Source organism: Microcebus murinus, chromosome 17, assembly GCF_040939455.1.
Source record: "Microcebus murinus isolate Inina chromosome 17, M.murinus_Inina_mat1.0, whole genome shotgun sequence".
Lineage (NCBI taxonomy): Eukaryota > Metazoa > Chordata > Mammalia > Primates > Cheirogaleidae > Microcebus > Microcebus murinus.
This window is the reverse complement of record NC_134120.1, coordinates 7,038,469-7,271,656: the sequence shown is the minus strand read 5'-3', so window position 1 is coordinate 7,271,656 and position 233,188 is coordinate 7,038,469. Positions and strand designations below refer to the sequence as shown.

At 36.5% G+C, this 233,188-nt stretch overlaps 1 protein-coding gene across 1 annotated transcript; it reads right to left on the bottom strand.

The window, feature by feature from the left end:
• Nucleotides 1–14,198: 14,198 nt before the first annotated feature.
• Nucleotides 14,199–165,985, bottom strand: RTTN (rotatin). Its single transcript, XM_020282122.2, has 49 exons — nucleotides 165,672–165,985; nucleotides 165,153–165,340; nucleotides 164,103–164,280; nucleotides 162,209–162,298; nucleotides 159,442–159,532; nucleotides 157,958–158,072; nucleotides 156,579–156,729; nucleotides 153,184–153,349; nucleotides 150,896–151,077; nucleotides 148,200–148,315; nucleotides 136,024–136,194; nucleotides 128,169–128,381; nucleotides 125,669–125,781; nucleotides 124,493–124,619; nucleotides 120,682–120,807; nucleotides 120,042–120,158; nucleotides 118,989–119,128; nucleotides 115,413–115,584; nucleotides 113,409–113,508; nucleotides 111,606–111,694; nucleotides 111,111–111,228; nucleotides 106,145–106,241; nucleotides 105,085–105,150; nucleotides 101,730–101,918; nucleotides 100,867–101,106; nucleotides 96,007–96,151; nucleotides 95,057–95,211; nucleotides 91,688–91,907; nucleotides 84,463–84,591; nucleotides 83,867–83,977; nucleotides 80,089–80,247; nucleotides 78,598–78,669; nucleotides 67,196–67,385; nucleotides 65,734–65,825; nucleotides 62,742–62,835; nucleotides 55,806–55,998; nucleotides 54,019–54,109; nucleotides 50,626–50,779; nucleotides 48,139–48,276; nucleotides 44,685–44,905; nucleotides 36,407–36,512; nucleotides 35,665–35,762; nucleotides 34,460–34,537; nucleotides 30,784–30,910; nucleotides 26,551–26,753; nucleotides 22,852–23,119; nucleotides 17,065–17,168; nucleotides 15,895–15,964; nucleotides 14,199–14,571 (listed from the first exon to the last, which is right to left on the bottom strand). The coding sequence occupies exons 1-49, from the start codon at nucleotides 165,700–165,702 to the stop codon at nucleotides 14,486–14,488; spliced, it is 6,690 nt and encodes a 2,229-aa protein (XP_020137711.2). The 5' UTR covers nucleotides 165,703–165,985; the 3' UTR covers nucleotides 14,199–14,485.
• Nucleotides 165,986–233,188: the final 67,203 nt, after the last annotated feature.

Here is a 233,188-nt window from a genome sequence, read left to right as displayed (position 1 = left end):
TGTTTTAGTTTTCAACTTTATAAAAAAGAGTATGTAAGCATTTAAGGCTTATTTTTCCTTCCTTTAATCTTTTACTGCTCACAGAGTAATGTTAGTGAGATGGCAGAATAGGAAGCCCCAGACTCTCCTTTTCTCCCTCCCGCCCCCCACCCCCCACACACTGATTCAACAATGATACACAGATGAATTCCCTTTTGAGCACTCTAGAGACCAGTTGACAGGCTCCTGTACCCTGGGCAAGCATGAAACCAGCTGCATTGAAGCCAGTAGGACAATCAGTGGTGCCCTCTCACCACAATTCTGCCCCTGGCACCGGGCCACATGATTGGAAGGAAATTCCTGGCTCATAACTTCTCCCAGGGGAGGAAAGGAGAGGACTGGATGATATGTCCCATGTTCTGACTTTCTGGGTGGCTTCCTACAGGACTGGTTTCTATCTTGCCTGAAACTGAGTGTTGACAGAAATGGCCCTGGGTCAGGCCAGTTCAACACTATTTCTGATTAAAAATTACAACAAACTGGGTATAGAAGGAACTTACCTCTACATAATAAATGCCATATACAACAAACCCACAGCTAACATCATACTAGACGGTGAAAAACTGAAAGTTTTTTTTTAAGATTAGGAACAAGGCAAGGATGACCACTCTCAGTATTTCTGTTCAACATAGAACTGGAAGTCCTAGCCAAGACAAAAAAGATAAAAAGCACTCAAATCAGAAAGGAAAAAGTAAAATTGTCTCTATTTGCAGATTATATAATCTCATATCTCAAGATAATAAGCTTCTGAACAGCAAAGAAAACAAACAACAGAGTGAAAAGGTAACCTACAGACTGGGAGAAAATATTTGCAAACCATATATCTGATAAGGGGTTAATATCTAAAATATGCACAGAACTCCTACAACACAATAGCAACAAAACAACCCAACTTAAAAATGGGCAAAAATCTTGAATAGACATTTCTTCAAAGAATACATACAAATGGCCAACAGGAATAAGTGCTTAACAGCACTGGTTGTCAGGAAAATTTAAATCAAAACCATAAAATCATTTCACAACTGCCAGGATGCCCATCATAAAAAAAAAAAAAAAAAAAAAAAAAAAAAAAAAAAACAAGTGTTGAAGAGGATATGGAGAAATTAGAACACTTATGTCTCGTTGGAGGAAATGTAAAATGATGCAGCTTTCATGGAAAACAGTATGGAGGTCTCTCAAAAAAACAAAACCAAAAGCAAAAAATGGAACTGTCATATGATTGAGCAATCTTACTTCTGGGTATTTATTCAGAAGAAATGAAAGCAGGATCTCCAAGAGCTTTGCACTCCTATGTTTATTGCAGCATTATTTAGAACAGCCAAGATGTGGAAACAATCTAAATATCAATCAGCAGATGAATGAATAAAGAAAACAAGGTATATACATATAATGAGTATTATTCAGACTTAAAAAGGTAAATTTGTACACTATATGACAACATGGATGAACCTTGAGGATATTACACTAAGTTAAATAAGCTAGTCACAGAAGGACAAATACTGCATGATTCCATTTATATAAGGTATCTGAAGTAGTTAAATGAGTAGAAACAAAGTAGAATGGTGGTGTTCAGGGTCGGGGAGAAGGGAGAAATGGGAGGTTGCTATTCAATAGGTATAAAGTTTCAGTCACGTAAGATGAAATAGTTCTACAGATCTGCTGTACATTATGCTTATATTTAACAATACTGTATCATACAATTAATAATTTTAAAGGATATATCTCATATTTTTACATTACAATAAAAAAATTCTACTACAATTTATTCATCCTGTTGGATACTGTTATTGTTCATTTTGTCTGCTACATAATATTCCTTTGAGTAAATGGAATTATGTAAACTGCTTATTTATTGACTCTCCCATTGATTAGTATTTGGGGTATTTCAGAGTTTTTATTATTTTAAAGGATACTGTTATTAACACTTTTTAAATGTCTCTTGATGCTCACATTCAAGACTATTTTGGGGGTATATACATAGGAATAAAATTGATAGGTGATAATGTATGTTACTGTTCAACACTAAGAAGTAATGTCCAATTGTTGCAGAGGTTGCAACTACTTACACTTCCACCAGAAATGTATAAAAACTCCTGTGAATTTACATCCTCTCCAACATCTATTATTAATATTTTCAGACTTTTTACTTTTTTGTCATTGAATGAATGTAAAGGTATCTATCTCATTGTGGCCTTGATTTTTGTTTCCCTAAATGAAAATGATGTTGAAGATCTTCTTATATTAATGTTTATTGTCCATATGAGTTTCTGTCCCTTTAAAATGTCTGCTCATGATTCTTGCCTAATTTTCCATTGGGTTCTACTTAATGATTTGTAGTGCTTTATATGTTGTTGATATTAATCCATTATCAGTAACCTAGATTGCAAATATCTCCTCCCAGTTTATAATTTTTTTCAATGTATGTATTTTAATTAACAAAGTTCTTAATTTTTGTACATTGAATTTGTCAATCTAGTCTATTATAGTCAATGCTTTAAAAAAATCTTGTTGAAGAAATCTTTCTTAGCTTATGGTCTAAAATATAATATTTTCTACTAAGATTGTTAAAATTTTGTTTTTAACATATACGTTCTTAATCATTTGGAATTGATTTTTGCATATGTTGTGAAGGCGGAATCTAGTATCATCTTTTCCCATATGGATAACATTCTTATTCTATTAAGTAGTCCCTCATTTCTTTATTGATCTGTCATGCCACTTTATTCATATATTACATTTCCATAAATGTTTTTGCTTATTTCTGCCCCAATATCACACTTTTAATTATCTTAATAAGTTCTGATGCCATCCCTATTCAAAATTCCTCTTCAAAAATATCCTGGCTGCTCTCAGATATTTATTCTCTCATGAAAACTTCAGAATAATTAAATCAAATACTACAGTGATATCCTGTTGGAATTGACTGGAATTGTATTAAATCTCTCAACCAATTTGGGAAGAACTGACATTTAATAACGTCAAAGGACAATTAGTTCATGATGCTCAGAGATTTCGTGGGTCGGTGTTCAGAAAGAGCACAGCAGGGATGGTTCTTCACCGTGTGATGGCATCTCAGCTGGGAAGACATGAAGGCTGAGGATGACTCCACAGCTGGGAGCTGAAGTCATCCGGAGGTTTGCTCATTCACACGTCCGGTGGTGGAAGCTGGCTGTCCACTGTCATCCAGAACACCTCCTCGTGGTCGCCTCCTGGGCTGCTTGGTTTTCTCACAACATGGTGGCTTGGTTCCAAGAGAACCAGGAGGAAGCTCTATCACCTTTTGTCATCTAACCTTGGAAGTTATATGGTATCACTTCTGTCATGGTCAGAATCACAAACTCCACCTCAGGAGGAGGTACATCAAAGACACACTTATTTGTTTTTTTATTTCAGAATATTACGGAGGTACAAACATTTAGGTTACATATATTGCCTTTGTCCCACCTGGGTCAGAGCTACAAGCGTGCCCATGCCTAGACAGTGCACCCCACACCCATTAGGTGTGAATATACCCATTCCCTCCTCCCCTCTCCCACCTGCGACACTTACACTTTTTTTTTTAATTTTTTTTTATTTTGGCATATTATGGGGGTACAGATTTTAAGGTTTCAATAAATGCCCATTTCCCCCCCCCTCCCCCCAAAAGTCTGAGTCTCCATCATGACCATCCCCCAGATGGTGCACATCTCACTCCTTATGTATGTATATACCCGCCCCCCTCCCCCCTCCCACCTCCCCAATACCCTATTACTGTAGCACCTATGTGTCCACTTAGGTGCTACTCAGTTAATACTAGTTTGCTGGAGAATATATCTGGTGCTTGTTTTTCCATTCTTGGGATACTTCACTTAGTAGTATGGGTTCCAGCTCTAACCAGGAAAATATAAGATGTGCTATATCACCATTGTTTCTTAGAGCTGAATAGTACTCCATGGTATACATATACCACATTTTATTAATCCATTCTTGGATTAATGGGCACTTGGGCTGTTTCCACAGCCTTGCAATTATGAATTGTGCTGCTATAAACATTCGAGTGCAGGTGTCTTTTACACTTTTTAAGAAAAGTAGGTGGGATAGGAGATACTATCGTGGCCATCTTTGGAAAACACAATCTACCACATCTTTCTCTCTATTCACATGGTATCTGTCTGCTTTTTTTGTACCTTTTAAAATGTCTTAATAAACATTTCTAATTTTCCCCATAGAGACAGTGCAAGTTTGTAGTTCATTACTCCATGCATTATATTTACCATTACTATGGTCAATTGTGTTTTCTTTTAAAATATATTTTTAGTTGTTTTTGGTGAAAAGAAATGCAACTGATTTTGATTCTAGCCACCTTGCTAGCCTCTCTGGTTTTTAAAACAATTAAATTGCTTGGACTTTTCTATATAAGTGACTATATTATTTGCAAATAATCTTTTTATTTCTTCTAATCTTTATGCTCCTATATTTCTTACCTTACTGCACTGTGTAGAACTTCCAATAAAATTTGAATGGAAGTGGTGATAGTGGGTCTCCTCATGACATTTTTTAAGGGAATACTGGGACTTTTCCCCTATTTTGAATAATGCTGCTCTAATTTTTTTAAACACACTCTTTATTAATGATACTTTTCATTTCTAATACACCAAGAAGTTTTTATCATTAACTGTAATAGAATGTTAGCAAGTACTTTTTCTACATATACTTAGGTAAGTATATAGGTCCTCCCTACCTCCCAGTTTTTATACATTGTTCACTTAAGATTGTTCCTCTTTATTCATGAGAATATGGACCTACATTTTTTCATTATCATACTGTCTTGATTTGGTTTTGGCATAATGGCTACTCTGTCCTCATGGAGTGAATTGGTATTATTCCCTCTTCCTATAATTTCAAAGAGTTTGAAAAAAACTGAGATGGTATGTTCTTTAAATGTTTATTAGAACTTGCCTGTAAAACCATCTGTCTTATATTTTCTTTGTGGGAATATTATAATCACTTCTTCAATTTCTTTAATAGCTACAAGACTATTGAAGTTTATTATTTTTGATGTCATTACTAGTAAATTATATTTTTCCAAGATTTTGTCCATTTATGCTTTCAAATTTGCTAGTATAGCATTGTTGGTAATATTCTAATATTATCTCTATCATTTCTACCTTACCTGTACTTATGTCTACCTTACCTGTACTTATGTCCACATTCATTATATTATTTATGTCTATTTGCTTTTTCAGTTGATCATTTTGGGCAGAAATTTGTCCACTGCTATTTTTTTTAAAGAACCAACTTTTTTTTGCTGTGATTTTCTATATTATGCCTTTAATTGTACTTCACTGACTTATTTTTTTCTCTCTCTTTAACTTAATTAGGTTAAGGTTTCTTCTGTCATTTTTCAAACTTCTTAAAATAGACATAATTTAGCTCATTAACTTTGAGACTTTCTTCTTTTATACAGATATAAAACTAAAATTTTTCTGGAAGATAAAAAGTGAGAAAACTTTCACTTTTACTGCATCTCACAGGTCTTTCAGTATAGTGTTTCCATTATCATTCAGTAAATTTCCATCGTGGTTTCTCCTGTGACTTTTAGGTTATTTAGAAGTGTGTCTTTTAATTTCCAAAAATATGAAGATACCTTACTTACCTTGTTATTAATTTTTAACTTAATTACATAGCAGTAAGAGTTCTTGGTCTATATGGACCTATTATTTGAAATTTACTGAGCCTTTGTTTGTTGCCTCATACTTGATAATTGAAAATGCTTCATATGAACTGAAGAAAAAAATGTATTTTCTCCAATTTTTAGTTGCAGAACTCTATCTCTACCCATTAGGTCAAGGTTATCAATTGTATTATCCAGGTTTTCCATATCCGTTTTGAGCTTTTGCCTGTTTGACCTATCAGTAATCAAGAGCATGTGTTGAAAGTTATTCCTATGATGGCAGATTTATCAACTTATCCTTGTAATTCTGCCGGTTTTGCTTCATATATTTTGAGATTATATTATTAGATGCATGCATGTTTAAAATTGCCACATCTTGGTGAATTGAATCTTTTACCATTATAGTGATATCTTTTATCTCTTTAATTTTTTTAAAGTCAATTTACCAGTTGACAATAACCTACTGTGGAGTTGAGGGGAAACTTCCCCTTCAACCCTGAAGGTTTGCTGAAAGACCAACTCACAATAAGGCAGATTAATTAGAGAAAAAGACGTATTTATCTGCACACGGGGAGAATCACAGAGTGATTACCCAATTTCCCAGTGGGGGCCAGAAATTTATATAACCTCACTTTAGAGGAGAGGAGGAGATGTAGAATATAGGTAATTCTGTCTAGGGGCAATAAATGGTTACTAGGGAGGATGAATAGATACTTAGAAATGGGGGAAACAGGCTTGTAGATGATTCTCTTTGGAAATGAAATTAACCTGAGAGGTGGGTATTGTACTAAAATGTAAAATGATTTGGGCCAGGTCTAGTTGCATTCTTGATCTTCTTTCCTGTAACATATTGAGATAACAGGGAGGGGAAGGGAAGTCGACTGTTCTTTTTGATGGGCTTTTTTTTTTTTTTTATGAGGAAAAGAGAAAGCCCCTTGCAAGGCCTGTTGATCTCTAAGGGTCTTTAATTCAATATACTCTTTATACCAAGGAGTCATATTTTGGGGTGAAATTTCCTGAGCTCCTTCATTATCAATTTCATTTACATTTGTTTTTTTCATCTTTTTATTTCAACCTCACACAATTTTTAAGACTTTTTACATAGGCATACACCCATGTTACCACCACCTGGATCAAGATATAGGACATTATAGATCAAGACATAGCAGCCACATGGGTGCTTTGTGTCCTTTCCAGTTAAACGTCCTACCTATAGGACCTACAGGTTACCATCACTCACCTCTGTCATCAGAGGTTAGTTGTGCCTGTTGCTCAATTTCACATCAGTGGAAGCATCAGTATGTGCCCTTTCTGTGTCAGATTTCTCCTGCTCGTTTAATGTATTTGATATTTATCCATGATGCTGTATTTATTATTTTTCATTATTTAGAAATATTTCATTGTTTAAATATACTACAATTTACTTATCTACTCTTCTATTGATAGTCATTGGGGTTATTTCCAGTCTGGGTTTATGATGTTACATTCCTACTTAGTATACACCTAATATTCAGAGATTTTTTTCAATCTTGTTTTCTAATTCATTAATTCATAACTCAGCTGTATACACTGTTATTTGTTCTACCTATTGTAGTCTTTCAACTTTTATTAATATATTTGTCGCACATATTTTCTGCTTTCTTTTTGTGTTTTCTTATTTGGGGTTTAGATTTTTAATTTCTTCCCTCATCTCTTTCAATGACTTTGGCTAATTTTAAATTCTTGGCTTATCTGTTTTAATATTTCTGCTTCTTTTTGAAAATATATTTCCAGTGTGGTGTTTTCCTTTTGAAATGGTGCACTCCTCAAATGTCATGTTGTTTTGGCTCTTGAGTTCATTTTTGCCTGGGAGTATCAGGCAAATAGTCATGGTGTGGAAGGCCAGCCCCTGGTTCATATGAGCCCCAGACAGAACAAGAGGTGGGAAGAGTGGTGCACAAGCCCACAATGGAGAGTCCTAGGCACCAATCAATGAGAGTCAGTCACTCCGAACTTCAAAAACACAAGATTGCAGTGCCTAAGCCTGGGTGTTGGAGATGGCAGGGAACAGAAGGACCTAAAGGAGATCAGTCAGACCCATCCTTTTCCTCAGTTCCCTATTAGCACAGGGATTCTGTGTTGCTGCCCAGGGTTTGCTCATGAGAACACCTGGATCAGAGATCTAAACTACGAGGGGCAGGCACTATTTTCCCCAAAGCAATGGGTAGGAGAAAAGCAGACCCCAAAGACCTTATGTCTTCCCTCACATGGCCTCGGTGGGCTGTCTCCAGCTCCTGACCAAAGATACACGCTCCAACCCTAGCACAGCAGTTCCAACGGCTCCCCCATGACCCAGGTGGTTTCTCACTATTGTCTTTCCATCCTAGGGGTGAATTTTGAGAGAGGGATTAGCAGTCCTGAGAGTTCAGCATCTTGGTCAGTGCCAGCCCCATATCCCTAACCATTTCCAATCTTTAAATCATAAACAGCTAATGCTATCCATGTTGGATCTACCAGTTATGAATCAGACTCTGTACATTTAGAGCTTCCTCATTTGGATCAAAACCCAAAATCCCTACATAGGAGATACAGTATCGTCATTCTCCTAGAAGGAATGGTATATTATCAGCTAATGCTAAGAAATATGCACAGAAGATTTAAATACAATTACAGATGTTATTCGCTATTGTAATGACACCAACAGAGTGAGCATTTCCACCAATTTTCATCAAGTCAAGCTATTAAGTTTCCTTTTAGCCTTTACCAGCATTTCCTCCTTCTTTTCTGTACAAAGAAAACAGTGCCACGTTTATTTTAGTAGAGTCACGTTCTTACGGTGCCTGCTGCTGCCAAATGTGAACACTTACGAGGCAGGAACTGGAAGGAAGCTGACAGGTTATCTGTTGATTTGTATTATACCTTTCACACAGCATGGGTGATGCAAACTGGCTTCTGTTTTTTCCACAGTGCTGGAGTTGCAGCTTATACAATTTTCAGAATTTATTGTTCTATTTTCGAAAAGCTGATACCTACACTCAACTCCCAAAAAGGAAATCCCAAGAAAGATTCCTAGTAAGCAATGGATCCTGAAAGTTCAGACTGGCGTCTCTATCTCCTGTGGGTGCTAATTACATTTTAAATCATAGCTAACCTATCAGGGTTATTTATCCCTTTATCTACTGAACCAAGAGTTCAGTAGTCTAAACTAAAGACTCAGACCAAAAATAGTCTAAGAATTTTTAAATGTTTTTAAGCAGCACTTTTTGCTTTTTATTTACAACATAATAAAAATCTATTCTCATAAAGGGAACATCTACGGTTCTGCATATTTTGAAAAAGTCAATAGGATTTTGAGCCTACCTTATACTATGAAAATTCTATAGCTTTCACTAATAAAGTATTTTCCATGTGTATTCATTCCAGTAAATATAAATCGAGCACCTAATTTGTGCAAGGCGTGCTGAGAGGCACAGATTACAAGCTCAGTCAAAGGTCATGTCTTTCATGGAGTCTGTGGGAACAATGACTGTATGCAAATCAGCATAATACAAGGGCAAAAGGGATAAGTGATACAAAAGATAAAACTAAACTAAAAAACTAAAATCGTTGTGGAAATTCAGAGCAAAGAATTTCCTCCCAGCTGGGTAATCTGACACAGCTTCATGGGAGAGGTGACATTTCATTTTGGCCTTTACAACAGGCAGCAATGGAAACGTGAAGGTGGGTGTGGGCACACTGGGGGAGGGAAGTTGAAGAATTAAATCAAAGAGGCGGGAGAAGAAAGGGCATGGATAAGCAAGCCAGAGAATCTGAAGAGGGTAGGAGGGGGAAAGGTGAGCTGAGAACAACCTCTGAGCAAGTACACATATCCTCAGGAAACCTTTGTTCTAATAATAGGGAGCTAGGCAAAGGAGTAACCACAAAAACAAACAGAAGGAAGTTTAAAGTTTGAAGAAATTTCAAAACCTCATAGAATATGTAGCATATCTTAATTGGCCACCACAGAACGGATTTGCTAAGATTAAACAATTCTCTCCTTTCCCCCAATACAACATGCTGGCTGATGCCAGAACACATGAGCATGCAGCTGGGGGTGGGGGTGGCTAATGGACCCCCCTCCCACCCAGGCCTCTCTCTGGTTTCTATTAGGTGACTTTCATGCTGTACTTGTTCCTAAATCATTTATACCACTTAGACTCATTGGAATTATGGAATTTGGTGAAATATTAATGACAGAAGTGAGAAGAAAAGTAACCGTTTCTATAAAAACTAAGTTGAAAGCTTTGCAAAGAATTGGCAACAAGGAGTCACTTAAAAATTGCTATTGAATCTGGCATGGCAAGTTAACTATAAACGAGAGTTAAAAATGGTAGATATCTGGAAGAATTCCTGGAGAAAATTTTTAAAAATCTGGAAGAGGTTGGTTTGGATTGCTTATTAAGTGCCTTAGTTTTTGCTCCACTTTCAGAAACTTAAACTGGAAATTGTCCAAATGCTTGTCATTTATGACAAAAAACAGTGTTAATGCCAATAAAGGAACTACATTCAAAAAAGACCTTAACCTGAATCAAAAGACTGAAGAATACACATTTATGTATATGAAATGAAATATTTAAGGTACTTAATTTTTTAATTTTTTCAACTAATTTTATTTTTCATCTAATTAACCAGTTTTAAATTACTATCCTTGAGAATGCTGGTAGTCTGTTCAGAAAAACTATCTTCCCAGCCTCATTTCTCCATGATTAGCAAGTAGGTCCTGTCACCTGATGCTTCCATGTCATGAGAATAAACTCTACATAGGGCATGTGACTTCACACTGGAAGGTCATCTTACCTCTTTCTCTGACACTAATATTTATAGCTCTGATGCGGCTAGAATTAATCACAAAGTCTAAATTCATTATGAATCAATACGATATGTATCTAATCTTTCTTATTTTTTATTTAGAAGGATAATACTTTTACTCATGATGGTATCATGTTTTTCTCTTAAATCAAGTAGAACGCTGGCAGAGACTGGCAGCTGCCTAACCAAACACCTCCTCCCCTTTTCTGTCAGCAGTGTGGCCCCAGGAAGGGATTACAGCTCTCGGACTCCCTTGCAGCTATGAATGACCACGTGCTGGGGAGGTCCTTTTCTACCCTTTCTCCTTCCTGATGTCCTGAGGTAACTTACTGGAGGAAGCATGCGAAGACAAGAGAGCAGAAAGATAGGCACTTGAGCTATAGACTGCCCAACCGTGGGTTTCCTGGATGAGGGGAGGGGAGAGAACAGAAAAAAGAGAAAAAGAAAAAGAAAGTCTTCTCTTACTGAAACTATTATTATTTTGGACTTTCTACTTTATGAAATTGTAGCTTTTCCTAGTAGATACCGAAGGTAACTTTAAATCAGGTATTTGTGTCCATAAACTGTTTGCATTCCAGTCTTTATGAATATGACCAGAAAACAATTAAAAATTAAGTTCCCGTTTTATAATCTGTTTATTTCCATGGTAATCCAAAGAAAAAATGTTCTAATAAAGTATTTGAAGAAATAATGTTTTCAGAATTTACAAAGAACTGCAATCTGCTACCAGATTGCCAGGTATTGCTGTTCAGATGAACTAAAAACGGATGTGGATACTCCAAAGGTACAACCATCAGCAAAGGCATAACCATAGGTAAAGATGCTTTTGAAAAAGGAGAAATGGGCTGGGCTTTCCTAGAACTCTGGGAGGTTGAGGCAAAAGGATTGTTTGAGGTCAGGAGTTCAAGACCAACCTGAACAAGAGCAAGGCCCCGTCTCTACTAAAAAATAGAAAAGAAATTAGCCAGGCGAATAAGAAGAAAAATAGAAAAACTTAGTTGGGCTTGGTGGCGCATGCCTATAGTCCCAGCTGCTCGGGAGGCTGAGACAGGCGTATCACGTGAGCCCAGGAGTTTGAGGTTGCTGTGAGCTAGGTTGACACCATAGCATTCTACACTGGACAACAGAGCAAGACTCTGTCTCAAAAAAAAAAAAAAAAGGAAAAGAAAGGAAAAGAAAGGAAAAGAAAGGAAGGGGAGGAAGGGGAGGAAGGGGAGGAAGGGGAGGAAGGGAGGAAGGGAGGAAGGGAGGAAGGGAGGAAGGGAGGAAGGAAGGAAGGAAGGAAGGAAGGAAGGAAGGAAGGAAGGAAGGAAGGAAGGAAGGAAGGAAGGAAGGAAGGAAGGAAAAGGAGAAATGCATGAAAGAATTTTTCCTTGGAATCTATATTAACAAACATTTTTCTCTTGGTTTTCATGCAAAATTAGTTAAAGAGAAAATTATTGAGTATTACCATGTGGATCTTTTATAAAACATGGTTCCAAAAGAGATCCTTTTTTTCTGAAGCAGATTTTTCAAACATAGAAGAAGTAAACAAAACACAAAGATGAACATTGTTGGGATCATTTAAAACAAGATCACACTGAGCTCCTTGTGTGTGTTTGCTGCCAAATCTCAGAATTCCTGGGGTCTTGGCATAGTCTTTTCGTACATCCTGAGCCTCAAGGCCCAACATAGTTTCACTCAGTCCCAGATGACTTATTACTTGAGTTGTATAAGGCGGTTTCTATGAGGAATAACTCAAGTTAGGAAGAATAAACTCTACGCTCCTCAAAACTACATTTCCTAATTCATTGAAACCGTAGCATTTTATTATCTATTCTCCTTATTCTTTGGAGAACAATAATAGGTCAAAAGGTAGAAAGAAGAAAATGGCTTTTCCCAAACTGACAGATTCTTTAGGCTAAGATTTTCTTTTGGCTTCTAAGGTACGATTTTTCGAATTTTCCATTTTCACAAGTCAAATGGAGAAAGAGCAATATTTTGCCAATTGACACTCAATCAAGATAACCTGACCAGCAGAAGATGAAAATGTACCAAATCCCCAGGTGTTTGGTACCTGTATGCAGTGCTTTGCAAGACTTAGATTCTCAATAACAATTTGCCAACTGTATGTACAATCAATCATCTTAGGACCGTTGGCTCACATCTCTACCAGGAGCCAACAATCCTTCCAGAATGTTGCAACCTTAGTTTTCACAGCCAAACTTACTTCCCAGCACATCCCTTCCCCAAAGGGAGAAAAGGTTTGCAAAGATACAAAAGATTTAATGTTTTAATTAAAGAGATCTTTTGAGAATTTTACAATTAATCATTGATAACATCTAAGGCACATCTATGTACCAGGCACTGTGTTAAATGCCTAGTCCTCTCACCAAATACACAAGGTAGGTATCCTTATCACCAGTTATACCTGAAGAAACAGAACCTTGAGCCTATTCCAGGGTCCCCACAAGTGGCAGTGGTGAGGCCAGGGTTGATTCCAGGTCCACAGGCTCCAGAGCCCTCTACTCTTAACACACTATTATGCTCTCTCATTCACTGGGATAGCTGCAGGCAGACCTGGTGTGGCAAAAGCAGGGATGTTAATCATTATTCTTACTCATCATTCTGCCAAATCTGAGGAACATCATGGGTCAAGAAGCAGACTTGGGACCTTAGCAACCTCAGGAAATGGGGAATAAACAAAGTGCAGCCCCAAAGACTGGTGATGGAAAGTTACTGCAGATGATGAGCATATTTAACACTACAAAGGGAAACTGGTGACCAGGAGTTAAATACGCACAATTCTACTTTTCGCTCCATTCTCTACAGGACACCAAAGAGAAGTACAACCAGCCATTCATTTCTGAAAGTGCTTTTAGAAAGAGTGCAAAAGCTCTTGCTAAGGTCTGCTGACTCTATTCTCCTACTAGTTTCCTGTTTTCAAAACAAATGGCTGCCTCCTTTTGCAAACTGCTCAAGGTCTTAATCTAGAAGCCTCAGCGTCAATGTCTGTATTTCATGTTTAACATGGCACAGCCTTTATGTGCTTCCATAGCACACAAAGACACACTAACCCAAACAACCAAGATGCTAGGAAATGGAAAAAATTGGAGACCATGAGGTATGAACTAGTTCCCTCCACCTATTTTCTGGATCTTTGCATAAACAGGGGCACATGGGAAAAAGAAAGAATACTTAATTCGCATTCAAGAGACCCAGATTCAAGCCCTGATTTCATTCCTAAGTAGCTAAGTGATATTAAGTAAGTCATTTTCATGTTCTAGGCAGTTTTCTGTAAAATCAGGGGAATTAATCAGTGGTTCTCAAATTGTGGGCAGAACCTAGGGATTTTGCTAAAAATTCTTCTGGACACAGGGCTGGTTCAGCGGATCCAGGAATCTGCATTTCAACAAGCATCCCAGAGGATTCTGATGCTGGCAGTCGCCAAGGTAGAGGCATGGCAGCTGCCATGCCTTACCAGTATATATGCTCTGAACAATATAAAGGCTTGAGAAATAAGAATTATATCAACATTAGCCAAAATTTTATGTCAAAAATTTAAAAAAAAAGAACAAACCAGAACATAATACCTTCTTTCAATTCCTAAAATTAATATTTATGAGACAGATAAAAGTCCGCAAGCAGCATTAGTCAATTTTTGTTTCTAAAAATATTATTTTATTAAATAAGTGTTAAATAAGATTTTTACAAAGCAAATTGTATATGAAAAGGGTAAAAATATTTACAATCCCCGAACTTTCTATGCCTTTTTCCATCACCTTTTGTCAGCTGCTTTTACTTCTGAAGAGCTGCTGTGTATGGACAGCACTGGGGTGTCACCAGTTCTACTTCTCATAGGGAAGAAGTGGATTAACACCTTGCAGAGAGTTAGCATGTCTTCAGGTAACAATGACTACACAAAACTGGCTTCAAGTTTAGCTTCTCTGTTGGTGGCTGTCAGCTTCAGGGTGTAGCACTGGGCACTCAGGAAGAGTTAAGGAGCTGCACGAGGTTTTCAAGGCATTTCAAATAATAGGCATTTAAAAGATTTTCTTCTGAGTCTGGGAAAGCTGAGATAGAAAAGTAAGAATGTGGAAATACGAGTTTATTAAACTTAGTACTACACTTAAGAGTGAACATACACATACAAACATGTATCAATAGGATTTATGTATAATTTAAAGTTCTATTTAAGTTCTTGATGTAATAGCATTCTAAGAAAATTTTACATTTAAAAAAATTAAAGTCACAAAATTTATATTTATTTTTTTATTAATGGTTTGCCAAAGAGTATTAAAAAAATATGCCTCCATAATGGGTACCATTAGCTATAATCCTCAATGAATGCCATCACTCTTTTTTATGTACCATCCCTTCTAAAACAGAAACTGTAATGTAACTCAATTATTCACTAGCTCCAGAAATTGATGGTCACAGGTAAAAAAAAAACAACCCAAAACCTACCCTGCTTTTTAAAAAATCAGACTATAAAAACACAAATTAATAACCAATGGATCTATACAGTACAGGAAAGACACAGTTCCGTGTCTTAGCATAAAAAATGTTAAGAAAATAATGCTCACTAAAAACTGGTGTCACTAAAATGAGTAATGCACTCTGAAACGAAAACCCTCTTTAGTATCATGACCAGATCACAGAAGAATATGGATATAGGAGCAATGGGATCTATTCTTGGAGGAATATAATTCAACTCCCTGATGTTAGATCAAAATTTTCTGTTCAAGGTTAATTCTAATTGGGCTCAGTTCTTATCACCTAAGAACACACTTTAGCATAGTAGTTGCCACTGGCAAAGGAAATTTAGTATAAAAATAAAATGACTTGGAGAAAGATCATAGACCCATTTTAAGAAACTATTATATCTGAAACCTTCATCTATTCTAGCAGACCATTTTATTATTTTAAAAAATGATATAATGAAAAGCACAGACCAAATATTGGCACATTTTACAATGTTTTGACAAAATAGCTCCTCAAATCCTAGTAAAATAGTATAGAAAACTGTCATTTTTTCTTCAGCCAGTCCAAATACCTCATTAATCAGAGAATTCACTTAATAGCTTCCAAGCTTAACTGTAATCTCTTTAACACACTGACTGCCACACAAGAAAAAAAATATTTTTTCCTTGGGGCCACTGTGTTTTATTAGGAAAATAGAATAAAAACTTCGAAAATAAAATGATCCTTTCTAATTTAATGAAACTTTTTTTATTTTTCTGTGTGAGAGTTATATGCAACTTGAAAGATAGCTCTGCACCTCCCAAGGTAAAGAGATGGGTGAGTTACATATGCTTCACAAGGTCCCAGGCTCAAAACTAGTATGAGTTAAATACAACTCACATGGCAATTAATGTGTTAATATTGAAACTTACTTTTCTTTGCTAAGGAATATGCTTCATCTACTCTTCTCTTGATGGAAGAATTTTTCAAAGTTGTTTTTGCCTAGAGATAATATAGAACAATACATTAATTAGATTTATTGCCATGTGTTGAGGCTCTGGCTACCACAATACTAATTCTGCCCAATGCTAACTATAGTATTAAACAGGATATTACAAAATACAATAATATAACTATAGAATCATATCTTAGTACATCCTATTGTGCCAATCCTCCTACACATATTCTCCTCCTAACTTGATTCTTTCTCTACTGCCCCGTGTTCTTTCTTCCCTTCCCTTTTGCTCCTTCTCCCCTAATTTCAATCTGACATTTTAAACTAATCAACCTTAGTCTCAGTATTTCATGTTCCCTCACACGTCAAATTTCAGGTCAAGTGTATCAAATATTAGCAGTTGGCCACTTGGTCAACGAATATTTATTGAGTGGATATGAAGGGCCAAATGCTATGCTAAACTCTGGGATACCCAGGTAGAAATGACAGCAGCAGCCTGTGTCCTGTGAACGTGACTCTGGCGACAACAACCAGGGCAGGCAAGGACAGCTGTCTGAGAGGACACCATTCCGAAACGGCTGGCTATCCTAGCACTGTCATTTGGCTACTATTTAATCACTAGATACTTGTGGGTATTCCTCTCAGGAGTTAGATGTCTGCAATAAAAGGCAGAGAGTAGACACAAGTACCAACCCTGCCTGCTGTTTTCTCTGGGCAGGCCGTGTACTGCAGTCTTACCAGAACTGAGCTGATTTCAAAACTCAGTGATGATATATACTAGAGAAAGGGGAATCATATAATTGGATGCAATTTTGTTATTCAATTTTCTTCAAGATGCATTTTTCCTTGACACATCTTTTAGAAGAAATAATCTATACTAAAATTGCAGCAATATGGCAAATACATTTAAATAACAGGAAAAATGTAAAACAGAGATACTCTTCTTAGCTGAGACATTCTGTTAAAATGATTAAATGAAAACATTTCAACTGATGGATTACCAATTGTATGAAGGAATAAGGAAATATTAGTCTTTGACTTCATTTTTTATTTTTATTTTTGCTATTACTCTTCTGATATCCTTGGACACATCCTAAGAGGCCTAGCGGTTTGCCCCATAGGTATAACAATGATTTAAAAAACTGACCTTCTGATAATTGTAAGTCAGAGCCCAAAGAGCAGCTGCTCCAATCCTCTGAGCATTCTGATTCTCACTTTCCAGGCAGTCAGCTAGCACAGTAAGGACTTTTTCTAAAAATAAACACATTTTTTAAAAAGTTCAGTCTGAGATGTTACACTGTATTCTTATATTGAAGTAGTCAGATACCCTCTTTTTCTCCCATTAGAATACATATACGAAGTTGGTATCATTAGACTATGGCAAAATCAATCTCTGAGACCAGGTGGTATATGGGAGGACAACTTCAAAACATTGGTTTCATGACAAACATAGAATGGTAAGCTGAAGTTGCCTAATTTTTTGGCCTGAATTAAACAAAGTCATGTTCATTTAAAGAGTACAAAAATAAGCACACAACGAGTTATATTAATGAGTTATTCAATCATAGCTAACATTTTGATAAGCAAGAAAACAGATCCGTTTTCATGAGAAATCATAAAGACTATTCTACAGACATCAACAACATGGGCTACTATATAATAAAATAATCAAGAAATATACTGGTTAATCCTTTGTAAAAAGGACTCAGTATTTTAGAGAAATTTGCGTATGTGTCAGAGGAAAAAGTGATTTAAAGTGTATCGACACACAAGATATGCACTTTTGGCAAAGCTAGCCAGAGTATGACATCAAGACTTACTAATTATCTGCACCAGTTTACTCATTTTAAGTGAAGATTCAGAGCTAGTTCCAAGGAAATTGTCAGGGTATTTCAAAACAATATGTGAACCTATTTTATTTTTATATATCAGTAAATTTTTTGAAATTGTTTTTCCTGTAAGTTGTGATTTTACAAATATGTTACATCCTTAAGGGTGAAACGTGTTATTGGGAACCTGCTCTCTATATACATTAGCACTTCCACCCCCACAGGAATGCATTTATTTTAACTGTAACTTGTTCAAGGGCAAAGTCTGTGTCTGCTCACTGGTAATATTCCAACCACAGTGATAGTATATTTTAGGGGAATAATAAATAATAGTTGGGTCAAAGATTTCATAGTTAAAAATTTTGTTTAAATGATTCTATTTACATTTTAAGTTTTAAGGGATTTTAAATATTTCACACACACACACACACACACACACACACACACACACACACACACACACACACACACACACGCTGCTCCATAAAGTGAACTTGCATTGTGCAATGTGTAAAGCGTGTGCAGTAATTTTTCTACCACACTGCCCCCTACTGCCTGAACACTTCATCTGCATTATCTGGTGCCCTTTCGTTTTTCTATGTAGTAACCTATCCATAACTAGGCCATATAAAGTTACCAGATGTAATTTATCATATAAGGTTAGAGATGCCAGCTGATACTCATTAGAGTACATCATCGAATGGGAGGGTAATTCTTGTGTTCCATGTGAGTAGCATGAAGTAATGCCTTTATATATTGGCCCAAAGAGAATATATAACTGCTATGATCTCAGTTTATATCCTAACTCCTTCAACCAGTTACTACTTATTAAAAAATTTTAATAAAGCACATATATAGGTCAATTAATGTAGTAGCCCCTTCTGATAATGTAAGTGGATCAATTTTTTAAAAACCACATTTTATTATGAAATATAACATGCATATAACAAAAAAGCATATAAAGCATATTTGAGTTTAACGAATAGGTATGAACTCCCACATAAATATATAAATAGCCTTAAGAGAACAGATCATAGTAAAATGTAGTTAAATAATTAGAAAATGATGTGCTTTGAATATTTATTATCTTTTTTCTATCAGATTTAATGACAATAAATTTACTGGTAAAAGAGAGAATTAGGTTGCAATTCCATTTGTCATATGACTGAATGGCAACCATAAATTGGCTATGGATACAAGATTTCAGCAAAAATCAAAGTATTATGTGAGAATCAACTGGCCCTACAGAATTTCTAATAAAGAGTATCACTTATTATATTACACACAGCCTTTATACCTTTATACTTTAAATTTATATATGTATATAAAATATATATCCAATAAAATTTCTATATATTCAATATATATTCCACACCCTTTACCCTCTGAGAGCCAGTAAACATTTACCAGAACATTCTTTGTCCTTGTTACTCTGGCTTCACAAAATGAGCAACCATTTCCTTTTTTCTACTCTGGAACTTTGTGTATGTTTTGAATTACTTTTTGCTTAAATGTTTGGTAGAACTCACTGGTGAAGCCATTTGGACCTAGGGTTTTCTATGTGGTTACATTTCTTACTAACTCAATATCATTCATAGGTATTGGACTTTTTGGTTATTTCTTCTTGAATAAATTTTTCTAAGTTACTTTCTTCAGGGCAAGTGTACATTTCATCTTTTTTTCTTTGGTTTTCTGCAGATTCACTATGATGTATAAGAATGAATTTATTTTTATTTATCTACTTGAAATTACCTAAGTCTCTGGAATCAATTTATTAGTGTCTTAGAACGGTTCTTAGAAGCTTTTAGCCACCATCTCTTCAAATATTTCCTTTCCCATTCTCCTTCTAGGACACTTCATTAAACATACAATAAGAAGGTCTCAATGTATCTGCTATGCACTTTTATTCTTTTATTCCTTTCTCATCTTTTTAACACTCTGATGCATTCATTCTGAGTAATATTTTTCTAATATATCTCCTAATTCCTGAATTCTCTCTTCTGTTATACCTAATTTGCTGCCAGACATCTATATTAAGTTTTTAATTCTGGCTACTGAAGTTCTAGAAAAGTGCTGTCCAATACCACTTCCTACAATAATGGAAATATTTCTATCTGTGCTGTCTAATAAGACAGCCACTAGCCACTTGTGGCTAATGTGACTGGCAACTTGAATATTTAACTTCAGTTAGTTTAAATTTTAATAGCTACATGTGGCTGATTATCATATTACACAGTGAAGTTCTACAAGTTGTTTGGTTCTTTTCAAATCTTTGAACTTGTCAGTTTCTTATTCCCAGAAAACACTTTCAAATTTGTCATTTATGCATCTAAATATGGTATAATTAAAGTTATTTTTAAATCTGTGCTATTATAATTCCAATATTTAAAATATGGGCAGAGAAGCTGGTATTTCTTTCCTCTGTTGGTTCTTACTTCACGTTGCCATGTGCATGGTTTCTTTAACTTTGCACTGGTTAATGCTTTTGAAAAACTGTTTGAGGAAGTTCCCTGAGGCCTAGTATGAACTTGTCTTTCATCCAGCAGATGCAGTTTGCTTCTGATGAGCACCCAGAGGCACTATCAATCGAGGATCACCTCAAACCACATTCATGGCCCACACAGACTATTTCTTGAGTGTAGAGCCCTGTGAGGAGCAGTCTGTGGTGTCCATTCTCATATTGTTTTTTTCTTCTCTATACACTTGCCTGGATGAGGATTAGGGGAGCAATTTACTTGTGATTCATCCTTCCTTTAAGAGGATGGTTCTTTGGAGGTCTAGCTTAATACAGGCAGGTTGGCAGATGAGTCCCACCTTGACTTCTGTTCTCTCACCCCTTGACACTCCTTAACAAAAGCCACGCATATGATATTGGCAAATATCCTTGGGGCAAAAGAGTTTTCTATATACTTCTTACTTTACTGGATATAAGTTTTCAATAAAAAATGGCCAGGAAGTTTCCTATCATCTTTTCAGTTCTTTGATTATTTTGAGAAGAATTTTAATATAGCTTATCCAGCATGTTTTTGTTGTTTCCAGAGGAGACTTTGCCTGACATTACCAGAAACAAGAGTGCTTTGGATCTATTTTTAACAGCAAGGTCAAGCCTCACTGCACACTCCACTCCTGACCATCTAAACCAGATGTTTGGGTGCTACTGATCAGAGGCACGCTACCTTACCTGGGGGTTTTAAGCTGACTCTGATAAGGCCTTCTCTCTGGATCCCCACTGGAAAGGGAGGCACAGTGACACCCCCTTAACAGCTCCATACAGAAACTGCACAGCTGCTATCTCTTATCACTGACCCAAAAACCCACTGATCTCTGGGGTTAAGGAAGCTCCTTCTCACCAAAAATTTGTCCATCTGCGTTAAGTCAATGAGGGAAAGAAAGCACTGCTGACTATAGGAAATGCTAAAAATAAATCCAGAGGGATTTAGAAGTGGAAAATGCAGACTTCTCCTTTAGTTACCTAAAGGTTTGTCCTTTTTCCAACTTTCTCATAATAAAATAGCAGTAAGTAGTCCCAAAAGAAAAAATTTATTCTGAGAAAGGCGAATAAATAATATCAGATACTAATGAGTAGCTACTATATACCAAGAATGGTAGCAGATGTTTCCCATACTGTCCCATTGCTTACTGTCCTCACTTCAGAAATGTGAGGACTGAAGCAGAGACAGTGGAAGAGGATGAAAATAAAGCCAGTGCTGTGCATCCCCCAGCTATGCAGAGCACTGTGCCAGGGAAGGAGCTATGGGAACGCAGAGCACAAATCCATAGTTAATTTACATAAGATAAACACTCATTGAACGTTTAAAATCTTTCTATATAATATTTCTATCAATTTAATCATTATCAGAAAAACAGAATCACAACTATATACACAGCAAAATGTAAAGAGAATCATTCTTATACCCTTGAAAAACTGTTTCATAGAAAAAAAAAGCCTCTGTGAAAAGCGTAAGTGAAAAACATGAAAGGAAAAGAGAATTATTAGATTTTAAACATTTACCATGTACCTGAAATGGTGTTGGGAACTTGATGTGTGTTTATAAACTGGTTCTTACCAAAACCAAGAAAAGTGGGATTGTTTTACAGATGAAAAACTTGAGCCCAGAGAAGCTGCCTCAGGTGATGCTGGAGTGAGACACACAGAGCCTGCATTCAAGACCAGGTGTGTGGAGTCTACAGCCCACCTCTGGTTTTCTTTTTTTTTTTTTTTTTCCCATTTATATGTCTCCTTATAAAACTCTCTCCTCATAAAATTCACACATTCCTCAGAGTGACAGCACATGGCAGCAGTAAAAATCTTTCCAATTCTCTCTTTTTGCTTCAAAATTTTTCTGAATCCTCACCAACCTTGCTCCATCTGTCCTACAACTCAGAGAATGAAGTCACCGTAAGGCTAATTTCGCCATTTGATCTCGGACCCTGAACTTCTCCTTCCTGCTCAGGATCTGTCTCAATCATCAAATATTTGTTAGTGCTCACTAGTTGAGGCACAATTCTAGGTACTGCAGACAAATATAAACAAAATAGACAAAACCATCATGACCCCATAACAGCTTATGTTCTAGTGTGGGAAGATTAGGAACAGACAGATACACAGAAAACACATAGTGTATCAGATGGTGATAACACTTCAGAGAAAAATAAAACAGGGAAAGAAGAGAATGAGTGGGAGGAACGAGGAGGCAGAAAAAAGGGGTTGAGGGTTACAATTTTTGTGCATTATTCTGGAAAGGCTACACTGGCACAGTAGCATTTGCTCAAAGACACACAGGCAACAAGGGGGAGTCAGAGGAAGAGCAAGGAGAGAGGGCAGCAGAAGGTAAGGTCAGACAGTGCCCACGCCCACTGCGCCTCCTCCCTTGCTACCTCCTGCATGTCCACTGGAATGACATGATCTGCTAACCTCAGGAGGCTCTAGGTAGTTCATGGAAGGCTGGTGCCATGCCTGATTCATTCCCATGGCCCCTGCTTCCCACAGCGCCTTGAACACTGTGGGCAAATTATTTATAAAATCATTTTGTGTTATAATGTGAGCAGAATAGTGTATGAATAACCACATGTATAAATGTCTCTGTATGTGTGTGTATACTTACCATTAGCCAGGATCTTGGGCTTATTAGCAGGATTGAAGCAAATATTGTGAAAAATAAGAAGAGGTATATAAGGGCTGCTCTTATGCTTGTATTTGCTCATCTCCGTAAGTAAGTCTAAACAGCCATCAAGCCTCAGAATCATCTGTTGCCCATCTTCTCCAAATGATATATTTAGAAGTAACTTCAACCAAAGAACAGTCAGATTACTAAGATGTTTATTTCCTCCTTTTGGCAACGTTAGAGATAGGAAGTTCTGTAAGAAGTTACTCTGTGGGTAAAAAGAGAGATTATTTTCTTCTTTAGTCTTTTTTGTTATTTTCCTAGTCCCTTGGTGACCAATTAACTAGCATTCTGGTATTTTCTTTCCCAACTTTAATTTTTTCTTTCTACCAATACCTTCTAAATACTTCATCTATATTATTTCCAGGTGTAAGTGAAAAAGGTAAGAAGAACAAAATAGTGCCCAAATTTTAATTCCTACTAATTCTTTCCTCATGATGAAGTATACTATAGTTAACTCTTAATTACTTAGGATTGATAATTCAGTTTGGAGATTATTTCAGAACTCTTGAGTTTTCTCTTTTTGTCTGGCAATTTTGCTACTCACTAAAAACTATCCTGTGGGGAGGAAAAAGAAACAAAACCCAAATCAGTATTGAATACTAGTTAGCAACTCTGATAGTAGTGATGGTATTTTGAATCACCATAGCTATAAGTGGTGGTGGTGTTTTAACTAAGTTTATGGAAACATCTTGTTTTTACTTTACCCCAGTTCCTTCTCATTGTAAATAATTTCTCATGGCTATATGTCACTCTATTCAACATACAGATGAGAAAGCTCTATTACTTATACTGTAAGAGTCATTTCGATCTCCAAATAAATCCCCTTCTATGAAACTCCACCAAACTCTTAACTATATAAAAGATAATAAATTATTGTCTAGAAGAATCTATATGCAAGTATAAAAGTACTATATCAAGTAGAAGCCATGAAAGTATGGAAACCACAGTCAGTTGGACATTTTAGAGATGAAATGCAATAACTTAGTTTTTATGACTACACAAAATAACACATCTTTCTCTGTTTAATAATCTACTCTAGCTTATCTCTTGGGTTCTCTTAGACCTAAATCAAGATGCTGACTTTAATCTATAAAATAAATTTAATATTTTTATGTAAAAGGATTCAGTATGAGAATGAAATGAGCTACAGAAACATTAGCAACATTACCCATGCAACAAGGAAACTGTGAAATTACATGCCCACTTTGAACTGCATTTGCTGTCACTCACATCTACTTCTCATCTCTCAACCCAAATTGATGGTTTTATAGATTCAACCCTTGATGAATTTGGGCTGACAACAGTGATAAAATATATATCAGTGCTTTAAAATGTAAATGTACTCTAGGCATTCCTTCTTTTTACTGAGTCTAAAGATGTTTTTAGACAATTTCCTACACCAGGTATTTAACAGAACATGTAGAAATGTACCATGGTGGAAAAAAAAATGACACGTTTTAGAGCCTGAATTTTACAATAGCACTAATTCATTTTCTAATGCCTATAGGTGAGTAATGGAGAAGTATAACTGTCCATGCTCATTATTGCTTAATGCCACACAGGAAGTCTCAGGCATTTCCTAATTAGAGCAGAGGAAAAGGACTTGATTGATTTGCCCCAAAAGGAGAATGATCACATTTGCATCAAAGTTTTCTTAAATACATTTTGGTTTATCAAATTATAGTCTTTTCATGTCATTTAGACTTTAACTTCTTTATCACATAATAAACAATTTTATGAGTACTCTGGGATTCCAATTCCAAAACTTGACTTCTTATCACTCATTTTAACTTAGGGTACTCTAAAGGGGATATAATGAGTTAAACAAATTCTAGTTCACAGTGCAGTTAGATTCTTTCCTTAGATGTGCATGAACAGAATCCTTGATTGGGAAAATCTCTTAAAATCTGAATGTGATCAGATTATCTATTACTAGTAACAGTAATTAGAGTACTTTTGTTTCTTTTACTTTAAGGCTAAGATAAATCGCAAAAGTTGACGGCATTCATAAGAACTGAGTCTCCTTTTCCTCTACAAGTTTCATCTCCTGGAACCGCGCCCCCCCCCCAAAAAAAAAAAAAAAGATTTTTTGAGTGTTATTACCAAATAAATGGAAAGGTCAGTCTTACTAAGGAAATGGCAAGATCAGTCTTAGTCAGGAAAACACCAGAATCACAGATTGAGTTTTGAAGATACCTTAGAAATCATTTTGTTTAACCCAATTATTCTAAAAATGAAGAAACTGAGGCTTAAAGAGACTAGGGTCTCTGGTTCCAGCTCCAGTTCACATACCAGACTCGAGATTAGCCCTTACATTCCAACTCGGGGTCCCTACTTTGCTTCCCACTAACTCACTCTCTGAGGAAGTGGCAGAAAGCACTGCCCCGCTCTGTGCTCTCACATACACAGGATCTCTCATTTTCAAGGACAGTAATTACAGACATCCAGTCCAAGATAACTTCTCATTTTGGAAGTGATGTTTGTATATGAATACATTATATGAAGGAAATATATTCAAATATGTATATGACAGGCATATGAACATATATATGAGGGAAATATCCTGCCATGTGCTGGTAAACAAACAACTGGTTCTGGTGAGGGTAGGAAAGATCCATGATGTACTGTGTTTGACAAATTAGATGGTGTGAATATTCTCACTATGGCTGATTTCAAGATAACGATAGGACATCAACTAGAATTTCTGAAAAATTCCTAAAAATTTAATATGACACTCATGAGCCAGTAGGAGCTGGCTCCAGCACAACAGTGACAATGTCTTTCCTAAGACTGATCTTTTCATTTCCTTAGTAAGACTGAGCCTTCTATTTATTTGGTAATAACACTCTGAGTATCTTTTGGGGGGTTCAGGGAGATACATCAATAGAGGAAAAGGAGATTCCATTCTTATGAATGCTATCAACTTTTGTAATTTACCTTAGCCTTCAAAGTAAAAGAAACAAAAGCACTCAAATTACTATACTAGTAATAGATAATCTGATCACATTCAAATTTTAAGGGATTTCCCCAATTAGGGATTCTGTTTATATACATCTAAAGATAGAACCTAAGTGCACTGTGTACTAGAATTTACCCCATTATATCCCTTTTAAAGTACCCTAAGTTAAAATCAGTGATTAAAAAGTCAAGTTTTGGAACTTGAGTTCCAGAACCTCAAAAATTGCCTATTATGTTATAAGGAAGTTAAAGTCTAACTGGGGACAAGGGGCTGTGATTTCATAAACCATTTTGTCAATGTAAATTGAACTGAAATTGTTACTGCTCAATTTGGTCTGTTTAAAGACCAAATATATTACTTTTATTATCTCCAATAAATGTAAGACAGCTATCTTTCTAAAACCCTCATTTTTGAGAGAGATAAAACACAATCCAAAGGTAAGAAGATAAACTAAAAGGAAATGGCACGATCACATTCTAGCTTCTGTCACTTTTCATGTATCATCTATCAACTGGCTTTAAACAAAGTGAACCTCTGAATCCTTTCACAGTCCTTTAAAATAAAATGTCTTGAAATAATAATAAATTAATCCTAAAAATTGAGTTGTAAACTTTGACTGCAAGGATTATTTTACTGAGTCCCTCTTTTATGGTATGAAGGGGAGTTTAAGTACTTACCTTCTGAATTACTCCTTTGCAGTCATGAGACAAGGCCAGGTTTGAAAGAAACATAAAAACCATCTGCTGAACTGTGGTGTTTTCAAGTGGCATCTGGGAAGCCAACTTTAGGATGCACAGCATCAGAGAGCTGCTGGGGGCTCCTCTGTGTATGGCTTGAACAGAATGTTGTCCATAACTTGACCAACATAGAGAACTGCAACCTTCAAAGATAACAGCCGATCAAAATGCCTTCTCAGTTTCACTGTTTAGTTTTTAAAAATACTAAGTGCTAAAGCTTATCTGTCTATCAAAATGACTTGGCCATTAACCTGTGAACTGCAAATTACCAATGAAGGCTAATGTTAATGTCTACATTCCACCTAATAGATTTACTGTCCTCATTGAGGGCCTAATGATCTCAATGGAGCATTTTAAAATATCAGGTTTATTTTTTAAAAAAATAAAATAAGCATAATAAGTTGTTTAATAGTTCCTAAAGAGAGCAACTATATAAAGGGCTATGTAGAAGAACAGAATTTTAGAAATGAAAGATAACTTGTTCTAATGTCTTCATTTTACAGAATAGACAAACGAGGAACACGGTATCCATGGAGAGGGGCACAGAACAAAGACTGCTTTCCATATTTGGTCAACACAGACATGGAGCGAGAAAAGCCAGTGAGCGCTCAAGGTCACACAGCTCACAATTGGCAAGAGCCACAGTGGCACCCCATGGTTTTCCAGGGTGCACTGTTTCTCAGTAAATTAAGTAACCAAATGAGACTGAGAGAGGAAAATAATCATAAAAAAATAGAAATGCATGTTAATGTTCAGTCTATAAGACTGTATTGCAACCACGAGTAAGATGTACAACGTTTGGGGGATGGACACGCTTGAAGCTCTTACTCAAGGGGAGAGGGGGACATGGACAATATATGTAACCTTAACACTTGTACCCCCATAATTTGCTAAAATAAAAAAAAGAAAAAAAAGACTGTATTGTACATAAACCTAAGGTATAATTAACTTGAGAAAGTTATTACAAGGAGGCCAACTTAAGTACAAAGAGATCAGAATCAAATATATTTTTAACATAAACTCATAAAACATAAATAAAAAATATAGTAGTGATCTTCTTGTATTCATAACTTTATAGCTATATTGAAATGCCATTGTTTCTATTAACTGTTATACAAAACTGGCATTAAATGATGAACTTTTGCTTAGAAACAAACCAGATAGGAAAACAAAAAGTTCCTTCCTCAATTTAATAATTTAACCACATTTAAATATGTACATCAATTTTAAGTACAAAAGAAACACAAATTATAGTTTCAAAAGATTTGTATTTAAGTATATATTGTTTTTGCTTATTATCTAGCAATGGATTCTTTTTTTCCTTCTTACTCCCCAAAGCTCTAAATTGAGGAATGACGGGTAGGGTAAAGAAGGACAACGTACAGACAGATTCAGCACTTCAGAAACAAGCTATCCTGTGCTGGCCGTGCCGTAAGAGGTGTTGAGCTAGAAAATGCACTGAGAGGAGACGGTCCACCCAGAAGTAAGGGACGGAGAACATCGGCAGTGGCAGAATGAAGACAAGGAAAATCCTGTACTGGCATCACATACACATCAGTGATAGTTCAAGGTTCCACAGCTTGAAGGTCTGTTTATATCTGTAGTGCTGGCTGGAGACAAACTGAGTTGGCTAAAGACATGGACAGCTCCAGAGGTGTCAGACTATTCAAAGGAATAAGTACCATCCGCATGTGGTGGTGACTAGATGGACTTTTAACTCTCTTGAGTTCCAGGCCCTTCTCTGTATATCCTTTGATACTTGGGGAGTTGCTGAATGTTGCTAGAAGCAAGCACAGAAACTTGCTGACTAGTCAAACCTTAAATTTATGACCATAAAATTTTAAATGGTATTTAACACTGCCAGCAATCCACAGTGTGTTTGCTTTCTCTTCTCTAAAACAGCTACTTCACACCTTCGCCTCTATTCTCAGATCACCCCTACCCCTTGTCTTTGCTCACTCTTAATTGTTGGTCTTCTCTCAGAAATAAGGAAACAAGCAGAAGTGTTCAGGTGGGAATTTTCTCACCTTTCTCATCAAACCTACCGGAACCCACATCCCTCCTCTCAGCCTTGCCTATTTCCTGTTCTCAGCTTGTGCTGCAGCCCTCACCCCTGTGACCCACTCAAACAGGCTCTCGTTTACACTCTTTCCTGCAACTCATTGTCCCCCAACGCCTTAGGCTAATAAACACGCCTTAAAAACATCCATGTTTAAAAACAACAAAAACTCCTCCCATGACTCCACATCTGTCTCTTGCTATTGCTCCATTTTTTCCCCATCCACTTAAGAGCAGAACATTCTGGGAAAAGCTGTCTCCTCTACTTCTTCACCTCCTTGACACACAGCAATTAGGTTTCCATGCCCAGTACCATCCACAAGAATATCAGTGTTGGTAAATCCTATAGTCACTGTTTCTATCCTCATTTTATTGGAATTTTCTTCACCATCTGGTACAGCCAAGCACACTCTTCTCTGGCCTTCTGTGACTCTGCACTCCTATCTCATCAGCTGCTCCTTCTCTCTCTTTTTTGCTGGTTCCTCAACTGCAAGTGTCGATGTGCCCCAGAGCGTGGTCATGGGACTCCCCTCCTCCATGTGCACTTTATCTCTGGGTAATCTCAAATAGCCCCTTGGCTTTAAATACAACCTATCGACAATGACTCCTGAGGTAGCCAGCTTCCAAGATGGCTCCAGTGGCCCCTGCCTCAGCACCAGGTTGGTCTGTGTGACCAAGAGAAGCAGAAATACTGGTATATCACTTCTGAAACTCAGTCATAGCAGACTATAGCTTCCGCCCTGGGCCTACTCGGGCTGCCCTGGTGTGAGGACGCCTGGTGGAGAGGCCTACGTGAGAGGGAACTAAGGCTGCTAATGGCCTACCCCAGGCAAGACTTCAGATGACTGCAGTCCAGAGACAACTCAACTGCAGCCTGGTGAGAATCTCTGAGCCAGACCACCCAGCTAAGCTACTCCCAGATTCTTGACCCACAAAAACTGTGACATAATTAAATGACTAGTGTTTATAGATGCTAAGTTCTGGGATAATTTGTTATGCAACAATAGATAACTAATAAAGCTCTAACATTTTAAATCTTTTATCTTAGCTCTTATCCATGCGGAATTCAATTCCAATGTAGTATTTTCACTGGGATGAATACAACACTTCAAACTTAACATAAAAAAAAAAAACAAACAGAACTCTTGATTTCCACTTCTTTCCCAGGTCAAATCTACTTCTCCCAAATCTTCCCCCATGTAGTAGATGGTATAACTATGCACTTGGGCTCATTTCTCCAATTGAGGCTCATTCTGGATGCCTTTCCATCTGACCTCCTGTCAGCAAGTTTTTTTGACTCTGCCTTTGGGCACATAGCAAATGTGTCACCTCTTTCAATCTCTCCAGTCACCAGCAAGTTCAAGCAAGTCCAAGGACTCCAGCAAGTCCAAGATGCCATTACGTTGTCTCCAAACCTATCTCCCCACTTCTTGGGTTACCCCCAGCCATCCATTCTCAATACACCACCCAGTGACCTTTCTCAAACACAAATTAGATCACACCACGCCTTAGCTTAAAACCTCCAATGGTACCCTGTCACATAAAATAAAAATCCAGAGTCCTTATTCTGGCCCAAGGCCCTACATGATCTGTCTCCTCTCTCATTTCGGATCACTCTCACTAGAACTCACAATGCACAGCCCATGGTAGGCTCTCAGTGAAATGCCTGTCAAGTGAATGAATGAAAGAGGATCCCCAGTGATATTATCTATCACCAGACCAACTATTCTGAGAACTAACTTTCATCATGCCAGTCTCCTATTCTAAAACTTATAAAAACTTTTAACCTTTACTTGGCTTTTAAGGTCTTACATTATAATTTTCACCCTCTCAATTTTCCTATTTAACTCAATTTTCCATTACCATATAATCAGGCTAGTTTCAGTTTCTCCCTGTCTATTCCCTTTACTGTCTAATGACTCTCCCATAGCAACAAACATACTAAAATATCTGTCTGTTCATATAATACCTGAAAGAAAGCTTGCCTTTGACCAACATATCCCCAAGAGGTAGGAGAAACACTTCAAAATATTAGTTTTTCCAGTCCACCTTAGCAACACTTACAAAACTAGTATTTTACCATACTATTGAAGGGCAATGTTGGATTCCATTTACCATTTGGAAAATTTGCAGTATAGACACAAAGTAGCTGCAGGGCAGTTTGCATCAATGAATCATCCATCAAAAGCCAAGGCCAGAGAGAGTGCAAGACAGGGACAAGATGAGCTTCGAGAGCCGCTTCCTGTTGCGGGAAGGAATTAAAGACAGCATTAGTCTAAATATATAAAAATATTCAACTAAAATCAACACGAAAAACATTGTCACCAACATAAGACAAAAGCTGAACTGATCTTTGTTCTGATTAGTGTGAGCAGGCATCAGAATCTGACACATGGATTCAGCACCTTGCGCCAGGCCCGCTGGCCTCCACACGGGGGTGCCTTGACCACAAGCCTGACCAATCTCAGGAAGTCCCTACAGCACTGGGGTGACTAAGATATGCTACTTAGATAAGAAACATAGAAAACAACTTCTTCAACATGTACATTAGCAGGAAAGTGATATCTCACAACACTGAATAAACTCTTGTAAATGTTACGATATGAGAATTTTCTGTTAAGTAAACATTCTGATCAACTTTGAGTCCCCCTCCCTTACCCTGTCTCTCCTTCTCCCTTTCTCTCTGTATGTAACAGAAGTAAATTACTGTTTTTGAGTAATTTGAATATAGTAAAATTCAGTCTAAATATTATATTAAATCAATAAATTCTTAAGTGATTCATAATCTTTATTATAAAGATCAGTTACCACTGGGACAATATTACAGATAAGATACAGCTGTTTGCAGTAAGTACAACAATATCTTTTTTAAATGAATAGGAATTACGAGGTAATATGTAGATCCATGTGCACACGTCTGTGCATGCACACAAATACATACCCTATACGACTTTATGTAGCATCAAATGGCAGAATAAGACAGGAAGTTATGCCCAACGTTCAACACTCTCCGTAAGCTTTGAACTCATTCCCAATGTTCTTCCCAAAGTTTTTCCCCATGTTCACCATACTCTAGATACAGGGGTCCTCAAACTTTTTAAACAGGGGGCCAGTTCACTGTCCCTCAGACCGTTGGAGAGTACACTGTGGGCCCAGGACAAGTCGGCTGCTAAGCCACAGGCAGCCGTGGCAAAAACACCCAGTGGACCAAATAAATGTCCTCGGTGGGCCACATATGGCCCGCAGGCCGTAGTTTGAGGACCCCTGCTAGAAGCTTGGCACGCAGCAGATGACCTTGCTTACTGTATCACAGAGAAGACAGAAATGATTGTGTATAAACTCCTTATCTACTCTGTCATTCTATCCATGTAGTTTATCTGTATTTCCATCCATTCATTTTTCCTGTCTGCCTGGAAGTGAAGAACAGGTGTTCTTCTTTTTATCAGATTGATAGATCCATCTGTGTTCTGAAATACAGCCCTTCCTGTCTCCTCAGGGATCTTTATCCACCGATCAGTTCTTTTCTTCCTATTTCTTTAATAACTAGTCCCCAGTTTGCTCATTTCTCTCTTTATATTCAAGTAATTTATATGTTAGGAGAAACAAACATACTAATGTCCTTTAAATCCTATATGTCCCAAATTATTAATGGAGTTTTACACGATAGAGCTTCCAGAAAAGTACTCTTATGGTTATCATTTCCCCATCTTACATTTAATCTTCAGCTCGTTTCAATTTATTTTCTTCCCTGGTGATTCTATTGAGATCACTCCCACCTTCATAACTGCCAAAACCTCAGGCACTGTGGCATTTGCTAGTCTCTTTTTTCTTAATTTCCATGCTGCCACTCTATCTTAGATCACCTCCAAACTCTATCTCCAGCATTCCTTTCTCGGTTGTTTTCTGTCCTCTCTTAAATGTTCATATTTTTCAAAGATATGACTTAGGCTGTTGTTATATACTTGCTTAGGAAATTTCAACGATAGTCATGGCTACAAAACCACCTATACACTAATACTTCCTAATATCTCCAGCCTATATTTCCACTCAGGGCCCTAAACCCATAATCTATTGACTATACGTGGTTTATCACCTGGATGCCCCAAATACTCTTGACAGTAGCATGTGGGTCTCTCACACCTGTGCTTACTCTATCATGCACTCTTCACATTGGTTAGCAGCTTAAACTGGAGTCGAAGTCATTCGACATTTCTCTTCTTTCTCCTCAAAACTTAAATGTACTCCCTACTGTCCTTCCCCTTTCTACCTGCTAAGATAATGTCTTATCATCTCTTGCCTGGACTATGACAGTTCCCTCCCTCTAATTTTGTCCATTGATTAATTCACCTTGCAGCCATTATGATCTTTCCAGTATAAAAACTCCTCAATGTTATACATATGCATATACCAGGGTAGGGTCGTTGTGGGTGACCCAATGAATTAGCACAATAGTGACCAACAATTAGTAATGAGAGCATGCCATACACCTCAGGGTAGCTGGAAAAGAAAGGAAATTAAGAATCTCTGCCTCAACAGGATTATATTTACACTCAAGAGTAACATATACATTCTTTCTAAAATTTACTTATTAAACAACTTAGAAATATAGAAATGCTTTAATTTTTTCAGAGATTATACTTTTAAAAATGGCTATGGTACAAATGGCACTATGTTTATAACTAGTAGCCAGGCTAGCATCTCATAAATCTTTATAGGTAGATCCTATTTGTAAAGTTTTCCAGAGTATTACCTGAATAAGTTGTCATAGATGAATATTAATTGCATCCAGTCACAAGGATAATATTTAGAATGAAGAAATCATAAATTTAGTAAATAACATCTTTATTTTGACAAAAAGTTCATATACTAGGAATTTTAATAAAATGTATAAGAAAATACTTGATTCCCATCAAATTGTTTTGAAATGTAAATTGTTAGTCATGTTACTTAACATAGCTTAAGGAATAAATGTTCAATAGTTCATTTTCCAGATGTAGTATGTGTTCTTCAGTTTTACCACAAGAGCAAAAAAGGTAAAATATTAAAAAGCAAAGGAAGCTTTCATAATTTATCTTTGCCTTACTCATTTTCCACGGTATTTCCATATTAAAGCATTAATCTAGTGCTTCAAAAGTGTGGTATCACTATAAACAAAGCAAATCAAAGTGTCCAAAAGAGTATATCCTGTACAACAGTACTGACAGAATGGTTTAAAACAACAGCATCAATGCTTACAGACAAAGCAAAACACCTCAAGGATTTTCAGAGGGAGGGGCTCTGTAAGTGGTCACAGGGAGTCAGCAGAACTAGAAGGACTTTCCTCTAGGTGTATATGGGCACGCTAGGCAGCAATAGTATGTATTTTCTACTGCGAAGCAGGAAACTCATTCATCCCCTTTCCTTACAGACACAGACACAGACACCTCCACTCACTTCCTTGGAGAGTTGTTCTGACAACTCCCTTTTAAAGAATCTACCTTAAGAGACATACCCAGCCATTCATTCCATCCTAGTAAAGAAACATTTAAAATGCTTAACAGTACAGGACGAGGCTGAAGTTTGTGAAGTTTAAATGATAAAGTTAAAACACAGATATAAAATAAATATAATGAATGTTGACAAATAACAAGATTAGGTACATCCATTTTTGAGAATTACCACTTAGTTTAAGGACCAATCAACTGTGCATCTAAAAAATAAAACTCAGAGTTTTCTATTTTTTCCTACTATATTATCTCATACAAAAATTAAACTGCACTGCTACCCACATTTGAAAAGCAGCTCTACTTACTTTACATTCTTCATTTTGATAAAGACAGTTTCTTAGGAGCTGCATGGCAATGATTAACTCTTTAATAATACCATCCTCCTGTTTAAACAAAAAGCAGTTGAAAAATGTGAACACAACAGCATACTCCACTTTTTATATATAGTAATCCCTCCCCTTTGGGTCACAGTACAACACAGTTGTGCTCTAATCATGCCTGACCACCATAACTTTGAGGGTACTGACAAGCTAACGATCTCTGAAAGATGACCACATCTCAAGAAGTGCATCTACCACGAAAAAGCTATTTCTGTTCTATCAAGCATGGAGGAACTCGGATATATAATAGCCTTCATGTTTCATCTCAATAAAGTGAGGCAGGTACTGACAGGTTTTCAATCATATCAGGTGTTGGCTCACTTTCTCAATGATGAAGTAAGGGCCTTTGGCTTCTACTTTGGAAAAAGGAAAAGAGGCAAGAAAAAACCCCAACAAATATGTAAGCAATCCCCTGCATCAATTAGATTATTAAATAAGGCTCTGTCTTGGTTTCTTATTAAATGTGGTAGAAACTAGTTATTACACAGAGAGCTGCTATATGGTCTTTCTTACACATATATATGTATACTTATGTATTTATAGATATGCATACATATTCATTTTCTGAATAAGTGTGTAGCAGATCTTACTAACCATAGTTATTATTAACTATAGTTATAATATAATAATAACTATGTTATTTTTAGTTTACATAATATGCAGTTTGGTCTAGCACACTCAATGCTAGAAAAGTGAGAAGTCATGGGAGGACTAACATTTGCCCCAGATATGGGGCAAATACTAGCTTCATCAATTACAAGCTGTGTTGACCATGTTTTCATGGATGTTTATTCATGAGAGAATAAATAGGAATTGTTTGAATAGTGCCTGACACACAGAAGACACTTAATAGGTATAGTATCATGCACATGTGGATATTTCCAAATGTTTATAACAAAAATATAGAATACATAAATGTCATCTACACATCTTCAAGTGAGAATTAAGAAAAAAAAAGCCAACAACCTGCTAATACAGAAACCTCATTAATTTCTCTGATTGTACCTTTCTTTTAAATCAAACTTTTTTCAACTTTGTGCTCATTTATAGGCACAAAGGCACTGGAGAGACAGTCTCTAAATATACCCTTTTATACCAGAATTAACCCAGAATTTCAGAATTCACATGACCTTCTTTTTCAGTGCTGCCTTCCCAGGCCGCAGGGAATCTAGGTTCAGTTGTGCATTAATGTGCTTCATCTGCTCCATGCAATTGTCTACGAGACTGGCTGAAAGATAAAGTCTGTCACAGTCAAAAGAATATTCCATTTCCAAATAAGTTAAAAACACATATAATGGATTCTCAAAAAGATAACATTTTATATTTCTGACTCACTTCATTTTACTATTTTCAGTAAGAGATTAATGAATTTTACAATTGAAATTAATGGATTGACATTGCCGTTACTGTCCCTCAACTCTCAGACCTATATGTTCCCTGATGCCCAGAGGAAACACTACAACACTGTAAAGGGGAAATTTATGTGGATATACAGGATCATCTGATGCAGTTGTTTTTACCATCAAAATTATGTAGTTATTTTTTCAGGTTGGCAGTATGTGCTTGTGGATACTAATATTTAGTTATCATGAAACTGAATAATGTGTTACTTTCATTAGCTTCTCTAATATTTATATGTAGATTATCTAGAATAAGAATCATTACACATTAAACAAAAATAATCTACATATATAACCTTTTTATTTAAAAAGTAATACGTGTATATGGTGTTTTTATATGGGAAAAATATTTTTTAGTAACATTGAGATTATAAGTTACTTACATTTTGAGTCCCCCCAAAATTAAAATAAGCAGCAAAATATACAAATCAACAATAAGCCATAAAGACAGAGGACATGTCATATGGCTCACCTTTCAAAGCATGCTTCTGTGCTCTTCTACTGACCGCCAGAAGGGACATCAGTGCATTTGCAGCAACCCTTTTCAGGATATCTTTGGAGGATTTTCCCTCATAGCACTGCAGAGAATATAGATCAAACTACCTTGAAGAAAATTCTAATCTGGAGTAAAACTGTTGTGAATAAAAGACATTTTCTACATAAAACATATTGCTAGGTTTCAACTATCATGTGAAATTCACTGGAATTTGATCAATCATTAATATTTGAGAGTACTCTATGTAGATGAGGCTATATAAGAGTTTATAATATGGAAAAGGCCAACAATCAGTCTCAAAGATTCATCATCTACAGAAAAAATTCTTTATTTAGTATTAACACATAGCAAGTTCATGCACTTACTGAAATACACCAGGTCAGATACACACACACACACACACACACACACACACACACACACACACACATATATACATACTTATTAAAACAAGTCCTTGTAAAACTGCTGTACAGGAGAACTGTCATCAAATGCCTCCTTTCTCCTTCTAAGGACACATTCCCTTCCTTCCATTTCCACCTAACATACCCTTGTATCTTGGGTAGTTTGGTTCTTTCCATCTTTTGTTTCTATGGTCACATGTACTTGTCATATGACATAATTTAAAAAAAAAATTGCTTAATTTTTTGACTCATATAAATGGAAAATGACTTATAATTTTGAAAATACTAACATTTTGGTATATTTCCTTTATAAATGTGAATTTATGAGTGACAAAAATTTTCATAAAAACATTTCAAATGTGCAAAAGTAGAAAAACAGAATAACAAATTCCACACTCTCTAAAAATTTTTGAAGATTTTAAAGTAAATTACTAGATATCATACAGTGTTATATTCTAGTATACATAGCTACAAAGTGATTATCATGCCTAACATAATTAAAAATAATTTCTCAAAATCATCTAATATCTAGTGAAAATTCAGATTTTTTTCTCTGTTCTCAAAAATGTCTTTTCCCAGTTGGTTTATTGGAATCAGGACCCAATGAAGTCTTCACATCATATCTCCTAAATCTACAGCACTACCCTCATGACCCATGACCCCATGACCACCAAGAATATTGTGTTGCTGCTGTGGTTCCTGCCTTCATGCTATTGGATTGTAGACCACAGTAGATCAGTCATCCTACAGGATGCCCCACTTTCTAGATTTGTCTGTTTGCTTCCTCATGATGCTGTTTAACTTGTTTTTTCTCCTCTGTATTTTCCATTTACTAGATGTTTTAGCTCTATAGTCTTGATGAGAGTTAGGTTCAAGTTTTGGTCGTAAGCGCTTACGTGGATACATGCATAAATTTTTATTACAGTTTCAAGTGGTTCAAAAATTCCAGTTTAAGAATCCAGATGTTCTTCATTTGCTTAAAAAAATTAGATAGAATTCAAATTCATAACTTTTCCTATGAATAATTTTCCTATGAATAATCAAAATGATCTAGCTTTATCACATTATTAAAATTAAGCTTCAATTATATTAATTTTACACAAAATACAATATAGAATAATTATTACACACAACTCCACTTACAAGCCCCGACTGGCTCAGGCTTGGTGACATGCCACTGGAGAAGCCTGCACAGTGGGCACTCACAGCCTTACCACCAGGCCGATGATTCCATTTTAAATACCTTCCTTAGGCCGCTGCTTCCAACCAGGCAGGTCCCTATTTGGCCAATAGATTAGATATTAAATGCTCAGACTCACAAATGCTTAATAACCATGCTGAGTGTAACCATGAAGATGAAAGGAAAGAAAAGCTAAGAAAGTATTATAAATGATGAATATATGTAGAGTATAATCATTATAGTTACCTATGAGAATCCTAATTTGTCTATAAATGTAATCTTCACCATTAAGAAGAAAATCACTCTCATATACACATCCGTATTGTGTGTATTAGTGATTTGAGAAAAACCAAACCGATCCCATCGAAAAGTACTAACACCTACTATATATAGTAATGGGGGTGGTGGGTAAGACTTCTAAGGAAATAGTTGTGTGCACAGATGTGTTTTTTATTCCTCCTATACCATTAGAATGACAGGACTGAAATTAGACACACACAGACACACACACATAGGACAAAGTCCTGGAAACTAGAAAGCAGATGGGTGAATGACAAATGTATTAAGCTTGAGAACCCTGAATTCTAAGTGGTGAGTGGGGAAAGCTGAATATTACCCAAGTCTATACACTGAACTGCCCAAGGCTGAAGAAGTTTAGCACCAGGAACCCTGGAAGTGGTTTCTAAGAAGTAGTTAGATCCCTAGAATCTGCCTTCCACTCACTAATTTCTGTACAGCCAAGGCACTCCTCCTAACTCTTGCAAAAACCTAAATGTTCAGCCTCTGAAGAGGATAAATTAGAAAGATTCTGAACTGACAGAGACCAAGCATATTTGTGGGCAAGGGTTCTCTACTGAAAATCTGAAAGACTAAGTGAAATTGTGCACACTAAGTTTGGAGACCCCAGTTTTCTTCCCCTACCTTGCTACAAAACACTTGGCATTTTGGTTTTTATCTCCACGCAAGAGATCAGAAGATTCTTCTCTAGGGAATTTGACAAGGCCCAGGAAAGATGCCCACAAAATAATCCCCGCAAGTCCCCTTGCACAGTAAAGCTATCAGCTGACAAGCTCCACTCAAATGCTCAGGGCTGCCAATCTGCTTTGAGTCTCCCAGTCTTAAATAGAAGAGATATCCACGATTACCAGACACCCAAAGAAAGCCTATCAACAGAAAATAGAGACTAAAATGAATAGAGAAGATGACAGAAAAGAGAGATTATATAGGAAAAAGAAAACTTGATAGGGAGTTTCAAACACACAGAGCATGCAAACTGGAAGGAATGGCAATGATATAATTAAAAACCTGTGAGTTTATAGATGGACAGAGACCCCAAGAGAGCTCAGCGCAATGGATACAACAGACCCACAGCTAGGTACTTTATTACAAAATTTTAGAATAGTAGAGAAAAAGGGAAGATTCTAAAAACTTCCAGGGAGAGAGAAATCAGAAATTATACTGGGTTCAGAATTTTCTGCAGAAACACTGAGAATTAGAGGGAATGGACGATGCTTTCTAAATTCTGAAGTAAATGATTTCCAATCTGGAATTCTCACTAGCCAAATTATAAATTATAATAGATGTCAGGCTATATAAAGACTTTTCAGACATCTACATCTCAAAAAACCCTCCTATGCACCTTTTCTCTGGAAGCTATGGGAGAAAAGACTCTACACTAAAAGAAGAGTGTCAATCAGAAGAGAACAACCCAGGGATAGGGGACAGGATGCAGGAAACTGCACAAAGCGGGGAGGTGAAGAACTCCCCAAGAACAAGGTAACTACAGAGCGCAGGATGACAATGGATACCAAGTAGGTGAGAAGGAATTGGGAGAGATTTCTTCCAGAAGATGAAGTGATACTAAGTTTTAACAATTCTGAACATATGCAGAGGTCATTTAATTGCTGGCAAAGAGCATGAAGTTTATTAGTAATAATAGAGAGTTGGCAAACAAAAAAATAATAGTTACCCCTAAGGAAAACAAAAGCTATCTAGGAAAAGAAAGTTAAACATCATCTGCAACATGGTTTGATTGTGTATAGTGCTTCACAGATCAACACTGTTCATGCTGCCTATTCTCTAATAGGCATTATGATATATCAATATTGGAGGAATGAGAAGAGAGCTCATTTTGGCCAGACAGGTAGGTAGGGCATGGAAAGAGAGCTAACGTCTCATTTTCCATAGTAGGAATACAATAGATAACCTCCAAACCTGAACAATCAAGATAAAGGAATATCCGCATGTTAATTAGAGACCTAGGAGGCAAACTATAAAATAATTAGCCAAACCAGGTATAAGTGTGGTCACCTCTGAGAAATGAGGGATGAAGGCAGAAGTCTTCTCCTTTTAGTAAAAACTTAGAACTGCCTGGAACTCTAAAACGTGTACGTGGTAAAACTGATATGAAAGCCAAAAACCAAAAACAAATAAAAAAGAAAGAACCAGGACTAACCTATGATAAATCTACATACTTTTCAACATATACTAATAAAAGGTCAGAGTAAAGAATTTAATTTCTATCATTTTTCATGTAGTACTTATCACAGACTGAAAAGCAGTCTGAGCCTCTGAACATAGAGCAGGTGGACATGTCTGCAAGTGTGAGAAGCCCAAAGGTAGGAAGGCTAAGAATAAACTCAAGTGACGTGACTAGCTACTGGATGATACAAAACTGTGAAAATTCAAAAGAAAAAAAATAAATCAGGAGGATACAGAGCAAGAAATAATATCTTTTTATCAACCTCTGATAGAAAATAAAAGGACTCAATGAAATTTATTTAATTTTATGCTCTTTTTAGATTAATCCCTCTGTACATTAAGTGATGTAGGATATTCTAGGTCAAGACTTTTTTGCATTCTTTCCAAAAGGTACTTAATGTAAAGAACAGGTATTTTTTTTTAATTACAGTGAACATTCATCAACACAGTAGTGACTTAAATATATAAGCCTTCTCTTCAAAAGACTGACCCTTGAATTTTACCATATACTAAACATGAGTGCAAAACGTAACTCCTAGAATGTGACACAAGAGTTAGTTGTTTGTTTGCATTACTATGCTTAGATATCAGATCAAATAAATGGAGCACAATTAATTTAATACATCAATTAAAGACAAAACTTATTACATATAGAGAGATTTTTATTAATCTTGTTATCAATATATACTGCAAATAAAACATATTAAGTATAGCAGTTCCCTCTTATCTGTGAGGGATCTGTTCCAAGACTCCCAGTGAATCTCTAAAACCTTGGATAGTACCAAATGTATGGACATTATGTTTTTTTTTCTATACATATATAACTATTAATATGATAAAGTTTAACTTATAAGTTAGGCACAGTAAGGGATTAACAACTACTAATAAAATAGAAAATTATAATAAAGTATAATAAAAGTAATGTGAATGTGGTCTCTTTCTCTCAAAATATCTTACTACTGTACTCACCCTTCTTCCTCTCATGAACTGTCCAGTCTGATAACTGAGATGGCTGCTAAGTGACTAACGGGTGGTGAATGTAATACAGCATGGATATGCTGGACAAAGGGATGATTTACAACCTGGGCTACTCAGAGTGGTGTACAATTCAAAACTTATGAGTTATTTCTGGAATTTTCCATTTAATATTTTTTGACCATGAATAACTGAAACCATGGAAGGGAAAATCGCACATAAGTGGGGACAACTACATCTCCATAAACTGAGGATGGCAAGATCTCCATTAAAGTCAAACGTGGTCAATATTTTCTGGACAAAAGACAGGTAATAATTTCTTAGAGAATATTCAAATTCTGAAACCACTTCAAAATGGAATTATGAAAAAATAAATCTACACGATTTAATATATAAGTATGCATAATTTCAATATATATCCCCTATGGGATAGTGCTATAAAGCAGCCATTTAAAAGATACTTTGCCAAGACATTTTAATTGATGTTCCAATATAATAATGTATTAGGAGGATGGAGATTTTAGAGGCGGTTGAAACATAGCAATAATGTAATAGAATCCTATTATTTTACACTTGAAGTGAATCAAAAGAGGTTAAGTGATTTGCCTAAGGTCTTCCATGTAACATTTTTTGAGTATGGCTTTACAGAGAATTTAAATATAACTTTAAAGGACATCAATTTTAGAATACTATTTCTTCTGATAATTTAAAAACTGTAGTTTGCTTTGCTTTATATAGCACTCAGCATAACCCACAGCCTACGTGGACATACAGTAAGATACATATATTATTTATAATACTGTGGTGCTGTTTAATGTATTCTAATAATAGTTTAATTCAGATAGCATTTTTTCTATAGGGCAAAGAAAACAGCATTTGTAGTTTAATAGGCCCATTAATAACTGTCCCGCCTTACACAGACACATATTTTCCCATAAGTGTACCATAGGTACAATTCCTCTCTTCACTTTCTTTGTTTTAAACTTGTCTTTGTCCTTCTAACAAATGCCATGTATCTATATACTACTTTTTACATGAACAAGAAAAGTATTATTTATTAGGAAACATGGATTAAATAATTAGCGAATATGTCCATATCCACACAGAATACTTTATATCCTTTGTAATTTAGAATAAATGGAGAGGTAGTCATTAGGAAAATCACTAAAATATTCTGTGGCTGTAGGATACCTCATTTTTTTTTTGGCCACTAAGGTAATACCAAAAGATTATAAGCAATAACTTTTACAATGAATATTACAAAGTATTAGGGAAAAATAAGGGCAAGGTAAATTTCGCAAATTCCCCTGACAAAAGAGTTTTTCCTACATGCGCTATTATAAACTGGTTCATCACCCTGGATGAATCCATATTTATCATGAATTTCATCATGGATCCTTGAAACACGGCACAACTAAGAGGAAACAATAGTTGGGAAATAAAATAGCCTTGGCATGGCCTGGCAGGAAGTCTTTAAACCTCACCAGGTCGAGCAGGATTGGCTGCAGGAACCACAGTCACCCATGAAGAGCTGGGCTCCCCGACAGAGCTGCCAATCCGGGCTAGGAAAGGGAGGGAGGGCCGGGCACACCGTCCTCGCAGAACTCCGTCCTCACAGGACTCTGCCCTCACCACACTCTGTCCTCACGGCACTTTTCCAAGGGGGAAATCATTTAATTCCCTGAAGAAGAAAGCAGGTTTTAAGAAAGCCTTCCCCAGGAGAAATACGCTCCACAAAAGCCAAAGTTAGGAAATTAATAATTAAATTAGAACAGGAGAGAGATGGGAAGGCATTTTGAAAAGGTGTGAATTTAAGTTTTTCTGCTGCTTCTTTTTTTTTTTTTTGAGACAGAGTCTCACTCTGTTGCCCGGGCTAGAGTGCTGTGACGTCAGCCTAGCTCACAGCAACCTCAACTCCTGGCCTCAAGCGATCCTTCTGCCTCAGCCTCCCGAGGAACTAGGACTAGCAGGCATGCACCACCATACTCAGCTAATGTTTTTTCTATATATTTATAGTTGGCCAATTAATTTATTTCTATTTTTAGTAGAGACGAGGTCTCGCTCTTGCTCAGGCTGGATCAGCTTATTATTCTTTAAAGTGCAAAATCAGAGTCAGTTAATCACTAGGAAATAAAACCTGTAGTTCTGATGGGGAATGAGACAACTGGGACAATGTCCAGTTTTTGTTTTCTACTAAGCAAACTTGAGTGAAATGAGAGTTAGGTAGTAGCTACAGGGAAGCTGCAGTCTCAAAAGAATAAATGGCTTCTAGAGAAATGCTCTGAGGACCCTTTTCCCCTTAGAGTTCCAGGCTTCTGAAATTGCTTCTGGAGACCAAGGAGAAAATGTGGAGGTCTCCTTATCAGGCTTCCTATCTATGCTGGAAAGGAAACCAGATCCTACAGGGAGATAGAGGAGATAAAGGAGGGAGATAAAGTCGCCTGAGGAATCCCGTGATGCCCTCCACAGGACAGCTTCTAGCCCAGCCAGGAGGCGTCCTCTCTTCTCTTTTCCTACCAACCTTTCTGCACCTCAACATAATCAAGTCTGGTTTCCAAAATGCACAGTGGTTGTACCAGAAATATCTGCATGACCATGACTTTCACAGACAAAAAACGAGGTGAAAATTTGCAAATTCTAAGCAGCAAAGGGACTGTAACAAATTGGCAGACAGGAACAACGTTCTATCTTTGTACAATAAAATGTAGCTGGCTTATTGGGAACCTGTAGCAAATCTTTTAGTGCACAATTCTACTACTTTTCTACCTTTTATATGATTTTTATCTTCTCACTGAAAGACAAATGTGGTTAATTTATATATATCAAATGCTACTTAAAAAATATTTTCAAAGATGTACATATATTTTTTAAATGGCAATAAATTTTGAATTATAACTGCATTCCTCAAATATATAGCCATTTTGGTCATGACGTGAAACACAGTTTTGAGAAACTGACTTAGATTAGTAATATTTCCTTTCAAATTTTTACATCATATTCATTAAAGAAACTGGTCTACATCAGAGGGCTTGGACTGGACAGGAGATGGTAGGTAATTTAATTGTTATACTTTTGTATTATCTAAACAGTCAGTCATAATGAGCATTAATTTTTTGTAACTCAAATGACTGAAAAAGATTTTAACAATACCAAAACTGAAAGTCAATTCATTTAAACACTAAATAAAGTTTTAAAAAACCAAGAAATCGCATACCTGAAGAATTACTTCATTAAGTTGTTCTAGAGATTTCTGATTTTCCTGAGTTTTACTATCAAGAAGTGATGTCATTGTTGGACTGTGGCATAAACTTGTTTTGTCCTTGTCCTGTTGATGCCTTTTTGCTTCTTCAGTCAAGAGAATAGAAAGGAACTGCAGGCTGGCAGTAAAGAGGGTAGGGCATGTGACAGACAAGCCCACACATTTGCAGAACATATCTAAAAGAGAGAACAATTTCATATGTAAATGTTTGAAAATTTCTTCAAAATTAAACAAAGAAGTGAATGAGACTGATTTATTGTTTATACTTTACTTATTTCTAATGAAGTAAAGCTATCAATAGTTCAAGTATAATAAGAATAACTCTAGTGTTTTAAAGTAATTTAAATAGTAAGCATTAGTATACTTAAAGAATCTATTTAGTTTTCATTAGTGTTTTTTTTAATATGAAAGAAGAAGAGAGAGAGTGTGTGTATGCGTGTGTCTACAAATACACATATACACAATATAAGAGGATTGTATTTAGATGAGTTTGGCGTCTACTTAGGGATATACAAAGTCTCTAGAATTTTTAACATTTTAATTTGATTTCAGTACTAACCTAAAAAAAAGGTAAAATAACTACTCTGGATCATCTAGATTACCATCTTATAAGTGTGCTTGTGTTTCTGTTTTCAAACAAGTTGGTGCCAAATAGTACTTGCAAGCCATGCCTTACTATGCAGTGTTGGCATAATACATGAATAAAGATTTCATAGTACTTCAAATAGAACATGAGTGCTTATGAACTAATTTGCAAACAAAACACAGAATAGAAAGAACAACTAAGTCAAACTCAAAAGAATTGATAATGAATCAGTCATTATTAAATTTCTGTTGTAAGCACTGATTTAATCAAAATAACATTTGTTCTTTTATATTAATATTATAAACTTAAAAAGTATTGGATTTATAATTTTGTTATGTTTGATATTTATGTTATTTTAGATTTATGATTGTGTGAGAACTATAACCATAAGAATTTTTACTTAGATTTAGGCTTGTATAAATTTAAGTTACATAATAAAAATAAAGTAGTTAGCAGTAGGGTTTCTTGAGAATTATGTTCATTTAATCATGTTCAAACATTAGTCAAGTTTGAGAAAAGATTGTTATTGATAACATAAGGTTTAGAGTGACCATAAGACACACAGCACATGGAATGGAATTGATTTAAAAAAACATAACACCATGCACGGCAAGAAATATCAATGACAATTTTTATTGGTTATATTTTCATAAACATTACTACCATCAAAACTGTTTATGTAGTAAGTTACTTTTGATGAACAGTATTATTATGTAAAACTGTGTATATTTTATAGAAAGGTTTTGAATTTAATGTGCATTTATTTTATCACTAGGGAAACAGTGTCAGGTTCACAGACTTAAGTCAGGAGTCAGCAAACTTTTTCTATAAAGGCTACATAGTAAATATTTTATATGCTTGGCAGGTCATTGCCTTTGTCACGACTATTCACATCAACTGTTACAGCATGAAAGCAGCCATACAGGCAATACATAAATTAATGAGTGTGGCTGTGTTCCAATAAAACATTATTCACCAAAACAAGTAACATTATTGTATAGCAGGGAAGGAGACGGGAGGAGCAGGAAGAGGAGAAAGAGGAAAACAAAATAAATAAATGGGACTTAAACTAAAAAGTTTCTGCACAGCAAAGGAAATAATCAACAAACAATCTACAGAATGGGAGAAAATATTCACAAACTATACATCTGACAAATGACTAACATTCAGAATCTACAAAGATCTCAAAACAAATCAGCAAGAATGAAAACAAATAACCTCATCAGAAAGTTAGCAAAAGACATGAACAGATTTTTCCCAAAAGAAGATAGACAAATGGCCAACACGCATATGAAAAAATGCTGTTCAACATCACTAATCAGCAAGGAAATGCGAATTAAAACCACAATGAGACACCACCTTACCCCTACCAGAATGACCATTATTAAAATGTCAAGAAACAACAGATGTTGTTGGGGATGCAGCAAAAAGAGACCGCTTAAACCCTGCTGGTGGGAATGTAAATTAGTACAACCTCTATGGAAAACATATGGAAATTCCTCAAAGAAATAAAAGTAGACCCACCATTGGCCCCGCAATCCTACTACTGGGTATCTACCCAAAGGAAAATAAGCCATTTTATCAAAAAGATACCTGCACTCAAATGTTTATTGCAGCACAAGTCCCAATTGCAAAGTTTTATAATAACCTAAGTGCCCATCTACTAATGAGTGGAAAAGAAAATGTGGTACATATATACACACACACATATACACACACGCCATGGAGTACTACTCAGCCATAAAAAAAAAGGAATGAAATAAGTCTTTTGCAGCAACTTGTATGGAATTGGACATCATCATCCTAAGTGAAATATCTCAGGAATAGAAAAACAAATACCACATGTTCTCATTTACAAGTGGAAGCTAAATGATGGGTATATATACGGTCATAAAGAGGTATAAGGAACATTGGAAACTAAGAAAAGGGAAGGGTGGAAGGTAAGGTGAGGGCTCAGAAATTACTTATCAGGAACAATGAATGTAATTCTGGTGACTAGTATACTAAAAGCCTTGACTTCATCATTATACAATTCATCCATGTAACAAAGATCAAGTGTACCCCATAAATCTATTGAAATTTTAAAAACTGTATTACATTTAAGTTTACAGAATGATCAAATGATAAAATAAATGTTAAAAAGTCAGTGAGTCGAATTAGTGGATAACTTAGAAACTTAAAATAACTCAGTATGAATACATTTAAAAAAGTTTACTGAAAAAGGTAATATAAATGTCAGTTATAAACATAAAAAGAGTTTCTTTCTATGCTAAAATTTAGGAGACTTTATTAAAATTAAAGACTAGTTATTTAAAAATAATCATTTATTTATTTTAATAGGTAACTATTATATGAAAAATATAAAAATAATTATAGTGTAATCTTGGCATTTCTATAAGAAAATCCTGATGTCTTGAGACAAGATGATATTTTTATTATAACTTTCCATGTTATCATGTATATAAGATTTTATAACTACAAATTTACCTACATGTAGTGCACATATGTCAGAAAAGAGACAAGTTTCTATATTAACACAAGAAAATCTATCTTATTATTTTATAATCATATCATATATATCTTCATAAAACCACAGGCTTTTCTTGTTTTTATGGTATCTTAAAATATGTTCCAGTTTTTCAAAAATTCATTTTTGGAGGCTCAAGAACACTGCAAATTCCTCAAAGCAAGCACTCTGGTACCTCTTTTATATGTCATGCCATATTTCTTAATTTTTGAGAATTTACATAGCTAGTCAGGAATAATGATTATCTTAATTTCTATTGGCAGAAAGAGCGCAAGCCTATGAGAGTGTCTTCTTACCAATCACTGCCGCCCAGTGCTTGGCCAGAGCCATGGTAATAAATGGAAGAGAGATGGCACCAGCTTTCCTCAGGAGTGTGGTCAGGAGGTTAAATAAATGTGTCCATGTGTGATAAAAAGCTGATATTAACTCTGTATCTATAAAATTAATCAAAACATTTCAAGTTATTAATACAAGGAAGAAAAAGAACCTTTCAAAATACAACTCACCAGAAACACTTCATTATACTTAAAATAAGAGGTATATATTTGTCAAATGAAGATAAATTCAATGTAGCATTATACAAAATTTATTTCAATTAATTGCTCTTTCCCATTGCTTCTTAAAGACATCTTTCCTCTACCCTCCTATATACAAATACACATTCATAAACCCTCCGCTTATTAAAGCATACTCAACAATCAAAAGGTAGGACAAATTGTCCATTAAGCCATAACTTCAGAACTATATATTGGCATATTATAAAAACATGTCATTGTTTGTTACACTTCTACAAAAGTAAGTTTTCTCTTCTTTCCTCTATCCTCTCCAACAGCTTGGTAGAGGATTGAAATAGAAAACATAATATACCAAGGTCAAGGCAGAAAAGAAAACATTCATTTGGAGAACCAAGAAGAGTATTACCCAAGGAAGAAAATTATACTACAAAAGAGAATTCTGCAGCTTTGCCTATGGCTAAGAATGCAACAAATTCACCTTCTAGGGCGAGAAATACATTTTCCTATCTCTGTACTTGGGTAAATGGAAGCTGGAGAGAAGGGGCTATCTGAGGACTCTCTCTAACCATGACATCAGCAGTATTTGTCCTCTTTGGTCAAACTCCATGACAAAGTAAACTGAGGACTTTCCATCTAGGTGTTCTTTGGCACCCATGAGGTATTTGAAAACTCTAACTTCCAGGCAATTTTGATTATAGCAATGATTGGTATCTGTACTTAATACATAAAAAGACTAAGTATAAAACTTACTCTTTTATTCAATACAAGCTTAAAAATGGCCAAATAAAATATTTAAAGTTAAATTAAAAATTAAAGCGTTATTAACACTGAATTTAACTTTATAACTGTACTTGCTGAATAACTTAACTTTATTTATTTATATAATTATAATGTATTATATAAAAATTGGCAATTTATATAAATACACGATACATAATCATTTTAATAAAACCATTCAAAATTGTTATTTTTCCAGAAAAAGTAATTTAAAACTTGATTCCTTAAAAAATATTTTTAATGAGCTTTTACTTTTTGCTAGATATGAGACAACATATCTAACTTAACCAGCTACTAGATATACACTTAGATATTATTGACATTTTTACCTTTCAGCACTTGATATAATTAATGATAGATTAAGTAACTTTTATGTAATAATGAACTATATACTATTTTTATTTAACTTTCAAAGCTCAAGTCACACATAAAAGAGGTTCAATAAAAAGCATCCACAGTGCAGCCAATGGCAGCCATGATGCACAGACTCCCTTTTGCCGCATGACTTTGGGATCAACAAATGGATCAAGTCATCACATTGCAGCCATATAGTCATCAGTTTTGTAGCACTAATCTTGCGTATACCTTGTGTATCTTCCATGAACTCAAGACCAGTGCTTCTCAAGGAATACCCAAGAAAATCCAACAAGAGAAATTAAATACTAAGTAATAAAATCCTATCAAGTAGAGTTGAGCTATGGCAACCCACAAACCATTGTAATTTCTAAGATTTTTTTTGCCACACTCCCATCTCCCAAGAATCAATGTTTACTTCTTATGGGGTCAGAGAAGATATCACCTTGTTGAGATTGCATAGTCTAACTAATAAGCTTAGTTAGGATATCACTGCCACTTATAAAATTCCAAGTAAGGAATTATGGCTCTTAGCACTGAGATAATTTAACACTGATAAGATACTGAAGACTGGCTTTGCTGGGTATCGTAACATACTTTACTTTCCAGATCTAAAACCAAGCAAATCCATAATTCAAAGGACTAAATATGAATGAATTGAAAAGCAAGGAGAAATATCAAATGATTAGTTACTTCATTATGAAGTATTATTTAAGCTTTTTAAACAATTAAAAAAAATTTTATTTTAAAAATAATTTTTAAACAACTGGCTTATATGTGTTATTGCAAATGACTTATTAGGTCATTTGGTGTTAGCCATAGTTTATAAGGATAATTAATACCTGGACCTCACTTTCTAACATGACATAGGAGCTTTGTCCTCATTTAACTGACAGCACAGGGACAGTCCTTTGTTACACTACACACTTGTCTCAAGTGGTCTCCTGGAACCACTTAAAAGTATCCACACTATTAAAAAAAAAAAAGCATCCAAACTGTAAAGCACAGTATCAAAGCCTTCCAACATATTGGCAAAAACAACTCAAAAAGTAATCGTGAAATGACTATCTGGAACAGAGTAAGATTTTTTTCTCAATAGTATTCACTTATGTTTTAAACTTAAAAAATAAAGCTTACCTAATAAATCTTTGGTGCATATGGTGAGAATGCCAATGATATTAGTGATTAGAGACTTCAGAAGATCGTCCTGAATCACAAGGTCAGGATCTACCAATAAGCATGACTGTAGAAGCCTGGACAAAGAGGACAGGTACTCCAGAAGAAAGGAAACCTATGTGAAAAGGAGATAAGGTACAACAAAACATATCATATGAAAAGCCCATCTCAGTGATACAGTATTTTACTTTCATAAGTTAATAAAAAACTAAAAATATTAATCATAATTTTTAAAGATTTGAAACTAACACATAGCAGTCAAAGCATTATTTTTCTCATGTGATAAACATGTCATTAATAGTTATACTCACTGTCAACTATAATACCACCAAACAGAGCAATATCTCAAAGTCACATTTTTAATTCCACTGAAAGAAAGTCTTCACATTTTTCAAGTATCTAAAATTGTGAAATCAATATTCTTGTAGAAGCAGAAAAGTACACTACAAAGCTGTAAAGTCTATAATTTTATAAAGAAACAAAGATTACAAAACTACTCTTCAAAGTGTGCAAGTGGAGAAGAAAAAAAGCTAGTATAATAGCCTAGTTATTGCTACAAATAAAATGCAAATATGTTCCATTTTTACCCTCAGCTATCCTTCAGCATAAAAATACCATTCTTAATTATAAGAGAAAAAATTAAATTTTCTCCAATATTACCAACAAAACCATCTCTGGAATTTTCCTGATAATAATATTATAATTATTAACTGGCAAAAGTACTTTTTAGAAAAATAATAATGCTCTAGATATTTAACAATTAAAGCATAAGCTGTGATGTCTTATTCATCCACCATTTTCAGGCAAAGAGATAGTCCACATAATAAGTGAACTTTCTAAAGATATTTTGAAGTCAGTCTCTCCCTGTGTACACACACACACACACACACACACTCACACTCTCTCTCTCTCTCTCTCCCTCTTACCTTATTTTGAGGTTGTAAGAATGTAATTAGGAGTCAGGGACTGTTTTACATTTGTGGAGAGTTATGTGCCTCTGAGGTAAATAGTTTCAGACTGTTTCAAAATAGTTATTCTGTTCTACTTCTCCTAATGAGTATGTCCTCCCTTTATCTAATCTGCTGACTTACTTTTATATAAAAGTATAAGTTGCTCTACACTTCACAAACTCTTCAAAATCGTCTGTGAAATTTAATTTGCTTATTGCTCTGAAGTCTTTTTGGAGATTTCATATTCTATTACTGAAATTATGACAAGTCTGACCTCTGAATGTATGAAGTATTATCACAAATACATAAACCATGCCAGGTAAGAGCCACTAAGAAGTGTTTAGGAGAGAAAAGCTGAATTGGTAAAGATTCTTTTGTATATCATCATATTCAAGATTAAATATTAGCACAGCAGTTCATAAAGTAACACTTTTTCTTTTCATGACACTCTTCAAAAATGATGCCAACCAACCATAAACTTTCATAACTAGTACCTTTAGCAGACTGTAACCCCATTGCCCAGAGTTCTCCCCCAGATACCTCAGGTCTCTGATCAAATGTCACCTTCATGAGGCCTTTTCTGACCACTCTACCTAAAAACAGGAACCTCTCTCCTTGCTGACACACTCTTTTATCTCATTTAATCTCATTTATTTTTTTCCATACCATTTGTCATTGTCTGATAAAATATTTTACATTTTATTCACTCATTTACTGTTTGTCTTCTGAACCCAGGACAGACTGTATGTAGGCAGGGATGTTCCTCTGCTTCATTCAAGGATGTTGTCACTAGCGCCTAGAACAGAATCTGGTAGAGCAGAGGCTCAAGTATTTTCTGGAATGAGTGAATGATCTTATATAAGCACCAACAGACCAAAATCTTTAATCTACAGAAAGCCAGGTAGTATAGTGGTAACGCGTGTGGTCTCTGGAACTAGCCTGCATGGAGTAGAATCTGGCTCTGCCCCTTACTATGTGAGAGACCTTGGACAGGTACTCACTTCTCTGGGCCTCAGTCATTTCCTTTATAAAATGACGACCGATACTAATGATACTTCATATGATTGTTATGAAGATTATGTAAGTCAACTCAAACAAGTACCCATCAATGTTTGTTGCTGCTATCATTCATTCATTGCACAAGTACTGAATAAGTGCCTGCCATGGGACAGGCACTGCGCTAGACACCCAGGATACAACGGCACATAACAGTAGGCAAGGTCCTGCCTTCAAGGAGCTGTGTGCCCCTCTGTCCTCATCTCCTCCTCACAGATTCTGCTCCAGCCACTCTGGTCTCTGTACTGTTCCTGGATAGGCCGAGCATACCCCGATCACAGTGGCGTTGCTGTGTCCATAGAATGAGGTTCCTCACTTACATCAGGTCACATGTCACTATCTGAAAGGTCCTCCCTGACCACCCTAAGTGGAACAGACCTCTCCTCCCAACTCTGAAATCATTTCCTGTTCCCTGCTTGAGTTTTCCTCTGAGATGTCTATCATTCTCAGGCATGTGTGGATTCGCTCATTATCTGTTTTCCCAACTTGAGGGAAAGGATCTTTGTTTTATTCACTTAGGGAAGATCCTGGTAATAAAGTAGATACTCAATAAAGATTTGTGGAATGGACAGAAAAACAGAGGAGACAGTCATTACACAATAAGCATGCTCAAATAAAAACACTGCACTGGGACAAGTGCTTCAGTGATCCCGAGCATGGTGTTACCAAACCTTGTAATAGTGGTCTGCCCTTGTCAGACAGCTCAAAGAATACATCTCAAAGCAAGGGATATCGTCTAGTTCCCCTTTAACTCATCAATCCCCCCAAAATCTTATAGCTCTTCATAAAATTTGATTCTGAAATAAAGCTTCTATTAGCTACAACTACATGAGGAATTGTTAGGCAAACTTTACGTACACACTGTAGCTATAGGCAAGAACTTAAAAACAGTAAATATCTGTCAAGGAACAAAAATAGATTTATTTTTATCAGACTAGGCTTTGAAAATATACATAACTAAGTTACCAAGTATTTTAACAACTTTAACTTAAGACTTAACAGAGATAGCCTAGAATCACAGAAGGAGAAGGTAGTCTATACCAATGTCCCCCTTTTTAAAGCAGTGCACAAAGCTGTCTATACATTTAATTAAACATTTATAGCTGGTTAATGATGGAGTCAGGAATGGAATCTATGTCTTCAAACCCCACTTCTCTTTTCTACCATCCAAAGATGTCTTATATTAAAATTTTAAGTAATCCATTTCAAATAACTTCATCATATCATGTATAATTTTCATCTTTTTCCTATGGTTAGTATCTCCTCAGTAGAATTTACATTTTTGGCACTTAGAGTAAGCAAACTCACAAATAGACACTAGGCAAGAGACATAATGTGAGACCCCTACCTGAGCCTGAGTGTGTTCAACTGGAGGTGATGAAGGCAGTGGGGTCCTGAGTTCCTGGACACATATCTGTAGGAGGGTAGTATCTGCAATGCTGTGGAGGACAGGAAAAAAAAAACCCAAAAAACCCTTTAGATGACTGGCATCCTTCTTACTAAGGATTAATAAATCAGAATTTGAAGTTCGAAGGTAACCTGGAATACAATTCAAGAGAAAGGATTTTTGTAAGTAAAGAAAATCTTTATAAAAAGATATTCCATAATATTTTAAATTATATTCCAGATTACCTTTAAACAGAAAAATATCTTCTCAAATAAAGGTGAGAAGCAAAGAGTTCTGAAAAAAATATCTAAGGCAACCTTATTAAAAGCAGAATAAAATGTAACACAGCCCATTTGGAAGGAAAGCAAATAAGAGTAAAAGTAACCTTGGTGGTTAGTTTCCTAATCCAAACAGCAAAAATACAGGCTAGGAAATATGTTCATATTTAAAAATAAAAAAACAAAGTAAAACAAACAGTAATTTTTTTTTAAGTCAGATATGAAAGCCAGGTATGGAAATACAATGAGCCTTTGCCATAAAAGGTCCTTTAAGGCCTTTTTGGCCTCAAGGACACATCAGACTCTTAGCTGACCCCTGAGAAGCAAGAACATTCCTAGAGCTCCATTTTGGTCATCTTAAGGCAGGAGCATCCAGGAGAAAAGCCAACCAACTAACAGTTACTTTTCCAATCCTAGTAGACATTACAGTAGAAAAATGAGAAATAATATTAAAACGACCAAATTTATACCTCATTGCATATTATAATTGTTAAAGGAGTAATCATAACTGAGTGAAGTGAAACAAGGAATACTTCTTTTCTAGTTTATATTTTTTAGAGTTTTCTTAATATCCCAAAAAGAAAGAGAAGGCACTAAGATTGGCAAGACAAGGAAGACGTTTCAGGCAGTGAGTGTTCAAAGGTAAAGGGACAGAGAAGCAGAACAATGCAAATGAATATGTGGTTAAAAGAAGGTGTATATGTTTGACTAGAAAAAACCAGACTTCGGGAAGAAAAGAGAAGTAACACTTACTAAAGGGAGTATCCTAGATACTATCACTTTTAATCTGCACACTAGCCCCATTAACTAGGCATTAATGACTCTCCATAGATTAAAGTAATTTTCCCCAAATTGTAAGCTACTAAGTGAATTCAACCTTAGGTCAGCCTTAATTCAGCATTAAGTGTTTTTTAACTATTACTTTATTAGAAAAAGTTATGACAGAGGCTCATTAATACTACGTAAGTGATAATAAAAATTCAAAGAATGAAATCATGATTTCTCTAAATTTTGTCAGAATACTTTCTGATGAAAAGTTTAACATAACAAAATAACTCCAAATGGATTTAAATAATGATTTTTTTTAACCCAGTGATATTCTTCTGATATAAACACAAGAAAGATGAATCCCCAAACTCCTCCACATCCATTAAGAATAAGGGACAGGACTACACCATACTCCTTAAGTGTGCTGGAGGACAAATATGGTTTAGAATCCCTGAATATTAAAATTCAAGAATTTTTTTAGCCTTCCTAGTCATGATGACAAACCAATACAAGCACTTTAATATACCTAAAATAAAAACTATCAAGACAATTCTGGCAAAAGCAAAAACCTGGAGTCTAATGAGCCTAAAAAAGAATAAGGACATATTCCCAGTAAACATGAAGTCTTACATCAAGTCATGAATACAGCTTTTGTAAACTCATCTCTACTGCCATGCCTTCCTGGGAATATTTATCTCTTACCTACAGAGAAGCTCTACGAGATGGGTGTGTCGAAAAGCATTTGCAGTATCTCTTGGAGAAATCACCAAGAGGTTGTCTAAGAGGCTGCACATTGCAGAAAGAAGAGGTGGCGTAACCAAAGCGCACTGCTTGGGCAGGGGAACAGAAAGGGACGAATCACGAGGAGGCCGTGGTGATGTAGTTTCATGCTGACCTATTAATGAAAATAAGCATATAAATTATTATTTTTTTACCTTATGGCTATGCACAATGTTCACAAGTTCTTACAGTCAGAGGAAAGTTTCTGAAAATGACAAAGATGGATGGCTGGGGTGTTCGTCTAGCTGCTTAGCTCATCTTAACCTTGAGGCCAGGGAGTCAGGCTGCTCCTACTATTCCTGACCTTCATCCTCCACCATATGGGCTCACACACCTGCAACGTGTGTGGGGAGGTGTACATACATGTACATGAATGTGTGTTGTGTGTCCCCTATACATGAATGTATGCGTGTGTCTTGGGTGAGAGTAGACGAGCCAAGTCAGGAAGGGCAGAATATGGCTTTGTGCCCAAGCGTTCAGACATTAAGGAACAAATAGATGGTTCACAATTCTTTTTCTGAAACTCCAGGGGCCAAAAGTGTTTCCAAGTTCAAAATACTTTTAGACTTTAGAAAAGTAACAAGGTATATATACCATACATTAGCTGAAACCTCCATTAACCTTTGAGCATTTTCTCACTTTCTGCCATAGCAAGATGTTCTGGGTTCATCTTGTTCTTTCCCAACTCAAGCCCTGAAATTGGATATTTGTTCCAAAGAGCCTGATTACCTGAAGTGGAGAATGGAATTTGGAAACTAAGATTTGCGACTAAATGTATATATTGCTATTAGTGTGTCACTGCTTGTAAGCTACAAAATGTGTGTGTGTGTGTGTGTGTGTTTATGTGTATATATATATATACTTGGGCATATAAACATACATCTGTATTTATGAATTAAAAATCATTATTCATACTAAAAGTTACAATTCAAATCCAACCTTACACACAGTCCATTAAATATCTTTCCTCTTTCCATATTTGTAATTCCATTATATTAAAGTAAAAAACCTGGCTTTTATCGACAGTATATTTATTTATTAGCCCAGTCTTAGAAACACATAAAGTAGTTTCAGAATTGCTAACTAATACTATTGCAAAAAATAAAACTAATAACTTAAGTTCGATGCTTGTTCACAGTTTTCTTTGCCATTAGTCTGAGGACTAAAGTCCTAAAAGTATGTTGGAGAGTTACTTGGGTTAGCTCCTCACTCACTTCAGTGTCATTCATGAGAAATGCAGCTAGATTAATTTCTTTGTATGCCTTGTCATTTTCACCCATTTTGTTGATTTTATTTTTCTTTTCGACAAGTGAAACATACATGATTATAAAAGTCAAACTATACAAGAAGGTATATGCTGAGAAGAGCTACTATTCCCATCCTTCAAGCTCTTTTACCCTTTTCCCATGCTGTCATATTTCCTACCTCCCACTCATCCTCCTAACTAATCTCATTACTTTTCAGTTAATCCTTCCTTCCTCTATTTTTCTTTCTGCACAAATGAGGAGATACATGTTTTGAGGGCAGGGGAGTTATGGATTTTTTTTAGACAGGGTCTCATTCTGTCACCCAGGCTATAGTGCAGTGGCGTCAGCATAGCTCACTGCAACTTCAAGCTCCTGGGCTCAAGTGATTCTCCTGCCTCAGTCTCCTGAGCAGCTGGGACTGCAGGCGCACACCACCTGACCCAGCCAACATTTCTATTTTTTTTTGTATGAACCAGGTCTCACTCTGGCTCAGGCTGGTCTCAAACCCTGGCCGCCTGAAGCAATCCTCCCACCTTGGCCTCCCAAAGTGCTAGGATTACACTTACACAGTGGTGTAAGCCACTGCACTCAGCCCCACCTGTATTTTTCATTTCAGTTTCTTTCATACACAAGAAGGTGTTAATAGAAAACTTTAAACACTATAAACTATAAATACTCTTTTGCACTGTGCATCCTTCACCTGACAATATTTCCTCAAAATTATTCCATATCAGTTAGAAGATATCCTGCTTCTTTTTAATAGTTGTATAGTTCTCCATTGTGTAGATATTTATTTAAAAACCACTCTCCTACTTAGAATTTGGGTTGTTTCCAGTATTTTATAAACAATGCTCCACTAAATAATCATATGCATATGTATTTTATATTGTTGGTGATGAATCAGAGTAAAATTCCTAGAAGTGTAATTTGCTGAATCAAAGGTAAATACATTTATAGTTTTGTTAGATATTGCCAAATTCCTTTCCAAAAGAGTTATATTAATAATTTGCATTCCCTCCAACAATGTATAAAAGTGCTTGTTTTTCACAGCCTTGCCAACAGAATATATTGTCAATACTTCTTAACTGTTGGCAATATAATAGATAAGAAAAATTATCTAGAAAAAGTATCTCAGGATAGTATTAATTTGTACTTATTCAAAGATAAAGGCGACTTTTATGGCTTGTGAATTATCTGTTCATGTCTTTTGTTTTTACATGAAGTTTTGGGTTCTTTTCCCCCTCAAATATTAAAAGTGTTTTATATATTGTATGTTTATATGACTTTGTGAGTTATGTTGTAAATATTTATGCCAGTTTGTCAGTTGTCTTTTGACTTTATATTTTCTGCAATGCAAGTTATTTTTTATTTTAATTTTATGTAGTCAAATTTGTCAATCATTTCTTATTGAATCTGGATTTTGTTGCATGGTTAAAAAATCTTTTCCTATGCCTACTTTATAAAGGAATCCGCACACGTTTTCTTCTGTTACTTGTATAATTTCGATTTTCACTTTTAGAACCCTGATGATTCTTATGTATGATATGAGACACAGATCTATTTTATCTTATGTCAAATGGCTAGCCAGTGACCAGCACCATTTTTTAAAAGATTCATGCCTCACCCAATGATCTGAGATGCCACTTTTAGTATTTAGGATATATTTTCTATTCTATTTGCTTTCTCATGTGCCAGTAACAAACTGATTTAATTATGCCTTTTAGTATGGTTTAATGCCTGGTGGGACTAATTTCCTTTTTGAGTATGAAATCTTGTTCACCAGAAAAAAGTTTGTTGATCCCAGTGGGGTGGTTCATACCTGTAATTCCAGCACTTTAGGTAGTTAAGGCAGGATGATCACTTAAAGCTAGGAATTCGGGAACAGCCTGGGCAACATAGCAAGACCCTATCTCTACAAAAAATTTTAAAAATTAGCAGAGCAGTGGTGAGCACCTATAGTCCAGGAGGCTGAGCCAGAAGGATCACTTGAGCCCAAGAGGTTCCAGTGAACTGTGATCACACCAGTGTACTTCTGCCTTTTTAAAAAGGCTCTTTAAAAAAAAAAAAGTTTGTTGATACTTTTATTAGGAATGTATTTAATTTATAGATTAACTGAGGGAGAACTGACATCTTTTTGATGTTGAGTCATCCTACCTAAAAATAAAGGATGTCTTTCCATTTGTTCATGTCTATTTTTGTGTTTTTCAGGAGCGTTTTAAAGTTTTCTCCTATGAGTTTTGCATATTTCTTATTAAGTTTACTCTTAATGTTTTATCTTTTTTGCTGCTATTGTAAAGGATGGTTTTCTTCCACATTATACCTTCTAGTTGCCTATGCGTATATATAAAATTTATTGACTTTTGTATGTTAATTCTATGTCATGCTACCTTACTAAATTCTTTTACTCTTTAGTTTTATCATTAAATCTTTATAGAATTTCAGGTATACTCTATATCATATGCAAATAGAGATAGTTTTACTTCTTTTCTAATTCTTATGCCTCTAACTGAAATCTCTTTCCTAATACCTACAATATAATGTTGAATAGTAGTGGACATGGTGAAAATATTTCTAATGCTTCCCTATTGAGAAAGATGCTAGCTTTAGGGCTTTAGGGTAAATATGGATTTTTTTTATCTTAAGAAAACATCTATCAATTCCTACTTTCTTACAAATTTTCATCAAGAATTGTTTCTCTTACTGTTTTTCATGATTTCTATACTCTCATTTCAGTCTCATGTGCTATAGCTAGTATATTTGAAATAGTAGTTCTAAGTCTGTTCTATTCTTTGTAATAATTTTTCATTTTAAATACCTTTTATTCTCCCCCCCCCACCTTTTAAATTGCTGAGGTCCATTTCTAGTCATTTTTATGACCCTAGATATCTTCTTATTTGTAGAACAAAGAAAATGAAACCAGCAAACAGAGTGGCTATGAGATTAAAAGAGATGATGAATATAAAGAGCCTGTGCAGTGTACACTACCTAGTAATCAATGTAGACAACATATACAATTTTCTGATGATGTATGACACTAACCAATATATTCCTTTTTTTCAAAACCTGGAAATAAGAGATCAAAGCAACAAATGTCCTCCTTAATTTTATAAAGTAAACTGCCAACTAAACTGAAAATATATATCAATTTATATTCTGAACTAGCTTTCTCTAAAGTAAAACTCAAAAAAGATTTGATATTTTAAACCAAATAAAAATGGAAAAATTAAACTTAGGTAGTTCCAATGAAAACTGTTGAAATGATTTCAAGGGAAATTTTTTAGTATTCACAAAATATATATCATATGTCTTCAGCATTTTGAAAGCAAGCACATAGAAGAAAAAATATCCACAAAAAGAGGAGTGAAGGGCACACATTTAAGAAATTCAAACTCGTTCAATATATTCAATAAAATTTTTATAGTTTATCTGGTGAAAATTATCCTATTATATTAAAATATATATAGTACTCAAATATACTAAAAATTTTATTTTTAATGATTCCTTTCAACTTTTTATAACAAATGCAGGCATATATGCTATAAGTGCTCCTATTAAAGTTTTTATTTCTAATAACATAAAAGGTTGTATTTCTTATAACATAAAAATCCCTCCTTTACAAAAGCCAGAAGTCAAATTTTAAAACAAAATGTTGGTATCTAAAGTGGCCCAAATGTATGCGCTCAAGAACATTCTTGTCATCCTGTCCTAAATCAATTTAGGGAATAATTAATTCCCTGGTTAATCAAGAATTAATAGAACAAGAAATTAAAGGACTAACCAGCTTCACTGGGAAATGTCACTAGACGTTCCAGCTGAGGAAGCTAAAATTCATTATCACCAAAAAATGTATTTTACCTTAATACTATTTTAAAGAGATGAAATTCAAGAAATAATTCAACAACAACAACAACAAAAAATTGCTCTAGTCTTAAGGCTCACTGACACTATACATTTAATGCTTTACACACTGTTCAAAGACTCCTTTGCAGGTTCAATAAAAAGGATAAAAAAAACTTTTTCTTTGGTCAAATATATCCACTGAAATGAGTAGTAACCAATAAAACTGTGAATGAATATACATTCATAGCAAAATGCTTGAAAATAAAATAAATCTTAATGGAGACTAATCTAAAAAAAACTTGTTATGTCCACACAAAAACCTGTACAGGAATATTCACGGTAGCATTATTTATAATTACCAAAAAGTGGACAAAATCCAAATGTCCATCCAATGATGAATGGGTAAATGTGATCTATCCATAGAATGGAATATTATTAATATCTGTCAATTAAAAAAACAAAGTTCTGATACACGCTATAAATTGAATGAACATCTGAAATGGTATACTCAGAGAAACAAGCCAGTCACAAAAGACTCTTTTTACATAAAATGGCCAAAATAGGCAAATCTACAAAGAATGAAAGTAAATTAGTGATTGCCTAGGCTGCAGAGAATGGGAAAAGAGAGATAATGACTGTTAATAGGTACAGGGTTTCTTTTGGGATGATAAAAATGTCCTTAAATTGATTGTGGTGATGGTTGTACAACTCCGAATATACTAAAAACTAATGAATTATACACTTTAAATGAGTGAATCATATGATATGTGAATTATATCTTAATAAAGCTATTAAAAAAAGGGTAGTTCAACATGCTTTTAGAGATAAATGTTTATGAAATTCATTATTAAATTTCATGCCCTGTGTCCTTAGCCATTTTAACAATCACAGTTTGTTCCTCCTGTTCTCAAGAAGATCAAATGAACATTTTCTACAATTTTTATATTATTTACATTTATATTTTCTACAACTTTCATATATTATTAATATGAATTTCTAAAAACCACAATGAACACTGTTTAGGAAATTACTAGAACAAATATTATAATAAATATTTCAAGCGAGTATTTCTAAAAGTTCTAGAAGACACTTTTTTCTGCATACTTATATGTCAGTGTTTACAACTACCTTCCTTTTAGGTAGCATATTCCTTTCAGGTCAGTAATTTAATACTATTGAATAAGACCTATACACTCTCTAGAATTAACAAAAGCCAAGTTATAATCTTTAAAATATATAAAATTTGAAGCACAGCAGAGTTGGAAGCACTTCCTAATACACAGAGTAAAATTTATATATTACCATTAATAAAAATGAATCCCAAGTTGCTCATTGCACATTTGTAATAAAATAAAGATTTAATATATTTTGTGTACTTTTAAATGGAAGCACAGCCTTAGAAAATACTTAAGATCAGAATCTCTTCACTTTCAAGTGGCCTACTGTGGTAAAGTTAAGTGTTGTCCCAAAAGGGGGGGAAATTAAGTTAACTTAGTATCTATCGGTTCTTCAATTCAAATAGCAAATACCTATACTTACCTAATAAGGAACCATATGGCAATCAGACTATTTATGTGATAGTCAAATTCCACTTATTAGTTAAGAGCATCTGTTTAGTTCATGTCTCATATATTTATTCTAAATTTATTCCAACATGTTCTGTGAGTTATTTCATTAATATTTTGTTCTTTAGCCATTTACTTTCAAAATATCTGCCTGGATCAACTTGTCATTTTTCTTTTTAAGGTAGAATGTCTTCCTAAAAGGATACCTTGAGCCACAAACTGGGCATGTGAGGCTTCGGGTAAAAGTGCTGTTGATGGCACAAGTGGTTGAAATTCAGCACTTCCCAATGAAGGTGCCACCTATGAATCAGTAAAGAAAATTATTCACTAAGGTTGCAACATAAAAAATGAAACGTAAGCAACATAAACACAAGACATCTTTAAACAAGGTTTATAATCAAATTATGCCCTACCCTGGAGGAAGAGAACATGGAGTTGGGTGGAGGGCTCTTCTGAGGTAGCATTTACAAGGGCAATGCCCCCAAGGTCACAGTGACACTCTGCTTACTCTAGCTGTACTTTATAAATCATACAGGTCCCAGTCCTTACAAAACTTGTCAAAAAAGTGAACTAATTTTCATTAGATAACAGCATTAAAGTCCCTAACTTGGCATTTAACAGACCAAAATGGATAATGACTCAGCAACAGCACATTGCAAGATAGGACCCAAATCAAAAGATGCCGCTTTCCTTAGAAAAACAAAATGAACAAAAACCAACCCCAACCAATAAAAAAAGGCACATTTTCTCAATTCTATGAGATCAACAAAACAAAGATATAAATAAGCAGATAAGCTGATTAACAAGATTACATCCACTCAACTTATGCCTTAATTTGTAACTTCAAAATTTTCCTATATTTGAAAAAGTATTAGTTGGTCTAAGTACTGACAGCTTTAAACTGACAGCTTAAAGTATAACTAGCATAATCACTAAGTCCTCCAGATTTTATCCTGTTAGGATAAAGACACACATTTTCTTAGGCATGTGAAGCAAAATATAACAACCAGTAGAATTAAGGTAATTAGACTATTTTTAGTCTAATAAAAGTCACTGATTCTAAAACTTCTGTTTGGAAACTCTCAAAAAACAAACAATTGGATTCCAAACTCTAACAGAAAAATACTAGTCTTTAGGAAAAACAATAAGAAATAAGTCTTACATAGGACTATATATCAAAATTCTTAAAAGAATTTATCAAAAAAACTTAAAAGATTTCACTGGTATATATTTCTAAAAGTCTGTGTGACATCCAAACACAAACAAGTTCAAGAACTTCTTTTTAATGGAAGTGTTTCTATTTTAATGATTACAATAAATATTTCCAAAATTTTTTCAGAAAATCTAGAATTCTAAACTATAAGATTTATATGTTAATATAAAATAGAGAAATACAAAAGTTTGATTGGCTTTTGCTTTTTGTACTTAGGTCTTCTGTATTTATAGGATAAATACAACTTCAGTGTTATCTACAAAATAGCTAAGATAACTCAAAGTTCATTAGAGCAATACTATTTACTGAGTACCTATTATAAACAAAGAACTGAAAAATGCACAAAGATTTCTAGGCTAGACTATAGCCCTTTTAACAAACAGGCTAACCAAAGAAGATTTACTTTTAAGCACATAGTGATGCTGTCCTTCTATGAACTAAATAACCAATTAATACAACTCACTTTAGCATGTAATCATATTTCTTTTGTTGAGACAAAGATGTACACTATCTCTACCTTGGAAAGGAAAGTATGACATCTAGTGGAACTGGGGTAATTATCCTACTTTTCCACATAAATGTCCAATCTAGCACTAAACACAAATACTTCTCTTTTGAATCTAGAAAAAAAATAAATAACTCTTAAAACTATAGCAAAAAATAATGGTAATGGTCTTTTGGGAAACTGTAGGAGACAGATTAAATATAATCTTTAAATTATAATGCCTGTATAATTATTTATTATTTTCACATTATTTCTTACTCCAGGAAACAGGAGTATCAACCTCTGCCTTCCTAATAGGTTCTACAAAACAGTAATTATTCCAAAAACACTTTAAAATTAAATGTAGAGTTTTCCAGTTGAGAATAAATGATCGGTAAAAACACTTATAAGGGCCGGGCATGGTGGCTCACACCTGTAATCCTAGCACTGTGGGAGGCCGAGGCAGGTGGATTGCTCAAGGTCGGGAGTTCGAAACCAGCCTGAGCAAGAGTGAGACCCTGTCTCTACTAAAAATAGAAAGATACTGGCCACCTAAAAATATGTAGAAAAAATTAGCCAGGCATGGTGCTGCATGTCTGTAGTCCCAGCTACTCAGGAGGCTGAGGCAGCAGGATTGCTTGAGCCCAGGAGTTTGAGGTTGCTGTGAGCTAGGTTGATGCCACAGCACTCTAGCCCAAGCAACAAAGTGAGACTCTGACTCAAAAAAAAAAAAAAAAAAAAAGAAAAGAAAAGAAAAATGCTTGTAAGAAATTGAAATCTAGTATCAATAATTATTTAGAGATACTCAGTGTCTCAAACTTTTTTGGAACAAAGCAATTTATGCACAAATGAAAGACAAAAACAGGCAGGCATGCATGCAGGCAGGCATACATGAATTTCAGGTATTTCAGATAATCAAGACAAGCTTCTATCTGATATAAGTATTTAGAAGTGTGTTTAAAATTATCAGAATCAAACTGGAATCATTTGAAAGGGTCAACTTTCTTCATATTGCCTTGCCCTTAAGCACAATTTCAGAGCAATCAAGCATTTTTAATCATACAAAATTGGTTCTCTTCTACTACCACTGATAAATATTTTGACACTTTTATACTATCAAAAGAGATAGGAAAGAAGTTGAAAACTCTCAAGTAAAAGGATATTCAGTATAGCTATACTTCAGCAAAGCAAACCCTATTCCAACTCCGCTATTTACAGCACTACTGGTCACAAAGTTAACTTCTCAGTGAGTTGCTCAGGCAAAAAAAAGGAAAATAGTGTTCACAATGTATGGCTGATATACAGGCTAAATACAATAATTTAAGTAAATACCTAACTGAATTTTGCACAGATAGCACTGGAAAGGAAAGATTTATTTGAATAAATCATAGCTTGTTTTATCATAAGCTAACACTTTGTATACATTCGTATCTCTCCACTATACAGAATCAAATTTTTTTGGAGATTAAAAATGAAGCACTTAAGCACTCTTTGCATGTACCATTGTTTCTGAGGTGGAGAGAGAACTTGGATCAAGATCTTGACTGGATATCCTAGATGGAGCCTGCCAAAACTTTAATGAGTCATCTAAACCTGTAAAAAGAAGAAAACTGTTAACACAGATACTCTCCCAGGTACTATAACAATTAATTAAAAGAGTATTCATTACAAGAAAGCAATCAAAAACTAAGGGAAAAAATACTTATATGGATCTGGCTTCTAAGATAGACTAGTATTTAAAAAATAAAAAACTAAGGAAAGAGATTTTTTAATATACGTAAGAATCATTGAGAGTTTGTTAAACTGGTTTCCTGAGCCCTAGTCCCAAAGATTCCAATGCCCTGGGTCAAAGTGAGGGCCACAAATATGCATTTCTAACAAGCTTACAGAAGATACCACTGCTGTTGGTTCATGCTTGAGTAACTGATCCAGAGAAATGCAAACAATTAAGTGAGTCACTTTCCTAATTAGAAACATTTATTTAAAATGTTCAAAAATTTCATCAAATGTCATTTTCTTAATTCCTCCAAAAAGTGATCAAAGAAATGAATTATAAATTCACATTCAATTATGTCAGGTAAAAAAATTTCATATATGCAACTTATTCTTAACTCTTAACTCAGAAAAAAATATGTACATATAGACACATATAAATAAATTTTATTTATGCATATATACACACACAGGATAGGAAGTAAACACAGAAAAATGTTAACATTTGGGAATTTTTGTACTATTCTTAAACCTTTTGTGTAACTGTGAAATTATGTGAGGATGTTAAATAATTACTTTAAAATATAAATTTAAAAATATAACCTATTTATATTATTAAATTATTATGACATAATTATTTTTATGTGCTAACATTATATACTTAGCAAGTCTAAGAGACTCTACCTATAGAAGTAAAAAGGGTTTCAGCAAATTATTTTGAAAAATGAATTAACATACCCCAAATCAACAGCTTTTTGACACGTTAGCAAAATGAATTAGAAAATTTAGTGGGAAAAGATCTTATTCATAAAAGAGGGGAAATAACTATAGATTGCCTAGAAATGAAAGTTCCAAAAATGTTTAAGACATAATACAGGAAAAAGAACTATAAAGTTTTACTGAAGGGCATAAATAACTTATGAAACTAATAAGATGTCAAAAATTGGTTTCCATGAAGAATTTATAACATAGAAAAATGCTTAGCCAATGTTTAGTGAAAGAAGATAATACAAAAACGTACATAAGATATGAACACGATTATGTAAAACAAACAAAAGCTATATAGAGAAAGAAGATTGGAAGAGAAAATATATCCTAATATAACAAAGGTATTCTCTGAATGGTGGGTCTGGAGATGAACACATTTTCTGTGTAATTTTCATTGTTTTCCAAATATTTTTTAATAAACACATATGTTTTTAACAGTTCTTAAAATGTTTTTTGTAAAAATTAAAATATATCATACTTACCATTTAAATCACTGCTTTCTGAAGTTCTATCGAAAGCAGAAAAATTCAAACTAAACATATACTGTCCTAGGTAACAATGTTTTGCCATCTGATTCAAATGTTCATAAAAATGGCAGTGATACAAAAGAGCCTGAAGAGCAGGTTTTCCTACGAGCGACAGGCCCGAGTCCTCATCGTGAACACAGGGACCCTGTAGGAAAAAAGGGAGAGAAAAAGAGAAACACTCATATATCACATAATTTCTTCAAAAAGATCCATTGTCTCCACTCAAGGAAACAAATGGGTCCCAAAAGCTACCATGTTCCTCCCACTCTGCCTCTGTCCTTGTAGTCACAGCAGCCTGTCCCTAAGGCAAATTACTTCATAACACTCCAGGTCTTTGCTGCCTAAACACCCACTGAAGGCAGAAAGCTGATCTATTCTACCTTTCAATAGGCCATTTAAAATGTTTCTATGAAATGATCAGCTTTAACCAAGTAATCATATACTTGAGCCACAAATGCAATAAAAGCAGTATTTTTCAATTTACACACAATAGTAAAATAACAAGTATTAACATATCTGAAATAATGTGGGGTCCAAGTAATTATGTTTAGAAGTTTTTTTTGAATCTATCAATAATCCAGATAAAATGAAAAGGTTCATCAATATCCACAGCAAAATCTGTCTCTCCACATTACTTCCCACTGAATTAACTCTAACAAGGAAAAAAAAAAGTGCAAACACATCCACACACACATACACCTGCCACCAGGAGGCCAAAAACAATCTATCACACATTTTTATCTCTTTGTATTTTTCTTCAAATAACTTTTTACATTGCCACTGACTATTTTTCCTGGAATGTCCAATGGCAAAAATTAAGTAAATAGAGGATTGGCTTAAAGTTTGCAAATATTCCTATCAGTAATTCATAAATATTTCTGTTTTCTGGAAAATAATAATCAATGAAGATTTTAAAACAGACCATAAGAAAGAGGGAAAAATAAAAGATAAAAACTAGAAATCTAAGTGCCAACAAGAAATATATGGTCAAAACATATTCAAAGTTCTCCTTGAACCATTAAGATGTGTGTGTGTGTGTGTCTCTTCTTTCATCCCTCCCCATCACTAAGAAAAGGTGGATATAAAAACTTTACTCTTCAGGAAGATAAATGAATTCACAAGTTAAAGGTATAATTACACTAACAAGATTGTTTCCATTAATACTCCTTTTAAAGGATATTTATATCTATAGTAATAAAACCTCCTACTTCAATATTAAATGTCTTTTATGATTCTCAAGTTGCAATTGTTGTGTTCTAATAAATCTACCCAATGCTGTGAGCTTATTCTTCATAAATAGAGCAATTTACATAATAAATAAGACTATTTAATGAACAGCTAGCACATGATGGTCATTGTTGTTATATTAAATTTAGAGGTCTAGAAGAAGCAGGTAAAACAGAAATATGAGAACAGGATCATAACAGCTCCCATTTACTAACCAAGGTATATGTTATAGGCAATGCGGCCCTTTAACACATTACTTATCTAGGGTGAAGTATTCATCCAAAATCACAGAGCCAGTCTTAACATTCATAGCTTCAAAAAAATTCTATCTTTTAATCAAGTTATAACATTCTTATATGTACAAAATATCTCAAACACACAAGAGATCTGTAATAGCTACTTAAAATCACAAATTAAAGACCTCACTATAAAAACTCAGGGAAGGAATTAACAACCAAGGTGAGAATTACAGTTCAGCTAAGTTTACTAGCTTAACTCCAACCCCCTATAAAAATTCAATGAATCAATCAAAATAATTAAAGCAGTACAAAAACAGTTTCATTAAATATATTTCATAATCACACCTACAATAATTTTAAAATAGTTTATTATATAGGTTATATAAAATTATTATATAAAATTATTCACAATTTTTTATTTTTAAAAAATTGTATCTATGTAATTGATTCCTCTATCAAGAACAACTACACTCTTGAATTCATAAAGGTTTAATGAAAATACATAAAGAAATGTAAACTGTATAAATCTTGAAAATAGAAAAATTTTGAGTATTTATAGCTCTTTAAGAGCTCTTAAATCTGCTGATTCTTTATACATTTAAAGGACTACTGAAGCTGATGGTTATACCATTTGTTAGCAAGACAGGAGTTATAAGCCCAATGTCTTCTAAATCCAAATTTTCTTTAGTTATAAGTATTTTCAAAGTAAGTAAGAAGTTATATATGTAAGTACGATATTAGGATTCCTATAATTGTTCTCTAAATATGTAAAATTGTAAAGATAAAGAATATAAAGATATAGATAAAGAATATAATTAACCATCACATTTACCCTTCATTTTTAAAATTCATTTTTTTCTAGGTCTAATATATTAAAAAACAGATTTAGAAAACAAAGATAAGAAAAGAAATCTTAATGAGACATAAATTTATAATTAAATCTACCTAATAAAGTTTTAGAATATAATTTTTTCTCTCTGTCTATAAATCATGGTAAAAATTATTCAGCCTACCAAGACTGAGCAACCTAAACTAATTTGGCTATGAATAAAGAATTCCAGAAAACAGTGCAAAAAATATTAAGAGATAATGAGAGATAGAATTCAAGAGGCCTAATATGAGACTCATATGATTTCTGGAAAGATAAAACATAACACACAAGAGAGGGAAAGTCATTTTTAAAGGGAATAAATCCAAAAAATTTTTTCATAGCCAAAAAGATATAGAACACCCAGGTCCTCACATTATAGAGTGTAATGATAATCAAGCAAGAGAAATGAGAAAAGACAAATAATCATAAAATTCTAGAAGACCAAGGATAAAGAGAAGATGGTAAAAGAAAAAGCCACAAAGAGGTAAAAAGAATCAAACAGAAATTCAACTTTTCATCAATACCATTAGAAGCTAGAAGAGAGTGGAACAAAATTCTTAGGAGGATTTTCAACCTAATATCTGGTAACTAGCCAAACTATCAATCCAGTACAATTTAAAGACTCATGAGATTTATCTCTCATGCACTTGTCATTAGGTAGGAATACAATCATTTTGAGGATGATTACTAGGAAAAAGGGTTCTAACTGAAGAGAAAGGAAGATTAAGAGCTTAGAAAGACTTCAGATATGATATGGAGTCACAATACAAGAAAAAACAGAAACTCCAAAGAAAAATAATCACTCAAATCAATTTCTGAATTATGTATATGTATATACACATACATACACAAATATGTGAACATACAAATGTATGCACATACACATAGAAATCCTAGGAAAATTTTCCTCTGAGTATAGATGGGTTGGCTCCAGAAGCAGAGATAAGAAAATGTAACCACAGCCCACTAAGTGGCTCTGTAGTGAATTATTGGTTTTCAATTTTTAGAATCAACCTATACATAAAATTTAGACTGCAGAAGAGAATATAAACAACTCAACATACTTTTACCTTTACAAAGCAAAAGTAAAAATAAAACTGGCGAAGATTAGCATTAGAAGTGGGGAAGGGAGACCAATGAAAAGATAAGAACGTAGCCACATTTTAATCATCTTCTAATGGGGGGCCAAGAGATACAGTGCACAGGTAACAGCATTAGCAACAGCAGGTGAGACCCACAAAGAAACTAAGAACAGTAATACAACTATTTTGGCAGGACACTGTGTAAATGAGTTAAATCCTTTGAAGCAGTAAATGAATAAACATATTATTGCAAACATACTATTTGGATATACAGGGATAACCCCCTGAACAATTAAAGTCAGTGAGGAAAAGTTGTCTCAGCAAATGGAGAGGGGTAGTGAATTTCACTGTAAATTCTACTAGCTCTTTTAACCATATGTATTTATTGCAAACATACTATTTAGATAGACAGGGATAACCCCCTGAAGAATTAAAGACAGAGAGGTAAAGTTGTTTCAGCAAATAGAGAGGGGTAGTGAATTTCACCATAAATTCTACTAGCTCTTTTAACCATATGTATTTATTACTTGAAAAAGATTTCTTCTAAAAAATTCGAACAATTAGTGCATTCAAAATATTTTTAACTTTTCAAAAGAAAAACAAATGATCTGAAATATGCACATAGCACATAACTGTAATTTCTCACCTGATTTAACTAAGCATTAAGCCGAAATCCCCATTCTCTACATGCCAAAGCTTCCTAGTGGCAATGGCATATTATCAACAGAGCTTTACTCACAGCAATGGAGGGAGCCAAGCCCAGCATATGCACAAATGATGGCCTAACTCAGGCTTTCACAGATGACTGATGGTGGAAGAGCCAAAACAATGAAGTCTTTCATGCATGCACAAGGCTCTGCTCCATAGATCCATCAGTAATTGATGGGGTTGTCTTCTAGTATAGTGAGGAAATCAGCACAATCAGGTCTAATTGCCCGGTCTTAAAACCTGTCTCCTTCTGTATCCTTACCAGCCTGCCCTCAGGTGAGTACGGCACTGCCAGATCACCTGCTGAATTGCCAGGGAGAACTGAGAAGGACAGTATGCAAAGAAAGAAAACTCTTCAAGTCACCAGGTGCCATTACAAATAAATTTACAAAGAAAAGTGCAAATTAATTATGTCACAGAAAGCTCCAATTAATTTGAAAACACTGTTCTTAAGCATGCAATAAACTAGAATATTAATTTTAAAATACATGCTTTACTCCTGGTGCCAGAGAGCTAATATACCCATTAACTATGACTGAAAAGGATCTAGAAGAAAAAAACTGCATTTAAGAAAAACAGAGAATTGATATTTTCAGAATAAAAAGGAATTGCTTTTATATATAACAAATAAAAATGCCATAATATAATCCAGAGACTGTAAAAAAATGACCCTAAATACATCAGAAACCCTTACCTACATGTAAATTATAAATATCATTAAGATACTACCATTTTACCAACTATTCACCGTTTTGTGAAAATATTCATTATGCTTCATGATTAATACCTTAAAAGATTAAAATATGCCTATTAACTACAAATATGAAAGTAATATATACTACAACCATAAATGAGTTGACTATTAATAAAACATACACAAACATATACACAGATAGTTATTAGCTTCATCCACAGAGAGGACATAGAAGCAATGCCACCCAGGGAACAATGAACATATCTGACAAACCCAGGTCTTGATTACTAAATATCATTCTCCATGAAAAAGAATCACAACCCTTTGAACAAATATCTGACTCCAGGCTGGAGCTTGGAGAGTCCAGAATATCTTGCTGTACGAGAAAGTAAAGAAATGCTCGAAGACTGACAAAAGCATGTTAAAAGAACACAAAAGTGGCCGGGTGCAATGGCTCCCACCTATAATCCTAGCGCTCTTGGGAGGCCAAGGCGGGAGGACTGCTTGAGCTTAGGAGATCAGCCTGAGCAAGCAAGACCCCGTCTCTACTAAAAACAGAAAAATTAGGCCAGGCGCGGTGGCTCACGCCTGTAATCCTAGCTCTCTGGGAGGCCGAGGCGGGCGGATTGCTCAAGGTCAGGAGTTCAAAACCAGCCTGAGCAAGAGCGAGACCCCGTCTCTACTATAAATAGAAATAAATTAATATGTATATAAAAAATTAGCCGGGCATGGTGGCGCATGCCTGTAGTCCCAGCTACTTGGGAGGCTGAGGCAGAAGGATCGCTCGAGCCCAGGAGTGTGAGGTTGCTGTGAGCTAGGCTGATGCCACGGCACTCACTCTAGCCTGGACAACAAAGCGAGACTCTGTCTCAAAAAATAAAAAAAAAAAAACAAAAAAACAGAAAAATTAGCCAGGCATTGTAGCACGTAACTGTAAGGCCCAACTACTAGGGAGGCTGAGGCAAGAGGATTGGTTGAGCCCAGGAGTTTAAGGTTGCAGTGAGCTATGATGACACCACTGCACTCTACCCGTGACAGAGGAAGACTCTGTCTCCAAAAAAAGAAAGGACATAAGAGTCATCAGGAAGAGACTCCCCCAGCCAAAGCTAGAATAATATGAACATCTAAACAAATAATGATAGGAACACATTATAACCTATAAAACTAAGAATTCTTCAGTTCATACTAGTACAAATAAGTAACTAAGTGGGGAAGAAAGAAAAGCTCTTCTTTACAGTAGAATATAATAAATGTAGAAAGAAATGATAAAATTAGAAAATCATTTGACAACCATGCAGTAAAAATTGTTTTGACAAGTATCATGAATGGAAGTTAAAAATAGTGAGAGAAAGTTTGATGAGAAGCATATTTATAGTTTCAAAGCACCTCCTTGCAAAAGGAAAAACCGTAACTCCACAATGGAAAAAACAGGCAAACTCTATCTTAACCAAGTTATCAAACTTAAAATTACCAATAAATGCAAAAAAGAGATATAATATCTCTTGATATGATGCACTAAGAAAAACACATCACTTCTATGGTTTTTCTGCCAAAAATGCATAACCCAAATCTAATCATGAGTTAAAAGACAAATCTAACTGAAGGATATTACAAACAAGAAAATAGCCAGTACTCTTCAAAAATGTTAAGGTCATAAATGTTAAAAATTTAGAAAGTATTTCAGATGAAAGAAACTAAACAGGTATGACAATTACATGTACTGTGTGTCCCTAAATTATATCCTAGTTCTAGGATTTTTTTTTTCTTTGCTATAAACAACAGCAGTGGGACAATTGGAAAAACCTGAGTACTCTCCTAATTGGGATAATTATTCTTGTGTATGTAAGAGAATGTCCTTACTTTTAGGCAATTCTTACTTAAGTGTTTAGGGGAAAAGCAGCATTATGTCTATGACTCTCTAACAGTTCAGAAAAAAGATGCTAGATGAACGGAGCTAAAGCAAATGTGATGAAAGGACATGTGGGAGATATGGGTGAAGGGCATATGAAAATTGTACTGTTTTCACAACTTTTCTATAAATCTAATTTTTCAAAATAAAAAGTTCTTTTAAAAAAAGGTGTACATGCCCATTCAAGGTCCTGTCACAAATGTCGAAAGGAACTAAAGCATGAATGAGTAAATTTCCATCACACGCTGACAACCCATTATATTATTTAAGTGCATGAAATTACATTGAAATGTGATAACATTTTCAAGTGGAAATACCAGCTTTAATATTACAAAAATTACACATAAGCTACCATCATCATACATAAATTATTATAACAGTGTTCCCTAGCCACGTGTTTGTCTTCCCTTGCAGTCATAAGCCCTGAGCGCTCAATCTGATCATCTGCAAATCCCTAACATTTACACACCCAACAAATGTTTACAGAAATGAACTGAAACAAATTATATTGATAATTCCTCTCTGATCAATAAATTTCCTTGTTATAATCAACTCTAAAATTGGTTGTTAAAGTTGCAACGATATGGATTTCTGACATTGGTCTTCAAATTAAACCCAACAACAGAAGCATCCACATGAAGGAGTACTGACTCCTAGGCTGACTATGGGGAAATGATTTACACAACACTGGGTGGTTGGGAGCCAAGATACGGTTTTGGGTCACTTGGACACTAATTCTCTTTTCTCTCCTTGAGAAAGGGATGTAGCTTTGATGAGGCTGTGTTTGACTCAAGGACAAGACCAGTGTTTATAAACATGCCCCTTAAAAATTATTGTCCTGACTATAAAAGAGCTAGGGTACACCAAAGACTGATGCAGCAGGAACTCAGTTCTAGTATCCAGCAGGAGCCTGCCTTCAAGGCCCCTTTCGTGGATGCTAGGGGCCAAGGAAAGATGTGCTGAGATAAGCTCTTTCTCTGCTCCTCCTCTTTGTGACCACTCCACTACCAGTGTTTCCATATCCAAAGAAAAATAAATGGGGAATTACGCTGCAAAAATTAAGACTTTATTTTTAATTTTTTTTATTTAATGATATTAAGACTAAGAGGATAATGTGAATGCTTTGCCCATTTTAATGAATCAGCCAAGACTGATAGAGCACTTACCTTCTCTAAGGTGCAGGTGGGGAGTAACATTTTTAAAAATATAAAAAATATAGCCCTAACCTTCAGAAACAAACATCCTACTTAAAAAGATAAAGTTAAATAATGAGAAATAAGGCAAGGCAGTAAAGACAGCACATGGAAAAGAACCTAATTTAATGGAAAATACATTAAATGCCAGTGTCTTTCAGAGAAGAGGAAGATAAAAATGGATTGTAGTGGTAGTCAAAGTATTTTTTAAATACTTTCTAAAAATAAATTGTTTTAAATTATTTAATCCTCGTCAAGTTCCAGAAAAGATTTAAGACCTATTACAAGGAAAGGGAAACTATAACATGATAGTAAAAATATGCTGGGGATGAAATAAATAAAAAAAAACAAACAGAGGTACAATAAAAGTGAAACCAGGAATAAAGTTTAAAAGTATATACTAAAAAAGCCACAGTTGATAAGAGGGGTCCAAACTTTCTGGTATTCAGCAATAAAAAGGAAACACAGCTAGTTATATAATTCATAATTTAGACATGCATATTATTACTATTCAGAAGCATAACAATTCCAGACAGCAACATGAAATAAAAATTTATGCTCATGTGGGAGGAAAGAAGTGGAAAAGAGGTAGTAATCGTAAAGAGAATGCTGTAGAAAGCCTAATGGAACATGAACGTTAGAGGACATCAATTTAGACTGCAGGCATCAAAACAAAGTGCAAAGAAGTAAAAGCAAAGTAAAAGAAGAAAAAGTAATATATATATATATATTTTTTTCATCTCAACCAAAATAAAATTTTTAACAAGACTCCTGGACATGCAACTTCATGCTATATCCTCCAAAATACTGTGAAAGGTACACCAACATAAGGAAATGAAACATTTTTGTTGAATAAGATTATTGTGCATAATTCTATAAAAATTGCTTTAATTTTAAAATACTAGATTTGTAGCACATTCTTTCTGGCTATAATAAACTTGCAAACATCACAACTTTGAGACAAAGATTTATAAACTCCATCATCTATATTTGAAGCTGATTATCTTTCTACCTTCTTACCGTAGCTGTTTCCACTTTGGTATTTCAGATACCACTAAACTTTTTTTAAATTGGGGGACAAATGCTGAGTTACCTACTATTTACACTTGATAAGTGAGAACACTTAAAAACAAAAAATAATAACCAAAAAAAAGATTTTAAAAGAGAAGGCCGAGTGCAGTTGCTCAGGGTTGTAAACCTAGCACTTTGGGAGGCTGAGGTAGGAAGATCACTACAGGCCAGTAGTTTGACACCTGCCTAAACAACATGGTGAAACCCAGATACAAAAATAAAAAAATGAGCCAGGCATGGTGGCTGTGCCCATAGTCCCAGTTACTTGGGAGGCTGAGGCAAAAGGATGGCTTGACCCCAGGAGTTTGAGTTGCTGTGAGCTATAATGACACTACTGAACTCTAGTCCAGGCAACAAAGCAACTCCCTGTCTCAAAAAACAAAAAAGATGGAAAAAAATCTGAGTTTACTTAAATAAAACATATAAGATTTTCCTTATTTTTCTCATTTTGCTAAAGACTAGGAAATTTCATCATTAAGTATTATTTGGGAACATTTTTGATTTTAGCCAACTTAGATAAGGCAAAAAACCCCAAAAGTTCACTTAGGTCACTTTTTCAACTTTTTAGTAAAAAATGATTTCTGTGATAAAGACTGGAAAATAACAAAACCAACAAACTGCAGTAAGCATGTCACCAACAACAAATAGGAACTATTATTTAATTTGTAAGAAAAAATGTGAACATCTATTATATATATAGTTCTATATTATAATATGTCCCAAAAGCTTTACTATAATTCGGATTACTCTTATCTTTATATTATATTGATTTCAATAATAAAAATTTCATTGGCAGTATATCACCAAGTGTATCCATATACAAGTGTCACTAGTTTAATAATGGGAGTGGAGATGATCTTCATTTGAGTCAAAACAACATGTTTTAAAATGTAGTCATTGAATAAGAGGCACCAAAACTACTACACTGTTAATGTAACTATTAACCCTGTATATTCCTTTGTGTCTACCATGGTTTTATTACAACATGAACTGTAGATGAGCAACCACTATCAGAAGGCAATATTAAAGAAATTATGAGAAATCAGTGGAAAAGTGACCTGGGATTTATAATGACTGGCACAGTTAACCTGGATTTGTAAAGTTTGGAGAAATGAATCTTCCAAGAGTTAAATGTGATCTGAGCCTTGACACAGACCTCAATCCACACTTCAAGTGATGCCCTGAAAACTGCCCTTGCTGCAGCTCAGCTTGATTCAGTAACTCCTCTAAGGATATATTCTAATAAAAACTTAAAAAAAAAAAAAAAAAGGCCTGGTGAGGAGGCTCACGCCTGTAATCCTAGCATTCTGAGAGGCTGAGGCAGGCAGATTGCTCGAGGTCAGGAGTTCGAAACCAGCCTGAGCAAGAGCGAGACCCCCATCTCTACTATAAATAGAAAGAAATTAATTGCCCAACTAATATATATAGAAAAAATTAGCCGGGCATGGTGACGTATATGCCTGTAGTCTCAGCTACTCGAGAGGCTGAGGCAGCAGGATTGCTTGAGTCCAGGAGTTTGAGGATGCTGTGAGCTAGGCTGACGCCACGGCACTTACTCTAGCCTGGGCAACAAAGCGAGACTCTGTCTCAAAAAAAAACACTTAAAAAAAAATCCTTAGATTTGTATAGAAATCTGATGAGTAATATTATGATAAATATACACCTAAAAGGATAACTAAAAGGATAAAGAAAAAGTACATCTTATCTCCACAATGAGCACACTTTTATATCCTCCAAATTATCTAAAAATCATAAGCTATAAAAATGTTAGGTGACTATTTACTAACTTGACATTCAGAACATGAAACAAAAAATTAGTCCAATAGAAAACAAAGAAAGAAATTGTGATGCACATTGTACACTAAACAGAAAAAGAAGTAAATATCAATGCATATTTAACTAAAAACAAATTTGTTTATTATTATTAAATTAGAGAGGCAATACAGTGAGGAGGGTGAGAGAGACTGCCTGGATTGAAAGCAGACATGTACCACTGACTAGCTGGTGTGATTTAAAGCAAACTATTTAAACCCTTTGTGCTAAAGTTTCTAAGCCTGTAAAATGAGGACAATAATAGTTCACAACTCAAATCATTACACAAGTTAATATGTGTTAGGTTTGTAGAAGAAAGCCTAGTATACATTAAACATCATGTTAGCTATTAATATTATTTAAAATGATTTTTTATACTACAGAGAAGAATTAAGAATGATCAAGCATAAGAAAATGTCTACATTGTATTTTAAGTGATTCTTGCTGCTTTGTATATAGTTTCATAAGTAATGAAATACACAAATGCTAAAAATTTATCACCAATGAATCTCAAATATCCAATAAGTCGATAATTGTTTAAAATCACCCACCTGCCAAGTATAATCCTTTATAACTTCTGTAGGCATTGGAATTACAAGGAGGTTCTGAAGAATAAATGCAGCCTGAAAATGTTTTAAAAAAAAGTCAATACTGCCATCTTGTTGTCATCTCTGAAATAACCAATATATTATAATCTTATAGCAAAAGACATATCTCTGGTCAACTACTTATGCTGAGAGATCATTATGAGACCTGCCAAACCATATTTCTTATTAGATGATGACCTTGTTAGGTAATGACCTAGCAGTATATGAAAGTATTTCATTAGCAAATACATTTTTTCCTATTAAGAATTTAGTTGTATTCAAAAAATGATTTGTATAATATAAACTGTTCTGACAGCATTTAAGAAATGCTCTTTCAGGTTCCTATGCCCTTACAGATTATACATACACACACACACACACACACACCACTTTCTCCCTCTCTCATACAGACTATTCTCAATAAAAACTTGCTAACTAGAAATACAAACCACAAATAGATGTCCAACTTAACCTACTAGGTCCTGAAGATGATCAAATTAAATAATCACACAAATAGGAACATTGTCCATTTAATGAAAGATCATGATATAACTATAATGGAAGAATGACAGGGGTAACGAGGAATTCTCAGAGAGTAAAATTTCCAACCATGTTAACTAGAAGTGAATAGAAAAGCTTTCAAGTTGATAAATCCAGAGGAAGCCATAGTGTAAGCATTACTACTTTAAAACATGGAGACAAATAACAAGAAACCTAGCCTTTCAAGTTTGGAACTGGGACTGGCTAATGTAGACCCAGGAGCTGCTGTTTTTTTCAGAAGCCTCTAACTACTATTTGATTATTGTTTTAAAATTGTTTGCATGAATCATCACTTTAATAAAAGCAAAAAGAAAAAGAAAACCACAAATAATTTAGAAAGTATTAAAATAGGGTTTAACAATGAGTGAGATGTGCAATGTTTGAGGGATGGTCATGCTTGAAGCTGACTCGAAGGGGGAGGGAGGCATGGGTAATATACATAACCTTAACATTTGTACCCCCATAATATGCTGAAATAAAAAAATAAATAAATTAAAATAAAAATAAATAAATAAATAAAATAGGGTTTACTTTTCCTCTCATGTTATATGACAAATAAAAAGTTATTTTGATAGCATCTAAAGCTTTATAAACATTAGAGACTCATGAATGCTGAAGTAATGTAAATAATTTTTTTCTATAAACTTTTCAATGTGCAATAAAATAGAGGAATTCACATTAAACTATGATGTTTTCTAATTTGATCTCATCAGAGTAAAGAACTCTAATTTTTACTATGAATTAGTATCTTGTAAATTCTCTACTACCATTCTATTGGGATTTTTCTCAGCCAGAATAGATAACAGTCGGTGGTCAGTCCACAATGTTGAATTAAGGAGTCAAGTGTGGTTTACAGACATTAACACAATGGATTTCTAAGGAAAAAAAGGGAGAGAGTGCTAAAGACAGACATACCTCCCGGCGCACCATACTACATTCTGACTGGTCCAGAAGAATGTTCACCACGGTTCCCCAGAGCCCACCAGAAATGTTCTGACAACTGTTTGCCAAGGCCACACAGCCAGTTTCAAGGGATGTGAGTGCTGATCCTAATCCCAGTGAGGTGAATCTCACCTATTCAAATTAAAGAGAAAGTTATTGAACCAAAGAATCCTATTTTTCTGGTACATAAAATATTATGTTTTATAAGTATAACATTGGTTTTACAATCCTAAATTATAAAAAACACTTATAGAAGATAGTGTCTTAAAAAGTTATGAATAAATAAAAATTCTATTCAATGACTTAAGAAAGCAATAAAATAGAAAAAAGTTAAATATAAGCAAATGTCATATAAAGTTAAAACTAGGCATAAACAAGAAGCAAAAATGTTATAGATTACAAGCCTTTTTCTAGGGAAAGCATAGGGCACTTACATGTCTTTTATGAATACGATTTTGATTTATTCTTCATTCTTAAAAAGGGTTCCTATTATTTTGTTCTACCTTTTCTAATTTTTTAGTATTTCTTACAGAGAAATGATTTTGACTTTCTTAAAACTTCTTTTCTAAACAAATTTCTTTTCTAAATTATCTTTTTGCAAGGCCTTTAGTATGTTCTTCAAAATTATCTTAAGAAAAAAAGGTTTCCAAATAACACTGATGTGGTATAATATGCTTGCTATAGAAATACTGCTCTTCAAGCCATGCATTTTAGTAAATTTCTGAATTCTGAACTTAAAATACAGTTTCAATGATAGCTACAAGATAAAAAAAAAATGTAGTCATAACATAGTCAAGTAATAAGTCCAAGTTCAATGTGATTAAAAATGTAACTTCTAAGTTCAACTCAAATAATATTTCTACAAATCAAAGTTTTTATTATAATAGCATCTAATCATTTCTTGCTTGAAGTCAGTGACAAATGGCTAAAACCGGAAAGTTACTTGGCAATATAAAATTTTACATTGTAATGCAAATGCAATTTTTTGCATTTAATTCCATTAAATGACACTCAAATGTCACTCAGCTCTATAATTTATAATTTCCAGCTATCCTTCTAAACTTTGAAAATGGCTGAGCCTCTCCAATAATTTTCCACTGTTCTTTCTGAAAGTGATAGATCTTACAATCTTTTTTCTTTTATATTTTTAATCTGTACGGATAAATTTGAAAAGGTACTATGCACTGAACTGTGTCCCTTCAAAACTCATGTTGTTCAAAACTCAATGTGACTATATTTAGAGACAGAGCTTTTAGGAGGTGATTAAGGTTAAATGAGATTATAAAGGTGGGATCTTACTGCACTAAAATTGGTGGCCATAGGAAGAGAAAGAAATCTCTTTCTCTATGTGCATATACCAAGGAGAGGACATGTGAGCATACAGTATGAATGTAGCTATCTGTAAACCAAGAAGAACGCCCTCACGAAAAACCAACCATGCTGACACCCTGATCTTGGACTCTCTAGCCTCCAGAACTGTGAGAAAATAAATTCCCATTGTTTAAGTCTCCTAGTCTATGTGTTTTGTTATGACAGCCCAAGTACACTAATATAAATTTGGATACCACAAAATGGGGATGATGCTAAAACAAACATCTAAATATGTGGAAGTGGTTTTGGAATTGGGTAATGGGTTAGAGGCTGGAAGAGTTTTGAGATGCATGGTAGAAATATGGACATTAAAGGTGATTCTAGTGAGATCTCAAGACAAAAATAAGGAACATGCTATTCAAAACATTTTTGGAGGAAAGGCGATCCTTGTCATAAAGTGGCAAAAAAATTGGCGGAACTGTGGTCATATTCTAGTACTTTGCGGAAGGTAGAACTTGTGAGCAACAAAATTGAATATTTAGCTGAGAGGATTTCTAAGCAAAATGTAGAAGGAGTTGCTTAGTTTTTCCTGGCTGTTTACAGCTAAATGCAAAAGAAGAGAGATCAATTAAAGAAAGAATTAAGAATGGGTAAGCAAAAAGGAACAAGAATAAGAAGATTTGGAAAATTCTCAGCACAGTCATAAAAAAATGAGAAAGCTCATTCTAAAAAGAACATAGAGGGTGTGGCTGAACAACCATTTAAGAGACAGATCATGAGTGTGACTCATGGACTTAATCATCCATCTCAACATAAGCCAGGAATAGAGATGGGCAGAGACATTGCCAGTTTGAACTAAAGGGGACAGAGAAGGTAGGATGGAATGATGGAAGGCTGTTGGACTTCTTGGAATCTATAGGCAAATATGTGCTACAGTAGTCCCACTACATCCATGGGGGCTATGTTTCAAGACCTCCATGGATGTCTGAAACCACAGATAGTACCAAATCCTATACACACACACACTACATTTTTTTCCTACACCTACATATCTATGATATTTATAAATTAGGTACAGTTAGAGATTAACAGTAACTAATAATAAAATAGAACAATCATAACAATATACCATAATGAAAGTTTTGTGAATGTGGTCTCCCTCTCTTTTTCAAAATATCTTACAGTATTGCATGCACCCTTGTTGTAATGATACAATGCCTCCATGATGAGATGAACTGAAACAATGATATAGGCATTGTGACTAGGATTAGGCTATTTAGGACTGTTTTCAAAAAGCAAAACCCCCAATAAAGGGGGGACTACTGTATTCCTTAATGAAAGGGAAGAATAAACCCAAAGGTGATTCAGAGATCACCTATGCTACCACTCCCACCATAGGCCCAGGGGGCAAAGCTGTTTCCTCTTTGGTTTCAAAGGGTGGGGCCCCCCTCTCTGGTTTCAGTGGGTCAGTGGCCCTTAAAGGCAGCAGCATGGGTGGGGCCCTTACACACAGCTGCAGGGATGAGGCCATCCTCTAGAGCAAAATAGAGGGTGTCCCTCCCCAAGCCCCATGGGCCTGTAAGGCACAGCATCAAGTCCAAGAACAGTATTCTTGAGCTTTAAGACCTAATAGAATTTGCCTTGCTAGGTACTGGGCTTGCTTAGGACCCATCACTCCTTCCTTCTTTCCTATTTCTCCCTTTTGGAATGGGAATGTCTATCCTACCAACGTGTTTTGGAAGGTTTCACTGGTTCTCACCTGGAAAGGAATTTTGTCTCAGGATGACTCATACCTAGAGTCTCACCCATACCTGATTTAGATGAGATTTTGGACTTTAGACTTTAGAGTTAATTCTGGAACGAGTTAAGATTTTGGGGACTATTTAGATAGAATAAAACCATTTTGCCCAGGAGAAATTTGGGGGGACCAGAGGTAGAAAGCTACACACTGAATTTTGTCCCTCTAAAACTTACATTTTGAAGCCTTAAACCTCAGTGTAACTGTCTTTAGAGACAGGGCTTCTAGAACATAATTAAGGTTAAATGAGGTCATAAGAGTGAGGTCCTAAACCAACAGAACTGGTAGCCTTATAAAAAACGAAGAAAGAGATATCTCTTGCCCCACATGCATGCACCAAGGAAAGGCCATATGAAGAAGGTAGCTGTCTACAAGGCAGAAAGAGAGGCCTCACCAGAACCTGAGTATGCTGGCACCCTAATCTTGAACTTCTAGCCTCCAGAACTATGAGAAAGTAAGTTTCTATCGTTTAAGCCACCCAGTCTATGGTATTTTGTAATGGTAGCCTGACCTAAGAAAGAAATTAAACAAAACATAAGGTATAGTCACTAAAATAATCCCATAATATGAATATGGATACGCATATATGTTTTATTCCTTTTTTTAAATCTAAACACAATGGACTTAACTCTTCACACTGACCTCTGGGTCCCGATCAACCCATAATGGAATCAACCATGCCAATCCTTGTTGAGTAGGAGTATGTTCTTCACTATGACTACCCAAAGGCAAGAACCAAAGTGACATCCACTCCTAGAACGAAAAAAATAGGAAAAGAAACCACGTTAGGTAAGTTTCTAAAAATAAAATATAGGGAGTATAAACTAATTCCCAACTTTTAAAGATCAAAACAAAGTAAAAATGTATTTAAGATTTGGTTCTAATCCATTAATCTGTCAAAATGAGGCAAACGAAAGAAAAATCCCAGATTCTCTTTGAAAAGTTAAACATAACATTTTTTTGACAGAAGCTATTTTTCTCATGATTTAGACAAAATATAGTTTTCTAGTGAATCCAGATTTCAATCAAAATAAATTTTAAATAAAATTCAGATCTGTATAATATACAACTTTTAAGAGATATTAATACATCTTAGTCAAAGATCATTTTTGACTTTTAAAAGGAAAAGTCAAAAAAAAATGTTTCACATAACAAGTTTGCATGCTTGAAATGTGTTAGACACAGCACATTCCTTTCAAGCAACTGTTCAGAAGACAGGCAGCTTTCAATGCTCTTACCAAGCTCTGAGCGTGGGCCATCATCTCGTGGGACAAGTGAAGCAAGCAAAGAATTGTGCTCTTCGTAACACCTTTTCCCATAAAGGACATAGCATTTCCTCCACGCTCCACATAAAAAGAAGTGATGACCTGAAAAACAAATGTAAACAATTTCATGGTGGCTTTATTTTTAACAGTATACAAATACATAACTTTCTATTGACTTGTCTGAATTGAATCCTAATCACATAAAGATGTCATATTTTTAGTTTATACACTTAAAAAGGTTAAGATGATAAATTATGTTATGTGTGTTTTAACACAGTTAAAAAAATATTCCTAGTTTTAGTATTTTTCCCTTTGGAGCTTGCATAAAAGATGTGTTGTATCCTCCTTGGACATTTTTGTAATTTCGAATATGCTTATGACATTTTTTAAAGTTATAGCATCTTTCAGTCAACAGTTTATAAATATCTTATTGAAAAGTATACACAGAAGTTGCTAGCTTTATAAAACTCCAGAGTTACGCCAGATTTTCTTGAATTGTGGTTTACACATAAATGGACATTTTCCTTACTTCTCAGTGACCTTAGATTTCTATTGAGTACTTAAGCATATGCTTATTAACGTCATCGGTTTTCAACATTTTTCTCACCTACGTATGTGAGAGATTTGACAAATTTCCATCAGTGACAGCAAAAGAAATGTTTCTGATCTGAAGAGATATTCCCTTAACTGAGGAACTGAATCAGCATGGGCATGGGAAGTTAGGCAACAGCAGTTTGAGGAAAAGTCCTTCCAGCTGATTTAGAAAATCCTTTGAAATATGTGGCAAATACTTTTGGACCATTTCTGTATAAATCGCATAATGTCCCCCATATAGGGTTTAAGTAAATATTTGTTAATTGATTGAATAACAATCTTACAGCTTTTCAAATCTTAAATAAAAGACTCAAAGAGACTGAAGATTACAAAAGTTTAATATTAAAAAATGCTAACCATATTTAGCCAATACATTTTGTTTTGTTTTGTTTTTATTTTTTTGAGACAAAGTTTCACTTTGTTGCCCAGGCTAGAGTGAGTGCCGTGGCATCAGCGTAGATCACAGCAACCTCAAACTCCTAGGCTCGAGCAATCCTCCTGCCTCAGCCTCCCTGGTAGCTGGGACTACAGGCATGCGCCACCATGCCCAGCTAATTTTTTCTATATATATTAGTTGGCCAATTAATTTCTTTCTATTTATAGTAGAGACAGGGTCTAGCTGTTGCTCAGGCTGGTTTCAAACTCCAGCAATCCACCTGCCTCGGCCTCCCAGAGTGCTAGGATTATAGGCGTGAGCCACCGCGCCCGGCCTAGCCAATACATTTTGAAGAAAAATTTTGCTCTAAGTTGAAACAATCAAAACTAGTTGTTATCTGCACTAACACTACGGGAAGTATTTCAATTCACCCTCCCAACGTCTCATTGCTTTTATTCATCACAGAATCCTTCAACATAAACCATTTTGCCTTAATCTAACTTTTGGTTTTTTTCCCCAACTCATGCAGCAAAACAGATTATACATATTTTCAAAAGACAACATAAATCATGTTAATAAAAGCATGATTAATAGATAATTTGGGAGTTTTGACCTAATTTAGAATTTTCACAAAACAATTTAAAATTACATCTGAAAAATAAAACAAGATTGACCAGAAGGTTAACAATTGTGGGTGATGGCTATATATGGGCTCTACCCCACTATTTTTCTACATGTATATAAATTTGAAATATTTCATAATTAAAAATTTAAAATTTTAAGTGACTATGTTAAAATAAGATAACTACATAATCAAGTCCTTATCATCTTCTTCTAAGTCATCACTGGAAATACCTAACATCCATGTAATGATTTTTATTTCCAGCTTATAAGTCATAAGCCAAGCACTTTGATATTATCTTCTTTCAACCAGACATTTTTGTCAGATCCCTGGAATTACACATTGTATATCTGATTTTAAGAATTATCAGTTTATTCAACCATCATAATTAATCGTGCTTAGTTTAAAAGTCTTGTTTCATAAATGCAAAAAAGCAAATATTCACATTCAAATTTCACTGTACTGAAACAAAATAAACTGATATTAGAAATATGGCTCCCTTCCAAAAATGAATCAGCTTTACGAAGCAAATCATTTGGACCAATGGTGACTTTGTTTCAATGTCCATTCACATAAGCATTAATTCATTCTTTTTTTTTTCCAGTAAAAGGCAAAAGTTTTATTCGATCTTAAGACTATTCTTTGAAAGATGAATTTAATTAGTAGTATAATAAAGAGACCTGTTTACATCATTGTTAAATTAAGCAGACAGTCTCAGGATTAAATGTGACTCTGCTACACTTTCCAATAAAAGTGAAAGATTTCTTCATATTACTTTTCTGTCATTTAATATAAGGACATAAAGATTTTCTTCTCAAGACGTTTTATGAAGCATGAAACCAACTCCCACTTATATCAAATCAAGATGTGTTAATCAAGTTTTTCATGGCTGTGAATCATTATAAAACAGGGATTCTACCTTTTCTCTATTCTTTAGCTAATAAATTGTGCTGATTTTTATTACCTCAAAGACAACTGAACTTAGAATGAGATTATTGTCTTTTTGCCTGGACTTCTTACCTAGAACTAAGTCCTTTTGTTCCCCAAGTCCATAAAAAGTTCATTTTAATTTCTGGTATTTGAAACATAGATGTGATCTGAAGTCTCTCTTCTTACATAATTTTAAAAACAAAAGTACTTCTGATAGTTTCGAAATATAAACAACACAACACTTAGCTTCTCCTGCAATTACTACTGTGACAGGTCCTCACATATCCCTGATCTGAAACAGATAAAACTCACTTTATAGAGCAAACATGCTCAATAAAAGGTTCATAAATTTAGTATTTATAAATCACATTACAAATATGCTATAAATCAGGTACTTGTGGGTTGAATTTTATTTTAAATGTATTACAGGAGTTGACTTTTGAATAAACATTATAGTTAATTCTTTAATATATTAGTATCTATTTTAAAGATTCATACATTTCTGATCATGACAGCATGAAATAATTACTATGCTGACAGTTAATCCTTTTTTTTAAGAAAAAATAAATTTAAGAAAAAATAAAATATATTTTATTATAGGGACTCCAGTAAAATTCATATTAAATTTTATAGTACAGCTAAGAGTGTTTAGAATTTTGAAATCTTTTTTAAAAAATAAGATGTGATTTTGGAAAAAAATTCTAGATAATACCACCTGAAGTATGATTTACTACAGAATACACAAAAGCATTATTTAACAATGAAAGTACAAATATGAAACACACATTATTTATAATCATTTATGTCACATTTCCAATGTTACAAAAACTATATTCTAATTTTAAAATTATATATGATACAAATTAATTAAATAATTTGCTATTTATACACTATATAAAAATCAGTGTACTAGACCAACAAGGTAGCCATGGGATAGCAGAAATGGTCCAAAGATGATTCTCACAAACTCACAGTCTACTAGATTAACATATAAAACAAAATAAAAATATATTAAGAAAAAATACAATATATTAAATAATGGCGACATATATAAACTGCTACAGGTACATAAATAGTAGAAATCAGTCAAACAATATTTAGTGAATATCTAACTATGAAAGAATAAGAAAATATTTACCAAAAGAAGGTAAATAAATAAGTTAGATCTTAAACTTTGTGTAAAGATAGCCACCCATAAAAAAGAGGAAACTATGTAAAAGAAATCATCTTTTTTAAAAAGTTTTTTTCATTTTGGAAAAATAGCAGATGTAACTGAAACTTCAGAGATGTAGGAAAAAATTTAAATGGAGATAAGACTCAAAATGTAGGATTATCAAGAGTCATATACACTTGAAAAAAAGAACCTGGTTGAAAGATTTCTGTTTTTGAAGGATAATCTTGTAGTGGGTAGAGACTATATAATGGCAAGAAGAAACTTGAAGCTTAAAAAAAAAATAGGAAGTTATAGATACAATTTGATTTAAAAAAAAAAATTCCATGTCTAGAATACCCAATGCTATCTATCAATTTATTCATCTTTCAAAATCTAACTCTACATCTGCTCCAAGATTCTTTCCTTAACCACTTCGGTGCGGCGCTCACCGGCCACGAAACCTTGCCCTCAGCCGGCACTCACAGTACGCACGATAGTGTGCGCTGTGCACTGACGACGGATCCATTTTGCTCTTGTGTGATGAGGAAAGCTTTAAAGCACTGAAAGCTTGTTTTACTTTACAGGCAGTTTACTTGTAATGTGAATCAGAATAGGTAACATATACATATATGTTTTTATTACGTTATTTTTAAATGTTCACAATTTTATTTTGATAAATGAAAAATTAGAAAAGTCATATCACAGCTGTCGGCTAAAGTTGATGCTCAGCTGTGTGCGTTCATCTGTGGCTATCAACTATAGTCAACGCTGGTACCGAAGTGGTTAAGTTCTAACATAGTCAGTGATCCCAACCTCTGGCTACCACTGAAGCTTTTAAGGCAAAATAAGGCTGACAGATTTGGCCAATAAGGAAACAATGAGCCATTTTTAGATTCAGAAAGTTTATTATTTACATACAGAGCAAAAGCAAGAATAGCCAAAGGTGTTAGCTCCCAGCGTCCCTTGCACAGGGGACACTGAATCAAAGGGGTCAGATGACTGCAATGCAAGATGGTAGGACACTCTGATGAGAAGTCCATGCCATGCTGCAGTGAAGCAGTTTTACAGACGGCAGCTATATCCCAAGGAGACCAAGGCAAAAGAAAGCACAGATCTCAGCAGAGCCCAGGAAACAATAAGAAACAGGCTCATGGCAGACCTCCTAATAGATACTGAGTGAATGAGAATCAACTCTAAAGCAGCTTCTCACAAGCCTCTCATGTTCTCACATTCCAGAAAGATCACAGGAAATTCTGCCAAGACTTACCAGCTACAGGTAAGCCCTGTCTATGTGGCCCAAATACATACATGCAAAGTTGCCAGGGCACAGTGGCAAAGTTGTTCTGTTCTCTTACAGAACTCTGTACAATCAAATCATTGTTATATTTACTACAGCATACTGAAAATATTTTGAATTAAATGACGATGGAAATATGACATATCAGAATGTGTGAGACATAATTAAGGACATGCTTACAATGTAATTAGAGCTAAAAATGCATATTTGAGAAAGGCTAAGAAAAAAAATCAATGAAGACTCTACCTTAAATTATTAGAAAAAGAGCTATAAACTAAACCAAAAGTAGGAGGAAATAATATAGGCAGAAATAAAATGGGGAGAAAACATTAAAGAGAGGATGAACAAAAACAAAGGCTCATTCCTTAATAAGACTAATAAAACATACAAATCACTAGGGAGATCAATCAAGAAAAATCAAGAAAGGAATAATTAATGAGAAAAGAATGAAAGGGGAACTCACTACATATTGAGCAGGCATTAAAAACTAAGATGATCTGATGAACAATTTTATAGTAATCAATTTGAAAATTTAGATAAAATTTTTAAATTCCAGAAAAATATAACTTACTACTGCTGGCACACAAAAAAAGAAACTCTGAATAATTCTAGATCTATTAAAAATTCAATTCATAATTTATAATCCCCCCCAAAAAATTACAGGCCTAGATTACTTCACCATTAAATTCTACCTAACATTTAAGGGTGAAATAACACTAATTCAAATCAACTATTCCAAAAAAGAAAAAGTTATACAAGGAAAAAAAGAAAATTATATATATATATATAACTTATTATACATAATATATAATGATATATAACATAACATATAATGATTACATATTTTTAAATTATATATATTAAAATAAGGATAGACTGATTTTGATATTAAAATGTGATAAAATCCTTATGAGAAAAAAGATAGATGCAATAATTCTAAAAACTTTTTTACATAAAGAAATAGGTGGAATAATTCTAAAACCATTAAGAAAAAACACAGCTCTTAGCAAAGTATGACAAAAGAAAATTTCCTGAATTTGATTTAGAAAAAACACAGCTCTTAGGAAAGTATGACAAAAGAAAATTTCCTGAATTTGATTTTTCTTTAATTTTAATTGACAAAAACTACCATAAACAACATACTGAAAGGTAAAAAGGCATTACTTTGTAAAGGCCTTTACTTTGAGTTTGGAATCAAGGATTACTGGATACACAGCCAATATATAAAAATTGATTATATTTCTATAAATCAACAACAGTTAGAAAATAACATTTCAAAAAAGATATACTCATTTTCACCAAAAGACAAGAATGTTCATAGTTACAGTATCCAAAATTGCCCTAAACTAAAAGAAAAAAAACCCAAATGTCCTTGAACATTATACAAAGTATCCCTTATCCAAAATGTTTAGGACCAGAAGTGTTTTGAATTGAGGATTTTTTCAGATTTTAGAATATTTGTATTATGTACTTATTGGTTGAGTATACCTAATCCAAAAATCTGAGATGCTGCAATGCGCTTTCCTTTGAACATCACGGTGGTGTGCTCAAGAAGTTTCAGATTTTAGATCAGGGATACTCAACCTGTAAACTAACTTTGCCTAAAGGCAACATAGGTATCTGATAAATATAATGTTGAAAGAAAGCAACCAAACATGATTCCATTTATACAGAATCCAAAAAAATCAGAAATTGTCTACATAGACAATATCTAAGGGCTAAAAACTATCAAAAAATGCAAAGAAGTAAGTACCAAATTAACATCAAACTACCTCTCAGGAAAGGGGTAGAGCTTGGGAAGGGGTATCATACATGCTTCTAGGATCCTAGCTAATTCTATTTTTGAATCTGGGGGTAATTACATGGATGCTCACTGTAATAATTCACTGTATTTTTTGTATGTTCTATATTTCACAATTAAAAAGGATAAACAAAATAAATGAGTAAACAAATTACTGTAATGAAGGGACTTAAATGTAAACTTTAGTTTACTTTTCTTGAAAATAAGAGTATAATAAAATAAATTTTAATAAAAATCATGAAAATATATAACTATAATGTTGAGGTATATAAATGCTGTATAATAATCTACATTAAATACAGTAATATATAATGTACTTGTGATTAGCACTAAGTAAAAGCACTCTATCAATAAATAATAAATAACTATCAGTTAGGGAGGGGGTTGTTATTTTTACTTATTATTTATTTGTTATTTTTATTTACCTCAAGGAGACCTGACAAGTATTTCACACAAATTTCGAGTGGCTTTGTGAGAACAGAATGTGAGCTCCATCCCGGAAACGCAGTGAGGTGAGCCATCCCTCGTAGCGTCCGCTCAAGGGAAGGCAGGCCATAGAAATGAGGAGCGTCAGAGACTCTCAGACACTGGAGCAGCTTCAGAGCTAGCTGCGTTTGGAAAACGTAAAGAAGTTCCAAGCATTTCCTGTGTATATAAAGGGGGAAAATCAACCATCAAGCAAGTGTAATGGGCTTAATGGGCTATCTTATAGGCTACACAACTTACTATTAGAAAAGTCTGAACTAGACAAAATGACAGAAAGTATTTCCTCTCAAAGCAAAGTTTTTCAAAGAAAAGCACAGCTAAAATACCAACTAGGGTACACGATATAAAATACAACTAACAACTACATATACAATGAATATTGATATTGCCATCCAATAATAAAATTAAAAGTTAGAATAAAAAATTAAATGCATACTTTTGAGTTCAATCGGCATATATTACACCTATCCTTTAAATCAGTGTTATGAAAATTTTAATTTTTAATTGGCTAATATGTATTGCTTTTTTCCAGAAAAAAGAAAACGAAAAGGTTTTAATGAGTTTGACATATAATTTCAACAAAAATGTCTGAAATAGAACAATCAAGAGAACATTTTCTATTAGAAAACAAAATTCCTGAAATTAAGTAGCTATGCAAGAATTCAAATATGTAATTAATATCTATGGATTTATATTCTAAGTTCACTAATCCTCTCCTCTGTGTCTAGTCACCTGTCTAAGCCCATTCAATAAATTCTTCACTTTAGAAATTATATGTCTCAGTTGTAGAATCTGTATTTAGTTCTTTTTCTGTAGTCTGCATTTCTTGATTTTGTCCATCTTTTCATCTAATTTCTATTATATTTATTATTTAAAATAATTTTATTACTTATAATGGTAAAACTTTAAAGTTCTTGTCATATTTGACATCTGTGGATTTACTTCTAATGACTTTTTTTCTCTTAATTATGGGAGACATTGTCCTGCTTCCTCACAATTCTCTTCATTTATGACTGAATGTTAAACATTTGTATAACAGAGCTCTTGAATATGAAGTAAATAATTTCTTACAGAAAGGGCTTGCCCTTTGGTCATACAAATTGGGTCAGAGTCTGACCTTTTAGATTAAACCAGGTTTTGAGTTGAATTATGGCTGTTTTGACAATTCTGTTCATTTCAAATGGCACATACACAGGATCAGATCTTCGCCCCCAACAGAGCTTTGGGATCTTTGCACATCAAGACCAGGAAACGTCTTTCTGCTTTCCAGTGTCATTCCCAGGAAATCAGATCTTAGGCACAAAGTTGAATAAACCGACCATGACAGTACCTTATGGAGCCTAGAGCACTTGTTTTGTTCTGTTGTTTTTTTTTAAATCTATATTACTATTCAACTTTCTGAAGACACTACACATAATCATGAAAATTTCTGGCTTTAGAAGAAATGCACTATATTTTAACATGTGAAATATGTTGGTGGATACATCCAAAGAAGAAATGAAATATATGAGTTTGGAAGTATCAAAAGAAGTCAGAAAGGGACATCAGCTAAAATGGCAGAGTAAGGAACCCCAAAAGACCACCCTGCCATAAAAGCAACCCCAAAAATGGCAGAAACTGGCAGCTTCAACATTTTTGGATTTCTGGAAACTGACCAAAAGCTTGCAACTACCCAGGAAGAACTAAGTATTCAAGAAAAATGGCTGAGTCTCAGTAAGAACAGCAAGCTTTATGATGTTTTGAATTTACCCTAGTCCTATTCCCACACCCAAGCTCAGTAGCAGGCATGAAAATAAACAGCCCACATTCCCAGTACCTGTACCAGAGGGAAAGAAGCAAATCACATTTGCAAAGAATTATCTTTAGTTGATCTTTCTGGTGGCTCCCTGGAAGACTTGATCAAAAGGTTCACCTTAAGTGTGCCTAACTCAGAACTCAACCAGGGCTAAAGCGACTACTGGAAAATATTTGTTGAAAACACTGATGAGCAAGAATTTTAGCTGCTGCCATTGGAAGCATTAAAGAAGAGATGGAGCAAAAAAGTAGACTTGACTAAGAGCTCGGAAAGAAAGCCTGGGAGATAAAATGCTTTGGCAGATAATCCAACCACAATGAATGAAACTGAAATCATTAACAGAGATATTCATGAACACACTATACAACAAATTCTTAAACAGCCAATGGGTCAAAGAAGAAATCACAAGGGAAATTAGAAAATACTTTGAGAGGAATAAAAATGAAAACATAATGTACCAAAACTTATAGAATGCAAGTAGTGACCAGAAGGAAATTTATACTTGTAAAGACCTATTTTAGAAAAGAAGAAAGATCTAAAATCAATATCCTAACTTTACATCTTAAGGAACTAGAAAAAGAAGAGCAAACTAAACACAAAGTAGCAGAAGGAAAAAATAATAAAGATTAGAGCAGAAATAAATGAAACAGAGAACAGAAAACAAAGGAGAAAATAAACAAAACCAAAAGTTGGTTCTTTGAAAAGACTAACAAAATTAATAAATCTTTACCTAGATTGACAAAGACAAAAAGAGAAGACTCAAATTACTAAAATCATAAATGAAAGTGGGTACATCTTTACATAAAATATTGTTCAGTCACAGAAAGAAGTACTGATATTTGTCCAACATGGATGGACTTTGAAAACATGATGCTAAATGAAAAACTAAACACAAAAAGTAACATATTGTTTGATTCCATTTTTATGAAATATTTAGAATAGGTAAATCCACAGAGACAGCCGATTAGTGGTTGCCAGGGACTACAAGAAAGGGTAAATGGGAAGGGATTTCTTTATGGATACAAGGCATCTTTCTGGGGTGATGGTAATGTTCCAGAATTTGATAGTGGTGACAGTTGAACAACATTGTGAATATACTAAAAGCCACTTAAACGCCCACTTTAAAAGGATTAAAATAGTGATTTTATCTAAATTTTTTAGTTTTTTAAAAATAGAATTTGCAACTAGAGATATGTATTCGAAAATCATCAGTGTAAAAACAGTTCTAGCAACTGCTATGATTGCTCAGGTAGATGTGTAGAGAATTAAGAGAGGACAAAGAATTAGGCTGTAAAGAACAAAATACTGCGTGTGTGCACATGTGTGGGTGTGTCTGTGTGTGTAGTAAAGGAGAGTAAGGAGTTACAATCAGGCTATCCCAGAGATTCAACTGAAGCAAAAACAAACAGACCACCATCACTGATTATTACTTAAGTATTTTCACCTCTTAATTTGAAAGTAAAAAGTAAAACTTTTTGAAAATTAAAAAAAAAAAAAAAAAACCAACTGGTACCTGTCAGTTACTTCCATGAAATTGAGCAGCAAGGTATTGAAAAGAGCAATTAGTTCTTTCTGTAGTTGTTGCCTGACAGCAGTCCGGATGTCATCTGTTTCTTCTTGTGCCTGTGACTCTGTCAGAATCAGCAGGTCTAACAATGGGTTTGGACTCTAAAAATGAAATTTATAAAAAATACATATACTCTCTAATTGAGCTTCATGTTGTTTTCTATAAAGGTTTCTGTTGTTAACCATGTTCTAGATTAACTAAGAGTTATATTACCTAACTAGTAGGGATGAGCCTTTATTGCATTAGTAGAGAAGTTCTAAACTCAAAAGGTGCTTACTATGTTACCTCAACAAAAGGAAAACATATGTATCACAGAATACTGAGAAAAATAGAAAGCAGCATAATAAGAAAAATAAAACCACATTCAATCACACATCACAGAGATTGCCACTATTAAATATTAGTACATACTCTCCTTTTGGTTTCTGTGACTATAAATAAAAACAGAATTATAATTACATATTTTTAACAAATGAGATCAAGTGAAAAAATCCACTACTGTAACCATTTTTTCTACTTAATGTTATTACCAATATTTCCTCAGAACCATTATTTTAATATCTGATTGTTTTCAATCATAAACACCCCCCCACCCCCGGCCAAAAACACACTCTGAAATCCCCACTTAAAATACAGCTGCAGCAAAAAGTTCATATACAGGTTTTGTTAAACACCAAGGCTGAAGGTCCCATTCAGTGTACAGAAGTTTAATTTAATAAACACAGTAACAATCCTATCAAGAAGGCCATGTTGCTACAAGCTATTTATACAACACGAGTACTGCTTTACTGAGGACAGGCTATGTAAAAATTATCTTTTCCATAACATAATATTAATCATTTCTACAAATAAGTTACTTACCAAACCTAAAATCCATATTCCTTACTAATACTTACATGTCTAAGAAGTATTTCTAAAATCCAGTTTAGAAGTTCTACTGATGGATTATTTCTTTGTTCCTTCATTAATTTATTTAAAAAATGTATGATATCTATTAGCAGTTTCTCATCTTCGGTGCAAGCAGGAAACACTTGTAAAAACCTAAAATAAAGAAGACAATAATCATGATTTCTAGCTCTCTAAAATATACATTATCGGCCGGGCGCGGTGGCTCACGCCTGTAATCCTAGCTCTTGGGAGGCCGAGGCGGGCGGATTGCTCAAGGTCAGGAGTTCAAAACCAGCCTGAGCAAGAGCGAGACCCTGTCTCTACTATAAATAGAAAGAAATTAATTGGCCAACTGATATATATATAAAAAATTAGCCGGGCATGGTGGCTCATGCCTGTAGTCCCAGCTACTCGGGAGGCTGAGGCAGAAGGATCGCTTGAGCCCAGGAGTCTGAGGTTGCTGTGAGCTAGGCTGATGCCACGGCACTCACTCTAGCCTGGACAACAAAGCGAGACTCTGTCTCAAAAAAAAAAAAAAAAAAAAATATACATTATCACTGTTTATCATGGATGTATATGTACTTAACACATTTCTTGTGACCATGCTATTTTATGACATTATTCTGGATGCTATGAAAAATGCAAAGATAAAGGAAACAGGATATCTGCCTTCAAGAATCTGAGCCTATAGTGAAAAAAACCACGTGGTCAAGTAACTAACTAGAAAAACTAGAAATGATAAATACCATAAATAACAAATTCAGAAAAAGTGCCAAAGGAATACCAAGGAAAAAACATTGCCTCTGTCTGGTGAAAGTTGCTTTTTCATGCCAGAAATGTCATGTTTCACTGATAAGAAGAACTGATATTTCAAACTTAACTCTGGCCAATTAGAAAGAACAGGGTAATAAAATAAGAAGAGAAAAAAAATCTAACAAGATGTTAGCAGAGTTTATAACAGGCAAGGAGAATGTTGAAGGTATACCTAGAAATGAGTATTTTTGTAAGTTCAGGTAAAAGAACATGAAAAAATTTCCTGTGATACTTAAAAGAAAAACTGATTTAACAGAGTGAAAAGATTAGTAGACAAGAAAACTTTTATATGAAAAAAAGGAGCCTGGAAAATTGTTTTTTTAAAAAAAGGTAATCAGGAAGAGCTATGAGATACAATTTTATCCGTAATTTTTTTTTTAAATCTAAAGCAATTACATTAAAATGGTAGTAATGACAATAATAATACTACTAATATTCAGTATTGAGTACTGACCTTGTGCCAGGCTATGTTCTAAGAACTTAAAAGGATTTGTTTCAATCTACATAACAACTCTATGAAGTGAGTAGCTCCATTTTTAAAGATGAGAAAACTCAGACAGAGATATAGTTAAGTAGTTTTTCCATACTCATCCAGCTAGTGTTAAAAAATAGATACTCATCTAAGCAGCCCAACACCAGGGTTATATCATGCCATATTTTTTTCATAATGTGGTGTCTGCCATATTATTTTTATCTTTATTTAAAATCCCCACCTCCCCAAAATGCCATTCAGATGAGAAGGATCCCAAGTATCCCAGATTACAAAAATAGAGGTTAGAAAAATATTCTGAAAGGAATGAAAGAATGATTCTAATAAGATGAAATTTAACAATCATAAAGAAGTTTTCCATGATATTCAGTAATCTTAAAATACCACCTCTGTAGTTAGTACCATGTCCCTTAAATTCAGGTGGACTGTCCTTTCAATTCCTGAGAGACACTCTTTCCTAACTTGGGGCCTTATTCCTTTGCCTGGCATCTTTTTCTTTTTTTTTCATTTAATATTTATTTAAATACTTGTAGACTATGGTATTTTAGTCAAGAGGGCAAATAATATATTCCATAAGTGACTGTGAGCCAACTGATCATCAATTTTTGGATTTAAAGTTTCAAATTTCTGTCATATAACATGCACAAACCTATATTCCCATTTATTAAGTTTTATTTTGATAAATAATCGTATCTATTTATGTATATAATATACAATGTGATATTTTGATATATGTATACATCATGGAATTATTGAATCAGGCTAATTAACACATTCATCACCTCAAATACTTATTTCTTTGTGATGAGAACATTTAAAATCCATTCTTTTAGCTATTTTGAAATATGTAATATTAACTATAGTCACCATGCTATTTATATTAATAGATCACCAGAACCTATTTCTCCTGTCTAACTGAAACTGTACCCTTTGACCATCTCCCTTCCCCATCCACGCCATCCCTCACTTCCTGCCTCTGGTAACCACCATTCTCCTTTATACTTCTATGAGTTCAACTTTTATACATTCCACATTTAAGTGAGATCCTGCAGTATTCGTCTCTCTGTGTGCCTAGCATCTTTTCTGCACCCATTCCCACAGGCTTTTAATATCCTACCTATATTTTATGCCTTGGCTTAAAAACTTATCCATTGAACCACTCTCTCCCCATTGAAGAGACATTAGGTGTTCCACCAATACAGTTTTATAACAATCTTCTCCTTCAAAGCATTCCTTCTTTTTATTAGACTTTTAACATCCTTAATTCCAAGTTCCATAAGAACAGGAACCCTATAAAATTTGCTCACTGCTACATTTGCTACAAGAGTGGCACCTATTAGGTGATCAATAAATGTATGTTGAATGATGGAAAAGAAGTAGGAAAGAGAAGCAATAGCCCCTTTTTTCCTACTCACCCCATCCCCCACCCCCTAGTCCCATATAAAGCATCATGTCCAGAGCACAGAGAGTGCTAAGAAACAAAGAACACTTGTAAATAGTAAGAACAAATGAGAAGTCTAGATAGTACGGCTTTTGAATTGTATCTTACAAAAACTGAAAGCATTTAGAGCCTAGAGGGAGAAAAAGTAAAGAAGAAATTATAGTAATGTTTAAATAAAGAGTTATCACACACAAATATAGTTAGGATTTATTCTGCGTGAGTTAAGAGAACAGAATTATAAATAGAAATGACCATGTGGCAGTTCAAAAGAAGGAAGAACTTACTAATAATCACAGTTCAAAAACGGAATGAACATCCTTCACAGGAGGTATTCATGCTGAGGGTGCATGGCCACTTGACAGAGAGAAGGGAATTCATCAAGTACACAGCTGGACTAAATGAGCACTAAGGTCTCTACAACTCATCCATTCTACATTTATTAGGAGCCAACTGTATACTACGCCTATGCCATATGCGAGAGATATAAAAAGGAATGCAATAAAAGGTCTACACATGGGAGAAGACTAATATTTAAACAACTGTAACAACCGTAGAAGTAATGCAGTAGTGTCTGTTGCAGTGATCCAACATGAGGCTATAAAACAAAAGATTAAAAAAATACATAACACATATACACTCTGTGTTCTCCAATTATGTTAATTCTGGAGGAAATCCCACCATAAAAATGTGATGCTCACAGTTATTGCTACTGGGCAATTTGAACTACTCTAGCAGCTTCCACTGATCCACACTTTGAGAGTCTATGCTTTAAGGTGGTGTTGCATACTATTTCTATGGGTTTCATCCACAAGAGAAAGAAAACTGAATGCAATGAATTCAATATACCATATCAGCTTTTACCTAAAAATTTTCTTCTGACAAATAGGAATATGTATAATTTATTTAGCCTGCAGATTTCATGCATGTTTCAATTGATAAGAGGTGCTTAAACTTTTAAAAGCAGAGCTGCGCTAATAAATATTTATTAATAACAGCTGACTGGAGAATAAGGGCTCTGACTTACCGTGTTTGCCAATTTCCACAGTGTAAATATCTCTACTATGACTAATTTCAGGCCATCAATGTAACACGGAGTTGTAAAGAGATGCACAATAGAACACCATTATATAGTTATTTCCACAAAACAGACTAATTTGTAGTAGACATAAATAACCTCAAGAACAAAGATAACAACAGTAAAATGTTGCAAAATAATTAGAAAATGATATTTGCATTACCTTTAATATAATGTATTTAATTATAAGTTTACATGATTTTTAAGAATGGCTGTGTTTAACAATCGATTTGCAAAACTCCTTAAATTTTAACCATCAGCTAAAGAGGTACTAGATGGCTCCAGCACATCACTAGAAAAACCTAATTAGATATCCTAATTGTTAAAGGTAAACTAAATAAAGGTGTTCACACTTTGGAAAGTCATTTAACCTAACATTTTGAAAATTGCACACTTTTTGTTAAATAAAAAAGTTATGCATTTTAAAGTCACATGAAGACTAAAAGGAAAAACTGCTTGCAGCAGTTGCTTATCAGTCTTGTTTCAATTGCAGCCATCTGCTACCACCAGTTAAGCGTGTTACATTTACAAGCTAGAGCCTTCCAATAACTATTAAAGGATCTCCACATGGCAATCAACCTTGTGAAATTCAGGATAAAAGGAAAAATGAGATAATTTAAAGAACAAAACAAAAGCAAAACAAAGCAAAACATCCAATAGCAGGTCTACCAAACCTATTAATCAATCCACTGATATCTTACCTCATCTATCATATGGACAGGAATTAAACATTCAGTTTGTTTCATCCATGTCTTATCCTAATTTTTTATTTTTGTGAGATAAAATGTTCTAAGATAGGATAATAAATAAAATTGTTATAAGTTTATTAGTAATCCCTTCACAAATACATTGACTAAGTTAAAATTTTCCTATTTTGCTATTATTATAACAGATGATAAAAATCCTGGAGTTTTTCTTTCTATAAAGAATATTTCCCTCGTGATAGCAACAGGTAAGAATACATACTCTTATCTTCAAAGGTTTGGAGATGAACTCAAACACAATTCAATCCAGGTCTTTGAAACTGGCAGCCTTGACCTTATACTGACCTGTTTAGTGCAGTGTGCCAAGCCAAGGACTTCAAGGTAACCCCATGTGGGCCAGTGCCACCCTTTAATGACAATCTGTCATTCAGAAGATAAAAACTCATCCGAGTGACAGCAGCCCTAACTTCCCTGTGGGTTGCAGCCTGAACAATGGAATGGTGGCAGTCTTGCAGCCCACTAGCCACATGTGTTATCTTCAGAGTAAGGACGTCCTCTGTGGATAACTTCAATGTTTCTAAAAATCTAGACAAAAAGAAAAAAAGAAAGAGCAACATGAAGCTATTTAAATAAAAGCTCACACTCACTTCAATTATAAACTCTCTCCCAAAAGTTGTTTTATCTTGATTTTCTTTTAAATAAAGGCTGACTTACAGCTAAAAGAAAACTGGTACACACATGTCAATATTAGAGTTTTACACTAGCATCCCAAGTGTTTATATCAATTTTTTCTTCCTTACGAAAACATTAAGTTTTTATTCATATAAGATTAACAGATAAGAATATTAAGACATTCAAAAGTATCATGCTGACAGTAATGATAACATTCATGCATATATTTACTAAGATTTTACTCTAATCCAGAGCACTTTTCCTAGCGATTCACATCTTTTACTAATCAAACTTTATATAATCTCTAAACTAGAACACAGAAAAATGCTTTTTAATTTAAATTTCATTGTGTGACAAGATTTTTAAAAGTAATGAACACATGTAAACTTTAAAACAAAAAAGGATAATCTTTAGTTAAAAAGCAGAACCATATAATAATAAAGTGAAAAGGCTATTTCACCTAAAGAAAAAGTAAAATCTAATTAATTAATTATAATTAACTGTCAATGCTTTTTCAACTAAATATAACAGCTTACTCTTGGATTTTAGTTTCGGAGCTCATTTGCTTCAATAGATTATCACTCCCATGATACCATGACAGGTTCCAAGCTATTCTCAGCATATCCGACACAGGCTTCAAGGCCAAACAATCAGCAGATAAGGGCAAAACTATGGAGTAAGGACTCACAGCATGATGTCTGATTACATTTACTGGTAGATGATACCTAAAGAAAATGTATACAAATAATTATAAACTTTCAAATTCTCAAACACCAATCAAAAAATGAGCCACAAATGAGCTAGTTCTGTGCCTCTCACCCTATGGATATCTCTCACAGCCCCAATTTTAAAGTTACCTGACTTTAGATAGCATTTCAATTATTCATTCATCCTCTTCTAAAAGCCCCCAAAATACTTTATTAAACTCTTTTCTGAGGATTTAACCACATTCTATGTTATATTAGAGTCACTGTAGAGATAACTAATGCTCACTGAAGTCAGGGCCCATGAATACAGTAAAGCAGACATAAAAGGTATTCAGCTAAAACATGAATGTCTACTTTATGTCAAGCACTGCTTATTATCTATCATTCATTTACAGTTACATGGCATGGCACTATGATACCTATTTTCCAGATGATCAAAATGAGGATTAAAGAGTCTAAATGAATCGCCTATAATCACAGAGGTCACTAAGTGACTAAATTCTAATTTATAACTTTCACTTGAGAACAATTTCATCATCCAGAAACTCAACAACAGAACCAAGAAATATGTTTAGAAATAAAAACAGATTCAATAAAAATCTCTCTTAAGCCAATTAAAGTTAATTAAACATTAACAGGAGAGCAATGCCCAGCTAAAGAATAATTTTACTAATAAAACATTCCCCAAACCCTTAATACATATATGTGTGACTGATGTAAATAAAATTGGGTAAGATTTCTAAAAGATAGTTAAGTGTGTTTTTTCATTTCATGTACCCCAAAGAAACAGACTAGGGCAGAGTTCTATATACAAATCAGGCTGAAAAATTTAATAAATAAATATAATACTTTTTAATTCAAATTTTTCATTAAAAGAAACCAGGGCCCCTTAGAGAAACGGCTAAAGCTGGGTCTGGGACAGGAAAATAAAAGGTAAACACTGGCTATTGCTTTGGGCCAGAAAGCCAGAAAATACTAAAAGACTCATGGAGCCATGACAAAAGGACACAGGAGCTTATCTGAAAGGACCTGAACTAGACCAATAAGGAATAATTTGAGCATCAAAAGAATAAAGACACCGGGCAATAATTTTTTAAAATAAAAAGTCCATAATAGGAAAGGGGAGAGCAGGAAGAAGAATGCTATCTAACAAATGCAGAAGAAACAACAGAATTAGAAAATCACCTTCCAGAACCATAAGAAATAATTGATACAGAAAGGATCATCTGTAGATGCAAAATGCCTGGTGAAGTGTTGTTGGGCTCCAAGATATTCCCAGTCTGAAAGTATAACTTTCATACGAAAAACACACCTTTACACTGAGGATAACTGCCATCGGCACCTTGAATAAGTGATCAACCTTAACATTACTACTAATAATAATTATTACTAGTAATAATTAATCATACAAGTTCACATTGTGAAATATTCTACACAAAACTGGCCTATACACTTCAAAAGAGTAAACCTAATAAAGAAAAAAGGGGAAAAAGAGTAAAGAGACACCCCTGTAAAAAGTCAAGAAATACCTACTTCCAGCTAAGAATGGAAAGCCTGTATCAATCAGACTAACTCCCTCACAAGGAAAACTAGAAAAGCTGGGCCCTGCATTTTCCAAACCTTTACTCTATGTATAATTTTTTTATTCCAAAGTAAGCTTGGGGCTAAGAGGCCAAGCAGAAAGCAGCAATTCAGAACTTTTGGCAGCCAAATGTGGCTAGGGATACAAAAATTGATCTCCAGAACTTGCTAATGAGTTGGGGACTAGTAAACATCCCAGCCTACCAGGGAAAATTCCTATAGGATTGTGCTCTAGAAGAAAGTACAAACCTCAGACTGACCAGGCTTTACAAAGACTGAAACCAACCCTGAATCATCTCATCTCAATCCCTAATTGAATCAAATTCATCTGCCCATAATATAACTGCTGCCAAGAGAAAATTATATCATCTGTGAAGGGAGAGAACATCATCCACAATCTCCATAATTTTCCATTTGCCATATGCAGTACTTGATCAAAAATGACCAGGCTTGCCAGGGACAGAATAAAATCACTAAAACAAAAAAAAAAAGAAAAAAAGTCACCAAAAACAGACCACAGATGACCCAGATATTAGGGCTATCAGACAAGAACTTTAAAAATGACTGTGATTAATATATTCAAGAAAACCATGGCATTATAGAAAATTTCATCAGACAACAGAAATCTGTAAAAATAATCTAATGGGAATTTTAGAAAAGTATAACTATTATGTACCCATAAAAATTTTGTTTAAAAGCCTCCAAAATAAATATATAAAGAAATATACAAAGTACTATGGGCCATAGATAAAGGAACTCCTAAGCAGCTGCGGGAACACATTCCCTTCAAAGAAGTAAAAACAAAAAAACCTGCCAGCTAACTTTCCAACAAATAACAGACTCCAATTACCAACCTACAATTCTATGCCCTGTGATAATATTCTTCAAAAGAGGAAGCCACACAATTTTTAGGTTTTAGATAAAAAAAAAAAAAACAAGAGAAATCATCAATAATATAATTGTACTAAATTAAATAATAAAGGAAATTCTTCAAAAAAGATAACATCAGATGGAGACAGGAAAACCCAAGAAGAAATGAGGCGTAATAGAAAGAACTAAGGTACATAAATCTAAATGAGCATTTATTGCATATGACAGTTATAACAACATCTTATAGAATTTAAAACATATGTGGAATTTAAATACTTCATAACAGAGCTAGGCACAGAGGCTCACACCTATAATCCCAGCACTCTGGGAGGCTGAGACAGGAGGACTGCTTGAGGTCAGGAATTCAAGACCAGCCTGAGCATGCGCAAGACCCTGTCTCTACCAAAAACACAAAAAATTAGCTGGACATGGTGGGCATGTACCTCTGGACCCAGCTACTTGGGAGGCTAAGACAGGAGAATCCCTTGAGCCCAGGAGTCCGAGGTTGCTGTGAGCTAGGCTGACACCACAGCACTCTAGCTCAGGTGACAGATGATGATGGGGAGGTACACTTACTGAAATCTCCAAAGCACCATTGTGAAGGAACCATGAAAGCCCTACAAGTCGTGTGATTTAAATGCTAAATGAAAATTGTGACAAATTTTAAATTCTGATTTCCTTTTCTGTAACAAAATTTTATCCTTCAAGATAATCAGAGAAATAAATCCTTTACCTTCTAAAAACGGAAACAGGCAAACTGAAGTCTGATGGCAAAGGTTTACTGGAAGCGTTAACAGACCTATTTCATAAAAGAAAAACAGAAAGAAATAACTGAGTGGACAATAGTTTTATGTTACAATACAACTTCACTTCTTTGAAAAAAAAAATCAAGAGTTGCAATTGGGTCTATTATTTAACACAGTATCAACATGTTTGCTACTACCTAAATTTGCGTACAAAGAATAAATTATGCCTCTCTAAAAAAATTCCACATAACAAACAATTTATATAATACAGTAGTTAGACTGGCATGTGGACTCAATGTGTCCCTTCCCACTGATCCTGCTCAAGATCAGTCTTAACCAGATATTATTATCCTAAACATTTTCCCAGGTATTTTTAAAATAATAAAATATTAAAGAAAAAATACATACTTAAAGGTATATATTAAAAGTGTATTAGGCCGGGCGCGGTGGCTCACGCCTGTAATCCTAGCACTCTGGGAGGCCGAGGCGGGCGGATTGCTCAAGGTCAGGAGTTCAAAACCAGCCTGAGCGAGACCCCGTCTCTACCATAAAAATAGAAAGAAATTAATTAATTGGCCAACTAATATATATATATATAAAAATCAGCCGAGCATGGTGGCTCGTGCCTGTAGTCCCAGCTACTTGGGAGGCTGAGGCAGGAGGATCGCTTGAGCCCAGGAGTTTGAGGTTGCTGTGAGCTAGGCTGACGCCACGGCACTCACTCTAGCCTAGGCAAGAAAGCGAGACTCTGTCTCAAAAAAAAAAAAAAAAAAAAAAAAAAAAGTGTATTAAAGACAAAAATCACTGCAGTAATTTATAGATTTTATACTTAGTAATGTTTAAAAATAAAATTTCAGGGTGACTTCTTGAGGCAATGGGCTTTTTAAATACTCCTTATTCAAACCAAAAATCATACCATATATGTCTAGCATATATGGAGAGTATAAGCCTCACAGAAGAAATTTCCATGCATTGCTATGAGATTGCATCAGAAACCTTAGATAAATAATTATTAAGAGAAAAAAAGTATAAATTCTTATATCTTACCACATATCCATTCTTGATACTTCATCAAATAATAGAAGACAAAATAACGCTCCAATTTCAGTCACAACAGTACAATCTTCATGAAATATCAAAGAAACTGGGGAATAAAAAGAAGCATAACTATGAAATATTTTTACTTCTAGAAAGAATGAACTTCAAATTTAAAATATCTTAGCTTGAAGGGACGAGAAATGCAGCATTAATCCAGATAAGCAAATATCACTAAAACACAGGCTCTCAAACTTTCAAGTGTGTAAGGATCACCTGAAGCACTTGTTCAAACAGTTTCTGGTCGGTAGATGTAGGGCGCAGCCTGTGAACTTGCATTTCTAATAAGTTCCCGAGGAGGCAGACACTGATGGCCCAGGAGCCACACTGGCAGATACACTCACTAGACACTCTAGTTTTAGGTAATCAGAGATACAGTTTCTCAAAAGGTTTTGCCAAGTCATTGGCTAATTCTAGCTAAAGTTTCCTCACTGAAAGATCTCCTTCTTTTATAATTTTTGCCCTTTACTACAAACATGTAGTCACAGAACTTGGATTTGACTTTAAAACATTGTGTTTGTGCTGTGTTGTTATTTTGGTTTTTGTTTCTTGTTTATTATGACAAGATTATGGAAAAGAATAGTGCTCTGAACTAACAGACAATGCGTGTTCTACCACTGACTATATAGCTCAGTGGCATGGTCAAATTCTTTAACATTAATAAGCCTCAGTTTCCACTTCCATAATGTTCCCAATGCTACAGTTTCTCAGTGCTTCAAACCTATGAATTTCTAAACAAACAGGTATGGTGATAGCACCAATCACACGGGAATAATAATATAATACAGAGTCAGCAAATTCAAGGAAGCAGCAACAAGAAATTAGTTTTGACAGAAGATATTTTTCCTAACTGCATCATTATATAACTAGCACAATTAAAAATAGCAATAAACTGAAAGGTAAAGAAGTGGAGAAAGGTGTAAAAATTTATGACAAAGTAGACATTTCATATCATTGGAGAGAGAATGAACCATATTCCCAAATACCTAAGAAATTGTTGCAATACACTTGCCTACAACATGGGGAAAAAATAGGTTTAGATCCCTACCTTACACTATACACCAAAATCAATTCTAGACAGATTAAAGATCTAGTTCTTTTAAAGAATGCTATAAACATATTAGGAGAAAATACAAGACTACATGTTTCCAATATGCAATTGCAGAAGGCCCTACTCTTAGAGCATGATGAAAAAAGCCCCAGCTGCCATAACAGAAAAGCTTTATATATTTCCATAAAATATTTAAGCACATTTAAGTTTAAAGATATAATAATAAATACATATAAAAGAATAGAAAGGTTGAAAGAAGATATTAATGACATAAAATAAGGGTTATATCTATGTTATAAAGAGAAACCCTACAAGTAACTAAAAAGAAATTAAATACAACAGGAAAAGAAGCAGTTCATAGATTAGGAAATCTGAATATATAATAAACATATGAAAAGATAATCAACTGCACTAAAAAAGCAGAAAAATAGAACAAAAATGATATTATTTTCATGTGTAAGATTAAAGGAAATTTTAAATTGAGATATATCCAGTATTGGCAAAATTGTGAGGAAAATAATTTTTTTTTTTTTTGAGACAGGATCTCACTCTGCCACCCAGTGATGTTGGAATGCATCACTGAAGTCTCATGCTCTTCAGCTCAATCAATCCTCCTAACTCAGCCTCCCAAGAAGCTAGGACTATAGGCACAGGCCACCACCACTGGCTAATTTTTTCTTTTTAATATAGAGATGGGGCCTTGTTATGTTGCCCAGGCTGGTCTTGAACTCCTGGCCTAAAGTGATCTCCCCACCTCAGCCTCCCAAAGTATATACAGTCTATGCAAAAAGATGATCATATAACATGATTACTGTCAGAATGAAAACTCTGAAACAAATATCCAGTAATATGGCAAACTGAAATTCTGAAACAATATAAAATCTTTTTCTTGGATATTTTTAAGAATGTAGATTTACATGTAATAATATGGAAAGATATTCAAGCTATATTTTCAGTTGAAAAAAAGGAAGCTACGCAATACTGAAGTTCATAGTATGAAAAATATATGTGTGAATAGAAAAGATCATTTGGAATAACACATTCAAAACAATAACTAGAACATTCTTCTTTGGGGAAATTGACAAAAAGAAGAAAATGAAAGCTTTCAGAATTTTACTTTGTAGTTCTATATTATCTGAATTTTTACAATAAGGATATATAAGTTGGTAATTATTTAAAACAAAAACAAACAAAGGTAAGGAAGTCTGGGCTCTTCTCCTACCTCTACCATTATCTGATTATAACCTTGGCTAAGTTACTAAATATCTCTATGGTGTAATAAATGATTTCTAAGTTAATTTATAATCCTGAAATACAGTATACAATTCTGTCATTAACATGAAGTTTATAATTTAAAGCAGTATGTCTGAGAGGCTATTTAATTACTGTATCCCTTCGATCTATTCCCCATGCTGCAGACAGAATAATTTTTCTAAAACACATACTCCTGTGTTTAACAACCTTAAATGGCTCCTCACTGCTGTTTAACAAGACCTAGCCAGACTTGCACGACGCCCTCCCTGCCTCACCCCACCATTTCCCCTTCACATCAGACTCCCCAAAATCTAGCCATCCCTAACCAACCACAAACTCAAACATATCATTCTCTCTCACACATAACCACATGTGTTAGTCCAGTCTGTGTTGCTATAAAGGAGTACCGAGAGCAGGAAATTTACAAAAAGAAGTTAATCTGGCTCACGGTTCTGCAGCCTATACAAGCAGGGCACCAGCAGCTGCTTCTGGGGAAGGTTTCAGGGAGCTTCCAATCAAGGCGGAAGGAGAAGGGAGAGCAGATGTGTCACATGGAAAAGGAAGAGCAAGGTCTGGGGAGGTGCCAGGCTCGTTTTAACAACCAGCTCTTGCATGAACTAATAAAGTGAGAACTCACTCATTACCATGGGGAGGGCACAAAGCCATTCATGAAAGATCCTCCTCCATGACCCAAACACCTTCCATAGGCCCTACCTCCAACACTGGGGATCAAATTTCAACATGAGATTTGGAGGGGCCAAACATCCAAACCATGGCTCCCTCATATGGAAGTCAATCCTCTCTATTTGAACTCCTATTAATTTCTGAAATTCCAGCTTACATGCTACATTTTATGGAAGCAATCTCTGATGCTTTCCCACCATCCAATCTATTTAGCACTTCCTCTGGTGCCCAGAATCCTATTACAGGTATTATAATATTATATTATATGCTTGCTTGTCAAAGTCTCCAACTCTATTGTAAGTGCTATAAGGGTTATTTACCATGTTTATCTCAATAACCCAAGGGCCTATCACTGTACCTAGCACATAATATGTGCTCAATAAATGTTTGCTAAGGAATGGATTTTCCTGGTTGAGCAGCTGGTAAAAAATTAATTTTACCTTGAAATTAAATCTATTTATGAGAGATACTATAATTCATTTTCAGATTCATTTAAGTAATTTTCACAAACAGTGATGAAATAGAAAAATTGTTAAATACCAAAAGGGTACAGATTATGTTGCCTTGGAAAGTGCCTTTGAATCCAGTAGGTGTTCATAATAAGTTCAATGCTTGAATAATATAAATAAAAAGGTAAACTAGAGACTAAACTCAATTGAATGTAGTTAGTAAGATAATTACGAAAAGAATTAAAGAAAACTAAAAATCCTTAACTGCTGCTTTTTCACACAATCAGTCTAGAAGAACTTATAAAAATTTTACACTCTACTCAAAATTTTAAAAGCCTAAATTCACTGAGTCTGTTTAGATGTTTAGAACTTTACCTGGTTTGACCTGTACCAATGCTACTTAAACTGCATCCTATTCACTTGGCAAGCAGAAGCCATTAGGAGGGAAAGAAAATGCTAAAATAAAATGACTATAAATTCTAATAATATATTTTGGACATAAATCTCATTTATCTCCTACAAGCCTAATAATGGACAAGGTTAAGCATATTTGATCAGGATGCTTCTTATAAAATATTTAAAAGCAGTAGCCTAAAATTCTAGGAAAAGAAAACAGTATAAAATGTTAATCAAATGTCTGAAAAAAAAAATCTGTAATCGGGAAGTGGGCAGGGGGAAGGGGGGAGGAGGGGAAGGGTATGTACTTACACGGCCGGTTCAGTGCGCACCACCTAGAGGCTGGACACGCTAGAAGCTCTGGCATAGCGGGGTGGGGGAGGGGGGGCAGGGGCAAGATATGTAACCTTAACAATATCTGTACCCCCATAATATGAATAAAAATAAATAAATAAATAAAAATGTTATCAAGGTCGCTATTGAGAACAGAAGAAAAAGAGGACAAAACTATATGAATTTGTCCATCTACACACATTACTAAATTAGAATCAAACTAAAATGGGTTAAAAGAAAAACCACACTTTATAAATTTAATAAATTTATGATCAGAGTCATTCAGGATGGTCTAGTTTCCACCCCTCGCAGATTGGGTCTTACTCTTAATGCCAGTCTAATGACATAATCAGATATTATACCAAAGGTTCTAGGATCTGAAAGCAAAAGCAAAACAAGAAAGAGGGAACAGATATTGGAAAGAAGACGGTAATGACAGCAGCTGCAACTTTATCTCTTTATAGATCCTAATTTACCGTCTGAGCACCAAATGATATCGACATCCAGGTGCAAAGAACAATCAGAGGCTTCAGGTTTTCTCAGCTCCAAGGTCCATTCGGTATCAGAATTATAAGGAAATTTCCACAAAAGTATTAAACATTTTCCATTGTGATGAGTTGTTTTAGTAGCATGTTCACTAATAAACTTTATGTTTATTATTAGAACAAAAAGTAAGTATTACGTACAGTTAAGGAAGAAACACTTAAAGCTTAAGATTGATCTCATTATTGGCAGAATTTCTTTTACTCACCTCTGAATAACAGGGTCAAGAGAGAAGACTGTTGCGAGAGGGAAACACGCATGATCGGATCGGCACATAAAACTTTCCTCAAGAGTGTGAGGCATGGCTGTATCAAACATTCAACCACCTGGTCAGGAGGGAAAACACAGTTATTTTATTTTCACCAACTCCAAAGTGAGATAAAACATACCATAATATTATCTTATGCTAAATTTTATGCTTTTTCATCAAAATTATGTGAAACTAAAATACAAGTAAATATTTGAAATTACTTTCCACTGAAAATAAGTTTTATATATACCTCTGCTTATATAGCTTATGGAAATTTTAAAGATTAGTTTTCCTTATAGAAACCCCACTTTTAGAAATTAAAAATGAACAAGATGGGGGTGTTACTTAAGACTTAAAATCCAAGTACTCATCCAAATTCAGCTGAATTCAAGCTCAGATCTGATTAATAAAAACACCAGCCTATAAAAATGTCTAGATACACATTTGTCTTACCTTGCCATCTTGACCCACACATGCATTTAAATACTCAATTATCTTGTCAATTAAGCATAACTTTTTCACCACAGCATGCATCTTAATATCTGTAGACCGAAAAAAGTTACTAAAAGTTAACATTTTTGTAGCTTTAAAAACATAAAAACATTCATTTTGAAATATGTAGAACTGATATCCACACAACTTTTGAACTATTAAAAGTAGTTACAACTGGAATTGAAATTAGAGAATAAAACTTTTAACTTTACATACATCTGTACAATTTGAAAACATTTAAGTAACAAGCATATCGTACTTCTGTAATACAAAAACAAAACTATAAAAAAAGAATTATGTGAACTAGTTCAGACTCTGCAAAGTAATAGAATCTTAAGTGTACAAATGAATTCTTTTGTTTGTACATGGCAAATTATATTCTTTACATTGTTTCATCAACATTTCTTCTTTTTTCCAAATTCATCACCTCAAAATGTTTAAAATTCTCCACAAGCTAATATGTAAATGTAGCCTGCAATATGAACATTTTCTATTAATAAAAAAACTCTAGCCTCAAACTATTAGTAGAAAATATAAAAGGAACAGGATTATAATATACTCTATATAGTAAGAATACGAACACTTTTTAATAAACATATTCATATACTATGTTTGTAATAAGGTTTTTTTTGTATACACCCAAAAGGGTTTTATACACACACAAACACACACGCACACATTACTAGAGCCAAAAACTCTAGCCGCTTATAGACTAGTTGCAAGTATTTAACAACCTGCAGACAAATTTTCTCCTATATTCTCACTGAGACACACACACAGATATTGAACTAGTAGCTATCACTGTAACAACCTTCAGCTACTACTTTTAAAAAAAGTTTCCATTACACCCAGTATAGTACATACCAAATTATAAGTTATATTTTTGAAATGTTAGCAATATTGCAGGAATATGCTCTGAGTTTTTCTTAATCTTTTTTTAACGAAGGTTCTCCACATTTTTAGAACCTGATTTTCTGTAGTCTATATTATTATTAAAACCACAAATATGTTGAATATGCTTTTTCAAATTATTTTCATCCAAGTTTCCAATGTACGTTAAGACAAGGAATGCTAACCACAAAAATTTTTATGTAAATGCAAAGGTATAAATTCTCACAAATATTAAAGTATATATATCACATATAGAAAAAAATAAAAACTAACCCAAACAATAAAGCCTATGGAATAATAACACTACAAACAATATATTTTACTAGTTGCTTTTAAAAATAAATCCTTAAAGAAAACATAGGGCTGTGCTGTATTATTTTCATTTTACCTACCCACAAAAGTACTATTTGATTAATTTCTCTAAGCAAGAGGGTATCAATTGAAAACATCACATGCTATGTAAATTGAGAAAGAAACATGTACTTTACTGTCAGAATTATATCAATATTTTAGAAGGAAGATAATCCTATCAAATAACATTCTCCAGGTCAAATAATGATAAGTGGTCAACAAACTTTTTCTGTAAAGAACCAGGTAGCAAGTATGTTGTTAGACTTTGGTGGCCACAAATAGTCTGTTCCATATGCTTTTGTTTTGTTTTTCTAATAACTCTACAGATGAAAAAAACCATTCTTAAACTGAGGACTGTAAAAAAAAAACAAAAACAAAAAAAACAAAAAAAAAAAACAAGCCACAGGGTTGGCCTGGCCCATAATCCAGTTTGCCAAGCCCTGATCAACTAAACACAGCAATCTAAAAATCTAAAATTCTATTATCAGCAGTACAACAATCATTTTCTTTAAAAGACATTACCTTGCATAATCACAGCTAACTGTTCTGCAGCTGACTTTCTCAAAACAAGATCAACATCATCTGAGGTGAAGATTTCATATACCTTTTCAACAGTCTCCAACTACAAACAACAATAAAATAATTATACTTTTCATCTGCTTCCAATTCTCCAATAAAATTTTATACTTTGTGCCTTAAGAACAAAATCTCAAAAAGTCAACTTACTTAAATAACCAATATATGTACACGTAATTTGCAACAGTGATGTGCTAGGTCAGGGAGGAACTTAGGATCTAAAACAAAGAGCCACCATGTCAAATGAGCCTCTCTTCTTAATGTACATTTTTGCTAGGAAGCCATTCATAACCCATTAATCCATTAGTCACCTTAAAAATGACACAGAAAACATCCATGTTCCCTAACATCTCTACAGGTAGTACCTGGCTACCCTGAGAAGAGCAACCCAGACCTATGACTCAAGATTTCCCTGTTGCCCCTAAAAGCCACCGGCTGGAATTCCCATGACCCCCTCCCTTCTACCTCTTGAAAGACCCCAGAACAGACAGCACTCTGGGACTTGCTACCTGGTACCCCAACAGAGCCACCCCCATACTAGTCCCTATTACTCCATGCCAGGACAGAGTCTGACGTGGCAAAACTTGCAATAGGAAAAGGGGAAAGGAAAAGGGGCAAAGACGACCCTCTTTCTTTCTCCTAACCACTGCTGTCTTTTAGCCCTAATATAGAGTCAACAAAGGCAGTACCAGAATGCTCCCTCCCCATCTTCCTCCATACCACACACAGGCACAGGAGTGACTGCCGATGGCTTAGTACCCAGGGAGTCCCCAGCCAGACCCGGTAGGTGGCTAGTGGAAGATTCTCCAATTCTGCCAGGGCTGTCACATGGCCCTGAACATTTAGGTAGGATGATTAAATGTGTTTCTCCATAAAAAAAAACATTGTATTACCTGTGGCTCTAAAGTACTACTACACGCTTTGGTGAACTAAACTTAAATAAGACCTGACAGATTGCAAACTTGAAGTGAAAAAGAAGCTATAAAATACAGGAATGAATCAATGAAGACAATGGACAGCTTTATAAAATTCTGCATTGCTCCATTATGATATAGGTCCAGACCTGACTAAAGACAGGGAAATAGAAATATCTCTAAAGGTATATAAGGAGCCGAAGATCTAGAAAAGAGATTAACAAAGAATAACTCAGAACTGTTGTAACATTTAAGAGAGGGAGAAACTGCCTTTGCCTCCTGTATTATTTTTTTCTCTTATAAAGAAGCTGAAACTTTTGTCATAAAAACTTTTCCTTTTTTGCAATTATAGGCAATTTACAACATAAAAATAAGAAGAATTTGATAGTTTTTATGTTAGTGATACTTGTTTTTAAAAGTCATCACAAAATTTCTTTCCATTAGTTTAGCCTTATGTTGTAGTTAACATACTATTCAGGCTGGGTGCAGTGGCTCATGCCTATCATCCTAGCACTCTGGGAGGCCGAAGTAGGAGGATCACTTGAGGTCAGACGTTCAAGACCAGCCTGAGCAAGAATGAAACTCCATCTCTACAAAAAATAGAGAAAATTAGCCAGGCATGGTGATGCCTGTCTGTAGTCCTAGCTACCAGGGAGGCTGAGGGAGGATTGCTTGAGCTCAGGAGTTTGAGGCTGCAGTGAGGTATGATAATGACATGGCAATCTAGCTGGGTGGACAGAGCTAGACTCTGTTTCAAAAAATAAAAATAAAAAAGATACTATTCCAAATAATTTGCACTTCCAGTGTATATACTAAATTAAAAGGGACATAATGCTTGGCATATAGTAGAAATATTTGTTCAATAAATAAATGTATCCAGAAGCCCAACGAAGCCAGAACACAATTGCAATCTATCCTTAAATCACACTTTTCTCCTTCCCCAGGACATACACAAACTGAAGAATGTCACATAAAATATGTGATATGCAGATGTATCAAATAATCACATAGTAATAAACTCAAAAGTTATAGTCACCTTAATAACAAGTTCTTTTCTGTCATCCAGTTTGAGTTCAATAGGCTTTTTCACAATAAATAAATTAGTAACTCTGGAGAGAACTCTGGCATCTATTAAAGGGCGCTTTGTATCAGCCCCTTCTTCACTTCTAAGATGAAACGCTAAAAGCTTTAATGCTTGTGAGCGGACCCTAAAAACACAAAGTATTTAAGTCAAAATTCTATAATATACAAATATCTATTAAAAAGGTAAATAATTACAAAAAATTATCATATATTAAAGTATATTAGTCATACTGCCATTACTAGCAATTTACTTTTTCTAAAACTAAACAAATCTTTTATATAAACATTCATTCAATTTTATATTTATAAAATAAATTTCAGAAACAAAGAATCAATAATTACAAAAGACACACAGTTGCTCAGACTATATATCACAGTCAACTTTAATAAGTTGATCTGCAAATTAAATCTTTAACTCCTAACTTCAAATACAGTGATCTATTTCAACCATAAAGTATCACAGATCCATGACCAGAGTCCAAACATTAAGTCAAACCTCCAGCAGAGTAATTCTCTAATAACTAGAGTGTGATATCACTACTATGTATGAAAATCATCTATTAAGCATCAAATGGATTCCTCTCAATACAGGCCAGGCGTAGTGGCTCACATCTGTAATCCTAGCACTCTGGGAGGCCGAGGTGGGAGGACTGCTTGAGCACAGGAGTTCAAGACCACCCTAAGCAAGAGTGAGACCTCATCTCTACTAAAAATAGAAAAATCAACCAGGTGTCATGGCACATGCCTGTAGTCCCCACTACTCACAAGGCTGAGGGAGGAGGATTGCTTGAACCCAGGAGTGTGAGATTGCAGTAAGCTATGATGACCCCACTGCAACTCTATCCAGGACAACAGAGTGAGATCCTGTCTCAAAAAAAAAAAAGGAAATTGAACCCCAGCCCCCTCCTCAGCACCCCTCTTCATTCATTAAAAAAATATATATATATATATATATGTAAAATAAAAAATTAGTTGGCCATGGTAACATGCACCTGTAGTCCCAGCTACTCAGGACGCTGAGGCAGGAGGATCACTTCAGCTAGGAGTTTGAGGCTATAGTGAGCTATGATGACACCACTGCACTCTAGCCAGTGTGACAGAGTAAGACTCTGTCCTGGGGGGGCGGGATGCCTCTCAAATATAAAAATAAAAATACTTTTGATTCCCATTAAAATTCTTTACCTGGAAGGCATTAGGAGTAAGGTCAGTTGAGTGGGAGGATGGGAGATTTTTTTAAGAAAAGGTAAAATACTACATGCCACTAAACAATGAAATAGAAAAACCATCAAGATGGGAGATACTGAAACAACCATGTAGCTGTCACTTCTCTGATAGATTCTTGAACTACCTGGAAACTGAGCAAATTTTAAGCGATAATGTATGTTGCCATATATTAGGTTTTATATTAGGTTGCCATATATAGGTTTTAAGTACTACCTATAAGACAACAATTAAAACATGCATACTCAAGGAGGCCTCCCTCCTTGAGTAATAGCCTAAGTCGAATCACCTTGGTGTATGTGGGCCCGTGACCCTGAAGCCTCAGTATCATAACATGTATCTCACTTTATGACAATTGATAATAAAGTATAATTGATAACATCTATCTTCCCAATTACAGGCCAAATTCTAAAAGAGCAGGGCCCATGTCTATGTGCTGTACTGCTTCATCCCATAGCTTACCACAGCTCATATGTATATGGTAGACACTCAATAAATACTTGTGGAATTAACAGAAAGCAGATATTTACTGAAATATTACTAATAGATATCTCTGGAGGACTAATATTTATTCCAAGATGGTATGAAAAGTCAGGCAAACTTTCTCACTCTCCCAGTTACTGCATTACCTCATGAAAGCTTAGAAAGGCTAAACACCCACCTAACAGTTTTCATTTGTTCCCTTCATTCCAAGCCAACAATACCTATATTAAAATCTGATGATGCCAATTTACAGACAGTTACAACCCCTAGTAAAGAAGGCTAGAGATGGGCTATGTAAAGCATATATTTATGCATCTTCTTCTCTGGTATATAAATTTAGCAATTTTTAGGCTTAGCATCAAATGCCAGGATCCAGTTATTCCTATATATGTATTTATTTCTTACAACTAATAATTTTTGAGTAGAGTCATGCCTCATATAACATAATGACATTTCGGTAAACGACAGGCTACATATTCAACAGTGGTCTCCTAAGATTACAATGCTGTATTTTTATTGTAGCTTTTCTATGTTTAGATATTTTTAGATACAAAACCACTTACCATTGTGTTACAGCTACCTATGGTATTCAGTACAGTACCATGCTGTACAGGTTTGTAGCCTAGGAGCAAGCGGCTATCCCATGGAGTCTAGGTGTGGAGTAGGCTATATCACGTATAAGTTTGTGTAAGTATGCACGGTAACATTCACACAAGGACAAAATTGCCTAAAGAAGCATTTCTCAGAACATATCCCTGTCGTTCAGCAACACATGACTGTATATTTATGTACAAGGTACTCTATGAAGTTCTGAGGATATAGAGATAAGCCAATGAACAGGGTTCCTGCCTACATGAAGTTTATGGAAATGTTACTTTCTATACTATATAGACATTTTTAGAGTCTCTTTCTTTGATTTTCCTCTTTCCATTCTCTTAACATTATAGGAAATTTTCACCTATTTCCTTATTTTTCAGTCTGATCATTGCTATATAAATAAGTGGCTATATTATCCAGACACTTAAGGTTTGTGGGAAACAAAATTATCCATTGTCAAAAGAGTGTCTATTTGTTCCTCCTAACCTTTTCAACCAACTTTTCCTCTTCATCACTACTTATCCATCTGGACTCTAAGATTTTTTTCTCTTCTCAGTGAGGGAAAATCTAACCACTGTTACCTAAAAGAGAGTAATAAGGAAGATTTAGGTTGTATTGACAGAGAAGGAAGAAAAACACTATCTTTCTTCTTCTCTTCTTTTAATTAAAATGATGCCCATATTAATGGTGGTCAAGGAAAGCATACTTTTTCAGTTGCCCAAGTTAATAGCACAAGCTAAATGAAATTAAAATACCTGAATAACTCTGGTATATGAGGCAACTGGCCCACTATACTTATAAAAAAACTTAATTTCCAGAACAGATGTTTAGAAAAGGATCACTCCAGGAGACTAAATTTCTAAAGAGAAGAGAAGATGGGAATGCACTGTAATTTTTGCAGTCTGTTTATCTCCATGGATCTCCAACTGGCCTAGAGCACTACTCAACAGTAGTACTTAGTAGCAGTAACATAGCACAAACTGATCTGGAAAGGGATAACTAGGCTATAAAACAGATGAAACATTTCAGGCAAGCATCTAGTTTGCTTAGTTTCTGCTTAGTTTGTATCTGCTTAGTTTCACACATTAGTTTCCTGTCTTTGTCAATAATGGACAATCACTTCCTTTAAAGTCTTTAGTTTTATTTTGTTTCAGATTGATATAATTACTATATTTTCTTAGAATGTTTCCATTAATCTCTAATATTCATAAGATTACTTTGTACTCACAATGGCTTTTTCACTAGCAAAAGTCGCAAGATAGACTTTAATCTGGTAGTACAGGGGAGAATCTCTTCTCCTGCTTCAGAACTCTCTTTGCTTAAAAGAAGAATGCAGTTACCCAAAGGATCTTCTGTGTCAGCATAGCCCTAGATAAATTTTTTTAAAGAGAAATTATTGTTCAATTTCATACATATTGATTACATTTTCAACTTGAAAATAAGAATGGCACTGGCCTGTCAAGCAATTCATAAATTTCTTTCAATTCAGCTAAATAAAAAAATCATTTTTCAAAATAACCTATAGGTGTAAGAAGCCTACATGAAACTGCATTTAAAAGAAAGTACATACTGGAGAACTTCAGGAACTATGCAAACCCTCTTGACGCTTGCACATTTTTCTATTTCTAAGATTCTAGTAATAGCACCTCCCCTAGATGAAGCACCTCACAGATTCTCAGCATATCCCCACAGTAGAAAGATGGACTGCTATAAACAGGACCATGTGAGTCTAAAGGCCCAAGGCTTGGGCTCTTTCTTCTAAAAGAGGACTGTGTCTATGATGGCATTTCCTATCTTCACCTTTTCATCCAAGGCAGGGACCTGAACTTCCCTTACTCCTTTAATGCTAACAAGGACTGCTTAAAAAGCTTTGTTTCCAAGAGCATATTAATCAAGGTATCCCTCTAATCACATATATATGCACTTATAGAATAACGAAGCAAATCCATTATGTAAGGTCTGCTTAAAAAGTACAGTTAGCTTTGCCCAAAAGCCTTTATATAAGGTTGAGTTCTATTTTTCACAATGCTAAGTGCCTGCACCTTACTTTTTAACCTCCCACCTAGATACATAAAGTACATACAGACAAATTAGCTATCCCTGCTTAACCTTCTGCCAGAAACTAGACAGCCACCCACTTCCTGTTCACTTATCCACAGTGCCTTCATGGCTTCTTTTCATTTCTCTCACAACATGACAGTTTTGCTGTTTACAGGCTTTTAAATCAATCACACTCAGCCAAAGAGAAATGGTATTATAAAAGGTGAACTGCACAGAATACCTGTAGTACTGGAATGACAGGACAGAGAGACTCAATAAACTTGTTCCAGGTCAGTGCTGTCATCATCAATCGTCCCTGAAGCAGATACAACAGAATGGCCTTGGCAGCAGCATTCACCTGTTCAACAACACAGACCCAATAATCCAGTAAAATGAGATGCCCCACTAGGTCATTCGACATACCTGGAACATCTTATAAAATCTGGAAAGGAGCTATAATTAACATCTCTTTCTTGAAATGTTCATATTTTCATGACATCATTTTACATTCTATTCTCAACAAGTTTTTCTCCCTTAATAATTTCCACTTTTTTACCTCTCATATATATTTTTTCCCTTGAATAAAAATTTCCTTTACTGAAATAAACTGCTTACTACAGTTACTATAGTTCTCTATATCTTAGACAAAAAATATAAAATGTTTGACCTGAATTCTTTGAAATTAAGTATGTCCTGTATTTTCATTTTCACATTTTCATGAACATTTTTTTAATTTAAATAACACCTTAACTATTCAACACATCAAAGACAATTTCTTTTTAGTTTCTCATCATATTATCCAGTTGTATTAGACTATTACCTTGATTTAGCTGAATATGCAAATTATAGTAATTTTTGCACTTATTTTTAACATATCGTACCTCACTTTTGGGTTCTTGAATGCCAAATGCAGAGATTTCATACAGAACTTTTGGATGAAGTATAAAATGAATTCCATTACAAAGTGAAGATACCGGTTTAGTGACATTATGTACACCTAAACATTCCTGTAAAATAATACAGAAAAGTATTTAAAAATTAGTGATACTGATTTTTCAAAAGAAAAATTCTTCTGTTTATAATCTAATATTAATTTTTGTTTTCACTTCACTGAAACTTTTAACAACAGAGGATGAAAAAGACTCTCCTGGCCGGGCGCGGTGGCTCACGCCTGTAATCCTAGCACTCTGGGAGGCCGAGGCGGGCGGATTGCTCAAGGTCAGGAGTTCAAAACCAGCCTGAGCGAGACCCCGTCTCTACCATAAAAATAGAAAGAAATTAATTGGCCAACTAATATATATAATATAAAAATCAGCCGGGCATGGTGGCTCGTGCCTGTAGTCCCAGCTACTCGGGAGGCTGAGGCAGCAGGATCGCTTGAGCCCAGGAGTTTGAGGTTGCTGTGAGCTAGGCTGACGCCACGGCACTCACTCTAGCCTAGGCAAGAAAGCGAGACTCTGTCTCAAAAAAAAAAAAAAAAAAAAAAAAAAAAAGACTCTCCTGCATAACAGTTTTTTGAGGAGTTTGTATGAGATACATATTACATTCTGCCAACAAGCATAGTCTTGATAAATTAAATAAGCAAACAGCTGAGATAGCCATAATCTCTTAAAGTTGTTCATAAATGATAGACACAAGGACATAAACAAAATAATAAATTTATCCTAAGGTGTTTGCATTTTACTTAATGAAGTTTGAGAAAGAAAAACAAAATTCAACTCAAAAGACTTAAAGTTATGAGACACAACAAATAACTAGGATTTTTATCATCAATACAACTATGCACCTGAAATATAAGTAATAACTCTGTACCATCTCTTAAAGTAACTATCACAAATTTTCTTCTCAATCTGTGATAGAGAATAATATTTTGTGAGCAGCTATTTAGTGAGAGAGGGAAAAAGGCTACTTGAAATATTAATAGAATTTAAATATAACATAGAAGGTAAAAATACAACCAATAATTAATCATATAAATATAATTAATTTTTTCATTCTGTAAATTAGTACTTCCTAACCATTAATAACAATTCAAAGGTCAAAAAGTTCCATACACACACTCACACACACATATGAATAATATACATAAGTATTTTTTTTTCGTTTTAACTTCATGCCACAGACAACTGCATGTTTTAAGCTTTTGAAAGAGCTAAAACCTCACCTCTAAAGTTTAAAAATAGCTGCCACTTACATCCTTAAGATAATTAAACTCTAAGCTTCAGTGTATTCATCCATAAAATAAGAATAATGTCTAATCTTTAACAAAACAACTTTCTTTTCCCATCACCATAACAACCTGACTATATTCACCTTCTTACAACAGAAAAATGCCATGAATCCTATCAAAGACAGATCCTGCCCCACTGAACTGCACCCTACCTCCTCCTGACATCAAGATTTAGTTCCTACAACTGCCTTCTTTTTCTTCAGCACCTTTACTTTCTTCTTCTTCTTCACAGGATTACTCCAGTCATCACACTCTGTGTCTGGACCTAATTCCCCACTAACTGCCCTCTTGATAACAACCCAATTTCTAGTTCTCCTTCACAGCACATGTCCTCAAAAGCAGTCTCTGTCCTCAGTCTCTGCTTCCCTCACTCGCCAACCTCTCTTCAACCCACACCAGCAGGACTTCCATTCTTACTGCTCTAAAGAAGTTCCTTGTCAAGGATACCAATGACCTCTGTGATGCCAAACCCAATGGGTTCCTCTCTGTTCTCATCTGACTCTCCCTTCCCACCCCACTGACACTCCTCCGTCTCCACTACCAGCTCCTTCTGTGCCCGATTTCTAACTCCTTAGATCAGGGGTCCTCAAACTTTTTAAACAGGGGGCCAGTTCACTGTCCCTCAGACCATTGAAGGGCCAGACTATAGTTTAAAAAAAACTATGAACAAATTTCTATGCACACTGCACAAATCTTATTTTGAAGTAAAAAAACAAATGGGCAAAAACACCCGAATGTGGCCAGGGGGCAGTAGTTTGAGGCCGCCTGCCTTAGATCCTAAAAGGCCTTATCTTCCCCTGTCTCTCAGTAGATGATCCTAACCAAAGCTTGCGGCTTTAAATGTCATCTCTATGCTGATGACTGAAAATTTTAATTTTAATCTGGGCTCCATAGTCCAAAGGTAGTATGGTGCATGCTTAAAAATACGGGCTTTGGAGTCAGATTATCTGGGTTCAAAGCTCAGTCTTGCACTTTTGATTGAATTACTTTGGACAAATGCAAAGCATCTATAACTTTATTTTATTTTTTTAGAGACAGGGTCTCGCTCTGTTGCCCAGGCTGGAGTGTACTGGCACAATTATAGCTCACTGCATATCATAAATTCCAAGAACATGAAGAAAAATATATTACAAATATATTACATATATTACAAATAAATATATATATTTATATGTATATATAAATATATATGTGTCACTGCAGCCTTGAACTCCTAGGTTCAAGCAATCCTCTGGCCTCAGCCTCCCAAGTAGCCAACTCTGTTTTTGGAAAGAGGTAATACTAAGCCATAGTTATTTTAAGGATTAAATGAGGTAACATATTTATAAAAGTACTTGGTACATAGAGCAAATGCTCAATAAATATTAGCTTGTTTAAAATTTATAATGACACAGAAGAAGAAACTAATGAAAGACTACAATAAAAAAAGAACAAGTCAATAAAAAAGCACAGAAAAGGTACAGAAATGAAAAATAAAACGGCTGATATTCAAAATTTGATGAATAAATTAAAAAGCAATCACAAGGGAATACCACTTCACAGCCATTAGGATATTAACTATTAAAAACCAAACAACAACACACAAAAAAACAAGAAACAGAAAACAAAGGTTGGCAAGGATGCAGAGAAAATGGAATCCTTGTGTACTATTGGTGGGAATGTAAAATGGTACTGCCACTGTGGAAAATATCATAGTATGGCAGTTCCTCAAAAGACTAAACACAGAATTACCAAATATGATCCAGAAATACCACTTCTGGATATATACTCAAAGAATCAAAAGCAGAGTCTCAAATATTTGTATACACTTATTCATAACAGTATAACTCACAATAACAAAAAGATGGAAACAACCCAAATGCCCATCATACCGGGAAGTCAACTTTTCCTTACAATTTTTCCACCATTAAATAACGCAACATAAATATAATTCTTAATAAAACTTCTAGCAATGCAATTCAATTCCAGGACTTATTAAATTAAGGGAATTTAATAGTAGAATTGACGATAATTACCAACTATTTTTATGGGAGATAGTTTTGGGATTTTTTCTTTTTTTTTTTTCTGAGACAAGAGTCTCACTCTGTCACCCCAGGTAGAGTGCGGTGGCATCATCATAGCTCACATAGCTGTAACTACAGGTGCACGCCACACCTGGCTAATTTTTCTGCTTTTAGCTAATTTTTTTCTATGTATATTTTTAGTTATCCAGCTAATTTCTTTCTATTTTTAGTAAAGATAGGTCTCGCTCTTATTCGGGCTGGTCTTAACACCTGAGTTCAAGCAATCCTCCTACCTCAGCCTCCCAGAGTGCTAGGATTACAGACATGAGCCACTGCACTGGCCTATGGGAGAATAATTCTTTTAACTCATTCAAAAGCTCAAGTATCTTAATTTTGGAGTTATAATAAAAGAATCCACCATTAGTTCTCAAAATCAAGACAAAACAAAACAAAACCCACCTTAATAATTTCCAGACAGCAGTGGTAAGTTTCAACTTTCACTTGTGGCAATGGGTGGGACAACATATGTAGAAACACCTTCTGACTTTCTCCTTGTAGTAAAGGACTGGCCTGTGCAGATTTCCAGCTGGTAAAAATGTAAAACATCCAAGAAATCTACGGCAAGTTTATTGGAAGGGATTTCTTCCTACTCCAGTTCTTCCAACTGGGATTTTATTTTAATCAACCAATATTAGCAAGTACTTACCTAAGCACTTATTTGTTTGAGGGTAGAGAATGTTCTCTCTTAGAGTACAACAAAACCCAAAATGTCTTTAAAAACTCATACTTAATTGATGTTTATCACATCATAGAATTTATTCTTTCCAAAAGCAATGATGATACTAAATAGGAATCTGTTCTGATGTCCACAAAATAAATTAACCAATACACAGTGCTTTCTACAAATCCACATATGAAAAAAGGTACAAAATAATAAAACTTACAAAACAAGATCCTCAAGTTACTAGTTAAGACTTTAAAGATAAATAAATGCATGTGCTTGAATAGTCTGGATGAATGCCAAAAACAAATATATAAAAATCCAAGGACCTGCCAGGCGCGGTGGCTCACGCCTGTCATCTTAACTCTCTGGGAGGCTGAGGCGGGCGGATTGCTCGAGGTCAGGAGTTCGAAACCAACCTGAGCAAGAGCGAGACCCCATCTCTACTATAAATAGAAAGAAATTAATTGGCCGACTAATATATATACAAAAAGTTAGCCGGGCATGGTGGCGCATGCCTGTAGTCCCAGCTACTCGGGAGGCTGAGTCAGAAGGATTGCTTGAGCCCAGGAGTTTGAGGTTGCTGTGAGCTAGGCTGACGCCACGGCACTCACTCTAGCCTAGGCAACAAAGCGAGACTTTGTCTCAAAAAAAAAAAAAAAAAAATCCAAGGACCATTCATTTTGATTATGGGCATGACATTTTTAAAGTTTAATCATGAATAAAACAGTCAAATTTCCTAATGCAACTGTACATGTACAGTTTAAAGGTCAGACACATACAAAGGCAATTTAAACTAAAAAAGTAACAAAGATAGAAGATCAGTTTCATTTTCATTACTCCTAAGTTTACACACACATGTACACACACACAGTCCTATGATAATATAATCACATTAAAAAAGAAAATATTACATCTTTGAACAAATGCAGATGATTTCCTTTATTAAGGGGAAATGCCGATGATAGGAAAAGCTACGCAAGGCTTGGTCTGCCAACTCCACTAACTCTAAGAGATTCTTCTCTCCCTAAAAAAGAAGCAGAATGGGGCAATAAATGTCAAGCTCATATAAAATAAAATTCTTAACAGCTAACTAAGCAGCTATAAGAAAAGACCCTGTTCCTGGAGATTGTTCTGAGTGAAAATAAAAAAAAAAAAAAAAAAAAAGAAAAGACCCTGAGATTGTTCACATTTGTTTAAGTCCACTTTCTCAACAAGCAACCTAAAATTGTCAGCCTAGGAAGAAAAACGTGAGAAAAAAATCCCTAGCTAAATACCACATGAGACTTTCTATTATTTAACTCTGAGTAAGCTTAAAGTTACAATCCAGTTGCCTAGATCTTTTGTGTACTTCTTTGTAGCCCTATCTCCCCTAATAAAGGCAGGGATAGTGTATTTTATTATCCACCTCCCTCTTCTAATATCCTAACCAGTTCTAAGAACGTAGAGGACATTCAATACATGTGTGATTAACTGAGCATGTAGAATGCCACAGAAATAAATTCAACTTAAAGGCACAATTCAAAATTCTATCATAGAAGAAACATGAAGCCAATAGCATCAAGATCTAGCAAGGAGAAAGGGGAAGGGGAAGGGGAAGGGGAGGGGGAGGGGGAGGGGGAGGGGGGAGGGGGAAGGGGGAAGGGAAGGGAAGGGAAGGGAAGGGAAGGGGAAGGGAAGGGAAGGGAAGGGAAGGGAAGGGAAGGGAAGGGAAGGGAAGGGAAGGGAAGGGAAGGGAAGGAAGGGAAGGGAAGGGAAGGGAAGGGGAAGGGAAGGGGGAAGGGAAAGGGGGAAGGGAAGGGGGGAGGGAAGGGAAGGGAAGGGGAGGGGAGGGGAGGGGAGGGGAGGGGAGGGGAGGGGGAGGGGAGGGGAGGGGAGGGGAGGAGGGAGGGAGGGAGGGGGAGGAAAGGAAAGGAAAGAAAGGAAAGGAAGGAAGGAAAGGGAAAGGAAAGGAAAGGAAAGGAAAAGGAAAGGAAAGGAAAGGAAAGGAAAGGAAAGGAAAGGAAAGGAAAGGAAAGGAAAGGAAAGGAAAGGAGGGGAAAGGAAAGGGGAAAGGAAAGGAAAGGAAAGGAAAGGAGGGGAAAGGAAAGGGGAAAGGAAAGGGGAAAGGAAAGGGGAAAGGAAAGGGGAAAGGAAAGGGGAAAGGAAAGGGGAAAGGAAAGGGGAAAGGAAAGGGGAAAGGAAAGGGGAAAGGAAAGGGGAAAGGAAAGGGGAAAGGAAAGGGGAAAGGAAAGGGGAAAGGAAAGGGGAAAGGAAAGGGGAAAGGGGAAAGGAAAGGAAAGGAAAGGAAAGGAAAGGAAAGGAAAGGAAAGGAAAGGAAAGGAAAGGAAAGGAAAGGAAAGGAAAGGAAAGGAAAGGAAGAAAGAAACCATAGTGGGTTAATAAGGAAAATCGTAAATATGAGGCTCAGAAAGACTCCACTGTAGGCACCAAATGAAATAGGAATTTTGTCCCTGATTCTTCAAGATCCTCAAGATCCATTTTGGTATTTTCAGACAATAAACAACTATTATAGTCAATGTCTGTCTCTAAGACTCATTAATCCTTTCACTGATAGCATAATAAATAATATCCTAATAGTATTTTTAAAAGAGATAAGTATTGATACATAATTATTGCTATAACATTGTACCTAAAGTCATCCTTACCATACAATGTAGTTTATGATTGTATTTAATAAAAAAATCCAGTTCTTTGAGTAATAAGAACATAGTAAGTGATTTTATCACTTACGTAATAAGTGATTATAAAATATTAAAGCAAAAATGTGTCCACAAGTAAGCACTAAAATGGCTCTTATAATTCTGCTTACATCAATTGTCACTCAGTTCATGTATAGTAAATTACTTCATAGAGGTATTCATTATTAAATATTAAAACATTTATAACTGCTGCTTTTTTAAAAACCACTGATATTAGGAATATACACCATTCATTAATCGAAAGTTTCTGTTTTACTCTTAAACAAATCACATCCTTACTCTAATCTGATGTTTGACTCACTCAATAATATGTATCCCACAACTAGCAATTCAATTGTTATATCAATTTGAAAAATATGTTAAACTTTCTAAATATTTCATCAAAGGGATTTAAAAGAGTTTGCTTTTGTTTTTGTTTTTTGGTAGTGTGGTGAACAGACTATAAGCTCACTCTCATGATTCTACCTCCTTGTGGTCAAACTGCCTTCCCTTGAGTGTGGATGGAACCTATAACTTCCTTCTAACCAAGAGAATATAGCAAATGTGATGGAATGTCACTCTTGTAATTGTCACTCTTGTAATTGTATTATTATACATTACATGGAAAAGGTGATAGAATGTCACTTCTGTGATTATATAAGACTCTTATATAATGTCATCTGCTCACTATAGGGGCTCAGGCACTAAAAGAGATATTAGCGAAACTTTTTACCTCCTTTCCAACATCAGACAGGAAGTTGCAGGTACATTCAATTGAATAAGCGGCCTCTGCAGTTCGTTTATAAATACTGTAGTTTTCAGAATTCAGCTGTTCCAAATATGCCACAACAGCTTCGTGAATATTTGGATATTCCAAAGAAATAGGCATGTCCAAAGAAAGGAGAAATAATGCTGCTGACATAGGCTCTGGCAAAAACTCACTTGCCTTGATGAATTAAAAAAAAAAAAAAAAGTTAAAATGTTGCTTTTAAAAAAGAAAACCATGATAGACTATAATCTCAATACACGTTCCTTTTTAGTAATGCTTTATCATAAAATCTATGCTTTTTCCAAAGAAAATCATATTTCCCAACACACCATTTGCCTCTGTCCCTTTGTTCAATGCAATTTTCCTCTACCCAAAATGTCCAAATATCAACTCTTTCTAAAAGCTGGGATACTGAATACTTTCTTCCTCCCCAAAACAACACATGGAATTTCTCTCTCCCTGAGCCCTGCACCTTGTTTACATCTCTGCTACTGAGGCACAAGGCCTTTTTCTCTAAGTATTTTGTGCAAATGCTCACAAATATCCACAATAATGCAATAAACTCCTGAAGTCAAGAACACTTACCCATTCCATAGCTGAACACGTACTCAGGGTTTATTAACCACATAGTAAATTGAATAACACTAAATCAAGTATAGCTATTGATCGACTTTAACTAAAACTGATTTTTTGTTTGGTTTCATATTTTAGAGGGGAAAGGGGAAATTCAACCTAATATAAAATTGTTCTAGAATACTCACAGAAGATAGCCCTTTAGTATAAAATCAACATGCCCAAAGGAAATGTATAAAACATTTTATAACTTTAATCAATGAATATAAAACTGAAATAACTGGGTTTTTTTAAATGTTTCTAGCTTTGTGACAAGATTCTAAGTATCAATTAAAGAAACAAAAAGGATTAAAATTTCAATGTTCAGAAAAAATCTTTTGACAGAGCTCACTATTATGGCTCAAATGCTGTTGCCTTTAGTAAAGTGAGTTTGGTCATGATTTATTTCATAGATAACCTATTTTAAAGATAATCACTAACGATGTGAAAGTCTAAGATTAAGAGCTGAATCACCTAAACAAGGATACCTTTAAATGAATAAAGTTGTCAAATGAATATCAGAAACTACAGAAATCAGATTGTTAGATTACAATGCATGAAAACACCCCAGACTAGTAAAAAGAATTTAGAAAAAAAATTAGAAAGTCAAGAGACATTTCATTATTCTGTGAAGAACTCTATTGTGGAGGAAAAAAGGAACTGAAAGAAACTAAATTACCTGATCATCTATTTTTCAGTCATTAGGCAATTATTAATCAGGCCCCTACTATGTTCCTCTACTATATACCAGGCACCACTCCAGATCCTGGACATACAGCAGGGAGCAAAACAAAACCTCTGCCCTCATGAAGTTGACATTCCCCTGGATAAAGCAGAAAGTAAACCAATAAAAAGGAAAGGAAAGGAAAGAGGAAAGGAAAGGAAAGGGGAAAGGAAAAAAGAAAGAAGAAAGGAAAAGGAAAAGGAAAAGGAAAAGAGGAAGGAAAGGAAAGGAAAGGAAAGGAAAGGAAAGGAAAGGAAAGGAAAGGAAAGGAAAGGAAAGGAAAGGAAAGGAAAGGAAAGGAAAGGAAAGGAAAGGAAAAAGGAAAGGAGAGGAGAGGAGAGAGGAGAGGAGAGGAGAGAGGAGAGGAGAGGAGAGGAGAGAGGAGAGGAGAGGGGAGAGGAGAGGAGAGGAGAGAGGAGAGGAGAGGAGAGAGGAGAGGAGAGGAGAGAGGAGAGGAGAGAGGAGAGGAGAGGGGAGAGGAGAGGAGAGGGGAGAGGAGAGGAGAGGGGAGAGGAGAGGAGAGGGGAGGGGAGAGGAGAGGAGAGGGGAGAGGAGAGAGGAGAGGAGAGGAGAGGAGAGGAGAGGAGAGGAGAGGAGAGGGGAGGAGAGGAGAGGAGAGGAGAGGGGAGGGGAGGGGAGGGGAGGGGAGGGGAGGGGAGGGGAGGGGAGAGGAGAGGAGAGGGGAGAGGGGAGGGGAGGGGAGAGGAGAGGAGAGGAGAGGAGAGGAGGAGAGGGAGAGGAGAGGAGAGAGGAGAGGAGAGGAGAGAGGAGAGGAGAGGAGAGGAGAGGAGAGGAGAGGAGAGGAGAGGAGAGAGGAGAGGAGAGGAGAGAGGAGAGGAGAGGGGAGAGGAGAGGGGAGAGGGGAGGGGAGGGGAGAGGAGAGGAGAGGAGAGAGGAGAGGAGAAAGGAGAGGAGAGGAGAGGAGAGGAGAGAGGAGAGAGGAGAGGAGAGAGGAGAGGAGAGGAGAGGAGAGGAGAGGAGAGGAGAGGAGAGGAGAGGAGAGGAGAGGAGAGGAGAGGAGAGGAGAGGAGAGGAGAGGAGAGGAGAGGAGAGGAGAGGAGAGGAGAGGAGAGGAGAGGAGGAATTAAACCAATATACTTCATAAGATGTCAGGTGTAGCTAGGAAATTTTTTAAAAATGGGATGGGAAATGGAGAAGGAATAGAGAAGGAATGGGGTGTGGAGGCAGGGAAATGCTACTACTTTAAAGCAGGAGGGGAAGACCTCTCCAGTAAGGTGCCACTGAAGTAGAGCCCCAGAAGGGTCAGAGGCCATGTGGATTTCTGGGTGACAGCATTCACAGAAGAAGGAACAAGTACAAAGGCTCAGAGATAGGGTGGTTTTGGTTGCAGGAAGCTGGTGTAGCTAGCACCGAGGGATAGCATCAGAGGAGAGTGGTGGGCCAGATCAGGTAAGGCTCTGTCTGGGTCATCCATTGTAAGGACTTGTTTGCTGATGAAAGCCACTGGAAGATTTCAAGCAAGTATCAAGATCAGTCTGTAGTGAACATATGGTAAAGTGCAAAAGTAGAAGCTGACAGACCAATAAGGCATTTACTGCAAATAATCCAGGCAAGATAGGATGGTGGGTTCAACTCAGGTAGTTCAGTTTCTGTATAGATATTCAAGGCAGAAACAACAAGTGTTGCTCAGGGATTAGATCTAGGTGTCACTGAAAGACAAGAATCAAGGCTGACTCTAAGGTTTTTGCCTGATCAACTATCAACTTAAAGAATAAAGTTGGCAGTCACTGAGATAGGGAAGATTATAGGAAGAACACACTTGTGAAGAAAAGCAAAGAATTGGTTTGAGACATGTTAAATTGGAAACATTTATTGTCATTCAAGTGAAGATGTCCAAAAGGACACTGAATACACACAAGTTTAGAATTCAGGTGGTATGTCTAGAAAGATAAATTTGGGAGGCATCAACAAACAGATGGCATTTCAAAATTTCAAACACGATGATATTTCATTAGGGCTACAGTTAGTCCTAGGGTTCTACTCCTTTAAGAGTTAGGAAGATAGGCCAGGTACAGTGGCTCATGCCTGTAATCCTGGTACTCTGGGAGGCTGAGGTGTGAGGGTCACTTGAGCTCATGAGGTCCAGGCCAGCCTGAGCAAGAGTGAGACACTGTCTCTACCTAAAAATAGAAAAATTAGCCAGGCCTGGTGGTGCGCACCTATATTACCAGCTACTTGGAAGGCTGAAGCCGGAGGATCGCTTGAGCCCAGGAGTTTGAGTCTGCAGTGAACTATGATGACACCACTGCATTCTACCCAGGGCAACAGAGAGAGACTAAAAAGTTAGGAAGTTAGGAAGATAAATAGGAATTAGCAAAGGAGATTTAGTGAGTCAGACACAGTGCTAAGATAGTAAATCCTAGTGGATCTAACTCCAAAGGCACTGTGTTCCAGTTTGAAAGAGATTTCTCTGACACTAGTGAGAAAATTAATAGCTGCTGTGAGAATTAAACAAGCATTAAGCAGGGTGTGCAGCATATAGGACTCAATAAATATTAATTTCTTTTCTTCTTTTCACCTCACCACTGAGGAATTCTGACATTTTCACTCTGCATACCCCTATTTGAAATTCTTATCTTAGCAATTCAAAGCGCCATGCTAAGGTCATAAACTTAATCCTTGCATGGCCCAATGGACTAACTACAATTTTAAGACAGTTGTCCTGCATATAGAAGCATTAGTCACATGTCATTTGGAACTAAAAGTGAAGATGTTCAGTGCAAATATATCACTTCTATTAGATAAAAAAGAGTCAACAACATCATCTCATGTGCATTAGCAGAGGAAGGGGTATATAATATTGTTTTCTCGAAATCCAGCCACTCCACAGCCACAGCATTATCTAAGGGTTTGTTAGAAATGCAGACTTGGGCCCCACCCTAGACCTGATGAGTCAGAATACGCAAGAATATCTCCAGGTAATCTTCAATCACTCAATTGCCTTCACCAAATCACTAGGATTCATACAAGAGCTATCCGGAAAGTATCCAGCCATGTAACCGCTCTTGTTATATTAACAATGGCTGGATACTTTCCAGACTGCCCTCGTTCAGCTCACCGAAAAGCCAAAGGCCTTGTGGTATAAATTCCTTAGCCTCAGTCTGCTTGGCTAATTGAGAAAGGGTAAGAGCAGTACCTAAGATGCTCGGTGCTTCTGATTCTAGCACAGGGCCAGTACTTTTCGCTCTCATTTCTGAGATGTTTCCCCAAATGAAATTACCTTCATTTGTTTTACCAATTTGGTTTATCCACCCAGAATATTTTTCACAAGATTACCAACACATCATTTTAACCTATACACAAGTATTCTTCAACATCATTTAAATCAACACATACCAGCTTTAAAACAGGCCTTTGAGAATATTTTGTCAAATTCAAGAAATATCTACATACATTCGTGTTCATTTTTCAACATTGAAATTATATATATGGTAAGTGGCAACTCAAAAAACCACTTCTAAGAAAACATTTCAGAGTCCAAATTGCACTTCAATTGCTGGTGGGCTAGCAACAGACAGAGGGCAGCATAACCTCACATTTATATAAGCCAAAGCAGAAATGTAGCAGCAGGGAAATAGTATTTTTGTCTGATCTTATTTTAAAACATTTAATTAATCAAAACAAATACAACCATCTATAAACAAATGCCTTAACTACAATCTCCTACAATGACCAAAACTGTTCTAACAAAGTTCCAAGATATTTAAAAGAACTACCAAAAATTAGATATTTGTTTTTAAAAATAATTACCTTCAAATAAAACACAGAAAATTAACTTTACGTTATACTAGCACTAAACTAAGTAAAATAACTTTTCTAGTTTGATTCCTGCCCAAATAAACACACAGATGAAGAAAAATAATCAAAAAAGCAATAAACTATATGATACAATTGATAAGTTTTCCATCAATATTTCAATCTATACATAGATCATTTATAATACTCAATAACAAGTTGTTGTAGAATCAGTAATTTTTCAGTTATATAATATTAAGTAAGACACCCATATTTTAAGTGCAATCTTTCATTGTTAACGCTTGTATCTTGGGAAATTACCACTCTTCAAAACAGAAAGTTACTTCAGAAACGTATGACTAATGAATAAAAGTTAAAAATTAACGCAAGTGATGTTATTTTCCCTAAAGTAAAATACAACATGGATAGATGATTGATTGACTGATAGACAGATAGATAAAAATGCAAGTTTGTTTTTTGTTTTTGGAGATACAGTCTCGCTCTGTCACCACAGCTAGAGTACAGTGGCATCATCATAGTTCACAGCAACCTCAAACTCCTAGGCTCAAGTGATCCTCCTGCCTCAGCCTCCCAGAGTGCTAGGATTATAGGTGTGAGCTACCACGTCCTGCCCAAAATACAATATTTAAAATTTAATGCTTAACTCTTGCTTTCCTAGATGATGTGGTAATATATTGCATACACAAGGGTTACTAGATAATGGATTTTGGACTATATGTTCTGCAGAATTCTACAGAACAAAATTGCAAATTGGTTAATAACTAAAGGCAACAAAAAGGCATAGGATATAGTTCTCTAGTTGTCCTAATGTCTTCTCTACCTCTATTTTAGTGTGCCACAAAACACTTGTGTAGGAACCATTTGAGATATTTTTATCACTAACATTCAGTCAGAGATAAAGTCTCACATTTGAAAATACAATAAGAAGATTTCAAAGAAATATTTACACCTATTAAAATCACCTTTAACATACATTCATGCAATAGTTTTCTATTTTGCAATAAAAATTAACAAATAAAAAAAATAACAAATTACTGCTATAAGCAACAACAGTGATGAATCTCAAAAAAAAAGTTGAGGAAGTACATATAATTCCATTTAAATAATATTCAAAAACAAGCAAACTTTTTTTTATCTATAGTGACATAAGTCAGGGTTTGGCTTGGGGAAGGAGAGAAAGGTAATGGAACCTATGGAATGCTAGTAATGTTCTATTTCCTGTTATGGGAGGTGGTCACTTTTTAAAGACCAATGCTTAAGAAAAAAAAGAGCTAGGCAAAAATAGAAAATTAGAAAAAAGAAAGTACTAGAATAAAGACTGGTACAGAAGAAAGTTTACTGCTATTAAGGACAGAAAAGCAGCTTTGTAAAAGATAATTAAAATAACATGTTAATCACAAAAAGAACTTCAAAAGGCAACTAAAACATGAATTCATATAATAAGTAACTCAAACTACAAATAGTGTTTAAACACTAAAACGAATTCCTAAATATCAAATATTAACTAGATGAGTCAAACACCAGGATATTTAGTACCACCAGACATATATTTCCTAAAATTCTTTTGATATACTGCCAAAATAACAATATTAAGCAATTCAGTTGCTGGCAGAAGGGAGGCAGACAAATAGGAAACTTCTAGACAAATGTACACCACCAAGAAAAAAAATCACGTAAGTTACTAAAATATATTACACATTAGTAATATACATAAAGAACAACAAATACAGGAAATAGGACAGTCACAAAGAACCAACTTAATCTGATCAATGCTTAGAAACTAAAGCATTTTTGACACTAATTTGAATAGACAAAGCAACAAGAAAAAGAACAGGTTACATGACATTAACATATGCCAACTATGAAATAATTTCTGAAGTACTTCTGGAAACTACTGTTTGTATTCCATGTGTCAAGGAACCTATGAAATGGTGAATGAGTAAAGAACTCTGGCAGCATGTACCTAGCTGCAGAGAAGAAAAACCTTGATTGTAATAATAAGAACCAAGACACTCCCTTGCAGAAATGAGATCATTAGGCTTTCAATGACTTCCATTCAATTAAAAGATATATCAAGTGTATCGATTACACGTGTGTGTGTGTGTGTGTGTGTGTGTGTGTGTGTACAAATAGCAAGTGTTTATCAGGCTTAATATTTGCTGAACACAGAGGTAGGTTTAATTGGGGAAAATGTATTAGTATAGAAGATATGATCCCTGCCATCAAAGTAATCTTAAAGTTATTAAATGAAACCAGGTAAGTCAAACATATACATGTATATAACTGATAAGTGCAAGTCTTGACTTTTACATAAGATTAAGCTCTATGAGGCCAATGACTAATTCTAACTTATTATATATAGCACCTAATACTGCTAGCCCACTGTAGGCAATCAATAAAATAAATTCGCTGAATAAACAAGTGAAGGAACAAATAATTGTACACAACTACAATATGATACATGCAATAAAAACAATTGCTATATTAAAAAATAATCTTCTATCAAATGATTTGTCAAAATCATTCAAAGTGTTAGCCTTTTTTCAATTTCTACATTTCCCATATAATATCTGTACCTACACTTAATTTAGAAAATTAAAGTCCAAAGCAGAATATCTTCACACTATCATATGATCAGAAGAAATTTACAACACAGCATTTATGTACAATATTCACTAAACGACAAAGCGGCATTACCTGCCTTACCTTTTCAACAGGTAGAAGCATTTGTAATAGTCGTACTGCAAACAGGGAAATGCTGATAAAGGCCATTCTGTGGTGCACGACCATCACTTCTGGTTGATCCAAGCTGATATTGCTCTTATGGTAGCACATGGTTTCTCCAAGGGACCCCAATACCAGGAGCAGTTTCTCTTTCTGAAAGCATTTAAAAAACAAAAAATATAGGAAAACAACAAATTTTAGGGGCCAGTATGCAAATGCACTGGCAACAGTTAAAAATATTATCTATCATTGAATAGTAAAACAAACCAAAACAAAAATTCATTCCTCTAAGATACCTAATACCTGCTGACAATAAAAAAGTATGGAAGATAAGCACACATGTTTTAAAAACTAAAAATTTTTAAGTATTTATGTATTTAATGTGATGAATCCCAAGTAATAATGAATAAAAAATAAAATACAAAAGCTTAATGAACCATAAATTCCTCATAGTTTCTAGTGCTTAATTGTTATAACTTGTAACATATGCATGTAAATATCTGATGAAGTATTTATAATGTTTACTATATACCTAACAGTGTCAGGCATAATGGGGAAAAAAAAGTCTTAGTAAAAGAGACATGATCCCTGTCCTCAAATTGATCCCAAAGTTACTAAAGAAATGAAACAAGGAAAATCAAACAATTAAAAAGCAAATTACATACCAAATTACATAAACGCTCTTCAGGTAATAAGAGGTTGTTTCAAATGGAAAATGTTCTGCCATCATAAATTTCTAAATAACTTACTACTTAAATAGAAATTATACCATTTAAATTGAAAGGTATACATAAATATAAAAGGAAGCATAGTAGACTGACTTGCAAGTCACAAAAATATAGACCAAAATATATCATAGATATACTGACATACTCCATAAACTAGCTGGTAAAAGGACAGCCTCGGTAAGACAGTACTGAAAAAGAAAGCACTGCAGTTCTTCATTTCTTGCTCTCAATTTTCCATTGAAAATATATGAAAACAAAAATGAGAAAAAACCTGCAAAGAACAAAAATCTAATATGTCAGAATTTTTAAAATCAAGGGTGAATATACAGGAAACACAACTAAAAGATATGAAGCCTGTAAAAATTACATAAAGGCTCAAAGCTACAATGAAATAGCAGTTCACGCCCCATAGAATGGTTATTACAAAAGAAAAATAAGAACAAAACAAAAACCACCAAAAAAAGACAAATATTGGCAAGGATGTGAAGAAATTGGAACCCTTTTACCCCTTTGTATTGTTGGTGGAAATGTAAAATGGTGCAGCCAATGTGGAAATGGCAATTTCTCCAAAAAATTAAACATAGAATTACCATGTGATCTAGCAAATTCCACTTCCAGGTATATACCCTAAAGAACTAAAAGCAAGTTCTCAAAGAGAGATTTGTACACATCCATGTTCATAGCAGCACTACTGACAATAGCCAAAATGGAGAAATAACGCAAGTGTCCGTTAACAGATGAGTGGATTAAGAAAATGTGGTATGTGGTATATATACACAAGAAAATATTGCCAGGTATGGTGGCTCACGCTTGCAATCTTAGCACTTTGGGAGGCCAAGGAGGGAGGATCACTTGAGGTCAGGAGTTCAAGACCACCCTGAGCAACACAGTGAGACCCTTTCTCTACAAAAAATATAAAAATTAAGGCCAGGCATGGTGACTCACGCCTGTAATCCTAGCACTCCGGGAGGCCAAGGCGGGGGTATCACTCAAGGTCAGAAGTTCGAAACCAGCCTGAGCAAGAGCGAAACTCCATCTCTATTAAAATAGAAAGAAATTAATTGGCCAACTAAAAATATATACAGAAAAAATTAGCCGGACATGGTGGCGCATGCCTATAGTCTCAGCTACTCGGGAGGCTAAGGCAGGAGGATCGCTTAAGCCCAGGAGTTTGAGGTTGCTGTGAGCTAGGCTGACGCCACAGCACTCTAGCCTGAGCAACAGAGACTGTGTCTCAAAAATAAATATAAAAATTATCTGGGCACGGTACACATGCCTGTAGTCCCAGCTACTTGGGAGGCTGAGGCAGAATTAGTTTAGCGCAGGAGTATGAGGCCTCAGCGAGCTATGATCATGCCACTGCCCTCATGTCCAGGCAACAAAGTGAGACAGTCTCCAAAAAAAAAGAAAAGAAAAGAAAATATTATTGAGCCTTAAAAAGAAATTAAATTCTGATGCCTGCTACAACATGGATGAACCTTTAAAACATTATAATAAGACACAAAAAGATACATACATGATTCCACTAATATGAGGTACCAGAGGCAGGGGAGGCAAAATGGGAAGTGATTGTTTAATGGGTCCAGAGTTTCAGTTTGAGCTGACAACGGTAATGGTTGAATAACAATGTGAATATAGTTAATGTCACTTAATTATACACTCAAAATAAGTTAAAATGGTAAATTTCATTATGTATATTTTACCACAATAAAATAATTACATAATGGGTAAATTATGTTTTGTTATTTATGTGGGTCATTTGATAAACTGCAGTTTTAACAGAAGTGAAAATAAAAGTATGATAATCACTATGGTTTTCCAAATCACTGTACAGGCGTCCTCAAACTACAGCCCACGGGCCACATGCAGCCCACCAAGCACATTTATCCGGCCTGCTGGGTGTTTTTGCCACCTCTGCCTGTCCTGCTTAGCAGCCAACTGGTCCCGGGGCCACAATGCGCATGTGTGGAATGTGTGCCGCACTCTCCAACGGCCCTCCAACGGTCTGAGGGCCTAGAAGGAAGACTAATGTATAAATCAATCAATCAATAAATAGATAGCAAAAGCTTCTGAGAGAAGAACAAGTATAACCATACTATAAAAAGTTTAAACTTCTAAATAAGGAATATGATTTCATACTGAAGTAAAAAAAAATTAAAAATTTATACATATAAACAATAAAAAGGTTAAAAATCTTATCTTTGTGATAAAAGGTTAAAAATTCCATGTATATTAGAATATAAACAAAAAAATCTAAGTAATATGAATAGTGAATAATTTAGAGCAAAAAATAATTAGATAAAGAGGGTAATTTTTCTACTGACGAAATTTATAATTAAGACTAAAGACCAGCTCTCTGGGAGGCTGAGGCAGGCGGATTGCTCGAGGTCAGGAGTTCGAAACCAGCCTGAGCAAGAGCGAAACCCCGTCTCTACTATAAATAGAAATTAATTGGCCAACTAATATATATACAAAAAATTAGCCGGGCATGGTGGCGAATGCCTGTAGTCCCAGCTACTTGGGAGGCTGAGGCAGGAGGATTGCTTGAGCCAGGAGTTTGAGATTGCTGTGAGCTAGGCTGACGCCACGGCACTCACTCTAGCCTGGGCGACAAAGTGAGACTCTGTCTCCAAAAAAAAAAAAAAAAAAAAAAGACTAAAGACCCAATAGAAATGAGTCTTGTGATCTGAATAACATATAATATGAAGCAAAACCTGTTACTGACATGGATTTACAGATTTAACTCAACCTTTTGGAACTTAATTAAAATGAATAGATTTGAACTTTCAACATTACAAACAATATAACTTCTCTTTAAGTTTCCAAGAAACTTGACAAAAACTAACCATATACTTAACTACAAAGAAACTTTAATTTATATGTAAGGCAATATCCTCTTAACTCCAAAAAACAAAAGAAAAAAAGTAATAAAAATTTAAACTAAAAGTGGAGCTGCCCTTACAAAATTAAAACAGCAAAACTAAAAAGCCCTAATATAAACAACTACTAGTATAAAGAAAACAAATCAGAAATACAGTTATAGTCTTATTATATTGACAGGTAATTCCTCTATATGGTATGTTCCCATTAAAATAATACTTTTATATATCTAATAGCATATCTCTATTATTCAAGATTAACTCTGACAATTCACAATTTAAATCAGTAAATACATTTAAGATCTGTGTCATAGGGCTTTTTCTGAAAGTCTTTTTACTTATAAAATTATTTCAAATAATCTTGCTAACTCTAATGATGGATTGAGTATGTCTCAAAAATAGCATAAAAAGGAAGTACTGTAAGGATCAGTTTTGCAATTTTCACTATTTCCAGCATTTCTTCTAAGCCAAAAGAAAAAGTGTTTTTTGAGTTTGTTTTTTTAATGTTTTAGGAAAGACAGATTTGAAAAACAATAACAACTAGCCCACAGTTTTAGTTCTTTGGGCTAAAGCTGTTTAAACAACAGCCCTAAGGGAATTGACTGGCGTGGAGGAAGGCCAGTTTTCAGAAGATATTTATAGCTTTTACAACAGAAGGTACAAAATTGAAATACTAAATTAGCAACATATTTTAAATATTTCCAATAAAACAAATTTTTATAGTACAAATACAGTTTCTCCACTATCTCTATATATAACAAGGGTTGTGGATTCCACAAGGCATCTGAAGGAAGTGACTGCAACGGGCTCTCCACCAGATGCTTCCACTGGCCCTTCCAGCTGCAGTCAGCCACTGCTCCTCATGCAAATCTCACCAGGCACTTCCCTGTTTAAGAGCAATCTGATCTTGCCTTCAGAGCAAAGGCCAAACTACTTGGCACTACCTCTAAAACCTCTACAAACGGACCCTCATTTAACCCACAGCCTCTCTCCACCACTTCCACCTCACATCTTACACTCGTGCTTGTGTTCAACCACCAGCCCTCCCCTTCACCACCTCTCAGAACTACCCATGTCCCCTTATTGTGGCTCATTCTCTTATTCTCTGAAAGATTAAAAAAAGCAAAAAACAAAACAAAAAAACTCCACCTTTATATGCTTGCCCAAATCATACTTATAATTTAAAACTCAGTTCGCTCGGATTTATGAAAAGCCTTCACTGAGATCCCAGGTTGGGAGTATTTTCAAAGCACCCTTGGCAATAAAACATAATGGTTATAAACACAGAATCTCAAGTGACCTTCAAAAGAAACTGCACCTCAGTTTCCTCATCTGTAAAATAACCCTGTAATATAACTTACAGGGTTATGATAACTAAATGACTTTGGAAATAGTGCCTGAAATACAGTAAGTGTTATATTTAAACTATCCTTAACTATTATTCCTCTATGCTTGTATCTCAGTTTTACTAGTGTTAAAGTATACCTCCAGCTGACAGACAAAATGCACTCACCATAGCTAACTGAGGTGGCTCAAAGGTAAAAGAGAACCAGGCAACCATGGCTGGGCAAGGGATAAGTCACCTACTCTACATTCTCAGAAAGATGTTGTAAAAGAGTCACAGAACCTCCCATTGTACAATCAAGCCAAACCAGTTCCTTTCCTCAGTGCCAATATAAACTGCAGCTAGAAACCCCCCTCACCCAACGGGCCATTTGGAAGAAACATCTGACAGAGACTTCTGGTTTGGGGCTTGGAAACCACCCAATCAGGGCTCAACTATTTTAACCAATCAGAAGTGGACAAGTCTGAATCCCTCATTTGCATAAACAGACCTGACTGAGAACCAAGGTGAGAACTTTCCCCTAAATAAGCCAGATCTTCCCTTTGTTCTTTGGAGAGCACACTTTCACTTGTACTGAAGGCTATGACTCCTCATCTGCAGATTGTTTTTTATAGAAAATAAAGCTCTCCTTCCCTGCCCCAACCCAGATCTCATGGTCTTTTGTTAACATTAATATCATATTAACAGTATCTATCACTCACAAGCATGAAAAGAACTACATCTTATTCATCTTATACCCCCAGTGCCTAGCATATGACAGGAATCAAATGTTTGGTGAGCTATTAACTGTCTTTGCAATGGTGGCAGTAGCAGGGAAGGCCTATGCTAATTAGAGATTCCACATCCCCAGTTATAAATACACTATCTGGTTCAACTATCCTTACTGAATCCTAACTGGATACAAAGCCCTTCTCTCTCCATTCTTTCACAAGTCTCTCAGTCCCACTTGAACTTCAACCAAAAATTCTACCAACATGCCCTAATAATCAAAGTTACCAGCTCGCAGCAGGTCAGATGGGAATTCAGAAGCAATGAATCATAAAGAAGAAAAACATCACTCTTCAATGGCTGCAATCACAGGAAGGACATAGAGAAGAAATGCAGAAAATGAACAGAAGACAGACCCAGTAGTCTGAGGTTATCTGGCATAAGTAAAGCTTCTTACTCCTTGAATCTAACTCAGCATGTAAATAAGGAAAAAACATACTTGATTTCACTGGAGGAAGGATGACATATGACATACATTAGGTCAACTTTTATATGTGCTTATCAATTTTTTAATTTTAACAAAATATTATAATAATTTTGGTAAAAATTCTTTTATTCACTTCAAGTGAAACAAAAATATTCAGTTTGGGAGAATTTCCTTTACTAACCTCAGCTTAACCAAACTGTGACAGAGCATTCCAGATATAATTGATGTCACTGACATTAGCATTATTTGAAATATCTAGAGATTTGATTATATGTTCTGAGGCAACTGGTAATAACACATTTTATTACTTTGTCTCGTTAATGACTCAACAAAAATGCTGCTTCTATCTTTCTTCTCAAAATTGGCAAAAGTGGGAACATTAAGAAATGTTACTTGTTTGCTTCTTTTAATACATAGCCAAAGGATAGAGATTTTTTTTTCTAGGAGGCATTTATTCTTTTTAAACAAGTAAATCAAATATAATTTCAAGCAGTACTGTTTTATTTAGCATTTCTAACATACCAATTGGCACTTGTACAACAGAATTAACCTTTAAAGTAAAAATAATTCATTGAATCATAAAAGATCAGCAGCCAAAAGTTAAAAGTGAATGACTAACTTTCACAGATAAATGTTTCGGCCAAGAAAATGTAAGTTAATTTAAGAAGCAACTGATAAAGCATTCCTCACACTTCTAAGGAAAAGCTCACTTGTTGAAAATCTGCAATATGTGAAAATCTCCAAAAAGTACTACAAAATAGTGTGATAACCTTAAGGACTGAAGAAAAACCAAGATTAACAACTATTATCGAAAACTGATGGACTTGAAAATATAAAGGTATACCTGTTATAAAATATATAATTTTTTGTTTCTCTATTTAAGAGGTTTGCGTTATTGAAAAAATAAAGTTTGCATTTTTTTCACACATGGATGTTGCTATTAAGTAAACATCGGTATTTTATCTATTTTTTATGTTCTGACCTCTATTCACAAGGATTTCAGACAGCCTGCAACAAAGTTTAATTAAATATAGACAGACCTAGATCAAAATAGCATAAAGAAAAAAAAAGTTTAGTAACTGTGAGAGTCAACATATATTTTTATGACTAATAAATTTTGATTCAATGCATAACAAGACAAGCAAAAAAGAAGGGAAGAAGGGAGGGAGGAGAAGAAAGACAGATAAACCAGACATTACCAATTCACATAAACAGAATAGACAGAATACCAATTCCCAAGGAAGGCAAGCTTATCATATGATAATTTCAAAATAAAAGATATAAAATGACACATGATTTATAGTATATTGAAGACATACTCTTGTAGTCTATAGATACCTTAAATATTATGTTATAAAAAAACATTCCTAAGGCCACTGTACATGTGTTGATTACTCATGCAAAATATTACTTATCAAAACACTTTTTGCAAAAAAAAAAAAAAGCTATACTTTCCAAAATTACCCTACTGAAATACAAACAGCAAAGAACAAGTCGTCCTTCGGATCTCTCCACATCTTGAATGATAACTTGAAAAATTCATCTTAAATTTTTACTCTAAATAAGCATACAGTTAAGCCCCTAATAACTAGTAGATAAGCCAGTTGCTTAAATGACATAATAAAAAGCCTTATATAAAACTTCCACTTCTGGCCATTAAGTAATAACAAGGATTGATCCTCTCCTTTCTAAGAAATCAACTAGAAAACTGCACAAAATACATTAAAAAATTATTGTTAGATATTGGACAGTAGAAAGTGCAGGACTGTGATGCCAGAGAGAAGGAAAATAAGCAATGAGAATGCTACTATATCTGAAACCAATTACTGTACAGCAAACAGGAAAGAGAAACCCAAAGAGTCTGACAATCTTGATGACTAAGGAGGTGAAGATGCTAGTGGAAGCTGAGATAGTTAGAAACTGTGGGACAGATATGCAAAGAAAGAGCTCCAGAAACCTAAAACAGATTCTATTTTATCCATGCTGAGATTAGGTGGCTCAGGTTACAGGAAGAAATTCCCACAAATGCAGGCCAAAAGGATCATTGAGATTTAAACTCAACAACTCCCAGGGCTCACCCAGGACAGTAAGAGATTCAAGCTTCAACCAGTCAGAGCAGAGAGTCATCACTAATCACATCAGACATTTAATAGAGGTCCCACGCTCCAGGAGTAGAATTTAACCCCAAGCAAATGTTCCTCCAGATTATAGTTTTTCAATTTCAAATTTTGCTTAAGATTGAAATATTGAGCCAAAAAATTCTTTTTTATGGAGAGTCATTATGGCTTTCATCCACTAAAAGCAAGTAGCACCTCCCCAGTTGTGAAAACCAAAAACAATTCCAGACATTGCCAAATGTCCTCTGGGGGGCAAAACTGCCCCCAATGGAAAACCACTATTCTAGACTCATTCTAACAAAATTTTAGAAGGACTTGATGAAGTGAAATTGCTCCACAAGTAACTTAATCACCTATAAGAATAGAACCCAACTTCCAAAAGGACAAAAAAAAAAAAAAAAAAAAAAAATCAAAACACTCAACAAGGTAACAGTCAAAATATCCAACATGGAATAAGATATTACTAAACCTACCAAATATCCAAAGACAGAGAAAAAAACTCAGACAAGGAAAAAGACCCAAAACTGAAATACTTAGATGTGGAAGTCCTATACACTGAAAACTTCAAAACATTGCTGTGACAAATTAAAGAGCTAAATAAGTGAAGACATATATATGGTATCCAGGTATCAGAAGAATCAATACTTATGTTAACATTTGATGTCAATTTTTCACAAATTGGTGTACAAATTCAACCCCATTCCATTCAAAATCACAGCAGACTTTTTTTGGAAAGAGTGACAAGATTCATGCTAGAAATACATAGGACCTAAAATAGCCAAAACAACTTGGAGAATGAAGAAAAAAGTTGAAGGACTTATTTATAGCATCTGATTTCAAGATTTCTTATAAGCTAAAATAATTAAGAGGAGTATTGGCATCAAAAGAGAAAATAGATCAATGGAATAGAGTCCAGAAATAAACCCATACATAGGCAGTTGGTAAGCAATTCAGGAAAGAAAGGATAGTCATTTGAACAAATAATGCTGAAAAGATTGTATACCCATAAGCAAAAAAAAGAAAAAGTTCATTCCTTACTTTGCACTATATACAAAAATTACCTCAAAATTAATTATAGAAGTAAATGTGAAACCCAAAACCATAACACTTCTAAAAAAAAATGTAGGAAACAATTTTAGTAACCCAGATTAGGCAAAGATTTCCTAGCTACAACATCAAAAGGATGATAAAAACAAAAAACAAAAAACCAAGAAACTCAACCTCATCAAAATTAAGAACTTTGCTCTTCAAAAAACTAAATGATCATCTCAATAGAAATAGAAAAGATTTAACAAAATATAATACCCATTCATGATAAAACCATTCAAAAATCTAGGAATACAGGGAACTTCCTGAACTTTATAAAGGAATCTATAAAATACAAAAGCCCTAGAGCTAATATCACATCTAATGGTGAAAGATTGAATGCTTCCCTTCTAAGATCAGGAAGGAGGCTCTCACCACATCTATTCAATATTGTACTGGAGGCTCTAGCCAGGGCAATTAGGCAGTAAAAAGAAATCAAAGGGCAACCAGATTAGGTAGAAAGAAATAAAACTGTCTTTATTCACAGATAACATGATCCGAAAACTGTTTTGATTCAGAGATAACATGATTCCATAGGTAGAAAATCAGAAGGAACCAAAAAAAAAAACCTACCAGAACTGGTAAGTTAAGCAAGCCCACGGAACAGAAGATCAATACACAAAAATCAACTATATTTCTATATACTAACAAAGAACAATCCAAAAAATTAAAGTTAAAAAACTGCCATTCACAATGGCATTAAAAAGAATAAAATACTTAGAAATAAGTTTAAAAAAAAAGTCCTAGACTTGTTCACTGGAAATTACAAAAGATGCTCAATATCATTAGTCACTAGAGAAATGCAAATTAAAACGCAATAAAACACTATTACGCATGCATTAGAATATTTTTTTTTAAAAAGTTTGGAGGGCCGGCGGTAGTAGCATGGGGAGGTGCTACATAATACACATTGAAGTTATAAAAGGAAGGTGTAAAACAGTGTATATATTACCTTTTATGTAAGATGGGAGGGGAGATAAGAATCTACATACTTATTTGCTTACATTTGGAAAAAAAAAGATAAAAATAGAAAAAAATAGCCATAAAATAAAAATGACTACCAATAAGGAAAATATCTTAAAGAGAACAGGATGGCAGGGAGACATCTCTGTGCTACATTTTTATGAGGAAAAAATTCCCAAAAGTAGGAGACAAACTGAAACAAATCTAATTGAATTGGTAACAAAGATAAGAATTCTTCCAAGTGGCTTTAAGGTATAATATTTTGACTGTATATTCTTAGTGAGATTAGTCTAGGTCAAAAAGAACTGCAAGGAAATCTTGGATTTCATTAGACTTGTTCATAGTGATATTTATATTGCTATTCTGAAACTATTCTATGTATGCTTAAGTTAAAAGCAAATAAGCAATTATACTGATATTGTGAGGAACTAAGACTTTGTACAAGCAAAGGTACAAGGATAAGAAATATAAGTTTAGGCCGGGCGCCGTGGCTCATGCCTGTAATCCTAGCACTCTGGGAGGCTGAGGCGGGCGGATTGCTTCAGGTCAGGAGTTCGAAACCAGCCTGAGCAAGAATGAGACCCATCTATACTATAAATAGAAATAAATTAATTAGCCAACTAATATACATATATATAAAATTAGACAGGCATGGTGGCGTTTGCCTGTAGTCCTAGCTACAGCTACTCGGAAGGCTGAGGCAGCAGGATCACTTGAGCCCAGGAGTTTTTTTTTTTTTTTTTTTTTTTGAGACAGAGTCTCGCTTTGTTGCCCAGGCTAGAGTGAGTGCCATGGTGTCAGCCTAGCTCACAGCAACCTCAAACTCCTGGGCTCAAGCGATCCTTCTGCCTCAGCCTCCCGAGTAGCTGGGACTACAGGCATGCGCCACCATGCCCGGCTAATTTTTTATATATATATCAGTTGGCCAATTAATTTCTTTCTATTTACAGTAGAGACGGGGTCTCGCTCTTGCTCAGGCTGGTTTTGAACTCCTGACCTCGAGCAATCCGCCCGCCTCGGCCTCCCAGAGAGCTAGGATTACAGGCGTGAGCCACCGTGCCCGGCCAAGAGCCCAGGAGTTCGAGGTTGCTGTGAGCTAGGCTGACACCACAGCATTCACTCTAGCCTAGAAAACAAAGCAAGACTCTGTCTCAAAAAAAAAGAAATATAAGTTTAAAAGGAGAGAACCAGCAATATCAACTCATGATTTTTTAAAACACATATTTCCTAGTTCTGTTACTAAAAGGAAAGAATGATAGCTATAAGCACCCCTAATGGCCTGTTCTTGATCTTGATATACCTTCCCCCATTAACCAGAACCTCTGGAGAAATGGCCTGTTCCAGACTATGTACAAAATTAGCCTGGGACATATTGTGTCAGAAAGAAAAAAAGCTTTCGAAGACTAATAAGACAATGAAACCAGCTTAAAAGAACCAAAATGATAGGCCGGGCGCGGTGGCTCACGCCTGTAATCCTAGCTCTCTGGGAGGCCGAGGCGGGCGGATTGCTCGAGGTCAGGAGTTCGAAACCAGCCTGAGCAAGAGCGAGACCCCGTCTCTACTATAAATAGAAAGAAATTAATTGGCCAACTAATATATATAAAAAAAAAAAATTAGCCGGGCATGGTGGTGCATGCCTGTAGTCCCAGCTACTTGGGAGGCTGAGGCAGGAGAATTGCTTGAGCCCAGGAGTTTGAGGTTGCTGTGAGCTAGGCTGACGCCACGGCACTCACTCTAGCCTAGGCAACAAAGCGAGACTCTGTCTCAAAAAAAAAATAGAACCAAAATGAAAGAAAAAAAACCTAATACTATTACCCATGTCCCAAAGAAAACAGTGATTCTCACCATATCTATAGCAAAAAGGCTGCTGTCATCCCAGACATCTGCTGAAAGTGCTTCACCAATAAGTATCAGATCTTCTGCAAGCAATTCTAGAACTCTTATTATCATTTGTCTACTACCTAGAAATACAAATAGGAGAAATTAAGAAAAAAAAGTTACTTAACTTTAAAATAATCAGCCAAATATTATACTGCTTAATCCTCTAGATAGTCATGCCACAAAATTCCTATTTCTCATTTTTTAAAAATGTTTTTAGAACTGCTTAAAGAGATGAAAAGGCAAATCACAATCTACAACCACCATTTAAGACTTCTGTTCCAATCATACTACTACTTGACTAAAACAAATCAAATGTGCTCCTAAGTGGGAAAGATACTCAAGAAAAGAATAGCCATAATTAACTAAAAACACAGTGAGATAGAGTAAAATAATTTTTCAAATTCAGAGACTATTCGTGTAACACGTAGTATGTGACAAAGCACCAGGTAAGTTTAGAAAATGCATTCTAATAATTTCTACTTAGTACCAGAAGGCTTAAACCTTGTCATAAATGAGTATTTTCCTACAGAGGAGTTTCTCAGGAAGCTAAGCTTGGACTGAAGCAACTACAGGAATAAATGTCCACGTTGGCCTTTGCTAAAGAAACTTTAAAAATCCCATGCGGGCCGGGCGCAGTGGCTTGTGCCTGTAATCCTAGTATTCTGGGAGGCCAAGGAGGATCACTTGAGCTCAGGAGTTCGAGATCAACCTACGCAAGAGCAAGACCCTGTCTCTACTAAAAACAAAAATATTAGCCAGGCATGATAGCACACCTGTAGTCCCAGCTACTCCAGAGGCTGAGGCAGGAGGATGGCTTGAGCCCAGGAGTTTGAGGATGCAGTGAGGTATGAGGAGGCCACTGTACTCTAGCCGGGCAACAGAGCGAGACTGTCTCAAAATAAATAAATAAATAAATTCCATCTGTACTTAACTCCAAAAAAATTCCAAAAGAAACTGTTGTCAGAGTCACATCCACCAGATGTCTCTTCTTTCCTCGTAGAGACAGAAAACAAAAGAATTCCACTCTCCCTGATTCTATGTAAACTGAACATTCAAACAAGACTTTCCTGTTTCATATCCCAAAAGTTAATTTCTAATGAATAAAAGTAAAGCAAACTGCTAGATCATAAGAATCTAGATTTATTTTTGCATTAAAACAGCTGGAGCAAGTTCCCTTAGAAATCTCTAATGATATTGAACAATTATAAATTATGCAATAATTTATCACTAAAGGGCAAGAGAACATTTAGAAATTTTTATGTACCAAGACATAGCTTTATAATTATCAATCTGACTTTTTACAGCAAATTAAGAAAAGGTTAAATGCAAGATCATTAAGTCTAAAACTGGTCTTCTCAGTACACAAAACAGATAAACATATATACTTTATGATGCCAAAGTTCAGATCTTCTTTCATTTCACATTATTAGTATATGAATTAATATATAGTCCTAACTCATAGAAGCAGTTATTCACTCAGTGAGAAGTAGGTACACAGTTTTCCTTGGGATAAAAACATTTTAAACACTTCCCAATACATACCTATCACCTCAAGCAGGCAAAAAATAGCTATAGGACTTAACCATTAACATGGGATACATTTTTCACTTTGCCAGTATAAACTAAAAAGGGAAAAACTTGCTTGTTTTGTATTCATATCTTGACAAGTTTATCAATTGCTAAAAATGTATAATTTTGAAAATAAAAGTCATTACTGCTTCCAGAACTGTCTTTACCTTGCGAAATGCTGTAATATTTAAAAGCATGGACTTTGGATTCAGAAAAACCTTGGTTCAAGTCCCTGCTCTAAGCTATTTCACTTTAAGTAAGTTTTTAAACTATTCTATACCTCAGTTCCCTCATATGTAAAAGTGGGGACAAAATCCTTCCACTGTTGGAAGACTAACATTTTAGTCTTAACATTTTAGTCTCACTGGTGTGAGAATATATGAAATAATGCACACAAAACCAAGCACAATAGCTGAACACAGTAGGAACTCAATACATGGTAACTTTTTTATTACTAGACTCTGGTAGACATAAGCCACATTATTATTGCTACCACACCTTAGTAAAATTGTAACTACATACCACTATATATTTCAGTACATCTCTTCAAATATACCTTGTACATCTAAGTAAAAATGTAACCCCAAAATATTTGTGGGTTTTTTAAAGAAAAACAAATTACTACAAAGGTAAGAATCCAGTTTTAGGGTTTTGTTTTTAACATGTGTCATGGCTTAAGTAAAAAATGAACAGGAAGAGTGCACAACTGAGAGCAAGTCAAAAAATTTCTTAAGGTCAAAAGCCAAAGATTTTTTTTATTCTGGTCTATTCATGCCAGTCTACCTTCTCTAATTTATTCCAGCTGCATTACATTGTCAGTGCTTACGTTTAAAATACCAAAACAAAAAGCAAAAGACTGTACCAATAAAAACCCACAAAATATAAGAGGATGCTCTATCTGAATAGCCTTCCAAGAATCCTTATTTAATTAAGAAATAATAAAGACCTTATTATGTTCTTAGAAATTAATAAGTAAATATAGATTCCAAAGGCCCTAACACAGAAGGGAATAAAAGAAAAATAAAGGTCCCAGAAAAAAATACAAAACCCACACGAATTGTATAAGAAGAACTACGATTTCAAAAACTAACCTGTTCTTAAGAGAGGAACTGCTGATTCCAGAATGGAGACACAGAACTGGGGAAGACTGAGTTGCTGGAACTGGAGTTCCAATATGTCTTCAGTTTCCAGCTCTGGCAGATCTATGTGTCCCATATCCAAAGGTGAATGGACAGATATCCTAGAGTTTATGTGAGCATGACTGCTACTTCCACTGTAAAATAAACAGATGATAAACCTTGCATATGGAAACAACCCTCAACAAATTTACAGCATATCTGCTGCCTGGCATATTAGAAGCCTCACACTAGTCACAACTCTATTGGTTCATGTCATAATTCTGGTCAGATCTATAGAAACCTCGACAAATTTATGAATTTAAATTCTATAAAAATGACTCAAAATTGTAAATGAAGCCAAAAATATACCTATATTTTGCTTTTCAAATTGATGATCTCAAAACATATCAACATTAATACTCATAACCCGTTCATTTATAAAAGAAAGCAAGCAGATTTATAGCAAAGCTTTCCTATAATCAACTGGTAAAAGCAAAACTAAACAGTTCATATAGTTTCCTAGATTTTCTGTGATTTTCACCAAATGTTCTAAGTAAGACAACATTAGTAATTGAAGGGTAGTCCCAGAGAAACATCATGAGAAATGTATATTTAGCATCATATAATTTTTTAAATGCACCCCCAAAATGGAACGTCCCACCTTCCTTGGGTTTTTTCATTAAAAAATTTTAATATTGGGTGTAAGGTGGTAAGGTGAGGATTAAAAAAATGATGTAGGCTAAAAAAGAGGCTTAAACCTCACATTTAGAAAGAATCTCAAAATTTTGACTTTTGATGTTATCTACAACTGAAGCTGAATCACAGAAATATGTTAATGCTACTGAACGCTTAAAACTCCCCAAATTTTATACCCATTTTGTCATTTCTTCAATTTCAAGACACCAAGCATCCCAAAATATGGAAATGACCTGGCTTCTCTCAAACTCTTGAAAGGCCCCATAAGGAAGCTGTTCACACTCAAGAGTGAAAACCTACAACATGTAACATACTAGAGAATGAGGCAGAAAGGCTTTAGAAGGGTAAAGAGAAAAATCATGATTGATGAACCAACTACAATATATGGACTAAGAGCACAGACTCTGCTATCATATTATTCAACCCCAGCTCTGCTCTTTACCAACTGTAATGCTCTTAACCTCTCTATGCCTTAGGTTTTTCTGTAAAATCATAATAATACCAATCTTATTATAGGGCTGTTACAAGGATGACCAAAGGAGACAAAAATACGCAAAGCACATGGCATAACATCATGGACTCAGCAAGCATGAATCGGTGTTACTTGTAGCAGTAGAAGCAGTACCACAAGAAAATAACCAAGCCAACAATGTTCATCTTACTAAATATTTTTTTAAATGACACTAAAGAATAAACTAATATGTTTTTAAGATGTTTATAGCCTAAGGATACGGTAACATACAAATACCATGCCAATTCCTTTAAGCAAAGTTGGTAAATGAAAATCTGTGTTTACACAAATAAATAAGATACCATAAATCATATGCCTTAAAGGAGTCCTTGTTTTCTAAAAATATTCTCTAATAATTCCTTTTAATAGTAAACATTTATGCATTTAAATTATGATTAGACTTACAAAAAATGTTGTTAAAATACATCAAAAATGTATCTATCATTTCAAGTTATGCTCTTAGACTACATCATGTTCCATTTATGGCTGGTAAAAACAACTTCAGTGGGTCAGAATCATCATTCCTTTTTAAATGAAGTAGAAAGGAACAGAAAGTATAATTCAGTGTGCAGATAGAACATGAAATCAGAGTACTATTTTGTGAATATTTTGTTTTGGTGGACAAAACACACATACACATAAAGAACATATGTTTGTATACTAAGTTGCAATGTAATATTTATTTATCCTTATGGACCATGGCAAAAAAAGTATGAGAGCCAGTGGTTTAACACAAGGCCTATATCTGTGGTAATATTTTTATAAAGAAGGCAGAGAAAAATAATGATCTCCCTCTGAAATTAACATGCACACAAGTTAACTGGGGCTTTTCTAATTTCCCAGAGACATCACCAACAGTCACCTAGAGCTGCGGTCCCCAGCCCCCGGGCCGTGGCCTGGTCCACGGCCTGTTAGGAACCGGACCACACATCACTGCCTGAGCTCCACCTTCCCCCTCCCCACAACACAGCCCCCGCACCCCACCCTGATCCCATGGAAAAATTGTCTTCCATGAAACTGGTCCCTGGTGCCAAAAAGGTTGGGGACTGCTGACCTAGAGGACACTGCATCCCAATCCTGCCCATCTCCTCTGAGTCGCTGGCCCGTGCGCCCAACCACAGAAGGCCGAGGGCTACTGCTTCCTGGAGAAGGATTCTGGGAATGATGAGTACCTCTTGCTTCATGACAATAAGACAAAGAAGAATTTTGGGAAACTGTGTCTGGGGAAAAAAAAAAAGAATAAAATTATCCCTTAGTAGAAACAGACTACTGATTATGTAGTAATTATGTGTCATTCTTCCAAGAAATTCACAAAATTAAGATAACAGAAATGCTTCTACAGGGGTAAAAATAAAAGTAAAGATAAACTTTTTCTGCAAGTATTCACTTAGCACATTTAGGTTTATATCTAACTGACCTGATTATATGGAATCTACTTGCCAACATTAAAGATTGCCAAACCAGAACAATAGTAGACCATATACTCCTCAGGCTACAGCTAAGAATCCCTACCTCAAACCATATGCAAAAGCTTAACTCAAAATGGATCAACAACCTAAACATAAAAGCTAAAACCATAAAGCTCTTAGCAAGAAATATAGGTGTAAATCTTCATGACCTTGGATTTGGCAATGATTCTTAAATATGACATCAAAAGCACAAACCAAAGAAAACACAGATAAATTGGACTTCATCAAAATTTAAAACTTTGGTGCATTGAAGAACATTATCAAGAAAGTATAGAGACAACTTACTGATGGAAAATATTTGCAAATGATATATCTAATAAGGGTTTAATATTCAGAATATACGAATAACTTCTAAAACTCAACAATAAAGAGATAAACAGGCCGGGCGCTGTGGCTCACGCCTGTAATCCTAGCTCTTGGGAGGCCGAGGCGGGCGGATTGCTCAAGGTCAGGAGTTCAAAACCAGCCTGAGCAAGAGCGAGACCCCGTCTCTACTATAAATAGAAAGAAATTAATTGGCCAACTGATATATATATAAAAAAAAAAATTAGCCGGGCATGGTGGCGCATGCCTGTAGTCCCAGCTACCCGGGAGGCTGAGGCAGAAGGATCACTCGAGCCCAGGAGTTTGAGGTTGCTGTGAGCTAGGCTGAAGCCACGGCACTCACTCTAGCCTGGGCAACAAAGCGAGACTCTGTCTCAAAAAAAAAAAAAAAAAAAAAAAAAAAAAAGAGATAAACAACCCAAGGGGCAAAGGACTTTAATAGACCTTTCTGCAAAAAGACCTATGAATGAATAAGCACACAAAAAGTTATTAGGGAATCCTTAGTCATTAATCATTTGTCTTCAGGGAAATGCAAATCAAAACCACAATGACATACCATTTCATAACTAATACGTGCTATGACAAAAAAAAAAAAGAAAAGAAAGAAAGAAATGAATGAGTGTTAATGAGGATGTGGAAAAATTGGAAGCCTTATATACTGCTGGTGGGAATGTATTATAAAATTGTGGAGCTGCTGTGGAAAACAGCTTGGTGGTTCCTCAAAAAGCTAAACATAAAATTGCCATATTACACAACATTCCACTCCTAAGTATATACCCAAGAGAACTGAAAACAGAAACTCAAACAGATACTTATATGCCAATGTTCACTGAAGCATTATTTTTCACAATAGCCAAAAGGTAGATACAACCCACATGCCCATCAACAAATGAGTGAATAAACAAAATGGAGGATACACATACAATGGAATATGACTCAGCCATAAAAAGGACTGAAGTTCTGACACATGCTACAATGTGGATAAAGGCTGAAAACATTACAAATAAAATAAACTAGAAATAAAAGGACAAATATTTTAAGATTCTACTTATATGAGAAACCTAGAATAGACAAATTCAGAGACAGAAAATAGATTAGAGGTTACCAGGGGAAATGGGGAGTCACTGCTTAATGATTACGGAGTTTCTGTCTAGGGTAATGAAAAATGTTTGGAAACAGAGAGTGGTGATAATTGCACAACATTGTACATGTAATTAATGCAACTATACTGTACACTTAAAAATGGTTATAATGATATATTTTATGTTTATATATATATATATGTATCCAAAATAAAAAAGAATTAGGTAGTAAAGGCATTTACAGAGAAAGAACTCTATAAGAACTTCTCACTGCACTTCAAAGAAAATATAAAATCCTTACAAAGATCTATAAGCCTCAATATACTCTGGCCCCTCCCTCCCTCTCCGATCTCACCGCATTGCCCCCCCTCCCAGCTTACTGCACTCCACTTTACAGGCTTTACTACTCAAGCACATCACTCTCATTGCTGCCCTAAGGCCTCTGACCTTCCCTGCAACACTCTTCATACAGCCCTTCAAGTGGATGGTTCCTTGTCACCCTTGAGGTCACCTCTTCTGAGAGCCTTTCCCTGATCATCCTACTTAAAGTAAGCTGTGTTTCCTTGATCATGTTCTGTCATCATGTCACCCTTTTTAGTTCCTTTGAGTACTTTTCCTTATCTCAAACAAATTTGATTTATTTATTACCTGTCCCCAGCTTTCTAAAATATAAGGGCTGGGATCTTATCTGTTTGTTCAGTGATACACTCCCTCCTGCCAAAGGCTAGAATATCAGCTGGCATATAGTAAGTGGTAAATATTTAATACATGAATAAATCTTCAGAGATAGCAACTATTTTTAGCAACATTAGAATTCTTTCTCTGTTGAAGTATGAGGTACCCAGAAGCTCTCTATTATCTGTCATTTGCAGAATGCCACACCTCCTCAAGAATATTAATGAGGAAACCCCAACTCTCTAAGAGCCAACATATAGCATAAATATTCCAGTAGCATAGCATTAGTGAAGCTCCCAACCAAATAGGGATTAACTGCAAAGCATGATAACAAATGACTGTAATTTTATATTTGAGTTTCAATACTCTTTATATAAGCACACAGAAATCCTAAATTGTAAATATTGTTTTGTCAAGGCCAGTCTGGTATTCTATTTGGCCATTAGGTGGTGCTTTTTCTCTGAAAAGTCTGGCATTGCTATAATACCTGACTACATCACAAGTTGCATAAAAATAGCAAAATTCAGTATTTTTCAAACCAATTTATTAACACAATATAAAACCTTCTAAAATACACAAAGACCCACATGAATGGCCATAGGCAGAATCCTAGTCCCTAAGTTCCGACAACGCTATGTTTATACAGAATCTCTATACATCTAGAAGATAAAATGAAAACACTTTGTAACTGTCTCTTATTAAAAAAAAAGAAAACAGCATGAGATTAAGGCGTATGGTGATTCTATCATTCACACAGTTTGTATTCAATGATGACAAAGGGATTACATTTAGGAATGGGGAGTTTATGTTGTGAAAATGTATATACAGTAAGTATAATGGGGAGTTCTTAGAAATCTACAAATAATGCCAGTGGCTAATGAATAAATAAAAATAAATACCCTGCTTATTAGAGAAAAAACCTGGATCTCGGTGAAAGTTAAGTCTGTTCCTTAAATATGTGCACAGCTGCTGCAAGCAGGACACTGACTGTAATGCCAGGCGATGTGTTCCGTCTCCTCCAAAGGCCAGTTTCAACAGAGATAAAAGGCTCTGAAATAAAGAAGAGCAGTGAAAATGATTAAGGGAACAAAGTGCTCAACTTCACAGAAAAATGTGGAGCCTCAGTAAGCGCATAATCAAAAAATAAAATTAAGTTGTCAAATATTTGTAAAACATAAACAGAAATGTGCAATAATGACTTAGCATAATGCAAGAAGATGGGTCAGAATAAGATAATAAAATTTAAATAGTGTTCCTTTTTTTTTTTTTTTTGAGACAGAGTCTGTCTCTATTGCCCAGGCTAGAATGCCATGGCATTGGCCTAGCTCACAGCAAACTCAAACTCGTGGGCTGAAGCGATCCTCCTGCCTCAGCCTCCCCGAGTAGCTGGAACTACAGACATGCACCGCCATGCCTGGCAAATTTTTTCTATTTTTAGTAGAGACAGGGTCTTGCTTTTACTCAGGCTGGTCTTGAACTCCTTACCTCAAACCATCCTCCCGCCTAGGCCTCCCCGGAGTGCCAGGATTACAGGTATGAGCAACCAAACCCAGCCCTTATTTCTAAAATCTGTTGGGTGTCCACTCTGAGAGAAGACAGGAATTATTCCCCGTTCAGGACATTACATTACATTACACAGATCTTTTAAAAATCACAGCAAGCCCTTTTCATCTCACATATCTAAATCATTTTACCACATTTTGGTAATTAACAGCTTTCCTCTGCTATCATTTGCCAGCTGCAACAGTATGTATTAAGAGTTGCCATTCACTGGAGTCCACTTCAGCCCTGTGTGGAGTGACAATGCTAAGGCATTACTACATTATGCTATGGACGTGCCACAATCCCCTACCCTGCATCCTTCTCTCTCTACTATATAAGCAATAGACTAGATGAAAGAAAAGAAACCATCTATTTTGCTCACTGCTACTATTTTCCCACCATGTAGCACTGTGCCTACTCAAAAGGCCATGCTAGTCTTACTGTTAATCAGGGTTACTGCTGCCCAACCTCAATTTTCTAAGTCTATTCTCCCCTTTAGTTAATCTATAAATGGCAATTCAAGGTGGCCAAACTGGACTGCAGGTGTCAGATGAAACTACTATTACTAGAAGAACTATTCAAATATGTTAGTGAATAAGTAGTTTAAATAGCCAAATACTTCATTTGTAAATACATTAGACAAATTTCCTTCTTAAGGACTCCTACTCTGAAAATTTTGTTTTATTGAAAAAAGGTCTCTATTTCAAAATCTAAAACAATTTTAGAGAGTACTCACTTTAACGATTTTGGGCCTTTGAAGGAAAATCTCAGCAGGAAAATCTTGCATGATAACGTCCTTCAGTAGTTCGCAGGTATTCCAGATTAAAGTGTGGTTACTACTTCTTAAAGAGCTACAAAATACAGTGTTATTCATTTTTAAAAAGAGTGCATCTATACCAGATTCTAAGTAGCCTAGTGGCATAATGACTCTATTAACAATCCTTTAGGTCTCAGCCGAGACATCACTTCCCCTGAAAAGCCTTCCTAGATCTTTTCCCAACGAATAAATAACTCTAGGAAGGTGCTTCTTCCATTTGTCTATATTTTGTGACATTACAATTGCTTGTTGACTCTGTATCCCCCCCAGACCCCCTCAAGGGCAGGAACTACATATTAACTAACCATTGTATCCCCAGAGACTATGATAATGCTATAAAATGAAGTCAGTGAGGTCAAAGGGCACAGAATTCAATGAAATCTGCTAAATAAATTAAGAAATAAGACAGAAAAAATAATTATTATTATAGAGGTAAATCCTAGGAATTAGATTCCTTACTGATATTCCCTACTATAGGTGAATCAGGTTAGGACTTCACTCATCCCATACAGAGCACACTTCTCAATTTCTGCCTGCCTAGAGATCTGGCAGTTGTTCATCCCCCCCTGCCTTCCACCCCGCATACCCCCACCCCCGTTCCAGTCCCCCATCCACCATCCAGAGGCATGCATTAGAAACTATTACTGTCTCTGCCTTAGGGACTGACTCAGAACTGACAAATCATACAGCCCCCTACCCCTTTCCCATATGCACTCTACCTCTTAAATATTTTGTTCCAAGAGAATTTACTGATGCCTTAAAAGTGCCATCATTAAAAATCATTGAATAGCATCCACCTGTATCTGGTCCTGCCTCTAACAAGTTGGTCTTTATTTCCAGATTCACACACAAAAAAAGGCAGACAACTCATTTATTGTGGCATTCACTGAAATTGCACAAAGTGAATCTGGACATTAAAACACTCTCCAAATTTCTATATATCAGCTATTTACTTTTGAGGGTAGCAATCAATTAATAACCATTACATTAGATTAGATCAGTGGTACCCAATCTTCACAACATGGATTTTTCTCCTAATGGAGCACAAGTTTTGAAATATATTCTACCAAATGCCTGTACTTCTGTTGAAGTTTTCCATTTTTATTAATAAAGGGCATAGCAATGGCCAATAAGACAATCTGGTCAATAACAGATAAGTCATGTCACCAAGGACTATATAAGATTCCAATTACAAAAAAGAAACTTGATGTGTAGATTCACTGAAGGCAAATAGGAATTTTTCTGGCTTTTTAAAATACTAAAAATCTTTTATATTAATATATGCCCATTACTATCTTTCACAGCCACTGAATATCTTTTCCTGGTGAAAATATATAGTAATAATTTCCACATTTAATGGCTTTAAATGAACAAAAATACCTGAAATAGGTCAGGCACTGTACCTTTCATTAGAGGAGAGAACATGTCTATCTGTCGTAGTCAAGGGTAGCCAAGGAAATGTAGAAAACTTCAAACACTTCACAATCTGATTTACTGTTAATGGAATAGCAAAACTTAAGGTAACAAAGAATAAAGAGATGACAGATTCAAAATGTTAAGAGTAAGGCTTCACCTTTAAAACAAGTCGCAAAATAAAGGTGACATCTTACAGTAACCTAAAACATAATAAAGAGCTGCAAATTTGTTCTTTCACAGGATAAATAACAGAGTTCTATTTTCATAATCCAAACACAACCCATCTAATATTAAAATAAGTATTAGAAGAAGAGCATTAAACACAAGCCAACACTGAAATGACATTTAAAGTTTCAATTAAATTTTCTATTTTACCCTGTGGCTGACCAGAATATCAAGCTTAAATTTTACATAAAAGGAACCAGCAACTGGAAAAAACCTTTACTTGTAGAAATTAAAAATGACATAAATACAATGATATACTATACCTAGTCATATTCAAATATCCTATATGGTTTAAACATCTATGAAGATGACTTGAAGATCATAAAGTTGAAGTGCTCAAACAAGATGAAAAGAAATGTGAGAAACCAACAGGTTTTTTTTATTTGTTTTTTTTTTGAGACAGAGTCTCACTTTGTTGCCCAAGCTAGAGTGAGTGCCGTGGCATCAGCCTAGCTCACAGCAACCTCAAACTCCTGGGCTCAAGCAATCCTCCTGCCTCAGCCTCCCAAGTAGCTGGGACTACAGGCATGCGCCACCATGCCTGGCTAATTTTTTCTATATATATATATTAGTTTGTCAATTAATTTGTTTCTATTTATAGTCTCACTCTTGCTCAGGCTGGTTTCGAACTCCTGACCTGGAGCAATCCGCCCGCCTCGGCCTCCCAGAGTGCTAGGATTACAGGCGTGAGCCACCGCGCCCAGCCTAGAAACCAACAGTTTTAAACTATCCCCATTCAAATTATTTTTTAACAGATCTTATATTGTACAAGTTAAGGTGGCAAAACTGAGAATAGCAACTACTAAGTCTTTGCAAATGGCAAGTAGTCTTTCTGTCAAATACTTTGAAAAGAATATGGAATTGTTAAATGCAAGCAACAGCATTATTAAATTCCCAAACACAGCACAGTTGCTTCTTTCAAAAGTGCTAACTTAAAAGCACAGTTTACTTTTAAGCAAACAGTGAGAGGTGGGTAGAAAGAAGTATAGGCTTACATTGCACAAAATGTGTCCAAAATAAGCCATATCATCAATCAGGACAAACTGCAACTCATGTACAACAATGTTACAATCTCAACTGGCCTTAATGTTTTCATAGGCTTCACCCAAATACTCACTGTTACCAGCCCTAGGAACACTGGTCCCCAACCTTTTTGGCACCAGGGACTGTTTCATGGAAGACAATTTTTCCACAGATTGAAGGAGGTTGGGATGGTTTCAGGATGATTCAAGCAGATTACATTTATTATGCACTTTATTTCTATTATTATTACATTATAATATACAATGAAATAATTATACAATTCACCATAGGTTGGGGACTCCCGCCCTAGAGATTCCCACCCCCTTCAGATGTCTGTCAGCGTCACTCAGTTAAGCCTCTCAGCCATCTTGCCTCAAAGACAAAGCTCCCTCCAAGCCTAACAAAACTTTTCCAGAATGGAAAGCTAAAGTATTTTAACAACTTATCAAGTTTCTCTTCTTTCTTACTCTGTTAATCAAGTAAGCCTCCATGAAAGCTTTTTGTGAGCCTCCATGAAAGCTTTCTGTGAGCCTCCATGAAAACTTTTTAATAACAGGGAACTTCTAAATTGAGTTTATTTGAATATGTGACATTAGCAGATATACTCTTGGATACATCCTTTTTATCTCAACTATGCAGGTAATAAAATGTTAAGTACATGTTTAACCATTTCTTAACTGTGTCATCTAGGACAAAGTTTTGACAATGAGGACAATGAGGACTTTACCGATGAGGACATTGGTAAAATAGTGATACTAATAATGGCAATCTCATTAGGACTTTGAGGACTCATTCATTCCCTCAAAGAAGATATACTAAGTGCCTAATACATTTTTGGCATTGTTCCAGACACTGGGGATCAGACAGTGTTCATAGCTATTGTTAAGCTTATAAATGAGGGAGACAAACAAGTAAATAAATATATAATTCCAGAGCATGAAATGTGTTAGGAAGAAAACTCAACATAGTGATCGCTGGCTAGAATCATTAGGAAGACCTCTTTGAGCAAGTGGCATATGACAGAGGCTGAACATAGTCAGACATGCAAAGACCTAGAAATGAGATTCCAGAGAGGGTTCTGAACCAATATTTTTAATCAACTAGATGTTGGAGAAATAGTAGAAGAAGAAACTAAGATGACCCTGGGCCTCTGGCTGGAGTAACAGGATGGGCAGTACCATTCGGTGAGCTGGAGAACAACATAGATGACACATGTGTAGTGCATAGCACAATTTCAGACAAAAATTTGTCAATAACCATTAAGTACTGCCAGCATTACTGCCAATGATCTACAAAGTTGCTCAAATACAGGTAGAGTAACATCAAATTTTACCATTCAGACTTGATATCTTAAACTAATTTGACATCACTGACACATTTAACAGTAGTTTGGTGATGCAACATTCAAGTTTGACCACAATATGTCTTTCATAGCAATAAAAACTAATGGTACATTAATTTTTGATTTACCAAGTCAATAGGATTTACTTCCCTAAACATACACACCTACTGGTCGTGGAGGCACTTCCATCTGTTGAAAATTACTTTTGTCTTGGGGAAAATATCCTGGTAAGATTTCAGGATGTTTTGACAATTCTGAAAAGAAAATATATATTAATGTATTGTTGATTCATTATTTGCTAAAAGTGAAACTTTCTTTTAATAGTAATGTTTTCTCTTAAGTTTTGGAATCATTTCTCAAACTAAAAAACTAGTCCAGCTTTTTTCTCTGAATACTCTATCTTCCTAAACAGGAAAAAGTGAATGTTGAGCCAATTTCCAATGGGGGTGGGGTCCCCTCTCTCTTTTACAGTTAGCAAAATACAATTTTTTTAAGAATGAAAACATCCACAATGCACATGAAGAATCCGCTACAAAGTATTTGAGGAGTGTTCCCCTATGCTTCTTAGTCTATCTCCCTCTTTTCTTTTGCTCCAATTACATAGTTCCTGATCACTTCAATTTGCACTAATACCTAAAAAAAAAAAGTTGTCAAAAGCAAAGAAGTCAAATCTTATCTTTCAATACTTTTGCAATTCCCTGTCAAATGCAATTACATATTCAGCAGTTCAGCTCCAATGAGAATGAGAAAAGGCTAAAACTAAATCGTTTCATCTTGTGTTTGATGTTTTCATGCCAATAATTCCTAATATTAATACAGATAACTAAAAATTAGCCCTAGACCATTCCTCTAATCTCACCTACAAGGATTGAGATTGAAAATTCAGAATTTAAGATTCTAATTTATTTGTAATGGCAGGTTTTAGAGCCAGATAAAGTAAAGCTGTAGACTCCTGGTTCTGCCACAGATTAGAAATCTGGGTAATTTTAGGTAAGTTACTTTACAATTCTATTCTCATCCATAAAGTAAGACTACTAACATCTCAAAGAGCTGCTTTAAGATTTAATGAGATTATGTGTATAAATCAAGTCATTTAGTGCTCCACAGGGAAACTCAATAAATGGCAACTGCTTTCTTTTGTAGTTGGTGGTGTTAACAGTAGTACCAATAGCTTAAGCAGCAAGCAGTACTAGCAATGGTATACAGAAAACTATGGTCTAACTCTAACAGATTAAGCAATCAAAAACTTTTTTTTTCAGTCACAATATATTGCATGAGCATTTTTTTCTTCAAATCGATTCAAATGCCTTCCAAGTACAAGGCACTATACTAGGCATTGAAAACAAGAACAAAACGGTAACAGCTAACATTGCTATACTTAATATATGGTGGGCCATATAGGGTGAGCCTTATGCTAACCACTTTACAGGCATTGTCTCATTTAATCCTCATGATTCTGTGAGAAAGATGTTCTTTCTTATTATCCCCATTTTTGGATGAAAAAACTGAAGTCTGGAGGGGTTAAGTACCTTAGTCAAGATCATACAACCAGCTGCTAACCTGGTACCTTAATCCATGTCTCTTTGACTCTGACCTTAACCAGTATGTCATTATGTATTTCAGCACATAAAATATTTGCCTTATGTCATTTTGATTGGTCCCCATAACAAAATCATGACGTAGGGCAGATATCATCCCCCAACATGAAGAACAAGGTCCAAAAACGCTAACGTAAAGCACTTAATGTATGACATATGAGTCCTCAATGAAAATTATTATTTTTAAAGAAATAATCTGTCGAGCTAGTCTTACAAAGTCACTGGCACCTTTTAGGCCTAGTCACTTTAAAAGCAATAGCAGGCATATCACCCTTTGAACAACAGCAGAGGAGGGGAAAAAAGTCAGTCATATAAGTTAACACAAGAAAAATAAGTTTGGGGAGGGTGAAAAGAATCTTTCTTTTTTTCTTAATCTAATGTCCCTTTCCTGAAAATTTACCATTATAACAAATATATTTATATTTTAACAGACTACATCAAATTGATTCTAAAGAGTTACCAGTTTGATTGGTTTGGTAAGAGGCAGAACATAGTGCAGGAACTTCTGAAGGAAGAATAAAAAGTCCATCCAGAATGCCATCAATTTCAGCCTGTAGATGTGGCTCCACATTAGAACGAAGATTAGATAAGAACTCTACTGCCCCAAGGTCAACCAAATGCTGGACTGCTGGGGGATACTAAAATAAGAAGAGGGTAGTCTTGAGAATAACTATAAAGATCAAAATCTCTAAACTTTATTTTATATCAATCGAAACATGAAATTATTGTTGGTATACCAGATGTTCCGTTTTTGGAAAACAAATCCTTCATGGCTATGCCCTGAAGAATGTCCATGAACAGGGCATAAATGTAGAGAAATATACTTAAACACTTGATTAACACCTGAGACAAGCCAACATATGGAATACTAGAAAAGCACACTATCTATTCCTACACTTTTATTTTGTAAATGGGTTACTTTCTCTGACACTCACTCTCCTACCCCCATCCAGTCAACAGGATGCCAGAATAAAAATGTTCTTGAATGACTGCATAATGATGTACAGTTTTGAAAGCTTAAACTTACCCTTTGACATCTGACCCTGACAACTAGCTACTCTTGAGATAGGCATAGGAACATATATCAAAAAAAGAGCTGGGAAAGCAATTTAACATACATGTGCTACTGATTAATTGTGATCTGTAACATTATTTTAAAATGTGTTCTCTTTCATACAGACACATCTAATTTTTAAGATGTAAGTATCAGAAAATAAGGAAAAACATAATGACAAATGTTAATCTCCAAAGATGATTCCAAAATTCAGAACATAACAGAACGCAGTAGTGCTGTGCTACTTTAAAGCACAGCAAAGACAATGTGAGATTCAACATCACAAATAAGAGAAAAGGAAGATGAACAATATAAACCCAGATGAATTAAAAATCAACATTTCTGGTTGTTTTAAAATTGTTCAAAATCCCAAGTATTTAACTTTCAATAAATGCTACAAATAAATGACTAAGAAACATTCATTTGTCTGATTATTTTATTTCAAAATGATCCTACCTTAACCAATCTGTTTAACAGGTTCAGAACCTCTTCTTTCATTGGAACAGATGGGAAATTGAACCATTCTAGCAAATGGAGAAAAAGTAGCCTCTCCTGAATGAGATCAGCGCAGCAGATTAAGTTGTGCTCAACCTTGCTGAGAATACTCTTGAGAGCGCGTTCCCTGATCTCAGCCAGCTGATGACCTGTCAAACAAGTACAAAGCTATTCTATTTCCCGACTGCAAGAAGACGTCCACCCAGAAATTATTCCAAAACTTAGTTATTTATGCTAGGGACGGGGTAAAGAAGGAAATAAACCGATTTTGTCAGGGGCAGGCCGCTGGTGCATTCGGGACTCGAACTGTGGAGTTTACAAAGTCCAAGATGGGTCTACTCCGTGGCTACCCTGGCAACACCGGGACAAAAGAGGGGGCCGTCGCGGGGATGTCCCGGCCGCGAAAATGGAACGGGACCATTCGCAGCAAGTGACTAGCACAGTACTGCGCCTTGGGTAACAGGGAACTCAGACTATTACCTAGCTTCCTGATGAGCCCGGCCAGGACCATCTCGTCCCCTCAACCTGCCGCCGCCGGAGAATTAAACTGCCGCGCCACGGCGTCCGTCCACAATCAATGTTCCCCGGAAACTCGGGCGGTGGGATGTGGGTTCCCCAACGCCGGAGGTAACTACCACACCTGAGGACTAAGAGGCATTTCGAAAGCTGTTCTCGGCCCCCGCGTCGGCAGAAGAGCTTGTAATCTCTTTATATTTACTCCTATCCTCTTTCTAAACAGCAGTCTCTGTTTTAATAAGCAGCGGAAAGAAGGGAGAGGCAGCAGGGGTAGAACCCGCTATGGCCGCCGTGCACGCCGGGAGTTGTAGTACTCGCTCAGTCGTGCTCCCGGCACAGAGCTCCGGACCCGCCACCGCGCCCTCCTGTCTGGGGTTCCGGCTTCTAAGCGCGGGAATTTGCTCTGCTGCGCGCGGGCTGCGGGAGGCCCGGGCAGAAGCCCAACCCGCCCCGCCCTTCTTCCTCGCCCGCGAGGGATTCGATTACGCCCTACCAACCTGAATTGTCAGCTCCCAGAACTTTACAGTTTAGAATGTGGACTTCTGTTTTGTTATACGAGGATTACCCCTGCATCCCACCTCCCTCTCTGACTACTAAATGACTCACCTTCTTTAACTGTGAAATGTACCTGCAAAGTCAGGCAGTGTTTTTGGACACTTAAGTTCAGATATAAACCAGTAAACTATTTAATACAAAAGAAGGTGGGGATGGTGAGAAAAACAGGACGGGAGTGGGTACGAATTAGTGGTTGAATGCCACCAAAATGGATTTTTTTGCATTGTGATGGATCTAAACAAATCGATTTTTAAAATTCTAAGCGGTTGTAAGAGCTACAACAATTAAATTTGTAAGAAGGATTTGCATTGTAGAGAGCATTTTACCTCACTGATCTTTTCAATTTCCCTGGGAAAGGAATGTCAAAGCAGGTAAAGTAGCCCCTTAGTATCCCTGGGGGATTGGTTCCGGTTATCAAAATCCAGGGATGTTCAGGTTGCTAATATAATATAAACTGGGGTAGTATTTGCATATAACCCAGGCACATCCTCTTATATACTTTATCATCTCTAGATTACTTATGATACCTAATATAATGTAAATGCTATGTAAAGAGTTGTTAATTGTATTTTTATTTGTATTATTTTTTTTCCAAATAGTTTCCATTTGTGAAAAATAACATTGGTATTTTGATGGGGATTGCATTGAATCTGTTAGTCACTTTGGACAGTATGGACATTTTAAGAATATTGATTTTCCAATCCATAATCATGGGGTGTTTTTCCATTTGTTTGTGTCATGGTTGATGTTTTGTTGCAGAACTTGTGGATGGGCGGGCCAATGGTATTCCCATTTTTATTTTGCCAAAGAGGGAACTTAAAATCAGAGAAGTACCCCACCCAAGATCACATCACCTAGTAAATGGCAGACTGAAGACCTGACCATTTGTTTTTTTGTCCCATGTGTAGGAACTTGCTGCGTCTGTATGTGTGTAGATGAAAAAGAGAGCGGTGGCTGGACAGAGCGGCTCACACCCATAATCCTAGCACTGTGGGAGGCCAAGGCGGGAGCATGGCTTGAGGTTAGGAGTTTAAGACCAGGCTGAGCCTGAGCAAGAGCAAGACCCCCCTCTCTACTAAAAACAAAAGAAAGAAAGAAAAAGCCTGGTGTGGTGGTGTCCCTGTAGTCCCAGAAGAGGCAGCTAGGGAGCTGGGGCAGGAGGATCGCTTGAGCCCAGGAGTTTGAGGTTGTGGTGAGCTAGGCTGATGTCATGGCACTCTAGCCAGGGCAACACAGTGAGACTCTGTCTCAAAAAAGAAAAAGAAAAAAAGAGTGATAATATTTGAGTTGCGTCTTGAAAAGTAAGTAGGAGTTTGCCAAGCGAAGAAATAGGATAAGGGAACTCCAGTCAGAGAAAATTCTATTTGCAAAGGCAAGGATTCAGAGGGACTGTATCTCACTCTCAGGAAAGTAAGAAATGCAATGTGACCATATTACTTCTGGGAGGAAGAAAGGAAGGGAAGGGGGCTGCTTCATGCTGGATATTTTCCACTGGCCTTCCAGTGGCTCTTCCAGCCTGTGCAGCACCTGACCTGTACAGGTGTAAAGACTATACCGTCCAGGTTGCCTGGCCCTTTGGCTTCCAGTTGGCTGTGGCCAATGGAAGACCCCAGCAGGAAATTAGAGTATGGGAAGAAAAAGTTGTGGATATCTAACCAAGATTCCCCTGGCCCATGCCTAAGGCTGGCCAAGACTGCAACAGTGGCTGCACTGAGCCACAGCTCCTGCTGGTCAGTGTGCCAAATGAACAGACCGTGAAGACTGTAGAGGCAGTTACAGCAGCTCAGCAGGTTCTGCAGTTATCCAGGCGTGAAGGTTTTACTTGTGGATCTGAAGTGTCAAGGTCAAAAAACACATGACAGTACTCAGAAATAATAGAAACAACTTTTCAATGATATTCTAAGATAAACCATCTTACATGATGAGAGCCTGGGGATGCAGTGGGTAAGGGGTGGTAATGCCATGGGTGAAACGTAAATAAATTAATTTAAAACAAAAATGTTAGAAGTAACGTGGGGATCAAATTATGAAAGAGTCTTATACGTGTTGCACCTAAGGTCAACATATTTTATTTTATTGTTGATGTTGAGCATATATTGCTTTTATAATTAGACAAAAATCATTAAGTCCTGCTTATTAGATTCAAAGCAAAGAAATTATCTATTAGACTAGGTAAAAACACATATATTCTACTGTATTTATTAAATAATAAATTGATTATTATCAATTACTTTCTGGTTCCTTCTTTAGGTTTGTTTTGCTGTTCTTTTTCTGCCTTCTTGAGCTAAAGGTTTTGTTGCTTTATTTGGATTATTTCTTATTGAATTATGGAATTATGAATTTTAGGTCCATGAATTTGCATCTAAGAAAAGCTTTAATCACATATCCTGAGTTTAGATTTATAATGTTCTAACCATTGTTATTCTCAACTATTCTGAACCTGCTATTTTGATACTTTTTATTTCACCTAAGATCTGTTTAGAAGAGTAGTCTTTAATCACCATGTCCTTCTTACATATACTTTAGTTATTAATTTCTACTCTTATCATATCACAGTTAGCTACTGGGCCTTTTGTAATTTTAAGGCCAAATATTTTAGGTGGTACCTGAGAACTTGAAAAAATGGGCTATAGATATCTGTGTAGATGTATAGAAAACTGTGTGTATGTCTTTGTAATTTTCTCCTTGTCTTTACAATTGTTTTGTTATATTTATTTAAATAGTATCTTGTAAAAACTTACGTTGAATCTTACATAATGGTAAATGATAGTCATTCAAGTGGTCATACACACATAGGTCAGAAAATGTGTAAGGGGTAGAACTGTTATATGTTGAATCTGCTGTGATCTCAAGTCACACAATATTATGAAAAACACATGGACCCAGAGGCACAGGTCAAATTCTTCTATCTAATTATCTGCTAATTCTATCAAATTCTACTACCTCCACTTAAATCCAACTCATCTTGAACCTTTTAGTTATACCTGTAACTCACTGGCATTCATAGGCTTAGTGTGCTATTTCAGATCATTGAGATGAGATACTTACACCCAAAGTCATAGGAAATAGTTACTTTCCAAAGAACTCACATTACTGTCTGTAGTGATTTACTCTAAGGGAAAATGAAGTGCTTTCTTTCTTCCTCTTGGAAAAGACATGCATTTTGTTCTCCACACTTTGTTTTTTTATCTTTTAATTTTTATTTTCACTTTTTTGATACAGTCTTGCTCTATTGCGCGGGCTAGAGTGCTGTGGTGTCAGCCTGGCTCACAGCAACCTCAAACTCCTGGACTCAAGTGATCCTCCTGCCGTAGCCCCTCAAGTAGCTGGGACTACAGGCGTGTGCCATCATTTTTTTATTAATAGTAGAGACAGGGTTTCACTCTTCCTCAGGCTGGTCTCAAACTCTTGAGCTCAAGAGATCCTCCCACCTCAGCCTCCCAGAGTGCTAGGATTACAGGCGTGAGCCACCTTGCCCAGCCTGTTCTTCCCACTTTGGACATAAGTTTTAGTATTTGGGGTTATTTATATTAAGTCTGTAAGTTATGATCACATGCATTTCATACTGTTTCTTTCTGTTAATATTTGACCAATTTAAAATATTTGTCTCAGCTATATAAGCTAAAATACTGCATAGAGCACAAGCTTTGGAGCTAGATAGACATAGCTTTAAAATCAACTTTGCAGTCTCCTTAATTACATAATTGTGAGAAAGCTAATTAACTCTCCTGGTTGCAAATGACAAACTCTAACTCAAAGAGGTAACCAAAAATGGATTATTTTATTATTAATATGTCACTCTAGAAATGGACCTAGCATTCAAAAAATACCTATATTAATTTTCTCCACCTCTTGACTTTGCTTCTCGAAGTTCCTTTTTCTCATTCTCTTCTATTCCAGGCAGAATTCCTTCAAAATGTAGAGGAAGAGAGGACTGTGGTCCAGACTGCCATCCTTCCATGTAAAGACCCTAGTAGGAAAAGAAAGCTTCTTTCTCAACATCCAGTTATAAAATTCATGTTAAGTACCCCAGTCAGAATTGCCTTTGGGAGATTACCTAGGTTACTTGTTTACATTCTCTGAAAAGCAGGGCAGGACATTGTAATTATACCAGAGCTGCAGGGAGTGGCAGAAGACTTCCACTAAGAAAAGGTATGCTATTAACAGAAAATGAGGGAAAACAATGTTGGGCAGGGGGGAAATACTGCTGTTTCTATACTCTCTAAGTCAGGCGTCCTCAAACTATGGCCCACAAGTCACATGTGGGTGTTTTTGACCATTTGTTTTTTTTACTTCAAAATAAGATATGTGCAGTGTGCACAGGAATTTGTGCATAGTTTTTTTAAAACTATAGTCTGGCCCTCCGACGATCTGAGGGACAGTGAACTGACCCCCTGTTTAAAAAGTAGTTTGGGCCGGGCGCGGTGGCTCACGCCTGTAATCCTAGCTCTCTGGGAGGCCGAGGCGGGCGGATTGCTCGAGGTCAGGAGTTCGAAACCAGCCTGAGCAAGAGCGAGACCCCGTCTCTACTATAAATAGAAAGAAACTAATTGACCAACTAATATATATAGAAAAAATTAGCCGGGCATGATGGCTCATGCCTGTAGTCCCAGCTACTTGGGAGGCTGAGGCAGAAGGATCGCTTGAGCCCAGGAGTTTGAGGTTGCTGTGAGCTAGGCTGACGCCACGGCACTCACTCTAGCCTGGGCAACAAAACGAGACTCTGTCTCAAAAAAAAAAAAAAAAAAAAGTAGTTTGAGGACCCCTGCTCTAAGCCTTACATTCCACAAGTAAAAATTCAGATTAGTAATAGTACCAACTAACAGGACAGTTTGTGGACCAAAGAAGACAATTTAGAGAAAGCATTTATTCCAAGATCTCTCACAATAATAGGTAGTTACTACGAATTGTAGCTGTGTTTTAGCACCTGTCAAACTTGGGGATGCCTCCCCTTTCTACGAGTCGAATTCAATGTCAAACCTCTCAGTGCAACGACAAGGTAGAAGCTCCCTTCATCAGAGGGCTCCTGGGCTCTCAAAACAACTTTGCCACCTCAGTGATGGAGACTTAAAGAGCAGAGGTGCCCACAACCTTACAGCCATTTATTTGTGTAGCCATACCCAGGCAATATTTCCAGCAAAAAAAAGAAAAAAAGAAAAAGAAAAGGAGAGAGGGGAGTTCTCTGATCTTATTTTGCTCATTTTTCAGAGAGAAAAAATTATTGTCCCAAGAGGGAAATCCTTTTATAATACAATCTACATTCACATTAACTAAGATCTAGATTTATTTATGAAAACAACATAAAAAAAAGAGCAAACAAGCAGGATTCCTAAACAAAAAGGCTCAAACCAGGAGATGTATGGAAGTTATTCATTGTCCCCAGGGCAGGCATACATTCTGTGTGTCTTTCAGGAAAGTTACCTGGACCCCAACCTGACTTACTTAAGAATAAAAGCCATGATTTATTAATAAATCTGATCTCTAAGTAGGAAAAATGGTTGGGACCCAAGGTTTCATCTCTCACTTATGAATTTTTCTAATCATGCCCCATAACTTGGTCCTATGAATTCACATAATATTTAATTTTTAAGGGGATCGTGAAATTCTAATTTATCCTCCCAATACCAAAATAGAAAGTTCATGAATATTTTATGCCATTTTAAAGTGGTAGGATTGAAACAAGATATATTCACATTCCATTTCAAATTGAGCAACGTGGATTGGAGCTCTGCTTTCTTTGCACAACTTAATAAATAGGGGTCTTAATTATAGAAGGGAAGAAGCAGGCAAGGATGTCTGCTTCCAGCACATCTATTCGACATGGTACTGGAGATTTTATCTAGGGTAATTAGGCAAGAAAAAGAAATAAAAGGCATCCAGATTAGAAAGGAAGAAGATTTCTATGTATAGTTGGCATGACCTTACATACAGAAAATCCTAAGGAATCCACAAAGAAACTATAGAGCAAAGAAAGGTTTTAGCAAGATTTCCAAATACAAGAACAATATACAAAATCAATACTATTTTGATACACTAAAAATAAACAATCCAAAAGTCAAGAAAATAATTCCATTTACAATAATGTCAAAAAGAATAAAATATTTAGGAATAAATTCAACAAAATAAATGAACACCTTCTACACTGAAAACTACAAGACATCATTGACAGAAATTAAAGAATACTTAAATAAATAGACATCCTGTGTCATGAATTGGAAGGTTTAATATTATTAAGATGACAATACCTCCAAATTGAACTACAGATTCAAAGCAATCTCTATCAAATACCCAGTGCCCTTTCTAGTATAAATTGACAAACTTGTCCTAATAGTCCTATGGAAATCAAAGGAATTAGACTAGCCAAAATTGTCTTGAGAAAGAACAAAATAAGAGGACTTACACTTCCCAATTTCAAAAAGTATTATAAAGCTACAGTATTCAAAACTGTGTGGTACTTGTGTAAGAACAGACATATAGACCAATGGAATAGAATTGAGAGAAATAAACACTCACATCTATGATCAATTGATTATCAGCCAGTGTGCCAAGACAATTCTTGGAGGAAGAATAGTCTTTTCAATAAATAGGATAACTCAATTTCCACACGCAAAAGAATGAATGTGGATCCATGCCTCACACAATATACAAAATTAATTCAAAGTAGATCAAAGACCTAAATGCAAGAGCTCAGGTATAAAATTCTTAGAAAAAAAATAAGTGTAAATCTTTATGATTATAAATTGGGCAATGGTTTCATAGATATGAGAGCAAAAACACAAGCAAAAAAATAAACTGGACATCATAAAAATTAAAAACTTTTGTGATTCTAAAGATGACATCAAGAAAAAAAAAGATAATCTACAATATGGGAGAAATCATTTGCAAATCATGTATCTAATAAGGGCCTATTATTCAGAATATATAAAGAACTCTTACAACTAAAAAATAAAAAGGTAAATAACCCAGTTTAAAAATAGGCAAATATAGATGTTTCTTTTTTTTTTTTTTATTTCGGCATATTATGGGGGTACAGATTTTAAGGTTTCAATAAATGCCCATTTTCCCCCCTCCCCCCACAAGTCTGAGTCTCCATCATGACCATCCCCCAGGTGGTGCACATCTCACTTATTATGTATGTATATACCCGTCCCCCTCCCCCCTCCCACCTGCCCAATACCCTATTACTCTAGTACCTATGTGTCCACTTAGGTGCTGTTCAGTTAATACCAATTTGCTGGTGAGTATATGTGGTGCTTGTTTTTCCATTCTTGGGAAACTTCACTTAATAGTATGGGTTCCAGCTCTAACCAGGAAAATATAAAATGTGCTATGTCACCATTGTTTCTTAGAGCTGAATAGTACTCCATGGTATACATATACCACATTTTATTAATCCATTCTTGGATTGATGGGCACTTGGGCTGTTTCCACAGCCTTGCAATTATGAATTGTGTTGCTATAAACATTCGAGTGCAGGTGTCTTTTTTGTAGAGTGTCATTGGATCTTTTGGGTAGATGCCCAGCAATGGGATTGCTGGATCAAATGGTAGAATCACTTGTATCGCTTTAAGATATCTCCATATTGATTTCCACAGAGGTTGAACTAGTTTGCAGTCCCACCAGCAGTGTAGGAGCATTCCTCTCTCTCACCCAGCATTTATTGTTTGGAGATTTTTTGATAAAGGCCATTCTCACTGGGGTTAAGTGATATCTCATTGTGGTTTTGATTTGCATTTCCCTGATGATTAGAGATGTTGAGCATTTTTTCATATGTTTGTTGGCCATTCTTCTGTCTTCTTTAGAAAAGTTTCTGTTCAAGTCCTTTGCCCACTTTTTAATGGGGTTATTTGATTTTTTCTTCCTGATTTTCGTGAGTTCTAAGTATATTCTAGTTATCAGTCCCTTATCGGATGCGTAGGATGCAAAAATTTTCTCCCATTCTGTAGGTTGTCTGTTTACTTTCATGACTATTTCTTTGGCTGTGCAGAAGCTTTGTAGTTTGATCATGTCCCATTTATTTATTTTTGTTGCTGCTGTGATTGCCTTTGGGGACTTCTTCATAAATTCTTTGCCCAGGCCGATGTCTAGGAGAGTGTTTCCAACTTTTTCCTCTAGAGTTCTAATAGTTTCATACCTTAGGTTTAAGTCTGTTATCCAGTGTGAGTTGGTTTTTGTGAGAGGTGAAAGGTGTGGGTCCTGTTTTAGCCTTCTACAGGTGGCTATCCAGTTTTCCCAGCACCATTTATTGAAAAGGGATTCTTTTCCCCAGCGTATATTTTTGTCTGCTTTGTCAAAGATTAGATGGCTATATGAGGATGGTTTTATATCAGGATTCTCACATCTGTTCCACTGGTCAATATGAATAGACATTTCTTTAATGAAGATATATAAATGGCCAATAAACATATGAATTTTTCTCAAAATCATTAGTCATCAAGGAAATGCAAGTAAAAAATAAAACAGAATGATATATCATACCCACTATGAAAGCTGCAATCTAAAATAGGGGAAATAACACTGTTGATGAGGATTCAGAGAAAATGGAAACCTCATACATTGCTGTTGGGAATTTAAAATGGTGTAGCCACTGTGTAAAACAGTCTGGCTGTTCCTCAAAAAGTTAAACATGGAATTACTGTACAACTCAACAATTCTACTCTTAGGTATATATCCAAAAGAAATGAAAACAGGTGTTCAAACGAGTACTTGAACATGAAGGTTCATAGCAGCATGATTTATAATAGCCAGAAGTAAAAACAACACAAATGTCCATCAATGGAGAAATAGATTAACAAAATGTGGATTATCCATACAATGGCATATTATTAGTCTCAAGAAGAATAAAGTAGTGAGACATGCTACCGCATGGATGAACCTTGAAGACATCATGCTAAATGAGAGAAGCTAGTCACAAAGACCACATTATACAGTATATAATCCTGTTTATATGAAATGTCCAGAATAGTCAAATCTATAATGTAAAGAGAGGCCAGGCCTGGTGGCAGATGCCTGTAATTCTGATCAGGAAAACCCCCATCTATTATTTCCTGGTGAACCTGAGCCCTCCCACCCCTCATGGAAGACCCACATCAGCACAATACTAACCTATTACCTGGCCCAGCAACTAACCTATTACCTGGCGCATCAGCATAACACTGAACCTATTACCTGTTTGCATCAACCTTTAATGCTAACCTATTACCTGGTGGGCATTAGTCACCTGATATCCCACCCCTTTTACCACCCCAACTTAATATAAGTGAGAAAAATTGGGTAGACAGGGCTCAGAATTTGATGGCAAGACCCCTCTGAGCCTGCCGGCGAATAAATTTTGATTCTCCAACTCTCTGTGTTGATTTTCCGACTCTCTGTGTGCTGCTCAGTTTGTCCTCAGGACCACCTGCTGTAACACTTGCTGTAACAATTCTAGCACTTTGGGAGGCCAAGACAGGAGGACCAGCCTCAGCAAGAGCAAGATCTTTCTACTAAAAGTAGAAAGAAATTAGCCAAGTATTGTGGTGCACGCCTGTAGTCCCAGCTGCTTGGGAGGCTGAGGCAGGATGATGGCTTGAGCCTAGGAGTTTGAGGTTGCTGTGAGCTAGGCTGACAACATGACACTCTAGCCTGGGCAACAGAGTGAGACTCTGTCTAAAAAATAAAATAAAATAAAATAAAATAAAATAAAATAAAGACAGAAAGTACTTTAGTTGCTGCTTAGATTTAGAGGTCATTGGGGAAATAGAGTGGTAATAGGTGAGGGGTAAGGGATTTCAATGTGATAAAAATGTACTAAAATTGCTGATAGTGGTAGTTTCAGATATCTGTGAATTTGTTAGAAACCATTGAATTATACTATTTAAATTAGTAAATTGTGTGGGACATGAATTATATCTCAATTAAGTATTACAAAAAGAAAAGAAATAGAATTTGTCTTGTGACAATATCAAAGCGGTTTGCTAAGGAAAATCAGTGTCCTTTCCTGGGAATCTGTGAGAGAACTATTTTCCATATCTTGGTGACATTTAGATGCAGCCCTTCTAAAGTGACAGATCAGATGGATGGCCCTTCTGTGAACCTTAGAGCATCATTCCTGGTTATCTTCAATGGTCCCTAGCCTTTTTGGCACCAGGGACCAGTTTCGTGGAAGACAATTTTTCCACATGCTGCCAGCGGTATGGTCTGGGGATGATTCAAGCACATTACATTTATTACATTTGCAGCTGCTCCCCAGCGCTAGCATCACCGCCTCAGCTCCACTTCAAATCATCAGGCATTAGGTTCTCATCAGGAGCTCACAACCTAGATACCTCAAATGCAAAAAAAAATTTTTTTGAGACAGAGTCTTCTCACTCTGTTGCCCTGGCTAGAGTGCTGTGGCATCAGCCTAGCTCACAGCAACCTCAAACTCCTGGGCTCGAGCAATCCTTCTGCCTCAGCCTCCAGAGTAGCTGGGACTACAGGTATGCACCACCACACCCAGATATTGTTCTTTATTTTTTGCAGAGATGGGATTTCACTATGTTGCCCAGGCTGGTCTCAAACTCCTAGCCTCAAGCAATCGTCCCTACCTTGGCCTCCCAACTCCGGGATTACAAGAGTTAGCCACCACACCCAGCTTCAGATAGATTTAAACACTATGTCATTTAACTCCCAAATCAAAACAAAAGTCTTAGAATTCTAAAACATGTCTTCTCATAGGTCCAGTCTCCACAATCTAAGAATACTTTTTATCAATACTTACAGCATTTTTGGACACTTCATATGACCTAGGATAGGCTGGCCCTCAAAGGGGCCTGTGATTGACCACTCGAAGAAGACTTCTCCATCTTTGCTTTTGTATACGACTCTAGTCCATGTTATCTACTTAATAAATATTCTGATTGAATAAATGAGTAAACTTCCAGCTTATACTAAAGATCACTGTGCCAGTAGTTTCTGTTAAGAAGTGAGTTATTAAGTCATGAATCAGACAAGACTCAATTTTTTTTGAAAAGACATTTTATGAAATTGGAAACATTAATTGCATTCTTTTGATATGTCTTTTCTCTAAAGCCTAGCACTAAGGGTTATTCTCCTTCACAACCTAGCAATGTTAGAAGTTCTGAAATTCTCAAGCCTAGGCCCATAGTATTCACTCTAATCCCCCAAATAGTCTCATTCACATTTTTGGTTTCAATTATTAAAACAAAAGCAATGCACACATGTATATCTCCTGTTCTTTCCTTTGAGGTCTAGACCAGGGTACCAACTGCCTATTCTGCATCTCCCCGTGGACATCTCAAAGGCATCTCGGACTCAACACACCAAAAACTAAACGTATGACCCTCTCTCTCGAACATCGTTTTCCTTCAGTGTTTCCTATTTCGGTAAGCAGCAATAACGCTCTCCAGTTTTGCCAGCCAGACACCAGAGAAACTGTTCATGTTTCCCCCTTTCTTACCACTGTATAGAAAATATTTCCAAACGCAATATTGCCAAATGCTATCTCTTTTGCCCCTCTGCTATCTGTCATATACAATTCTTTTTTTTTTTTTTTTTTTTTTTTTTTGAGACAGTTGCCCAGGCTAGGGTGAGTGCCGTGGTGTCAGCCTAGCTCACAGCAACCTCAAACTCCTGGGCTCAAGCGATCCTCCTGCCTCAGCCTCCCGAGTAGCTGGGACTACAGGCATGCACCACCATGCCCGGCTAATTTTTTCTATGTATATTAGTTGGCCAATTAATTTCTTTTTTATTTATAGTAGAGACGAGGTCTTGCTCTTGCTCAGGCTGGCTTTGAATACCTGATCTCGAGCAATCCGCCCGCCTCGGCCTCCCAGAGTGCTAGGATTACAGGCGTGAGCCACTGCGCCCGGCCTGTCATATACAATTCTTTACTACTTCTCCACTGCAATGGCTTAGATGTGGTTTGTCTCCACCAAAACTCATGTTGAAATTTGATCTCTAATGTGGTGATGTTGGAAGGTGGAGCCTAGTGGGAAGTGTTTGGGTTTTGTGAGGGCAGATCCCTGGTGAATGGCTTAGTGCTGTTCTGATGCTAGTTAGTTCTCTATGAGACAGGAATCACTCCCCGAGAGTAAGTTGTTATAAAGCCAGGACACCCCTTGGGTTTTCCTTCCTTGCACGTGTCTGCTTCTCCTTTAATCTTCTCCTCTGTGCTGTGATGTAGCTCCAAAGCCCTTTCCAGAAGCCAGGGCCATGCCTTTGAACTTCTCAGGCTGTGGAGCTGAGAGGTAAATAAACCTCTTCTCTTTATAATTTTCCCAGACTCAGGTATTCCTTTATAACAACACAAAAAGAACTAATACATCCACTAGGGCAAATTGAATCTAAAGCTCTACACTAATGTTTTCCTCTTGCCTGGATTACTTAGCCTTCTATTAATAAATTGTTGATCTACATAAATACATATGTCCTCTCAAATTGATTTTCCACAAGAAACTAGAACAATCTTTTCCAAATGTAAATGTGATAATATCACCCCTCCTTGTCCCATTATTTAAAATACTGAGTGGCTTCCAATTACTTTTAGCAAAAAGACAATGCTGAATACCATGTTCAAGGCATGGACCAGCTTCTCTCTCCACCTCATCTCAGCCCATGCTGCTCTCGATATCGCACTCACGCTGGCCTCATTTATAGCTCTGATCATTTCCATCTTCCTTTCTGCCACAGTGCATTTGCACACAGTCTCATTTCTGCTTGAAGGGTTCTTTTCTCCCTTATCTGCCTCATAAACTCCTCCTAATCCGTCCTATCTTCATAGGCTCAGGCATCACCTGTTCAAAAAAAGCATCCTCTGACCTCCCTAACTAGTTCAAAACCCTCTGTTACAAGCTCTCCAATAACAATACTATTTCCTTTGTGGTACATGTCATGATTCTAATTTTACATTTATTTGATTAGTATCCATCACCTCTTCTAGAAAGCAAGTACTCTGTTTTTGTTTGCCATTGTATAGCCAGACGATGGCCAACTGCTTAACACATAGATGACAATAATAAATATGTTTAATTCGTGAATGAATAAATGAGTTTTATTATTCTATAAGAATGCATGGCTACAAATGGGTTGCATCCAAACAAGAGAATTATTTTAAAGAGTTTTTTCTTCCCCCAAATAATCATCAATTTCCAAACCACTTAGTGGAAAAGGGTGTGTTGAAAAAGTGTGAGCTGCTAGCTGTGGATGATCTCTCTTCCTGGTCTGGAGACAATTGCCTTCTCTCTGTGTCTTCCCAGGATGGCGGATGGGCATGAGGGTGGGAACTAGGGCTCTATTGTCTCTTCTTTTAAGTCCACTAATCCTATTGGACTAGGGCCCCACCCTTATGACCTCATTTAACCTTAATTACTCCTAAAAGTCATATCTCCAAATATAGTAACATTGGGGGTTAGAGCTTCAACATGTGAATTTTGAGGGGACACAATGTAGTCTATAGCACCCATGCTCTTTTTCTCTTTCAAACTGGCTGAAGCATAAATACTCTTTTGTGAAATTTTGGTCTTTTGTTTTCAATGTTGCACCATGATATATCTTTGAAGATACTTATTTAACAATTAATGATGTGAATAATAATTAAAATTTAACCCCATGAAGTGGTACTGTAGGGGTGAGGGGAAACTTCTCCTTTCCCCTCAAAGTTTGCTGAAAGATCAACTCATAACTAAGGCAGATTATTAAGAGAAAGAGAGTTATTTACCATGGGCACAAGGAGAATCACAGAGTGATTACCCAGTATCCCAGTGAGGGCCAGGAATTTGTATTCTCTCCTTTTGGAGGGTGGGGGAGATGAGGAATATATTATAGGCAATTCTGTTTAGGGGCAGTAAATGGTTGCTAGGGAGGACGAATGGATGGGGGAAGCGGATTGACTTGTAAATTAACCCAAGGGACAAATATTATGTTTAAAATGATTTGGGCCTGGTCTGGTTGTATTCCTGATCTTCTTTCCTGCAATATATTGAGATAACAGGGAGGGGAGGGGAAGTCAATTGTTCTTTTGATGGGTCTGTCTGGTTATGCAGATAGAGGGAAAGCCCCTTCCAGGGGGCTGGTTGATCTCTAAGGGCCTTTAATTCAAAATACTCTTTACCTCAAGGAGTCATATTTTGGGGCTTGAAATTTCCTGAGCTCCTTCAGTACCCATGGAAATAATTAAGCAAACCTGAGAGTCAGATGCCTAGAATCTTCTAAGTGTAGCTACAATTCACAGGTGAGTAGGTGATAAGAATTATCTTATGATGGACAGCAGGCAAGTTTCTTTTGATGTATAACACTAACTTCAATTTCAGGAACATAAATGAAATAATAGTACTGGCAATAAGAGAAAACTGAGCAATTGTTCCATTTTTTACACTAAAATCTACCACAAAATTAAATTATCCACTTTAGCACTGCCAACTAAGCAAAAATCTAAAACAGAGATGAGGAAAGGGGAGCAAGGCATAGAAAAAAAATGTATCTCAGTTCTTTTTTTTTTTTTTTTTTTTTTTTGAGATGGAGCCTCGCTTTGTTGCCCAGGCTAGAGTGAGAGTGAGTGCCGTGGCATCAGCCTAGCTCATAGCAACCTCAAACTCCTGGGCTCAAGCAATCCTGTCTCAGCCTACCAAGTAGCTGGGACTACAGGTATGTGCCACCATGCCCAGCTAAGTTTTTCTCTATATATTAGTTGGCCAATTAATTTTCTTTCTATTTATAGTAGGGACAGGGTCTCACTCTTGCTCAGGCTGGTTTCGAACTCCTGACCTTTAGCAATACGCCCGCCCCGGCCTCCCAGAGTGCTAGGATTACAGGCGTGAGCCACCGCGCCTGGCCTCAGTTCTGACTGCTACAAAAAACCACCATAAACTTGGAGGTTTAAACAACAAACATTTATTTCTCACAGTTCTGGAGATTGGAAGTCTGAGATCAGGATGCCAGCAGGGTCAGGTGCTGGTGAGAGTTATCTCTCTAGTTTGAAGACAGCTGTTTTCTCCTTGTTTCCTCACCTGGAGGGCAGCAGAGAGTGATCATTTCTCTTGTGTCTTCTGATAAGGGCAAGAAATCCAATCCTGAGAGCTTTGCCTTCATGGCCTAATTACCTCCCAAAGGCCCCACCTCCAAATACCATCACATTGGGGATTAGGGATTCAACATATGAATTTGGGGGACACGACATTCAGTCCATATCAAAATGTAAATGTGCTAGTTAAGAAGAGAGAAAGAACTTGAATAGACATTTCTCCTGCAGGGCTCAGGAAATTTTACCCCAAAATATGACTCTTTGGTATAAAGAAGATTTTGAATCGCAGGCCACTCTTGATCAACAAAGCATTGGAGGGGCTTTCCCTCTATCTGCATGAACTGGACTGACTTGATCAAAAGATCAAAGGGAGAACTGACTTCCCTTCCTCTCCCTGTTATCTCAATATATTGCAGGAAAGAAGATCAAGAATGCAACCAGACCTGGCCCAAATTGTTTTAAATATGATACCTCATCTCTCAGGTTAGTTTAATTTGCAAAGAGAATAATTTACAAGTCCATCTGTCTGCCCCATCCATTTGTCCTCCCAGTACCATTTGTCTTGCCTAAACAGAATTATGTGTACTCCTCCTTCCCACTTCCCTCCAAAAAGACAGGTATACAAATATCTGAACTTTACCAGGATATTGGATAATCCCTCTGTGATTCTCCCCATATACAGCAAATAAACCTTTGTCTTTTTAATCTGCCTTAATTGTGAGTTGATCTTTCAGCAAACGAACAAATTTTGGGGGGAAAGGACAGGTTCCCCCTCCAAAGAAGATATACAAAAAATGGCAAATAGGCACATGAAAAAGTACTCAATATTACTAATCACTGGGGAAATGCAAACCAAAACCACAAGAAGATACCACCCTACACCCACTAGGATGTCTACCATCAAAAAAACCCAAAAACCAAAAATGAAAAAATGGCAAGTATTGACAAAGATGTGGAGAAATTAGAACCCTGGTGCACTGTTGGTGAGAATGTAAAATGGTGCAGCCGGAGGGAAAACAGTGTGACCACTCCTCAAAAAATTAAGCATGGAATTACCATGTGATCCAGCAATTCCACTTCTGGATATATACCTAAAAGAATTGAAAACCAGGACTTGAACAGATATTTATACATCCCTGTTCATAGCGGTATTATTCACAATAGTCAACCTGTGGAAGCAACCCAAGTGTCCATCAACAGATAAATGGGTAAACAAATGTGTTACGTGTATATAATGGAATATTATTTAGCCTTAAAAAGGGATTAAATTCTAACACATGCTACAACATGGATGAACCTTGAGGACATTATGCTAAGTAAAATAGGCCAGTCACAAAAAGATAAATACCACATGATTTCACTTACATGAGGCAGTTAGAATGGTGGTTACCAAGCTCTAGGAAAGGGGGAATGGAAAGCTGTTGTTTAACGGGTATAGAATTTCAGTTTTATAAGATGAAAAAAACTCTGGAGATGTATGGTGGTGACGGTTACACAACAAGGCACCTGTATGTAATGCCACTGAACTGTACACATAAAAATGGTTAAGACGGTCCACTCTATGTTATGTGTACTTTACCACAATTTTTCAAAACAATATTTTAACAAAGAGAGAGAAGGACAAATTTCAAAAGTAAAAAGAAGAGCATGTATGCAGGGCAACTTGACTCTGTGTCTCCAGGGCGTGGGGGAAAGTAAAAGGAAATGGCTAATTATAGAATCTTATAGTATCTCATTACAATTTCATGATTTTGCCCAAAGGTGACCTTTTACAGCTAACTAATGTGGACACAAACATTTGGCAACATCACAGAAATGAGGCTTGGGGGACACCTTGGTGCTGGGGACATTCCGAGTCAGGTCCAGAATGGACCCTGGGGCATCGAGAAGGGAATCGCAGAATGTAAGACTTCAAAATGAATTCAGACACTGTGTTCTTGGTTTTGTTTGTCTGTTTAGTTTTGTTTTTAACCCAGTGGACATGGACCTTAAGGGTGTCAGTCAATCCTCAACTTTATAATTTTTTAATATATGTGCACACGTGCACTATTCTAAGGCAAAAGTCCATCGCTTTCATTAGACTCCCAAAGCATTCTATCAACCCACAGACAATTTAAAAAATGGATCTAGTTCACTCTCACCTTTTTCAGGTGTGGAAACTGAGATTTGAAGAAATGTGGCTTCAAGCCCAAGATCACAGGTTTGTTAGAAGCAGGATTAGTACATTCTGCTTCCCCTTTTCACTAAGGTATTTTAAGTTTCAGGTGACTTCTCCCCATGGGAGAATTTCTGTTTTTAAGAGAGCCCTGCTGGAACCAGCTGTCCTTAGAACAAAGGGAGGGATTGTATCACAACCTCTGACTCTGCCGGTCCTGCCTTTAGTGATTCCAACAGGGGTTCTTTAATAAGGGAGAGAGGAGGGAGACAAGAATAGAAGCAGAAGAAGGCTACAGGATTTGCTGACAGTGCCCCGGTGGAGGGGGTAAATGCAGCCTGTAACTCTGTAGATGTCCTTGGACCCAAGCGACTGCCTGAGATGGTGGCAGGAACTAGAACCATTGTGTTCATATCACAGCACAATCTAGATGCAGGGCTGGGCACAGCACGATCTGGCCTCCAAGAGGGAGAATGGAGAGCAATTCACAGCAGGACCTTTCCAGAACAAAAGGAGAAGGAAGAAATTTAGGCTAAGCACAATGACTACAAAGACCAAACAGTCAGTCTGATAAAGCATCAAGCCAGCCAAAGAAATTTAAGTCCCTTTCTTGGCGAGAACTAGCTATGTTTTAGTAATAAGATCCTTTCACAGGAAAGCAGGTGCTTTGTAGACAACTGGTCTTAATGAGCACACATCAATAGGTTTGGCTGAAAACCTTGCAATACCAAAGAACAAACTAGTTAAATCAAATATGAAGGTACCATAGTGGTTCAGTAAATTAAGGCACACTTCCTGGAAAGTGGGCACTCTTCTGTGAAGTCTCAAAATGTTATGCCAAGTGGCACAAGGCTCAAGAGAAGTGTTAGTTATCAGATTAGAATTATCAACTAATTAAACTGTGGGGCATAGTCTTCCAGCAAGAAGCAGTAGTCAGCAGCAAAGAGCTACTCCAATTAGCTACGGAGCAATGGCGTTTCCTGGATCAGAAGCAGCGTGTGCCAATCTCTCCACAGCATCAGCTCCGGGGATTCACTCAGTAAAGGCAAGGTATAGTTTTACAGATGTGGAACATTCTAGAAATAAATCATTTGTCTATACACAGCTATAAAGCTCTTTCAGGACATGTGGATAACAAAATACAAGAGACGTTGGTTTGTTGTTTCTTGTATCCACAAAATGAACAGTCAGGAGATATGGGGCATAATAGTTAGACCATCCTGATAAAGACCTGTATGCCGTAGTCAGAATTTGAATTGTTTACTCCATGAAAAATAAGAATCATTTACAATAGCATCAAAAAGAATAAAATACTTAGGAATACATTTAACAAAACAAATGTGAGACTTATACCCTGAACATTACAAAATCTCATTGAAAGAAATTGTAAAAGACCTAAACACCTACATGGAAGGATATCTTGTGTCATAGATTGGAAGACTAAATATTGTTAAGATGGCAATACTTGCAAATCGATCTGCAGATTCAATGCGATCTGTATCGAAATCTAACTGCCCTTTCTACAGAAATAGACAAAGGTGATCCTCAAGTTCATATGAAATACGAAGGAAACATAGTAGCCAAAACAATTTTGAAAAAGAAGAACAAAGTTGGAGGATTCACGCTTTCCAATTTCAAAACCTCTGTAAAGCTACAGTAATAAAGACATTGTGGTGCTGGCATAAGGAATAGACTAATATAGATTAATCAAATAGTACTGAGAGTCTGGAAATGAATCCATAAATATATCTTTAATTAATCTTTGATAGGATGCCAAGACCATTCAATGGGGAATAAAATTAGTCTTTTCAATAATGTTAAGACAACTGGATAGTTGCAATGCAACATCGGCCCATACCTCATACTATACAAAAAAGTAACTCAATAAGGATCAAAGACCTAAACATACGAACTAGAATGATAAAGCTCTTAGAAGACAACATAGGTGTGATACTTTGTGGCCTTGAATTAAGCAACAGTTTCTTAGATCTGACACCAAAAGGACAAACATAAAGAAAAAAATTAATTGAGCATCATCATAATATAAAACTTCTATGTGTCAAAGGTCACAATCAAGAAATGAGATGTCAATCCACAGAATGGAAGAAGAATGCAAGTTAAGTAAAGATCTAATATCTACAACATATAAAAAAGAACTCTTACAACTCGGGAATAGAAAGATAAACAAACAATTGAAAAATAGCAACAGTCTAGGCGCAGTGGCTCATGTCTATAATCCTAGCACTCTGGAAGGCCAAGGCAGGAGGATATCTTGAGGTCAGGAGTTTGAGACCAACCTGAGTAAGAGAGAGACCCCCCATCTCTACTAAAAATAGAAAGAAATTATCTGGGCAACTAAAAATAGAAAAAGTTAACTGGGTATGGTGGTGTGTGCCTATAGTCCCAGCTACTCAGGGGGCTGAGGCAGGAGGATAGCTTGACCCCAGGAGTTAGTGGTTGCTGTGAGCTAGGCTGATGCCACTGCACTGTAGCCCAGCCAACAGAGTGAGACTTTGTCTCCCCCTCAAGAAAAAAGAAAAGAAAAGAAAAGAAAGAAAAATGGCAACAGATTTTAATAAACCCTTTGCAAAAGAAGATATGCAAATGACTAAAAGAAGATATGCAAATGACTAATAAACACATGAAAAGATACTTCACATCATTAGTATTTAGGGAAATGCAAATCAAAACCACAATGGAATATCACTTCACACCATCTATGAGGGCTATAATAAAAAAAAATGGAAAATACAGTAGTTCCTCCTTATCAGCAGTTTTGCTTTTATTCTTTAATACATCCAATGAGTTTTGCCTACAATGCATAAGCTACTAGCTTAACACTTATGAGTTTCATTCATGCCATTTTTCTCTCTTGCCTTCTGTAGCAGAAATGAGTAAGTGTAAATACAGCAAACTCATATTACAAGGACTGAGAAAAACCATTGGATTCAGCCAATTTTTAGAGTACTTCCATGTTACCTCCCTCTTCATAAAATATGAAAAACTTTAGCCACTTGAACTTCTAAATAAATATAGTCCTTTGTAAAATTCTAACCCTGCTATTTAACTGATTTTTATAGTTGAGTTGTTTAAATCTCTTTCCTCCTATTACAATGATACCAGCCAAGAGACAGAAATCGCATGAGCTATTTTAACAGAGACAATTTAGTATAAAGGATAGGTAAGTAGGTAGAGGAAATTGTTAACTACATTTTAAAGCACTGAAAAGATTTAAAAAAAAAAAAACCACTAAGCAACCACAGCCCTAGCAATAGCGGGAAGCAGAGTGTCCCCACTCTTTGGGGGACTTACGAGGAGCTTGGAGGAGGGACACCACAGAGTTGGAGCCCTGAGAAGGGGGTACCGCTTGGCTGGGGCTGGTGACTCTGAGCTCAGAGTTAGGGCCTCGTTGGCACTGGGACCTGGACTTCTGACAGCCGGCTGGTGTCGGTGTCTGTTGAGGAGGTACACTGCGTCTAGCTCTAGGATTAGAAAAGCTGCGGACTGGGTTCACCTCTGCCGCAGCCATCAGTGGCTGCTACTGCAGTGCAGAAGGAGTGCTGGGGGGTGCTCACAGCAACGTGGGCAGACAGAAAGCCCTTCCCCTTCCCCAGCCTTGGGGCCTCTCTCCTAGCCTTCCTATGGACGGGACCAACAGGGAGTCAGCTGGCAAAGCACAAATGTGGTTTGTGGAGACTCAGCCCAGACATCGCAGAGGCTAGCACGAGAGGCGATGGCTCAGTAACTGGGATGACAGCCCTGTCCAGTGTCAAATGTAGTTACCCCATTTGAAAATGTTATTACTCCTTTGACACTGGGGACAACTCCTCACTGGCACCAAAGCTCCAACATGAACCGAAGCTGCGATGGCCAATTTTTATTTCTGTGTATGACAAACTGGCATTCCGTTCCAGATGAAGCCTAAGAGAATATCCCCAAAGGACTAATGTATCTTTTCTCTCCTGAATGAGGAACCTATCCTGAATTTTTGGCTGATGGTCAATTCTTTATTCTCCCAAATGTTTAATTTATAACCCATATTTCTTTCAGGTTTTCAGAATGGTTTATTCAGTGATTCCTGCTGGGATATAATGATAAAATATTCCTAAGCATTAGACCTCTGGTAACTGCCCCCATTTCTGTATAAATCTGTAAAAGGTGGCTCTCATTAACATGTAAATTTTTATCTCTATCCCATGGGGTATAAAATTTGGCTGTAAACTCTTTGCTCAATCTCATTTCCTACTGAACTTAAAGTATGATTGAAAAGAAGCTCCGTTCAGGATAGATGATTATACTGGTTATGTTTAGTTATTTGTGAAGAGCAATGCTCAATTTAACCATCAAGGGAAATTATACCAATATCATTAATCACAGATATACAGCTTGAATTGTTTTGAGTATTGATAGAAATTCAAGGCTATATTGAAATTTTAATAATTAATCAGACATATGCAATGTTAATGAAGCCCAATATACACTATATGACTTGTTACAACACAATGTGACATAGAAAAGCATATATTTTAATGAGACCACAGAACTGGGAGAAAACCCACTACTCATTGAGGTAACATCTTCCCCGTTTTAATTTTAAGCAGGTTTGCATCATACTACTGTAAACAAAGTAAAACTATACATAGGATTGGACTCAACGAGCTAGGAACTAGATATTCCACTTAATATAAAATATAATCAAAGTAATATTAATGTCAATAATTATATTCTTTAATTTAATTTATCTGTTAAATAAAAATAATAATTTTAAACATTTATGGTAGTAGAAAAATATGCAAGAATTGTTTACCATAGCAAAAAATACTGTTCTCATGAAGAATATAGTTTCAATAATGATATTAGATAATGGTAGTTTCATTTGTGAAAATATTTTTGTGATGGCCAGGCACCGTGGCTCACAGCACTCAGGGAGGCCGAGGCAGGTGGATCATTTGAGCTCAGAAGTTCCAGATCAGCCTGAGCAAGAGTAAGACCCCGTCTCTACTAAAAATAAAAAGGAATTAGCTGGCCAACTAAATATATATAGAAAAAATTAGCCAGGCATGGTGGCGCGTGCCTGTAGTCCCAGCTACTGCAGAGTTCTGAGGCAGAAGGAAGGATTGAGCCCAGGAGTTTGAGGTTGCTGTGAGCTAGGCTCACACCATGGGAACCACTATTTATCGAATATACACAGGCTTATGTAAAAGGTTAAATCCAAATCTTTTTCCAGGTAGATAGGGCCAAACAAGAATGTCTTGATCAGATTGAATTATTGATCAAATTCACCAGATCTTATTCACCATATAGTTTACTCAATCATGTAACTGAGCCATGGAAAGAAACAAAACCTTTCTCTTTTCTTTGTATCTATTCATTTTAATTAGTTTTTAGTTATTGCAGTCACCACTTCTAGGAACTTCTAAGAACATGTTACTGCTGATTACAGTAACTGAGTCTAATTAAGTTTTTGTCTTTTTAATTTATTTTGTGTTTTTTTGAGACAGAGTCTCGCTTTGTTGCCCAGGCTAGAGTGAGTGGCGTCAGCCTAGTTCACAGCAACCTCAAACTCCTGGGCTCAAGCGATCCTCCTGCCTCAGCCTCCCAAGTAGGCAGGACTACAGGCATGTGCCACCATGCCTGGCTAATTTTTTCTATATATATTAGTTGGCCAATTAATTTCTTTGTATTTATAATAGACAGGGTCTTGCTCAGGCTGGTTTCTAACTCCTGACCTCGAGCAATCTGCCCGCCTCGGCCTTCCAGAGTGCTAGGATTACAGGCGTGAGCCACCGCGCCCGGCCATGTCTTTTTGGTTTAAAGACATATATATACACAATAATTGTGCCCACAGTTGAGAAAGACTTATTTTGGATACTTTATACTTCTTTTACAACCATAAATGTCTTGCAATTTTCAGACAGTGGGTTGATGTGCGGATTGCTCAACCATACAGCACAGTGCGCAGATAACATATATTCAGTTCTGTGGTGGGGCATGAGAATTTCAAGATTATGGAATGATTATTAAATTCACAAAAAGAATGTCCATTTTGAAAATGTTATTTTTAATGACAACCATGACTTCAAGTGAGAATATGTGCCGGATACAACTTTTAATCCCTCATTTACTCTCCACGCTGTTATGAGGAGGTTGTTATTAACCCCTATTTACACATGAGGAGAACGAGTCAGAAAGCTGAAGACCTGTGTCGAGGATCACACAACTAATAATAAGTGACACAGTTTCAATCTTGCCATGGAGGGACCAAAGAGCTGGTTTTCCTTAGAAAAGTTTTATTTTCCAACAATATCAAGGGGACATTGCATAAAGTTAAAACTGTGTGAAAATCTAGAGCCTGCAGGAGCAAGAGAACCTTTCGGTTCAAAGCTGGTGAGCCTAAAGTTCATAACCTGCAAGAAAAAAATAACTCATGGTTTGGTGTCTGGCATCTCCAGAGGCAAAGGGGACTCCCTTTGTACCTGGAACCGTCCTGAGGTTGCGATTCAGGCTCACACCAGAGGCCTTTCCATTTAGATGTTCCCTTTATTCTCCCCAAATCCCGAAGCTCACTCTCCTATTTCCTGATCCCCCTTCAGCTGCCAAATTCATCTCTGCTTGGGTTTCGGCTGTATTGTCAGGGGTTGCGTGTTATCGGCTCATGAAATGCACTCACTCAGAGGCCTGTAAGGTCTTGAAACGAGACAAGCTTTTGAAGTCTCCTTGGTGTCAATCACTGTGCCTGATACATAGTAGAATGTGTCGAATGGATGAGTAAATGAATAAATGGATGAAAGAAAGCGTGTCACAATGGCAAGGGAGAGGTTAATATGTTTGAATTTACTCTAAGTTTGGCCTGGCAGCTAAGGCTAGAGAGATATATGATATACATATGTTAAATATATATATATATATGGTAACTTATATATGTGTATGTGTGTGTAGTAAATGACAGGGAGAGGGAAGTGGCATCTCCGTTGCTCTGTCACTGTTCATCTCTTTTGGGCATCTGCTCAGAGTTCTGCTGGGACCCCCAAGACAGGCATCATTCCCAACTCTCTCTTTCGCCCCCAGCCCCCAGATGCAGACAGACACACGCTTCTAGTAATTAGGGAGTGTCTTAGTCTGCTCTGGCTGACAAACAAAATACCACAGCCTGGGTGGCTGAAACCACAGAAACTTATTTCTCACAGTTCTGGAGGCTGGAAGTCCAAGATCAAGGTGCCAGCCAGTTGGGTTTCTGGTGGGGGCTGTCTTGTAGATGGTCACCTTTTCGCCATGTCCTCAGATGGTGAAGAGAGTGAGCTCTCCGTAGTCTCTTCTCATGAAGACACTAATCCTGTCAAATCAGTGCTCCACTCCTACAACCTCATTTAACCTTAATCACTTCCTTACTGCAAATACAGCTACACTGGGGGTTAGGGCTTCAACATATGAATTTTGTGGGGGACACACTTAGGTCCATAGCAGGAAGGTGGTACACAAATTGGCAAATCACTTCTACTCAGTGGTGGCTAGAACAACTGGCTGGGAGTAGCCAGAGCAAGGCGAGGGTAGGGGCAGGCTGCTGAAGACCTGGGAGGGAACACCAGTGCCTAAGGTCTGAAAACAAAAGACCTTCGGAAATTAGGTATCCAACGCCATCTCTGTTTCACAAGAAGAACCTGAGATCCAGCAAGACGTCACTTCTTAAGGTCATAGTGTTGTCGAAACTGCGAGGGGGCTCATCACACAACAATGAGGATTGCCCAGGAAGAAAGAACAGAGTCTAAGGGAGATTGTGGGCTTTTTAAAGGAGGGCCACGTGGCTTGGGGCAGGCTGTGGGGTACCAAATACGGGGCTATGTGGGGAACCGTGAAGTCAGGAAGTCAGTACAGGGGCCTTTAGAATCTCAGCTCTTTGCCTTGCAGAAAATCGACCCCATTTCTGGGAAACAACTCTAAAAGTTAGTTAGTTAAGGAAGAGGATTATAAAAAAACATATAGGGGTCATTGAAATTTGTTCACAGAGCTGGTTACGAGAGAGTTAGTGGCAGAGCTAGGACTAGAAACCACATCTCATTCCTCTTCCTTTTTGGTGGTTCCCAAGTTGGTTGGTCCATGGATAGTACACAAAGGAGTTATCTTTCTGCAGATGCTATAAAAGAAGGCAAGTGTGTTTACTTATTTTGACTTATTTAGCACTTCTCACCCTCATGAATAACATAAAATTAAGATGTCCCATCCCCTTCACGTTGGAGAATATTCTAATTCTACACCATGATGTACCATGCCTACCATTCTTTTAATTCTTTTAATTAAAGTCAATATTAGGTCTGAGGGGAAAATCAATTGCCAAGATGGAAAAGGAATAAAAATATGTCAGTGTCGGGTAACCATGTCTTTCCTTGACTTCAAGTCATCTAGGAGTAGGTCCAGCAGTGGTATATTTTAAGACTGTAAGGCATTTTTTATGCCTTCACCAGATAAAATAAGGATCTGTAGGGGAAACAAAATTTTACCACTACCCCATTAGGGGTTTTAGATGGGCTTTGAATTAAACTGACATAAGACAGATTAACAGGAGGAAAGTATGCAAATTTACTTAATAGTTGTACATGACACAGGAGCCCTTCTAAGGAAACTAAGACTCAAAGAAACAAACACTTGTGTCCTGAGTTGGACAAAGAGTAGTAAGTTGTGAAAATATGACCAGGCAAAGGGGCTTGGGGTAGGGTGGTTAATTGGGTGGAGAAGTGACTAGGAAGATAAGGTTAGTTTAACCAGGTTGGTTTGTACAGATTTCTCTTGGCTTGATTTCCCATCCTAGATGACAAGAATGTTACTTTCCTCCTGGTATAGAGAGGACATCTTCCATATGAGAATTGTATCTCCTGCTTTCAGGAAGAAAGTGGGAGACAGGTCAGAGTGACCTTCTTACACCTGCCGTTTTTCTTTAAGTATCTTAGCTCAAAATCGTTCCTATGCGGAAGTAGCATATTTAGAGGCAGCCTGTTCTGAACTTATTTGGATCAGACTCTACATATCAAAGGTAGGTATGAAAGTTCTAAAAGCTCTCTCCTTACCTTCCCTGGCAATCACAGATTAAGAAAGAAACCCATGTCTTCACTGTTGCTATTTTTGTCAACATTCTTTCTAGTCAGAAGCATATTCACTTATTCAAAAAGAACAGATTGTTGAAGTCAAAAGATCTGAATTCAAGATCCAGCTCAGCCCTTTCTGGGCTAGGAGACTGCATCTGGGCACCTCTATGTTCCCCAGTAGAGTGGAAACGACACAAACCTTATTCCCCACTGCTATGGAAAGCAAAAGAGGTGATACATGAGAAAAAGGCCAGCAAATATATTCCTTTAGTATTTACCAATGTATCTTCCAGGGAGGAAAAGGAATGTGTTTAAACTAGACCATCAGAGAGAAAAAGTCAAGACAGTTTTGTTGATAATCTGCTTGAGAAGTAAACTAATTTCCAATTTTAAGAACTGATGGTCACTAAAAAGATAAACACAATATGATATATCTAAGGTCAACTTTAGATCAATCCATTCTCATTTTGTCAAATATAGGCAAATAACAGTAGCCTTCCTCAATGCTTCCAAATTTCACAAAGATCTCACAAAAATAAGTTTATGAAGAATTGCGTTGTTTTTGACAAGGTGATTAATTTACTGCTTTCTCCACAGTTATTATATTTTTTAGTCTGAGAAAAAAAAATCACATAAAATAGCCCAAAAAAGAAAAAAATGACTTTAAATATTTTAAAAACTCTGAGTAAATACATATTGGATAATGCATAAGGTCTTTTGTGGCAATATCTACAGTTTTTATCGTGCCATTTTACATTAAAGAAATGAACCCCTGTATTTCCCAGTCATAGTCACTAAAATTCTGTGATTGTTGTCAATAGACTTTTCATGGCTTATTCACTTTTCTTCACACAGAGTAATAAGGTAATGAACAAGTGTTATTCTTGTTTTTTGGTTTTTTTGGGTTTTTTTGAGACAGAGTCTCACTTTGTTGCCCAGGCTAGAGTGAGTGCCATGGCGTCAGCTTAGCTCACAGCAACCTCAAACTCCTGGGCTCAAATGAACCTACTGCCTCAGCCTCCCGAGTAGCTGGGACTACAGGCATGCCCGGCTAATTTTTTCTATATAGATTAGTTGGCCAATTAATTTCTTTCTATTTATAGTAGAGATGGGGTCTTGCTCTTGCTCAGGCTGGTTTCGAACTCCTGACCTCGAGCAATCCGTCGGCCTCGGCCTCCCAGAGTGCTAGGATTACAGGCGTGAGCCACCGCGCCCAGCCTAAGTGTTATTCTTAATTGAAAATTGTCTCTCCAAACAGTATTGAATCCAATTGCCATTAAGTGTTTGTGGATAATGATCTTCTTTTTTAAGTTTCAATGATCCTATTTGTTTCATTAAACTAAGTTTTCCACTTGGAAGTATTTATCAGGTTGTGCAGGGAAACCATTGTGCTTGGGTGTTTATTTTACTGTAGAAAAACACATCTTTCACTTGGAAATTGTTAGCCTTTTTGCCTAAGCAAGTTAAATTTGGTAACAGGTGGTAAACATAGAGTCAGCTCGTTGCGTGGAGCCAGCCAGGTTTATGCTAGGATCATGCATGCTGTGTCAGACTTCATCGCTCTGTATTTTAATGGCCTGTCCCGATTTTGTCCACTCTGGGACCTTAGCACCACAGTCCCTAGCTAACAGGAAGTATCCTGTGTACATGTTTGTTGAATGACTATCAATACTAATCAGTATCTGTTCAAAATATTGATATATTGTTGTTAGCAGATGGAAGAACTGCATAAACCTTTGTGGCAAATGATATTGGGAGCCACTGTCCCCTATTCATGTCCTGCCACAGTCCTTGGGTTACATTCAGTTGTCAGGGAGATGGGTCCTCCTCAGTCCTGAGTGGGGGTGGGGCTGAACCTCAACGAGTCATTCTGCTGTCTGGGGACTGGTAGAACGGCTGGTGGTGCAGCACCAGCCCATGAGACAGGAGGAGGACTCTATAGGGGACTGATTCTAAAAATAAGACATGAGAAAGGAATTCACTCTTCACTGCCCATCCAGCCTCTGGATATTTTTGTGTGAGCACATGATGTGTGAAGCTGCGGCAGCCCACTTGTGACCACGGGGTGGTGGGAGGAGGTGGCCCACGTGCTCTGAGGAAGGCAGAGCAGAAAGATAAAATCTTGTCCCTCAATGGTGTGGTGAGCCTCTGACTTAATGACCCACGAAATCATCCTCCCCTCCAGACCCTCATGATATAAAAATTTCCCCTTATCTTTTGAGCCGGGTGTTCTGTTATTCTCAGGCGGAAGTATCATAGCTATTCATTGACTGATTTTTGGAGTCGACTGCCAGAACGCTCAGAATCAAATTGAATGATAAACCATTACCCTGTTCCAGTCCTGGCTCTAAGAGTTGATCAAATTAGCCTTAAGAGTGTTCTCTTTTCCTTTCCTCAACCCAGTCCAGACAGACATACACCAAGGGCCTTCACCGATATGCAGGTAAAAAGAAGAGAAATGGATTTTTCTCTTCTCTAGCCTGCCGCCGAGTGTCCCCTCCAAACCACTTCAGTCCTTTACGAAGTCACTTGGGTACCTGGAGTGCCACTGAGAGCCACGCTCCTCCTGGAGAAGGGAACGGGGCACTGCAGGCCTCTGTGCACTGAGGGAGCCTCCTCGCGCCGGCCGCTGACCGCCCACCCCCGCCCCGGCCCTGTTTGTGACGGTCCTAGTCATCTTTGCCTTGATTCAGATAGGAATCCCGGGTGCACCTGGCATCTGGCTCATACTCTTCCCATTTTCACTCTGTGTATCTGCAATTGCAACTTTGCCTCTGCCGTCTGGACCGGATTTCTGTTCTGACCCTGATGGAACAGATGGAAGAACTGCATAAACTGTTGTGGCAAATGATATTGGGAGCCACTGTCCCCCACTCATGTCCTGCCACCGGTCCTTGGGTTGTATTCAGTTGTCAGGGAGATGAGTCCTCCTCAGCCCTGGGTTGGGGTGGGGGCGAACTCAATTGGTCATTCTGCTGGCCAGAGGCTGGTAGAACAGCTGGTGGTGCAGCACCAGCCCAGACTGCCCAGGGAAGGTGAAGGAATTTGCATTTCATCTACATGGGGTGAAAAGATACCAGACAGGTATCCACAGGGGACCTGGTGCAGAGTAGCAGCCGATTTCCAGAGCTCTGCGTGTCCCCAGCCAGATGCTTTCCATCCTTTACCTGACAGGTGGCTCCGGGCCTTGGGGCTTGTAACTCCTGGTGAAGGAGGAAGGCCTGGGCAGTCAAACCCTGGGCCAGGCTGTCGCCTGCAGCACACTGAGCATGCGCGGTAGGCAAGCTGGGCACCCTTGCTTAAGGCCGTTCACTGACAGTCTCCATTTAGGCCATGTGGGGATGGAAAGGAAGTGCAGGCAGAAAATCATTGAATTCCTAATAAAAAGTGAGTGGGGAAGTTAGTTAAAAGGCAATAACACAGCAGCAGTGATTCAAAAAAGCATGCCTTCATGATGCAAAGTAGCAGTTTAGTTCATAAGCAAATCCTGCAGAAACTCCCCATCCCAGCTGAGTCATCCAGTCAGTAGACGTCTCATAAATAGCTCCCAGTTGCGGAGAACTATATTCTGGGATTGCTGTGTCTTCCTTCTGCTATGTGTCTGTGTGTGAGTGACAGCGCTTTTGCGGAGGAATCATCAAATGGTGGAGGAGAACTGGGGGACCGGCTCTCTCTGCCTGAAGCAGAGACTAGCGGGTTTTGTGCGGGCCTGGGGGAGCCACCTCATCCTGGAGCACCTTCCCATGGGCGCAGCATACCGTGTTTCCCCGAAAATAAGACAGGGTCTTATATTTACTTTTCCTCAGGAAGACACCTAGGGCTTATTTTCAGGGGATGTGTTATTTTTTTAAGTACGGTACAACAATCTACATTTATTCAAATGTAGTTAAGTTGTCTTCTTCTGGAACATCATCATAACTCTCCAAACCCCGAATTCCATCCTGAATTTCTTGCGACTCTATTTCCTTTAGAACCATTGGCCCCAAACTCTCCTGTGGAGCAATAGAGCTCTCATGGGGCAGATGAGAAGGGCTGCTCGTCTTCTTGACCGCTCAGTGATGAAATGCATGGGTTGTGCAGATGCCACGCCTATCACTAGGTCTTATTTTTGGGGTAGGGCTTATATTGCACAAATGCTTAGGAATCCTGCTAGGGCTTATTTTATGGGTAGGTGTTATTTTGGGGGAAACACGGTACATCCTGCCTGCCCTCTCTCGGGTAAAGGAACAATTGTGTAGCAAATGGTTCAGTTTTAAACCATTCCACTCAGCCATCTTAAATGACCTCAGCTCGCTAGTTCATAGGAAACAAAACAGAGATAAAAATCTCTTTGAAGGGCAAGTTCAGTAAGCGAATGAAGGTATTTGGCAACGTAAAATTCCTATTTGAGCGTGTGTAGCCATTTTCAACGACTACTCTTCCAAAAAAGTGAACGAGAAATTATTATTTATTCATCACAGCTTTATTTAATTGCTTAAACAACAAGCACATCATTACTCAATGGTCAGATTTTATAAGGAGGAAAAAGTGAGGGAGCATCCTGCATACTTTTCAGAGGTGTGCCTTTGTTCCAGAGACTGGCTGGGGTGTGGTGTGCAGTTAAAGGCTTATAAAAACAAAAGCATCTGAGCATGTCTCAATCATGGACAATGGAACACTCACCATTCAAGTGGGCTGATTATACTGCTATTCAGACTGGAGCCGGAAGCAAACAACAAACACATAGTCTTATTAAGAGTTTTCAGGTAATTCCTTCTAAAGAGGCTTTTTTTTTTTTTTTCCTGTTTATCTACCATGTATTCCTTTGCACAGATTTGTAGGGGCATCACAATACAAGGCAAAACTGTTGGCCAGGCTTAAAGGAATATGGAATTCCAAATAATACAACTGCTTGGATTTGTGTGAAGGCTGATAATTAACAGTAACAGCAACAAATGACATTGTTTGCTAACATGGGCCAGCAGGAAAACTTAATGGAATCTGGCTCATAACTGTAAGAGAAACTGTTCTATTTACCTTTCCCATACTCAGGAACAAAAGATCCAGGCATGATTTAAAACTGTGGTTACAAATAAAATACTTGGGGCTTCATTTTTTTGTTTACTCAAAATTATTTTTCTCGAAATTTAATTACAATGGTGCATAAGGAAAAGGCAAAGGTCTACAACATAATATTCCCTCCCTTTCACCCTAGCAAAGAATTAAATAAAAAAAAATTAAAAAAAAAAAAAAGATGATCACAGGAATTTCTGACTATGTTTTAGGGGAAAAAATGTGACATTTTTGAGTAGCAATGGAATGTTTTTTTAGTCGGTGGAAACAGTAACAGCAGACACTTGGAAACACAATACTGTATATTTTTTTATTTAATGGAAAAAATACTTTCAAACACGTTGCAGTTTATCTATAGAGAAGTCAGTGTACAGAAAAGTGAAATGTATGGCTAGTTTTCAGAATCATAAAGATCAGACAAAACTCAAGAAACTTTACATGAGTAACATAAATATTTTTAAAAATCTAATGTAAAGAAATATTTTTAAATAGTCCTATTAAGGTGGTTAGGTAATTTGTGCTTTTCTTTGCTTTTAAAAACATTCTGCAGTGTGTGTATGTGTGTGTGTGTGTGTGTGTGTGTGTGTGAAACAATATATATCAATGGTTTTTCATGAACATATTTTAAGTTCAGAAATGCATTTAAGACATCATTTATTCAACTTAAAGCTATATTGCATCATGCTGGGTCAACTTGCTTAGGATCACTGGTAGAGTGTTGATATAAATATCAATATCTATTGAATGGCCATGGTACATTATAAAACAAATATATATATTTTTATGCCAAAAATGCATTCAATGGAAAAAAGCCAGCCAAGCTTACCATTTCTGTTACATAACTAGGGATGTCCTGCCCCTCCTGAGGACAAGAGTGTGACTGCCATACCTGGGGGAGGAAGGAACACCCTACGAATCTGCCAATCAGAACTTAGCGTGCCAACTGCAGAAGAATGCAGAGTACGCGTTAGCCCATGGGCCAAGCAGCACGGGTACAACAGAGTCTGGAAAGTGACCTAGAACAACCGGCTTTCAGAGAGGCCCATGGGAAATTCACATGCACAGTCAGACTCAAGTCAGATAACTCCCAGCTGTCCATCAAAGTGGTTCCATGATAACATCTGAACCATGGAAAGGTCCCAATGAGGACACTGTGAAACAAGACCCAGACCATGATCAAGGTCTCTTTTGCTGTGGCAAGAGGTCGGGTCGTCACCTGTGGCATATGTATCTTGCTCTGTAAACCTATATGTTGCTCTTGCTCAATAATCCTATCTTCCTCCCTCCAATAAATTTTACCTTGTGCTTGCCTTACTTTGGTGTGTCTGGTCATTCTTCTGCCAAGAGTACACCACGAACCGAGAACTCAGAATGAGGTTGCCAAATCTGACATTTCCTTTGTGTAGTGCCCACCTTCCCACAACCTCATACGGGAAGACTTCTGCATCATTCTCTTCACTGAGCCATACATCCTTTGCTATAAGTTTAATTCCAATATTCTGATGAGAAGGGAACACAGAAATAGATGGTGGCCAGTTCCAATTCTAAGCTGGGCATCAAAATTACATTGGGAGCTATTTTTGAAAATCATGATAAAGTTATAAATGCTCATTGGAGGGAAAGTAGGAAACTGTAAAAATTAAATATTAGAAATGCCTTTTTTTTTCCTTCTCCCCACAAGCCATTTCCTAGAGACAATCCCTGTTAATAGTCCAATGTACTGTATATCTTACCAGGTATTGTGTATGCCTATGTGAACCATCAAAAACCAACATTTCAACAAATTGAGTTTAATGATCTAGTTGGCTTCTATTAGTGATTGCATGAGTCAGGCAGCATCCTACCTATGAAACAGAAAGTTGCTCTGAAGAGCTGAGTAGACAGGGTGGGCTTTATAAGCAGAAAAAGACCGACTAAGGCAGAAGTAAGGAACAAAAAGAAGATTGGTACGTTCAAAAAATACTTTCATTATATGTTAAAGCAGGGGGACTTCCTTATTATGCCAGCTCAGGTTGACTGGGTGCCTTTGGATGGGTGGCTGTGAATCGTCTGTATTTTAGAAAACTGGCCTGTTTCCAAGTTCAGTTTAGATTCCATGGCACCTAGCACAAGAGATTTCATTCTAGTGTTATCTGCTCTGTAGAGGCCTAGTGCAGGAGCTCAGTCCAAAACAGTAGCCTCCCATAAATTTCACTTAACAAAGCATAGAGGGGGTATGTGGAAATAGAATGTATGTACACTTTTTAAAATCACTGGGATCATATTATACATATCACTGTTCTGCAACTTTTTTAAAAAACACATTTGCTTTCTCACTTAATCCATGGCAAAGACTTAGAGGTTTATTCATTGAACATACTGAACCAGAGAGGCTCTGGACAGGAGATTTCTGGCATAGCCAAAAGCTTATCGGGCAGGGTCTTGGCGAGAAACAGATGGCATGCTTTTCCCTGTACTGAACAGAGGGGGGAAACGGAATGTCTTCGTTACGAAACGTGTCCCCTTTTTCACTCCCAAGTACACAGGCAGCCACATATTCCTTTCTAAGGAAACTGACCATCCAAAAAAGAAAAAACAAATTTAAAGATAGACCTTTGTCACAATATCCCTACATGATACTTGCAATACAAAAAGCACTGCCTAAGCACACAGAGCTTCCGAATTAGTCTTTCAGAGCCTCATTTTAAAATAGAAACAGACCATGAGGGATCATTGAGCATTTGAAGAAACCCAGACGTAAAAGAACAAAACAAAGAAACATAAAAAAGAAACTTTCAGGGACAGAGATTGCTCAAGAAGCAGAAGGAAGCGTGTGTGTGTGTGTGTTTCCAAAGTTATAAGAGAATATATATATCCTCCATGAAATAAGAACTGATAAAAAAATGGGAGGGGGAAGCATTCAGAGAATAAAAACAGCTCTGGGAAATTAATCTTATAAGAGCAGAAATAAACATGCAATAGAAAGATTGGAAGATAAAGTTGAGGATATCTCTAAGAGAATAAAATTAAAAGCCAAAGAGATAGAAGCTATGAAGAAAAAGATACAAAAATAAGGTCAGAACAGAGATAAAAATTCATTTGGTAGGAGTTTTAGAAACAGGGAACAGAGAAAATAGAGAGAGAAATATCAAAGACATGGTATGAGAACAACCCCTCAAACTGAAAGGCAGAAATAGAATTTTCGGTGTAAAACTTCCTATCAGGGCACAGCGCAACGAATGGAAAGAGATCAACATCAAAGAATATCTTTGTGAAATTTCAGAACAACAGGGAGAAAAAGAAGATCCTAAAGGGAAAAAAAAACAGGTCACGTATTTCTGGAAGGAGAATCCAAATAGCTTGAAGACAACGGGGCAAAGCCTTCGTGCTTTTGAGGGCAAATTATTTCAAACCTAGAAACATAAACTGAGCTCAAAACTCAATTAGTAACGAAAATAAGCTCAATCCACACTTCCCCGGAGTCCTCTGGGCTTTCACTGCAATGTCATCTGTGATTGTAGAAACTCGTGTGTGATTCGGGACCCGCTTGATGTGCTGGGAGAGGACAACAGGAATCTCGTCCCACAAGGCCTGGCGCGGTATCCAGAGACGAACGCCAACTTTGCGGGTCTGAAGTCCACAGGTGTTATCTTACCTTTCTTTCTTCAGATGAGAATATTTATACATCTCCAGCTTTCTATTTCTGTTTTCTCCTTGGTGCCTCGATAGGACGTCAGCACTGCTGTTTCACATGTCAACTCATTACCGCTAGACCGAGCCCCTGAAGGCGGAGAAGGGGAGGTGAGGGGAGTCCAGCATCTTCCCTGGAACATGACGCAGGGGCTCACGGGCTCGGAAACATGTCTACTGACCGGCCAAGTTAATAACGCGCTCAAAAGATTTCAACTTCAGAGCTGTGAAGGGAGCACAAGCTAGATTCTCCAAATTTGCTCTCAAATTCTGACTTGATTATGTGTACTTGTTCCATCTTTTCTGGACAGAGAATTATCCTCAGTGATAGGGAAAACAGACACACAAATTTTAGTAGATTTATTTTTAAAAGAGGGTTTTCTGATATCGCCGCCTATGCTATTTAAAATTTTTGCTTCTCATAACTCTAAAATGCTTTTTTTTGGTCTTCAGACTTGTCACAATTTAGCACATTCTGAATATTGGCCTAACTATATTTTTACAGGTCTAGGCTACCCTTCTAAATATATTCTTGATTCTATTTCTCTTTTTTTTTTCTTTGTTATGTATTCATCCTTTTAAAATGTGAGCTCGCCGAAAGTATGTTCTGAGTGTCCACAGTTTGGAGGACTTTCTAGCCATTGTCCTAGCAGAATCGCTAATGATTACATTGATGTGATTTTGGCTTCTGAGAGGTTCCTACTCACTGCCATTTGTCAGAGGAAGCAGTGGCAAAAAAATGGTTAATAGACCCTTGTAGGCTCTCTGTCCCCTCTTTCGTAAAGTCTGTAGGACATAGCAAGCCCTGATGACTAGTGACAAGGGAACTTAAGTCACCTCCTGAGCAATTTTCTTAAGCTCCTGTTTTTTTCTATGGATTGCAGCCTGCTGCTTCCTGGAGGGTTAAGGTCTACCCTCCATGAGCAGTGGTTCAAAAATCTGTCTGCACTGGTAGATTTACCCAGGCAGCTTTTAAAGTATGCCAGTGCTTGGGCCCCACCTCAGACTAATAGAATTAGACTCTCAGAGGGCTAAGTCTGCACTAGAATACCAGAGAGGCTGTCATCCCGATGACTGTGATTAAAGGACCAACATTTTAGGAGACAGGTGTTGCTATTTGTTGTAATTTCAATTCTGCTACATATGAACCATTCCAACATAGACAAGTCCCTTACTCAATAGAGTGGAATGGTTGATACTTGGTATGATTTCCCCAGACCGGGATTTGCGTCCTGGCTGTGCCACTTTTATAAACTTTGTGACTTAGAGCACATTACTTAACCTATTCTAAAAATGTGGCATTAATAACATTATCTACATATTGATGTTTTGAAAGAATTAAATGGGATAATGTATATAAAGTACTATAATGCCTGAGTAAATATTAAAACAAAAAGAGTGTTTAACAATCTTGTTGCTAATTTACTTAACCTCTCTATCCTTCATGAGCGTCATCTGAAAATGAGAATAGTAATAGAACCTACCTCACAAAGTGGTCCCCCAAATTAAAGGAAATAAAATATTCCCATAATAAACACAAAAAATGTTTGCAATTGTAATTAATAATTATATGAAAAGCAATAAAACGATACCTGCTCAGTTGACTCCACTATGTAGCTGCAATCCTCAAATTAGTTCATATAAGTGAAAAGCACTACTCTTACAAAAATACTAACACCATACAAATGTAAGGGGTGTGTGTGTGTGTATGTAAATAATTTATAATATAGATGTAGAAATTTATAATGAGTTTGAATTTGCCAGTCCCTTTCAATAGTAGGCTGAATCATGTCCCCTCAAAGATTCACATTCTTTTTTTTTTTTTTTTTTGATCAGAGTCTGCCTCAGCCTCCCGAGTATCTAGGACTACAGGCATGCACCACCATGCCCAGCTAATTTTTTCTATATGTATTAGTTGGCCAATTAATTTCTTTCTATTTTTAGTAGAGATGGGGTTTTGCTCTTGCTCAGGCTGGTTTCAAACTCCTGACCCTGAGCGATCCTCCCGCCTCAGCCTCCCAGACAGCTAGGATTACAGGCGTGAGCCACTGCGCCCAGCCAAAGGGCCAAAGATTCACATCGTAATTCCCAGAACCTACAACTTACATGACCTTACATGGTGAAAGAGACTTTGCAGCTGTGGTTAAGCTAAGAGTCTTGAGATGGGGAGATTATTCTGGAGTACCTTGGTGAATCCAGGCAATCACAAGGGCTATGAATAAGAGGGACATGGGTGATCAGAGGGAGTGACAGGAGACGTGATGAAGGAACAAGAAGTTGGATGGATATGAGGAAGGGGCCACAAGGCAAGGAACGCAAGGGACTCTCTACAAGCTGAAAAAGGTAAAGAAATGGATTCTCCACCTAAAAACTCCAGAAGGACCCAGCCGTGCCTACAGCTTGGTTTTAGCTCCAAAAGACTCATTTCGCACTTCTGATGTCAGAATTGTAAGAAGATAAATTTGTTTTAAGCCACTAAGTTTGTGTAATTTGTTACAGCTGCAATAGGAAACAAATACATTTACTTGAAGTCAAGGAAAAGGAGAAGTGAAAGTCAAAGTGGAGGATCTGCTGACTGCTTTGGGGCACAATATGTTCATGACCTTTATTTATGGGAATTTATTTTTCTTCTGAGGTAGGTACATAAATTGGTTGAAAGGGTACTTAGTTTTTAATTCTTCCAAGAAGGAAGGAAGTTGCAAAATCAATTAAACAAATATTTGCTAACTAATGACCTAGTCTATTCAAAATTGTGTATACATGTTATCTAATAGAAATAAAATTAGATAGTAAATATTAGACAATGGAGATGTAAAAGGATATAACCTGATTCTCTCAACAGCAAGATCAGAAGTGCAAATCAATACTGTTTCCTGGTATCTACCCAGGTAGTTATTCAAGATTATATCAATAAAGTTATTTATATTTTATAGTTAAAGAAATTTGGTAAGGCTTAATTCTGTTAATGTAATTACTTTCAAATATGTTTGCAAAAACATATTTGTAAAAGGTAACGATGATAAAGGAAACCTTTGTTGATAGTAGGGAATTAGGTAGTTGTTTTGACTTCGTATGTATGTAGGGTTGTCAGATTTAGTAATTAAAGTTGAATTTCAGAAAACTCAACAATTAATAATTTTGGGTTGGATGTGGTGGCTCTCGCCTGTAATCCTAGCACTCTGGGAGGCCAAGGCGGGCGGATTGCTCAAGGTTGGGAGTTCGAAACCAGCCTGAGTGAGACCCCCGTCTCTATTAAAAATAGAAAGAAATTAATTGACCAACTAAAAATATATATACAAAAGAAAAAAATTAGCTGGGCATGGTGGTGCATGCCTGTAGTCCCTGCTACTCGTGAGGCTGAGGCAGCAGGATCGCTTGAGCCAAGGAAATTGAGGTTGCTGTGAGCTAGGCTGACGCTACGGCACTCACTCTAGCCTGAGCAAAAAAGTGAGACTCTGTCTCAAAAAATAATAATAATAATAATAATTTTGTATATACATATGCATACAGTATTTGTAACGTATTTACACTAAAGAAAAATAATTGTTTAGCTGAAATTCAAATTTACTGGGGCCTCATATTTTAGCTGGTGACCCTACTTGTATAGCTATTGGTAAAACCAGTTAACATACAAGCAATCCTTACTTTTTACTTTTGTACATTTCTGAAAATCACATCAGAGGAGAGAACTGTAAAATAAAGATCATTTCAATCTTACTAAGCATAAGCTTCTACTTAAGGAGAAATCACCATTTGTATTATCAGGTACCGCTGAACATTGGTCAATTAAAATGCAAATTGAGGCCATTTTTCCTGATGAACATACTTCAGAGATGGATAAAACTCATGAATAACTGATTAATGGTGGAAAATGATACATGGGCTTTAATGACACTGTTAGATAAGTAAATCAGTGAAATTCAAAGCCGGAAAAAGAATAAATGGACATATAATTATAAGGTGCTCTGTGGATTATAAAACAGCAAGCCATGTCCTTAGGGGAATTTGGCACACAGGGTTACTTCTAGGAAGTATTGGGGCACACATAACCACATTATATGTTTCCTTCCCTTCCTAACCATCAATTTTGTCCAGCTGAAATCTAGTTAAATAAATTTCCAAGGCTCCCTGGGGGTGGGGAGGGGGGGAAGGTCACAAAAAGGCAGAGGAAGAACAGTTCTCCCATTTGCGTTAGAAATCTGGTGAGAGAGTGTACAGTGAGGGTATGTGCTGTCCAATTTAGCAATAACCAATGTGGAGGAGAAGTGAGAGAAAAGTGAATAAACCTGTTTTGTTTTCCCCTGTGTTTCTCCAGTAACAGGCCCCCTCTGAGACAAAAGACTGATGCCGCCTACAGTCTGAGGACAGCTTCAAACAGGAGATCAAGAAACTGTAAAGTACGGCCGGCTGTGTACTTTATATCAGATGTCAGAGTTCCAGTAGTTATAGATTTTTAGGGAGCAAGAGATCAGTCATTTGGTAATTAGTAATAGATATGTCCTGACTATCAACAATGTTCAAAAGAATCATCCCCAAGATGTTTCCATCCACCGGTTCGTAAAATGCGCTCGTTCTTCTCCTGGCCTTTTGACGTTGTCTCCTAATCTTCTCCCCACCTCGCTGTCGACACTCTGGCCTCAAACACAGCAAGCACGTTGGCAGCCCTGAGTCACAGCCCCTTCCCTGAAGCATTCATGCCTTTTGGGATCCAGCCTTGCTTCCCACACCTGCCTTCCAATTCACCTCCGACCATGTTGAGAACCTAGAGCTGGTCCTAGGTTCCCATTTTTGCTTCGTTCTTTTCCACAAAAATTAATTTTGCTCTGGTCTGTGGTTCTACAAGCTAGATGTCAAGTGAATTGTACAAGTTTTGCCCTTAGTAAATATATTCGAATGTAACAGCTTGTAATTTGTCACCAGTTTTTAAGTTTAAGAGATAATCTTCCATTTAAATGGTCTTAGATTGATGCAAATAAAATGTACTATCTTCCCATTTAGAGAGCAAGTGTAAAAGATTAATGATTTGAAGAGAAGCCAAAACATAATATAGGAAAAGCAAAACTCTACAAGTGGTAAAGAGTTGTAATGAAATCCCAAATGACTGTAGGGTGGTGATTACAGTTTATCACACTTGGTTCTAAAGCTAAAGTGAGTGTAAAGTCATATTTAAATAATAGATTGCTGATGATTTTCCTTAGTGAGATTGTCTTTTCACGACGTCAAATATAATCTATTTTATTAAAAACTTGATATTGTTTATACTTAAACTTACATGACAAGAGTTTCTTCAACATAATCTCATTTGTGCGGGAGGTGTCTAAGGCATAGAGTAGTCGGGGCAAGATTAATGTATTATTACTTGAGAAGACCAGGAACCATAATGATGTCTCAGTTCTTCCCTTGGAAGTAATATTTTGTACAAACATATTTATAGATTTTGTGTTTGTTTTTTTTTAAGATTATTTCTAAAAGTATTCGCTCATTTTTTCACACCAATGCTGTGATTCCTCAGAACACTCTTCTCATCTTTGAGTTATTTTATCGTCTTAGGTTGCACATAGATCATTTCTTTGCTTCACTGCCTTCCAATACAATTTCCTGAAGCCCATTATTCAACAAAGGGGTGCTGTATTTTTTAATATTGACTTGACAGTAATTAGTCTATTTTTTTCCAGTAAACAGATTTGGATATATAAAACATACAACATTTACATAGGCATTTTAAATAGTAGACCACAAAGATTAGATTTAATCTGAAAATGTCATTATCAGTAATATCCCCTTTCCTACCCTTTCATTCGCTTTTTAATGCTATTATTAATTTTTTCAACTATTTATTGCTCAATTTTTAAAACATAAATTTGAAAGAACAGTACCATAAACACCCACATTGTACACATTATGCTATTTTACCTTGATTTCAGTATGCATCTCTTACAAAAAGGATATTCTCCTATATAATCATGATAACATCTTCATACTTAGGAAAATGATATCCCATATTATCATTTAATACCCAATTTATTTTCAAATTTCCCCAATTTTATGAAATTTTTTTCACGGCTGGTTTTATTTTAGTTTTTGTTTTCAATTAAATGTTATATTTGTGCTAATTGAAAATTCTGTTCTAATTTTGTATGTGAATATACAAATATATATCCTATTTTGTTTAGGTATAAGGACTTAATTAGATTCCACTTAGACTTTTCCAACCATTATATATGTTATGTGTGTACTTCACATTGCATCCCATCAAGAGGTACATAATGTCGAATTACTGATGATCATTTCATACGAGGCAGAGACCCCAAGATCACTCTATTGTGGTACTTCCAAACTTCATGATTAGCAAGTATAGTCTGCTCTAACTCAGCAGATGTGGTAGTAAAAATCATCAGGTATGCAAAATTGCAAAATAAAAACCACAGGGCTTATGGGGCAAATCAGATTAGAAGTATAACACACAACAACTTCATCAATTACACATTTAAAAAAAAAAAAAAAGGAGCCCAGTGGAATTGATAGCACAATTTGGCACATACTAAATGGTTGGGAAATACATAAACACTATGTAAATAGGGCACTTTCTCCTGAAAAGACCCGAAGTTTGCATGTAGAAGTGAGTGACAGACGATGACTCTTCTGGATTAAATCATGTATAAGAAGCAAATGCAAAATTTGCACTATGCTTAAAGTGTTCCCTAATATATTTAATCACATTGGAACTTAATTGTGGTGTCAAAACAAGCTATTGCAGAACTAAATCTGTGGGTTAATGCTTTGACACCCTACGACTATCCTATTTCTCACCAACATTTCTCTTATTGGTTTTAGCATGCATTGATTATCCTTGCCTGAGTCAATTATTTCAATGGCAGTTTGCAAAATGGTAACTTTCCAGTCCCATCAATCCTTCCACATTAATACACTAACAGTGGTCTCCACAAGGAGCTTTTCCTCCCCTACACAGAGAACGGGCTCAGTGTTACCCTTCGCACTACACACAAGTCAAATCTTTCTTTTCATGGCTGTCCTTCAAGTGTTTTAAAGGCATGATTTTGGATTCTCTCCGTCTTCCTGCCTCCTGGTTTCCTGAACTGTTTCTCATATCACATGTTTTGGAATTCTTTCACTGTTCTGGTCACTTAAAAAAAAAAGTAAGCTCCAATTGCACATGGCAAATATAACTGGAAAATGTGGGCTCTGATTGAATGGATTGAGACAATTGTCTTCCTCTGGACATTACCATTCTAGTAATGCAGCTCAGAGGCAGTGTAGCTTTGCTAAGAGTCACATCTTACTGTTGACTCATATTTCCACTAAAACCGCTGAGCTAAATTTCTTCCAGTCTCACTTGTTCTATCTTTTTTAAGACCAAGTATCAAGAATTTACTGTGTTAAATCCCATTTTAGTAAATTCAACCCATTTGTCCAGATCTTTCTGTTATCTGGTTTCTTATGCTCGCTATAAATCCAAGGGGCTTCTTATTTTTATCTAAGTCGTTAATAAATTTGATCAGCAAAGGGCCAAGGACAGAGCTTGCCCTGGACTGTGATCATTTTGACATTTCTTGATTATGATCATTCATCCAGGGCTCCATCCATCAAACTGTCCTTGCCTCTAGCTAACATTTCTCCATCTAATCCTCAAAGATACCAAATGACAGACCTTGTCAAATGCTTTGCTGAAGTGAAAATACCCTGGGTCTACAGTATGCCCCTTAATTACCCCTTTAGTCACACTGTCTAAAATAGAAATAAGGTTAGCGTGACATCACATGCTTTTGGGGAAGCCATAGCCTTGTGATCCTGGCTTCCCTTCAAGGAGCTCACAGATTGCTGAATATCAAACAACTCATTCATCAGTGTAACAAAAGCCACTGTTTTAAAAAAAGTGAAAATGAAATATGTTCAGGGAGAATTACCTTCAAATTCAGATAAAATATTGAGTTGTAATGCTTGCTTATTTAAAATTTTTACAATTTTTCTACCATGCTTTGACCACAGATGAATGTTGTAGAAGCATGAAAATACAATAAATACCAACAACGATGCTTGATTCCAAAAGAAGACCTTTCATTTAAGTTTTTGATGCACTGTATTAACTTTAATTTTTATATATTTTGAACAGATTCTCATTGTTTTAAAGGATTTACAATTTTTTTTAAAAGGATAAAATGTTGAAGTCAGTTTTATTCTCCAACCCTGCTTTGAAAATCTTTTCATCATTAGCTTGTAACACTGGCTGTGAAGCCTCGTTAAATAACATTTCAATGTTACCGGCTTTATGTGATGTTTGATAGGTCTATAAATCTATTTAAAAAGAGAAAGGAGAAATCAGTTAACAGAGTTCAACCAAAGGGATCAATCAGTAATTGCATGGCAGACAACCCTGAATGTAGATTGATCTGTGCTAAAACTGTAGCCCTGCAGTTATATTCTGGAGTGAAGAACTCTGGTAGAGTCCAGGTAGCATTACTTCATGAAATTAAAGTATCAGTGAGAAAAAGTGTGATGACTATTTCTGTATAACCGTAGAACTCTAAAGAAGTGTTACTGGCAGTAAATTTTACTAGGCCTAAAACACCCCTATCTTTGCCTTTGAATTCATGTAGGAAAATCATTCTGTAGTACAATTCCCAAATATCTCTGGTGAGTTGGTGCTGCTGAAAACCAACAGAATGAGGTATGTGGTTGAGATGTTAGAGATATATAAGTACAATCACACTGCTGCATTTAAATGTTTGTTCTGTTTATTTTAAGATGTTAAAACTGTTATGCTTAAGGGCATCAAGATATGAAAGTGACTATATAAGTCACTTAATAGTATAGCATATATATATAGTAGATAAAATTTAAATCCCTTAAGAGTACAATATTAGGCATATGATCCAAGAAAAATAATATGCTTAATATTATCACAATATGTGGAAGGGGAAGTTCAATATTACAAAATAGAAAATACTGAAGTCAATTTATATTGATTCAAAAACCAATAGCATCAATCCTACTTAAAAGAAGATAATTTAATTATACTTTATTTCCTACAGAGGAAGTGAGCACTTTACCTTCATGAAATTCCACTAGGAATTCTGCATCTAAATACTACTTGGTAATTTCCATCTTCTGTTGAAATATCAATCTCTTTTCCTAGAATATCCAACATTGTAATTGTTGGATTAAGCAAGGAATAAAAATCATAAGGCGGATTATTCCTTCTCTTCTTCCCACATTCGGAATACAAATTCTTGTCTGCTTCTTTTCAGTGATTTTTTAAAAATCTAAGTAATACTATAGTATTATTGTTTATCATGCTAGTCTATATTTTAGGGAATTCTGGAATATATGCCATACAAATTAAATCAATTGGCTAGTGGTAAACTATACAAAATACATTTTAGTATGGAAAGTTTAATGTTAATTTCAGCTGACCTTCCTATGAATTTATTTATTCCTCTCCCCTTCCTTCGCCCCATCTAAACAAACTCCATGTTAATTGCAAATTGAGCTCTGGCTCAGGAAATTACTGACCATGCTTTCCATCTATTTGTGGTGAGCTACCCAGGACTACAAAATTAATGGAATAGAACATTGTCCAGGTCTATGCCAATTACTTTTAAAATAAACATCTTTTAACTAAAATGAACACTGTGCCAATATATGTATTTGATTTGGAAAGTGATTTTTAAAATTAGAAGAAAATCTTGGCTTAGTTTTTATAATGGCCCAACAATCCAAGTCCATTACCCTCCTCAAATTGATGAGTTCCATTGCGGATGGCACTTAATTAAATAAGGTAATGCATGTTCCTATTAATATGAATGTTCTATTTATCTTATACAAGGAAGTTCACATAGTAAAGAAAGTCAAATCTTAATGGTTACATTAAATAATATTTTCCAGGCTGGCAAAAACAAAAGGCTTTTGAAGTATAATTTTTTTCCAAATACTTATTTTGTTCTACTCAGTTAATCTTACAAATTGACACATTAAGATTCTAATTTTTTTCCTTCTATTCATTTTTTTAATCAACAAAATGTCTTGTGATTCTTAGAAATACTGGTCATGTTTATTTTACTGACCTTTATAAAAATAAACTTCCCCCTTTTTTAATATAAAAATATCTGGGTATAATCTACAATATTACATGATCCATAAAAGCAAAGACATTCCTAGAAAAGAAAGTCCTGCCATAATTGTTCTAAATGTTATTATCTAATATTGTGTCACATTTTCTATAAGATATTGATGTCAAACAATGGATATACTGTATGCATTAGAGTCTTTGATGAATAAATTCCACAATAAGAAATAAAATAGAAATGCAGTCACTTCTAGAATATAAACAAATTTAGTAACTAGTCTTTCTTCTCACACATGCACACACACACACACACAAAGGATATGAATGACATAATAATGAATTTTAAATTATGAAAAAATTTATATAAAGAGAATATGGAAAAATGTTCTGTGTTTGCAATGAATGTTACAATCAGAATGGGTTCAGGGGGAATGATTTTATTGGCCCAATGAAAGAAGGTCTTTACCTTTTACTGATAAACACTGGAATGGAAGGAAGTTGTTTACTAGGAGTAGTTCAATAAAAGAATACATAACACCCATTTGCTAACCAATTTAGACATTCATATAACTAAAGAGAAAAAAGAAGAGAGAGAAATAATGGTTAAGACAGAAAGAGAGAGTGAAAGAATGGGGTTAATATGGATAAATGAAACCCACAGGTCATTTAAAATTATAAGTGAAATAATTTTTAAATATTTTCACAGAAACCTAATAACTATCACACAATAGTTTGAGAAATGACAGAAATAGCTAATTTGAATTTTAGTTTAATGTACAAATCATAGCCTCTGTGGGATGCTAATGGCCTCAAACCAGGCATCCAGATTGATCTTAATTAGTTAATTATGTTCTCAAACAGAATATGATTTCAGAGTGTTATTTCTAAGATTTTTTAGAAGGCAATGAGGCTCTGAAATTATAGTTCAAGTAGCAATAAGAAAGAAGAAAGAGAAATAACAGGAAAAGTATTTAAATATCTAATGTACATATGGGAAGATAAAAGAATGGTAATACAAGTATGGTAGGGTTTGAAGGCAGACACAGAACCACTCTATATATTCTTTATATAGGTACTGCCAATACCAGCAAGGTGAGCTAGCAGGTAAATGACAACAGGCAAGAGCTGCCACAATTCCTGGTGCCTCTTCACAGATCTTCGGAGCCTAAAAGTTACTCTACTTCCCCTTTTCAAATGTTTCTGTGACCCACCCTAACTAGAAAAACACAGGGAAGAGAATTCCAGGAAATGTGGTCCAGCCTAGCCAAATTAGCATATTGCCAGGCCACCAGAGTATGCTTAGGAATTAATCAGGAAATGAGATGACAGCATGGTACTAAAATGTATGCTCCAATAAAATGCCTCCAAGCTACAAAGTTGAACTGCATCCACTGGTATGCTGTATAAGCAAAAGGTGCTGTGTCAATCAGACTGCTGGCAGAAATAGAAGGCAGACCCAAAGGGTTTAGCAAAAGAAAGCTTGAGAAAGGGGCTGTACACAGAGTGTGAGCGGAATTAAGAAAATTAACAAGGGATGTTGGAGCACCCATGAACCAGCGGCAGTGGGAAGCCATTTCCACCATAATTCCTAGCTAGCCAGAGGAGGGAACAGCACAGTGAGCCACGGAGGGGTGGCAGAGGGGGATCTCAATGAGACTGAGAGCAGAGAAGGGCAGCCTCTGTCCAAACTGCTTGCAGCAAAGAGGAAGCAAAGGGAATCGAACACCCCAAATTCTTTCTGCTCCGGATCTTCCATCGCACACTGTCTACTGACATTGCTGATCGTAACTGGGCATCTGCAGGCAAGGCTCCCAGACAATGCTGTCTGTGGACGGCAGCCTCCTGGAACAGAGAATAGAGCAGAGACAGGTGAAGGATGGATGTGAACAGGAAACTGAGAATAAGCAGCCCGAGTGATCAATCTAAACTAGAATGGCCCCCTTCCATAAGCACGCATGTTTTTTAAATGACGTTTACTGTTTCTGCTGAAAAATTTACCAGTCGATAATACAATTCTGAAAACATTACTACGGGTGATTACTCAAAAGGTAGTTGTTCCGGAGGATCTGCTCCACCCCAGTTATGGTGGTTTTTCTTTGCTATTTAACACCAGCCACGCTCCCTTGGGCACTGGATCCTTGTGAGCCAAGTACAGACCCTCGAGAGTGCACCTTCCCCACTGCTTGGTAGCCTTGCAGCTCACCAACTGTGGGTCCTGCCCCCTGTTCCACTCTCCCAATCTTCCACCCACCAAACCCAAGCCTCTGCCTGGACTCGGGGCGTGGAATTTGAGGCAGCCTTTCCCCCTCTCTCGGGCCTGACGACCCTACCCAGAGTAGACCAGCGACCTCAGGCACTGCAACTTCTGTTCAAGGACAAGCTACCGTAGTACCTGGAAAGAGGGTGGACAGAGCCTCAACCCGCCTGTCACCCTGAATATTATTGCTGGAAACTCTTGGAAATACTCATGAAATGAGACATAATTATTGAATGTGTTGGGCCTTGAGATTTTTTGTTTGTTTTTATTTTTCTCTAATTTGATGATGGAGTTTTCTATTTATTAATTAGTCATTAAGTGATGTTTTCTTATATTCTGCCTATATTTCCAGTAACAAGAAAATCTTAGTATGGACATAGGATGAGAAGGATTCTCATGAACCCAGGGTGGCTCTGATAGCAGTTGGAGAATATTTTACAGATGTTTAAATTCCCACTCTCTAAAAAAAAAATGCCATTTCATTTCTTTCCAGATGTTCAGATTTTGAAATTTATTCTGACACTGATAAAATGAATTATTTTTGGACAAATATTAATTTCTTTTTAAAAGAAACCTTAAAAATAGAAGAACCCATGTAAGTTTTTGTATAACCTACCTGGGTTTCTCAAAGCTGAATTATTGATATCAATTGATTTAGATAGAACTAAATGTCAATTTCTATGTGCCTATTTCCATTGGTTTGATAAACAGAAAGAATTGTCAAAATTTTGCCTACTATTATTTTTAGTTCATTCAAAAAATTAATAGGAGAGCTCCGATCTTGCCTTATAAAATATGAATTAATGTAAAAGAACTTGAAAATTTTATTTTTTCCCTTGGAGCAATTACTTAGTACATACTTTATTCCTATAATAGTCTTGATTTATAAGGTGGATATTTTAAAATATCAGGTAATTGATTTAAAAGCATTCAATGTAAGAGACTGAGAGATATAAACAAGATTAGGGAAGGAAATGGCTTTTGGATTCTTCTATTCCTTGATTTAAAAAATAAAAATCCAACCAAAATATTTTGAGACAATAGTTCATTCTAAATAGGTAGCATTAACGTTAAACTATGTAGTCATAGCATTTCTGATAATCAGCTATAATTTAAACCTGTATTTCTGTTTATTAATTTTTCCTATATGGATCTGCACCTCCTCTTTCAAAATAACAAGGTGTATACCAAAGAATATCATAACCAAGAAGCACTAATCAAGTTCTAGAAAAAGTAAAGGGAATTTATTTTATCTCACAGAAAATGTCTAAATTCTGTTTTTTATTATATCTGTTTTAAAATGTGGGGGGTAAAAGTTTTTGTCATATTCAAGCATGGCTTTGTAATTTGGGACTTCTGTTACTTGTTGGTCTGACACAGCAGAAATAAAATGTTTGAGGGTGTCTTGGCCCTGCTCTTGGGAACACACTGGGACAACATGTGGGCCAAGGTGAGAACCTCCTATTCAGATCTATCCATGTCTCGTTCCTCAGCTTCTACACATGTGGCTGTCCTTCCCTTGGCCTGACTGTATACTGTAGTGTATACTCCAGCCATTGGTTGGGTGTAAAGTGTTTATCTGCCTGCCACTCAATACTTACCAGCAACTCAGTTGAGAGAGAGTGTATTTACAGTAGTATCCTGTCAGGAATCCAGTGAGTCAGTCCACTGTAAAGGAGAGTAATTGGACTACAACTGCTTGCTCCAAGATTTCCCCCAACACACACACACACACACACACACACACACACACACACACACACACACACAATGTTTTCAGACAAAATTGAACCTGAAAATAGACAATGACAGAAGGAAATCTGAGTCACACTGATGTTTCCTTAATAGCTCCCTAGGTCTCTCTTTGTTGCTTTATCTTTCCAAGTTAAAATCCTGGGGTTGCCAGACTTTTCCTGAGTTTATGCAGATGCAACACTATTTTTAAGGGAGAATCTGCTAGAAAACTATTCCAGAAGACACTGGTCAAAAATTGCTCATCTACTATTTTTAATAGACGTTAGTTTACTATTATAACAAAATATACACTTTATGCCAATGAGAATGTAATATTCCAGTACATATTTATTAACAGGCAATTATTTATTCCCTTAGGTAATGAAGACTTGTCTTTCAGCAAGTGCTTTTCTTAAGTTGGAGCACAGCCTATTATGCTTCTAGGTCTCATTTGAAGTCATACTTTTTCATAATGAAAACCTAGGGGTAATGAAGAGAGAGGAAAGAGGTGCGTAGGTGGCTTAATTAGCCTTTATTTACAGTGATAATTATTAATATAAAGCTAAGGCCAGGCGAGGTGGCTCACGCCTGTGATCCTAGCACTCTGGGAGGCCCAGGCGGGTGGATTGCTCGAGGTCAGGAGTTTGAAATCAGCCTGAGCAAGAGCGAGACCCCCGTCTCTGCTATAAATAGAAAGAAATTAATTGGCCAACTAATATACATAGAAAAAATTAGCCGGGCATGGTGGCGCATGCCTGTAGTCCCAGCTACTCGGGAGGCTGAGGCAGGAGGATCGCTTGAGCCCAGGAGTTTGAGGTTGCTGTGAGCTAGGCTGACGCCACGGCACTCACTCTAGCCTGGGCAACAAAGTGAGACTCTGTCTCAAAAAATATATATATATATATAAAGCTAAAAGTTAAATCTACCTTACTCTCAACTCCTCTTGATTACAAGGTTTAGTGATGAACTTCCCCCTTTCGTGTAAATGTTGGGTCATTTCTTCCCTACAAAATGTGGTTACCATGCACATGGCAAGGGGATTCCTCTGACGTCAAACGCAAAGGGAAAACCAGGGAGGTAGATTAGAGCAAGAACATAGTCAGGGCGTGGAGTTTCTTTTTATGAGCACGTGGAGTTAAGATGTTAAGCAGTGGGGAAGTGGAGAAGGGAAGTAAATCTGGATAAGAAAAATTTGTTCTCCTGCCTAAAAATATTTTAATGAAAAGAGCACAGAGGAATCTTTATTTTTTGAATAAAACATTATTCAATTATTACCAACTTCTGAATAAGTTAGAACACATAGAAAAACTTGATGGTAAAAAATAATATTCATAGTCTGTGTAATTTTGCTGTGAGCCTAAAACAACTCTAAGCGATAGACTCTATTTAACATTCTGAAAAAGTAACAATAATAAAATAAAATGCTACAAATAGACATACTCATGTACCTATTGGCCACTTAAAAATCCCATTCATTCCTCATGCTGAACGTGATGCCTCATTTTCCTTAAGTGGTAGAGGCATAGTGTGTGATGGTTAGGGAAGGGAACTAAACTAGATAATGTGAGTTCAAATCCTGGTTTTGCCACTTTCGGCTGCATAATAATAGGCAAGTTATTTAACCACTCTGGGATTTATTTTTTTCACCTGTAAAATGAAGTCTATTAGTTACCTACTACTGCATAACAAATCACCCCAAAACTGAGTGGTGGAAGAAAATAAACACATGTTATCTCACCGTTTCTTTGGGTCATGAATTCAGAAGTGGCTTAGCTGGGTGATTATGGTTTGGGGTTCCTTGTGAGGTTGCAATCAAGATGTGGGCTGGACTACAGTCACTGAAAGGCTTGCCTGTGCCTAGGTTTTCCACGTTGGCTGGCTCATGTGGTGCTTGTTGTTGGTAGACTGCCTCAGTTCCTCCCACATAAGCTTCATGGGTTGTTTGAGTTTCCTCACAAGATGGCGACTGGCTTCGTCCAGAGTGAGCAAGTCAAGAGAGCAAGGTGGAAGCCACAATGTGTCTCATGATTTGGCCTCAGAAGTTGACACTCAGTCACTTCTGTGATATTCTATTGGTTACGTAAAAGTCAGCTCTTTTCACTGTGGGAGAGAATGAGGAAGAGCACAAATACCAGAAGGTGGGATCACTGAGGACCATCTTGAAGTTTGGCTACAAAACAGGATAATAACAGTATTTAGACCTCATACTGTGGTGTGTGACATATATACTAATTTAATATTTAAGGCACTTAAGGCTTATTTAATATGTAAAGTACTCAGTAACTGGGACCTATTATAATGTTTACTTTCCCTCAGCTTCACTCTTTCTTTTGCAGAGGTAAGCGTTTTCCAGCCAGAAAATCAACTATCTTTCTTATTAATTGATGTTACTAGAACAAAACAGCATGCTACACTGTCATTTAAACTGAACCAAACCAAGTTCATGACATTTAACGCTGAAATGCCAGTACCCTCTTTCTCAATGAAAGGGACCACCATCTACCCAATAACACATGCATGACACCCAAAAGTCATCCTAAACTCTTCCCTCTCCTGCCTAATATCTATTCCATGACCATGCTGTCAACTCAGTGTACTAAATATCTTCCAAACCCATCCTTTTCCAAACCCATAATAACCATATTTGTTCAAGCAACAGTCATCTCACCTGCACGTACGCAGTAACTGCTAACTTTCTGCTCCTGCTCTTGGCTCCTTCCATTCCAATCTGAAGCTAGATATTTTTTTTTTTACAGTTGTCTTCCCTGACTAGGTTAACTATGCTTATTATATGCTTTTATAGCACTTACCACCTACATTTATTTGTGCGATTTTTAGGATGGTGACATTGTATTGGTCAGGGTTCTCCAAAGAAACAGAACCAATAGGACGTGTGTATGTATGTGTGTGTATGTATGTGTGTATATAATAAGAGATTTATTACCTAAGATCTACAGTCAGTGAGCTGGAGATCCAGGAGGGCCGATGGTATGGTTCCAGTCCAAGTCCAAAGGCCCGAGTCCGGGAGAGCTGATGGTGTGAGTTCTGGTCTGCAGGCTCAAGACCCAGGAGGGGTCAACATTTCCATTGAAGTCCAAGTCCAAAGGCAGGGGGTAAAAGTGATGCCCCAGCTGAAGCAGTCAGGCCTGAATAGTTCCCTCTTACCAGCTGTTTTGTTTTATTCAGGTCTTCCTTCAATTGATGGGATGGTGCCTGCTCATATCAGGGAGAAAGGTCTGCCTCACTGAGTCTGCAAATTCAAATGTTAATCTCGTTCAGAAACACCTTCACATGTCAACACACCCAGAATAGTAACGGTTACACCCCTGTCCCAGTCAAGTTGACACGTGCAATTAACCATCACGGTCATCCCCGACGACATCCAGGATGCACGGCTGTACATCCCCTGTGCCTGGCACAAACTGGGTGCTCAATACGTATTTGGTGAAGGAAAAAAAAAAAAGCTTGATTTTAATCATTCTGATTAGTATATTCTTTTTCTTTTCTTTTCTTCTTTTTTTTTTTTATTTTTTTTTTTTATTTTTCTTTTTAAGGGACCACATTTTCTGCTACTTTTTTTTTTTTTTTTTTTTTTGAGACAGAGTCTCACTCTGTTGCCTGAGTGCTGTGGCGTCAGCCTAGCTCACAGCAACCTCAAACTCCTGGGCTCAAGCAATCCTCCTGCCTCAGCCTCCCGAGTAGCTGGGACTACAGGCATGCGCCACCATGCCCGGCTAATATTTTTTAATATATATATTTTAAGTTGTCCAGCTAATTTCTTTCTATTTTAGTGGGGAGGGGAGGGTTGTTGCTCTTGCTCAGGCTGGTCTCAAACTCCTGAGCTCAAACGATCCACCCGCCTCGGCCTCCCAGAGTGCTAGGATATATTCTCTTTTTCTTTTTCCTCATTTTAACCAAGGGAGGAAAACACAGTTGACATTGTATATAGTATTATGAAATTCCTGTGTGTACACTGCCTCATCAAAACCACTCTGTGGACATAAATGTTCCGACTCCTGACTCCAGGCATCAGCAGGTAGTAAAAAATTCTCTCACCACTTTCAGACTTTTAAAAAGTCCAGTGCGTTGTAATATCATGATTCAGAACTGTCCTCCAACATAGAACGTCTCCCTTCTGCTCTAGCACTGGGCTTCGGGGGATGGTGTTGCTGTCAGCAACTGGGCCCCTCTCTCCCTACACCTCCTCGCGTGTTCTCTAGATTCTGTTTTGAGACAAGCCAGCGTAACAGAAAAAAGGACAGTGGGCAGAAAAGTCTTGCCAATGATAAAGTTGTCACCTGACACTGGTGAGTTCGATGTAGAGGACTCCCAAGCTGATTCTTTTTCTCACGGAGTGCCTGCGTGGTTCTCTGGTTTTTTTGTGACCCCTTCTCCCCAGTCATTACTGGGCTCTCTCGCCTACAGCTCTCTTGGTTCAAGATGGGTCCCTGCCAGGTGACCCACACACTTGCACCTGCCGCCCAAACATGCACTGATCCGCCCTCCCTCTCACGCAGCCCCTTCAAGCCCCAGCAAATAAAAAACAAATCCAGACCTAGTAAAGAGAGACTTTAGCGGCCAGGCACAGAGGCTTACGCCTGTAATCCTAGCACTCTGGGAGGCCGAGGCGGGTGGATCCCTGGAGGTCAGGAGTTCGAGACCAGCCTGAGCAAGAGCGAGACCCTGTCTCTACTAAAAATAGAAAGAAATTAATTGGCCAACTAAAAATGTATAGAAAAAATTAGCCAGGCATGGTGGCACATGCCTATAGTCCCAGCTACTCGGGAGGCTGAGGCAGGAGGATCGCTTGAGCCCAGGAGTTGGAGGCTGCTGTGAGCTAGGCTGACACCATGACACTGTAGCTAGGGCGACAGAGTGAGACACTGTCTCAAAAAAAAAAACAAAAAAAAAAAAACAGAGAGACTTTATTCAAAATCATTATTGCAGCTATAGGGGAGGGACTATTGTAGTATGGGACAGGAACTATTGCAATGGACTAAGACAGTCTGACTTCAGGCCTTGCACCCCTCAAACACCAAGGACACAGGTCAAATTCTCTGGTTTTCTTGAAGCTCCTCATCGCTTGGCTTAAAATGAGTAGGAAACAGCTCCACCTCTCCCTCCTTAGAGGATTGGAAAGGCAGCTTCTTTTCTGCACTTGCAGCTAGCTAGGTGTGTGGGCTAATTCCGGCAGAACAGGTTTTGGAGCAACCCTTTTGCAAGTCTGGCTTAGATGGTTTAGCACTTAATGTAAAAGTACTTAGCACTTATTGTTCCCAACATTAAAATGGATGGGGGGGGGGGAGTGTTTTCACTCACTGAAAACAGGTATCCAGTACTTCTTGGTCTCAAGTCATCTGGCCAGCTGCTGCTCGAATGTGACTCAGGAGCAGAAATTTACACATACCGATTCCAAAGGTATGTTTATTATTGCTGTGCAACCGGACACTCAAACGATTAGTACTTTTCCTTGAAATAAGCACAAATCTCATGCTTCTCAAGTATGTCTGCTATTAATTGGAGAGAGAAAAATTAGTTCTATATAAGTTATACTATTAATGTGAGTGCTTTAACAATAACGATTGGCAGCCTTATGTGTCACTACTTACATTCTACACGTGTATTCGGGGTTGCCGGCAAAGTAACATAGCGCTACATGGTTCCATTTCAGTGTCTATCCCTGAAAGTAGTTTTTCTTTAATGAAATAAATCTGACTTTCACCAGATTTAAGTTATTTCATAACCTGCGACTTGTTCCATTCTCAAGAATGTATGTGAATAGTGTATTGTAAGACAACTTCCTTGAAATAATTGTTATCAATGTGGGAAACCAGAATATGCCAAAATACGAAGTATTGTCTAGCTAAAGGCAATGAAGGTGAAGCAGCGGCAGGAATGCTCCCTGCCCTCCCTTCCTTCACCTACAATCAGGACACAGACTTACAAAGACAAGAGGTGTCCTGCTCTCCCTTCTACCAGGGAGAACAAAGTTTAACCACTGAAGACAACTTCGACGTCAAGGCCTGGAGATGTTACCAGAGGAATCTACATTAACAAGCTTTCACTAACTAACCCTTATCTGCCATTTATTTGCCTTCCCCCAGTTTGCTGGCCCTAGAGACTCAGGGTGTTTTTCCTTTGTCTTGTCACATCTCTAAAACTTTACTGTTTGTTGTTGAAGATGCTGTATAAGCTGGCATTCAAAGCCACCTCTCTGAGAACTACCCATCCTCTGTATGTCTCCCGTGTGTATGTGAAATATACGTGTTAATAAACTTCTGCTTTTTTCTTGCTAATCTGTCTTTTGTCATAGGGGTCCGTTCCAACTAAGAACCTATCAGGACTGAAGAGAAAACTAGTTTTCTTTCTCTACACCATTCTAGCAGTTTGTAACTTTGGGTTGACATCCTCTGAAAAAATAACAGCAGGAAAATAAACATCTGGTAAGTGACAAAAACTGTTTTCTTAACCAAACTGTAGTCAGGCTTCTCTAAGTTCTTTTATCCACTAGGCCTGATCCTTGCCAGACCTACATAGCCCGGTTTCAAAATCCTATTAATTTGGTTAAGAGAGACTCGCCCACCCTTGATATCTGATCACCCCCCAATATCCAATCAACTTCCTCCTCCACCAGGGTCCCCTGGGAGATGTCTGATCACCCTGGCCTGCCTTCAGCAAGAATCCTGTCAAGTCAGTTTAGCCAGAGTCCCCTTTCCCCATCCCCGATGTTTCCTTAGTATACTATTTCCCTTCCACTGACCCAGGCCCCCACCCGCTCCTAGGCTATACATCTCCCAACCCCCATCCATGCTGTATTTGGAATTGAGTCTGGTTCTATACTGAGATTTCCACCCCTATTGCAATAGTTCCTGAATAAAATCTGTTTTTGCCACTTGCTATGATCTGAATGTTTGTGTCTCCCCAAAATTCATACGTTGAAATCCTAATCCTCAATGCAATGATGTTAGGAGGTGGAGCCTTTGGGAGGTGATTAGGTCTGGAAGGAGCCCTCATAAATGGGATTAGTGCCCTTATAAAAGAGACCCTGGAGTGATTCTCTCACTTTTTTCTGCCATGTGGCGACACAGCTAAAAGGCAGTTGTCCATGAAGCAATAAGCAGCCCCCGACAAACACAGAATTTGCATGCACCTTAATCTTGGACTTCCAGCCTCCAGAACTACGAGAAATCAATTTCTGTTATTTATAAGCCACCACATTTATGGTATTTTGTTACAGCAGTCTGAACAGACCAAGACACCACTTGAAATACTGTTAGTGTCTGGTTTTCTTTATCATAAGGAATTAGGTTTTTAAAAAGTCATTGACCTTGACACATGTGCTTTTTCTAATCTAAGGTCTTACTTTATATGCCAGAACCTAAAAATCTTTCTAAGTGGGACTTTACACATGACATGAATAAATAAAGGAAAAGTATCTTATTTGAAAGCATGCACTGTAAAGTTTGTTACAGTGATTTAATTATTAGCAACTCAAAAGTTTGGCAAACTTGGCCAAGCGTGGTAGCTCATACCTGTAGTCCTAGCATTTTGGGAAGCTGAGGGGGGAGGGCCACTTGAGACCAAGAGTTTGAGACCAGCCTGAGCAACACAGCAAGACACCGTTGGTACAAAAAATAGAAAATATGGCTATGTGTGGTGGCGCCCACCTGTCGTCCCAGAAATTAGGGAAACTAAGACAGGAAGATTGCTTGAGTCCAGGAGTTTGAGGTTGCAGTGAGCTAAGATGATGCCACTGCATTCAACGCCAGGTGCCAGAGTGAGACCCTGTCTCAAAAAAAAAAAATGTTTGCCAAGTTTAATGGCTGTTATATATTTAGTTCCATGTATGATCTTCAAATAAATCACTCATCCAGATTCTCATTCACAAATTGGCATTAATTTTCCTAAGCACATCTGGGAATTTTGTGAACAGAAATAATGAAAACACTACAAAATAAATGTACTGTCTCTTTTCCTATCATCTGTTTGGGCTCAGGCAAAATTAGTATTTTGACATATACTTCTTAAAAAAAAATAAATGCAATGACATCATTCAACCGTTCATTTATTCAACGGTGTGTTACTAAATGACCACTAAGTGCTCAGCACGCTGGTAGGTGCTGAAGGTGCAGTGGGGAACGAGGAAATCTCTGCCCTCTTGGATGTCAAAGTCTCTCAGGAGAGAAAGACATTTAAGAAATAATCATGTAAATAATTATGTGATTAAGATCACAATAAGGGCCACGAAAGAGAAGTAACACCAGCTGCCATTTAGTGAGGATTTGCTATCAGCCCACTTCTGTGCCAAGTGTATTATATTAATATCACCACGTAATCCTCTCAGCAGCCTTGCGAGGTTAAGACTTACGACTGTTGACAAAGGCTCTCGTCCCCTAACTCTGGTCAGGTTCCTCTACGCGATCTAGGCCCCGACGTGCAGTGTCTGTTTTGGTTCATGTCAGCCTGTATCACCCTGTTGTAGCCAGAATCCTGTTAAGTCAGTTCAGAGAGAACTTCCATGCTGCGTATGTCATCGACTTCCTCATGCCCCACCGTCCCCAGGTGATGCCAGAGCACCCCGGCCCGCCTTCAGCGAGAATCCTGTCAAGTTGGTTTAGCCAGAACCCTCCCTCCCCCCTGTTGTTACCTCTTAGTAATTTTCTGTCCACTGACCCCACCCTGCTCCCTGGCAATAAATCCCCACTTGTCCACGCTGTGTAGGGAGTCGAGCCAGGTCCTGCACTGAGGTCTCTTCCCCTTATTGCAGCAGTCCCCGAATAAAATCTGCTTTCACTGCTCTGACTCCTGTCTGGCTCTGGCTTCCATATTTTGGTTTTTCCCCTGTCCCTGCCATCTTTTCCTTATGGGAAACCCGTTCCCTATGGTTTAAGTGGGACTGCTCCATGCCTAACTCCACAGACAGGAGTGACACAGGACCCAGCCTCCTGGTCAGTCAGGGAACCGCACTTACCTGATGACATGGAGTGTTCAAGTCAGGCCACTTAGAGGCTTCCCTGCTGGAAAAAGGCACCTTCTCTTCTCTGGAATCACAAACAGAAAGGGTCAAAAGCAGAAGACCAAAGACAGGTACAATTCTTCAAACAGGAAGACAAAAGGAGGCCGGATCCCAAGCTCCCCACACGCAAAGAATCCCACTCCAAGCCTGCTCTCTAGGACCATGGAGAGCTGAACAATGGGATGTCCAGGGAAACCGTGAAGCAGATGAGGGGCCCTTGGGAAACCGTGAAGCAGATGAGGGGCCCTCGGTCTGCTAGAATCAAGTTAGCTTCTTGTGTAAACTTAAAGAAGGAAAACAAATCCGTTCTCAATAATAGTAGAAGTTGAATTTCTTGCCAATCCAGTAAGATCAAAGCTCTGAGCTATATTTCCCCCTGATTTAAAGAAGGTAAACAAATGGGACTTTTCCTGCTCTTATGTGTGTGGTTGCTAATTCCTGTCTTCTCTAGTAGTAGAATACCAGGAGCAGCAGAGAAGGGGTTTGTATTTAGGTTTGACTTCAGAATACACATATAATTTTTTTTTTAAGTTTTAAACATGCTGAAAAAACACAGGGACTGGTAGAATGAATACCCATATACTCACCACTGAAATTTAACAAATGTTTACATTTTACTTTGTTTACTTCAGGTTGTTGTTTTTTTTAAAGAAAAAATATGCCATAATATGTGCCCATAAAAAATTATATTCTTAGTTTGAGTGTTTCCAACTTTATATATATGGTATCGTGTTGTATCTTTCTAGAACTAGTTTTATTTCATTAAATAATGTCTTTACTATATATCCATGTTGATACATATAATCTAGTTTATTCATTTTTTGTTTGAATATAAGTCATTTAATTTATTCCATTATCCAACTGTAGACATTCACATTATCTCCCATTGTGGTGTTTTGAGGTTTTCACTATTATAAACAGTGCTTCACTGAACATTCTCTGTTTTCAGATATGAGAGTCTCTTGATGGTATACATCTAGAAGTGGAATTGCTTGGCAAAGAGTATTTACATCTTAAAATTTACTAAATATTTCAATGCTACTCTCTAAAGTGGTTGTACCAATTTGTAATTCCATCAGCATTTTTCAATTTGTAATCCTATCCCAATTTTAAATTTGCAATCTCATAATTTTCTTACCTCCTTATCAACACTTGGTATTGTCAGACTCTGGGGGTATGTCAAGTTTTATTCCCCAGTTTCCTAGTTCAGTGAGGATTTTTTGTAAGATTTTTATTTTTTTGAGTTTCCATAAATTGCCATTCAAGTCATTTTTTAGGTTTCTATTAAGTTTTCTTTTTCTTTTTCATGTGTGTTTGTGTGTTGTGTGTGTGTTTTTAGTATATAGTTTGGGCTTCCTCACAACATGGCACCCTGGGCCATTTGGCCTGCTGACATGTCATTGGTTTAGGGCTCCAGAAAGAGTAATCAAGCAAATAAAGCAGACGTTACATACCCTTTTATGACCCAACCTCAGAAGTCACGGCGTGTCACCCCTAAAGCATCCTACTGGTCAAAAGTGAGTCACAGTAGTCATCCCAGATTCAAGGGGAGGGGACATATAGGAGATGATCAAAGAACTTCCTGATATATTTTATAATCACCAAAACTCCTTTGTTCTGCTCTTAAATTAGTCATACTCACCTGTTAAACTCTCAACTCCAACAAAGTCCATTCATTTTATTTCCATGATCACTACCCTACTCCCAACCACTATCACCTCTTACCTGGGCTTCCAACTCCTCTCCTTAATTCCAACCTTGTCCTGTCAAAATCCATTTTTTCCAATTTAGCAAAGAACTCTTTCAAAAATATAAACTATTTTGCATCCTTCCTGGTTAAAATACTTCTTACTTCCCATTGCTCTTAGAATAAACTAAAGGTCTTTAACTTTAGGCTACAATGACTGGGCTCTGACCCACCCCTCTGACTTTATCTCCTGTCTACCCAGTACTTCTCACCATGCTCCAGCCATGCCAGTCTTCTTTCTTCCTCAACCATGCCAAATTCTTCCACACCTCAGAGATTTTCCTGGAATGCTTCCCTGCCCAGATCTTCAGATTGTAGTCTCATTCTCATCCTTCACGTTTCAGAACAAAGGTCACTTCCTTGGAGGGACCTTCCTTGATCAACTCATATGTGTCGTCAACCACTGCCCCAGTTACTGTCTGCCTCATTGTCCTGTTTATTTCCTTCCTAGCACACGAAGGAATTGTAAGCTAGAATTTTTTGTTCATTTGCTTAATTATTTAGTGTTGACTAAACACTAGTGTTGACTAAACACCTTCTTTCCCTCTCCTCTCCCTTCCCACTAAATTAATCTCTTTAAGCCAGGCACCTTGTGTGCCCTGTTTATTCCCATACCCACTGCACCATGAACTAGGCCCCAAACACAACGAATGCTCAATAAATATTAGGTGAAATATCCTCCACACCTGGAACTATACCTAGGATGTAGAGGATGATCAATATTGAATGAATGAAAGCCTTAGTCTTGCTTCATGCATCTAACAGGTCTACATGAATGAGTTTCTTCCTTCTTGAAAGAGATGTTATTTGTAAGGTGTCTCTCTGTTTGTTTCCTGGGGCTGTCTTGACAAAGTACCACCTGCTGGGTGGTGTGAAAGAGCAGAAATGTATTCTCTCTAAGTTCTGGAGGCCAGAAGTCTGAAATCAAGGTGTTAGCAGGGCCATGTTCCCTCTGCAACCCCTAGGGAAGAATCCTTCTGTGCCTCTTCCATCTTCCTGTGGTTGCAGGCAATTTTTGGTGTTTCTTGGCTTGTGGCTGCATCAGTCCAACCTCTGCCTCCACCACAGCATGGCCTTCTCCCTGTGTGTGTTTGTCCACATTTTCCTCTCTTGAGGAACCAGTCAGTGGATTAGCGTCCACCCTAGTCCAGTATGACTTCATTTTAATTTGATTACATTTCCAAATAAGGTCACTTTTACATGAACATGTCTTCTGGGGAATACAATCCAACCCACAGCAGTACCTAACACAACACTTATACGGGGAGGCTCCAAGGGAGCATTTGACTTTTCCGGGTCCTCTACTTTAGCTTCCCTGCTAAGAGTAAAAGCAGCCTTAGGCAGTGTACTTAGCTGAGGCTCTCACTGCTGCTAAGCCTTCCCAATCCTTTCCTCCCTGGTCGGAGGCCTGAGGTGTTCACCTTTCTGATACGACCCCCTCGTTCCCAGCTGCTTTCCTCAAGAGCCTACACTAACGTGCAGGAATTGCTTATATACAACATGCACCATATTCGGGCCCTAGAAAGATTTAATACTCATTCTAGTTGTATGATTTAATTGCATCATAAGCAACAATATGACAGTAATATATGATCACAAGGTAATAAACAACTGATGACATCTAAAAGTGCTATTGCTCCTAGGGTGTTTGTGCTTTCATAACCCAACATCTAAAGGAATAAGCTCTAATATAGTAATAGAATTTTAGTCCAGTCACGAGAGATACAGTCTGGATTGTCAGGCCTTCCTAATGCTTAGAACCACAAATATACAGGTAGAAGTTGACTTTTTCAGTAAATGCTGATCCTACTCTGGGCTCCTAACTTTTGCATTCAGTGAACAAATAACTCACTCAGTCCTAGAGAAGGGACCTTTAAGAACTGGGATTCTACCTAACTCGCAGTCTCACTGGGAGAGAAAGTGGTGGCGGCCGCTCAAGACCACTAGGCTGGTCACAGGGGTTCTGGTTTTGCCTATTGTAGAGAAGAATTCTAGTAGTAATACATTCTTCCGTTGTTGGGTTAGTAGGCAGGAATCCTAGGTGATGTTATTCTCTATTATAGGACATACCTCCTAAGTTTTCAGAAGTGGCAAATACACAACACTGACTCCTCATAATCATGGGTATTTGCTATATTTTTGCACTAAATCAATAGTGCAGTCTTTTTTTTTTTTTTTAAAGACAGAGTCTTACTTTGTTTCCCAGGCTAGAGTGAGTGCCGTGGCGTCAGCCTAGCTCACAGCAACCTCAATCTCCTGGGCTCAAGTGATCCTCCTGCCTCAGCCTCCCGAGTAGCTGGGACTACAAGCATACACCACCATGCCCAGCTAATTTTTTTTTTTTGTGTGTGTATATATATGTATATATATATATTTTTTAGTTGGTCAATTAATTTCTTTCTATTTTTAATTGAGACGGGGTCTCGCTCTTGCTCAGGCTGGTTTTGAACTCCTGACCTTGAGCGATCCACCTGCCTCGGCCTCCCAGAATGCTAGGATTACAGGCATGAGCCACCACACCTGGCCAATAGTGGAGTCTTTTATAGAGTGACAGACTGACCAAGTAGTCAGGAGGGCTCTGAATCCTAGAAGTGGAGAAAACAGGCAAGAGTGAAGTGTTTCTTTTAATTACCTACAAATAAGAGTCCTTTGATATGAAAGAGAATATGTTAAGCTGAGCCGGATGTGCCAGGGACTCTTTTGGAGGAACAGACATTTTGCTGAATTGCCACCCTTCTGAGTAAACAAACAGGTACTGACACAAACCGAACCACCTATTTCTGTCAGGTCTTAACAATCCTCAGAGCTCATTGTTCTGGGTGGTAGACGCCATTCCTTTGGCTCGGGTATGTTCCAACCTAGCAGAACCCAGCTGCTGACCAAAATAGCACTTTGTCCCTCAATAATTATGCTCTAGAAAGTGGGTATTTGTCGATCCCCAAAGGACAAACCAGCCACCCCTATAACATGAGGTGGATCTTTAAAAGTGGTTTGAGAGTCCCTTTCTCACAGGGATATTCTCAAATAGATGGAGAGAGGAATGGTATATTCATTTTTATTTATCAAACATTTCTTGAGAACCCATTGTGTGAAAAATCACTGTTCAAGGCACTAGTGCTCTTAATACAAAGATGAATAAGACAAAACATCTGCATTTGAAAAAGGAGGGATAAGAAATATCGCAATTCAGGGTAGAGTTGAAATATACTCTGAAAGAGGTTGAATCCAAGTGGAGTTCCTAAGTAGGATTACATCATTTCTGTTTTATTTTTTTGAGACACAGTCTCACCATGTAGCCTGGGTTAGAATGCCGTGGCATCAGCCTAGCTCACAGCAACCTCAAATTCCCGGGCTCAAGCAATCCTTCTACCTCAGCCTCCCGAGTAGCTGGGACTACAGGCATGCGCCACCATGCCCGGCTAATATTTTCTATATATTTTTAGTTGTCCAACTAATTTCTTTCTATTTTTAGTAGAGATGGGGTCTCAGTGTTGCTAAGGCTGGTCTCAAACTCCTGACCTCAGCCTTGGCCGAACTCCTGCCTTGGCCTCCCAGAGTGCTAGGTTTACAGGTGTGAGCCACCACACTTGGCCTGGATTACATCAGTTCTGATGGGGCAGATCTGAACCTTCACTGATGATGGGATAAGATTTTCAACATATAGAAACAATAGGAGGGTGGGGAGTGAGAAGGAAGAAGATTCTAGGCAGACAGAATAGCATGTGTTAAGGCACATGGCTGAATCTAGAGACTGAGTTACCTAGTGAGGCCTGGCAAAGAGTACCATAAAGAAGTAGTAAACTCCCAATGTGTGGTGATATTTTCTCCTCTAAGGTACAAAAAGATTCTATAGTAGGAGAGAGTTTTTTTAAAAATGCAATGTAACTTTCTTCTCTGTTTTGTTTTTTATTTTAAAATTTTCTGCATAATGATGTCTTAAAAGAATCTTCACACTGTAGGAAGTCAAGAACCAGAGAAAGGACATCAGAAGATTGACATGTCCTCAGCAAAGGGAGAAAGGGCTGGGAAATGACCCTCCTTGCTTCCTACTGTGATGGTTAGGGATTGTCTAAAGTTATGGAAGTCTTTCTGGACCCGTCTTACCGACTTGAATAAAAACTTTCTGTCATTAAACAAACACACAAAAAGAGCAGGCACATTGAAGATTATTATTAATAATTCATAAAAAAAGTAGTAAACTGTGAAACCAGAGTAGGATGTGTCCACCTCTCAGCTTTGAATGCCAGTCTCTGTGTCATTATTTTACACTTTAGGTGGTAGGTAGAGTGAGCATTGAATTTATTATCTAAACTGGGATGATTTTGAGACAAAAGGTAGCACTATTAACAATTGTGCCAGAATGGCGGTTATAGCCTGGTACTGTCCTGGGACAACTGGGGTCTATGGTGACCCTCATACTTGGGAAATTCTTCAAAGAGCTTTGATTGGGACGTGCTATCATTTAAATATGGTTTTTCTCCACCAAGATGCATGTTGAGGGAGTGGGCTCTAGCTCTGGCGAGACTGGCTTAGTGATAAGGTGAGGCCACCTCTCCTGTTGGGTCCTTCACACACACTGGCTGCCCCTTCTGCTCCTCCGCCCTGCCTTGACGCAGCACGAAGCCCTCACCAGTAGCCAACCAGATGAAGCCGCCTGATCTCGGACCTCCCAGCCTCAACACGAGCTAAATAAACCTCTCCTTTATAAATTACCTAGTCTCGGGTATTCTCCTGTAGCAACAGAAAACAGACTAGGACATGAGGGCGTTCCAGTGAGTTCGCTCAGGAGAACAGGCCTGCAGGTGGGCAGGCCTAGGATCATCGTGTTAGTTTCTGAGGGCTGCGGCAATAAAGTACCACAAACCAGGGAGCTTAAGACAATAGAAATATTTTGTTTTGCAGTTCTGGAGGCTAGATGTACAAACCCCGGATGCCAACAGGGCCATGCTCTCTCTGAAGGCTCTAGAGAGAATCTTTCCTTGCTTCTTCCTAGCTTCTGGTGTTGGCAGAAATCCTTGGTGTCCTTGGCTTGCAGACGCATCACTCCGGTCTCTCCCTCCGTGGGGCTCTCTGTCTCTACATTGTTTTCCCTCTGTTCACATCTGTCTGTGTCTCTTCTCCTATAACAAAGATACCAGTCGTAATGGATTAAGGGCCCACTCTACTCCAGCATGACCTAATTTCAAGTTAACTAACTACAGCTCCTTCCAATAAAGTCACATTCTGAGGTTCTGGGAAGGATGCTATTAACTCAGCACAAGTGCCATGCAGGGGAACTTTGAATGAGCGGAGGGTGGCATTTGAACTACGAGACCAGAAGGCAGGAGCAGCAGAAGGGAAAAAGGACTAGAGAGGGATGTGGAGGGACCAATTCTATGTCAATCTATATTCTGCTATTCACTGTGATTAGATATTTGAGAACTGACTTGCATTTCAATCACAGCAACAATGATGGTAGCATTTTGTTAATGAATTCAAGTAAAAATTGAAGAGAAGGATCAGTCTGGTGAGTAATACACAAGTGACATCAACTTCACATATACTATTCAATCATGAAAACCAATGGAATTACCTGAAGATCTATCTTTTATGTTATTAATCTAGATTTTGTGTTTAGATGAATCTTTTTTTTATGGGAGACAGAGTCTCACTCTATTGCCCAGGCTCGAGTGCCATGGCGTCAGCCTAGCTCAGAGCAACCTCAAACTCCTGGACTCAAACAATCTTTCTGCCTCAGCCTCCTGAGTAGCTGGGACTACAGGCATGTGCCACCATGCCTGGCTAATTTTTTCTATGTATTTTTAGTTGTCCGACTAATTTCTTTCTATTTTTTAGTATAGAAGGGGTCTTGCTCAGGCTGGTCTTGACTTCTGAAATTGAGTCATCCTCCTGCCTTGGCCTCCTAGAGTGCTAGGATTACAGGTGTGAGCCACCTCACCTGGCCTAGATGAGTCTTGTATTGTGGGAATCAAGATCAATTACTGTTATAGAACTTTTTCTTTTCTTTTTTTTTTTTTTGAGACAGAGTCTCACTCTGTTGCCCAGGCTAGAGTGAGTGCCTTGGCCTCAGCCTAGCTCACAGCAACCTCAAACTCCTGGGCTCAAGCAATCCTTCTACCTCAGCCTCCCGAGTAGCTGGGACTACAAGCATACGCCACCATGCCCGGCTAATTTTTTCTATATATATATTAGTTGGCCAATTAATTTCTTTCTATTTATAGTAGAGACGGGGTCTACACTCTTGCTGAGGCTGGTTTTGAACTCCTGACCTCGAGCAATCCGCCCGCCCCAGCCTCCCAGAGAGCTAGGATTACAGGCGTGAGCCACCTCGCCCGGCCCTAGAACTTTTTCTTTTTAAACTAACAGCTTTATTGACATATAATTCAGGTATAAATTCACACGAACAAATTTTAAGTTTTTTTTCCCTAGCCTTATTTCTTTGTACTTTCAGTTTTCTTTTAAAAAGGTCCATACTATTTAAGAAACACAAATTTTGAAGTCCACAACAATTCCGAAGCTAGATTTGAACAAGCTTTACCTTCCCATTTTTCACCTTTATTGAGATTATTAATGATATTCATCTTTAATCACTTTTCATCAAAAGAGAAATAAAAATTTTCTTGCTGATTCTCATGGACAAAAGTTAAATTTTCTGGTACTGCTCTACATTAGTACCACAATCAGCCAGTTTCTAAAGGAATGAGTCAAGCTACCAACGCACACATTTATATCACACTACCTTGGAATTCAGTGGCACAAACAATAGTAAACTATTAATTACTTGTATAAAACTTCACTAAAAGTGACCCTTCTAAATGTAAAAGTAGATGGCCGGAAACAAGGAATACTTTTTTTTTTTTTTTTTAAACAATTTTCCCGGTTCTGCCAGAGAAGGTGCGGGGAAGGCTTCCTCGCCCGCGGCTCCCTCCGCACCGGGTGGTCCCGCCCTCCCTGGGGGGCAGGCCGGGGTCCCCCGCGCGCTGGGCGGCCCTCGGCGGGGCGACGGGCCGGCGGGGCCGCGCTAGCCCGAGGGGCCACAGGGCCGGGGAGAGTTTCCTTTCGGCGTTAGCCAAGGCCACCCCGAGCGGGGAGGCACAAAAGCAAGAACTTGTACCGGAGCAGCGGCCGGGCGGC

Coding starts and splice junctions, on each gene's coding strand:
- RTTN (XM_020282122.2), bottom strand. CDS start 165,702: ATGGTCCTGGCCGGGCTCATCAGGAAGCTAG. Junction 124,620..125,668: donor ATCTGCATTTGTTCAAAGAT/GTAATATTTTCT, acceptor CATTTTTACCAG/CTGGAAATCTGCACAGGCCA. Junction 83,978..84,462: donor TGGCCCACGCTCAGAGCTTG/GTAAGAGCATTG, acceptor TTTTCGTTCTAG/GAGTGGATGTCACTTTGGTT.